Source organism: Cucurbita pepo, chromosome 8 (assembly GCF_057944985.1).
Source record: "Cucurbita pepo subsp. pepo isolate OVF chromosome 8, ASM5794498v1, whole genome shotgun sequence".
Lineage (NCBI taxonomy): Eukaryota > Viridiplantae > Streptophyta > Magnoliopsida > Cucurbitales > Cucurbitaceae > Cucurbita > Cucurbita pepo.
In genome coordinates, this window is record NC_141805.1 from 10,150,001 (window position 1) to 10,385,000 (window position 235,000).

General features: G+C 35.4%; 34 protein-coding genes and 2 long non-coding RNA genes across 68 annotated transcripts in view; 16 read left to right on the forward strand and 20 right to left on the reverse strand.

The window, feature by feature from the left end:
* The first annotated feature begins 3,510 nt into the window (after positions 1–3,510).
* On the forward strand, positions 3,511–5,808 carry LOC111800494 (thaumatin-like protein 1). Its single transcript, XM_023684211.2, has 3 exons — positions 3,511–4,117; positions 4,205–4,883; positions 5,441–5,808. Exons 1-3 carry the CDS (start codon positions 4,048–4,050, stop codon positions 5,661–5,663), a joined length of 972 nt encoding a protein of 323 aa, XP_023539979.2. The 5' UTR covers positions 3,511–4,047; the 3' UTR covers positions 5,664–5,808.
* A 1,437-nt stretch (positions 5,809–7,245) lies between these two features.
* Positions 7,246–10,029, reverse strand: LOC111799746 (uncharacterized). The gene is made up of 6 exons (XM_023683205.2): positions 9,818–10,029; positions 9,671–9,721; positions 9,312–9,363; positions 9,182–9,240; positions 8,996–9,041; positions 7,246–7,696 (listed from the first exon to the last, which is right to left on the reverse strand). The coding sequence occupies exons 1-6, from the start codon at positions 9,941–9,943 to the stop codon at positions 7,563–7,565; spliced, it is 468 nt and encodes a 155-aa protein (XP_023538973.1). The 5' UTR covers positions 9,944–10,029; the 3' UTR covers positions 7,246–7,562.
* A 1,397-nt stretch (positions 10,030–11,426) lies between these two features.
* LOC111801022 (large ribosomal subunit protein eL21x/eL21w) lies at positions 11,427–12,717 on the reverse strand. The gene is made up of 2 exons (XM_023684978.2): positions 12,426–12,717; positions 11,427–11,892 (listed from the first exon to the last, which is right to left on the reverse strand). The coding sequence occupies exons 1-2, from the start codon at positions 12,660–12,662 to the stop codon at positions 11,635–11,637; spliced, it is 495 nt and encodes a 164-aa protein (XP_023540746.1). The 5' UTR covers positions 12,663–12,717; the 3' UTR covers positions 11,427–11,634.
* Positions 12,718–14,737: 2,020 nt separating this feature from the next.
* Positions 14,738–21,149, forward strand: LOC111800379 (carbon catabolite repressor protein 4 homolog 1). 7 transcript variants are annotated; one of them, XR_002815983.2, is made up of 13 exons: positions 14,738–15,358; positions 16,574–17,318; positions 18,321–18,407; positions 18,508–18,591; positions 18,664–18,753; positions 18,854–18,940; positions 19,442–19,495; positions 19,591–19,682; positions 19,787–19,901; positions 20,049–20,196; positions 20,307–20,467; positions 20,593–20,715; positions 21,010–21,149. XR_002815983.2 is itself a non-coding variant. In XM_023684040.2 (12 exons), the coding sequence occupies exons 1-11, from the start codon at positions 15,201–15,203 to the stop codon at positions 20,450–20,452; spliced, it is 1,806 nt and encodes a 601-aa protein (XP_023539808.1). In that variant the 5' UTR covers positions 14,738–15,200; the 3' UTR covers positions 20,453–20,467; positions 20,593–20,805. The 7 variants fall into 7 exon arrangements, 4 of the variants coding, with proteins under 4 accessions (XP_023539808.1, XP_023539810.1, XP_023539809.1 ...); XR_015422197.1 differs by having other exon boundaries at positions 20,307–20,463; XR_015422198.1 differs by having other exon boundaries at positions 20,307–20,463; positions 20,598–20,715.
* Positions 21,150–21,888: 739 nt separating this feature from the next.
* Positions 21,889–26,608, reverse strand: SDG38 (SET domain protein 38). Of its 2 annotated transcripts, none has more exons than XM_087126217.1 (7): positions 26,187–26,608; positions 25,205–25,260; positions 23,925–24,051; positions 23,113–23,182; positions 22,846–22,920; positions 22,497–22,568; positions 21,889–22,224 (listed from the first exon to the last, which is right to left on the reverse strand). In XM_087126217.1, exons 1-7 carry the CDS (start codon positions 26,565–26,567, stop codon positions 22,106–22,108), a joined length of 900 nt encoding a protein of 299 aa, XP_086982343.1. In that variant the 5' UTR covers positions 26,568–26,608; the 3' UTR covers positions 21,889–22,105. The 2 variants fall into 2 exon arrangements, with proteins under 2 accessions (XP_086982343.1, XP_023538797.2); XM_023683029.2 differs by having other exon boundaries at positions 22,846–23,022; positions 26,187–26,607.
* Positions 26,609–27,261: 653 nt separating this feature from the next.
* Positions 27,262–30,636, reverse strand: LOC111800643 (uncharacterized). Its single transcript, XM_023684431.2, has 3 exons — positions 30,278–30,636; positions 29,117–29,467; positions 27,262–27,978 (listed from the first exon to the last, which is right to left on the reverse strand). Exons 1-3 carry the CDS (start codon positions 30,527–30,529, stop codon positions 27,454–27,456), a joined length of 1,128 nt encoding a protein of 375 aa, XP_023540199.2. The 5' UTR covers positions 30,530–30,636; the 3' UTR covers positions 27,262–27,453.
* A 4,051-nt stretch (positions 30,637–34,687) lies between these two features.
* LOC111799851 (serine/arginine-rich SC35-like splicing factor SCL30A) lies at positions 34,688–37,916 on the reverse strand. 2 transcript variants are annotated; one of them, XM_023683333.2, is made up of 7 exons: positions 37,763–37,824; positions 37,343–37,431; positions 36,815–36,970; positions 36,188–36,265; positions 35,386–35,550; positions 35,172–35,291; positions 34,688–35,067 (listed from the first exon to the last, which is right to left on the reverse strand). In XM_023683333.2, exons 2-7 carry the CDS (start codon positions 37,360–37,362, stop codon positions 34,938–34,940), a joined length of 669 nt encoding a protein of 222 aa, XP_023539101.2. In that variant the 5' UTR covers positions 37,363–37,431; positions 37,763–37,824; the 3' UTR covers positions 34,688–34,937. The 2 variants fall into 2 exon arrangements, with proteins under 2 accessions (XP_023539101.2, XP_086981982.1); XM_087125856.1 differs by lacking the exon at positions 37,343–37,431 and having other exon boundaries at positions 37,763–37,916.
* Positions 37,917–42,142: 4,226 nt separating this feature from the next.
* On the reverse strand, positions 42,143–44,851 carry LOC111799852 (mediator of RNA polymerase II transcription subunit 7a). The gene is made up of 5 exons (XM_023683334.2): positions 44,643–44,851; positions 44,233–44,302; positions 43,014–43,180; positions 42,860–42,933; positions 42,143–42,553 (listed from the first exon to the last, which is right to left on the reverse strand). Exons 1-5 carry the CDS (start codon positions 44,775–44,777, stop codon positions 42,493–42,495), a joined length of 507 nt encoding a protein of 168 aa, XP_023539102.2. The 5' UTR covers positions 44,778–44,851; the 3' UTR covers positions 42,143–42,492.
* A 642-nt stretch (positions 44,852–45,493) lies between these two features.
* Positions 45,494–50,346, reverse strand: LOC147791534 (uncharacterized). 5 transcript variants are annotated; one of them, XR_015422142.1, is made up of 3 exons: positions 50,208–50,346; positions 49,082–49,154; positions 45,494–46,073 (listed from the first exon to the last, which is right to left on the reverse strand). It is a non-coding gene; the product is annotated as an uncharacterized LOC147791534 (long non-coding RNA). The 5 variants fall into 5 exon arrangements; XR_015422141.1 differs by having other exon boundaries at positions 49,082–49,165; positions 50,208–50,340; XR_015422144.1 differs by lacking the exon at positions 45,494–46,073 and adding an exon at positions 46,080–46,306.
* LOC111799847 (IQ domain-containing protein IQM6) lies at positions 47,030–51,313 on the forward strand. Of its 3 annotated transcripts, none has more exons than XM_087126078.1 (8): positions 47,030–47,165; positions 47,787–48,622; positions 48,740–48,805; positions 48,884–48,972; positions 49,051–49,138; positions 49,377–49,616; positions 49,766–49,867; positions 50,001–51,313. In XM_087126078.1, the coding sequence occupies exons 2-8, from the start codon at positions 47,915–47,917 to the stop codon at positions 50,748–50,750; spliced, it is 2,043 nt and encodes a 680-aa protein (XP_086982204.1). In that variant the 5' UTR covers positions 47,030–47,165; positions 47,787–47,914; the 3' UTR covers positions 50,751–51,313. The 3 variants fall into 3 exon arrangements, with proteins under 3 accessions (XP_086982204.1, XP_023539095.2, XP_023539096.2); XM_023683328.2 differs by lacking the exon at positions 47,030–47,165 and having other exon boundaries at positions 47,486–48,384; positions 48,508–48,622; XM_023683327.2 differs by lacking the exon at positions 47,030–47,165 and having other exon boundaries at positions 47,479–48,384; positions 48,508–48,622; positions 48,740–48,972.
* A 139-nt stretch (positions 51,314–51,452) lies between these two features.
* On the reverse strand, positions 51,453–57,890 carry LOC111799849 (homogentisate solanesyltransferase, chloroplastic). Of its 2 annotated transcripts, none has more exons than XM_023683330.2 (10): positions 57,488–57,890; positions 56,184–56,305; positions 55,934–56,080; positions 55,227–55,452; positions 54,525–54,598; positions 52,565–52,657; positions 52,202–52,319; positions 52,064–52,126; positions 51,834–51,866; positions 51,453–51,679 (listed from the first exon to the last, which is right to left on the reverse strand). In XM_023683330.2, the coding sequence occupies exons 1-10, from the start codon at positions 57,701–57,703 to the stop codon at positions 51,605–51,607; spliced, it is 1,167 nt and encodes a 388-aa protein (XP_023539098.2). In that variant the 5' UTR covers positions 57,704–57,890; the 3' UTR covers positions 51,453–51,604. The 2 variants fall into 2 exon arrangements, with proteins under 2 accessions (XP_023539098.2, XP_023539099.1); XM_023683331.2 differs by having other exon boundaries at positions 56,184–56,318; positions 57,488–57,667.
* A 668-nt stretch (positions 57,891–58,558) lies between these two features.
* On the reverse strand, positions 58,559–62,398 carry LOC111799850 (homogentisate solanesyltransferase, chloroplastic-like). Its single transcript, XM_023683332.2, has 10 exons — positions 62,218–62,398; positions 61,664–61,800; positions 61,187–61,333; positions 60,560–60,785; positions 59,873–59,946; positions 59,706–59,798; positions 59,274–59,391; positions 59,116–59,178; positions 58,914–58,946; positions 58,559–58,838 (listed from the first exon to the last, which is right to left on the reverse strand). The coding sequence occupies exons 1-10, from the start codon at positions 62,392–62,394 to the stop codon at positions 58,764–58,766; spliced, it is 1,143 nt and encodes a 380-aa protein (XP_023539100.2). The 5' UTR covers positions 62,395–62,398; the 3' UTR covers positions 58,559–58,763.
* A 1,939-nt stretch (positions 62,399–64,337) lies between these two features.
* On the forward strand, positions 64,338–71,121 carry LOC111800739 (downstream neighbor of Son). 3 transcript variants are annotated; one of them, XM_023684563.2, is made up of 15 exons: positions 64,338–64,513; positions 65,426–65,649; positions 66,252–66,325; positions 66,420–66,549; positions 66,638–66,711; positions 66,829–66,982; positions 67,059–67,261; positions 67,798–67,994; positions 68,070–68,165; positions 68,437–68,558; positions 69,106–69,207; positions 69,406–69,515; positions 69,630–69,717; positions 70,123–70,322; positions 70,736–71,121. In XM_023684563.2, exons 2-15 carry the CDS (start codon positions 65,539–65,541, stop codon positions 70,950–70,952), a joined length of 1,878 nt encoding a protein of 625 aa, XP_023540331.2. In that variant the 5' UTR covers positions 64,338–64,513; positions 65,426–65,538; the 3' UTR covers positions 70,953–71,121. The 3 variants fall into 3 exon arrangements, with proteins under 3 accessions (XP_023540331.2, XP_023540329.2, XP_023540330.2); XM_023684561.2 differs by having other exon boundaries at positions 64,340–64,513; positions 68,067–68,165; XM_023684562.2 differs by lacking the exon at positions 64,338–64,513 and adding an exon at positions 64,558–64,886 and having other exon boundaries at positions 68,067–68,165.
* Positions 71,122–71,830: 709 nt separating this feature from the next.
* LOC111800766 (small ribosomal subunit protein uS7) lies at positions 71,831–74,209 on the forward strand. The gene is made up of 5 exons (XM_023684606.2): positions 71,831–71,971; positions 72,535–72,626; positions 72,977–73,248; positions 73,710–73,913; positions 73,996–74,209. The coding sequence occupies exons 2-5, from the start codon at positions 72,537–72,539 to the stop codon at positions 74,048–74,050; spliced, it is 621 nt and encodes a 206-aa protein (XP_023540374.1). The 5' UTR covers positions 71,831–71,971; positions 72,535–72,536; the 3' UTR covers positions 74,051–74,209.
* A 1,347-nt stretch (positions 74,210–75,556) lies between these two features.
* On the forward strand, positions 75,557–77,545 carry LOC111800767 (putative methyltransferase At1g29790). Its single transcript, XM_023684607.2, has 2 exons — positions 75,557–76,934; positions 77,244–77,545. The coding sequence occupies exon 1, from the start codon at positions 75,646–75,648 to the stop codon at positions 76,897–76,899; it is 1,254 nt and encodes a 417-aa protein (XP_023540375.2). The 5' UTR covers positions 75,557–75,645; the 3' UTR covers positions 76,900–76,934; positions 77,244–77,545.
* Positions 77,546–78,551: 1,006 nt separating this feature from the next.
* LOC111800768 (small ribosomal subunit protein uS7) lies at positions 78,552–80,807 on the forward strand. Its single transcript, XM_023684608.2, has 5 exons — positions 78,552–78,697; positions 79,218–79,327; positions 79,941–80,212; positions 80,292–80,495; positions 80,575–80,807. Exons 2-5 carry the CDS (start codon positions 79,220–79,222, stop codon positions 80,627–80,629), a joined length of 639 nt encoding a protein of 212 aa, XP_023540376.2. The 5' UTR covers positions 78,552–78,697; positions 79,218–79,219; the 3' UTR covers positions 80,630–80,807.
* Positions 80,808–83,073: 2,266 nt separating this feature from the next.
* On the forward strand, positions 83,074–98,987 carry LOC111800769 (ubiquitin C-terminal hydrolase 12). 2 transcript variants are annotated; one of them, XM_087126056.1, is made up of 32 exons: positions 83,074–83,231; positions 83,514–83,577; positions 83,805–83,949; positions 84,044–84,201; positions 86,740–87,005; positions 87,078–87,296; positions 87,452–87,560; positions 87,647–87,762; positions 88,470–88,568; positions 89,771–89,880; positions 90,782–90,856; positions 91,730–91,808; positions 91,929–92,075; positions 92,174–92,254; positions 92,416–92,535; positions 93,419–93,541; positions 94,105–94,182; positions 94,848–94,936; positions 95,065–95,173; positions 95,278–95,346; positions 95,427–95,528; positions 96,179–96,234; positions 96,320–96,497; positions 96,586–96,687; positions 96,765–96,836; positions 96,995–97,060; positions 97,262–97,327; positions 97,496–97,582; positions 97,699–97,815; positions 97,923–97,997; positions 98,172–98,258; positions 98,483–98,987. In XM_087126056.1, exons 1-32 carry the CDS (start codon positions 83,202–83,204, stop codon positions 98,522–98,524), a joined length of 3,336 nt encoding a protein of 1,111 aa, XP_086982182.1. In that variant the 5' UTR covers positions 83,074–83,201; the 3' UTR covers positions 98,525–98,987. The 2 variants fall into 2 exon arrangements, with proteins under 2 accessions (XP_086982182.1, XP_086982183.1); XM_087126057.1 differs by lacking the exons at positions 97,262–97,327; positions 97,496–97,582; positions 97,699–97,815; ... (1 more) ...; positions 98,172–98,258; positions 98,483–98,987 and having other exon boundaries at positions 96,981–97,060.
* Positions 98,988–99,813: 826 nt separating this feature from the next.
* Positions 99,814–104,061, reverse strand: LOC111800703 (uncharacterized). 2 transcript variants are annotated; one of them, XM_023684515.2, is made up of 10 exons: positions 103,901–104,061; positions 103,454–103,654; positions 103,083–103,245; positions 102,610–102,680; positions 102,377–102,425; positions 102,156–102,223; positions 101,941–102,053; positions 100,891–100,990; positions 100,226–100,355; positions 99,814–99,951 (listed from the first exon to the last, which is right to left on the reverse strand). In XM_023684515.2, exons 1-9 carry the CDS (start codon positions 104,010–104,012, stop codon positions 100,261–100,263), a joined length of 972 nt encoding a protein of 323 aa, XP_023540283.2. In that variant the 5' UTR covers positions 104,013–104,061; the 3' UTR covers positions 99,814–99,951; positions 100,226–100,260. The 2 variants fall into 2 exon arrangements, with proteins under 2 accessions (XP_023540283.2, XP_023540282.2); XM_023684514.2 differs by having other exon boundaries at positions 101,941–102,056.
* A 787-nt stretch (positions 104,062–104,848) lies between these two features.
* On the reverse strand, positions 104,849–111,274 carry AMP1 (Peptidase M28 family protein). The gene is made up of 10 exons (XM_023683953.2): positions 110,125–111,274; positions 108,722–108,964; positions 108,478–108,630; positions 108,320–108,388; positions 106,961–107,048; positions 106,776–106,859; positions 106,584–106,672; positions 106,234–106,347; positions 105,997–106,131; positions 104,849–105,237 (listed from the first exon to the last, which is right to left on the reverse strand). Exons 1-10 carry the CDS (start codon positions 111,070–111,072, stop codon positions 105,055–105,057), a joined length of 2,106 nt encoding a protein of 701 aa, XP_023539721.2. The 5' UTR covers positions 111,073–111,274; the 3' UTR covers positions 104,849–105,054.
* Positions 111,275–116,043: 4,769 nt separating this feature from the next.
* LOC111800380 (FAD-linked oxidases family protein) lies at positions 116,044–127,195 on the forward strand. The gene is made up of 18 exons (XM_023684045.2): positions 116,044–116,434; positions 117,225–117,327; positions 117,424–117,524; positions 117,870–117,918; positions 118,267–118,359; positions 118,651–118,765; positions 119,670–119,730; positions 120,433–120,469; positions 120,541–120,602; positions 122,703–122,799; positions 123,366–123,440; positions 123,535–123,643; positions 123,798–123,907; positions 124,345–124,407; positions 124,762–124,841; positions 125,234–125,364; positions 126,420–126,463; positions 126,887–127,195. The coding sequence occupies exons 1-18, from the start codon at positions 116,172–116,174 to the stop codon at positions 127,004–127,006; spliced, it is 1,713 nt and encodes a 570-aa protein (XP_023539813.2). The 5' UTR covers positions 116,044–116,171; the 3' UTR covers positions 127,007–127,195.
* Positions 127,196–128,757: 1,562 nt separating this feature from the next.
* Positions 128,758–134,344, reverse strand: LOC111800921 (suppressor of mec-8 and unc-52 protein homolog 2). The gene is made up of 11 exons (XM_087125851.1): positions 134,154–134,344; positions 133,878–134,015; positions 133,714–133,763; positions 132,892–133,006; positions 132,507–132,555; positions 132,299–132,388; positions 131,380–131,448; positions 131,151–131,274; positions 130,251–130,606; positions 129,445–129,828; positions 128,758–129,272 (listed from the first exon to the last, which is right to left on the reverse strand). Exons 1-11 carry the CDS (start codon positions 134,198–134,200, stop codon positions 129,009–129,011), a joined length of 1,686 nt encoding a protein of 561 aa, XP_086981977.1. The 5' UTR covers positions 134,201–134,344; the 3' UTR covers positions 128,758–129,008.
* Positions 134,345–138,415: 4,071 nt separating this feature from the next.
* LOC111801190 (myosin-binding protein 7) lies at positions 138,416–142,105 on the forward strand. Of its 3 annotated transcripts, none has more exons than XR_002816095.2 (5): positions 138,416–138,914; positions 139,079–140,672; positions 140,834–140,880; positions 141,407–141,559; positions 141,843–142,105. XR_002816095.2 is itself a non-coding variant. In XM_023685194.2 (5 exons), exons 2-4 carry the CDS (start codon positions 139,293–139,295, stop codon positions 141,504–141,506), a joined length of 1,527 nt encoding a protein of 508 aa, XP_023540962.1. In that variant the 5' UTR covers positions 138,416–138,914; positions 139,079–139,292; the 3' UTR covers positions 141,507–141,555; positions 141,843–142,105. The 3 variants fall into 3 exon arrangements, 2 of the variants coding, with proteins under 2 accessions (XP_023540962.1, XP_023540961.1); XM_023685194.2 differs by having other exon boundaries at positions 141,407–141,555; XM_023685193.2 differs by lacking the exon at positions 141,843–142,105 and having other exon boundaries at positions 141,407–141,723.
* A 4,148-nt stretch (positions 142,106–146,253) lies between these two features.
* LOC111800607 (calcium-dependent protein kinase 20-like) lies at positions 146,254–151,860 on the forward strand. Its single transcript, XM_023684379.2, has 7 exons — positions 146,254–147,738; positions 148,528–148,671; positions 148,791–148,943; positions 150,123–150,238; positions 150,475–150,642; positions 151,101–151,325; positions 151,450–151,860. Exons 1-7 carry the CDS (start codon positions 146,862–146,864, stop codon positions 151,513–151,515), a joined length of 1,749 nt encoding a protein of 582 aa, XP_023540147.1. The 5' UTR covers positions 146,254–146,861; the 3' UTR covers positions 151,516–151,860.
* Positions 151,861–159,148: 7,288 nt separating this feature from the next.
* Positions 159,149–165,661, forward strand: LOC111800042 (ABC transporter G family member 22-like). 4 transcript variants are annotated; one of them, XM_023683618.2, is made up of 11 exons: positions 159,149–159,242; positions 159,362–159,766; positions 161,510–161,580; positions 162,208–162,443; positions 162,553–162,708; positions 162,806–162,989; positions 163,082–163,390; positions 163,615–163,902; positions 164,044–164,328; positions 164,444–164,551; positions 165,001–165,661. In XM_023683618.2, the coding sequence occupies exons 2-11, from the start codon at positions 159,382–159,384 to the stop codon at positions 165,217–165,219; spliced, it is 2,241 nt and encodes a 746-aa protein (XP_023539386.1). In that variant the 5' UTR covers positions 159,149–159,242; positions 159,362–159,381; the 3' UTR covers positions 165,220–165,661. The 4 variants fall into 4 exon arrangements, with proteins under 4 accessions (XP_023539386.1, XP_023539387.1, XP_086982184.1 ...); XM_023683619.2 differs by having other exon boundaries at positions 159,170–159,242; positions 159,366–159,766; XM_087126058.1 differs by having other exon boundaries at positions 159,208–159,766.
* Positions 159,597–163,164, reverse strand: LOC111800044 (uncharacterized). Its single transcript, XR_002815953.2, has 5 exons — positions 163,024–163,164; positions 162,786–162,948; positions 162,285–162,404; positions 162,112–162,187; positions 159,597–159,733 (listed from the first exon to the last, which is right to left on the reverse strand). It is a non-coding gene; the product is annotated as an uncharacterized LOC111800044 (long non-coding RNA).
* On the reverse strand, positions 164,912–172,270 carry CRTISO (carotenoid isomerase). The gene is made up of 14 exons (XM_087126060.1): positions 171,381–172,270; positions 169,873–170,079; positions 169,684–169,783; positions 169,308–169,390; positions 169,126–169,182; positions 168,900–169,052; positions 168,191–168,269; positions 167,921–168,069; positions 167,693–167,827; positions 166,651–166,764; positions 166,267–166,377; positions 166,076–166,184; positions 165,690–165,800; positions 164,912–165,550 (listed from the first exon to the last, which is right to left on the reverse strand). The coding sequence occupies exons 1-13, from the start codon at positions 171,885–171,887 to the stop codon at positions 165,727–165,729; spliced, it is 1,878 nt and encodes a 625-aa protein (XP_086982186.1). The 5' UTR covers positions 171,888–172,270; the 3' UTR covers positions 164,912–165,550; positions 165,690–165,726.
* Positions 172,271–173,782: 1,512 nt separating this feature from the next.
* LOC111800682 (Sucrose-6F-phosphate phosphohydrolase family protein) lies at positions 173,783–179,175 on the forward strand. Its single transcript, XM_023684488.2, has 10 exons — positions 173,783–174,031; positions 174,186–174,241; positions 176,189–176,286; positions 176,372–176,671; positions 176,759–176,860; positions 176,996–177,190; positions 177,275–177,559; positions 177,772–177,958; positions 178,810–178,856; positions 178,936–179,175. The coding sequence occupies exons 3-10, from the start codon at positions 176,227–176,229 to the stop codon at positions 179,029–179,031; spliced, it is 1,272 nt and encodes a 423-aa protein (XP_023540256.2). The 5' UTR covers positions 173,783–174,031; positions 174,186–174,241; positions 176,189–176,226; the 3' UTR covers positions 179,032–179,175.
* Positions 179,176–180,892: 1,717 nt separating this feature from the next.
* Positions 180,893–182,034, forward strand: LOC111800159 (uncharacterized). The gene has a single exon (XM_023683748.2). The coding sequence runs from the start codon at positions 181,329–181,331 to the stop codon at positions 181,803–181,805; it is 477 nt and encodes a 158-aa protein (XP_023539516.1). The 5' UTR covers positions 180,893–181,328; the 3' UTR covers positions 181,806–182,034.
* Positions 182,035–184,902: 2,868 nt separating this feature from the next.
* On the forward strand, positions 184,903–190,280 carry LOC111800091 (E3 ubiquitin-protein ligase RHF2A). 3 transcript variants are annotated; one of them, XR_002815964.2, is made up of 9 exons: positions 184,903–185,182; positions 185,450–185,590; positions 185,753–185,799; positions 186,104–186,166; positions 186,255–186,363; positions 186,447–186,826; positions 186,908–187,015; positions 187,122–187,460; positions 189,943–190,280. XR_002815964.2 is itself a non-coding variant. In XM_023683673.2 (8 exons), the coding sequence occupies exons 2-8, from the start codon at positions 185,459–185,461 to the stop codon at positions 187,402–187,404; spliced, it is 1,122 nt and encodes a 373-aa protein (XP_023539441.1). In that variant the 5' UTR covers positions 184,903–185,182; positions 185,450–185,458; the 3' UTR covers positions 187,405–190,280. The 3 variants fall into 3 exon arrangements, 1 of the variants encoding a protein (XP_023539441.1); XR_002815963.2 differs by having other exon boundaries at positions 184,904–185,182; positions 189,946–190,280; XM_023683673.2 differs by having other exon boundaries at positions 187,122–190,280.
* A 794-nt stretch (positions 190,281–191,074) lies between these two features.
* LOC111801173 (fasciclin-like arabinogalactan protein 17) lies at positions 191,075–193,993 on the forward strand. Its single transcript, XM_023685170.2, has 3 exons — positions 191,075–192,625; positions 193,388–193,515; positions 193,724–193,993. The coding sequence occupies exons 1-2, from the start codon at positions 191,308–191,310 to the stop codon at positions 193,459–193,461; spliced, it is 1,392 nt and encodes a 463-aa protein (XP_023540938.2). The 5' UTR covers positions 191,075–191,307; the 3' UTR covers positions 193,462–193,515; positions 193,724–193,993.
* A 505-nt stretch (positions 193,994–194,498) lies between these two features.
* LOC111800491 (TPX2 (targeting protein for Xklp2) protein family) lies at positions 194,499–198,559 on the reverse strand. Of its 3 annotated transcripts, none has more exons than XM_023684205.2 (9): positions 198,403–198,559; positions 197,092–197,313; positions 196,279–196,635; positions 196,134–196,192; positions 195,964–196,047; positions 195,774–195,855; positions 195,613–195,684; positions 195,375–195,482; positions 194,499–195,161 (listed from the first exon to the last, which is right to left on the reverse strand). In XM_023684205.2, exons 1-9 carry the CDS (start codon positions 198,403–198,405, stop codon positions 194,751–194,753), a joined length of 1,398 nt encoding a protein of 465 aa, XP_023539973.2. In that variant the 5' UTR covers positions 198,406–198,559; the 3' UTR covers positions 194,499–194,750. The 3 variants fall into 3 exon arrangements, with proteins under 3 accessions (XP_023539973.2, XP_023539974.2, XP_023539975.2); XM_023684206.2 differs by lacking the exon at positions 198,403–198,559 and adding an exon at positions 198,151–198,396; XM_023684207.2 differs by lacking the exon at positions 198,403–198,559 and adding an exon at positions 197,619–198,396.
* Positions 198,560–201,962: 3,403 nt separating this feature from the next.
* LOC111799795 (calcium-dependent protein kinase 26) lies at positions 201,963–205,797 on the reverse strand. Its single transcript, XM_023683274.2, has 7 exons — positions 204,223–205,797; positions 203,977–204,120; positions 203,680–203,832; positions 202,886–203,001; positions 202,636–202,803; positions 202,320–202,544; positions 201,963–202,213 (listed from the first exon to the last, which is right to left on the reverse strand). Exons 1-7 carry the CDS (start codon positions 205,193–205,195, stop codon positions 202,088–202,090), a joined length of 1,905 nt encoding a protein of 634 aa, XP_023539042.2. The 5' UTR covers positions 205,196–205,797; the 3' UTR covers positions 201,963–202,087.
* A 1,981-nt stretch (positions 205,798–207,778) lies between these two features.
* Positions 207,779–210,685, reverse strand: LOC111800367 (Mal d 1-associated protein). Its single transcript, XM_023684020.2, has 2 exons — positions 210,474–210,685; positions 207,779–208,410 (listed from the first exon to the last, which is right to left on the reverse strand). Exons 1-2 carry the CDS (start codon positions 210,683–210,685, stop codon positions 208,080–208,082), a joined length of 543 nt encoding a protein of 180 aa, XP_023539788.1. The 3' UTR covers positions 207,779–208,079.
* Positions 210,686–211,560: 875 nt separating this feature from the next.
* LOC111800365 (uncharacterized) lies at positions 211,561–216,093 on the reverse strand. Of its 3 annotated transcripts, none has more exons than XM_023684016.2 (3): positions 216,003–216,093; positions 212,891–215,334; positions 211,561–212,332 (listed from the first exon to the last, which is right to left on the reverse strand). In XM_023684016.2, exon 2 carries the CDS (start codon positions 215,288–215,290, stop codon positions 213,143–213,145), a length of 2,148 nt encoding a protein of 715 aa, XP_023539784.2. In that variant the 5' UTR covers positions 215,291–215,334; positions 216,003–216,093; the 3' UTR covers positions 211,561–212,332; positions 212,891–213,142. The 3 variants fall into 3 exon arrangements, with proteins under 3 accessions (XP_023539784.2, XP_086982460.1, XP_023539785.2); XM_087126334.1 differs by lacking the exon at positions 216,003–216,093 and adding an exon at positions 215,781–215,996; XM_023684017.2 differs by lacking the exon at positions 216,003–216,093 and adding an exon at positions 215,776–215,996.
* Positions 216,094–217,360: 1,267 nt separating this feature from the next.
* Positions 217,361–222,555, reverse strand: LOC111800288 (uncharacterized). Of its 3 annotated transcripts, XM_023683907.2 has the most exons (12): positions 221,991–222,555; positions 221,438–221,673; positions 221,209–221,336; positions 221,019–221,127; positions 220,873–220,912; positions 219,976–220,065; positions 219,744–219,843; positions 219,485–219,624; positions 219,075–219,177; positions 218,212–218,930; positions 217,994–218,095; positions 217,707–217,798 (listed from the first exon to the last, which is right to left on the reverse strand). In XM_023683907.2, the coding sequence occupies exons 2-11, from the start codon at positions 221,580–221,582 to the stop codon at positions 218,032–218,034; spliced, it is 1,638 nt and encodes a 545-aa protein (XP_023539675.2). In that variant the 5' UTR covers positions 221,583–221,673; positions 221,991–222,555; the 3' UTR covers positions 217,707–217,798; positions 217,994–218,031. The 3 variants fall into 3 exon arrangements, with proteins under 3 accessions (XP_023539673.2, XP_023539675.2, XP_086982503.1); XM_023683905.2 differs by lacking the exon at positions 217,994–218,095 and having other exon boundaries at positions 217,361–217,798; positions 221,991–222,552; XM_087126377.1 differs by having other exon boundaries at positions 217,707–218,095.
* Positions 222,556–225,029: 2,474 nt separating this feature from the next.
* The window catches only part of LOC111800008 (ubiquitin carboxyl-terminal hydrolase 8), a 10,442-nt gene continuing 471 nt past the window's right edge, over positions 225,030–235,000 (reverse strand). Inside the window, exons 2-13 of the mRNA XM_023683578.2 lie at positions 234,450–234,653; positions 233,978–234,119; positions 233,048–233,107; positions 232,861–232,956; positions 231,124–231,465; positions 230,902–231,042; positions 230,646–230,816; positions 230,161–230,418; positions 226,720–226,868; positions 225,978–226,538; positions 225,596–225,869; positions 225,030–225,461 (exon numbers count right to left, since the gene is read on the reverse strand). Coding sequence (XP_023539346.2) covers positions 225,348–225,461; positions 225,596–225,869; positions 225,978–226,538; positions 226,720–226,868; positions 230,161–230,418; positions 230,646–230,816; positions 230,902–231,042; positions 231,124–231,465; positions 232,861–232,956; positions 233,048–233,107; positions 233,978–234,119; positions 234,450–234,653 — 2,512 coding nt within the window. The 3' untranslated portion in view covers positions 225,030–225,347. The remainder of the gene's footprint in view (positions 225,462–225,595; positions 225,870–225,977; positions 226,539–226,719; positions 226,869–230,160; positions 230,419–230,645; positions 230,817–230,901; positions 231,043–231,123; positions 231,466–232,860; positions 232,957–233,047; positions 233,108–233,977; positions 234,120–234,449; positions 234,654–235,000) is intronic.

The following is a 235,000-nucleotide window of genomic DNA, read 5'->3' on the forward strand; positions in this document are numbered from 1 at the left end:
CCCTTATAAGAAATGTTTCGTTCCTCTCTCCAACCGATGTGAGATCTCACAATCTACCCCCCTTCAGGGCCTAGCATCCTCACTGGCACATCGCTCAATGCCTGACTCTGTTAACATTTGTAACAGCCCGAGACTACCGCTAGTAGATATTATCCGCTTTAGCCCATTACGTAACATCATCAGTCTCACGATTTTAAAACACGTCTACTAGGGAGAGGTTTTCACACCGTTATAAGAAATATTTTGTTCCCTTCTCTAACTAACGTGGGATCTCACATTTCTTCACTACTAAAATCCTTGTTACATTTAAATTCGTTGCTAACGTACGCATCATAGCTAATGCGACAAACACCATACCGATATGCAAATTTCTTTTTTTTTTTTTTTTTTTGTAAGTCGCGTTCTTCCTCACAACTTGTATTATTGTTGTCACGTTAAGGTCAGTTATATTACTCTATCTAAATTAAGCTATCGACATTTAAAGTAATAATTTTTTTGTGAGTAAAAACCTCCAAATTAGGACACCAATGAAACCCATTAATGATTCATATAACTTCAATAATTTATACATGTCACATGGTGCACATAAGTTCACGACTTTATAATATTTAATTGAACTTTAGAGTAATTAATAATATTATATATATTTATAATATAAGGTCGGTGGAGATCATGAACCTTCCATCACTATGACGAATGGATTTTACGGCGATAAAGTTATTCAAATTCAGTTAAAAAACATCAGGGGTGCTCATATGACCAGATGACCCAGACTATCCAACCCGAACCAGGTTAGGTTAGGTTAGTTTTTTTCGGTTTGGATTAGGTTTAATTTTTGAAAATAGAAGATTTATTTTCGTTTGTGATTTGACCTTTTTTGATCGAGTCAACCGGACCAACCTAAAATAGTCTTACAATCCAACTAACCACTGTCCTATTTTTAAAAAATAAGAACAGTTGTCAAACATGTATTTAAATTTGTAAATGATTGATATTTGAACAAGATTTTAGTAATATATACGGTAGATAAATAAGATCTCCAAAATCAATGGTTTGATTGAGTTATGTTGTTGACTTTAATTTGAGTTTCTCGAGTCACCAACTCAACTAGATTCAAAAGATTTTTTCAACTTAGCCCGTGTACGTCATTAAAAAAACATTGGGGAAAATATTTAAATAAAAAAAAGAAATACAAACAAAACAACCGAGTAAAAGTCAAACTCAGTCCCTAAAACCCTTTAGCTCGGTTACCAATTACATCTCTCGAATCAAGCAGAGATTTCTCTTTGGGAGATGACCAGCGTTATTCAAACATAAGCTACATGATTAAATCCTCGGCCCCATCATATCTTATCGAGTTATCAACTCACGTCGATAATCAAATCTTACCCAAACAACAATACTTTATACAATAACATTTGAATCGCGTCGATAATTCATTGTTTCGATCGGGCAAGAATAACATGGTGTTTGTCTCTCACAAAAGGCAAATAGAAAGCTCAAAGCTTCCCCACATGAAAGGTTGAAAAAAGAACATAAAGATAGGAAGTTGAGTGTTAGAAGAAGGCCAAAGAGTGGAGTTCATGTGGGATTTTAGATATCAATGATATGAAATGAATATAAATGTGCTATTCCTACATCACCCATGTGCCCTTCTTTACTAGCTTTCGATCTTTTTCGATTCGTCTCTAAATCTCTTTTCACGTATCATACGAGAATTAGCAAGTTGATTCCTGAGCTTCTATCCGAAACCGTACCCCAACTGATCTCAACTTCAGATATTGTAATAGCTCAAGCTCACCGTACCCCAACTGATCCAAAACCGTACCCCAAAATCACCGTATCCCAACTTATCCAAAACCGTACACTAAACCTTGAACAACTCGGATAGAGTTCACAACCCAATTTTCTATTTTCGAATTGGGTTATTGGGTTGTAGTTTATTTTATTTTTTGAATTATTTTAAAAAAATCATATTATAACAGCTCAAACTCACCGCTAGTAGATATTGTCCACTTTAGCTCGTTATGTATCGTCGTCAACCTCAAAAATTTTAAAACGCGTCTATTAGGAATGAGTTTGCACATTTATAAATCACAATATATCACTAACATCAATTACAAACGTGATTCTCAAGTTGGGTCTGTTGACCTGACTGAAAAAATATCAACCTACAAATCGAACCGAATTTTTTAGTTTTCTAAAAACTCAACCCAATTTAGCTTAATTTCAATTACTTAAAAATTTGAAAATTTTTTTTTTTCATTGTTTTGCGTAATTTATCCATTAATTAATTATCAAATTATTATATAATAGTGAATTACGACATGTTTTGTTGGAGACAAATCTGCCAAATCGAAAAGAGACAATACTTACGTCAAGATAACGGTAGTTCATTTGGGAACCAATCATATATTGCCACGTATGCATAAACAATGAGCAATTTAGATTTTTCCTCTTTTTATTAATTCATACTTTCCAAGAATTTCTATTATCTTCCCATTTTGTGGGGTTGAGAAGAGCCACAATGTTTTGTTCATCATGATCATTATGATTGCTTCCATTATAATTATCGATATCTTCTTTAATTGATTCATGATTATTAATCTGAATAATGATAGGCAATATCACGTTACTGTTAAGCATTTCGTTAGCGTTCGAACAAGAAATCTGTTCCTAACACGACAATAAGAAAATTAGTTCGTCCAACCAAATTCTCAGCTTGATTGAAGTTTTTTTTGTAACTCATGAGACGAGTAAAGCTATCGAATTAATAGCTTTCATCATTCCCGTATCTTGATGTCAGAGAATGTTTAAGCTTGTCTTGTATATAGTTATATGTCACAATCAGCAATACGATTGTGCTCCTGAGAAAGCCATAGAGGACAATGGCTAGGTTAAGTGGGGGAGAGTGTCACAATCTCCTTAAGAGAAAGTAGGTTGTGACCCCGACAATAAGGCAGACAAGGGCCAACCCTCAAGTAGCACTCATTCGACCATTTATGTCAAGATTGAAAAGTGTCATGATGCGAACAGTTCTCCTATATATATAAAAGGGTTCTAATATAAATGGTTTAAAATTTAATTTAAAAATATTACAAATTAATCTTATCTATATTAGACTCATCTTATTAGGTACGATGTTGCAATTAACTAGTTGGTGTGATGTAGATGATCACGATTATAGAATTTAATTATGACAACTAATACGATAAAAGTGATGAATTTTAGCATCTAATTCCTTTTTTTAATGCTAACTAACTCTATTCGATTAAGACTTTAAGAGAGATTAATTAGACTTTAATAAAGTTATATATATTCAAGTAGTTTAGAGTATATAAGCTCGAGATTAAATTATATAAAATACTCTTAATAAAGCCCGTTTTTAATTTTTTTTTTAATCTTTAATTCAATTTAATAAATAAAATATCAATTATTATCTCAAAAGTAAAGGTTAGGACGCACTTAGAGAGTATAAGTGGATGCACGGAGATGGGTTCTCTCATATTTCTGGGCCGTGAGTATAGAGAAGTTCATGAAATAAGTGCAAGAAAACAACAGTAGCATGCTCTTCCGTGCTAGCAAGACATGAGTTTAGAGATATTCCTGGACAAGACGGGATCGGAGAAAGCTTCCTCCCCATTCTCCCTACACTGAGATTCTCCGTTCCAGTTCTCCAGAGTCAATGATATCTCAAAATGAATCTGCTCGGGTTAAATGATATCTCGAAATGAATCTTGGCCGCTCCCTATCGTTTCAATCCACAAAATACAATGGACCCACTATTGTGGATGGATAAAAAGCAACTTTCCTCTTTCCCCTTTCCCCATCCATTTTTCTTCCCAATATCTCTATATTTATACTCATTTCCATACCCATAAGCAAGAACTCTCCCCTCCATACACAAAAACAGAGCTTCCATAGCTTAAAACAACTCCCAATCCAAAAACCCACTTCTATTTTCATCCCAAAATCCCACATTTCTGAGAATTAAAGGCTAAATCAGAAGAACATTAGTGAAATTTTTGAGAAGTGATTCCATTTTTCATGGATTTGTTTGGAAATCACTCTGTTTCTTGTTCCATTTTCTTGTTCTTTCTTCTACAAATTTCCATTGGTAATTTCAGTTCTTTAATTTTTGAGCCTTTTGGTATTGAATTCTTCAATTTTAAGTAATACCCATTTCATTTTTTTGAATTTTTAGGGGCTTTTGGAGATAAATTTACGTTTGTGAATAAGTGCGATTTCACTGTCTGGCCGGGAATTCTCTCCGGCGCCGGAAGCTTGAAATTCGACACCACCGGTTTCGAGCTTCGTAAAGGAGGTACCAGGACTTTTCAAGCGCCGGCCGCCTGGTCCGGTCGGTTCTGGGGTCGAACTGGCTGCAGCTTCGATGGCGCCGGCCGCGGTGCCTGTATTACAGGTGATTGTGGGTCCGGCGAAATTGAGTGCAACGGCAACGGAGCTGCCCCGCCGGCCACACTGGTGGAGTTCACTCTCGGGTCAGGCTCTGCCATGTCGCCGGACTTCTACGACACTAGTCTTGTCGATGGCTACAATTTGCCGATAATTGTCGAGGGGACCGGCGGGACCGGCGCGTGTGGGTCGACTGGGTGCGTGACGGATTTAAACAGACAGTGTCCAGCGGAGCTTAAGGTGGCGAACGGCGGCGCGTGTAGTAGCGCGTGTGAAAAATTTGGGACGCCGGAGTACTGCTGCAGCGGCGCGTATGGTTCACCGGCGACCTGTAAGCCAACGAAATACTCTACAATTTTTAAATCGGCGTGTCCTCGGTCATATAGTTACGCCTACGACGACGCCACCAGCACCTTCACTTGCTCCGGCGCCGACTATACTGTCACATTTTGCCCTTCTTCCCCAAGGTAGAACACCATAAAACTCTTATTACATCTTATTAATTTTATTTAATTTTAATTTTTAAAAATAAAATTTTATTCTTTTTAAACTTTTTAAGTTAATTCCATTTTTAACTTTAAATTTTCAATATATATATATATATATATATTTCACCTTAAAAGAAAATTCTTTTTTTGACCATTTAAGAACCCAATTTTTTTTATAAAATGTTAGGTTAAAAATTTAGAAATAATTTATAAAAGGTTTGTTTTCATCCATATATTAACTATAATAATTTATTTTAATTTTTTTATTATAAAACTTAAAAAATGTAAAATTACATAGAAATGTAATTTGAACGGTAAAGATATTCTTAAATTTTTTTAAAAAAAGTTGAAAAGATATTAATTAAACTTTTTAAACATTATTTTAAATAAAATATTTTTTTTATTAATTTAGCTTATAATAAATAACCTTCTAAGTTTAGAAATAAAAATAATTATTTTAAAAATCGAGAACAAAATAGTTTAAAAAAAAAAAAAAAAAAGTGCACAAATTTAACTGTTGATTCTGGGATGTGCAGCCTGAAATCGTCGACAGATTCGCCGCCGAAGACGGCGGGAGCAGGGGCGGCTACTGGCGGAACGGTGGTGGGACAGATGGTGCCGCTGCCAGAAAATTCATGGCTGGCGGATATGGCGATTGGTGACTCAACAAGAACTCACCCACATTTTGGTTTTCTTCTTTTTGTGTTGATTTTTGGAAGCTCTTTCTTTTTTTCATATTCAAATTTATTTTCTTCTTAGCATTAAAAATTTAAATTCCCATAATGAAAGATGTTGATTTGGGTAAACAAATTGGATTCAAATTTCATATTACCGAACTTAAATTATCCCTCGGTTCCTACTTTATAATATCCAATAAATCTGTATACCGACGTAACATGGATGACATAGCTATTCGTATTCTATAACGTATGATGAATCTGATTAGTGTTCGTTCATGAGCAAATTCTTATAGTCGACAATTATTTTTGTAATACTAATAAAAGATGGTGTCATTTTCATTTAAACTTTAAAAAAATGAATATCATATCATCGATGAAATGAATAATTTGTGGTTTCCAAACCTCAATAATTTAATTTGGACTATATCGAAAGAATAATTAAGACGTAAATAATGAAATTTTTAAATCAATATGAATGGATAGATAAAATGTAGTTTTAAGATATATATTTTTGCTTACCATACCCATATTTATTTCATTTTTATTTAATTTCATATTTATAATTTTATTATTTATTCTCTAATAACTCAACATTGTCAACTTAATTAAATATTAGAAAATAAATAAATAGATATTTTACAGCAATCCAAATCAACCAAACCCAAAAAAATAACGGCTAGGGTTGAATGATTGGGTTCAAATTTTGACATTCTCGAGTTGACTGAGTTGGGTTCATTATTTAGCAAGGGTTGAATGATTGGGTTCAAATTTTGACATTCTCGAGTTTTCTTTCTGTCGGCATACGTTAATTTGGACTGGAGGCAATTGGATCAATAAGTCGTTGTTCCTTTCACTTTGTCCAGAAAAGATCTATGGAGAATAGGGTCCTCATTTTTATAGTCTCTCAACCACTATTGCGTGTAGGGCTATTCCATCGTTCACACTATCACGATTGAAAAGAGACGTTCGCCAACGTAAGTATAATCGAGGAGACGTTCGCTAGCGTAAGCAGTGGACGAATAAATAAGACTGGTCGTCGTCGAAAATAGAAGAGAGAGAGAGAGAAATTGTAACTGCCCAAGCCCACTGCTAGTAGATATTATCCTCTTTGGACTTTCCCTTTCAGGATTCTTTTAAAACACATCTACCAGGGGGAGAGGTTTCCATACCCTTGTTTCGTTCTCCCCCAACCGATGTGGAATCTCACAAAATCACAAAAACACAAAAACTACTGCATAAACTTGTGAGACCACTGTCGCGTGTAGGGCTATTCCATTGTTCACACTATCACGATTGAAAAGAGACATAAGTATAATCGATAAGGAGACGTTCGCTAGTGTAAGCAGTGGACAAATAAATAAGGTCGGTCGCCATCGAAAATAGAACGGAGATAGAGAGAGAAACTGTAACTGTCCAAGCTCACTACTAGTAGATATTATCGTCTTTGGACTTTTCCTTTCAGGATTCTTTTAAAACGCGTCTACTAGGGAGAGGTTTTCATACCCTTGTTTCGTTCTCCTCCCCAACCGACGTGGGATCTCACAAAAACACTAATGACAGGTCAAATACATTAGTTGCACAACCGTAAACTACTGCATAAACTCGTGAGACCCAGCTTGTGCTTCAAAAAGCCAACCATCCATCACCGTTGCAGAAATGGCTTTCAATAAACTACTACATAAATAGCATTACCGCTGTAAATTTTCATGATCGTCAATAACATTATACAAAATTCTCAACAGCCTTGGTGGCTGGAAGTCGCACAACTGTAATCAATAACGTTATGATTATTTGCACATAATGTATCTAAACGGATACTCTCTGCAATTTACATATATGATAAGGTGTCTTACCAAAAGCAAGCACAAATCAGACGTTCTAAATCTACAGCCAAACATGATTTTGCAAAATTTCCAGCAGAAAAAAAAAAGGAAAAGGGAAGGAGATTGCTTACTTGAACTTATGTGACCTGTGAAAATCATTGAGCCCGAGTTCGAGACGTGTGATTGTCTTCAATTCTTCGAGTGAGAAGCGAAACTCCATAATGGGAAGCACTGGAGGTGGCATAGTAGGATGTTACAGTGAGTTGAGTAAATCTTGGAAGAGCAAAACCTGCACAGTTAATAAGCAACAAAGAAATTGATTAGTGTCTTAAAATCTTTCTTTCATTATAATCATCCTAATATAATGATTTTGTTTTCATTGGGCTGAAAAAGGAAGGAGGAAGACTACTCAATGTGCTAGTGTCTCATTCTAAACTCGTTCGTATGTCCTTGCATCAGAAAATACTAACATGTTAGCACGGTGCAACTAATGTATTTGACCTATCATTAGTGTTTTTGTGAGGTCCCACCTCGGTTGGAGAGGGGAACGAAGCATTCTTTATAAAGGTGTGGAAACCTCTCCATAGCATACGCGTTTTAAAAATCTTGAGGGGAAACCCGAAAGGAAAAGCCCAAAGAGGACAATATTTGCTAGCGATGGGCTTCAGCTGTTACAAATGGTATCAGAGCCCAAGACCGGGCGGTATGCCACAAGGATGCTAAGCCCTAAAGGGGGTGGACTCCGAGCGGTGTACTAGCGAGGACATTGAGCTCCGAAGGTGGGTGGATTGTGAGATCCCACATCGGTTGGAGAGGGGAATGAAGCAGTTTTTATAAGGTGTGGAAACCTCTCTCTAGCCTACACGTTTTAAAAACCTTGAGAGGAAGCTCGAAAGGGAAAGCCTAAAGAGAGCACTATCTGCTAGCGGTGAGCTTGGGTTGTTACAATTGGTATCAGAGCCAGACACCAAGCGGTGTGCCAGCGAGGATGCTGGACCCCGAAGGGGGGTGGATTGTGATCCCACATCGGTTGGAAAGGGGAACGAAGCATTCTTTATAAAGGGTGTGGAAACCTCTCCTCAGAATACACATTTTAAAAACCTTGAGGTGAAGCCCGAAAGAGAAAACCGAAAGAGGACAATATCTGCAAGCGGTGGGATTGGGCTGTTACAATTTTCAAGGGGTAAAATGGATTCGGACATGACAACCTTCTCATTCACTTTAAGGCGACAGTTGGTACGAGTGATACGTGAACGAGCATCTAGTTAGTAAACAAACATTCTTTTCACTTGAGAGTCACAAATTCACTAAATCATCTCTAAGACCAAAGGTCAACCATACCATCAAAAAGATAAAAAGCCTGATGAAGCCAAGGCCCCATGATAGAGTAATGGAATTCCAAGCTTCTTTCCCAGTTTTCAGGTGGAGAGGCACATTCAAAGTTCCTAGGTAGGTTCTAATCCTTCCCTTATTCATGTATTTCAACGCAGTAATCAACCTTGTTTTAAAATAAATGAAAAACAACCGACCAACGAAACATAAATCTTTATTCAAAGAGAGAATAAGCAAAGACAATCTGCTAACATACCTCCAAATGCAGCACCGGCACCAGAACACAATAACAGGACAGGCACCTATCAACAAAGAGACAAGGAAGGAAGTCACATAAACAGTTGATGGAACACAACTCACAAGCATCAAGTAATCCACCCAACTCCAATGATAATTAACAACAAGAACAAAATCAATTTCATAATTTAATAAGAAGGCATACCCCAATTACAAAGGGAAGCCACTTTGGTCCCTTGACATGATTTTGAAGGTGTGGGATCCCTGTAATGAAAGTAAACGATAAGCAATTGTGCAAATCAAATGAAACATTTATGAAAGTTCATTATGATTACCCGTATTGAAAGCATGAACTGCACTAAGCAACCCACCAAGACCTGATCCTGCCTGTTGAACAAGGCAGTATAAGAATATTCAAAAAGACATGGAAACCACAATGTTTATAACAAAAGCATTCATAAACTTCTTTCCTATTATCTTTTACGATAATCCAATTGATAATAGGAGGAACTGGATAGAATTCAACTTCGAAATTGTTGATCCAGAAACGTCCATCAACTATCCAACAGCAGATTAACTTACAGAACACAACATAGAGTACAAATTCATCGCTGGAGAATCAAAAACCTAGAAGCATTCAAAAATTTCAAGAAGAAATCAAAAAGGGAAAATTAGAAAGTGAGGAGGAACTCACCACTGCGGTGGTACTATGGAGAACAGGATTTATGGCCCATTCACTTTTATCCTGAATCAGCAACAGAAAACACGCCAAAATCAAACATGGATTCCAGAATAGAAACTATAAGATGCTGATTTAAATAGAAGAAGAGGAGAAAAATACAGGATCGGGTTTAAGAAGAGAGAAACAGCGAGGGCAACGAGGCGATCCGAGGCCTGGATTCATGGTGGGTTCATGGTAGAGATTGCCCCTTCTTAGCTTCTGTTCGTAGACTTCTCTAGTGCCCATAGTGGATTGAAACTGACTCGGAAGATTTTCGTTTCGTTTGGTTCCGCAGCAAATTCTCTGGTTTAGTCTTAGGTTTTGAGTTATGAGTGGAACAGACAAAATTGGGCTAAATCCAACGGCGCGTGAAGAAGACGAGGGTATAATTGGCAATGGAAAAAAGAAGACGAGGGTATATTTTTTATTTAGTATGCAAGTTTACATTTTTTGGTCGGGTATTCAAAAATAGGGTTACAACTCAAACCTACCTTTAAAAATATTAAGAAAATTTAGTTTAGTTTGTAACTAATTTTAATGATAATGTAAATATGTAAGATTTAAAAATAAATAAATAAATAAAAGATCTCAAACAATCGGGCTGAGTTAAAACAGAAGATTAGGTTGGGTTATGAACTTCTTCCGATGGCTACGTTAGCTCATCATAATCATAAAATGAGGACATAGCAAATAATTAGAAAGATCCCTTTCAAACCAAAGTGGAAAATTTATTTGCTTTTATTCAAAATTTGGTTAGTAAAAGTGCTTCTATTCAAAATTTGGTTAGTAAAAGTTTGCCCTTCTTTAAGTCACCACCAAATCAATCCAAATTACGAAAGATGGGAGAAACGAGTGCTAGGGAGGACATCGGGTCCCAAATGAGGTAAATTATGAGATCCCATATCGATTGAAAATAGAAACGAGAGAAACGAGTGCTAGGGAGGACATTGGGTCCCAAATGAGGTAAATTATGAGATCCCATATCGATTGAAAATAAAAACGAATGACAGCAAGAATGAACTAGCGGTTTTGAAAACCCAAAAAATACTCCATTGACAAATGGAGTAGTGGAGAGAGTAAACGTTATTTTTTAGAGTACTAAAAAAAAACATCAATAAGACAGAATTGAATTTTAATAGCTCATTCAATTAGAAAACATGAGACAGAATCGAATTTTAATAGCTCATTCGATTAAAAAATATGGATACGTTCTTCATTATTGAATATATGAAACGCTCCTCACCCACAAACAGCTTAGGAAAGATACAATTTTTACAACAGTGATTCATATTTTTAAAATTACTTATTTATTTATATTTTCTCTACAATCAATTTTATGTTTTTACCATTTAAAAACAAAAGTTTTAGAAGGAAAATAAAAATAACAGTAGGTAAATTTTGAGTTCATTTTCAAAAACTAAAAACCTTAGATTTCAATAACCACAAACGTTAAATACAACTTTAATTTGATTAAAAAAAAAAGTAACTATATTTTAATGTATGAAAAAACATAATATGAATTTCAAAACTTTATAGGAGCCCTAATTTCATTTTTGAAAAAAAGTAAACAATAAGCTGAGGCTAAAATTGGACGTTTAAAAATATAGGGCAACCAAAATGAAATTATAACTAAACATATTAGAATGAACACAAGCATTATCAATCTTCAACTGCGAAACAAATTGATTCATGAACATGCAAAAGATTTAAGGAATTAGAGAGAACCAAATGCATCAAAACAGATGGATTAATCAGCTGAAACTACACTCATGTATCAAAGGCTATGGCAAAATCCAGAAAAATAAGGAACAATTTAACAGATAAGATTCGTATCCAAAATTTAGGTGCATAACGAGAAAATTGTAACACTATCCAATAAGTTCATAGACCAAAACAAAAAACAGCCAAACAAAGCAAGTTCAATGATGAAGATAATTCTAATAACCTCCCTTAAGATCATTGACGACATCGTAGGGAATTGGAGTAACAGTCTCCATCAATGCACCTTCAACCATAAACCCTGGTTTGGGGCCTTCTGGCTGCCTCTTTGTGCAAATGACTTCACCTTTAGCCTTGGCGTCGGCCTTCAGTTGATCATTCTTAACCTTTCGCAGTACGAATTCTTCGGCGCATCTAGAGGGTTGGACATGCTCAACACGTACATGAATCCGCTTCTTAATTATTCTGTTACCCACCTGCAAATTTTATTCATTAGAATCAGGACAAAAGTGAAAGTTTATTGCTCGAATCACAATCGAGCAATTTATGTTACGACTTGATTTAGCTGTTCTGAACCCGAATCGATTCACGCCACTAGTAGAGATTCACTGAAAATTTGTCTTCAAACACATGTGACGAACTAATTATTTGCAGACAACTAAAATATGATGTGAATTCCCAGCAACGTCAAACAAACATAGTTAGCATTCGACAATCTGAAACCGCGCAACTACAAAAACATTCACCATGTGATTTTCTATAAAAATTAACGGATAAATATTCCCATCCTAAGATCAAATCAATAAGAACCAGCGAAATATAAACAGAACAGAGTCCACAACTTATCCAGCCTAAACCTAAACAAGTTACTACACAAATCAAACACAATCCGAGACCTAAAACACTAAAATTTTAAACATTTCCAAAACCAGAACAGATATAATAAAAAAAAAAACAAAACGAAAACAGAATTAATCGAAAAATGAAAGGAATCGGAAATCGAACGAACCTGCTTGTTAATCTCCACGCCGATGGCGCGCTTGGTAACGTTCCACACACGACCAGTGCGGCCATGATAGAACTTGTGAGGCATACCTTTATGGATGGCGCCATTAACCTTGATGTCGACATAGTCGCCAATCTTGTAGGTCCTCAGGTATGTAGTGAGGGCAATGTAACCCTTCTTCCTGAAGGGCCTGGCGAAGAGGTCTCTGGTACGAGAGCGAAGTCCATGGCCAGCCGGCATCTTTCCCTCTCAGCAGGATAAAACTCTTCCCTCACACTCTCACAAATGAAAGAAACCCTAGGTTTTATGTATTTATATAGCGCCACAGTTAGGGTTTGAGGGTTTTTCTTTTAATGGGCCGAATAAAAGTGGGCCGAATGAAAGGGGGCCGAACGAAAAGTGGGCCGAATGAAAGTGGGCCGAACGAAAAGTGGGCCGAACGAAAAGTGGGCCGAATGAAAGTGGGCCGTTCTGTGGCAAATGGATCAAAGCTCAAAAATTTTCCCTTTTTTGTTTTTTTGTTTTTTTTTTTCTCTATTTTTTTTTATAATTAATTATTTTAAAATTCAAAAATTTCAATATATAAATAAAAAACCCCAATAATTTGTTTTATATATATATATATATGTATATTTTTTTTTTTTTTTTTTTTTTTATCCTATGGTAAAAAAAAATTGTTAGAGTTATTCGAGCATGGAGCTTATGCCAGAGGTTATTGACCACCCGTGTAAAAATATATTCTCGAGCATACCACTTCATAGAAGTGTAGAAACAAACATCCGAGAAAACCTTGTATGTTTGGAGAATATATCAAAACGTTTGAAAATGTGGGTTGATTAAAAGTAACGTTCTTCGGAGTTCCAAATGGGCGACCAAATGCTTATCAAGTTGACAAGACGTCTAAACCTAATTTCATACTGAAGAATACCGTCGAGAAAGAAGTCGAAAAGTTCTTAGCTGAGGAGCCATGGTTAGCCGACAAACCTAAAAGACGGGTGCTAGAGTCTTCTGTGAAATGAAACGAATTCCTTAATATAGAGATCAAGTGAGAGTGTCTCGGATTTAAGGTCGGTCATTATTTAAGTGGCTAAGTTTGAGTAAAGTCGGTTTATAGAGATGACAACCAATTAAGTGGGAGAGGATGTCGTAAGAGATGTTGACTATGACTACACGACATTTCACGCTCTTCTTACTTTCCATTCATTGAGCGTAGTTATTTACTTTCCATATATTTTTTTACGGCATGTAACTTCTTACCGCTTTTGATGTTTACTCTTGTTAAAGGCAATTTACCTCCCGATGTACGAGTAGTTGTCAACTCTCCATATTCGGATTATACGTTACCAATGTTGTTGTTTTCATTAATTATATTTGTTAGCATATAAATGCTTTCCAAAACCGTCTCAAACCCCATTTTCAAAAAATATAAAATGCTACGAAATTAATCATTTGTGCCATTGGATATGAGCTCGAGTTGGTTGTTGCAACCTGATCCGACCCACGAACACCCATATCGACCCTAGCTCTCACACAACAAACTAGTCTATACGAATCTCATCGTTTCATCGTTGTGACTATTAGAAGCATGTTCTTCACGAGGTTCATCGAACGATATATGACTCAACTAATCTTAGGTAAACGCTTCAATGTGTCAGACCTTAGACGATACCAACATCTTGACATCTAATCGAGTATTCTTTACAGTAACGTCGAAAAATATTGACCGTAATTAAGTTTTTTCACAAACGGGTTCAAATGACCCAATTAGGGTTCTCGAGTTAGGGTTTTGATTTTAAGTTCATAACATACCGCGTGGAATTGCCCTAAAACACGAACAAAAAATCTCCAATGTTTACCTACAGAAAACGAAAAAAAATGAGAGTTTGCTACAGATATCTTTGTATAGGACACTTCTCGACGTAAGATTTGTCGGAGATCACAGTACGAGTAAATTTCACAGCTCAGCTATCCTATTTTATGGTCACTATAGTTCTCGGTAGTCACTTCATACCGTAGATATACTAAAATTTTTGCTTGCTATCTCAGCAACAACTCGAACCTCGAACCTGTATACTGACTTGAGAATTAGAACGCATTTAGTAAAATGATATACTGATGCACGTTTACTTTGTAGATACCTTTCGTGTTAGACACGTAATTAAAAGTTTAAGGACTCGGGAAAGTTTATTTATTTTATTTTTATTTTAAAAAATTTAATTTATTTGAAAAAATAAGGAGAAGAAAATTAGCAATAATACAAAAATTAAGAGGATAAATAGAAAGAACAGAAGAGTGGTACTATAAAAGCCCTTCTTCCTCTGCGCTCCGTCTCCAGGTCTTCTCTCGTTCGCTTCACTTCCAAAGGCATTAAAATCGGAAAAAGGAGAGAAAAAACTCCAAAATTTTGGCGCTTCCTTTCTGTAAAACCCTAATCAACGATCCTTTGTTCTTCCTCCGTTCTTCTCTCTCTCTCCGATTCTCCGATTTTCCGATTCCATTTGGCCGATCTGTTTCACTTCCTTCACTGTTCTACTTCCTGAATCTCCTCCTTTCAAGATCTCTGCGGATTTCTGATTTTTGAACCTGCAGTTTAGTAGCTGAACTCTGGCGGTTTTTCGCCGAGTGTAAATGGCGGATCCGCCAGGTATCCGCCATCTCTCTGCCTTTTGTGATCTACGTAAAGCTGCGAGTGTTTCTGGTCTTGTTGTTATTGGTTTTTGTTGCGTTCGATTCGCGCTCGTAGACTTGCCGTGCTGTGACGATTGACGAGACTGAAGCATGCTGAACGTGGTACGCGTGCACCTGCCCTCTGATATTCCTATTGTAGGTTGCGAACTCACGCCCTACGTGCTCCATCGACGGCCTGATAAGAACATTAGCACTGATGATGTTTCTGAGTCCGCTGCACTTGGCGGTCAATTCCTGAGATACAGATGGTAAGTTTGAGTAGTTTGTTGCGTAATTTGAATTGGTTTTCAGTCTGTGGTTACTGTCGTTTATTGGTTGTTTACTACTTCACGGTCATGGTACTTCAATTGGATGTGGTTGCGGTTTAGTGATTATTCTTGAAACAGCTTTTATTGTAAATTGACATGAACCGCAGTGGCTGCATTTTTTTTTTTTTTTTTTGGTCTTTTGCATAGCTTGATTAGCATTTCAAACTAGTTTTCTGCTGTTCTTTCTATTGGCTTCCTGTTTTATGGAAAAAGATGACCATGACCATTATTTATGAATTAGAGATTAATTTGTATGAAATTATCTGTTTTTTTTATTAAGATACTAAATATTATTTTCTACTGAATTGGTATTTTTGTACGTGTTCGGAGTTGTTACTGTCTTTTGTTTGTTTTTTAGTCATCTGGAAAGCTGTCGAAGAAGGTGTGTTGGAGATTGAAAATTTAATGCTTGGAAAATCAACTCTCTTTGCTAAGAGGTTATGGTGGATCCTTTTACAATCCGATGTTTTGTGGCAACTAGCATAAAGTTGTAATGAGTAAATAATGGGACTTCATGCTAGGTTGGATTCGATCATAGTGACTAGAGTAGTTTCAAGAATTTTGGAACAAAAAAAATGAAAATTTGTGATATCTAAATCAAGCTTTGGTCGTCAGAAATTTGTTGAACTTTTGTCCATAAGTGGATGGAGTTTCCTCATAAAAAGCTACATCTCTTAGTTTGATGAATGAAAAAAATAGAGGTGGGAGCTTGGGGGAGGGCATAATGTAGCTCTGGAGGGAGTGGTGGCTTCAATCATAGACGACTGGGAGTAAGAAATTAAGACTGTAAAGGAAAATGAGATAGAGATGAATCCTTTCACTGTTCTTTCATGCTAGATTCTAGGGATTTTGGAAAGAAATGATTAGCAAATTTATACAAAGGTCCAAGTAGAGGTGGAGAATTGAACCTTGGATGGAATAAAAGCCTTAGCCTTAAGCTAATATGTTATTATTTTATTTTATTATTTTTAATCTCTGCGCAGAAGAATGTAGCCCTTAAATGTTACTACAGTTTGAAAATCCAATTATTAACTTTTCTGCGAGATCTATTTTTTTTTTTCCTATGTAGATATTTGAAATTACCGTGGTTCGATATCTGTCTTTTTTTCAAAATGCTGCTGCTGATGTTAAACTTATTACATAAATTGTTTTCAGGTATCGCTTACAAAGTGATAAAAAAGTTGCTGTTTGTAGTGTACATCCTTCTGAGCAAGCCACTTTACAATGTTTAGGTTGTGTTAAAGCCAAAATTCCTGCTTTTAAAAGTTATCATTGCACCACCAAATGCTTTTCTGATTCTTGGCAGCATCATCGTGTTCTACATGACCGTGCTGCTAGTGCTATGAATGAAAATAGTAATGAAGAGGAAGAGTTATTTGGACGTCATAACAATAATAATAATGCAGCACCTGGTGCCATCAACCCCAGCTCTTCTAGCATGCTCAATGGTTCAACAACATTGTACCCTGCAGCTGTTACCCAAAAGACTGGTGTGGAAACTTGGTTAGAAGTTGGACGCTGTAAGAGTTACACACCAACGGCTGAAGATATTGGCCACGTTCTCAAGTTTGAATGTGCTGTGGTTGATGTGGAAACCATGTTATCTGTGGCATCTCCACTTACTGTCTCAACTTCTCGGGTCATTCCAGCTCCATCTCCTACTCCACGTCACTTAATACCTGTTAATGGGGTTGATACGATGGGAAAGATGGATTTGGATGGTCGAGTATCATCATCAGGAACTTTTACAGTGCTTTCCTACAATATTTTGGCTGATGTTTATGCCACAAGTGAAACATTCAGTTATTGCCCTTCATGGGCCCTTTCGTGGCCATATCGGCGACAAAATTTGCTTCGGGAAATAGTTGGCTATCGTGCAGATATAATTTGTCTTCAGGAGGTAGGTATCACTCCTCTTCATGTTTGTGCACAAATATAATTTTGTCTATAGTTGCGTTGGTGACATATGTTAAAATTCAAGAAGTTTGCTCTGTTAAGAATGAAATTTTCTAAGCATTATAAATTTTCAGGACCTTGCAATACCGTATATCTACTTTAAAGTCGATAAAGAATGCAGTAAATATTTTTGAAGAAATTTGACTACGTTTTAATAAATTACGTTTGGTAGATGAAAATACATAAATATGATATTTGGGTACTAGCTGCAGTACTCTGAGACCCCCATTTTGTGTTGGTATGGATTTCAAAGTTATTCTTTTAACTAAACTGTGTTGTGTATTTACATGATCATAAGTTCATTGTCCGTAAGATTCTTCATTTGGCATTGATTTTGTTAAATTTTGTAAGATATCTGGTGCTGTTATGATGTCTAAAATGTAAACTTATGTGTTTTAACCAATGTTAGTATTTACTTATTTTGGTTATAACTTTATTATTTATAAGCATGTTTCATTTTGTATTAATTTTGTAAATTTCTTTAAAAAGATTTGTCATACTGACTGAAACAATCTAAGCCACAGCACGTGTTAATTTTCTGTGATGTATGTAATATGTGACGAAGGTGGAGTGTCAAGCAAATGTTTATTGATTATTGATCACACGTGTCAGTAAGGCTCAAGTTAGACATTCAATTGTGCAATTTGAATGATATAGAGGATGCCTTCTAATTATACAAAAAAAGATGACACTAAAAATATTTCTATTTTCAGCTCAAAGAGATGAGTAGTATCCCAAATAATGAGAGATGGAATAGATAGGTCCAAGGAAACTATAAAAGAGCAAAATTTTAAAACATTCTCTTTCTTGTTTATTCTTTCTGAAGTGTGGACTTTGTTAACTTCACAACATTGTGAAAAGTTGGGATTTCTCCAACTTTCTTTTAGTCAAATATTGAATGTTCGTGTATGAAGCAGTTTACAATATATTCATCTTTTCTAAACAGGTTCAGAGCGATCACTTTCTGGAATTTTTTGCTCCTGAACTTGACAAACATGGTTATCAAGCACTTTACAAGAGAAAAACCAATGAGGTTGATTTCACACTTTTCATTTGTATATTCCCTATATATAATATTTATATTCAATTTGAAGGTCTGTTTGTTTTCATCCTATGTATTTGTCTTTTTTCAGGTCTACAATGGGAACATTCAAACAATTGATGGCTGTGCAACATTTTTTCGTAGAGATAGATTTGCTCATGTCAAAAAATATGAGGTTAGGAAGTGTCTTTATCTTTTTACATTCTGTGTGTTGCTGCGTCCTAAATGTATTTTGGCTTGTTTGCAGGTTGAGTTCAACAAAGCTGCACAATCTTTGACTGACCCAGCTACTATTTTAACTGCTCAAAAGAGAAATGCTTTAAACAGATTAATCAAGGTGATTAGCTTGGTGCTTCTTTCCCACCTCTTAGCCATGCGTTTTGACTGCAAAGCTTGTTGTGAATTAATATGTAAGTGTGTGCTGCATGGATTGTTAGGATGATGTTGCACTTATCGTAGTTCTTGAATCAAAATTCAGCACTCCAACGGTTGATAATCCAGGAAAAAGGCAGCTTGTTTGCGTGGTAAGAATTCTGGAATGTTTGTTTAATGTTTCTGTGGTCTGATTTTGTCGTGCCTTCAATATAACTGCTAGTTAATATTATTGATGAGGCTTGTGAATTTACTATAAATATCTAATGTCTATTTTTTCTTTCCAAAGGTTTTTCTTTTAGGACTGCTAAGTATGCAGCAGTGTGTCATGCTTGCTTTTTCTGATGCATCATGGAAAACCTATTTTTCTGTGAACTTAGTGGGTTATTCTATGTCCAAAGCCTAGAATATGTTCGGTATTCTTAGACACCCTCATGGGTTTTGATTGTCTCTGGACACTTTTGGTTTCTGTTTCGAAATTTCAACCGTGCTATTTGATATGCTACTCTACAAGCAGAGTCATAGAGTTGGATTCTTTTGGTTGTTTTTCTGTAATTTGCAGTCGTTGGGGGAGCCAGACTTGCAGTCTCCTTACACCTTTTCTCCTGCTTAGATTCCAGTGTTCGCTAACATTTCCTATTTCTGTTTATTAGGCTAATACGCATATTAATGGGAATCAAGATTTAAAAGATGTCAAACTCTGGCAGGTAATTTGATTTGCATTATACTATATTGTATTTTCCTACTTTTTCCTTTTCTCCCCTTGATTATGACTGGTTTGGTTTAACATTCTGGAAACTAGGTGCATACTTTATTGAAAGGACTGGAGAAAATAGCTGTTAGTGCAGATATTCCAATGTTGGTCTGTGGGGATTTTAATTCTGTTCCTGGAAGGTTTGTTTTCTGCGTAGTTCTTTATTTGCACTTATTGTCAAATAGCATCATATGGTTATGTCAAAGATTTGCACAATTATCTTAGTAATTGAACGTTGTTGCAGTGCCCCACATCATCTCCTTGCTAGGGGGAAGGTGGAACCAACACATCCAGATTTAGCTGTAGATTCTCTAAATCTATGTCAGCCGCATAGCAAATTGTCACATCAACTACCTTTGGTAAATCTTCTATCTACATTTTCGATGTCTGTCGATGATAAGTTCATCTGTTTTTCACCTTTAAGGTTGTGGTCAAGAATTAATAAATGGAGGTCGGATTGGAAGTTATATTCCCTGTTGGAAAGCTGAATGATGATTCCTCTTCAGGTTAGTGCATACTCCTACTTTGCAATAAAGGGAGTTGGTAACGGTTCAGATAAGCAGAAGAAAAGGCTGGATCCTACAACAAATGAACCCTTATTTACGAATTGTACTAGAGATTTTATTGGAACCCTGGACTACATTTTCTACACAGGTATATCTCTGCCTACAGACTTCTGTTCTTTTTTTTTTTTTTTTTTTTTCAATTCATTTTATTCAACTGGGATGAATTTTTAAATGGAAATTTGATCACTGTTTCTCCAGCGGACACTTTAACAGTGGAGTCTTTGTTAGAGCTCCTGGATGAGGAGAGCTTGAGGAAAGATACAGCACTTCCATCCCCAATATGGTCCTCCGATCACACAGCACTCCTTGCCGAGTTTCGGTGCAAATCTCGGTCTAGACGTTAACCACGCATAGTGTAGGTAACTCCTGCTTTCTACATAGTCTAACCATTAGTTATTGTCTTGCTTATCTTCTTTATTCTATCTTACATTTCATTGTGGGAAAAGGCAATCTAAAAGTAAAATTAATTATGGGTTGTTTGTAGTTCAGGCGTGGAAGAAAAGCATCGTAGCAAAGATGCAGAAGAAAGAAAAGTTTGTGTTTGTTGAGAAAGTAAATTGAATATAGTAGGAATGGTGGCGGATCATGCGGTGTTCAATGTCCACAGGTATCTCCACATGAGATCTCATCGTCACTATGATCTGCTTTTGTATTTGTGGTACCTTCTTCATCTCATAGTAAAAGTTTTTTTCTTCAATCTCATGCCTTAATCCCTTTGCATTGCACACCACTTTTGCTTCTTTCCTTTCACTCTTCAATGCCAATTTCGTAACCTGGGCACAAGTGCACAAACCTTACCCCCCTCCCTCTGTAGAGCCCCTTTCTAAAAGAGAGAGATGCCTAAATGACCTTTGCAATTATATTTTCTCTAATCAGTCTTTTTTTTCCCCCTTTTGCTTAGAGGGTGGGAATGAGAGATAAATATGCATGCAGTCGGGTTGATGGACGACTAGTGTAACGTACGAGAGAAGATTGTGAAATGCGCTACTAAGTATATGACAAAGTTTTGAAATAAGAAGCTTTGATAGTTTAATGCGCCTGGATTTAATGTATTGTGCAGAAGTATTAGAGATGGAAGAAATAACTAGACTATTTAGAGTTCTCTTATTTACATTGGTTAAGGATGTCAGCTTTGAAGTAGTTGAGTGGTTAAGGTATTCTGGTCTAAAAAGTTTAGTACTTCGTATTTGTGGTGCAATTGGTGAAAGGAGGGCTAAACCATGTTCTATGGTTCTAGAATTTGATGCCCGAGTCGAAGTGCTTATTTAAAAATTATTATGTTCTGGTACTTCTTATCTTTATAAACATTTTTACTTGGTGTCGTCGTCCAAGTTTAAGAAAATATAAGAACTATGGTAATGAAATAAAGAATAAATCTATATCTTGATGGTTATATTATAGAACTTAGATAGATTCCATCTAATCCAATGTTTCCAATCCGTTGGAACTTTGTTCGTTATTCTCTTCAGGTAAGTGAACAAACCGAATATAAGCACTTATTTTTTTTTTATATATTTCTTTTGATGAGGTAAAGTGTTTTAATCTGCAATTTTTGGCCATTAAGTAGGGTACCTTTGGGAGTATTTTATGGTTAAAACTTCAAAAACTTTTGTCAAACAATGCAACAAGGAATAAAAACATCTATTCTTCGCCTAAAAACATTTTCCCGACAAATTTCGTAACTTCTGTTAAGAAGTAATAAAATAGTGTTATGAAGAAAACAATAAAAAGAGAGTAATTGGTGTTTAGGTTCACAATTTGTGAACAGAAAACACTTCGCTTTTAAAAAGTTTGAAACTAATTAATCTTGCAAACAATGGTCAACATCAACTCAATGGGATCAGGCTTGATTCTTCTCCACAATCCATTAGTATTGTAAAAGCCGAACCAGATAGCTAGCCATATTCATCAATGTCTAATCTATTTGAGTTAATAATGTCGTTTCAAATCAGCATTTTATATATGAAAAGAGTTCATAGATATGAGAATAATCTCACTTAATCACCAGACGAACACCGGGCGCAGTTGCAAATAAAACCAAACCCCTGGTATAGCAGGGTTCGCCGAGCCTCATGATCCATACTTGCGTCGATATAGCAGATCCGTAGCTCTTCATCTGTAGTTATACTATAGTTGTTACTTTCTTTTAACATGAAAACGAGCTTATCCAGCCATGGTTGCAGAGATTTGATAGGTTTATGATAAATCAAAAAGCAGACTACTCCATGCCTTTTTCTTCCACCATACAAATCTCTTTCAACAACGATACGTTTGTTTTATGTATAGCCAGCTAGATTCTACCTATGCTTTTCTCAAATGTATCTCAACCTTTAATTTATACTGAAACACGAGAAAATAACGTCAACGAGACATTAAATTCAAACTTACCGGGCTCAACATCACGGAGGGCCTTCAATCTTGCGTTTGCATTGTTTATCCATATAATGTGTGTATTTGGATCTGCAATGGACACAGGCATGATATTGTACTTAGCTAACATATGATTTTCTGTCCCGTATTATATACACATTCCTAATGTCCCAAATCCCATTACATAATCTGTTATCTTTCCTAACATTAAACTGTAATCGACATCTACTCATGAATTCAAAGCTTGGATGCATTTTATGTTTCAACTAAAACGACAATGCTCAGGAAAAAAGAACTAAACATGAGGGTAAAAAGTGGAATGAGAAAAAAAAATGCAATCATGCAAGCAAAAGTTAAGGGCACTGACCACAGTCGTGATTATAGAAAGATGGTAGCATGTAAACAGCATTCCCGACAGCAGCTTCTGCTTCAACACAGGCTGCTGCAAGAGAAAGAAGATCCTCATACCCTCCAACCAATTCGATTCGAAAGGCATTAATACGAATTCGTGCGAGAACTCCAGTGTACCATTCTTGAGTTAGAACTTGGAATATGTAAGTTAACAACAACAAGAAGAAAGAATAGCATGACAAGAAAAATTGTCACAAATCTTTGCCAGCATGTAGTAGGATACAGAGCAATTGTTCGTCTGTGATGCTTGCGTTGACCAATGCTTTTCTCAGCAGGCTGTAACCTTCTTTTAGCTGTAGTTTTTAGATGAATAAAACTGTGTTCACATAGTAATTCGAGAATTCAAACAAAATATATACATCTATTTTATTTACTTATAAATCAATAAATAAATAAATAAATAAAGAAGAAGAAGATTATATGGCAGGTGGGGTGCTAAACACTAGCCATCCCTTGGACACAATTGGTTGCAATGAAACAGCATTTGCTTGAAGATAAATTTCCAATCAATTGAGAGGTGGAGTTTAGCTTAATGCTTCAAATTGAGCCTCGCTATTTCAGTGGTAGAAACTCATCTTTTTGATTGATTATGATTGGAGGCACTTATAAATGGGGTTCCTGTGACTGTGATATAGTTCTTATAAGACTTGTTTCAAGACCTTTTTTAGTAATTGTTGATAATATTGCAGACTTCCTTCCTACTGGAAAATATATGCATACTTAACATTCAATGCAAACTTAAACTAGCCCCTAACAAAATCGAGCTTGCCAAAGAATACCATCAATGTTCTAGCTAAAAGTTCAATGAACTAAAACAATATGGATCGCTAGCTTAAACCTACAAAGCTAAAAATGAAAAAGTTGCAAGCTTATGAGGTGAAATATGAATCCCCAGTTAGTTCATGTAATAGAACGCTTTCAAAATAAACCTAAATGTAATGACGGAAAAATTTTGTACTCTCTACTGGAGATAGACGAGAGGCCATCATCATAACTTATCCAAAATGACATTATCAAAATAGTGAAGTATCTTACCTCCGAAACCATATGAGGAGACAAACTAGAAGGCTGAAGTATGTCAAGATGGTCAGAAGATATAGCTCCAGATATGACCATACAAGCCAATCGCTTCACCAAAAGAGGATATTTTAAGCCTCGCTCCCTTGACAAAGAGATGAACACAAACAACCTGGCAAGTTAGATGTACGACTACAAACTAGTTTTTCGTGTTGAAGGAACATTGAAAGCCATGTGCGTGTTTATCAGCATGTTAATTATTTTGTTCACATTTTCTACCTTTGCATGTTTAATTTTCTTGGTATATTAGAGAGAAATATCAGTATACAAGGCGTTTTATGGCTCGAAAATCTAGAAGATCAAAAAGGAGAAAGCAAATCAAATATGGAATTAAAAAGAAAACAGCCTGTATTTACATGCTAATTACTAATTTTGTTGCTTATAGTTTTCTCTTGATTGGTTTCTAGAGATACCCGTGTACAAAATTATTCCATGAATGCACCACAAAATTCTGATGACAGTAGTTTAACATGTAAAGAATTGAGTTCGGTTCAGAAATAAACATGGAAAGCTTCGTCTTGGAATACCTCTTCGTTCTTTTTGTGGAAGGATTACTAATTTTGTAGATTATAGTCTCCTAATCATTGCATATCAGTCCATGAAGCTGACATTGGTTCTATCCTGATCATTGCATATCTGTCCATGAAGCTGACATTGGTTCTTTTTTTAGTTCAATAACATTGTGAAGGCGGTGATTCAAACCTCTAATCTTGGACATTCTTTTAAATATACCTCGACTCTTATTCTTAGCGCACATTTTATTTGGCCATCCAAAACTGAAAGGGGAAGCTAGAGAATAGAAGAGGAGAGCAAATCACCGACATGGTTTTGGGGGCCAACAAAAAAAAAGGTAGGTGCAGTAAAATTATAGACTTGAGAAAGATCTACCAATGTGACAGTAAAACGTCCATTTTACCCTAAAGAAACAAATAACCAAAAAGAAAAAGAAAAAAGCAGAAATAGGACAAAGAGTCCGACTTGATTAAAGAAAAACAGACAAATAAGCAATGCAACTGGAAAGTCAAGCCTATAAAACTAAAGAGGACACTCCATGCCCATACCACAAATCAATCACATCATCAAGCCTTAAAAAATAAAAATCTTTTGCTTTCTTTTCAGATACTCCAAATTAATCATAATTGTATGACTACAATAAAGCAGAAACTTCTGTGTGCATGTATGTACCGTGGGTAACATTGAATTAATTGGTGACATAAATGATCGAAAATTGAATGCACCTGCAATTCTTGTCGTAGTCTGACCAATCTGCTTCCATTTCGACATCATGAAAAACCTAACAGAATAAATAGATTTCTTTCACTCCAAAAATCAGATAATTATGGCGAGAAAATCCTAGACAGAAAAAGAAATACCGTAGTTTATGCCTCCCTAGAAAAAAATTTGATTTCTAGGACAAGATAGTATGTATGGTGTAGATAATAAAAGAAGACAAAGATGAATTACAGTTCTCCAACTACAGTTGCATTATAATTCAAAATATTTGAAAGATTTATAATTTATTGTTGTTAACGATATACTGTTCTTCATTACATTTGAACAAATTGATCGAAATGAGCAATAGATATAATTTATACAACTAATGCACTGAAAAGTATTACTTGATTTCAAATTTAGATTTTTAAAAACATTAATCCTTTTGAAATTAAGATACGTCAAATATATAACCTAAGGAAACGATTTGACATTCAACATTTTATACCTCGAATCATTTGGACGATCATGTAGAATCTAGAAATTTAGATACTAAAATCAAATTTATTCCAGGACTACTATTTCTTTTATATCAAAGTTTCCTCTTATTTCCACATTTCCATCAGCTTTTACATCAATCGAAACGAAATGACGGTGTGATTAGCAGAATAAGTTCTTTCAGAAGCAAAACAACAAACATATGGCGGACAACGGACAAAAATCGAAATCTCCTGAATAAAGAAAGTACCGCGACAATTTAAACCAAAGAAAGAATTATACGTTCAATTTAATCTTACATAAGTTCATAAGTTCGATTTTATCGAAGGATTCGAACCGCCAATTCAACACTAAAATACGCAGGTAAAAACTAATTCATGTAAGAACGTCTAGAGATTTCACAAAATAAATTTAACGCAAGGCAGTTCAAGAATCAGACAATTTCTAAAACTGATTAACCTGACCTAAAACATACTAAGGAAAGAACGAGAGATTATATTGTATTAATACCTTGGAATTTCGTTCACACTCTTTGCAGCAAAACGTTGCACGATGAGCATCGGCGTTAGCATTAGCATTTCTCTGCAGCTTCCGCAAGCAGAAATTACACACATGGTGAACAGAAGATAGCAAAGGATGAGCGACAAGTGGCTTGGCTGTGTGTATGAGATCTCCAGCGCCGATCTTGCGAGTGGCGAATACACCACGACCGGCAAAACCGGTGAGCGAAACTCGTATCGGAGGCGGACCGCTGGCGGCGTCGGAATCAGCGTTGTGGCGTCCAGCGGTGGAGGAGATCGAAGGCGGAGAGGGAAATGGCTTGGTTTGAGAGTACGCGAATTTGAACCGGGAAATCCAACGGCGGTAAGGCGCCAACGAAGACGACGTCATTTCTCTCTCTTGAGTACGCAGTAGAGAGAGAGCGAGAGAGAGAGAGAGAGAGAGAGAGAGGAATTAGAGACAAAATAGTTGGATTTGGGCCTACTTGGGCTCATCGGCCGAATTTCCACTGGGCCTGTTCGCATTAATGGCCCAATTTTGTCATGCTTGGAATTAATTAATTAATTTAAGGCGGAAATTATTCTCTTTTCCCATTTTTACCCCTAAACTTGCCAAAAATTACGTTGCATTCTATCCATATGTCCAACTGTCCAAGTCTCTCTCTCTCTCTTTTTTTTTTTTTTTTTTTTTTTTTTTAATTTTAAATTAAAATTTAGCCTTTTATTTTAAAATTAAAAAAATCAATCTATGCTCCAAACTTAGAGGGTTATATCCACTTTTTTCATTTAAATATTGCATTAAAAAAATTGTTTCAAAATTATTAATTTGTAAATTTTACACGTGTATAATAAAAATTTAAATAAAAGAATTAATGTATTATTGGAAACAAATATTGAAATAAAATGAATAAGAGTATTCATTATTCTCCAAATTTTTTTCGTTATTATGGTTAAAAAAATAAGATAAACAAGAATGGAATTAACAAAATCCACTATTTTATAAATATACATAACCAAAATCAATTTTATTTAAAAAAATATAGAAACTATAATAGATTGAAGCGGAAAATACTAGGACTAATAAATAAAACTAAAAGGACATGGACCGAAATGACATTTAGATACGAGAGAATTACAATATTTACAGTTACATAACTCAAGTTTAGCCAAATGTTGTATCATGTTAATATTTAGGTTAAAAAAACGTCATTAAACTCGCTATTTAAGATGAAAATAGAGGAAATTTTTTTTAATAAATAACGGCTTTTACCATTGGATTATCGAGCGGTGTCGTCCAATCCCAACCTTTCATTTGTTTGATCATTCTGAATCTGTTTTGGCGGGATAAAACTATCCACAGACAATCCAGGAACATTAAACGCCACATCATCAATACTCCAGCTCTCCTGCAAACGTGTGATCATAGGACCAGTTTTGAGATCGTCTCCAAATCGTGTGATGACGACGTTGGTCTCGCCAGAGTGGGCGATCATTACACCGTCAACCGGTCGATAATCATCAATTTTTGTGGACATAGTTGTTTCCCAATACATTGGGTGAGAACCAGGGGATTGAATCCGAGTCAACGAGGAATCTTCCAAGTATACTAAAAGTCCACGTCGTTGACAAAAGTAGCCGTAGATCGCGTGCTTGATCATCTCGGCTGTGTTGTCGCTTCGATCGACGAGGTCCGTCTGATCTGCTGACAATTTTAAGACGAAACAATCAACAGCCATGATTTGCTTTTCTCCCATGTACTGTGCTGGAGAGAATACTTCAGAAATTGCTAGCGGATCAAGTCCCTGTTTAAAAGCGTTGCATAACATAAGTCAAAGTCAACATCTTCCAACATATTATTATTTTTCTAAAAACAATAATTGAATTATTAATTATTATACACACCCTTCATCCACCCCACTTGGGTCCAGTGTCCTCGCAGGCACACCGGCTCTTATAACATTCATAATTCTCTAGGGACGGGCGTAGCAGTGTCCTCACTGGCACACCAACTCTCATAACATTCGTAATTCCCAAGGGACGGGCGTAGCAGTGTCCTCACTGGCACACCAACTCTCATAACACTCGTAATTCCCGAAGGACGGGCGTAACAGTGTCCTCACTGGCACACCAACTCTCATAACATTCGTAATTCCCAAGGGACGGGTGTAGTAGTGTCCTCACTGGCACACCAACTCTCATAACATTTGTAATTCCCAAGAGACGGGTGTAGGGATTAGACTTTAAAATTTGCGAAGAAAGATAGGTTGTAGCTCTTCTCTATTCAAGCACTCAAATAAAAAGCTTTAATAATTTAAACAACTTTTTTGTCTCCCACAAATGGTAGGGTCTCAACATCATTGTAGGGTACCCTCCATTTTCTTTCCTTTTTTTTCTTTTTGAGGGTGGGGCTAAATTAATAGGCCTACCCACATCTAAAAAATAGAGAGATTAATAAATAAAAATAAAAACTCGACATCCAACCACACGAGTATAATTTGGTACGTAATGTATCTCTCTTTAATCTTAAAGTAGGTTAAAATCTCGACCCTTTCATTATAGAATATTTGTTTTTAATTTTTTTTTATAAAATTTAAATACAATGATCTCTAACATAGAATATTAAAATTTTTAAAACTAAACTTAGATTTAATTGAAAAAAAATTAAAGCTTATTTGATAAGTATTGTATTTTTAATTTATATTTTTAAAAATTAAGATTACAACTAATAGTTTTATATGCAGATTTCTTTGTTTTGTCGTCAATTTCATAAAAATATATTTAAAATCTAAATTAAAATTTAAAAATGTAAAAAAAAAAAAAAAAAAAAAAAAAGAAGGGTAATAAAATTTAAAACTATTTTTAAAAAAGAAAAAAATTTAAAAAATCAAATTAGGTGAAATAATAAGACATTGAGTGGAATTAAACATTGAAAAGGCTTGCCTGAAAAGCACGGCGGAGAGGGCGGACGGCGCCCTTGGCGGCATGAGAACCAAGCCAAGGCGTGTGCCTCCAAGCGACGTTGCCATCGCTGCCGGCCACAATGCTGTGGCCTCCCACAGCCAGCTCTATCAGCCACTTATTAGGAATCATTTGCCACATCACAAAGCAACCTTTTTGTGCCACTCCAACCGTGGGTCCTCCGCCGCCGCCGCCGCCGCCGGAGCTAACCTCATCCGCCATCCCCATACTTAGTTTTCCCGTCACAAATATATTCTTCACTCTTCCTTTCAGTTTTCGACACCCAGTCGCAGCCGTAAAATGTTCTATAATATACTGAGACGACGACCAAACCTATACCAAAAAAATAATTTGATTGATTACAATAATATCTCTAAATTATAATACTATTTTGATCATATTTAAATATTTAAATATATATTTCTAAATATTCTTATAATTAAAAAAATATATATAATTGCATTAAACATGAAATTTGGACATTAAAATCCGTACACATTAGTCCATTTAATTGGCAACACTTTATAAATCCACTCCAAATTTATTTAATAACTTCGCTAATTTAATTATAATATAGAAATAAATTATGTCAATTGAAAGACATATTTGAAATTTTTTAAATTTTAAGAATTAAATAAATAAAATAGTTACAGGATTTGTTTCATAATTTTATTTTATTTTAATTAAATTAAGTATATAGTTCTCAAGTTCAAGTAAATTTCGAAATACTTTTAAAAATTAACTTTTATTTTGAATTAAGCTAAAAATGTAAGCATTTTTTCCATTTAAAACTAGAAAAAAAAAACATAAATTTAATTAAAAAAAAAACGTCATAAAAAATATCTAAATTTATAATTTAACATAAATCCAAAAATAAAAATAAAAAAATCTTGCAGACATTTCATATATGTTTGTTTTGTTAGACGGAACATGACGCTCTACAATGGTACGATATTGTCGAGTATAACGAACACGACTCTCCACAATGGTATGATATTGTTTGATATAAACCTATGATCGCTCCTTAAGCTAGGAGAGGCCTAACTTTCATCATCCAACATGTTTCACCTAATTTATTTTCTTCTAAAAATATATAAAAAGAGAAAAAAAATTATTAAAAAATAAATAAAAAAGCTGAAATACCTGATTGGTTGAGGAAACGATAGTGTTAGGTTGAACGGAGACGGGAAAGAGAGGGCAGCCGAGGACGCTGAGAAGGACATTAAGGCTATCGGACTTTTTTCCACAATAAAGGATCGAAAGATGAGTTCTGATCCAGTTCCGCCACGATCGTCCTCCGCCTCTGCTGCCGGCGGCGGTGCTGCGGTTGCGATGCCGTGTCCGGCCGTCATTTTCGTCGATCGGCTCCTCCGATAACGGCGCAAGGCGATTCATCCTCTGCAATTGCAATTTCGGAAGAAGCAGAGAGAAGAGAGTGGGAGGTTACCTAAAAAGATCAGAGAGAAACAGAGAGAAACAGAGAGAGAGAGAGAGGAAGCGTCTGAAGCTTTATGTACGACTGCTTTAATAGCGACCTCCCCTCGCTCGTTCTCTTCTTTTTCCCCCACTTGCGCCCTCTCGCGCGTGCATTCCTCTCCATTTTCTTTTTTAAATTCGAATTAATTAATTAACTCTATCCAATTAAATTACAAATTTAGTCTTCTTAATTTCATTTCTAATATTTTATAAAATTTCATAAATAATAACTAAAATTATAATTTAACCATAATTAGACCAAAAAGAATTTGATCATATATTTATAAAATATCTATTTTAATATTTTATATTAAAAAATGATAATTTTTGTTATTATTATTATTAGTTATAATTTTATTGAAATCTCGATTATAATTTTTTAAATAAAAATCAAAATAGTCGATTAAAATAATTTTTTTTAACAATATAAGGATTATAATGAATGAAACATAATTAAATAGATAAAAAAAATGATATTTTAAAAATATAAAGACGAGAATAAACTTAAGATTTATTATTTTATTACTCTTTTTTATTATGTGAATTTTGACATTTATAGAAAAGTAATTGTTGCACGTTTTTTTTTACGGGAAAAAATAACCCTTTAATAAAGCTATTGTAATGTTTCAAGATTTGTTTTGAGTGTGCTATTTTGAATTTTTTAAAGTAAATTCACCAATAATAATAATAATAATAATAATAAAACTACAATATTTCAATTAAATTGAATTAATGTCACAAAAATATAAAAATTAAACTATATTTATCGCTGTATCATACATTTATCTCTAAATATATTATATATATATATATATATTATATTCAACCATATATTAATTGATATATTACTTTATTGTATAGGGTCCATGCTATTTTTATTTTAAATTGTTTTCACACTATGTCTTAAAGGCTAGTTTTATATTCTTTTTCTCCCCCAGCATGACTCCTAGACCTATACTCCGAGAGGTAAATGATTTATAAAGTTTGAAATTAATACGCTTCAAGTTGGTATTTGGAATCTGACAGGGACTCGTTCCAAGCCAAGCACATAGTTACTCAAAAGAAACGGTATATTTTTATTGGTATAGATAGTAAATATCTTTTAAGCATTTTTTTATTTATAACTATTATAGGTTTAGGATGTGATATTGACTCATTGACAAACTCTTCTTTAATGCTCGGGTGTCGCACTGTCCAATAAAAAAAAGGTGTTATTATATGTAAAAAAAAAAAAAAGGCATCTGGTTGGTATATATAGTAACTATCAATTGTTTTAATCATTTTTCGACTGTCATATCTTTAAGATTGTTCTCATATGAATGTGAGCTCGATTCAACCCGATCTTTGTACTTGGGTGTCACGATATCCGGCTCACAAAAGTTACTATAATATGATAGCAAGTGGGTTTGATTGAAAATTGAGTTAATGAACCGATCTACTTCTTCACATGAGGCTAGTTAAAAAAAATATATTTTTTTACCTAATCTAAGTGCTGAAATAGGTTGTTTTATCCTAGAAATTTAACCCATTGAAAATGTTAATATTATATTTTACCCATATTAACTTTTTTTCTTAACAGTAGTTTTTTAAATTTGACAGCATCATTGTTGTAATGCTGTCTCACGTGATGAGTATGGACAAATTTAAAAAAAATACTTAACAAAGGACTAAATTATACATTTAACTTTTTTGAAAAAAAAAAAATATATATATATATAAACAAAATAATATTAAATAAGTTAAATGCATAAAATTGTAAGTTTATTGGTAGAGCTAAAAAAAATGTCTAAAAAATTTAAATATTTAAGAATTTATTAAATATAAAATTTAAAGTTTTGTTTAATTTGTAGCTATTGTAGGTCATTTTTTTTTACAGAGGTACTATCAGTAATTTTTTTCGCTTCTCGAATGAGTATGTAAAAATTTCTTTTCTAGTTTTGGTGTCTTACTATACTTAATAGACGATACTAAGGCTAAAACGAGGCAAGAAAACATTTATGACCATGTGTACAAGATCATATAATCCAAACCGAGTGTGAAAATCTTGACTTTGAGTATTTAAAGCATTAGGTGAAAAAACTGAGTCACCGCTAATATTTTTGAACGGTTTTGTTAGAAATATTTAAATTTGATGAAATTGACACATATTTTCAATAGAAAAAGATCGACCTATTTATTTATTCTTTAAAAAAATTTAAGAACTTTTTAGACACCGTTCTCACACGTTTGTAAACTAAAATTTTATAATTTAGCTTATTAAACTAACTATATTTGTTAGTGTGAGTTGAAGTTACTTTGCAAGTGCAATCTAGAAAGTACTATATATATATATATATTATATTACAAACCACTTCTTTAACAGCTTTATTCTGTAGAAATCACTTTTAGGACATGATGACCATCTTACTTCAAAGCTTTGCTTCTCAATTTTTTTTTTAAATTAAATAATAAAAAGCTTACATTTCCTTGCAATTAAAATTCCAAGAAATTAGATTCTTTTTATTATTTATTTGATTTCATAATTTTTAAAAATAGTTTTGGGAGAAAAAAAGAATCCAAGAATAGAAAATAATTTTATTTTATAAATATAATTTAAAAAATAACAAGAGCAATGATAATAATAATAATAAAAGAAAACAAGGACATATGTTCTTTCAATAAAATTTTGGATTAAAATAAAAAAATAAACTCAAACAGGAAAAAAAAAAAAAGTAAACATTATATATATTATGTAAATTTAAAATGGAATTAAATTGATGTTTCAAATTGGAAGACAAAATAAATAGTAAAATTTGTAGAGGTTTTTAAACTGGTGGGCCCTACATAATGAATCGATGACGTGACAAGTAATTCTAAATAAAATAAAATAAAAAGAAAAAGGAAAAAGAAAAGTGAGGTGGGCGCGTGGAGAGAAACGCGAGTGGTGGTGTACGTTGTGTAGTCAAAATATAACGCCACCACGAATGGCTACCGAGAAGGAGGAGGAGCTTAAAAGGGAGGCAATCTGAGTGCAGACAGCAAGTCTACATCTTTTTTTAAACTTAACCAGAAAATAAATAAAAGTTAAAATATATAAAATGGTAAATTCTTATTTCAGGTTAATTCCTAATTTGGTAGTCTAGTTTTATTCTTAATATATTAAAAATAATCAATTGAATATGAATATTATCATTTATTAAATACTTGTCTTAAGAAATATTTTTAAAAAATGGTTAAAATTATTAAAATACAATCCAAAAGCTATAATACCAAAATTGTCTTATTTTCGCTTTTTGTAAAAATAAATAATTTATTTTATTAAATACTTTAAATTGTGCCTTTGAAGGGCAATAAATATGATTTAATTAGCGAAGTCATTTTCTCTGACGTTTGATTCGTACTGTTTGGATACGTTTTCCGATCCTATGATGATGGGCTGATTTTCGAATTTACCTTTTACTCCCAACCGTAGTATTAATTTTACATCCACGTGTAACCATTTCATTGGCTTTTCCTCTGCCACAATTTTAATTCCGGTGGACCCTCTTTCTTATTTACGTTGACTTACAGGTTTCAGCCGCTGGGCCGTCGTTTACATCCACGTGTAAAAATTTAATGTTTTTCAAATGAAATAAGAACCTTTTTAAGTAGTAAAAATATAAAAGATGAGTTCAAACATTTGGAGTGGATGGATCAATCCTCTAACCTTCAAATGAAATCAATCCTTTTTATCATCCACGCATCTAGCTAGCTATTTTTTCACAAGACCTCTCCTACAATATCGTCGCTACAATAGTTCGGGTTGGAATGGTGTAGTTCCTCGACACCTAGAACACTAGGATATCGAACCATGAACGAGGAAAGGCATGAGAGGTTCTTGACTCGTGGAGACACCAAAAGACCCTTGGATGGATAGAGAGAGAGAGAGAGAGGGCAAGCTTTCTTTAGATTTTTTTTCAAACCGTAAAGAATTGAACAATGATTTTTTCGTGTTGTCAAAGAATTGAAACGAAAATAGATGAGTGTCTAATTGAATTGATCGGGTCATTGGGAGGACCGGACCAGACCAGAAGTAAGACACAAAATTAGAGAGAAGTGTTAGGGGTAAAAAGAAGGGCCTAAAATTCCCAAGGTTCCATTCTACATAGAGAAAACCACCATATGGTCCATACATTTTAAAATAAGAACATGAAATCAGTGGCTCTAAAAGAAAAGACCAAACCATTTTCTAAATCATATACAGACTTCCGAAATCCCAACATCTCTCTACCTTAATAGTTTCTGGGTTTTTAGAAAAGTCACCTAAACTAAGCTTAACCCACTTTGTAACTTGGGAAGTATTTTTTACTCACCTAGAATAGCTTCCGCTATAGCTCCGGCTCCTGCTTCGGCTTCGGCTATAGCCACGGTCCCTTGAATCATACGGTGACCTTGAGTAGGATCGCTCCCTGTACCTTCGGTCCCTAGGCGAGATCGACCTGTATCATATAAATAAGGTTAGAATCGTCCACCCCACAACCCTCTCTTTTCTAAATGGTCCAATGATCATTATTGAAAAATACTACAAAGTATAACTGCCCACCTTGAATATCGTCTGGACCGAGCAGGGGAATAATATTCAGGACTACGTGAATATTTTCGACCATGGGGCGGTGATTGAGAATATTGCAGCGGGGAACGCCTGTAACTGTAGGACCGACCCCTGATTACAATTTCATATGTGAACAACACTATTAGTAATAGGGAAAATTTTGAAGGCATTTCTAGAGAGTTCAGAGAAGTCAAGAGATGGCAACCTTGATGAGTCTCTTGCTCTCATCTGTTCAGGTCTCTTCCTGTTCTCCTCAGCAAACACAACAGTTAATTCACGACCCAATAGAACTTGGCCATCTAATTCATACTTTGCATCAGCAGCATCAGCAGGATCAATGTACTGAACAAACCCAAAGCCGCGTGGTTTTCTGCACTCACAATCACATACCGTTCATAAATACAGAGTTTAACAATGGATGTTAATACAAAGTTTGACAATTTGATGACTAGGGGCATCATTACAATCATCAATCAATCCAGAGACAAATTGCCAGTGGACAGAAGCATATACAGACAACATAGAGCACTAACAAATATGAGTGTCACCATGCTAACCTTCTGCGTGGCAAAGAAAAAAATTGAGATGAAATTCTTCAAGACTTGTGAACTTCTTCTCTATGTATTCAATCAAACCCACCTTCCACCGAATCTTCATGTACACATTAAGTCATCACAACTTACTTGAATGTCTTCAACACAACAACCAAATTACTTGCTTCTTGTCTTCCACTAGATAATCTTATTACTTCATTGGTGACAGTCTTCGACACTTCCAATAAAAACAACCAAACTCGATAAACTGATTGTATGTTGTTTGGAAACCAAATAATTGACAGCCATAGAAGTAGCAATTTAGAAAATATTTTCATAAATATGAAGACTACATGCGTATGAAATAAAAGGACTAAAAATGAGTTTGAATATAACTACTGTAAGACAAACGCTTACATGCATACACACCAGATGCATACAAAGAAAAAGCACAATCTTCAAGAGTATGCCTACCCGGAATAATAATCTCGTGGCAAGTAGATGTCCTTGAGAGGACCAAACCGCCCAAATAATCCACGTAGATCCTCTGGCCTGCAAAAAAAAGTAAGAATGAAGAAGTTTATCAAGTCAATATAGAACAAAAGCAGACACATTATCCTTTTTCCCTTTAAATTCTCAACAACTGAAACTCCATTGTGCAATTACTCAGAAATCTTTTTTGGTCGAGAGTCATCTTTGAATGGTTGGCATTTGTTCTTTTTCCTAACAGAAATGTTTTTTCCTCCTCATTTTGAGAAGGAAAATACAAAATATAACCTACCCAAGGAATATATAATATAAAATGCTTTTCAAAAGAAAGGTAAACTGTGACCTTCAAACCATTTTTTTTTTTTTTTTTGAAACAGAATTCTGATCTATCTTGAAGCTTAAGAGAAAGGAGAAAAATCCAACAAAGAAAATTACACAAACACTTCAATTTGAATCTTCTTAGCTTCCAATTAAAATAAAGAAAGAAAGAAGTACGGAAAGCTGAAAATTGGATCAACCAGAGAACATATTTTTAAAAGATATCATTTCTTTATAATTCAACAAAACATAATTGAAGAACCAACAGATAATTGTATAAATGCAGCCACAAACCTGCAGTCATGCCTTAGGTTCCGAACCAAAAGACTTGTCGGCAGATCCCTTCCCCGGCCTCCATGACCCCTTGGGCTAAGGCTTCGATTTCTCCTGCCATAACTCCTTGGTGGCGATGGACTGTAACTGTAACTTCGACCTCTCATTTTCAATTTCCTATAACAATTGGAATAAAATAAATCACGGTGTTAAAAAAAAAAAAAAAAAAAAAAAAGGAACACCAAGATGAACATAGCCTAAATCTGCGAACATTAACGCACATCAATCAGCATGCTACCACAGATTTCTGTCATCACTCACAAGAAATAAACAACGAGTGATTCTTTCTTTTGCGTCAATTGAACATGGGCAAACGTTCCAAGCAGACGAATATTTATTTAGAACACAAACACGGTATCAACTATTTAAACAAAATATGCCACTAGAAGATCAATAGAAAACAGCGTAAGAAAATTTACCGATACCGATACTAAATTACACAAAACATAACAGATTGATTCAGCGACAAACTAGTCACAAAAAGATTACTTATAAACTTTTCCTTCCATCGACTGCTTCAATATTTCTTCACAACGAATGAGATCGATATCGGAGATCACAAAAATATCACCAGGAAACTACACAGACAAAAACAGGATTTCTCAAAACTCTCTTTCACAAGAGTGCTTCTCAAATCAAACAAAACCTCAAAGGAATAACTACTCTAAAAATAGTTAAACGAAAAATATGTAAATTCGCCAATAGTTGCAGCCCTTTTCACAGATATCGTTCTTCAAACGTGATCAAAGAGATGGACAACACAATTCGGCATAAAAAGGAATAACAATAAAATAAAAATAAAAATAAAAAAAAGTAGAGATTTCTTGAATCAAAACTCGATAGAATCAAATTTGCGATCGAGAAAACATTGAAAGAAAGCAAGAACAAAGAGAAGAAGAAGGCGAAAACCTGAGAATCAGAGAACCGATAAATCGAACGGAGCCTTTTCCTCCAGAGACAAATTCTGCAATCTTCCTTGGGGCTTTTGTCTCCTCTACCTCGAACGCCCTTTATGTTCGAGAAACTTCCCTCGGATTTGTTTCAGTACTTCGCAGGTCTATGGCTTCTCGTGGACGCTCTTTTACGACCACTTGTTAGACGGAGATCGACGATTATGATTGACTGATAATTATAGAAAGAGATTTGTAACTTTGCTATTTTTAAATTCTCTTCAATATTCTTCTTCCCAAAATTCGTTATATTCTTATTTTGTCATACGAATATTGGTTTAATTATATTTCTTCTATTAAAAATGGACGTTTTTCCACTATTGTTTTACCCGGGTTATTTAGGTATTGCTCTCGAGAAATTCCCTCGAAATTTGGTACGTACAATACTTCCATAATATTACTGGTTGACAGCATGTACTTGTATTAGATCGAGAATCATTTAAAAGTTTTCAAGATGCATACACGTTTTTCGTCGATTAATGAACTATAAGAGTACCACTGGTGCAAATAGTTATGAATATCAATTGATAAAGGTACGAGTCGATAGAAATAAATTGTCTAGTCTCTGTTATAAATACCCGTTCACCCTTTCAAGATTTTCATCCCAAGTAGTCTCGAGTAAAGCGAAGTGTAGTAGTATTCTATAGATTGTTTTCTAATTTGATAAGGCAACTCTAATCCTCAGCCCAACGATCCATTGTTTTAGCAAGAATCTTTGAATCAAAGTAATTAACACCTCTTTATACTAAATTTGGATCAACCAAAAGATAAGGCATAGAAGATCTAGCAAGATTTGGAACTTTATTCTAAATTGAGTCATTCCATAATCTAATTTGATGGCTCGTGTGCAATTCTACCACAAGAATTGCTTAAAACTTAGAAATGGTAAATATGATGCTTCAATCTTTAAGGGAAACGTCTCAATTTGAGATCTGAATTACATTTATCCACGAATCTGAATTTTACATAACATACTGTTGTATTTACAGTCTCCCGACAAAAGACGTTTGTTGACGGGATTCGAATCTGAATTTTACGTAACATACTGTGGGTATTTATAGTCTCCCGACAAAAGACGTTTGTTGACGGAATTTACTCAAGACGTTTGTGGACGGGATTTATTCCCGATCCCCCTTTAATCTCCACAGAAGAATTAGTCAAATTGACCCTTTTACTTTTATATAATTTATGATGTGCTTGAGTGGCCAATGCGACTTGAGCTCTTGCACGTAGATTTGAATTTTGTTGTTGACATATTTTTTTGAATCGCAGGTTATACTGACATGGTTTCAACTACGAAATCAATTAGTTTTTGACTCGGGGCATCAAGTCGTCTTTCTTATTTCTATGGTTAGAGATTTTCCGTATCAAAATCAAAGTAAGATCTCAATGGTCGCGACTTTCGACCTCTCGTTTACTGATGGATCGGGTAGCCCAGAGATGCTAGCTGCTAACATTTTTTGAATCTTCTTGGCAATAGGTACATTTGGAACGGATTCTTATCATAATCTCTTATCCATTGATATTAATAAAGAGTAGGAGTGTTACCTACCAAGAGTTGTATTCAACGTAGAAGTAATAATAAGAAAACACAGTCAAATAGTTCTTCATTTGAGCGTTTCACTCGAAAACGCTAATCATTACACACAATAATTTGAAAAGTTCAACTAAATTCTCAACCGAATTACCTTGTTCGATCAGCTACCACGACCGATAACGAGCTTATGATCTTCATTTGAAGTGGTCAAGCAGTAGAATTCTTACCATTGAGGTGAAGAAGTTGAGTCAAAACTTTCAAAAGCTGAGTTTTAAAACGCGTTTGCTAGAGAGAGTTTTCCACACTCATGCTTCGTTTCCCACTTTGATCCTACATCGGTTGGAGGGAACGAACACATTTCTTATAAGGGGGTGGAAACCGAACCCGTGCGCCAACACGAGCGTGTCCATGCCCTCGCCATACACATTGACCTTAAGAGCTTCAGCAATGGCTGCTGCTGATGATGATCCTCCACAGTTGAATCCACCTACCATTTTGATTTTGCCTTTTGCTTTGGAGTTTGATATTCTAGGTCTTTTGGTTATGTATTTATAGTGGATTTTGTGATATGATGCAACAAAAAAACAACCAAGATATTTTTGAAATCCTCTCGTACAACTACACTGAGTATACACTCGATAGTCTCAATATATCATTCCCGACAATTCTAAAACATGGTCAATAATGATAAACTACACTGATTATACACTCGAGCTTTATCAATACTCATTTCCTATAAAGTTGTAAAAATTGATAGTCTCAGCTTCGATCGTTCCCAATAACTCTAAAACATGGTTAATAATAACGAACTACAATGAGTATATACTCGAACTTTATTGACACTCATTTCCTATAAAGTTGTAAAAATTGATAGTCTCAGTCTCGATCGTTCCCAATAACTCAAAAACATGACCAATAATGACGAACTACAATGCGTATATACTCAAGCTTTATTGATACTCATTTCCTATAAAATTGTAAAAATTGATAGTCTCAGTTTCGATCGTTCCCAATAACTCTAAAACATGGTTAATAATAACGAACTACAATGAGTACATACTCGAGCTTTATTGACACTCATTTCCTATAAAGTTGTAAAAATTGATAGTCTCGGTCTCAATGGTTCCCGACAACTCTAAAACATGGCCAATAATAACAAACTACAATGAGTCCAACGAAGTTTGCCGGCCTATTTATTACTGCTTATTGCAAAGCCACTTTTTGAATTTAATGCCTTTTGACTCTATTGAGGTATTGAGAGTGAAAGAAAGCTACTTCACCTTCTCTACTCCTCCTTCCCTGCTGTGCCTCATTGAATGCCTCAACCCAAATGAAGCATACTCAATTAGTTCTATATTAGTATTATCCTTCTTTAATGACTCAAAATGAGTTAGGTTGGATTAAAGTTTTTAAGTGGCACTACCAATCCAAATATATGAACAAATTTACGTGCCGATTGTCACAATCGCATTTTTAATGGTAGTGGACTTGCGATTGTGCGTCACTCACTTTTCAACGACAAGTGAGCTAAGTCAATTCGTTCTTGCGTCGCTTACGGCCAAACGACGTATGCTCGAGCCTCTGACCTCAGTTTTAAGAGAAGGTTTTACAAAGTGAGAGCAGAGAGAGATTTTTTAAAGAGACGTTATATAAGTAAGCAAGAGAGAAATAACAACGGCTTACAATATATAACCTTGGGTAGGGAGAAGTTGACAACTAGTCGTATGTATCCCCTATAGTATATTCTGAGGCATTTTATGTCTGACAGGCCTAGATATGATATTTTTGAAACGTCATACTTCCTAGAAATACAAAAGTAAAACAGAAAAGACATAAAGGGTTGGGCTTGTCATAGGCATGCGACCATGGACAACACGCCTTGGACATGCGGCCATGCAAACGAACCAGAAAGTGTGGATGTAAGAACATCAAATATCACGTATCTACTCAAGAAAACAATATTTGGTGATGGTTAGGTGTTACTTGCAAATGATTGTTAGGTGTTGGTTCCTATCTGATTGCTCGAGTTTCCAGGATTGAAAGCTGAATATGTGTCATAGGATGAAACCTATGCCAACAGTGAAGGAATTAAGAGTGAACCTGGCTTTCTGGAAACGATCTTCAATTCAATTGAAGTGCAGAACAGCTGATTTTTATACATTATCATCTCAAAGTAATTGGAACTTAGTTCCTAACAACTGAACCAACACCTAACAATCAAACACACCAAAACGCTTCACAAAGGAGGAGTTCATAAGAAAAAAACAGCTCAAATCAACAGTAACAAAGACGCAAAAAACCTTGCCAAAGACGATGTCGAGGGAGATCGGAGAACGTATGTGAACATAGAGGACGTGGAGAACGACACTGCCTCTGAGAACGCACTTAGCCAAGGAACACTATGGTTGGTATCGATTCAGGAAAATAGACAACAAATTCATCTAAGAACTGGTGAAGATGAGCGCAACACGAGAATGTGCATGAAAAAGAGAGAAAACTGCCTTCACAGGATGAAAGTCCCACGTGGTTAATTCCTTTAGGAGATGATCGTGAGTTTATAATTAAGAAATACTTTCTTTATTGGTACGAGGCCCCTTTTTTTTTTTTTTTTTTTTTTTTGTAGATAGGATCACACATTAAAATTTAGATGTAATTGTTTTTTCCATATTTATTTATTCCTAATATCGAATTTAAAACATAATATGTTAAATACAGATCATACTTCAAAAAGATAACCATAACTAACGTAATATTTTGCATAAAGTTGGAGCTTAAACATGCTTTTAGAGGCCAGAGAAGCAATAGCATTAATCTCTTTCAATCTCATACTCACACAATGCATAACCTTAGAATTCAAGGACACGGTTGTACAACCTCGACCTAATTCAAGTAAGTTCGCAGTCACTATACCGAACCCGTGAATTAAAGTTTACAAAGTAGTTCCATCAATCTACACATTAACAAATCTGCTTAAGTATTCACAGCAGGAGAGGGTGTCCCCTTCAAGATCTTGAACAAATTGACAAATATTCGTAGCCTACGTGCATGGTCGATGTAGAAGCCAAGCATTACAACTGACCGAACCGATGCATTCGAGGCTGCACTATGGATATAAAGATCTTGAATGCAAAACGTATTCAGCATGGACAAGACTAGTGTCCATCCAAAGTTTCAAGGGACTCCATGAGTAATCTTTGTGCTTCTTCTCTCCTCCTAGACAAGAAAATTATGCCAAAACGTGTTTTAAAAGGTAGCAAATAATCAGTGAGATGATGCAGAAGTTATCAGCCAGAACAGAAACAAGCCTTGAACGATGAATTATGGGCTGAAAATTTTATAAGAACACATCCTTGTCTCAACCACCAAGAATAAGATAGAACAAAACAATGATTATGGATAAAGGGCCAAGAAATCCTAAGTACGACATTCAATCCAAAAAAGGCGTGTGACGAAAGGGTAGCTGATTGCACAAGTTATTACACATTCATACATGAATATAATCAATCAGAACCAACATACCTTTTTATATCCTCGACAGCTTGTCTCCGACGCTCTATCTGAAGTTCTAGTATATGAATGAGTGTAGCTCTAGCCTACAAGGGAAGATAGGCCTGACAATCAGATAATTTCGACCATACGATATGTCCAGTTTAAATGTGTAAAACTAAACCACCTGATGCGGACGCAATGAATTAAGCAGGTGGTGTAAGTTTTTGAATATTAGGGATATTTCTTCTACCCTCCTTGCGTATTGCGATGGCCTCTCAACAAGAATATCGGCGAGCTCCAGGATGTGAAGCTGAAGCTCCCTATTGAGAGATCTCAATTCCTTCTTAAAATCTGAGGAAGAACCACCAATAATAATGTCAGGTAAAAGACTTTACTTGAGAGGGAGGGCTGCAGGGGAGAGTGTTGCTCCAAGCAATCAAAAATCAAGTTCATTGAGCAAGTGGCAGCAAAGAGACTCTTTTGTTTACACTGTACAGGAATCAATTAAGAACATGACAGCAACTACCACTACACATTTTCATGTCTTTAAATACAGTTTCAAATGTTTTCACGAACAGGAATTTAATTCGTTTCTTCCATGACAATAGAAATAGGAATGTCCCAAACATTTGTATTCTTCTTTTAACAGGACTTTAAAGCAATGACACTCCGTGCTCAGAGCTTAGGAGAAATATTTGCAATAGGTTTGAGTTCTTTTAGAGTACGCCCCAAAGGATGGAAGATTATTTTTTTTTCTTAAATACGAGTTGCCTGAAGACTGCAGCCCTAGTCTCAATTGCAAAGCCAAGTTTTTGTGGTTAAAAATGACAATAGGAAGAGATATACATGAACATGTGCGAGTGTACACATATCAGTGTCAAAAGCGACCCCAAAAAATTTGGGACCAAAAGCAGTTAGCTCGTTCATGTGTGTGTAATTTCATTTGGGTGAGGTTAAGTTCACTGCTCTAAGATAGTTAAGGCCAATTGTAGGGTTTCCAGAGATTCTCCTCAGCCTTTATGTCTTGGGGATGGATTATAAAGCCTCACTTCCCTTTGGCATCCACGCCAGCCCCAAGGCCTAAACTCTGAAGACATCAAAGCTTTCCTTAAAAATCTACCCCCGAGATTCAAACATGTGACTTGGAGTAGGATTACTTAGAGACCGTGAGCCTTAGCCAATGGTGCTGCCCCTTGGAGGCTACCAATACATGCATTATTCTTACCCCGAACCAAAACAGAGACCACCACAGATCTAAGAAATCAAACGAATAATTACTTGAGCATAAAATTTGCCTTACTTGAGAGGATAATAGCGATTCTTATCAAATAGAAAAACAACTGATGGAGAACAAATTCTGACCCAAATTTGGGAACACTGGTAACTAAACTAAATCTACTTACCAACATTTGGTCCTCTAGGGTAAAGCTGGCGCACTCCTTGCTCTTCCAAGCTTGGAAGCACGTCATCGGTCTAAAATCAAAACGAAACAATCAGGAAAAAGGAAAAAAATCACAGTGAACGGAGATTATCAAATCAAATAATGAATCTAACTCGAAAATGTCCACACTGAACGGAGATTATGAAAGATTTCGGAAGCAGAAACGAACAACCTAGGAACTAAAAACCCTAAAACCATTCTTAGCATACGTTCTTAAAAAATCTTATCTATTTAAAAAATGAAAAGTTCAACCAGACTCCAACAGCTAAAAGAATTCAACAAAAATGTGAAATCAAATTCGAATCTTCACATATAAATGACATTTCAAGATGCATTCAGAGAGATGAAGAAGGAATCGAGAGTAAATCTTACAGTGTAGTTGCTACCAAAGCAGACGTAGGTCCCTTCGATCGGCGGAGGAGGCTCCGGTGCCGATTTCGGATTCTGGGAGTAATCTTTGTAGAGCCTGTAATACGGTGGTGGTGGCGGATACGTAGCTGTCGCCATTGTTAGTGGAAAAATCTAACAATCGACAGAATGAGAATTGCAATCAACTGGCACCGCCGAGTTGGGTTTTTTCTTTTTCCTAATATTTATTTATAATTTTTTTTTTACTAAAATATTTAATTTATGGTTAAATAGTTAAATTAATCCATTTTAAGTTCTTAAGTATAGTGGTTGAAATTTTAGATTTTAGTAGTCGATAAATTTTTTAATTTTTTTTCATTTATATTTAATAATATCTTTGAATTTTAATTTTATGTTTATTTTTTAAAATTGCCAGACAAAATTTAATTTTCTATTCAATAAATTATTTGATTTTTACAAAATTCAAATAAAGCTAAAATATTTTTGCATATTTTTTTTCCTTTTTTTTATTTTATTTTTCATTAACATCTCATATTTAATTTAGCATTTATTACTTCATTTAGATAAGTATCAATTATAAAAATTAGCAAACTATTTTTTAGTTAAGTCAAGAGTCGTAAACATTAATTAGATATTTTTTTATATTGTTTAACTTCGTGTTTTGTAATTCTTGAATAAAAATATGAACTTTTTTCTTATGGCTAAACTAAAGTTTTAAAATGAATGTAAATATTTATTTCAATATTTAAAATTTTCTAGTTACTTGGATAACCATTTTGTTTGCAATAAAATGCTCAATAACTGTTATGGTACAAATAAAATATATTTTCTACTAATGATAATAATAACTCAGCTAACAACCTAACCAGTTACAACATACTATTAGTTTTAACACATTCTCTTGTAGTATTTAGGAAACAAGTCAAGAGTACAATTTTTTTTTCCGACAAAATGATAATCAATCTTTACATACTTGTAAGAGCACAAAAAAAACTTGATTGCTAACTAACGAAGTGGTAGAAACATTGTCACGCCACAAATTTAAGATATGAAGATCACAGAAAGCACGTTACTCAATGTAAATCGACAATACCGAAGGAGTGATACTCGGCCTCTGTTGAGGATTGAGAACCAATTTATTGATTATTGGAGAGTGATGCTTGATAATTGAACTTTTAAAACGATGAATACATCCACGGAGAGTAGACGAAAAGTTAAGGGAGAACGAATATAATGGACAAAAAGGAACGAATCAACGATAAAAGCAATAAAACGAAGAGTGAGTAGATGAGAAGTGAAATTACCAAGAATAAGAGGATTGTTTGAGACCATATAGATATTCACAAGAATTAAAGATCACGTACCTCGATTTTGAAAGGTAGAAAACTCCCTGGATAGATATAGCATAACATCAATCTATAATCTTGGATGTTTCTGAATAAGAAGAAAGATCAGTTGAACATTAGTGGATTGAAAGACCTTTAACTTTGAAACTCCCTGATTTTGTCTTTGTCAGCATATGATAAGTAATCAGTGGTACAATGCCACATGTATGAGGCATTGACAATAAAATTGACTCATGGGTCAATTCTCGACAAGTGTGTCTACACAAGCAATGAAGTTCGATGACGTCCCTGGACTTACGATGACATCACGGAGTGTATGCCCTGTTGTTAAGAATCACAATGACAAAATGAGATGCACTCATATTGTTTATTGCAGCCAGTACTCATCTCATCTCGTAGAACAAATCTTTCTTCCAGTATAGGCTGTGTAAGATTGAACTAGAAAAATGAGTATAGGCTGTGTAAGATTGAACTAGAAAAATGTTTAAAATACAAAGACAAGAAAGCTTCAAGTTTTTTCTTTTTAATAAATATACATGTAATTCATACAAACTAAGATTACATATAGTGCAAAAAGAAGAAAAGAACAGTGAATAATCTTTTCTATAAACGATACCGTTTGTATTATCCTTAGAAATGGATAAGTTTCCCCCCAATGAATCATCTCTATAACTTTTGTACTCTTAAGGGAGAAAAGCTTCTAAAAATAAGTTATATGTTAACAAATAATTTTTAAAAGCTAAAAATATAGAACAAAATGATTAATAAACTATTTTTAAAAATTCACAGTAAAATTTGAAATAAGTTGAATATATCAAATTCTTACTAAACACAAAATAAATAAAAAAGTAAAAGGCCTGTGTTGAAGTAAATTCATGGCTGGCAATGATATGCTAGGATTTGTTTCTCTCTCCCTCCAAAATCTATTTATAGTAAGGTCCAAGAATGGAAGATTTGTGAGTCAGGCAAGGGGCGGAAACCCACCAATAGCATCCTTTGTGAAGAGGCAAAGCCCACAATGTACGGACTGTCTCTCATTGATACCAACCCTCTTCTTCTTCGTGAAACCCCCATTTGGCTAATTTTCGTTCGCTCTGAATTTCTTCTCTCTTCACTTTCTCATCTTTCCTTCGCCTTAAACTATTCTCCTCTCCGGTTTTCCTCATTGTCTCGCATTCAGGTTAGAATACCATCCCATTCTCCATCAATTCCTTTCTCTTCTCTCTCTCTTTTATTTATTTTTTTTATTTTTTTGGTTCCAATTTCTTATACCTTTATTGCTCATTCTGAATTTTGAAAACAAAAATGTTGGCTTTGTTTAGGCTTGTCCAAGACGAATTTGGATGTTCCTCAAAAATTTTATTTTCCAATGTGAACAGATGAAGTTATGACAAAACTTGAGAAAATGTGTATGAAGAACTTTGTTACTATTTTTTTTTTTTTTTAGCTCAACAACCTAATGCGGAGGTGGTTTTTTTTTTTTTTTTTTTTTTTTTTTTTAGTTCAATGATCAATAGTTGACATTTGAGATAGTAATTAATGTCTTATTTATTTTTGGCTGAATGTGACCATTCTTGGAGGTTGAAGATAGAAATTGTTTTATTTTGTTTAGAATGAATCTAAGACAAATTGGATCATTAGATGGAAATTTGTATTTAACCTTCAACTTTTTGAGTAAAATTTATATTTTCTACAATTTTGAGGTGAGCTATCTATGATAGATGAAATTATGGACAAAGCTCGAGAAAATGTCCGTTTCTAACAATATTTTGATTTGGTTTGTTTTCTTGTTGATGTTCAGGAAATCGAGACCCTATTGGTTTGTTTGGTGATTTGGTATAAAAGTGAGAAATTTTGGATATTAAAAAAACAAAAAACAAAAAAAACAAAAAACAAAAAACAAAAAAAAAAAAAAAAGGAAAAAAAAGAATGGGACAATTATTTTCATGTCCTTTGGGGGATTTAGAAGATTTGGATTTCGATGCTGTTCTTGTTAGATCTATTAGTTTTCAAGATGGAGAGATAAGGAATCCATTGCGGTCTGTTAGTTTCAATGGAAGAGATTCAGAGCCAGCGGCAGGCAAATCCTACAATTCTCACCGCATGAGATTTGAACGACCAATTGCCACTAGAACAAGGGAATTGGAGACTGTTTTCTCATTCAAAACTCCATCTGCAGAGATGGAAAACAGTGAGTTTGGGAGATCAACAGTTGGGCCTAAGAATTATGATCAGTTTATGACGCCTCGGAATTCAGGTCAAAGTTACTCGACACCGAGATATTCCGAAGCGCCCAGGCATGAACACTATAGTGCTGCAGTGAAGCTACAGAAAGTGTACAAGAGCTTTAGGACAAGGAGACAGTTAGCAGATTGTGCTGTGCTTGTGGAGCAGAGATGGTTTGTGTCCATATTCGTTTGTACTCTCTTCAAAATTTTAAGCATGTTCATGTCAATCTACCCTTTCAAGAGCAGGAGAGGTAAAGATTTGGAGTTTTCTTGTCCTAAATCATCACTTAATAGGTGGAAGCTGTTGGATTTTGCTGAACTCAAGAGAAGTTCAATATCATTTTTTGATATTGAAAAACCAGAGACAGCGATTTCGCGGTGGTCGAGGGCCAGAACCAGGGCAGCCAAGGTAACTAAGAACTGTGAAGTTCGAAACATTATTTGGCGCTTTGGTTCTAATAAAATCTTTTAAGTTGGAATATATTCGATCTTTTATCTGCACTCTTAACCCAAAGATCCTCCGTAGGTAGGAAAAGGTTTGTCAAAGGATGAAAAAGCCAGAAAACTTGCTTTGCAGCACTGGCTCGAGGCAGTAAGTCCATTCTCGACATTGTTTAAATCAGACTTCACAGTTTTCTTTTTCATGACAGTGTTTCTTTCTCATAATCAGATCGATCCTAGGCATCGGTATGGTCATAATCTTCAGTTTTACTACGTCAAATGGCTTCATTGTGATAGCAAACAGCCCTTCTTCTATTGGTTAGATAAATTTATATCTAAATATGCTTAACAAATGAAAATAAATATTATTAACTCTAACAATCCTCTTTATATTAGGCTTGATATAGGAGAAGGGAAAGAGGTGAACCTTGAGAGATGTCCCAGACATAGGCTTCATCAACAATGCATCAAATACCTTGGTCCGGTAAGCCCATCCATTTCTGAGATATCACTTTGACACAAGGTTATTTTTAGTTAGATTTTGAATTTTCATTGAAAAAATAATAATATGAAAGAATACAAGGTCACAACAAAAAAATAAAAAAACACACAAAAGCAGGCTCCCTTTTTTCTTTGACATATATAACATGCATTACAACTTCTATTTTGTTGGGCTTCCTTTTTCCTCGTCCTAAAGTGTTCTCAATTGTTCATATATGCAGATAGAAAGGAAGGCCTACGAGGTTGTGGTGGAAAATGGGAAGTTTATGTACAGGTATAGTGGGAAACTTCTTCACACAACTGGAGGGCCACGTGATGCCAAATGGATCTTTGTTTTGAGCACATCAAAAACTTTGTATGTCGGGCTCAAGAAAAAGGGTACATTTCAACATTCAAGTTTCTTGGCTGGTGGAGCCACATTGGCTGCTGGTAGACTAGTGGTTGAAGATGGTGTTCTAAAGGTCAGGAACACAACCATATTAAGTTTGAATAAAGATTGGGTTTAGGATGGCTTTTTAAAAGTACATCTTTATAAGTCCTCTTGGGAGGACTTCCTCTTCCCTTTCACATTGTTCATTATCCTAACGTACTATATTTTCTATACTTATAGGCAGTTTGGCCTCATAGTGGACATTACCTTCCTACAGAGGAAAATTTTCTGGAATTCATGTCCTTCCTTATGGAAAACGATGTGGATCTAACCGATGTTGAGGTACGAGAACCTTTTTTTTTTTTTCCTCAATATTAGGTTACAGTCGAACAAGCCTCTGATTACGTAGTGTAACTAGAAAACTTCAGTGATTATAACTGCTAACCCGAATTCTATATGCCTATACTATACTCAGAAAAGCCCATATGAGGAAGAAGAACTTCTCACCAAAGACAAATTCACCTATCTTCAAGAAGATTCTAAAGACGTTGCTGGTGGAATAAATATTAGAGACACAATCGACAAGAATAATCCATCTAGACCTCTTGTCTCTAATCCTGCAGAGACTCAAAAACCACGAATATCAAGATTATCAAGAGGATTCCGATCAAAGCTTACTAACCTTCAAATACCAGAAAGAAGCAATGTGTTTGACATATTCAAGAAGGAAACACTTCCAGCTAGTTGTAGAGCTCTCATTCCAGATTCTCCCTCGGACGACGGCTACGAAACAGCTGAAGAATCGTTCTTATCAGAAGAAGAATTCATGGTTCCAAAATCTAACCTCTTTGGCGAAGATGAAGAAGACAATGATGATCAACCAATCCAGAAAGAGAAAATCTTAAGGCGAATTGTTTCACATAAGGAAATGAAATCATATCAGTTGGCAAAACAATTATCAAGCAGATGGACAACTGGAGCTGGACCTCGCATTGGTTGCATGAGAGATTACCCACAAGAGCTTCAGAACAAGGTATTAGAGCAAGCTAACTTGTCTCCCAGAGATAGAGTTGTTCATCCTTCTCATTCCCGGACTCAATCTCGAATTGGCTCCATGGCTTCAACTCCAATTTCATGTAAAGACACGAGCACAAACAGAAGTCCGCTTGCTTCAAATTGCCTGATATTGTCTCAAACTGCAACACCTTCAGCTGAATGTAATTAGAATATAAATAACGAACGTGTGTAACACACGTATTACTCTGCAATTACTGGATAGAAAAGATGATATATATACATAGTTAATGTGCTTCTTTAGACTCCAACATGGACTGAGGGATGAAACGCTTTTGCATGCTTTCATTGCCTACTAATATACATAGACGCAGAGACTCTTTGCAAGCAGAGGTATCATCTTCTCAGATTTCCCCAAAGAGAGTATTCTGTTTACATAACTAACAGAGTTATTTTTGTCTCTAAACTACCTTAATGTTTGTCATCATAACATGATTTCCTAATTCAACAACAATCAAAATTAAGCCAAATTGTACAATCAAAACCCTTCAAACTGTTTGACAAGAAAAATGATACCTGGCCCATTCAGCCAACTGTGGAGAATCCCTATCCTCTATTCTTAATTTGTAAGATCATGTACTGACAATGAGTGAAAAGAGATGTTGGAGGTTGGAGGTCTGACATGTGTTGCACAAGAGGTTGACATTCTATCCTCTTTGCCCTACATACATATCCATATCCCGAAATAATGAAAATTTCTACTCAATTTATTGATTTCTTTTTGTCTTTCCTTTATTGCTCACACAGGGTAAGTTAATGCACAATAAATATTACCGACTATGGCTAGAATTACAATCAGCACCGTAAATCTGACTGTGAAAATGCCCCAAAGAACAAAATGTGGAGAATGCAATTGAAATAACTAAAATTCATTAGATGATAATACAACATGAATCTATAAAACTTTATGGCAATATTTACAAGATAAAAGATTGAATACATCCTTGCTTTCTATTTCTCATGCACCCACAAAAAGTTCATTAAATGAACAAAGGGATTGTTCTGCTAGATCAAAGGAAATATGATATACTCAGCATAGAAGAGATTCCATATAAACCGATAAAATGTTGAGATTGCTTCCTGCAAAACAAATGAAATTAATCATTAGGCTCCAGAATTTCATGGGTTGGAAACAAACCTGCCTTAGTCGCTCACTCTTTGAAGTAAACAACGTATACAGGAAGATAAAACGCTCATTGTAGTTACTGATATGAAAGCCAGAACTGGAATTTACCTTTGAATAATTTGCTCTCTCCAACAACCATGACTGAGATTCAAAAGAAACAAGATTTTGTAAGTTTAGAGTCAATACATATAAATTAGTTGTTCTCGAGGACAGGGTTTCTTCAGTCCTTGGTTAGTATTAATACAGACTAATCAAGAAAATAATAGCAGGAAGAAATTTATAGACACAATATAGCACCATCATTCGTGGTTTCTGGGAGACTAGTGCAAGAAATGAACCTGGAAAATGAGGGACGATGCCAAGATTGCATGAACAGGGATCATTATGTTACGGTTAAAAGCCTGTAAAGATGAAATATGGCAATTTTACTTCAAAAAGATACGTAAAAGTATTTATAGTTAAAATGTCATACGGACCTGAGGCATGTAAATTGCAGCCGCTATAGCAGCAACATAATTTAACAGCAGAAGTCCAGAACCAAGAAATGAAATATTTCTCACACCAAGCGTTGTTGCTAAGGTTGATATCTGAAACCTTAATTACAATTCTCATTCAGATGACGACATGATAATTTCCTAATATACACTTCTAAAAGAATTGAGATGCAAATTTTGGAGTTGGAAAAAATTGAAGCCTTCTGGGAAAAGAATCCACAAAGCATAAGTAGAGGAAATAGGAAGGAAAAAAAAAAGTAAGGTTTGTTGGGAAAAAAGGGTTGAGGGAACAACGTCAATTCAACTAAAAAATTTGTCACCATCGAAGTAGTTGGGGCATCTTACTTGCGATCTCCCTCCACATCTGGAAGATCTTTCGTTATGGCAATCACTAAAGCAAACAGGGTCACAAATGTGGTAATGAAAGCCACAGGTGAGCTGCAAGGAATATAATGTCACATATAAAAATCTACGTAAACTTTTGTGCCTTGTAAGTGCCATCGGTAACTAAAGCTTAAAAAACTAAAAGCAGACACTAACATCGTGATTCTATTTATACAGACTATCATGCCGTTTCTTTATAGTTCCAATATCACTAATAAGCAACTACAAGCAATACTTTCATCGAGAGAAAATCTTGCATTAGCTTCAGATCCTAAACACACGAAAAATATTGGAACTATGACGAAACAGCATATACTAAAGCATTAATTGCAGCGAAAGATACAAGTAATTTAAAAAAAAAAAAAAAAAAAAAAAAAATCACAATCTAGTATAAAATCCCCAGGCCATTAATTTATGACATTGGCGTGTGCTTGTTTGGAATGTGAATCACTATATTCTATTTTTCCTATAACTTAGACCCCACAATATCCTTGTAACACCCGAGTCTCCGCGAGGTGCTAAACACCTAGCTTTTCTTATTAAGTCCGAACTTTCAAGATTTTATTGAGAGCCTTAGAGATCAAATTTCAAAATTATGTAGAAGAGAAAAATGCTTGGAAAAGTCCCATGAACTCAAAAAAAAAATATATATATATATATATATAAAAGAGTAAAAATGTGAAAAAATGGTCAAAGTCGGGGGTATTTTGATCATTCTGTCCTCCTTCCTAGGCACATGAAAATGGGGATTAGTGAAAGATAAAGAAAAAGAAAATTAGAGAAGAAAAGAAAAGAAAGGAGAGGGAGGGGAGAAAGTTCGGGAGAAAAACTAGGGGTTACATGGGTAGTTAGCTCAAGATATGGACTCCTATTGAGTGTAGAGACGGGCGAGCCTGTAGACCAATCCTGGGTGGATTAGAGACTACATGGGTAGGTGTCAGGATGAGAATCCCTATGAGTGTAGGAACGAGTCAAGGCCGACGTCGCAACCCCGTAAACCAATCTTGGAAGAGATCAAGGACTACGCAGGTAGGTGGTTTAGGATGAACACTTCTATTGTGTAGGAACGGATCAAGGCCAATGTTGTGACGTCGTAAACCAATCTCGAAGAGGTACTAAGGACTATACAAGTAGAAGATTGATGAGGAATCAGTTGGAACTTCGAGACCTACACAGCAGCTTAGAGCGTTGTAAAGGATAAGCCCAAACTTCCTAGAGACCAAAAGGAAAGTTGTGAAACCTAAGAGAAGGAAGCGATGAAAGCCTATTAGTAGGTTGCTTACTGAGTATATCTTTTTATACTCACCCCTTTTTCCCTTTCTTTTTCAAGCACCAATTGAGTTGGGGAGGTACTCGTGAGCTGCACTGTCACTAAGGAGTGTCAACTGGAGCGTTAGTCAGTTGTATTTTTTAGGGTTGATTTTGTATTCTTTTGTATCATGTGCCCCTTCCCCGTTTGTAAATAACTTGAACAACATTTGTTTGCATTGTCCTTCTTCTTGGACTTTGAATTTTTGACACTAATGTTAAATGTCTTTTAATCCCCGCAAAATTTTATCGTATTTTCCACATTTTCAGTGGTTTGTTTTTATTTCTAATTCTGTTTTGTTTGTGTTTCTGTCACTATCCGTTGCAATCCGATTTTTTGAAGCCTTGAAAATCGGGCCGTGACAATCCTATACTACCGGCAATACCTAGTTTATTGAAGTTCATTGAACAATGACAGCTATTCCACGATGGTTCAAAATTCAGGTTGAATAGACAAATTGAATGTATCTCGAGGTAAATGTGGTTTTTGTTAAGAATTCACAATTCTTGTTTTCAAACTTAAGTAGAACAATCAATTTAAAGTAGGGACCACATATCTGCACCCTGATTCAATCTAACTCAAATACATTATGAATTATTAATGGCGACTGACCTCCACTCAAAGGTAAGTCCAAGAGCAGCTCTAGTGGCATAATAGACACCAAAATTAAGAAGAAAACCTCGTACCTGCAGCATTTAGTTCACTGTTAGAATTATCATCCATATTGTCAACAAAAGCACATGCCAACCAGATGATATGCTCGTAAAGCTTTAGCTCTTGGGGAAAATAGGTACTGGCAATGCACATTACAACCACGATAAGAGTTTAAAGTAGCTCTTGTGTTCCAAACTAATTAGTTGCCTAAACCAGAATGCTCAATTTCAGAACTAGAATGGAAATTCTTAGAACCGTAATCAAATAATAATTCTTTCAAACTTATAGCGAAATTGTATAAAATTGGATAGCCAAGAAGATCTTGACACAGTAACGAAGTATTTAAATACCAGTGCAATATGTTTTAAATTTCTCAAAAATCTATTTTCTGAAATTGGGAGTTTGAACTCGGCCATTAACTTTGTGCAAATATTTAAACAGTCATACTCCTTGAAGTGGACAGTCAGATTTTCACTTGAAATCAGGTAAGCAATCACCTGTAGCTCAATTTCAGGTAGCGAGCAAACGCGCCATATTTTTTCAACTTGCCATTCATTAAATTTTACCAACTTCTTTGTATTCAGCACCTTTCAATATTTTATTAAGACCATGTGACATAAACTGAAGTTGAAATTTTGAAGGGAAGAGAAACGGATGTACCGTAGCAATTGTAAGAAATGCTGCTACAGGAAATCTCTTCATTCTAAATGGAGGAACAGAGTAGATAGTCCCGAGGAAAAGACCGAGACTGTAGAGAGAAGTAATAAATAGTCCAAAGTTCAATCCAACAATTAACAGACCAGCCACTGCAAAAAATATCACCAAGATCCATGCAGATTTGACTGAAAGATCTCCTGCGGCTATTGGTAAATACGGTTTGTTCACTCTGGAAATGAAACAAAAAAAAAGGGGACATTATATGCCACAATTGCATCGTCATCTTAATATATGTTCTCAAAATATGTAGTAAATTGAACTAATATGCGTTACTATTTATTATGTGGATCAATAGAGGTCTCCTAACCAAACTATTCATGAGGTTTCAATGGATAAAAAAATGTCAATCAGGAAAAAGCTCATGAAAAATGTTGAAAATTAGAAGAAATGATATTTCAAGCTGAGTTCAGTGTTTTTAATCAGGACAAAGATCAAAATATGTGATTTATATTTCTAAAAATGCTATAATGAAATCTTGCTTCTTGTTTTTTTAAAAAAAAAAAAATCAATCACATAATTGGTTGTTGATCTAGTTCCTAAGCAGTTATCATGCCAAATGATCTGATATTTAGAAGTCAAGCAAGAATGACATTTGAGTATGAAACCAAACAAATTTAAACTGATTAATGAAAAAATATTGATATACATACTTGTCAATTCCAATATCATAGATCTGATTGATACCAACTATATAACCATTTCCACATATTAAGGCAAAAAGACCAGAGAAAGCCTTAAACAGCAAGGACCACTTTATCAGGTGTGAATTCTCAATCAATGCCCTAGTCACCAACGAACTGTAAAAGGAATCAAAGTCAAAATAGTTTGGAAAATATTAAATGAACCAGGAAGGAGTCCTAGTAAAGCAGTGTATTATGATACATTGATATAGCTACTTACAGAGATCCTAAAGCTGTTCCACGTATTGTATGAGGCCTTAAAAACCTCCAGCAAGCATCTCTAAATGCTGAAATATTGTTTGATAGGGGATCAGATCCTGCAGCTCCAACTCGAGTGCGGGCCTGGCAGCACCCACTATAAAACATCAATGGCATGGACAGATATAGTCTGAGTAGATTTTTCAATTACTGAGTAGGACAAAGAAGAAGACTGAAATATGCAGGTAACAATTATTCGTACTTTTTTTATGTTTTGGAAGAGTCTCATCGCATTCCGTACAATTGTGATGTAAGACGCAACCAAATTTTAGAAGACCGGTAAAAAGTAAAGATGATACTTCCCTACTTGATCGGATTTATAGTTAGATTTTCTTTTGTATATATTTAAACTTCGATCGAACAAGGGAATCGACTCCATTTCACCAAACACAGTGCAGTTTCAACAAGCTCCTAGTTGATCGGACTTATAGTTAGATTTTCTTATGTATATATTGAACTTCGATCGAACAAGGGGATCGACACCATTTCACCAAACACGGTACAGTAATTGTCAGCAAGCTCCTAGTTGATCGGACTTATAGTTAGATTTTCTTTTGTATATATTTAAACTTCGATCGAACAAGGGGATCGACACCTTTTCACCAAACACGGTACAGTAATTGTCAGCAAGCTCCTAGTTGATCGGACTTATAGTTAGATTTTCTTTTGTATATATTTAAACTTCGATCGAACAAGGGAATCGACTCCATTTCACCAAACACAGTGCAGTTTCAACAAGCTCCTAGTTGATCGGACTTATAGTTAGATTTTCTTATGTATATATTTAAACTTCGATCGAACAAGGGAATCGACACCATTTCACCAAACACGGTACAGTAAGTGTCAGCAAGCTCCTAGTTGATCGGACTTATAGTTAGATTTTCTTTTGTATATATTTAAACTTCGATCGAACAATGGAATTGACTCCATTTCACCAAACACAGTATAGTAAGTATCAACAAGCTCCTAGTTGATCGGACTTATAGTTAGATTTTCTTTTGTATACATTTGAACTTCGATGGAACAAGTGAATCGAATCCATTTCACCAAACACTGTACAGCAAGTTTTAGTAATTTCGGGATGCATGCTAATCCCCGAAGATTGCTCCCAAATCCATCAAAACATTTCTTCCACGTTCATACCACAATGTAACTTCAATAATCGGATTCCGATCATTCACAAACAAGTTCTTCATCATGCACAACAAAAACTCGCTAATCGCTAATCGAAAACAGAAACATCAACCACTGAGAAAACAAACACACCTGGATGGAAGCAAGTCTCCACGATCTAGTCGAAACATTTCCCCTACAACGGTACATCCATCTCGGCTGCAGTTGCATGGCGAAATTCGGGAGCAAGAGTGAAGGTAAAGTTACTGCATGCCTAACAAGAAGCTTTCTGTGAGGCAGAGAAGACTTGAGAGCGGAATTCACAGCCGGAGTTCGAAGAGAAACGGATTGAATCATTGAATACTCCATAGTAAGAACAACCGGAATCGGAACGGAAGTAGGAAGAAGAGATGAAGAATTTCCAGTCAGATCGTAGCAGAGGCTCACACCGCAGAAAACTGGAGAAGGCAGATAACATTCATTGGAGGCAAAATCGCTCCGAGCCTCTAGTTCACAAATGCACGTCCACTCCCGTCTCTCAACGTGGTTGTAAATTTGTTTAGCTAAGAACTTCACCATTACCATTATTAGGCTAAATTAAATCATACCTAACCCACCAAATTAAATATCAATTACGCTCCAAAAATAATTATTTTTCTTTTAATTTAAATTTAAAAAAAAAACTTATTTTTCCAACAAATAATTTAATAACGAGCTTCCTTTTATTACAAAATAAACGGTACGAGTATAGAAATTTGAACCTTCAATGACGAGTCTCTTGACTCGAGTCATGCAAAATAGATGAAACTCCTGAGCAAGCGTACGAACAATCACTGTTATGTTAACGGAAATTTATACATACCATTTATAAATAGATCCGTATAAAATAAAATTGTCCCGACTCCTGAACACATCCACGTCAAATGTAGTTATACGGAAATTTATACATACCATTTATAAGTAGATCCGTATAAAACAAAATTGTCCCGACTCCCGAGCACATCCACGTCAAATGTAGTTATTTTAGCTTTTAGCTATTATTATTAGGCTAACCGAAATCATACCAAACTTTCAATAATTATTATTTAATAAAAAATTTATAATTTTTAAATAATTTAAAATTTTAATAATAATGTTGATTTTATTACAAAATTAACAAATCGGGTAGACGTGAGGTACCGAATGTAAGACTTACGTTGGATATAAAGATTTGAACCTTCAGTCTATTAGCTCGAGTCATATAATGTATACGAATATGAACCTTGTCAGTAGAAACGTCACTGTTACGTTAACAAATATTCTACTGATTGATGCAATTTCGAAAGAAAATACACCGTACTTTTGGTTACGTGCATCGAAAAACTATACGAACTATTAATCAGCAAGTCGGGAAAGAGCAAAATTGCTCTCAATTAAATCGAGAGCGTTTTTATATGAACGGGAAGACTAAATATTCAGCATAGAACAACTTCCACAAGAACATGTAGAAACTTGAAGCTGCTTCCTACAAAATGTGCACAAAAAACATCATAAGAATAAGGATCAAATTAAATCAAATTAAATGCATAAATTACATTACCTTGGTGTATTTTGCTTGATCTAATGCTATTGTCTGAAAAATAAAATTACACCAAATTTATTAAAAATGACATATTTCTTTTTAATTTATTTAATAGACTATTTCCACTATTTAAATTATTAAAATTTATTTAACGAGCAAACATATGATATCGAGATATATAAATAATAAAGTTATTATTTAATATTAACAAAAAAAAAACCTGAAAAATAAGAGATATTGCCATAATGGTGTGTGTCGGTATCAATATGGTTCGCCGAAATGCCTACGATAAATTCGAAAATATTATTATAAACTATATAAATAGGAAAAAATAATATATTTAAAAAATTGAAATATTTAAGATTAGAAAATGTGAACCTGAGGCATATAAATTGCAGCCAAAATGGCAGCAACGTAGTTGAGAAGAAGAATCCCGGAACTAAAAAACGCCAACCTTCTGACTCCAAGCTTTGTGGCAAAAGTTATGATCTTATATCTGTAGAAATAAAAATTAATTAAAAAATAAATCGAGCCGTGTCAATGAGAGATGAGTCGAGAACTGAAAATCAAACGTTTTTATCTGCAAAACTCGAGATTTGCTAGAGAACGGTTTAAGAGTAACGATTTAGATGACTGCTGATAACAAAATGTTACTAAATAACTTAATTCGAGTGCTCAAAAAACTATTTTATAACACAGCTAATTTTTTAGAGTAGTTAATAAATTTATTGTTTTTTTTATTAAAATCACGAGTTTTGTGAATAGTAATTTCAGTAATATAAATTTTTACGAGACAGTAAAAAAACTTACTTGCGATCGCCTTCTATATCAGATAGATCTTTTGTAAGAGCGATAACCAAACCAAAGAAGGTAACAAATGTGGTGATGAACGCCACTGGTGCGCTGTTGGTAAAAATATTATCAAAATTTTCATAATTAAAGATTATTATATATACATTTTTTTTTTTAATTATTACCTCCATTGGAATGGAAGTCCAAGAACTGATCGAGATGCATAATATACACCAAAGTTCACAAGAAAACCTCTTACCTGTAAGAACGTAGTTAACATTATTTATCTTAACACGTTTTTTTTTTTAAGAATAATTGATAATTTTCAATACATTTAAGAGGGAAAATTAAAAATAGTTTGAAATATCTTAAATTTATTCTTAATAATTTTCGATATGGGGTAAGAATGTAAATATCAGCTGTGGTCCCCACCTCGACCCCAACCCACCCTAAGAACACATTGTACCCAACTCGACTGTAACAGCCCAAACTCATCGCTATCAAAAAATTGTTCGTTTTGACTCGTTACGTATTGTTGTCACTCTACAAGTAGTGGGATCTCACAATCTACCTCTTAAGTGCCCAACATCCTCTTTGACACATTCCACTTTGGCCCGTCAGATATGCATTTTAAAGTCACAGTCCACTCCCTTGAGGGTCGAGTGTCCTCGTTGGCACATCCCACTTTGGCCCGTTACGAGTCACTGTCAACTAGAAGTATTTTAAAATTGTGAGATTGACGGTGATACGTCACGGGCCAAAGTAGACAATATTTGCTAGCGGTGAGGTTAAATTGTTAACCCTCCAAACGTCACGATGTACCCAACCCGAGCTAAGAGGTTTGTTGTTTAAGAAGAGAAGGTTAGACGTACCAAAGCAATGCAGAGGAAAGCAGCAATGGGGAATCTCTTCAATCTAAAAGGAGGAACGGTGTAGAGAGTCCCAAGCAATAGAGCTAAACAATAGAGAGAACTAAGGAATGGGCCTGAATTAAACGTGGCCGAACACAGCCCAATAGCCAAAAACGACGTCGTTAGAACCCATGCTTGTTTGCTCGTGATCCTCCCCGCCGCTATGGGCAAAAATGGCTTGTTTACTCTACAAAATAAATTCTAACAAAAATTAAAAATTTTGTATTCATAAAAACAAACAAAAAAAGTAAAATTTAAAATTTTCACTTCACGTATAATTAAGTTTAAAATAATAATAATAATTATTTAAAATTAAAATTAATAATAAAAGATCATAATACAAAAAATAATTTAAAATTAAAAGATTTCAAAAAATAGATGGACTAAAATATTAATTATTTTAAAACTAAAAATAACAATTAATTAAAATCAATTGATTAATATAATAGTTTAAATTACACAAAATTACAAACAGGTCAATTAAGGTTAGTTTTAAAGAAATAAATCCTTCATTTTCCAAATAAATAATAATAATAATAAATAGTGATAGTGATAAAGTTAATTATAAGAGATAGAGAAAGAAAATACTTGTCAATTTCGACGTCATAAATCTGATTGATACCCACGATATAGCTATTGCCACACAACAGCTCTATTAGGCCGCAAAGTGCTCTTGTTAGAATCGACCACTTCATTAGCTTTGGATTTTCAATCCACACTCTGACCGCCAACGAACTGTGCGTCCATTATTAACCAATTCATATTTTTAATAATAATAATACTTATTTATAATTTTGTTATAATTTTTAAAATATTTAATAATTTATTATTCCATAGGCTAAATGATATAAGTTTGTTAAAATTAAAATTAAAACTGTATTTTTTAATTTATCTTTAAGTTTTTTTAATTTTGAATATTAATTTTCATATAAAGTTTTACATTTATATATATATATATATATAATAATAAACCTGGTTTTATTTATCTTTATTATTAACGAGAACGAAAAAAAATTAAGAAACCAAAACTTTGGAATTAATATTAAATAAAAAAATCAAAATTACCATGAAGCCACTAGAGTTCCATAGAATGTGTGAGGCCTGAGAAAAGTCCATAATGCCCTTGCAAAATCCCAAATTTCTTGCAACTTTGGCTCTTCACTACCACCGTTTCCCTTGCCCATTGCTTGGCTTCTCACCTCCTAACAATATTCCAACTCAGCCAAATTACCTTGTTACCCTTCCCAACTCTACTTTCAAATATAAATAATATATTATATAATTCATTCACTCAGTCATCAACTTTCAAACTTTCCAGCCTACCAAAATAAATTAGTAATATATATATATTATATCAATTAATTCACTTTCGTCCAACAAATAACATAACATATGCACGGAGATGAAGAAAAACTAATAAACTAGTTAGAGAGAGAAACCGCGCTAACTTTATCAACTAAGATATATATATATATATATATATATATATATATATATATATATATATACGCGCGGGTGCGTACGTACGTGTCCGACCCTCGAAACAAAATAATTAAATATGGAGAAAATTTTTATTTTTAATAAAAAATTAGAGTGAGGATCCAAAAAAATGTACAAACCGGAAGAGGAGGGTTGAGCAAGTGAGATGGAAAACAATAAGGAAGAGGTGTTTGGAAGCTTTTGAGGGTTTTAACGGCTATTTTTCTTTTACGATACGACGTCGGATCAAACCTCTGAGAACCGCCGGCGGCGGCGGCGGCAGCCACCGTTCTTAACAAACAGGAAGCCATAGCCATATTACCTATTCCCAGAGCTTATGGAAAAAACAAAGGGAGAGGAAAAGGGTATTTATAGAATTTCACGCACCCATTTTTTTCTCTCTTGTCTAATCAAAGACTAAGAAAAATTAAGTCTCGAAATAAAAGCGATGGCTTTCCTATTTTCTTTATTTGGGTTAATAAAATATAATAAATCTTAAAAATTAGTTATTAAATTTTTTTAAATAATAATAATAATAATAATTTAAATACATTTTCAAAATTTATAAAACACTAAATTAAATACATAATTATTATTATAGGGATTAATTTAAAATTTATTCAAATATTTGAAAATATAACCACAAAAATAAAATAAAATTCAAATTATAGTGACTAATTTTTTTTTATATAATTGAAAAATAAAGTTTACTTGATCAACGTTAAGAATTTTTTTTAATATTATTAATGGTGTATTTTATTATTTTAAATATCTTGAGGGTTGTTGTAAAATTTTGAATAAAGTAATGTGACTCATTTTGTTACCACCGTAAAATTTGTTAAATAATATAATGTTAGGTCTCGAAATTTTTGTAATGGAGAGTAGGAGGAATTTGGTCAAAGCATGGTGGGGTACTTATGTTACTCGAAATATGACTTATTTTCATTGACTTTGACTTCAAATTCTACGTTTACCTTATCTCGATAAACCACACCTTGACTTTTGATTGGACTCATTCAATGTCGTTGTTTAATGTATACTTGGCAAAATTTAAGAACTTTAGGTGCCAGTCCTTAAACGTCGTCGTCTAACAGGACCTCGATTTTTTGGTTTTTTAATTTTTGTATCCAATTTCTACCTCGTTTTCAACCTAGAGACTTGTTTCAAAGGTTTGATTATTGTTTTTGTGTTTATTATAGTTTTGAAGATTAAGCTAATGTTAATATTACACATTAGAATTATTGTTATTAAATGTGAATATTCCATCATTTATTATAGACTAAATGAAAAAAAAAAAACATTTAAAATTTATTCTTTCTCTAAAAAAAACACTCATAAATTTTTAAAAGTTTGAATAATACCTTTAAATTTAAAAAATAAAAAATAAAAAATAAAAAATATCATTGAACTCAAAAAAAAAAAAAAAAATATATATTTAAAAAAATTATTGAATTTTCAAAAGTTTGGTTAATACTCATTTTTTTTTTTTTTTAAAGAAAAACTTGGAATGTACCTTTAAACTTTCTTAAGTTATTATCGATTTTTTTTTTTAGATTTTTATCATCGAAATTTAAGTTATTATCAAATTTTTTAAAGTTAGATTTAGTTATTATTGAAAAAAGAAGTTTCGTTAATAATTTTTTTTTCAAGTTATTATTGAAAATTTTAAAAATTTAATAATATTATTTTTTAGATAAAATATAACATTTAAAAATATTTTTATTAATTTAACTTTCCTCGTATAATTTGTTGCACAAACAAATATATATATAAGAATGCATAATAAAATATTTATATTAGTTATTAGTTTTAGATATATATACCATTTGTAAGGATTAAAAAGATAATTAGAACGAGAAGAAATGAGCTAGCTCCCCGACTTGACACCTCTTAGCGGAGGAACCACGACTCACAACTCGAACCAACTACTTTTCTTACGTCATTTCTACTAATTATGTCAATTATAACGTAGGTGATCCAATTTTTATCCATAGTAAAAAAAAATAAAAAAATAAAAAAATAAAATATATATATCGAGAGCTTGAAACTTTTAGATCACAAACGTTCAGTCGATCCATTGGGCCCAAATGAAATTTAAACCAACAGCCCAAAGCCAAAGCCCAATTCGATATATAAACAAGAAAAACATTATAGAATAAAAAAGAGAAAAAAAAGAAAAAAAAAACGAACCGAACCTTACCAAATGGGGGGGATAAAAACCGAACCAAACCGAAATTCCGGCGGGAAGCGGTTCAGTCCAACGCCAACACAAATGTGGAAAGAAAAGAAAAGAGATTGTTGGACCACCTACTAGGCTGCTCCCACGCCCTCTGCCCCTTCAGCACCGCCGTGGTTGTGGTTGTCATCGCCGGTGCTATTCCTTCCTTTGTGCCCAAGATTTACTCCTTCGATCTTCTTCTTCTATCTCGATCGCAGGTACTCTTCTCAGTCACTATCACCTATCTTTCAACGAAAATGTCTGCAAGATTGTTGTAGTTCATGAACTGATCGGAACCAAATCCAGAAAATCGACATAACTGGTTTGTGGAGAACTAGTTTTGTTCAAATATGGTTCGTGGTTCCAATTTCTCAAGCCGAAAATATTGGTTCGATTCCTGGTTTAGTGAAAAGTTGTGGAGATCGAACCGATGTTCACATCCTTTACCAAAACTAAAATTTGGAACGAAATGAAAAACCAAAGCGGGGATTCTCGCGCTCTCTCTATATCTCTCTCTTCACCGTATCAGTCGTTTTCTTCTCCCTTGTACTGTATCTCTTTCTCTCTCCCTCATTGAGCTTGGTTTTGAAGGTATGGTCAGTGGAGGTTTCCGTTGAATCCTTCACTATCGTTGTTTCTGTTTCCATTTGAATCTGTTATTTTGATACTTGTAGATTCATGTACAATGAACAAAAAGTGCACTCAAATGGTTGATATTTACGATGAACAGCATCAAGAATACTAATTAAGAAGCGAGACATCCAAATGCCTACCCTCGATCTTCCTGTTGTTACTAACATGGGAGGAGCTGGAAATTTACGTAGGGAGGGGCTAAATTTTTATAATCTTTCAATTTGCGAAATTTAGGCGACCAAATAAGAGAGTGAACTTCAAAATCTTGACCTTTTTAATATAAGTTTTCAATTTCAGACCTGTCAAGAGCGGGGCAATCTTTCCTTTTTCACCCTGCCCTTGGTTCTTAGGGGGGTCTTACATGTACCAAATGCTTTAATCGTTCATTTTTTCCCTTGATATTTTCATTTTTTGTGCAATTTTATTCACTAATGATTACCTTGGAAGAGCTGTTGCAACTAAATGTTATCTTTGTTTCATTTTCTTCATCAATGCAGTATTTTGGAAACGGGTTTGGTCTGCCATATTTCAATGACATGAAGATGTGATGGGCTGTAGTATGCTACTCATTCTCATTCGTGAAGCTGCAGTCTAATATAAGCTGTTAATTATGGCAAAAGTCGTTGCTCCAAGCTCATTAACTTCAGCTTCCCATGATATCACCGGAGGGGCACCAAGAACTGGAAAATCAATTAAAAGAAAAACCCCATCTGAACTAAGGGTAAGTTGTTGACTTGCTAAATTATGTAAACATTGTATAGTGACTCAGGCATTAAAACGATATTTTTGGCATTATTTTGATCTTCCTAAAATTTTCCGTTTCATTCGTCACTAATGTCGCTGTCCAGTCTATTATTTGTAGAAGAGTAGAATCATGGTGATCCATGAGGATTCAAATTATGATGTCTTCCCCCTCTTTATTGTGATTGTATTTGTTCTTTCTTCTTCAGTTGTTTAAAATCAATTAGTTGGTATATTGTTGTCGTCGAGAGATATTGGTAAACTAGGGTAATTCTTAGATCACAATAGGGTGTCTAGTTTTCTGTCATGTTATGGTTATTATCAAATTTTATGCCAAGTAAGGCCAAAGTTTCAAGGTGATTGAAGAGGTAGAAGATGATGCATTAAGTAAATATATTTCGACATTACGAAGCTTCACTTTTGGTACTTGCTACATTTCTTATTTCCCATTTCAAATGGGATGAGACATTCTATTTTATGCCTCATGCTCTTAAGCACAATCAAGAAGTTCTTCTGCAAAATGTAGTTAGGTTTAAGCAATATTGCTGAAACTTGTAAATCTTATGCTCAAAACTTTTGCAGGGAGAGCAGTTAAAGCGATCAAATGGTTTGGATCTTCTGGACAAATCTCCTTCCAATGTTTTTGCTTCTGACAAGTAAGATTTACACTTGCTCCTCTTTGCATCCTATTTACATAACTTGCAATTATTGATTCAACCAGAGCTTTCTTATTTTTGTATGCTCCAACAGTGCTTTGGGCAATGGACTCAAGAAGCCCGTGTTACTCAGAAATCCAAGATACATCGAGACACGCATGGATGAGGTATTTCCTGCAAAAAAATCTAGGGTTAGGATCTTATCCGGAAAAGATAATGCTAAGGTTAGTGAACTTATCTGAAAGACTTTGTTGCAGAATGTATTTAAGTAATTGTATTTGGTTTTATATCAATTGATTTGTTAACACTTAGGAAAGTAGTCAGATGGAGCAGGCCAGCAGTTTCATGAATATATCTTCGCTTCCAAATTTGGTTGCAAGTCAATGGTAGGAACTTTTTTTTTTTTTTTTTTTTTTTAATGTCTTTCTGCTTTCTTCAGTGATTTTTAATGGTCTCTTCTGTAGAACTCGAGTTACATAATTCTGTTTAATCGTTGCTTGCAGTAAGGAGAATTCCGTTGGTTCCGCGGATGTTGCCAATGATAAGACTGCTAAATCTTCTCAAATAGTTGAGAGCAGTAGCCAAAGTGTATTTCGAAGTGTCACTGAGCTCTCATCTGGAGGTGACAAATTGACAGGCTTGACATGCATTGATATGGTAGAATTCTGGAAGCAATGTTTGATTTGTTTAATTTCATATCAAATATCTTTTGTAGTTCTGTTCAATTGTATAGGGTAAAGCATTAAAAGGACTTGCTGCTCGGAAACCCACTGCAATTACTAGTTTACCATTGGACTCTTCCAAGAGATCCAATGATGTTTCATCTACTTGTTCAAGTGACTTCTGCAGTGAAAGCTGCATACTAGGTCAAAAGGTTCCACTTGATTTGACTTTAAAAACTAGCATGCGAGTGGTCTCCTCCTCCCCACTCAATTGGTGAGTGTTCCAGTAAATCAGGATGTCTTGTTTCTTGGCTTGAAAGTTTCATCACTTGAATGTGTTGCGTAGTGTGAGCTATTCACTCTATGTCATGAAGAAGAGAAAACTTACTAGCTGGGTAATTCGGTCAATTTTTTGAGAAGATGCAGAGGTTTCTTCAAAGCGTTTTGGATATCCAATACAATTTGATTTTGATCTAACCTTAAGTTCTTGTGATCGATTTTCTCTAGAATTGTTTGAAAAATATTGTTGTTCTTTCCTGAGGTTTCTTTTTCTTCTTTTAATCCCTTAAGAAGCATTTGTAAGCTATCTCATTTGAACTAGATGTGTGTCGGTTAGTTCCATTGTGCGGGGAATTTATTTATTTTTTGAAACTAAGATTTTATTATAAAATCATTCTCGGTTGCTGGTAGCATTAATATGACATGAACTCTCAAATTTGTGAATGTGCAAAGTACATTTTTTTCCTATTGCTATTATAGAATTTTAAACTATCCATTACTTATTGGCCTTCTCATGTATCCAAAATGTAGGATCCACAAGAAAATCGTTTCTGCTTCTTTGCCTCAGTTCTCAATACAACTTGGTTCTCAGGAGCAAATTAGGAACACTAGTGCGGGACTGCCACCAGCTTCTAAAGCCGCTGGTTCTGTCGTTCTCCATTCATGGATTTATCCTCAATCTACCTTGCCATCCTCTCTTGTTTCAGCTTTGAATTCATCAGCAGCAGGTTGGGGTTATTTATAACATAAGATTCTGATCTCTTTGTATGTAAATTCTCACTTGTTCTCCTTTGATGCAGTAGAAGCTGAGTTCCTTAGCAGACGACAACTAGCATGGGAGGACTCATTTCAGAGCCTTTATTACATGTTTCGGAATAATGTTTGTAGAGTTTTTTATGGTAACTGCCTTCAATAATGTTGGTTAAGTTCTCTTGAGTATGGTTGTAGTTTTCTTTATCATTTTTCTGTAAGATGAAATAATATTTCAATGCTGCTAGCTATCATTATGTCCCAAAATTGGTTTTAAGATACTGTTTTGACTCAATACATTTCACATTGCAATATCAATAAATGCTTGATTTTGATCAGTCTCAAATATAGTCTCTTTGCCTAGATAAATGTCATTATAGAGGCATACCTGATTTGATTGATTGGTTTTGAAATTTTCAGTTTGCACATCACAATTTGTGGTTATGTTTACAAGTGGAGATGCCTCATGGGGCAACAAAAACTCGTGCAATGCATATCTTTCCCAGTCAACAAGAGGACTGAGGTCTATTTTGAGTGAACATGTAAGATTTAACCCATTCATTACTATTTTACCCCTGTTCCAATTTAGACTTTTTGCTGAAATGGACTCCGGTTGTATTTAATTTAGATTTTAAACAATGGTGACTTTATTCCTTTTGATGGGATTCACACCTTCACTATTGTTGTTTTGGACTGATATTTTATTTTGCAGGTTAAACCTTTTATCATTATACATAATGGTGACGATTGAAATTAAAACTCAACTAATTTGGCGTCAATGAAGGCATATTTAAATCCATTTGTAGATGTAGTGTTAATCATCTTCAAATTTTTATTTTATGAAATTATACTTTTGTTGCTTACAACTGTACTTTGGAATTGCTTTATACATTCTTCTAATGCTACCTGGATATTTTATTGATGCACTCTGCCCTAAGAATAGTATCTTGTAGGTGCGTTCGGTTTACAAAACAAAATAACACTATTGGAAAAATGTTGAGCTATCTAAAACCTATCTGCTTGCTCTGTTTATTGCCATAAATTTAGCTTTCAATAACATCACACCCAATGTTCTGAAATTTGAATCAGGATGTTAGTTTCTCTATGCCTCTTTGCCGTTCTAAAGTTGAGCAAGTTAACGCTGATGATCTGGTAGAACTTTCAGAGATAGAGAAGTTTAATTTGGGACAGGTTTGTATCTGTTATGTTTTCCTTTTTTCTTCCCATGTCTAATAGCAAACCATCTGATTTCATGATTAAGTTAGATATGGGATAAGCAAGCTCGCACTTTAGCTAGCAATCAGTTTTCTGCCAATTTTTTGAATTTAAATGTTTATAGCCTTGGCCTTCCTTATTGAGTTTGCTACTGAAAAGATCTACCTTTTTCAGACACAGAGAGTTCGTTCGTTTTCTGATGTAGATAGGAGCTCTCAATCATTGCTGTTTTTCAGTGAAAATAAAGACGTGCACGGGTTATATGATATTCTATTAAATTACAGGTAAATGAATATGCGTTGGGTATTTTGACAAGACTAAACACCTTAGGTCTGATCTATTGGATTAAGTCATCTTATAAAAAATAGTCATTGACTACATTTGATTATTGTCTTCAGATCTTTCTTGACTACATTGGCTGGCATGGACGTTCCTGTGTTGCTATCGCCTGTTCCCTTTCAGAATGCTGCTCTTTCTTCCCCTCAGGTGCATGGATTTTGTTTATTATTTAGTTTTATCACCTCTATGACATAGCCAATTAAACTAGAGAAGGTATTCCAAATGGACCTGAAACGTGTACGCCATTGATGCGTGAAGTGCTTGCTGCAGCATGCCTCATTGTTTTAACCGTAATTCTTTCTTTCTTTCTTTCTTTTCTCAAAAAACACAGAAAAATGAATGGAAAAATGGTTACCGAAGTTTTTTGTTTGTTGATCTGACTGACTTACATTTTCACTAAAGTACTTGTTTCAGATATCATTGTCAACCACGGGAGAACGCTTGTCTTCTCCCAAATGCTATGTTCTTCGTCTTCTTATAGTTTTTAGGCATTGGTGGCTTGTACATTCTTTGTGTCCGCTGTGGTAAAAGTATGAATGCTTTGTTTTTTAGGTCAAATTCAAGGAGATGAGAAGTGCAAACCATATTGCCGCAATATCCAAAGGAAATTCATCAAAAGATGGCGACTTCCTTCAAACTTCATCTGTTGGTGTCTCCTATAGCTTTGAAATCAGTGATGCATATATTCCACCATGGGTTATTTCCAGTGTATGTGCAGTCATGGGTTCCGAAGGAACAAGCTTCGAGGCTAGGTATGATTTTTGTTGTGTTCCCTTCTTGTTTGAATTATATTTTACCCATAATGGAATGATTTGTTGAACTTTTCTTTTAGAAAAATTGCACCACGTTTTTATGATTTTTCATTAAATTACACGTCTAATAAATTCTTGAACTTTCATAGTTTTGTGCCTATATAGGTTGTTCAACTTTAAAAATGTTTAAAAAGTCCATGCAATTCTTTTACAATTAATTGATGTAATTGATATATTAAATTTAAATTTTATGTTTAATAGTACCCTAAACTTTCAGTTTTGTGTCGGGTAATAGGTCCATGAATTTTTGAGCACGTATTTTGGGGTGAAAAACTAACCATGAAAGGATATTGTATGGATGGGGTTATTCTGCTTGACTCCTGATTTTTGGCATAACTTTGAATGACTTTCAGCTTCACTACAGTCCCTGTCTCGATCGGTTTGAATGTCGCTCTTGGATCAGTAGATTCAAAACCCGACTCTCGGGCGACATCGAGTGAAGGCTTCCAACCTACCAACCATACCTTTGGAATTCCCAACACGATCGCTTCTCTATCCTTACGTTCAGGTTTATTAAAAGGTTTGAAGTACTCGGACAGCTCTTATACAGCCTCTCTTTCTCCTGCATGATCTTCTTCATTTTGTTGTATTGAAGCCTGTGAATATGACAGTATGATGATCATTCCTATTTGTTCATTAACTGTGTTATTTATCTTGTATTTGCTTTGTATAATCAGATTTTGAGTTGCATGATCTTCTTCATGGCTGAGATTGTGAATGCAGTTGCCATGTTTTAACATCTATGTGTGTTCGATCCAACTCGTTACATCTTGATTGTTCTCTCGGTTGTTTATCTTTACAACATTATGGCAGCTTAAGAAACTCGTAAGGTATTAAATTTTAGCGAGACGTAAGGAATAGAAACTCCAACCGTTAAAAGGAACCATCCTGAATACCAAAAACAAATAATTATTGAAATTTAAATCACAAATGGATTCACTCACAGATTTGATTCGGATATTTAAAAGCCTTTAATCTCTTTATCAAGAATTGTTGTTAATACAATGTATACTTATTTGTTCAAAACTTAAACAACAAATTAGACCATTAAACCAATTTCTCAAAACTTACATAATTTAACAAAAATTTAATTTTTAAATTGTTATTTTAATGCTCGACAATCTATAAACTCGCACGTTTTTTTTAACGATTTTTCAAACAAAACTCTATTAGAAAATTTAAAAAAAAAAATTGTTACACTTATCAAATTTTAGATGCCCACTAAATGTTTACCATAAAATAGATGCATTAAATTATTTAGAGAAAAAAAGAAAAAAAAAAGACCTTTAAATTTGATCTTTTTTAAAAAGAAATTAAAATGAACATAAATGTTTCATAAACCTTAAAAAGCATCGAAACAGAAGATTCGAACTCACGACCAGAGGAAAGAGAAATGTCCAGCCACTTCTCAACAATGGCAATATAAAATATAATTTTAAAATAAAATAAAATAAAATAAAAATAAAATCAGTGGACTACTAAAAAACCCTTTTAAAAGGCAAGTCCCCGATAAAAATTTCCCCTATCCACCCTAGCCGCCGATCCGAGCATTTGCCCTCCTGGTTTTCATTTGCTCGTCTCCCTTCCAAGTAAGTTTCTTCTTAATCACTCTCCAATCTACTTCTTCGTCTCCTTATCTCCGCCATAAATGTCGTCGATCGCTTTGTTTTTCCGTCTTGGTTTCTCTTTTCTGTGGAAAATTGCTTTTGTTTCTGCTTTGCGGCAATGGCTCTTGCAGTTTAGCCCTAGGGTTTTAGTGCAGGTGTCTTTTTTCTGATTGCTCTCTGAACTATGTACCATTATTGATTTAAATCTTTTTTTTTTTTTGTTTATTTAGTTGAGTGGTTGTGTTGTTATTGTTATTTGGATGTTTTTGTACCGTTGATTATCAAATGTAGCTAAGATTTAAGGATTTAAGGATTCAAGGATTCAGACGTTCCATTTTTAATCTACTTTAGCTTGAGGTTTCTGTGTCTCTTCTTGGTATTGATGTTTGCACGAACTCTTAGATTGGGAATAATTTTGTTCGTCTTCTTTCTTTGGGAGCTGCATTCTGTTCGCTTTATTCTTTAGGATTAGGATTTATCAGAACACTAGTGAGCTTTGGTTCTATTTCTCCTGTTAAATCTGACTTATGGCTTTGTTTTCATAGAAATGGCTGAAGCGGTCGAAGTGGTTCAGGAACTTATCCAACCTCACCATGACGTGAAACTTTTCAATCGCTGGACCTTTGATGATGTCCAGGTTTCAACTTTCTTTCCCAATGCGCTGTTTCTTAGACTGATGTTTGTGGGATGCAATTTTGGGTTAAATTTAACATTGCGTATGATGGAAGAAAAAAACTTTTACTATTGGTGGATTCATTTCACTCACGTTGATTTCATTGTCTTCTGTGTTATAAATGAGATTAAAGTCTGAGAACAACTTTTTGCTAATCTGTCTTAGATGGCTATTATGTGAAGGTGTTGGTGATTACAATTATTTTCTGTAGAAGTGTTGTTGTTGGGTTCTAACCAATCTGCTTGAAGTTGGTTGGTTCGCTGAAAACACTACGCCATCGAGTTATGATTGTTACTATCATTGGGTTTATTCAGGTTAATGACATGTCTCTGGGGGATTACATTGGAGTTGCACCTTCCAAGCATGCAACCTATGTTCCACACACTGCTGGCCGATACTCTATGAAGCGTTTCAGGAAAGCTCAATGCCCAATTGTTGAGAGACTTACTAACTCACTTATGATGCACGGCAGAAACAATGGGAAGAAACTAATGGCTGTGAGGATTATTAAACACACCATGGAGATTATCCATCTGCTAACTGATCTAAATCCAATTCAAGTTATTGTCGATGCTGTTGTTAACAGGTATACATATTTGATCCACTGAATTCCTCTCATGTCGCATGTTAGCTGTGCTATGTCGTTACAATATTGACATACTTCTCATTTGGCGATTTTCTATGTCTGTGAATGTGATTAGTTTATTGTATTGGAGTTTGAAGTTAATTAAAAGTATAAGTAAATTTGCTAAACGTTATGAGGTTTAAAAAGATCATATCAATATAATTGAAACCAAGACCAAACCATGAAGATTAAATTGGATATTTTTCAACCGTAGGAACCAAGTTTTATAATTTAACCTGACTTTTACTATAATGTAGATGTTCATTCCTCTGTTTTTAGAAGAAATTTGGTACGTGATTTATTGGATGACTTCCTGATTAGTATTATATCGAGGTCAATGACCTGAATAAAGATCGCGGTCATGCTGCAATGTTTGAGTTACGAGTGTCTCTTTAACAATTTTTGGACATGGGACTTTGCAGTGGACCCCGAGAAGATGCCACTCGAATTGGTTCAGCTGGTGTTGTTAGGCGTCAAGCTGTGGATATATCCCCTCTGCGACGCGTAAATCAAGCAATATACCTTCTTACAACCGGTGCTCGTGAGGCTGCTTTCAGAAACATCAAGACAATTGCAGAATGTTTGGCTGATGAACTCATCAACGCCGCAAAGGGCTCATCAAACAGGTACATATTACAACATCTCGTACTAAATTATCATCCATCCACCCTTGCACAGTATGTCATTGCGTTTTTTCTATTCTTGCAGTTACGCTATTAAGAAAAAGGATGAGATTGAGAGAGTTGCCAAGGCCAATCGTTAAGAAGGGCAGTTGGGGAAAAGAGAGAGCTCAAAGGTTCGACAAGAGCTTCGTTTTTGTTCTTTCCCAATGCTCATCTGACATTCTTCTAGTTCTAAGTTTCTGTAGACATGGTTGCCTTCAACGTTTTGTTTCTTTTGAATTCATCCAATACTTTATTAAGCTTTAAGGTGTCCTCGTATGGCTGCATGTGCTTTAGACCATGATTTTGTAAACAGTTGAGAATTTATCAGAATATTTTTAAGAATTTAATGTTTTATTTGATGGATGGTTTTTATAAGTTATTAATTCTCTCATTATTATCCTCAAAACTTGATTGCTTTAAACTCTAAGCCTCCTTCATACTCTGAAAAGTTTTTTTTTGTCCTATTGTAAAATTTCATGTGTTCTGTTTATGTTGTTAGTTATCTATTGTGGCCTAATAAGCTCGACATTCACTTTAATATACGTTCTTTGATACGAGGTCTTCATATCCTTTGATTACTCGGCTTAGTTCTTATCAAGCTACTTATCTATTTTGTTCAATGAGCTCGACATACTCTTTAATATATTTTTTTTTGACACGAAGTCCACGTGTCTTCTAATTACTTGGCTTAATTCTTATCAGGCTAGTTATCTGTTTGGCCTAATAAGCTCGACATGCTCTTTAATATATAGGTCCACGAGCCTTCTAATTACTTGGCTTAGTTCTTATCAAGCTAGTTATCTATTTGGCCTAATAAGCTCGACATGCTCTTTAATATATTTTCTTCGACACGAGGTCCACGTGTCTTCTAATTACTTGGCTTAGTTCTTATCAGGCTAGTTATCTATTTGGCCTAATAAGCTCGACATGTTCTTTAATATATTTTCTTCGACATGAGGTCCACATGCCTTCTAATTACTTGGCTTAGTTCTTATTAGACTAGTTATCTGTTTGACCTAATAAGCTCGACATGCTCATATATGTTCTTCAACACGAGGTCCACATATTTTTTGATTACTCACCTTAGTTCTTATTAAGTTAGTTATCTATTTGGCCTAATTAGCTCAACACGAGGTCCACATGTTTTTTGATTACTCAACTTAGTTCTTATTAAGTTAGTTATCTATTTGGCCTAATTAGCTCGACATGTCTTTTAATATACGTTTTTCGACACAGAGGTCCATGTGTCTTCTAATTACGCAACTTAATTCTTATCAGACTAGTTACCTATTTGGCCCAATAAGCTCGACATGCCCTTTAATAAACGTTCTTCAATACGAGGTCCATGTGTCTTCAAGGTGCCTATGTAGATGGGTTTGACACGATAAAAGTTGATCTTACTCGTAACATACTACATCTTTCAATTTTATATTGCCATAACCATAATAATTCCAGATTTGTTGACATAGGTCTTAGTTCAAATATTGACTCATTTATCAAATTAGTATGTAATAATACGACTATCCATTTTTATCTAAATCATTGAAAGAAGAACTTCGTTTAAACCCCGAAATACCCTTAGCTTTCTTTACAATTACCGAATCTACCCTCCCCGTTGCCTTCAACACTACGAATCTCGCTCGCTCGCTCAGCAGCATCAAGCAGTAGCAGAGCTGAAAACTGAGCTTCATCAATGGGGTCCGTTTCTCTGAAAATCGGAGATGGAACCGCCAGATTCAAGAAGGCAACTCTTTGTTCTTCAGCACTCAACATTCTCATGCTCATTTCTGTTATCACCACAAATCTCTTCGCCTTGTACGCCTTCACTTACTCTCCGAAAGATCGCGAAGTCCATTCGCTCAATCGCACGCACAAGAACATTTCTCTTATATCGGAACAAGTTTCTTTAATTCTTAGAGAGATCGATGCTTCTCAGAAGAAGCTTGCTCAGATGGAGAAGGAAATTCTTGGTTATGAGAGCATCGATCTCTCCAGATCCAATGTCGCAAACGAGCTCAAACTCTTTCTCCAGCGTCATCCTCTTCCTCTTGGTAAAGATTCGAAAAGTGGAATCACTGAAATGGTTGCATCTATCGGGCATTCGTGTGAGAAATCGATGGACCTTTTGTCGCAGTATATGAATTACAAAGTCTCTGGACCTTGTCCTGACGACTGGAGCCTTGCTCAAAAGCTGATTCTTCGTGGATGCGAGCCCTTGCCGAGGCGGAGGTGTTTGGCCAAATCTGTGCCGAAGACAGGTTTGCAACCTTTCCCTCTGTCTCTGTGGAAACCTGTAAGTGATAAGATTGTTATGTGGAGTGGACTTGGATGTAAAAATTTCCAGTGTCTGAATAGCAAGAAATTAGGCAGGGATTGTGTTGGTTGCTTTGATTTGGCTAAAGAATCTGAGAATCAGAGATTTGTCAAAGCCAAAGGGAAGAATGATTTTCCAATTGATGATGTTCTAGCTTTAACTAGTGGTGGAATCAGGATAGGTTTAGACATTGGGGGAGGATCTGGAACATTTGCTGCTAGAATGGCTGAGAGAAATGTGACCATACTTACCTCTACTTTGAACATCGATGCCCCATTCAGTGAATTCATTGCTGCAAGAGGGTTGTTTCCTCTGTTTTTTAGTATAGATCATAGATTCCCTTTCTATGACAATGTGTTTGATTTGGTTCATGTCTCAAATGGATTGGATACTGGTGGAAAGCCTGAAAAACTGGAGTTCCTCGTGTTCGATATCGATCGGATCTTAAGGGCGGGTGGATTACTTTGGCTGGATAACTTCTATTGTGCTAATGATGAGAAGAAAAAAGCTTTAACTCGCTTGATCGAGCGGTTTGGATTCAAAAAACTGAAGTGGGTCATTGGGGAGAAGTCTGAATCAGGCAAATCCGAGGTCTATCTGTCTACTGTTCTACAGAAGCCTGTAAGAGTATGATCATCAAACTAGCTTCAGCAGGAAAGGGACAAAAGGTACGAGAGAATTGTTTTTTCTCATCTTTGATTATCAAAATATTGAATGAATTTGGTAATAGCATCCTCTCATTACCTATTTCAAAAGTGAAATAATGAATAACATCAATTGTTTATACTAGCTGCTATTGAGAAGGATATAGCATTAGATCAGTCACTTAGATGTTGTCTTTTTTGTTCTCAATGGTAAAATGCATTACTTAGGAATGGAAATTGAAGCCACTTATAAAGAATGTTTCGACACCCTTATAAAGAATGTTTCATTCTCCTCCCTAACGGATGTGGAATCTCACACTCTACTCCCTTCAGGACTAGTGTCCATCTGGTGTTCATCCCTTTGGGGTTTAGCCTCCTTGCTGACACATCATCCAGTGTATAGCTCTGATACCATTTGTGACGGTCTAAGCACCACCTCTAGCCAATATTGTCCTTTTTTAGTTTTCCCTCAAAGTTTTTAAAACGTGTTACACACTGTAAAGAATGTTTTGTTCTCCTCTCTAACTACATGGGATCTCACAATTAGCTTTTTTTGAATTTTATTTCAAAAGTTTGGAATATCATGAACGATACCTATCAATGTTATAAAATAAAGATGACATAGCTTGATATTCTTTTGCTATAGTCATGAATTTTAGTATTTAACATAATGTAAGTTGATTAATAAATCAAGATCATTATGCCTAAATCATCTTAATACTTGATTCGTGTTCGTGTGTATTTTTATATTGGTTGACTTATATTTACAATATTAAAAAGATGCTAATTTACGAGGTACGAAGTTTCATACTATTGGAAACATATTGATTTATATAATGTGTATTATTTATTGTATACCATTAAAATTATATAGTTTATTTATTTTTAAAAGGAGAGTTTTAATTTTGAATATTTGAAATTTTGTAAAGTTAATAACATATTTATTATTTATTTAGTATATCGATCCTTCTATTTCCAATAAATTTTATAGGTGGAAGATCGAAATATTAGCATTTGAGATGATAATTATTATTTTATCGATTGAGTTTTCATCCTAAGTAATAGAATAATCAAATCTATTAATTAATGTATCAGAATTTTAATTAAATGTAACTTATAAAAAATTATAATATAAAATAATAAATCATATATCATCTATATTTTTAAAATATTAGAATTACAATTCTAAAGATTAAAAAAATGATAAATAAAATCTTGAGACAACTAATTATTTATTTTATAACCTTTTAATTAAAAAATATAAATAAATGTTCTAAATGCTACAGTTATTATAATAATATGAAATTATAAATTTAGTATATATTATAATTTTTTATCATACACTTAAATATACAATATTTTTAATTTTTACTTTTATTTTTTTAATTAATTAACGAACGTTCTTTTGTGTGGAATTAAATTTAACTTCTTCGTTATACAGTGTGATTTGAACTATAATATTTTAATCTCGCGGGTCTCAAGTGTTATGGGACGGGTTTATTTAATATATATATATTTTTTTGTTCATGTAATTTAACACTATTAATTATTAAACGAATAAAAAAGATGTGATATATAATAAATCATGTAAAAAAAATATAAAAAAGAAAAGAAAATTAAAGAAAATGGATTTGGGCCTTTGGCAGCACAGTATGAGTCCACTTGCGTTCTTAAATTAAAAGCAAGCCTGATTGTTTCTCTCGTTTAACCCTAGCCGCCGTTCCTGTGCTTCTTCGTCTCTCTCTCTATCTCTCCGCTTCAGTTTCTCCTTCAAGCTGCCGGTCGGAGTAAGTTTTCGCTAATTTAGCTCAGTGATTGTTTATTGTTACTGTTTCCTCAATGTTTGTCCCGATGGTTTTCTATTTGTTGAATCTTCTGATATTATTTTGTTGATATGGAGAATGTATTTATGGATATTGTTGGTCGTTTTCTTCCATGAATATGAAGGATATTTGTTTCTTTTACTGCTTTTGGATTTTCTGTTGCGCAGTTTTTTATTGCTTACATGATTCATTTTTCATGCTTAAATGTATTCTGCTTGCTCGGATTCTAGTATCGGTCAACTATAGCACTCGTGATATTGTTTAGTAATGGAAATATCTGACTAGTTTTTGAAGAAAATCTTAATTTATTTTCTTTGTAGTTGTCCAATGGTAGTAAGCCAACGCTGTTTGTTGTTATTTGTTGTAATTACTGCATTGAAGAAGAAAATTACACAGGAGACACCTTATATTTGGGATTGTTATTTTCTCTCTATGGTTTTTACGCTTTCAATTTGGTATTAAACCTGATTTGCGATTTTTTCAGAAATGGATGCTGCGGTTGTGGTTGCGGTTCCGGTGGATGCGGGTCAGGAACTCACCCAGCCTCACCACGATGTGAAGCTTTTCAACCGTTGGACCTTTGATGATGTCCAGGTTACTATTTTTTTTTCTCTAGTGATCAACCCTTTTATGGATGCCACACCTACTTCTATGCAATTTCTGATGCTGCCTTTTCTCTGAGGTTTTCCTTTCTGCTGTTCCCCACACCGAAGCTTGTTTTTTAGATTTAGGAATTGTCCGATTATTGAATTCAATATTAGTTAGGCTCGTTATGGACTTGTTAGTAGTTTCTACTGGGATTTAAATTATTGTCCCAACATCCTACTGTAAGGTGCAACGTGTACTATGCTAAACATTGCCACTTGTTTGTCCAATTAATTATCAAAAATCCAAGTTTTGAAGTCAAGAAATAAGTAGTCACCCTTGATGAATGATGACAGAGATGAGATGATAGGCTTGTCTTGTATCAGATTATGTTTTTTTTCTCCCTATTTTTAGTGTTGATTTGCTGCTTATTGTGATAATGAAGGCAATTTATGGGTTAACTTCATTTGTAATGAATTCACTGGCCAATTTTATGGCTAATATGTGAAGGACTTTGAATGGTTGGTTGGTCTGTAGCATCTTGCTTTGATTTGGTAGGTTCAGCAAAAACTTGATGCCCACCCACATTTTCTGATTGTGTCTGATGGGTATGGTGTTGTAGGTTAATGACATGTCTCTGGGGGATTACATTGGAGTTGCACCTTCCAAGCATGCAACCTATGTTCCACACACCGCTGGCCGATACTCTATGAAGCGTTTCAGGAAAGCTCAATGCCCTATTGTGGAGAGACTTACAAACTCCCTCATGATGCACGGCCGAAACAATGGGAAGAAACTAATGGCTGTGAGGATTATCAAGCATGCAATGGAAATCATCCATCTACTAACTGATCTTAATCCAATTCAAGTTATCGTCGACGCTGTTGTCAACAGGTATGCTTTATCGCTGCACTGAATTTCATCATAGAAGTGTTTTATTTGTTTGGCTTATCAGTCCGTTACGATTTGGCAGTGGTCCCCGTGAAGACGCTACACGAATTGGTTCAGCTGGTGTTGTTAGGCGTCAAGCTGTGGATATCTCCCCTCTGCGACGTGTGAATCAAGCAATATACCTTCTCACAACCGGTGCTCGTGAAGCTGCCTTTAGAAACATCAAGACAATTGCCGAATGTTTGGCTGATGAACTCATCAACGCCGCTAAGGGCTCATCAAACAGGTAAATATTATAGAATCTCACACTAAGCTCTCATCTATTCTTCTGTACAAGATGACATTGTGTTCTTCTGTTCTTGCAGTTACGCTATCAAGAAAAAGGATGAGATTGAGAGAGTTGCAAAGGCCAACCGTTAATGGAATAGAGAGAGAGCTCAATGGTACAACATGAGTTTTGTTTTGTTGTTCTTTATCAAGTTTCTATGGACATGGTTGTTTTGTTGCTAGAATCATTTAATACTTAATTAAGGTTTAAGAGTTTTGATATGGATGAGATATTAGTTTATATTTAATTTTGGATAAATTTCTTTGCATTTTAACCACTTTGAATGTGATTCTCTTTCTACTATAGTTTCTTTTGAATCATAATTCTTATCTTTTTTTTTTTTTTTTTTTTTTTGTGGGTTATTAGTAATTTAATGTTGCGTTGAATTGAATTAAAATTTAGATTTCCATATTGTAGCTGCAAGTTTTTATTACCGATCAAATGAATTTTTACATCACCTTTTTATTACCTTTGGAATATCTTTGTAAATAAAATCAAATTTTAAGTTTTTTTTTTTTTTTTTTTTTAATTCAAGAATAAAATGAGTTAAAAAATTGATTGATTTAAATACTGGTTTTTATTAAACGACCTGGAATATTAAAAATGACTTCGATGTGATTAATTTATTCACGTTTGTAACAAATGGAAATACTTTTAAATGAAATGAAATTAAACTAAAGTTTATGTTAAAATGAAATAATTAAATCGCAAAATAATTTTTTTTTATATATATAATTTGTCTCCAAAATTTTTAATTTCTATTAAATAGATTTTTTTACTAGGAAAATTGGTTTAATAATTTTTTTTTCAACTTTTAATTTTCTATAGTAATATGGATGTATTTTAAAAACACAAAATTAAAAGTTTGTGAATTTATTATATATTTTTAGAACAGAACTTATAATTTAACCAATATATTATTTAAAATATTTTTAGGACAAATATATTTTAAAAAATGCTTAAACTTCAAGATATTCCAAACCCATCCCAAAGTTAAAAAGAATTTATGTTTACTTATAACTTTAATTTTCTCAATTATAAAAATCTAAATTTAGTCCATTATTTATTTATTTTAAAATAGTTTACTTTTCAAATCAATATTTAAATTTTATAGTTTGAAATGTGATGCCTTGTATTTACTAAATATATTTATTTATTATTAAATATAATAAAGTAGACTTTTGAGTCTTATTATATTGCATGTTCATATTATATATATGATCGTTCAAAACTCCAAAACACATGGTCGTTAGGTGGATTGTGTCGATGTAAACGAAACACAAACCCTCCAATACTCTTATTTTAGATTTGAAAATGACAGTTTTTTTTTCTTAATCATATTAATATGTTTGCACCTTGAATATACTTTTTGTCCTATTCTTATTTTATTTTTATTTTTTAATTATTTTTTTACACTTGTATACATTATGGAGGACAATCTCTCCGGTATAATTTCTGGGGTGGTGTGTATGTGTCGTGGTTGTTACTAATTTGACATAAACGACTAGTAGTTAACAAAAGCTTGTACCTGTATGATTAGCATACGCATAAAATGAACGTCCTAGGATTTATAGTTTGATGAATTGTATGTAGTATGATTAGTATGCGTTACTGCGACAATTAGACTATGGGTTATGGAGATTACTAGCCGTGTGATGAACGATATGAACGTTAATCACGTGAATTACGAGTATTGTTTTTCATATGAAAATGTTTACGTTGCATCATATTACATAACTGTTGTGTTTGTATCGTAGGACCTCATGCATCTCGTGTGACTGTTTCAATCATAGGTTCCTCTCTCAGTCACAATTTATATGTATATATATGTTTTGTGTATCTATACTTTTGTGGGTTTCAATTGTGTGAGGGTACGTATGCTCATAGTCGGAGCAAAGAAAAGACGATACAAATACTAGGTTAGTGGGTCAAAGTGCATACACATCAAATTCGTGTCGAGAATAAGGAGTAATGCACCTCCAATTATATCCGACACAGAAGTGAAGCGGAGTCGTGATAGCGACAACTAAGTTATTCGTCCAAAAATATGAATGAATTAAAAAAAAAAAAAAAGGGGTTTTGAGAAATAGAAACTTAATTTATTAATTAAAAGAAAAGTAAAAAAATCAGCAAAAGAGATATTTAATTTACTACTTTTTTTTTCAGTATTTTAAAATTAAAATCTTTTGAAACGAGAAATTTACGGATAGTTAAATAAAAAGATATTTTGTCTATCACGTGCACCCGCACGTGGTTCTCACGTGATGCAAAGTGATCAGTTTAAAAACCTTGTGTCAATTTCTGAATGGCGGAACTTATATTATACCGTATATCGTATCTGCAGCGGAACTTCAGGTCGCCGCCATTTAAATTCCCATTTTACCCTCGGCTTTTTCTTTATTGACCATCCACGTCCCTTCCTCACAAAGTAAAATTACAGGCTATTTTTCATTTTTTATTTATTTATTTATTTTTATGAACCAGCTCTCTCTCTCTCTCTCTCTCTCTCTCTCTCTCTCGCTCGCTCGCTCGCTCGAGTGTTGCAGGATCTTTTTTTTTTTTTTTTTTTTCTTTTTGGCCTTCGTTTTTCTCTTACTGTTTCAAGTTATACGTGTTTTGCTTGTTCTGTGATTCATCGATCGGACTGTCATCTTCTCTCCGTCAATGACTATGATGACTCCTCCACCTCTTGATGTAATTTAGCTAATCTATTTCAGTTTCTGTTCTTGTTTTTTTTTTTTTTTTTGTTTTTCGTACTCGTCGTCGTCTTTTGATTGTTTGTTTGTTTGTTTTGGTATCATTTGCTGTTCTTTGAATTTTGATCTTAGGGATTTGATTTTGGTTCGGACGAAAAATTGAGTTGAGAATTCAATAACTTGGTTTGTTAGATTGTTAGAGCTTTAGGGTTTCGATTCAGTCTTTGTGGGCTTGAGTTTCATCGTTTGGAAGATCTGATTTGCGTGTTTTGTTTTGCAGCAAGAAGATGAGGGGATGCTTGTACCGCATTCGGATGTAGTGGAGGGTCCTCAGCCGATGGAAGGTTTATATTTAGCCTGCTTGACTAGTCTACTATTTGAATTTTATGATCTTTTTAGTTCGCTATGGTTTTGAAGTTAATGCGTTTACAATTCACTGGAAGAGGGGATGTTTAGGGGGTTTTTTTTTTTTTTTTTGGTGGTGTGACTTCAGTTTCATCATGTGATGATCCCATTTTGTGTTGAGGCATTGATCTGTTTTTTTTGCATTTTCGCGATTGGTTTATGTCAGCTCAAGTGGAGCCTTCTGGCACCGTGGAGAACCAGCAAGTGGAGGACCCCCCACCCATAAAATTCACATGGAGAATTGAGAACTTCTCTAGGTTAAACATGAAAAAGTATTATTCTGATACGTTTTCAGTTGGCGGATATAAATGGTACGTTCTTTATTTCATTTTCATTTGCGAGATTGTAATTTGGGCCATTTAGTGCTGTAGCTAGTAGTTGATTTGAGTTTGTTGGTTTCATCAGGCGGATATTAGTTTTTCCAAAGGGAAACAACGTGGACCACCTGTCAATGTATTTGGATGTTGCAGACTCTGCAACGTTGCCGTATGGTTGGAGTAGATATTCGCAATTCAGCTTGGCTGTGGTTAATCAGGTCCATAAAAAGTATTCAATACGGAAGGGTAAGTACTTTAATCGCTTGTAAGGGAAATATTTTAATCACTTGTCGATTGATATGTTGAGTATTAAATGAAAACTAGCACTACAAAAATATTTGTGTTTTTCAGACTCTCTCTTTCCCCCCTTTTTGAAGCATGGGCAATTAGCTTTCATATGTTTTCTCCCTCTTTTCCCAAATGGTTCACCAAGTTTTTTACTTCTTTATTTGTTTCAAGTTCACCAATATAGAAAATGATACTAAATGTCCAACATGACCGTCGAAGTTATTGGAGAAAGAAAAAATCTTTCAAATCGTAGTCTTAGAGAAAAAAAAAAAAAAAAAAATGTACCAAAGACAGAAGGAGAAGGAGAAGATTAGAAATCAAACGAATGTATAACAACTTACAAGCCAAGATTCCGGAAGGATCTGTACTCTATAGGACAACACAATGATTTCTGTACATGGGAAGAAGTTGACAGTTTGAATAATAGATATGAGTGGAACTAATTCATCAATCTCACAATCAATAAGGTTTTTTGATATGAAAATCAAAATGGAATCCTCTCCTCGTCCAAACAAGGGAAATTTTTGGAAAGGGCTTCAAAATAAAGAAGGGAAATTGTGATGAAAGGAAGTAGCCTCCTTAGAGTTCTCAGACAACATTGGATCACCTTTTATGAGTTATGAATGGTGTCCAATGACCCTGATTAGGACTTAGAGTACCTTATGCCTCAAGATTCAAAGGAATAATGCCAGAACTATTTTGATAGAAGTAAAATATTTTAACCTTTTATTCCCAATGGACCACCCCCCTCAGATGGCTCGGTACAATACTTCATTAGCTAAATGCCAGTCACTTCTCTCCTCAACGACCTCCCGCAGAAAATTTCTCAAACTCTTGACCAACGACACTTTAACCTATGTTTGGATTTTGAAAAGAGATGGAAAGTACTGTGAAATTTCATGTTTGGATATCAATATGACAAAAGACGATAGTTGTTAATACTGATTTGAGGTCTACACAAAGGCCTTCTTCCTTGTAAGTTTGTTGTATTCCTTGTAAGATTGAATGGTATTTTTTTTTGCGGGGAGGAACAATTTCTTTGATTGAATGAAATAAAAAAGATTTAAACACTCCTAGCCACAAAAAGGTGTATTACGTGAAAGATCTCCAATTGATAATTAAAGGGCGAAAGACTTTAATATGAATAAGGGTGTTTACATTTACATCAATGGAGTGAATTAAAGACAACCAAATCTATGAAAGTTTAAAAATTGGTGACCATATCTCTGAAAATTCGGCCATTTCTCTCGCACCAAAGAGACCAAGACAAGCTAACCGTAAAATCTTCTTTGGACCATGAAAAGGATGGCCACAAAAATCAAAGCTAAGAGATCAAAAAGATTATGAGTTAAAGCCATACTCCAACCAAAAGTTTCCGGCATACAAGTCCAACAACCATAAGCAAAGGAACAGCAAACAATGGGTTCTGCAGGAGTCTTGTTGTTGGACAAGCACACGAGAAGGAGATATGGCACATTGCAGCATTTGTCGTTGTAAACAATCAACAGTATTAACACTTCCCATGACTAGGTTCCCTCAAAGAAGCCTTTATTTTCTTTGGATAGACATCTTTCTAAAGAACAGAGTAAAAGTTGTTAGAAGTTGGACCATTGGATTGAATCAGATCTGCCATCAAAGAACTTTCAGTAAAAGACTTTGAAGGATCAAGAGGCCAAATCTAAGAATCATGTGAGCTCCTCGAGGGTACCAATTGGTTACTTGTACTTTAATTCTTTAAAAAAACTTTGAGGATGATTGAATTGTATTTAAAAGTTCTATGTTTGTGTTTATTTTGTATATTTATGACATAACTACTTGGTTACTTCTCCTTTCATTTTCTAAAAAGCATGTATTCATCTTTCCAGAGGAAGATTTAAAAATTGTGTTATTTATGATTTGCTTTCTTTTTTCTTTTAGATTGACTTTTCTTTGGGTCAAAACTATTTATGTTTATTCCCCCACAATTTCCTATTATATAAAAGCATGTATTCATCTTTTCAGAGGAAGATTTAAAAATTGCATTATTTATGATTTTTTTTTTTTTCCTTCTTTTAGATTGACTTTTCTTTGGACCAAATCTATTTATGTTTATTTCCCCACAATTTCCTATTATATATTGGCTGAAGATTACTACTTCATAGAAATAAATTATTTGCCTCTTGGCTAGTGGAGATTACTTTTATTTTAAGTGTTTCTTGTTTGCTATTAATGATGTGGTCCACATTTAGCAAGAAAGTAAGAGAACTAGTGTTTTCAAGAGGCCTGGCACTTAAATTAGTTGACATCCCGTTTTTTATTTCATCGATTTTTTCGCTTCAATCGGTTGCGATTTTGATGCGTTTGTTAACTGACCAGAAGCCTGATATCCTATTTAGGATCTTGCTTTTAACTGAAGAATTTAGTGCATGAAGGAAAAGTGGGACCACATGTTTATGCGAACTTTATTGTTTGGGATTAAGCAATTATTTATTTTTCTCTTCATGTCTAACTATGCAGACACAAAGCACCAATTCAATGCTAGAGAAAGTGATTGGGGTTTTACATCATTCATGCCTCTTAGTGATCTTTATGATCCTAGTCGAGGGTACCTTGTAAATGACACATGTGTTGTTGAAGCTGAGGTTCTGGTTCGTAAAGTTCTTGATTACTGGTCATATGATTCCAAGAAAGAAACTGGATTTGTGGGTCTTAAGAACCAAGGGGCAACTTGTTACATGAATTCTCTTCTTCAGACACTTTACCATATACCTTACTTCAGAAAGGTATGAAAACGTTCCAAAGTTCCTTTATTTGTCTTATGGCGGGTTTCTTAATTCCTGAGTCTGTATATACAGGCTGTTTACCATATGCCGACAACTGAGAATGACATGCCTTCTGGAAGCATCCCTTTGGCTCTTCAAAGTTTGTTCTATAAACTTCAATTTAATGCCAGCAGTGTTGCGACTAAAGAACTTACTAAATCTTTTGGATGGGATACTTATGATTCTTTTATGCAACATGATGTGCAAGAACTCAATAGGGTTTTGTGTGAAAAGCTTGAAGATAAAATGAAGGTATGGTACATGATACTAGAATTTGCTTCTTTTATGAATGCTTATAAAATATAGACAATCCTATATGCATTGACTTGGCTCAATATCTTTTGACATGACTCGTGTGCATGTTATTTTATTCATCTTTTTCTTTAACAATTGTTCTTTTGGTCCAGGGAACTGTTGTGGAGGGGACAATACAGCAGTTATTTGAGGGACATCACATGAATTACATTGAATGCATTAATGTTGACTACAAATCTACGAGAAAGGAGTCATTTTATGGTACTTCTGGTTTAAAAACCACTATTTGAAATTTTGAATTGATTTAAGTTCGTTTAGCTGGATTTTTCTTTGGGTGGATTTGGCAGATCTCCAGCTTGATGTGAAAGGTTGTAATGATGTCTATGCATCTTTTGATAAGTATGTGGAAGTTGAACGTCTTGAGGGTGATAACAAGTATCATGCAGAAGAGCATGGCTTGCAGGTTCGTACTGTAGATAATTTGATTCAAACCTTCGTATCTGCATGTATTTACGTCTATTTTGTTGTTGTTTAAGGACTGTCATTCCAAGGTGTACTTCTTTGTATATTGTGGCTTTTTAACGATAAAGAAAATTTTGAGACTTTGTGTCAGGATAAGTAGGACCTGATGTAATTCTCTTTCTTATTTCTGGTGTTGTTTCTAATGAAAGCATAGCTATTTTCATTCATTTATGTGTCTTTTTTAAAATCATTTTACGTTTAATATCTGAAAAGTTGGCAACCTATCAATTGGGTATGTGTGGCTCATTTGCTCTCCGAATAATTGTCCAGATTTTATTGTTTGTTTTTTGCTTACATCCTTATAATTTCTATTTTTGTGTTTTTTGTTTATAGGAACCACTAGGTAGGGAAAACCCATTGTTTCCCTTTCCCTTTTCTTTTTCTTTTTTCATTCTCTTTTTCTTTTTGGTTTATAGGAATTACTAGGTGGGGAAACACCCATTCTTATGTAGCCTTTGAATTATCTAGAATTCACTTGGTTTATGTTATAAACTTAGTTTCTGCAAACAACCACACGAAAAAAAGTTTAAACTGGAATCCTTCTTGAATCTAGTATTCTAGAAATATGAGACAGTTCAACTTCTTGAGCTATCTGAGGAAGTAATTCTTTTAATTTACTTTTCCTGCATGAATTAATGTTTGTTTCAGGAAGCTAAGAAGGGTGTCTTGTTTATTGACTTCCCTCCAGTCCTCCAACTTCAGCTGAAGAGGTTTGAATATGATTTTATGCGGGACACAATGGTGAAGGTCAGTAATGGAAACATACCATGGCATGGTTTAGCATTAATTACTCTTGCATACATCCATTCTCTATATCTTAGTAGCTCTCGTGTATTGTTTTGATGGTGGAGATACTTGGATTTGAATGCTGATAATTTTTTTTAATCAATATGTTATTATTTTCTTCATTTGTTTTCATTTCTTCTACAGGGCTGAATAACAATTAATAATTATTGTATATCTTCGAAGTTTTCTTTTTACTTTTATCTGTATATTATTTTATAAGAAACAAGAACTTGAAATGAAAAAGAGGAAGCTATCTTATAGGACATTACTCCTCAACTTATGTTGGGAAATCAATGAGCATACTTTGAATTACTATGACTATGAGTTGAGAATTTGAATTTGCTGACCTTTTTCAGGCTTAAACCTATATAAATTTCCGGAATTTGGTTTTTGCTCTCTCTTGAATAGGATTCCAAAGTCTTGGAAGTGGTGATGCCCTCTTTGAACGGTTTGGAGTGTTAACATCAAAATTAGTAGACGTTTCAACAAAGGGTCCTGGCCTTGACAATGCTTGGAAGTGAAACTTTAGAATGGGTCTTCCCCTCCCTCTCCTATCTGCCAACTCGCTAATGATACCATGATACCTCTGGTTCCTCTTTTCCCCAGCACACTCAATGACCATTTTGTAACCCTGCCCTCTACAATAAATTAGAGAGGACTGATTGTGATCTTTGTTGCATCAACTTTTTTGAACCAAACGAGGGTTTCCATCTGTTGAGAAGAATCAAGCCCACTTTCACTGTCTCCCTTACGTTTCAACAACATTCGAAAGTCAATGTCATGTCAATTTATCTATTTGTTCATACCAAGCGTTTTTTCCCAAGGGAAACATAGTTTTAAAGCCTCATAAATAATATGAGGTGGTGAAAAGGGTGCAAAAATTTGAGATTAAGGCTCATCTGTGAAGGAACCTTCTGTTTGAAACTTGTTGGATTTATGGGCCCAACCTACTGGTGGGCCCGTTCAAAGAACTTATGGAGGTAAAAGACAATTGGGTTGACTGACATGATGTGTTTTGATTGGATCTGCAATATACAGTCAATTATTTTTCTTTCTTTTCTCGTCTCTTTTTCCTATGTATGCAGGAATGTTGCTCTCTTATATCAAATTTTCATTCAGCTGTTTTGCATCAGACAACATATTTAAGTGATTTTGACATGCAGATAAATGACCGCTATGAGTTTCCTCTTCAACTAGACCTTGATAGGGAGAATGGCAAGTATCTATCGCCTGAAGCAGATAGGAGCGTTCGCAACCTTTACACACTTCATAGGTATAGCCATGGTAGTGCTTTGTGTTGGGAGTTTTTAACGAAGATGTTTAGGGTGATCAACTTTTCAATATGTTGTCTTTGTATTTCTATAGATTTATTTTCTTATTTCCGGATTCATTTTTCCTGGAAAATTTCACAATGAATTATAAATTTTACATTACTAAGAAACACAATTTGAACAAAATAACCCCTTTCTGGTGTGAAAGTAAATCTTCCACAGCAAAAAACGCAAGTACTAAGATAGGATGAGCATAATCTAACTCTTAAAGAAAGCTTCCCAACAAGAATTAATTTTAATGAAGAGTAATTGCAAAGTTCTTTGGACAGAGAAAACCACAGAACTACATTTAGTTTTACAAGATCAAACCTTTTCTCGTGAATAAGCTTGTGCTTTCGAATAAGCATCAGTTTCTTTCTGTCTAAATACCCTGCACTATTGACTTGACCACTTTCATCTATGGAATTTTTGCGTTCCTCTTTGAGTCATGATCTCAGAGAAGATCAGAAAATATTCTTTTACAGCCTTCTAATGAAGAACCCCAAAGCCTTTCATACAAAGCCAATAGATTTCTGCTCTAGGGGCATGAAAGAATTAGCTGGCTGAAGATCCATCAGGCACAAAACACAGCAGCTCGGACTTAAATTCCAAGGACAGATTTTGTCCCTTTGACCCCTCCCTCTTCATTTATGGAGCATCCAAAAACTAAACTCATATTGTCAAGCTTTAACCGTTTCCATGCATGTACATCTTAAAGGAGCAATGATTTCCTTGCTGCTTTTAATGGCTTCATATTTTGTTCCATATTTTGTTCCTGTTATGTTTAGTTTTCTTCATATAGTTGTACCGAATTTTAAAATGTGAAGAATCATCCTCTTAACTTGTTTTAATTTTCTGATGCAGTGTGTTGGTACATAGTGGTGGTGTCCATGGTGGGCATTATTATGCTTTTATCAGGCCAACCTTATCTGATCAGTGGTATGCATGATTTTTTTTTTTTTTTTTTAAAATGAAAAATCAATTAATGAATGAAATGAAAAAGGGTATCACTCACAATCACGAATAGAAAAATTTCAGTTGTATGCATGATTTTCATAGAAAAATTTCAGACATTTCCTTTGTCACTCAAATGTGTACTGTCTCTTCGCAGACATATATGTGGGTACATTTAGTCTGGCTCCTTTTATTTGAGTTGGATTTTATGTACTCCCCTTGTATTCTTTCCACTCATTCTTCTTGCAAAATTGACATTTCATAAGAAAAGAAAAAGTGGGCCCTTGCACATATGTACATGGTAAATGTATGTGGAAGAGTGCACACAGATGTTATTTGCTCATACTTGTCCAGTTATTGTGAGTCAGAATTATCTGTATGTTTTGTCCATGATTAGGTCCTATTTCAAAATCCATTAACCATGACATGTAAATTTCCGCCTCCCTTTAGAGGGGATTTCTCTTACTCTTCTTTAACGACGGTTTATTTATCCTTGTATCGGTACAAGATTTTCTGAGGATAGGGTAGAGTTCCCGTGGGCATATATGAGAATGAGACAATGATATGGGATAATATTATATTATATTATATTATGTTTTTAGTAAGTCATTAGGGTTGGGTTAATTTGCTTTTATTGTTTGTTAGTTTGTATCTAGCGCCTGAACACTCACGGATATTTAAAAAAAATGTATTTTTGCTTTATTTTCTGACTATTTATTTTGGGGATTTTTATTCACAATGTTTATTTATTCCTTCTTGAGTTTCTTGACTTGCACTTTTAACATGCCTACAATGCATATCATGAGTACTATTTTGTTACGTAAGTTATTTGGTTCAAGTTTCATTAATTTATTTAAGGTACAAATTTGATGATGAGCGTGTGACAAAAGAAGATACGAAGAGAGCATTAGAAGAGCAATATGGTGGCGAGGAAGAGGTGATGTAACTTTCTTAATGAATCTGTCTCGCTTTCCCCTTAATTAAGTTCTTTGCTTGTTTGTCCAATTTATATTAACTTGGTTTTATTCCACACTCCAATTTTTACTTTGTTTGACAGTTGCCCCAGACCAACCCTGGCTTCAACAACACTCCCTTCAAGTTCACCAAATATTCAAATGCATATATGCTTGTGTACATCCGTGAAAGTGACAAGGACAAAATAATTTGCAATGTGGATGAGAAAGACATAGCTGAACACCTTAGGGTAATTTTAGTTATTTTGACTGTTTCTCTGTGACTAATGACTTCTAATAAAGTGTGGAAATATGTGGAAGCCAGCTGACTTTTCTCATCATCATACAGATAAGGTTAAAGAAAGAGCAAGAGGAGAAGGAAGACAAGAGAAGATATAAAGCGCAGGCCCATCTCTATGCTATTATCAAGGTTGTAGCTTCTCACTCTATTTCACGTTTGGCAATATAGATCATCCAAGGGTTGGCCTATAATAAACGAGGCTGAACTGTGAAATAAGATACTGGTAGTTTATTATGGATCATGGTGGTATCTGAACAACTTGTGCCTGATCGAATTGATTATGCTGGTAGGTTGCACGAGATGTGGACCTTCAAGAACAAATAGGAAAGGACATATATTTCGATCTGGTTGATCATGACAAAGTTCACAGTTTTCGTATTCAGAAACAGATACCGTTTAATCTTTTCAAGGTACACTGTCTTTTAAAAACTGACATTAGTCGGGAAACCTCAATGTTGCGTATGACTCCTCCTAGCTTTTTAAACTCTCCTCCATATTGATTGTTCAATGCTTGTCTTCCCTTAATTTGTTCTCATTTATTTTGAGAGAGAAATATAATTGTGTTTATGGCTTTCATTCCTCTATTCAGATGATGGTCTTTGTTTTGACATCTTTGGTATTCCATGCTCAAAAACTAGTTCTTCAAGTCTATTACTTATAACGCCTTGTGTGGAGTTCTCACTCCAAGTTTGTCTGTTCATTTTTGTAATTATTACCTTCTTTGATTAATCGTTTTGTCTTTGTACATTTTAACCTGTTTTTTTTTTTTTTTTTTTTTTTTTTTTCTCCTTCACTTGGTGGAAGATCAGGCTCTTTTGTTTGGTATTAATCATGTCTTTCATGCTTATATAATTTTGCTTTTTCCTCAAGGAAGATGTTGAGAACATTGATTTGATTCAGCTAATTTCCAAGGCTTCATAATGGTGTTTTATGCAAGCTATTTATTGTGCGGTAGATAAACTTGAATAAAACACCATTAGGAAGCCTTGAACTAATTGGGATCAGTTTGTATAGTGTTTTATTAATTGTTCTTATATGGTGTTTTAATTGAGTTCTTTATGGTGTTTATCCAAGTTTATCTTTCAATTTCTATTGTAATGATATTTTATTAATTGGGATGCTTTCTTGTCTTATCCCTAGTGTTTTTTTATGTTCTTTTTACTTCTTTTGGAGTTTGTATTATTTGAATACTTTTGTTCCTTTTCTTTATTTCGATGAATTAGTTTGTTTCTTGTAAAAAAAAAAAAAAATGACAATTTTTCCTTTTCCAATTTGATTTGTGGTGGTGTGCAGGAGGAGGTTGCCAAGGAGTTCGGCATACCAGTGCAATTTCAGCGGTATTGGATTTGGGCAAAGCGACAAAATCACACGTATCGTCCTAATCGGCCATTAACTCTGCAAGAAGAATCACAATCTGTAATAATTTTCTCTATCCTTATATTCTTTTGCAATGTCCCAGAATTCTATTTAGTAGGCACAAGCACAATGCTTGTCTTTTTTTGTCATAGGACGATTCATTTGTCATTTTCATTATCTTGAAATCACTGTTCAGTATCTTATGTTTTGGTTTTTCTTTTCTTATTATGTTTTTAATGTATTGTTAATTAGTAAGAAAATGAATTCCAGGGTTATTTAACATGCCAGCATCTAGTTGTGATATGAATTATAACGTCCAAACATTGTTTCTCTGATCCTATGTATTATAATATTTTAAAATTATAGTTTCTTTTAATAAATTCTTTCGCTTGACTCTTAAACTTTGGTGTTTTTTGTTGTCAATATAGGGAACAGATAGATTATACACTCTTTTTCATGTCACCATCATGCTATTTGCTACTGATAGATTGACATTTTAATGCCTGTACATCTCATACTTTCTTGGATTTGCCTGCAATTCTTGCTGTAGCTGGCCATTATGGTTTGCTGATGGTTCTGGTCTAACATGCAGTTCAGGCTAATGGGTAAATTTGACTTTTCAGGTTGGGCAGTTGAGGGAAGCATCCAACAAAGCTAGTAATGCAGAACTGAAGTTGTTTTTGGAAGTGGAGCTCGGATTGGTAACAGTTCTTGTATTTTTTTTTTTTTTTGTTTTTTTTTGGGGGGGGGGGGGGGGGGGGGGGGTGTTGGGTACCTGATATCTCATCTTTAAACCCATTGTTCAGGTACTTTTAGTTTGATTTAGCTACACTCATGACCCATATTATTTAGTACTTGTAATATTTTCTGTATACGCAGCACAGATATTACATGCGTACAAGTTCGTTTGTGGTAATGTTAATTGCAAAGTACACCATGTTAGATTTTTTTTTAAAAAAAAAAATTATAAAATGGTTTTAAAATATCCATGTGGTTGGCTAGATTTATTAATCTTTTCTCAGTTTCTTATTGAAACAAAATTACAAAAAAGTATTACTCATGGAATAAGTTTGTTTCAGTTACTAAGAAGAATTATAACAATTAATGTAATAGTATTTATAGATCTTTCATACTGCAAAGTGTTCTAAGTTATTCTTGGTTGTGAGGCTACAGTTTCAGATTTTAGTAACTACATGTATACATGGATGTAACTTGTAGTTTTCCTATTATATTAATAACATCAGTCCTGCAATCATAAAGTCAGACAATTTCGATTGGGGTGGGGGTAGGATGGAGACACCTGTGTGCACTTTGTATGCATAATAATATCTTGCAATCCCTGCAATAATTTGATTTCATGCTTCAGGATCTGCATCCTATTGTTCCACCTGAAAAAAATAAAGACGATATTCTGCTTTTCTTCAAGCTTTATGACCCCGAGAAAGTGGAGTTAAGGTATATGATATGTCTTCCCGTGAGTGAATCATTGTTAACTTCTGATTCTGGATAATGACATATTTCCTTCTTTTTTTTTTTTTTTTTTTTTTTTTTTTTTTTTTTTTTTTTTTTTTTTGCCGTGCCAGATATGTAGGTAGGCTATTTGTGAAGAGTTCAACGAAGCCTATTGAAATTTTGGAAAAACTAAATAAAATGGCAGGCTTTGATCCTGCTCAAGAGATTGAACTTTTTGAGGTATGTTTATGATATGTTTTGCCTTTTCTTTCCTCAATTGTTTTTGTTCCAAGTGACACATTCATCTATAAATCATTCTTAGAAGTTCATTTGTTGATCTTCAGGAAATAAAGTTTGAACCTTGTGTCATGTGTGAACATCTAGATAAAAGGACTTCATTTCGACTAAGTCAGGTAGGTATTTGCTTACTGCCCATATGATTGTGTTTGTGCATATCATTGCCACTTATCTGTCATCTCTTTGTTTTTTGCAGATTGAGGATGGGGATATTATTTGCTTTCAGAAATCCCCTATAAGTGAAGAATGCAGATACCCCGATGTTCCTTCATTTTTGGAGTATGTACATAATCGTCAGGTACAAATCCGGAAACGGCTGGCATTGCTACTATATTATGGTTATTACACTCGGGTTTTTCATTTTGTTGTGAACGTCACACCCTTAACTCAGGTTACTTGTCTTGTAGGATTAGAAAAACGGGACGCAACATTTTGGCACATATTAGACATGCAAATCAGATTTTTTGGAATATAGGAAAATTTATGGTGGTTGTGTTTAATGACAATGAAATCATACCGATTGTGGAAAGCTATTAGATCTGGAGTAGTAGGACCCATTGTGGTAGTGAGAACTTTTTATCTGTACTATGTTAAAAGGCACTTGAAGTTCTTTTTTTTTTTTTTTTTTTTTTTTTTATTTTCCTTCAAGCCCGTCTTATTTATAAGGTTTATAATAACCAACAAGGATGATCTTTTTAAAGCACCTTGTTACGATATAGGCTGATTTTAAATAATTAACCATAATTGGATTTCATTTTGATTAATTCTCACTATAGGCTGAATCCTTACCAAGTGTTGAAATGTTTATGCCAATCTTATATTACTGTTGCTGGTGCTGCATTTGTTTGTCTATATCAGCTATGTGTAACAGTAGTTGCTTGAGATTGACTGGTAAAATGATAGTGATACACATTGGATGATGCCTGTATGTGGTGTTCTGCATTCCAGGTTGTTCATTTTCGAACTCTAGAGAGACCCAAGGAGGACGATTTTTGCTTAGAGCTGTAAGTATTTCCTGAAATTTTATAGTTTCAATTGAGATTTGTCAAAGTTGACACAGTTCAATGTGCATAACTTCTCTTTCTATAGGTCAAAAAATCACACTTATGATGAAGTGGCAGAAAAGGTAGCACAAAGAATTGGACTGGAGGATTCGTCCAAAATCAGATTGACTGCACATAACTGCTATTCTCAGCAACCTAAGCCACAGCCTATTAAATATCGAGGGGTAGATCATTTGTCAGATATGTTGGTACATTATAACCAGGTAGCTTTTTCTGGATTTTAATTCCATACTCACTCTTGTATGCCTAATTGCATGATTTGGAGCTGAATTTTGCGCTATATGTTTACAGATGTCTGATATATTGTATTTTGAAGTCTTGGACATTCCCCTACCAGAACTACAGGGTCTGAAAAATCTGAAGGTTGCTTTTCATCATGCCACAAAAGATGAGGTGCTAATTGTTTGTTGCACAATTTTCCCCTTTCGGATTGTCATCATGCTTTGACCAATTTGTTTACATTGTTTCAGGTGGTTATTCACAATATTAGATTACCTAAACAGAGTACCGTTGGTGATGTTATTAATTTACTTAAAACAAAGGTATGGATTATCTTCTTTCAATTATTACTTGTAGAAGCATGATGATCAAAGTTTTGATTGGGGGGAAACAATGTCTAGTTATTCTCTGATATTGTTCCTTGGTTCATTTACGATCCTTCACATTGAACAGTGATGTTATTTTAGTACACCTGAAACAGGTTGAGTTATCTCGTCCAGATGCAGAACTAAGATTACTTGAAGTTTTCTATCATAAGATCTATAAGGTAATGATTATCTAAACTTGGAATTTGAAAGTTCCCTTGGATTGAGTTTTGATGAGATCTTCATCTGCTTTTTAACGAACGCTCGAATCGAATATTTTATGCTATTTTCATGTAATTAGTCTGAAGTTGATGTTGATGTTTAGGGCGTGATGATATTGTTTTTCCTATGCTTTTAATGTTAACTGTGGTTCCTTTTCCCAGATTTTTCCACATAATGAAAGAATTGAGAATATAAATGACCAATACTGGACACTACGTGTGGAGGAGGTAAATGTTTCCATCTGATCAATAAATTATTAATTATAGTTTTTTTTTTTTTTTTTTTTTTTTGTCCATATTGTCTGATGTCATGGTTTAGAGAGTATGAAATTGGACAGTTTGTTAGTAGTGCTAAACTTGTTGCTAACCTCATATTATTTCTGATGAAAATATCAGATTCCCGAAGAGGAGAAAAACCTTGGTCCTCAGGATCGTTTGATTCATGTGTACCACTTCAGCAAAGAGACAGCCCAAAACCAAATGGTATAAAATTTATATTCATCTTGAGTTTTCTGAAATTGCTTCCAGCAATTTGATTATCATGACTTCTTAAAGCTTTCTTGTATCATATTGTTTAAAATACATTGTTTATTCAACAGCAAGTACAAAATTTTGGAGAACCCTTTTTCTTGGTCATTCATGAAGGTGAGACCTTAGCTGATGTGAAAGTTCGCATACAGAAGAAACTTCAAGTTCCAGATGAGGAGTTCTCCAAGGTAAGCTTCTTCAACCTTCATTCTGCTGTGGAAATGCTTTTTCTTTCCCTAATGCAAATTATTTTAGAACCATAATGCTATTTTCTTTTCCAACTTTATTTCATCAGTGGAAATTTGCATTCTTCTCTCTGGGGCGGCCTGAATATCTGCAGGAATCTGACATCGTCTCCAATCGTTTTCAGGTACTTTCTGCTTTAACTGTAATTTTTGTAAGTTTTGTTCTCAGTTGTTTTAGTTGAGTTACCCTTCAAGATATGGATTAAGAACTGTTATTCTTGGTATTGACTTGATCACTTTTATTTGTTGTCTAACTTAATGAACTGATTGTAATGAATCTGTACAAATAAACAATACAGAGGAGAGACATTTATGGTGCTTGGGAACAGTACCTTGGGTTGGAGCACTCAGACAACACTCCCAAGAGGTCTTATGCTGTCAATCATGTGAGGGTCTCTTACCATCTTTTATGGTTATCTTCGTAGCAAACCCTTTTAGCCTTACTGATATAAAGCAAACAGGTTATCAAAAAGGACGTTGTTCTCTACTTTTGCACTCTTCGTAGGCCTGAATATAGAACAAGAATTTCATAGTACAAATATTAGTATGAGATTATGGGGCGATGTTTGATATTATAATTGTTAAATTTGCATAAACATTTTGTTTGCAGAACCGTGCCACATATGAGAAACCAGTGAAAATATACAACTGAACATAGGCATCTTCTACACAAAACTTGAGCCATATGAAGAGAGTCCCACTTCGGCCAATTGTGGAAGAAAATGTTAGCCATATGCGAATGAGGTGCGTATGAAGAAACAAAGCTCCTATTTGAAGTTATTCTCTAGTGTGTAGTGAATAGGAATTCAGTGATATAGTTTTTGTTTTCCCTTTTTATTTTTTGCTTAAATTTGGGTGGGGAGGTTCGTTTTTCCTCGGGCGTTTTTACTGTGTTTCGATTCTTCCATCTGAGGCTCTACCATGTGTTAATTCTAATGCACTCGATTAAAGCTTCAGCTTTATAAAAGGTTGGTGGGTTATGAAGGTCTAGTGTAATTTACCAGGTACATAACAAGTTCCTTTCCTCTTTATTTTCTTATTTTTCCATCTGAGGGGATGTATATTGAGTTTATAGATGGCACTCTTTTTGTCTCAATTCATTATTTTTACCCTCTTTTGTTGGTGCCTGCTGGTTTGTGCAACTTTTATAATCCTTATTGTGTACATTATCATCCCTGCAGTTTAGTATACAATATGTTCACTTCCTCCACCTATGTGGGAGACCCCATTTTAAATCATACAAATGAAAAACCTTTTCTACTACTATATCACATCATCATCATCATTTAAGCTCACATTTTGAACCTATATATATTTGATTAAAAGATTAGAAGTTCGAATCTCTCATGTTTGTACGCTTGTAGAAAAACAATAAATTTAATTCTATCCACTTTTGAAATTTAATTCTATCCACTTTTGACCAAGTTATTAGCATTTTGATCGTGCATTTTATTAACATTGTTTTTTTATAAATACTTCTAATTTTCAGTTCTGTATCATGAGTTTGATCTATTGACATGTAAGTTTGTAGATTAAAAAAAAATGTATATTGAAAATTCAAAGACTATTTTAGGACTATAGGCCTAACAGATATGTATTGAAGTCGGCTTACAAGTTTAAAAAACTCAGTAACTCATTTTCCCCACCAACGTGCAAAAGCCTCTTTGCCAGCTCCAAAATTTCTCTATGTTATATCTTTGTTATAAATAATATTTTGGTACTATAATTTATTTATTTTGATCACTTTCATTTTTGTTTTCCTCTTTTTTTTAAAAAAAAAATGTACTTTCACACTGCTTTTTCGGTGAACCTGTTTTTAGTAGTAGGTTACATTCCTTTGCATGAGTGAACTTTTTATCTTATTATCTTTTAATGGAAAATCATCTTTTCAAATGCTAACTGGTGATTTGGAAAATCATACCTCAAAGTTGTTGTAACATGTACGGGAAGTCTTCAAATCCTCCACTAAGTAAAGAAGTAAAGAAGGGTATCATCACAATAACTCAGTTTGTTCAGTGAATCACTTAGCTGCTTATAAAGAATACACCTCCATTTTAAAATTGTCCCCAAGAGTGATTCCTGAAAGAGACCGGTAAATAATTTATTATAAGAGATAAACTATGTTTTTTATTTATAACTTGAAAATTTATTATCAAAAAATTCAAACAATTATAAGAGATAAACTATGTTTCCTAATTTTCTTCATATCGTGTTTTAATATAAAAAAATATATATAACAATAATGATGGAAGGAATCTATGTTTCGAAGGAAAGATCAAATAAAAATTTTGCATTCAATCCTCTAGGAACAAATCTCAATTGCAATGTGAAAGCTTAAATTTGGGGTACAAACCTGTTTGTTGTCGTCAATTTTATTGTATATCCAGTCTATAGGACCCTGTAGGATATCTGATCATCAACCGTCTCCACAACAACCCGCTTCATTCGCACAAGTATCATCAGAAAAGATCTCGCTTTGGGACCTACAAAAATGAGAACTCTGTCACTACATTGCTTGTTATTAATAGTCATTGATTCTGGACTAGTTTCATTCCGCTACTCGGTATAAGCCAAATGGGATGTAAATTTACTTTCGCTTAATTCCGCCTCACTTCCAAACACTAACCGATGAAATAGCGTGAAAATGGATGTCTAGACTATATTATGGTGCATGTCTACGGAGAATATAGTGAGAAAGGAAGGTAATCAAATGTAGAACATAGTCAAAGAGTAAATGCTACTGCCATTTTTTTTTTTTTTTCCTTCTGCAAAAATGCACACACACAAAAAAAAAATGCAATATGGCGTGTAACCAACTATGCTCATCTAGTTAAAAACATGTCCTAAATTAAGAGGTCACATATTCAAATTTTCCCACACAATCAAAAATATTTTCATGGCACTAAGTGCATTGGTTCTACTTAAGCATTAAAAGTCGTTAAGCTTTTGTTGGTTCTTTTTTTTCTTTTAATGTCTTCTTGACTGTAGTATATTATTAAATTAGTACGTGTAGATTACCAAGGCCCATTGATGAAACTTCGTCTTGAAAGATGTAATTTTTTCCCTTGGCTTTCATTTTCAGACATGAGTTGATCTTCTCAACGGCCACGATGAGGTCCTGGACAAGTTGGATTTCAAAGATGTAAAAATTTTGCAAATAGAAATAACAATTTTATACTTAAGGTTAATCGTAGGAAGTATCACGCAAATATACAGGTAACGTTCTTGTAATTTTAGTCGAGGGTTTTTGGAGATGAAAGGGATCATGACATATTTACATTCAAATTCCTCACGCGACGCGATCATAAAATGGGATTGTTCGCCAAAGTTCTTGCAATGACACTCCTCAATAAAGTAGAATTGCTCAAAGAAAAAACTACACCTTCAAGATATAGCTAAATCTCTTACGATGGTCACTTACCCGAACATGTTTGGGTGGAGCTATCCCTTATTACAACCTATCCAATAGGCAAAATGTTTGCTTGTACAACTATAAGTATAAAAAGTCCCGTACAGATTCTTCTTGAGTATTACCCCTATAAAGAGACTGTTCTTAACATCATCCCCTAAGATATATTTGAGTTTATAGATTTTTTTCAACATCCATCTCCCAATCGAAGTACACTTGACCCAGAGGCCATTAAATGCATCTTTCTAGGATATGCTTCAAATCAGAAAGAATAGATGCTACTCCCCAGGTCAAAGAAATCTTCTCCGTGGATGTTACCTTCTTTGGAAACCAACCGTATTACCAGAAACCTTAGACTTCGGCTTAAAACCTCCTCGAGAACTTGTTGGAACGTAGGTGTGAATAGCACTGACCGTGTGTAATAAAACTAGGAGGAAACGGTATGAACTACTCTGATTGCTTATTTAGAAACTACATGTGGTAACTCTTCGGCTTGTTAGAAGGGCTATTTAATTTTCATCTAATTCATCATGCATTTAGTAATAACTCTCGGCTAGTTAGGAAGGGCTCTCAACCATCAAATTAACAAAGGTAGATATATAATGGAAACTCAACAAACATTAATGAATAAAATCAAATGGAATTATATAGTGTCGTACCTCCCATGATGCTAGGCTCTTCATATATGATGGGATACTTTCAAAGTCATCCTTTGATAGCTTAATTGAAGGTGAAATGGCTTCTTCATATTTCAAGTAATCTTCACCTTCCTCTGCTTCATACAAATGCCAAAGTCATGAACTTCATACCTTGATATAGGTTAAAAAATCATTAAAATAATAATGCCTAAGACTGCAATCTACGAACTTTCTACCTTCAGACACTCCAATTTGTGCAGCAGATTGGCATGGAAAATTGGAGTCAAGTGGTTTCCCTAAGAACCTGAAAAGAAAAATGAATCCTATGATTCAATTAACTAATCTTTTATTTGGCAATATACGAGCTGCTGATGAAATGAAAAGAAACAACAAATGTTCAAATTCAATCAAATGATCTTCTAAAATCATAATATAATTTATACAGATTTGAACCTACTTTTTCGGGGTATGAAAATCCGCATACGGATCATCAAACCTGGAGTTACCTATAAACGCAATAATGAGAAGTCGCTTGTTAAGAAAGCCTTAAACGAAGTATAAAGCACTACAGATAACCAAAAACAATCGAAGTTCAAACTCCTTCAAAATATGGATAACCATCATTTTTACTCCTCTTACATATTCTGGAAAATAGCATATAAAGGCAAGTGGCAATTAGAGTCTTCTTACCTTCAGATGCTAATGTAGCCAGACAAACATCTGAAAGCCCAGCATTTTGTAAACTTAAAGAGTCGTCGAGTCTGGAAATGACAAGAACAACCAAGTGATTGAGGGTACAAGATAATTCGCTAATTGATAGGTAACTATCTTCTCATATCCACAAATTTTAAAGCACTTGGTTTGCTATGCCTTGCAAAAAACAAGGTCAAGGTGCATATGAACAACAAACTCAGGGACAGAACAAGCCAAACCGGGAATGTGTGCATTGCATACTCTAGCCTTGCACATGTTGCCGTTCTGCCTTGCTTCATCTCTAACCTTAGCTGGCGCACCCATGAGCGTGCCGTCAGCCAAGTCAAGTGCCTTGAAATTTGTGGGTAAAGAACCACAGTTTCAATCTTTTACTTCTCTCTATTTATATATAACCAATAAGATAAGATACTACTAAATAACAAGGGAAGGAGGAGGGAAGGGTACAATACAGTATGTCATCTTCGAAATTATGCTTGGCAAGTCCTGTCATAGAGACCGATCTCTGGTATGAAGACGGTACGTTCAATCCATCCTTGGAGCTTGAAAGCTCGAAACGCAATCCAGATGTTAATGCATGGTTATAATTTTCGTCTTCTTCATCGATCTCGAACTCTAAGGCAAAAGAAGATAAATGATGCAGCATTAATAAAAGTAATAATCATTCTTTCCCTTTTGTTCTATGATTTTTCAAAAAAAAAGTAAATGATATTGAGAATTTAAAGATCAATAATAATAAGGATCGTATGTATCCTATTTAAAGCTACTCCACTCGTCATTTCATCACAACATTCAACAAAAGAAGGAATTCAATGTAATTCACCTGGAACGTATCCGACGCCCTTAAGCTGCTTTTGTATCTCTTGGAGATCGCTTTCGTTCTTCTTGTAAACTTCACTGACGTGCCCTAACAGCTCCTCAAAGGATACTGTTTCTAAGGACCTTGATTCGAGCAAACTGAGATCAACACTAACAGCCGACACGCGGCGGTTGAGAGACTGTATGAAGGTCGATGATGCCGAATCTGGAGTATATAGTCTCAACAATTAGCACAAATCAGCAACCCTTACTTATCAACAACCTCAAAATTGCAGTCTAATTCATCAAAGCAAAACACAATAGCAAATTCACGAACGGAAAAGAAAAAACAGCCATATTCGATCTCCTAGTTTATCAAGGCAGCAATTCTTTGTAATTTTCAATCAAATTCCATTCGTCGGAGTACCGAAAAGAGAGAACAAGGTAAGAAAGAGATGGAAATAGTGCGCACCGAGAGGAATGGGGCGGCGATCGACGGACTGCTTGAGGGCATTGCAGCTGTTTTGAAGATGGTTGCAAAATGGCGCTAGGGTTTTGTTGAAGTTCGAGATCAGATCCTCCATTCTTCTTCTCTTTCAGACGTTCAAATTGAATTATGCTTCAACTGATCGATCCATTTGGCTGATTTTGAAAAAAATACGAAAAATGGCGGGAAAATCATACTCGAATTTTTAAAATAAATATAAAATTATATATATTTTTTAAATCACATTTATTTTGTGTTCCTTTTAATACATTATTTTGTTAATTTAATAGCTTTTTTTTATACTTTTTGAGACCTTATAAAATATTTTTCTCTTATTATTTTTACAAATACAAAATTATATTATAATAATGAAACTCAATTTTAAATTTTTTTAATATATAACAATTTACTTTTTATATTTATAAATTTATAATCATTTACTCTTTATCGAAAAAATTATTAAAATTATATTATTTCTTACCATTAGTTTTTAATGAAATTTTTAAAAGTTTCATTAAAATCATTTAATTTTTTAAAAAAAACTTAAAAATTATCTTTAAATTTTTTTAAAAGCCTCACAAACATTAAAATAATAATAATAATAAATAAATAAATAAACTTCAAAAATACATCTAAATTCCAATTTAACTTTTTTTTTTTTTTTTTTATAATTGTTGAAGGTGTCGATGTTATTTATAATTTTTTTTATATATATTTTAAATATAGTACTCGTAAAAGTATTTAAAAAAATTAAAGAATATTAAGAATATTTGTAAAACAAAACACTTACAGTTTCTATCTAAAACTACCGATAAACCAACTTGAATAGACATAGATGATTCACGAGTCACATATGACTTCGTTTTATGCAACGATGATCGATTTTGATTCCATGCAATACCATACGCAAGAGAGACAACGTAGACCATGAACTTGAAAAGATGGAAAGGGCTCTCATATCTTACAATTTACAACCCATGCATCTTCAGTTTCCAGGAAAAGGGCAGAAGAAGAAGAAGAGGACGATACATCGAGGACGACGACGAGAAACGGAGTGCGTGATAAGGAACAACTTATGATCGATACTCTAGTAATAGTATCGCTTAATGTACAAAAGTCTAGATACCTTTTCTTTTGTTTCATGAGAGTTCACCTTTAAGTGCAGCAGCAGCCCTTGTAATGGCTCTAACCACTCTCCAGATCTCATGCTGAATTACACCCTGCCCTTCACTTTGGTTCATTTTCATCGACTCCGAAATTGCGTCAGCAATACCCGGGAAGCAAGCCAGTGCACTCTCATAGTCACTCGATGGCCCGTAAACCTGCAACAGAGGAGGGTTATCATAGTCGCTCGAAGGCCCGGAACTACTGGAATTCTGAAAACACGCTCAAATAATTGGGATATGCATCCAACCAAGTCTTTGATCAGGGAATGGGAGAATTTCCACTACCACTGGTAGGCCAATCAGGCCGTGAGCGCGGTGGGATCGAGCTTCCCAAAAAGCCGACCCCGAGTAGACTCAGAGTGCGAGGGGCCTTTCGAGTTCAATTCGCAAGCAAGGATAAACAAAACAATCCATTTAGCATTCTTGAGATTATTGAGCTCTCACGGGTTTATAATTTTAGCACTATTGTTGTAACAGCCTAAACCCACCGCTAGCAGATATTATCTATTTTGGCCGGTTACATATCGTCATCAGCCTCACGATTTATAAAATGCGTCTGCTAATGAGAGATTTCCACACCCTTATAAGGAATGCTTCGTTCCCCTCTCCAACCATGTGGGATCTCACAATCCACCCCCCTTGAGGGCCAGCGTCCTCACTCGCACACTGCCTGGTGACTGGCTCTGATACCATTTATAATAGCTCAAGCCCACCGCTAGCAAATATTGTCCGCTTTGGCCTGTTACGTATCGCCGTTAGCCTCGCAGTTATTAAAACGTATCTGTTAGGGAGATGTTTCCACACCCTTATAAGGAATGCTTTGTTCCCCTCTCCAACCGACGTCGGATCTCCCAATTGCTAAGCAGCAAGCACTCACAATCATTTGGCAACACATCGATGAAATCAAATACTTACAAGATGCTTGAACCATGTACGGCCTCGAAGCCCATCAACATCCAAGAACCCTCTTTCGGCCAGCATCAAACGATCGTTTAACGCTCGCGTTTGAAACAATGCCACAGCAGTAAAAGTTTCTTGCTCTCTCAATCTCTGTATTCACAATATAATTCAGCATGGCTGTTAGAACACATAAATACACATCAAACATGTTAGATGCAGCAGCCCAAGTTCCATTTCTTTTTGTGATCTTACCTTTGCTTCGTTCTCAATTTCCTCGGCAGCGGACTTGAATTCATGGATGGACGTTGATAACGGTTGCAACGATACGCTTCCATCTAAGATATCGTTCAGTATATCTCTGTATGCCTGTGTTGGAACGGAATCGACAACATTTTATAAACAATGCATGCTACAGCCTACAACCAGAAGCAAAATGTCGTGCTTCTAATACGACAAGAAATTTAGTATAAGATCGGGCCATGCTACCCGAACTTCTATCCATTTTGCGTTTTAGCTACATGAACTTTTGAAATTTTGATTTTAACCCCTCAACTTCCTTAAACAATCCGAACAAAGAACAAAAGTATCCAAAGTAAGGTCACCTGTAGCTGATTCGCGTAGGAGACGTAACTGAAAGGGAGGATTAAATCGTCAGCAAGTCGAAGGGCTAGCAGTCCCCAGATGCTGCCAACTGAACGAGAAAGTGAGAGATGACCGTTAAAGCGTGCGATCGAATGCTAATCGTTCATTATTTGTAATGAAAGTTGGTTTTAATTCAAAAAAACGAAGCTAACCAGCCGCATGTCGATGAAACAATGGGTCTCCATAACTCGCCATCCAATCATACGTGTCGAAGGCAGTATGATATACCGGAAAATCTGAGTAAGAAAGGAAAGTTGTCACAAAACAGAGGCAAACTAGATAGCAAGTTTCTTTAAATTGACCATAATTAGTGGCATATGGGCTAAGAAGAAAGTACCTCTTCCATAATACACATCAATAGAAGGAACTCCTGCATGTTGCACAAATGCAGCAAAATCAGAATTCAGGGCACCAAGTCTTTCAATCTGCAAACTAGCCAGGAACAATTGCAATCAAACAATCAATGAAGAATTCACAGCTTGTATGAAATCATCGGTTGGAGAGGAGAACAAAACATTGCTTACAAGGGTGTAGAAATCGCTTACTAGCTGACATGTTTTAAAACCTTGAAGGAAAAACCCAAAGAGAACAATATATGGTAGTGGTGGACTTGGACTGTTATAATGGTATCAGAGGCAACACTGGGCGGTGTGTTAGCGAGGATGTTGGGCCCTTAGGGGGTGGATTGTGAGATCGTACACTGGTTGGAGAGGGGAATGAAGCATTGCTTACAAGGATGTGGAAACCTCTCTCTAGCAGACACGTTTTAAAACCTTGAGGGGAAGCATGAAAGGGAAAGCCTAAAGAGGACAATATCTGCTAGCGGTAGGCTTAGGTTGTTACAAATGATATCAGAGTCAGACACTGGACGGTGAATGTTGGGCCCCCAAGGGGTGGATTGTGAGATCCCATGTCAGTTGGAGAGGGGAATGAAACATTGCTTATAAGGGTGTGGAAACCTCTCCCTAGCTTGAGGGGAAGCCCGAAAGGGAAAGCCCAAAGAAGACGATATCTGCTAGTGGTGGGCTTAGGCTGTTACAAATGATATCAGAGTCAGACACCGGGCGGAGAGCGCTGGGCCCCCAAGGGGGGTGGACTGTGAGATCCCACATCAGTTGGAGAGGGGAACGAAACATTGCTTATAAGGGTGTGGAAACCTCTCCCAAGCTTGAGGGGAAGCCCGGAAGGGAAAGCCTAAAGAGGACAATATCTGCTAGAGGTGAGCTTAGATTGTTACAAATGGTATCAGAGCCAGACACCGGGCGATGTGTCAGTGAGAACGCTGGCCCCAAGGGGGGTGGATTGTGAGATCCCACATCGGTTGGAGAGGGGAACAAAACATTACTCATAAGAGTGTGAAAACCTCTCCCTAACAGACGCATTTTAGAACCTTGAAGAAAAGTCCAAAGAAGACAATATCTACTAGTGGTGGACTTTGGCTGTTACAACACAACATCTTCACGACAACATTTAGTAACATTCATCAATAAAACTCTATTCAAAAGCCTAAGATTATTTAGTTTTGTGACTTCTACTATCATTCAAAGAAGCCCGGAGCAGTAGAGAGCGAGTCAACACATAGACTAGCTAATCCCTCCGTAGTTATACGATGGCCGTGACACAATAAGCAGTATAGAAAAGCCAATAGGGATAAACAAATTGACATGAATGACAGATTAAGAAAGTATCCCCTTACATTGGCGATTCCATTTGTGGCGGTCCACGTGTCGTACACAGTTGCACCTTTCACATCAGGATCCTCGACCTGATATCAGTTCAAGTCTTTAGAAACATGTACAACTACACCCCCGACAAGATTCTATTACCAAAACAATAATCTCTTTACTTCGATACCTGTGCAGTAACCTCATGGAGGAGATCATCTAGCTGAGGGGTTGCACCAGAAAAGAACCCTGGTCCCTGAACTGCACAATCTACATTAAGGTAGGCCACAGCTTTGGTTCCAAGGTTCACAATGTTTTGCTCAACCCATTCAGTAGATCCTATCTATAAGCACCAAAATGTAGACCATAAATTACACGTACAAAGGCGTTAAAACATAATCATTCATCGCACATGGAGATTTGGGAGTACCTACCATACCGAATTCTTCAGCATCCCAACTGCAAAGAAGAAGTGTTCTTCGAGGGCTCCATCCCAACTTTCTCAAAAGAGCAAATCGACGTGCAATGTCAAGTAAGGCTGCTGTTCCACTGTTCGGGTCAACTGCCCCGAAACTCCATGCATCTCTATGATTACCCATAATCACAAAGCGATCGGGCTCTTCTAACCCCTTTATGACAGCTAAGACATTATGGATTGTTGCTATTTTTCTCTCCCCCTACAAATGAAATGAATGAAGAGTTAGAAAAAGGAAGAAATTGGGACAAAAAAATGAAACAGCCATGATAATGAAGAATCTCAAAACTTGACGCAAATCCAAAAGGCTCCATATCCATGATCCAATTTTTAGACGCGTTTTAAATCCGTGAGACTGACGGTGATACTTAACAAGTCAAAGTGGACAATATCTGTTAGCAGTGGATTTGAACGGTTACAAATGATATCAGAGCCAAGCACCAAGTGGTGTGCTAGCGAGGATGCTGGCCCCCAAGGGGGTAGATTGTGAGATCCCATATTGGTTGAAGAGGGGAACGAAACATTCCTTATAAGGGTGTGGAAACCTCTCCCTAATAGACGCATTTTAAAACCATGAGACTGACAACGATACGTAACAGGCTAAAACGGACAATATTTGTTAGCGGTGGGCTTGTACTGTTACATCGAGTAACAACCACAAAACCCCAAATAGAAAACAGAAAAGATTTACAAATTGAAATACAATTACAAGAAATCTCTCCAACAAGAATTGATCTCACAATCAAAAGAAGAACATCAGAGAGAGCACTCGAAGAAGCAGCATGGAGCTGTATCATCTCTTTCGAGTGATACTAACCCCAAAAACCGAATATCAATACATAATCCTCGTGAATTGACCCGACAAAAATCCTAAGAGAACTTTCTCCACTTACAACTGATACAATGTCAACTAACATCAGCTCATAGGAAACCTGGTTTTGTACTTATTTACTAGGAATTATTAACCTTCTTCTATAACATTTTTTTAAAAAGTTCAAGAAGTTTTAGCATCATTTTTTACTGTGAAAAAACACCATGAAAATTTTGAAAACTTTTATCCTATGATGCCTCTTTCAATGTAATTTATGTCCTGATGATGAAACTCAGCAAGACAGGACAAAAAGTCCGACAAAGAACAGTGACAAAAAGACAGTAGGCTGAAGCAGAAAACATCCCCACAATTATGGTCAAGATAAGTCAACGAAGGACACGACACTTCCAAGTTTGACAAAGCTTTTACAGCCGTAAAGCAAGTCACTTCTTCTAGGCTGAACAGAACAAACAGACAAAACAACAGCCACTAGCTAAAAAATTTCAGCACACAAACAGTTTATATTTTGACTATGTGTTGAAATTCAAAACCTGGTAAGTGAAGTTGAGATATGTCGGACCACCAGGCCCCACCGCCGCCGTCCCGAGCTTGATTGTGGTGTCCCGCCACTCCGGCGGTACGGAAGCAGTGTCCAATGAACTCAAAATGATCTCAGCTGCCTCAGCCGACAAAGGCATGGAAGGAATTTTGGGAAACTTTCTCAAAACTTCACTGTCATTCAAATTCAACCTCTCAGCTCCATCAATGGCTGCCCAACCAGGGCTGAGTGGGTCCCCAATTCCCCTCATCACTGTACCTCTCTCAAACCCCTGTCTATACCCGTCGCTGTCGGCGTACAATAGAACCCCTTTTACCCCATTAGCCTCCGCCTTCGCCACCACCACACCCCTCGGAAATTCCCCTTTTCTCGCCACCGCAATGCATCCGGCGACGGTGACACCCATCGCCGCCAGAGCCCGGTAGTCTTCATCTCGGCCGTAGTTTACAAATACCGCCACGCCGTACGCCGTACCAGACGGCGAATACGCGTGGTACGGCTTAACTACGCCCTCAACATTCTCCGATAACGGAATTTGAACAACACTTCCATTCGGCAATCGAGCCGTAAGAGAAGCGTATTTAGGGTAAGAAAGCAGAGCATCGTAGTGAATCGAGTGCGTTTCGAACCCGAGATCCCGGAAATGAGACTCCACATATCGGACTGTTTCCGACGAGGGTTCCGTTCCAGCGAGATGGGGATGAAGAGTAAGCGACCGGAGATACGACGCGACGGTGTAGTTCGACGCCGATGAAAGAAGAAACTGCCGGTACCGGACGGAATTTCTCAAACTCGAAGTTACAGAGAACGACGAGGAGCTCGAAGAATGAAATGTGTAAAAACCCAAAACGCAGATGATGATAAAGAAGAGAAGGGTCGTTACAGGAGAAGGTTTCGATGAACACAAGGTCGTAAGCTGCTTCAATGGCGGCGGAGCCATTTCAAGAGGAACAAACCCAGATGGAGAAATTTGGGTGAGTGAAGGGTTTTCGAAGAGGAAGATTCAAAGGGGTTTGGAGGAATTATAATATAAAAAGGAATTGCGTGAATCCGCCATTAACGAGGAAAGGGGAAAGAAAATGAGGAGCATTGAGAGTAATTATTATATATAAAAAAAAAAAAAAAAAATGTTGAAAAAGATTGGTAGGTTATGATTTGTGGGTTTTGATTTGATTTTTGAATTTGTTTATAAGAACTGGGAAATTGTGAAATCTAAATTCATGTATTATAGAAATAGGAGCAACGGATGGTGAGTCCGGTTGGACAAAAATGACAGCTTTTTTGCCTTAAAAAAAACAATATTCATAAAGTTATGAGAATTCTTTTTTGGAGGTTGAGAACAAACTTTTGTCTTTTAGTTCGAGTGAAATGCACTTGCTAATTGCTATTGTTTTTTTTTTTTTTTTTTTTTTTTTTTTTGAAGTACACTTGGTATTATTTATTGGATTTTAGTGGATTTGCTTTGTTTGGAATATTGTTGTGGGTAGCATTTGAGTTTTTTTTTTTTTTTTTTTTTTTTTTTTTGAAGTACACTTGGTATTATTTATTGGATTTTAGTGGATTTGCTTTGTTTGGAATATTGTTGTGGGTAGCATTTGAGTTTTTTTTTTTTTTTTTTTTTTTTTTTTTGCCTAAATTAATAAAAATTTAAAAAAAATTCCTAAATTTTTACTTATTTTCAAAAAATAACCTTTTAAAATATTCTCAAATTTTCTTTTTTAAAAAAAACTTTATATTATTAATTTTTTAAATAAATTTAAAAAAATAAAAAATGTCTTTAAATTTAAAAAAAAAAAAACATAGACTAAATCATTAGTAATTAAAAAAAATACTCGAGCCACTTGTCACAATCGTACTTTTAATGGCAGCGGACTTGCGATTGTGCAGCACTTACTTTCCAACGACAAGTGAGCTAAGCCAATTTGTTCTTGCGTCGCCTATGGACAAGCGACATATGCTCGAGCCTCTGGCCTCGGTTTTAAGATAAGGTTTTAGAAAACGAGAGCAGAGAGAGATTTTTGAAAGAGACGTTATATAAGCAAGCAAGAGATAAATAACAACGGCTTACGGTATGTAACCTTAGGTAGGTGAAATTTAAAAAAGTACTATTGGTTTCTTAAGCTTAAAAAAAAATGTTTTATACTGTTAGTACATGGGAGAGGATGGATGAGATGTAGATAGACTGATGTCTATGTATTAATGGTAATCATTTTTTTAAACTTATTTTTTATATAGGGTTATGGGTGTTCGAGTTATTTTTAAAAAATTCGTACATGTTTTTTTTTTAATATTGCACTACAGGTGTAACATTGACTCAAGTTTACTACTAACAGATATTATGGCTCACATATCGCTATCAGTCTCACGGTTTTAGAACGTGTTTGTTAATAAGAGGTTTCCACACCCTTTAACCCGTTTCGTGTCGTTGTCAATTTCACGATTTGAAAACGCATTTGCTAGAGAGAGGTTTCAACACTCTTATAAGAAATATTTCGTTCCCCTCTTCGATCGGTATGAGATCTACAAACAAGGATGTCGTTTTTTACTTTTTAAAAATATTGAAAAGTGTTAATTATTATTTTTAATTAAATGGTATATCTAAAACAAAGTTTAGGGCATTTTTATTAATTTAACGTCTTTTATGTTAAATTCAAACATCTAGTATCGTGATCAAATATACTCGAGCTAGCTACAATGTATTAAATTTTATATTAATAAATAGTTTATAGTTCAATAAATATGTATTATAGCAAAGATGTTGAACTAAAATGAAGCTTTTGTAAAATAATATTAAATTAAAAAGTACACTCAATTATTCGGGATTAAAATATTAATTTTTATTTTAAATTTATAAATTATTTGAACGTGATTTGTCAACAATCCACCAATTTTTTTTTTTTTTTTTAAGATCAACGAACTAAAATATTTCGCTCTAAAAAAATAGTATTAAAATTAAGTTAATTTTCGTTAATGTTTGGTTGGTCGAGTTTTATTAAATGAGCAAAATATTATAAATTATATAAATAATTTAAATATTGTTTGCTTTAATATAAGTGGTCGATAAATACAAAAATAATTTGTTTTTAAATATATAATTTTGTATTTTACCTCTAAAAAACAAGTACATGCTAATTACACGTAATTATGAAAAAAAAATTTATTTAATTCATATAATTTCTTAAAAATTTAAATAAGTAAAAATAAATGTATACGGTTAAAATGGTGGGAAAAATAATGAATATGATTTAGTTGCTAATAAAGATGGTTATGATACCATTTGTAACGGTTCAACACCACTGATAGTTACTGTCTAACTTTTATTTTAACGGTGTGGAAACCTTTTCTTAGCAGACGCATTTTAAAGTCTTGAGGGGAAGTCCGAGAGGGAAAGCTCAAAGAGGACAATATCTGCTCGCGATGGACCTGGGTCGTTACAAATGGTATCAGAGCCAGACACTAGACGATGTGTCAGCCTTCTCGCTGTTCTTCGAAGGGGGGTAGACACGAGGCGGTGTGCCAGTAAGGACGTTGGGCCCCAAAGAGGGCTGGATTTGAGGGGGGTCTCACATCGATTGGAGAAAAGAACGAGTGCAAGCGAAGACGCTGGACCCCAAAGGGGGTGGATTGTGACGTCTCACATTAATTGGGAGGAGAACAAAACACCATTTATAAATGTGTGGAAACTTTTTCCACACAGACCGGTTTTAAAGCTTCGAGGGAAGTCAAAAGGGAAAGTCCAAAAAAGACACTATCTTTAATATATCCATAAAATTTATAATTTAATATCAATTGTTTTTGTTGTAATAAATAGTTAAAATTAATTTTTGAGGAAATGGAAAAAAAAAAAAAGAAAAAAAAAAAGAAAACCGGTTAAGATCATTGCATCAAAATTGGTGTGGATGAGGATGGGACCCACGTGAACTGCAACGGCCATGATTTTGACACATAAGCGGGTCCCACACAACAAAAGCATTCCCCCACACCCGATGAATGGATGCTGATTGTAAATGCCAAATGCGGCGTATAACGCTTTGGACTTATTAACCACTTGTTGGCTGTCGTTTTGTAGTAAATAAATCTGTTGTCCCTTGTCGTTTTATCTCATTAATATCATATCATTCATAAACTCGGTAATAGACATGCCAAATCAAATTATAATATTTAAATTAGGTTAAATAAATTATAAAATGTGAAATTATCCACACTAAATTAAGTTAATTTTATTGTCCTACTACTTCTCGCTAAAACATGACGACTAACACATGTTCAACTTTTGTTAAATATCCAACTTAGTAGTTTATCATAATATTTTCCGTAAAAATCCAAGTTTACCGCTAGCATGTATTGTTCATTTTGACCCGTTACGTATCGTCGTTAGTTTCACGGTTTAAAAAAAAAAAAAAAAAAAACTTAGTTCCCCTCTTCAACCAAGGCCCCCACCGTCTTCATTGGCACACCGTTCGATGTCCAACTCATATACCTATTGTAATAGTCTAAGCCTACTGTAGTAGATATTATCTGGTTTGACTCATTACGTACGAAGATCTCACATTTTCTAATATCCACAATTTTTTAAACCATCACGACCCCACTTCAATCGACATCTTATAGGTCATAGTCATATTTCTACGAATGCACATACAAATTTTATATCATAATAGATCGCGTCTTATCCATTTATCGATATAATTTGTGAAAGATGGTGACATTGTTATTCTATAGGCAGAATTCAATTGATTTAAATTTCACACATGCCTGTCTTTATTTGTCCTTTTTTTATTCACTTTGCTATGCTTTTTTAAGTAATATATTTTTATGTTCATTGCCTTCCAATATAAAGCTTTACTTTTATATATATATATATATATATGTTTTTATTTGCAAATAATAAAAATAGAAAATAAATAAAATTATTTTGAGATTATAGTATAAACTTGTCATTATCTTTTAAGTATGTTCCATGTTTTAAATTTTTAAATTTAAAATCTAAAAAATACTAAAAAATATATATAACAAAATTGCTTTGGGTATTTCAATTATTTAAATTAAAATATTAAAAAACATTTTAAAAAATAATTATACTAGGTTAAATTTATTTTGATTTTAAAAAGAAAAACAAAAAATGGAAAATGACCGGCGGAGAATGGTGGAGGCATCCGGTCCGATGCTTTCAGATGGGACCTTTCAAGTGGCAATAGAAATAAACCGGTTCTTCCTTTTAACGGGAGAAACTTCTACGGACACAGTCACGGTTCAACTCGTCGTTCCGTTGTCCAATCATAATGCTCCACGTTAGCCCCGTCATCCACCCTTAACCGTCTACGTGTCACATGTTCAATGGACATTCGTCGGTTCTTTCCAACTCACCTCTGTCACCCATAATATGAATCAAAACATTTTTACTCTAAAATAATTATTTAATTTCCAACTATTTATTAGAAATGTTAATTATTTAATTTCCAACATTTCCAACTATTTATTTAATTAATTACCTATAATAAAATAAGTTAATTAAAATAATAAAAAATGTATATATATAAAAGATATTTAGCTCGTTACGTATTGATGTCAGCCTTATTATTTTAAAATGTAAAAACACAATCACTTTTTTGGGGGCCAGCGTTTTCGTTGGCATACCACTTGATGTTTGACTTTTGTACAATTTGTAACCGTCCAAATCCACTGCTAATAAATATTGTCTGTTTTGATCTGTTACATAGCGCTGTCAGTCTTATAATTTTAAAAACGTCTAGGGAGAAATTTACATATACTTAATGTTTCATTTCACTCTTCAACTAACGTATGATATGAGTATGACATTGCACTCTCCACTATTTTATTTTAATATATGTTAAATAAAATTCCAACCTTATCTGATTATAACGCATCTTAAATTCAACTCCACCGGATTTATGCTTATTGCAAATCAGTTCAAAGGTTCGAGCTGTGGCAGTGCAACAGCACCTCGAGTTGAATTAATTTGATAAAATATTCTTCCATTAATTTGAGATTGCCTGAGAACCTTTGAAGCTCGAAACAATGGCGTTTTCTTCTTGGTTTTCTCGCTTCCGTTCCTCCTCCAGTTCTTGTTACCATTTCTTTTGCCGCGGTGCTTCGTTGCGGAATCTCGGTGCTCAAACACCCGCCATTTCCAAGGCTTCTACCTCTCAGAACGGTGGGCGCCGATTCTTGTTCTGGTCGAGCTCCATGGTTCCTTTTGCTCTTGCTTCTGCTTCGCTTGCGTTTCAATTTCAGTTCCAGTCCAATCCGTCGCTCTGTGACGATTCTGATATTCACGACCGGTGAGTGCTCTGCTCTGTAAGCTTTTTGTTACTCTGTTCACTTTTTTTTTTCCTGATCGGTATGCGCTTGAATGAAGACGTTGGCGGCGGAGCTGAGCTGAACTGCATTAGAATACGAATTTTTATTGTTGTTTGGAGTGGATTGTAGTGAAAGATCCATGTCTTGATCTCAGCATTAGTTCATTCGTATTATCAAACCTTGAGAAAATAAGTTTTAGTACCGAAACGTGTTTTCTCCTAATTTTTACTTGGAAAAACAGAAAGCTGCTTTTCAAAACAGCAGTCAATCAGCCTTAGCGTTTGGCGACTTGTTCTGATTAAATGAACTTCCCGTAGTATTTTCCTTCTTTTCTCATTGATAGTAGCATGTAAAGGAAATGATTTAGGTTGAGCTGCTTTTATATTTTATAGTTTTCTCTGAAAATCTGTACATTTGTAATTTGAACATCTTTTATCTGTAATGTTTTGGATATTGTTATTCTATTTTTTAAATATTCGTTTGACGACTTGATCGTCAACATTTGTGCCATTAGTTCGATACAAATCCTCATCTACTTCCCAAATGATTGAAAACTTGAAAAGTAACTAGTCTTAGTCTAATTACTCGTGATATTTAAAAGACAGAAATTTATGGTTCAAGCTCCTTCATATTCCTCTGGTGTCGAACCGATAGATGACAAATTTAACGATTATTTGTAATTGTTATGCTTTTGTGAAAATTTTCGTAGTTTGGGTTCTATAACGATCTGTGACGATATTGATATTAACTATGCTGCATTTCTTGATTCAGAAATATCAGCATCGGGGGCAAAGGTAGCACCAAGTATGTTGTCCAAGGCTCGCACAATGACATTTCTCAAGCGTTTATTAAAGAGTTAGGACAAATTTGTAAAGTATGATTTTATATTTCTGATTTAATTGGATTATTTGAGCGTCTAAACATGGCTTTTTCCATATGCTCAACTCGATTCATGGTTATTGGTTTCCAGGATAACATGACATTAGATTATGATGAGAGGTACTTCCATGGGAAACCACAAAATAGCTTTCACGCTGCTGTTAATATCCCCGACGTGGTTGTGTTTCCGAGGTTAAATGAAATTGTTTCCTTCCTTTTCTTGTTATTAATGGCACATACTTTTTCATTTAAGTCTTGCACTAAGAGTCATTTGGTCTTTCATATTCTTTTGAGTACGGTGCATCTTTTTCTGTTTCCCCAATTAATTCTAAAGCGTCTGTAATTCGTCGAGTTGACAAGTATATGTCATGGCCGTGATTCTTGACAAAGCACATTTCAGATCAGGTTATTTGATTTTTACCAAATCTTGTTTTATAGTTCTCAACTCTGATCTATGATCTTCTCTGTTCATTGGACTAGTGCCATTTTAGTGATCTATAATTTGTATGTTAATGCATCCTGATTTGTAAATTTCAGGTCTGAAGTGGAAGTTTCTGAAATAGTAAAATTATGTGACCAATATAAGGTCTGTGGTTCTCTTATATACTTCACAGTGTCTATCGTTAACATTTTCTGTTTGGCAGTTGTCAACTTACTTAACTCTCGCTTATGGTAGCTGGATTGACATATGCTTCTTGAAGAAAGTAGTATAGTTAAAGTAGAATGGGATGGACAACTTAAATGCTGCAATGGATATTATCATTTTCTTCGAATGTTTTGCAATCCACTATGGATTTTTGGAAGTTTTTGCTTCCTTTATTGTAAATTTCATTCATCAATGAAATTCTTGTTTCTTCTCCAAATATATCTATATTATCCTTGCTACTTGGCCTTTTACGTTTGTCAAACTGATTTTGTTTATTGTGTTGTACAGGTACCAATTGTGCCATATGGGGGAGCTACATCTATAGAAGGTCACACATTGGCACCTAATGGAGGCCTTTGCATTGATATGTCTTTAATGAATGTATGTTTTTGACCATGGATTTTATTACTGCCGTGCTTCACTTTATCATATCTTATTTTCCTATATGGATGAACTGAGATGCTCTCGTACATGTTATGAAGCTATGTGTCTTTTTTTTTTCTAAAAAAAAAAATCAATAGGAAACCATTCTTATAAATAATTCTTCTTTCGGTTGTTTGCATTATCAACATAAACCACTGAAACATTTGAGTTAATTAATGTATTTATGTTGTTCATATATTCTGCCTATGGTCGCTGCCTATAACAGTAGAATGCGTCTTAAATTTGCAGAAAGTTAAAGCATTACATGTTGAAGATATGGATGTAATTGTAGAGCCTGGAATTGGATGGATGGAGCTTAATGAATACCTAGAGCCTTATGGTCTATTCTTTCCTCTTGATCCAGGTTACTAGTTACACATGCTTAATAATATTTATCATATTGGCCCACAATTCTTTTTAGCAATATTCTACATTTATGGGGAAATGGGGTTTGTTCTTCTCTTCTGCCAAATCATTCCTCGGTTGCTTCTATTCTTATGATCGTGTTTGAATTCAGATGAAGCAAGTGTGATAAGAGTATGAGATAGATGGAAAACTATTCTCTATCCATTGTTGCAGTGTTAAGAGATTCAAAGAAGTAAGAATTAAAGAGAAGAACAACCAACTTCCCTTTCATCTCTCTGGATTAGATCAAGTTCAGTGGGTCATTGATACGTTTGAAAAGCTTATAAGTATGGTAACACCTGTAAACGGACCTCTCCTCAATTCCCTCATCTCTCTAGCAAAAGATGTGTCTTAAACCCTTTCCACCTGGATCACGTTTTGCTCTGAGTATGGAGATGGAAAACTTGTAAGATTCTTAAGTGTAAACAAATGGTGGGGTCTTCTTGGTGAGCTTTATCTAAAGTCTTCAAGATGGTTCGAAGACTCCCAAGGGAGAATAACGTTATTCCATCTTGTGGAGGCAGCTTCCAATTTGGAATCTACCTCTAAATTTATGGGGAAGAGAGGTTTTCGGAAGATTCGGAAATATATATGGCGGCTTTATTGAATGTTCCAGAATCTTTAACTTGGGTAGCGGGATAGAAATGTTCTACTTGTTTATAGATTTCTTTACCTCAAATCTCGTTGCGAATCTTCTGAACTTCAGTATTTCCTTTTACTCATCGTTTATTTCTGTATACTTTAATAACCCAGATATTTAATAATCTCTGGTAGTGGTTGATGAAAATTTTGACGTCATTTTTCTATTTTGGCCCTCTTCTATAATTGTATTCTCATGTTATTTGTACCTGTTTGAAAATCAGGCCCTGGGGCAACAATTGGGGGTATGTGTGCCACACGATGCTCTGGTTCACTGGCTGTGAGGTATTGTCTTACTTCTGTTTCTCAAGGTTGGATTGCATGCCCTCTCTGTTCATAAATATGGAGATTTGCTTCATAATGTTAATTTTTTCCCACTTATATAAGGCGTTTGCACATCTAGGTGTTTTTTTTTTGCTTCAGATGCTATGCTTAGTATCTTCAGTCTTCCATTTCCCCCTTCTTGTTTGACATATGAACTTTATTTGCAATTATCATGAAATTATATTATTTTTAAACTTATATTAGAGCATTTGGATATTTGATGGGATTAACTATTTAACTCATGATTTGAAAATGAGCGTTTGACAAACAAAAAAATTGAAAAAATAAGTTACACTCCAAAAACTTTTTAAATTTTGGAATGCATTTGGTTGTTAATTCATTTCCAAAGTTTGAGAATGAATATCTACAATTCTTTCTATAACTTTAGATGCTTTTATATTTATATTTTGAATGACTAAAAAAATTATGTTTGACCAAAATTAAAAAAAAATTCAGTCCCTCAGAATCATATTTAAAAAATTGTTTGCACAGTTTTCAACTTAATCTTGCTAAATGGGTATTCTTTGTGACCACTATCTTTCAGAGCAAATAAATATTTATGGTTCACAACACCTTCGTATTTCCCTCCATTTTATTTAAGAAAAAATTTAAACATTAAAGTTCGTTGTTTCTACTGAAATTAATTATTCTTATATTAGGTAGGTATGGTACCATGCGGGACAATGTCATCAATCTTAAGGTTTGATATTTCTTGATTAGATTTTGTTTTTAGATAAAGAAGCCACCTTGCTGATGTTGGATATATTGCAGGCAGTACTTGCCAATGGTGATGTTGTCAAGACAGCATCTCGTGCTCGAAAAAGTGCTGCAGGGTTGGTTTTTCTTTTCTTTTCTGTTTATCATGTATCTTTTCCCCTAAATTCTTGTTATTAATCCAATCATTGATTTCTTATTGTTGCATTTATTTTATTTTATTTTTTTTCCTGAGATTTTCTCACGTTTAGTGAAGTGACGAAGACTCAAGTAGAATAGAGGAAAATGTTAAGAAATTTATGAGACTCCAAGTTTTCTCGAAACTGCTTCCTTGAAACTAGAAATACTACAAGTAGTCCTATGTACTTGGGAGATAATCTGAGCCCCCCCTTTTTTGAACACGATCATTGTTGAGCAAAGAATTTATGAAAGGAAGCACGTTAACCATGTTGGGTTGGCCTAGTAGTCAATAAGGACCTTGTAAATAATAAATGGTTTAAAAGGAAATAGGTTCAAGCTATAATGGTCATCTCCTAGGATTTAATATTCTAAGAGCTTCCTTGATGACCAAATATTGTAGGGACAATTGTTATGTGAGAATAGTGAAGGTGCGCACAAGTTGGTCTAGTAAAAAACGGAAGTATGTTTCTAACACCTTGTTTTGGCACCACAATTAGTACTCTCACGCCTTGATCCTTGCCCTTGTTTTTTTCCCTTTGAGTTTTTCCTTTTCTATTCATAAAATATTTTGGTTCATAATTGGCCAAGTCTATAAAGGATTATTGGGACAGTAACTTAGAAGGGACCTTCAAGATAAAAAAAACTTTCTGACTAATTTTAGTTTTTGGATCGTACTGAGGGGGCTTCTTTATTTCAGGGGAAAATTATAGAATTTGGCTCCTAGATAGCTCTCATGGTTTCCCAGTAAATTTCTCTTACCTCACCCAAATAGGTCTTCTGCTTCCTTTTTACCTTCTATAGAAGTTTGTGGATATCCCCCATCCCTAGTAAATTCTTTTTGTGGACTCTATCTTGAAGACTTAAGCAAATGTGACATGATTCAGAAAATGAGTCCCAACTTTCATCGCTATCCAAATTTGTATTCCTTTGCAAAAACAATGAGATAGTCCATCGTCTCTTCCTGTCCTGTCCCTACTCCTTCAGCTCCGATAGAATTTTCTTTTTCTGTTCGATCTCAACCTTCTCCTCACTCAACAGTTATCCAATTCGAGGACCAGACTATTTGTGGACATTGATTTAAGAACCAGAAAATCCCATGCTTGTGCTACCCTCTCGTAGCATGTTTATAAGAGAAACCTCAACAATAAATATTTGTATTTGTTATTTTTGCTTCTGATTTGTTTTCTTCTGCTTCTTGCTGTTTAAAGTCCTAACTCTTCTGTAATTTCTCCTGGCTTACATGCCAATTGGAGTTGAGTATTTCCAGCTCTTTTCATCCTTTTGCAATTTCATTATTTTTAGGAAATGATCAATCAGAAAAAAAACTCTTTCTGTTCTTTCATGTTTTTGCCTTTTTGTTAAATTATTGTATTGAGAGTATATCTGTAAATTTTTTGTTTGCATCTTGGCATTATGTTTTTTTGCTCTTCATTAGTTCTTTTTACACCTTTGGTACTTGTACGCATCTTATTGAGGTACAACTATTTTATAAAAAAAAAATATCTTTATCTTCCCTTGTTGATCACCATGGTGGGAACGGAATTAGCGGATTTTTGAAGGTAAATCAAGGAATCGGTTGGTTTTTTGAGGCAGCCAAGCTTAAATCTTCTGGATGGTGTTCACTTTACAAATCTTTTCAAGCGCTCTTTGCAAGACATTGCCCTAATTGATAAGCTTTCCTCACCTCTTAATAGTTTGTTCTTTTGGAGTTATAATGTTTTGTGCTTCAGGGTGTTTTTTCCCTTTTTTTTTCTTTTTTTCTATTATTAGTTCTCCCTCCTTGTGGAGTTTTTATTTTTTAGCTGTAGTCTCTTTTCATATTTTCAATGAAAAATTGTCTTGAAAAAAAAGGAAGCAAATAATAAAAAGATAGAAGAAGAGGGACAGGGTTGAAAACTTTGGTAGTAGTAGCCCACAGGGTTGTATAAAGCTAAGAGTGAGCTTGTTTTTTATTATATGCCTTTGTAGACTCCATTTTTCTCGATGAAAAGCTTAGTTTCTTAATATATAATGTCAGCCTTACCTAGTTCGTATTGTAGGTACGATTTGACCCGTCTGATGATTGGAAGTGAAGGAACTCTTGGCGTAATAACTGAGATCACTCTTAGACTTCAGAAGCTTCCAAAGTATTCTGTGGTAACTCTCTCTGACACGTGTGTAAACACACACCCTCGTAGTCTCTCACCCTTTCTCCAACACGCCCACACACACCCTTGAGGTCTTTTTTCCCAGTTCTAACTTCTGATTGTATTGTTAATATCATTCTATTTTTCAGTCAGATCCATGTATTTTAAATTGTTTTGGTATGGGATGTATCTAGACTTTTAATCATCATTCTCAAGAAATTCCTATTAATTGTTGAGCTTTATATTGAGAAAAGCTAAAGCATGTTGGAACTGCATCAAGGTTGTGAACTATTGAAAAATTCAACGAATGAATTTTAAACGAAGCATCAATTCCATGTTGTGGAATGATAACCTTTGATCTGTTAACATCCTTCTTAGTCAGTTTTTCTTTTTGGAAGCTGAAATAGAATTTCATTATAAATCTACTTTTTGAAAGTTTGTAAATGCTAGATCTTATATCCTTTTCGACTCTAGTGGGGTTTGCCTTCTGCTCATTACAAAATATTCTAATAAATTCTTAAGATAAGATGTAAATAATTTCTTATTTGAGATGAAAATTCATTAAGCTTGTTCCAGGTTGCAATGTGTAATTTCCCTTCTATTAAAGATGCAGCAGATGTTGCAATTGCAACAATGTTGTCTGGTATACAGGTAGCGCTTTAGCATAGAATGTGTTTGCTTTCCTTTTCCCTCCTTTGTTTAATGCACTCTTATTGAATTCTTTGTATCCTCCATGCCTGTTTAGGTGTCAAGAATGGAGTTGCTTGACGAGGTTCAAATCAGGGCTATCAATAATGCTAACGGAAAGAATTTGCCTGAAGCTCCCACACTAATGTTTGAATTCATAGGCACAGGTGCATATGAAATTTCCTGGCGTTCACATAATGCTTTCCTTTGTTTTTCCAGTATTCATTATAGACAAGAAGGCCCTCGATTGCGGTACATATCCCATCTACTGCTTCCATATTTCTGCAGATTCATTATTATACTTTTTTCCCTGATATCCAGAGGCATATTCACGTGAGCAAACACAGATTGTTCAGAAGATAGTTTCTGAACACCATGGCTCAGATTTTGTCTTTGCTGAAGATCCAGAAGCCAAAAAAGAACTTTGGAAGGTACGATTACAACCTATAGAGATCTCATTCTTGTTTAGGTTTGGATGATTTTGGCCCAAAAACATTTCTAATTTTTTAGTTATTTTTCATATGGATCCTTGAAGTGGCTTCTCAAACTCTTGGTTTCTGACCCTTCAATTTTTTGGGGCCATAATGACTCGAGGGGTTTCATTCCAATTGCATATGGTTTATTGTTTTACTCAAGCCGCCCACCATAAAATAAAATTTCAAAATTTCCCCTTTCTGCACCTTTTCACGATTATTGTGCAGGGGAAGAATGAGTTCTATACGGGCGATCAAATATTTAATATAAGTTTCTCGTACAGTTATTCGATCCACCCCCATGGTGATTTATGTGGGATTCCTGCAAGAAATTCGATCCAATTACTTTTACTGCCGACCACTATTTGACTCTTATTATGGTCATTTCCATGCAGATAAGGAAAGAGGCGCTATGGGCATGCTTTGCGTTAGTACCCAATTTTGAAGCAATGATCACGGTCTGTAGATAGAATACCATTGCATTTACTCAACTTTCAAAAGTCTTACGCTTTTTTAGTTGTATTTTGTGCGCTAAACCCTACAAGAACCTATATACTAGTTTTTATCCCAAAATCTCTCTTTTCGCTTATTAATAGTTTAGAATAGCTATACTTCCATGTATCTCAGATCCGAGGGATATGGAGTTAAATAAATATGCAACGAAATTCCTTAGATGAGGGGACCTCAATCATGGTGCTTATAATTGCTTCTTTCTGAGATATCGTCATTTCATTTCACACCTTTTGATGCCTCCTAGGATTTATTTTCTTTGTTTTTCTGCAACTAGTTTACCATTTGTTTATCTATTACAGGATGTCTGTGTTCCGTTATCTCACCTTGCAGAATTGATATCAAGTTCTAAACAAGAGCTGGATGCATCATCACTAGTTTGGTATGTCTTCTCTTGGTTATGTCAACTGGCGTTTCTCTCCTTCATTGGGGACTACTGGCTAGTATCTTACTGCGTGCAAGTACTATTTATTTTGTAATATTATTATATAATGACTTGTAAATAAATTTCATCAAGTTTCTAACCATTAAGATGGTCTTAAAAAAAACCTCAAAATGAGTTTAGTTAAGTAGTAATTGACATTTATTTCTTACTTTAATATCAAAGGTTCGTGCGTGTAGTACTTTTTAAAATTTTAGAACAAATCTTACATAATTTTTGGTGCATAATTAAAATTGAATCAAATACTTAACGACTTTTGCAAGTGGGAAAAATGATTTATGAAAATAATTTTCTACTCATTTGAATGGCTGAAAATATATTGCTCACTACAGCACGGTCATTGCCCATGCTGGTGACGGGAACTTCCACACGGTCATTCTGTTTGATCCAAACAAAGAAGAAGAACGGAAAGAAGCTGAGCGACTCAATCATTTAATGGTTTATAAAGCATTGTCAATGGAAGGTACTGTCTTCTTCCCTTTTTTTCATCTTCACTGAATGAATAAGTTTTGCTTGCGCTCCAATATTCCCAATTAACTTGCTTCTATTACTTCTATTACTTGGTAGTTTCATTCTTGTTTTTATCTCTAAAAGGAAAAAGTTCTTGGTTACATCAACAACAACATAGCTTAATTCTCAAGAGGTTAAAGTTTCGAATTTCTCACTCCACACATGGTTGAATTAAAAAAGAAACTCTTAATTAAAAATATCTAACAGTCAACATTTGTCACAGCCCAAGTCCACCGCTAACAGATAGTGTCCTCTTTAGATTTTTTTCTTTCGGGCTTCCCCTCAAGGTTTTTAAAACGCGTTTGTTAGGAAGAGGTTTCCACAATCTTATAAAGAATGTTTCGTTCCCCTCTCCAACCGATGCGAGACCTCCCAATCCACCCTCTTAAGGACTCAGCGTCCTTGCTGTCACTCGTTTCTCTCTCTAATCAATGTGCGATTTCACAATCCACCCCCCTTCGGGGCTGCACACTACTGGTGTCCACCTCCCTTTAGAGTTCAGCGTCCTTGTTGATGTGTTTTAAAACCTTGAGGGGAAGCTTGAAAGAGAGCCCAAAGAGGATAATATCTGCTAGCCGTGGGCTTGGGCTGTTACAACATCCACTGTTGTGTGGTGGTTATCTAGGGATGCAAGCCGTGGTGGTTATCTAGGGATGCAAGCCGAAACCATAAAACCTGAAACCACCTACCAAACCGACCCAGTTTGAACATGCTGGTCAATTCAATTTTATAACTTCACAATAAAAAAAAAAAATAGTTGATTGGGATTTTTTGCTCATTTTCCATCAGTTTTGATTCGACACCCTCATTGATTTTATTAAAAGTTGGTTTCTATTTGCATATGTAGATTGGTTGTCAGTTTTGGCTAAAAATCTAATCAAACCAAACCACATATGTTATCAGATTTTCCTTCTAGTTATCTGCATAGCTTGCTAAATTTTTTTTCCAAAATTTGAAACAAATTTCAAATCATGTCTAAAGATGGGTTCTTTGGCTATTAATGAGCAGGAACATGCACCGGTGAACATGGGGTTGGAACGGGGAAAATGAAGGTATTTCTTTAACTCTTAAGCCTTTAGTTGCAAATTATTTCGATTTAACTTGACATGAAAGCATCAGCATACATGAGAGGTCAAAATAGCAATACCTACATAAATGAATGTATAGTTTCACCAAACAAACAATTTTTTGGTATTAAGAGATTTGGGATATAGATTACCAATTGAGTCTCTATCTGATATTCATTTTGGTTTACTTAGTTTCTTTAAATCCTAGTTAGCTAAACTTCTAAAACATAATTAGCAGATTTCAACTCATGCTTAAAATATTTTTTAAGATCGAGTTTCAAATTTTTAAAAAGTTAAATAATCTTTTAACTAATTGAACTATGCTCATGTTGATATAAAAAGACACAGCGCATAGATAGAGTTACGAAACTAATAAAGAATGAGTTTTCGTTTCTTCTGAATATATAGTACCTGGAAAAAGAACTTGGTGTGGAGGCATTGAGGACGATGAAACGAATAAAGGCAGCGTTGGATCCAAACAATATTATGAATCCAGGAAAGCTCATCCCTCCCCATATTTGTTTCTGAACAGTTCCATTCTGTGTTTATTAAGCCAACTCTTTAAGCTTTTAGATAAAGACTTAAAATTGAAATGATTTTCCATACATTTTTTTTCCTTTTGTCCCTATATAGTTATGTTTTTAACGTTATAGTGCGAGACAGAATTTTATGTCTAATTTTGATTGAGAAGATTTGTGATAGGTAGCCTTTCTCTTACTGGATCTTAGAGGTGAGTTTTTTTTTTCTTCTTACAACTAAATTATGATTGATTTTAGTTTATATTCTAATTAATATTAATTAGATTTTAATTTCGTCATTTTTAAATTTCATGCTCGGGTCTACTGATTTTTTTTGTTTCAATATATGACCTTTTCTCGTCGAGGATTAATCAATTTTGTTTATTTGTTTTTGTGAAATATAAAATAAATAAATGATGAGTTTAAGAATAATATGAGCATGGTTATTTCTTCTTTTGAAGCTAGAAGTGTAATTATTTGAAGTGCTTTTTGTTTGGATTCAAATCTATAGATTAGAGGTGAATGAGTTTTTAGATAATATAAATAAGGTAACTGTTTTACCCATTTTTTTAACCTATAAAATACGTAATATGATAATTTTGAATATTTTTATTTAAAAAGGAAGTTATTTTCACACTAACTTTGGGGGAAGTTTTATTATTATTTTTTAATTTAAATTTTGAGGAAAAAATGAATAACAACTAAATTACCGAACACATTTTTGTTTATTTCCTTTGATAAAAAGGAAAGAGTAAGAGACTCTAAATATGTAATAAATAAAATTTTTAATATCTAAGAAAGAGGAAATAAGAAACAAAACACTAAGAAATAATAATATGCTCATATAGGCTTGTGTTTGGTATCACGATCATGTATGTCTAAGATGTGTTGTCAATGGCTGCATGACAGATATTTTGGTCTTGTTTGTCAAGGACGTGTTGTGCATGGTTGCATGTTTGTTTCAAACCCCTTTTACATGCTTTCATCTTAGATAGGTTTTTACCGTTTCATATTGGGTCAGTACGAGGGTGTATGACCGTTCACCAAAATCATGTCTACATCTGCGAGGGCTGAAATGCCCTAAAATGTACTATGGGGATATGACTAGTTGTCAACTTCTCCTTACTCGATAGTTATATGCTGTAAGCTGTTGTTGTTGCCTTTTTGCTTCTCTCAAATCTTTCTTTCAAAACTCTATTTCGAAATCTCTCTGCCCCCGTTTTTTAAAACTTTCTTCTTGAATTGGGATCAAAGGCTCGAGCATACGTCGCTTGACCATAGGCGATGCAAGAATGAATTGACTTAACTCACTTTTTGCTGGGGAGTGAGTGTCGCGATCAAAAGTGCGATTGACACTTGACCCTTTGAAACTTATACTACCATTAAAGTTGAACAATGGTTAGTTTGAAGATGCTATAATCGTTACAATCCTATTCATATCATTAACAAGTTTATTTGAGTCAAAATCCTCGATAATCAACTAGTTAGAAAAATTATTAAAGGAAGAAATAGGAAAAATAAGAAAGTATTTGACTATAAATTGAAGTGGAGAGAACAAAAGAACAGTAAGTGATGAGATGTTGATAAACGATTTTTTTGTTCATACGCCGTAAGAATATTTGTTTAAAAATAATATCAAAACGATATTTGAAAGTTCGAGAGAGTATCTTTTTAACATTTTTTTTTAGTCGAAAGATATTATTCGTAAGATGAGAGTTTACGTCCCAGTTGAATTGAAATGAAAGGCTAACGACAACCCGATAAACTAATAGTATTACTACCTCCATTGAAAATAAGCAAGGGGTGATGACCTTTCTTGGATTCTAAATGTTATTTAATACATAAACTCTAAACTAATATGACAAAATTCCCCATTGAATACAGAAAACTATAAAATGAGAACACATTTTATGCAAATCTTGCGTTTTTATGAAGTGATGGAAAGTTAAAAAGAAAAAAAAAAAAGAAAAAAAAAAAAAGAATACAAACCTTTCCATCTATTGCCAATCAACTCAAACTCTGATCTTCTTTCCTGGTTGTATATCATCGTCATCTTCATTCATTTCCTTCTCCATTTTCTTTTTTGCCAGTATCTTGTTGATCTTGTGAAGTTCATTGTTGATCTTCTGGTCCTTGTTTTGTTTTCGCGTCTTTCGACCGTCTTGCATCTTCACACCAAACTGGAACGCTGCCTTTGGCATGGCTTCCTTCTGCTCGTTGTACTTCGCCCACTCCTCCTCTGTCTCGAAGTCCCATCGATGAAGTCGGCCCTTTGCCTACAACAATGAACTTCAAAATCAATACTCAAATCCCAGTTCGTTAAACCGATTTGGACTCGTATCAAAGACAGAAATCAGAAAGGATTTCGTATATGAGAACGTCATCAAATTCAAACTTCAAAGAACCATGTGTTTTCAAAGAAAGATCTTGATGGTGATAAGAAAATACCCGGCCTCCCATGTCCATTTTTGATAAGTCATCTTCGTCGTCACTGTCCACAATTTCACGGTTATATTCTTGATATCCAGGGTAACATTCAGAATAACTGTCCGATATAAAGTTCGGATCCTTCTCTCGTGCATCTCTCTCTCTCAGTTGTTGTAGTCGCTGATCGTCTCTCTTGAACACGGAGCCTAAGCCCCTATCTTTCTCTTCTTGAGTCATGAGACGGGGATCCTGTGCAATGTTTGCTCCTGTTTGCATATCATACGCTTGCATGTTGAGCTGAAGGTACTGTTCAGAATAAGCCAGTTGATCAGAATACTGGTAGTCCTGCCACTCTCCTTGGTAGCCAGCAGGAAACGCCTGAGGTTGCATCACCCCATATCCATTCTGCAACATCAATGAACTAAGATAAGAAACAGAGATGGTTAAAAAGAAAAAAAAAACGTTAGAATAACAAATTAGGTTCCTACGGTTTGAAAAAAGTTAGAATCTAATCAAAATTTAAAATTTTGTTTCTATGGTTCGATAAAATCTTATAAATAGTCTCTACCATTAGAAGCCCCTAAGAGATTGTGTACGTGGCATGACTTCCAACCGTAAGAACTATTTATGAGGTTTTACCAAATCTTAGAAATGAAATCAAACTAAATTCTAATTTATGACCAAATTTGTAATTTTTTTTAATAAAAATAATAATAAAGGTTCAAGCAGCATGCTAATGACTCTGGATTGTAAATACAAGTTTCTGCCTGCAATTTGAAAAACAATAGCTAATCTTCAGGTTGCGCAAGCAAAAAAGATCAACTTACTGCTTCTTGCCATTCCTGAGGTGGTCCAGAGGGCGGGACGGGGCCATAAACTGGTTCTGAGAAATAACTAGGTTTCTCCTTATTTCGAGGAGATTCTTCCATGTCTTCTGAAAGAGGACTCTGGCTCAGGTCCTTACCAGGGACAGCATAATCAACGCCATCACCTACAAAAATATCATCCTCTTCTACTCTTGCAACGACTGGCCCTTGCTTCTCCTTTAAAACTATTTGATTTTTCTTGAGAGGGGGTGGAGGGGGCAATATCTCTCTTTCAGTTTGCTTCTTTGGCACGCCAGAATCAAGTGTTGATGGCTTGTTGTTTCCAACATATTCATTAGCAATAGCTGAAATCTTAGCTGCAAAGAAAATAAAAAAGGAATGGTGAATTAAAAAAGTAAAAATAAAAAATGAGATATTAAAAGGATCCCAATTGCTTGATGAAAACTTGAAACATCATATCAAACAAATGTTCAATGAATGAAGAGAATATTGAGGTGGAGTTCTTAAAGTAAAAGCGCAAATTGATCCGTTCATAAATTCTCAGACATTACATTGCAATTTAGGCATTCAAAGAAGAAAAACATGTGCCTAATAATTAAATGCTGGAACTTGTACAAAAGTTTAACCACCACCTGCCAATACATGCAGTAGAACTGGGACACAAGACTCCTCAAGTACGACAATCGAATCTTTTCTTCTTCACGCATAATACCGTTAATAACAAACCTACTCAGGCATGAGAGAAACTGTACTACAATAATTATGCTTCCTATAATATTTATAGAAAGAAGAGGAGTGACACATTGAAGTGGCAGCTTTCTTCCCTATCCTTTCATGTTACTCTTGCGGACTTTATTTTTAATTAATGGAAAATGAAAAAAAAAAGTAAGAGCCAACTACCTTTAACATCTTTATCCTTCTTTTTCTTCTTCAAAACTTTTCCTGAGGATCCGAGACGAAGATATGACATGATTTTAGCAATTCGATCTAGTACAGAACCATCAACATTGACTGTAACCATTTCCTGCCGCAGGAGATCGATGATGAAAATCAGATAGGTTGTACAAGACTTCAGAGGAAATGATGAAAGGAAAGAAAGATTTCACCAAGAGATCAAGAAAAAATGAACCTCTGGAACTGGACAGTCAGCTTTACTTCTATGCAAGGTCGTTGGAATATCGTGAGAATACCCACCCTCCTGTGAATAAGATGCGCATATAGTAAACTTCAGTAAGGATGTCACGAGCAAGGGAGATAATAAAGTTCACTGGATTAAATGACTGACTTATGCCACTTCCCCCAAATAAGGATCATCCTCTCCGAAGAGCAACCACCACCTTTTTTTTCTTTTCTTTTTTTTTTTCTTTTTTTAATATTTGATGAAGTGTATGGTTGAAATCCAGTAATATAAAACAGACCAAAATTTAGATCCAATAGTGTTCAAAGTTTGGAAGACAAACACCTACTAATCAACAATGAAGCTATCAAAGACACCACATTTTACTGATAAGATTATATTTTTAAAAAATAATTTATAAAGGCAATTACACTCTTGTTAGTGCAATCTGAAAATTACATTGCTCCATCTAAATTGGTATCAAACACTCGTATGGTTCACTTGTCTAATTTTACCTATGTGCACCAACTCTATTAAACAGAAGGGTAAAATGAGGCCAGAAAATAAAGTACATGAGTGCTTTAAACCAGTTCTAAAGAAGAAAGAGGCTAGCGTATTTTGAGGGGTACAATTTGTAGTTGCCTTCAAAAATCAAATTACATGATGAAAGGCAACTATTCCATCCATATGATCACGCTATATATCATGCATGTAAAAATAGAAGAAACAATTGCCCATTTAATTATAAATGAAAGTTAAAGCAATCTGAGCACACTTTGACCTCAATTCAACGAACAAAAGTGTGGGTAAAATCCAATGAAAACACTGCTACTTCTAAAATGAGCCCCAGATGACATGGATGGAGGAATGTGATAAATCTGTCGGTCAGCTTTATTTAAACTAAACGACATAAAAGAAAAACGTTGATTACCATGTTAAAAATAAATGTTGTTCTACCAGGAAGGAATGTCTCATTTGACTTAATAACTGTCTGGGGCTTGACGATCCATTTGTATACTGACTGAAATACAGAAGAATAAGCACAAAGAGTTAGCACAAACAACCCACAGAAGCATATAACCATAACTTGAATAAAACCCTATTCGCGAAACTTTAATGTTAAGAAAAATAAAATACACCTTTGCTGTTGCAGTCCGAAACAAAATTTGTTGGTCTTCCTTGAGTGTACTGCAATATCAGCATTCAGCAGATTGTTATGTCATTATAGTAAAAGAAGAAAGACTGTTGAAAAAACATCATCGAACATTATTGTCCACAATGAATAGATAATCGGAACAAACCCACCACTTATTTTGTTTTGCACTTCATTCTAATAGTAAGTTTTAACATAAATAAGCAAATTATCAACTCCTTAATCTTTTAAATATTAAACTCAAGAAAGGGTATGATACAAAATAGAGAACTATTCACAAAAGCAACTGAGATATTGCGACAAGTGTTATCCTGTTCTTTCACTATATTTGACAAAAATAAACATCGAGATAAATGGATGGCATCAGTTACCTAGCCTTTCCTTCAGTATCACCACCAGCGTCTGGCTTCTTGTCAATCTCACTTCTTACTTTATTGAGCAAGGCATAATCCAAACCTTTCACCAAATGGGTATGCTCAACGTCCCCTGTATCGAAGCAGCTCAACACATTAGTATAATAATCATAATAACAACAACAACAAAGCAATAATAATAATAATGACTTGGAAATGTCTCATGATTCCAACCATAACAGCTATCGAGATTAGCAGAATTCGAGCAACACACAACACATAATTTATGATAGAGAACTTCTTCGAAAGACACTAGACCAGCAAGGAGAAAAAACAGGCAACCAAAGACCTATCTATATTTTTCCCAGAATGAAACAATCAAAGACCAGCAAAAAGTGAGGACCAGAATGAAACAATCGAAGACTTTCCCAGTTCAAACATATCCACTCAAATTTCAATAAATTGCAAAGGGAGAATAGGTCCTAATTATAAAAATTCTTTTTCCTTAGGTCATTAACATAGGGGTGGGTATTCTAACCTCTAACCAGTTGAAGATATATGCCTAGACCAGTTGAGATATGCTTAAGTTGGCTAAATATATAAACCCAAATTTGAACTAATTGCAAAGAGAGAATAGTTCCTAATTTAAATAAAAAATAATAATAAATAAATAAATAAATCATCAACAACTCTTAGCTGAGGATATATGCATAGACCAATTAACCTATGTTAAGATTGGCTAAATACATGCACCCGAATTTTAATTAATTGCAAAGGGAGAATAGTTCCTAATTTTACATAGTTCAAAAGGAAAAACTATATCTTTCTATAGGCACGAACCTCCAAGGTACTTGCTCTTCTCAATGGATAACTTGTGTGCATCAGCCGCTCTGAAAAAAGACAAAGTAATATTAACAAAATGAACATAGAAAATGAAGAAGAAAATACTTAAAAACAAACTAAAAAGAAAATTGCATTCAGCAAATGGAGGCAGCAGGTCTAACCGAATGTCCACAGTCCCAGGAGGGGCAACAGCATGAAAACCCAGCTCGGTGGATTCATAATCAGGATTCTGATCTTCTCTTCGCTCTTTAGCTCGGTCTCTGTATTTAGGAGTTTCTGGTTCTTCTGTTTTCTCCTCCCTGTAAAGTATCCAACAAAATAAGAGACGCAAAGAACATTGCCCTAAAACTTCTCACAAATTTTTTGCTGGAACAAAGTATAGAACGGAAAAATCCAACAAAACAATAGAAATCGCATTATATTGGAGCTATACTTACTTGTTACGAGCAAATTTATCCTTGTAATGCTTTTTTGCGGAAGACATTTACGGCAATTCCGAGATTATAATCTCCAACTGGAACAAAGAGTATGTTCAAACTCGGGAAGACGAAGCTAGGGCTCGCAAATTCCCAAATTTTGAAGCTGCTGTGTTTTAAATTTCTTCCGATCAGTGAAATTTGGGGGTGTTTTCGCGGATAGGAACCAACGGATAGGCATTATCTAAAAATTAGAGGCTAAATTGGTAATTTTATATCAAATAACTCGAGAACTTGATCCACACGGGCTAACGAACCCGAATCATCGGGGACTAGCCCGCTTCCCATTACTCGACGAGGGAAATTGAATTGGGTTGAATTTTTTTTTAAATAAAAAATTCGGGCCAGTTCACAAATTAACGTTTTTTTTTTATCGAATAAACTCGACGAACCTAAAAATAAGATTACAATCCAAGACTATCTTAAACTATTTTTTAGATTATTATAAATATTAGAGGGGAAGATGACCAAAACATGCCACTGAAATACTCTACTGAGACAAAGATGGGCTGTCAATAACGTAGAAGGAGGTAGGATGGGTAGTTGGTCAGATCTAGTATGGATCGTACATGGACGGTAGTTGGAGTCGGCGGCTCTCTTAGGGTTCCCTCATCTGGGATCCCTGGGGAAGAGGATCAAGTTGGCCCTTACGAACAACTTGATGCACTATCTCCCTTCAACCCTTTGAGCGAAATGCGGCAAAAGGAAGGAAAATTCATGGACCGACCCCATCGTCTCCACCCATAGAAAATTTTACGTCTGTAACCGATATTAGTGATATATTGTTACTTGTGAAGGTTTGATATTTATCGGATTTTTATTATTAATGTAATATTATTGTGAACCAATATGATTTTTTAAAACAATTTTAAAAAAATACTCGGTAACCCAACCCAACTTAAAAAAGAGAGATGGGTTGAGTTATGAACTCTATTCAAATTGTTCACGTCAGTGACCTAGGTTGGTCCAAAAGATCTTCCTAATCCAATCCGCGTACACATCTATTTATTATTTATTGATCATCGTATTCTTTTAACATTTTAAAATTTTATTATATAGTAAACAATAAATAAATAAATAAATAAATATATCTTAGAAACCAAATTTCTTAATTATACTAAAATATATATTATTAATAATAAAATTGAGGAGGAGGACACGTCAGAAGCCCAAACCCATACCCAATTCCAACACAACAAATTTGTTGGGCCTATTTTTGTCTACGTGGAGGCCCATTAACCACTGAGGAGCTATTTATTTTGAAAATGTTTATTCGAGTATTTAATAATTATTTGATGGTGGTTTGAAAGTTTTTTCTATTATGTAAATTATTTATTTTGAAAATATTTATTCGTATTTTTCTTTTTGTCTGTTTTAATTTTTTATTTTATTTTAAAATATTTATTTTAATTATTTTCTCTAAAAAGGTAACGATTTAAATCTTTATTCTCTTTGTTTGAGTCACAATTAAAACATTACTTTAAATAACTTTGGGTGAATATTTAAAAATATACTAAATAAATGACTTTCTTTTAAGTATATAGACGTGGACTGAAGTGATCCATAAATCAAATTATTATTATTATTTAAATAAAATAAAATAAATTGAACCCAAATTTAGAAATTACATGGTCCAAATAAATTTACATTTTTTAAAAGGAAAATAATATTTTTTAAATCTTAAATTATTTAAAATTTCAAAATATTAGCTTTAGAAAGTTAATTATAATATATATATATATATATATATATATATATATATATATATATATATATATATATATATATTTAAAATCCAAAAGGAAAGAAAATAAGAACATATATTCCCAGCCAAATATCAGCTGGTCGTTGTTCTGTCAAAAGCTGCAAAGAGAAATCATCTCTGTCCCCACAAATTGCTTTATTTTTTTTTAATATATAAATTAATGAAAATATCTTTAAATTTTACATTTTAACTCCATTTTTGAATACTTCAAAACTTAAATTTTTTTAGTATCATTAATTTAAAAAAAAAAAAAAAACTTAAATAATTTTAAAAAATACGATTGAGTTTTCAAAAATTTTAAAAAAATTTAATTTTTTTTTAAAATTCAAAAATAATTTTACCGTTAGTACCATGTTAAAAAAATACTCCTGAACTTTCAAAATTAACGTTAAAAAATTTGGATATAATATATGAGATAACAAATTCATATATTAATGATAATTATTGTTTGAACATTTTATGAGTATTTTTTAAATGAAAAATAAAATTTATGATATTTTTATTAATTTAGTTTTTTTATATATATATATTTTAAATACTTTTTTTTAATAAAAAAAAATAGTTTAAAATAATTAAACAATGCATTGTAATTAATTGAGTTTTCAAATTATTAAAGGTACTAAAGTTTGTGGGACATCCAAAAAATAAAATTTCAAATTTAAATTTTATAATTAATTGTGGGCCATTCATAAAATGCCATCCATAATATTGAAAATAAAAAATGACAAAATTCAAATAACAATATAAAATAAAATAATTTCACCATAATTTCTCCATAATTTACTAATTATTAAGATTTTTTAAGGCAAAAGCAGTAATAATATCTCAATACTAATTACATAATAATTTCAATTAAGTTTTATTACATATTAATTTCAATTAAGTTTTGTAATAATACAATAAATAATAAAAATTCGTAGCTCCATTTTTCGTCAAAATTAACATATAATCTAATTATTAATTTAGAAAAAAAGTAAAATAAGTATAAAAATGACGGTTTCTTAATAACTTTCTAAACCGAGCAAACTGTATCAATTTGTATATGTTCATAGTTTATTGGTCACGTTTTTTTAACGGGAAGTCTTAACGTAAAATTTTAAATAATTTTTGTTTAATTTTATTAAATTGAGAACTATATATTAAATTTATTTGACATAATTTTGACTTGGTCAAAGTCAAAGATGAAAAATGGTGGCCAAGTAATTATAAACATGGCTACCATATTGATGACAATTAGTATATAATTTTAAAAAAATTAAATTATAACTATTTTCAATTAATTTGAAAAGAAAAATATTTTTTTTTTTAATATTTAATATTTAATATTTATTTTTTAATACTACATTTAATAAATTCGATCCGTGGATCAAGATACATCCTTAACCGAGGCTACTAATCAATTGAGACATAATTAGGTTAACACGTCGGATCATTTTTTAAAATATCACATTAAGATTGTAACACGAGAGTTGAAACCCTAAACTTGTAAGGGAGATCACTACTATTGAAGTTCAATTCTCGATCAAGTCTATTGCTAACATAGTGTTCGAGGTGATTCATTTTGTTAGCTTCAATCTTCTCCTTCGAATGTAATATATGTTGTAGACGCTAAAAACTAAGTTCGAGTTGATGTAGAACGAGGGCTAAGATTGGATTACTCACGTTTCTCTCGAATACTCTTAAAGGGTATAGGATCACACGTAAGAGTTTGTTTCTTTGCCACGAGGTGGGCAACAGGTCTTCCGTCGTGTCCTCTTTCTTTAGGTAGATTATCTAGTCGTTCTTTGTACTGGGTCAAAGGCAACCAATGTCGGAATTTCATCTCTTAACCTAATTCAAATTCGAACTCGCACACTATTCTCGGGCATTGAGATCAAGTGACAAATTGTAAGCTTACGCTTAAGATCGATAATAACAACTAATTAAATAAGTTTATCTAAAGTATCACGTACACAACAACATTAATCCAAAAAGATTACATAGAATCGCTATTTAATGAACGAATTTGTTATTATCCTTAAAAAACAAAAAAAGAATATTGTCGGTCAAAATCAACGAACCGAATGGATATATCAAGGAAGTCAAAATCTTCAACGATTAGAAAAAAAAAAAAAAATCCCATAATTACCTAAAAAAAAATTTAATTTAAAAAATTTTAAAAAATTGGAAATGGGATTTATAGTATATGTGCATTTTATCAACCTCCTAAACTTATTGAATTTACAAATAAACCCTTAATAATATTAAAAAAATTAAAAAAAATTGTTGTAATTAAGAACTATAATATTAATTTTTAAAACGTGAAAATTATAGAGAAAATAAAAAATGGAAAATGGTAATTTTGTAAAATTGAGAAATGAAGGGGGTAAGATAGTAAAATGGAATTTGCAATTATCTTAAAAAGAAAATTAGAAAAAGGAAAATCATAATTGAAATGACGAGGAAATTAGTTGGTAAAAAAAGATCGCTCCGACAAACGAACCTCCAACGGATCGGCGATTCACTTAGAAATCTAACGGTCCATCTCGCTTTCTTTCTCTCTCTCTCGCTCGTTTCTCTCCCATTCTCTCTGCTCAGAGCTTTTTCCCTCTCTCTCTCTCTCTCTATCTTTCATCAACAATATCGCAGAAATCGAGAAATCCGAATGAAAGAGACCTGATACGACAAAGAATTCATTTAATTTAGGGTTTCCAAATCTCTCTTATTCTCTTCCCCTCCAAATTCTGTTTCCCTCCAAGAAAGCTTTCCCCTATTTGTTGTTCCCCTCTGTTCTTAATTTTTTTTTTTTTTCGGGGTATAAGCTTGATTTTTTGATTTGAAGAAGTGGGGGAAGGTTTTCTTAATCTGAGTTTCTTCAGATTTTGTTTGGGGGAATTGGAATTTTCGCGGGAAAATACCAATAGTTTGTGATTCTCAATTCTTTCCACGCCTTCTCGGGTCGTTTAAGCTCCTTCAAGGTATGATTTCGTTGTATTTCGTATTATGGAAATGATTTTTTGAAACGGAAGGAGAAAGAGGATATGAATGTTCGTCGTTTTCTCTGGTTTTTGATCTAGATTGTTGTATTGGTATGAAGATTTGTTGTTATTAAGTTCTGATTTCATTTCATTTTCCTTATTAGGTAGTTCTGTTCTCTGTGTTTCTGATCTCGGAGGAAGAAGACCTGATTTTAGGAGGGGAGAGAATTAAATACAGAAATCCATAATTCAAGAGAGTGGATTTGTGAATTTCATTACCGGGTCCTGTTATCTTGTTTGGATTTATCCTTAGTTGTAGAATCACATTGTGTTGCATTTCATATACAATTTGATTAGAGTTTGAATGCACATTGGTTTATGGATTTCAAGGCACCTCCATCTTCATTGGAAATTGTAAAAAGCAGTAATTTCCCCTGCAGTTGTTCATTGTCCACTGGGCCATCCACTACTTGGATTCGATCTGTTAAAAGGAAGTATGAAGAATCGGATTCTTTTAGCCCACTTGCTATTGTTGGGTTGGATAATTTTTCTGTCATACGGGTACATATTGAGAATGAATGTAACGCTTTGCGGGAGATGGCTAATAATCAGAAACAAACAATTCAGGATTTGTATATTGAACTCGAAGAGGAGAGGAATGCTTCTTCCTCAGCTGCTAATGAGGCAATGTCAATGATATTGAGATTGCAAAGGGAGAAGGCAGAGATCCAGATGGAGGCTCGACAATTCAAACGCTTCGCCGAAGAGAAGATGGCACATGATCTACAGGAGCTTGCAGCAGTTGAGGACTTGTTATATAAAAGAGAGCAAGTTATTCAATCCCTCACTTGTGAGGTACAAGCATATAAACATAGAATGATGAGCTATGGGCTAACGGAAGCCGAGGCTGATGGCGAGAGGGTTCAGCAGAATAGTAGCCAGAATACCGTGGAATACGAGGCACAATGCGAATCTCCGATGTATGATTACCCTCCCTTACGATGCAGCTTAAACGAGGCTCAAGGTCCTTTTGATCATGATAATGATATTGCTGATATTGAGAAATATGCGTTTGGTGAGACCCCGCGTACTCGAGATCACGTCATGGATTTGGAAAATAGGATCAGCCAATTGGAGAGAAGTTCTAGCTACAATCACCTAGATCCTGACTTCTCTTGTACTAATAACGTTTTGGAGAAGGTAATAGTGGGACAATCTCCAAGGAGGCCAAGACATTTGAAGAAGTTTTCCACTGATTCTAGTTTCTCCATGGGTATGCCCCAAGTGAATGATTCTCCAAGATATACATCATCAAGCTTCAAGAAGGAATATGTCTCACAGAGTGAGGACTTCTCCAATTTGAGAAAAATGGATAATGCATCAGAACTTGGAGATGACATGAGTGATAGAGTTTATACCATTGACTCTATTCACAATGGAGCTACATACAATGGTTTTCACGAGCCCAAACCGTCGGTTGGCATTTACGATGACTATATAACCACGCCGAGAGGGTCGCTAAATCAGGTAGATTTTGGGGACCCTGAAATCAGAAAACTTTATTTGAGGCTTCAGGTTCTTGAAGCAGACAGAGAATCAATGAAACAAGCAATTATTTCAATGCGAACTGATAAGGCCCAAATGGTGTTACTGAAAGAAATAGCTCAACATCTATTCAAGGAGATGTCACCAGATAAGCAAGTAGTTGTGAAGAAGCCATCCGTTGTGTCGAGCTTTTCTTTCATGGCGGTTTGTAAGGTGATTTTGCTGTGTTTCTGATGTTCCCATGAAACCTTTTTTGATCATTTGAACCATGACATGCTTGTTGAATGCTGCCTTCATTGTGGATTATGAATGATTGCTAGCTTTATCTTTTGCTCATACTTTGTCTAATTCTCTTCCACGTTTTGTGACCGCAGTGTATCGTATCCTTCGTTTTATGGAAAAGAAAAGCTCGTCGAAGCAAGTACGTAGCTTCTTGCCATAATGTTCTTGATTTTCGTCCTATATTTACTTGAATTCTGTCTATGCGTTCCAATTATCTATTTATCTGTGCATGGAGGTGGACTGTGGAGATAGTGTTCCTTGTTTGCATTGCTATATTAATTAGATTACTATCAAACCAATGTTTGATCCGTAGAAGATAGCAATTGTGATATCCCATATCAGTTGGAGAGGAGAATGAAACACTCCTTATAAGGATGTGGAAACCTCTCCCTAGTAAAAACGTTTTAAAACCGTGAGGCTGGCGGCGATACGTAACGGGTCAAAGCGGATAATATCTGCTAGTAGTGGACTTGGGCTGTTACAGCAATGTTGTGGGAAATCTCTAGTTCGAAAAGATTACAAGTGAACCCAAACATTTTTATAAACATATCATTCTATTTTTGCATTCCATGTCCTCCCAGCATGTGAAAGTGCGTTCGGGTTTATGAGAGTTTGTGATAGTAATGTTCCAACCTCCATTATTCATATCTCTTATGGGACTGCAGGTACTTGTTTGGGTTGTCAAACAGTGCTGGCTTGCTAATGCTTCTCGAACAGGGTCCGGACACGAGACAGTGGAGATGTCTTGCAAGCACACAAGTTTAGTACCGCTCACCTGATGTTCATATCCAATCAAACCCGACGTCCCGAATATGTGTGTATGTCCAGTGAATACGATTTCTCTTTTGGCTTCTCTTTTTTTGGATTCATTGTGTAGTGGCAGAAAGGGGTAGCGTGCGAGTCATTCGTTTATTTGATTGTTCGAGGATTGATTATACTTGACTGGTTGATCCGTAGAACACAGATATGATATATATATATATATATATATATATATATATATATATATATATATATATATAGGAATGCTTTACTCGTATTGTTTCGACGAACTCTGCTCGAGGAACGTAACGTCTGATAGCCCTCTCCTGTATATTTCAGATTGAAGAATGATTTATAGCCAGTCGAATGCACAATGGCTGCCTTTGCTTTAACATCAAATCTCTCAAGTCTTTTCTCCTTTCCTGTGGCCTCTAATCGTTGTTCTTTCATGGTGTTGTGATAGTATATGCACCATCTCTATCAATTTAAAATCTTTTATTTGAGAGGAGAGGGTTTGCAGAATTGTGAGTGGTGCTTGTATTCAGAGCTCTGACCATATTTCAAAACCGTTTAATATATACTTTTGGGTCATTGAGATTTAAGTTAAGTTTAGTTTCTATTCGGTATCTGAATTTTTTAAATCTTCGTACTATGAGACTTTATAAGTTTATATATTTTTAAAAAGGGATTATTTCGGCCTCTACCAATAATTTATGTTCATTCGGAAGTGGTATGGCTTATTTGTTGTCCACGAGTTTGATGTAAGGACGTGTTGATCTAGGATCGAAGCTTTTGAACTTCTTATGAGCCATTGATATTTGTAAACTTCAAGACACTTGAGGCTAAATTTGCCATTGTGCTACATGAGTCAGTTTTTATAAATGATTTGGACATAACTTGTGGGATCCCACATCAGTTGGAGAGGTGAAGCATTCTTATAAGGGTGTGAAAATCTCTTTCTAGCAGACACGTTTTAGAAACGTGTCTCCTATGGAGAGGAGAATGAATCTCTCTCTAGGAGACACGTTTTAGAAACGTGTCTCCTATGGAGAGGAGAATGAAGCATTCTTATGAGGGTGTGAAAATCTTTTCCAAGTATGAAACATTCCTATAAGGGTGTGAAAATCTTTTACTAGCAGACACATTTTAAAAACGTGTCTAGAGATGAGAATGAAGCATTCCTATACGGGTGTGAAAATCTTTCCTTAGCAGACACGTTTTTAAAACGTGTCTCCTATGAAGAGGAGAATGAAGCATTCCTATAAGGGTGTGAAAATCTTTCCTTAATAGACACGTTTTAACTATAGAGAGGAGAATGACCCATTCCTACAAAGGTTTGAAAATCTCTCCCTACTAACACGATTTAAAATCGTGAGGTTGGTGATGATACATAACAACAGATTGTGAGGTTGATGACGATACATAACAGACCAAAATGGATAATATACAGATTGTGAGGTTGATGACGATACATAACAGACCAAAATGGATTAAAATCGTGAGGTTGGTGATGATACATAACAACAGATTGTGAGGTTGATGACGATACATAACAGACCAAAATGGATAATATACAGATTAGAGATTATTTCATAAATTTCATCGTATATTAGCCCAAGAGAATCACAAAACTGATCTTCCTTGCCAAACAATTGCGAATCATCAATGAAAAACCGCCGGAGAACGGCGGACGCTACGACGGAATGTAATTGCAGGCCGATACACATTCCTCATCAGGATGACCGGCAATCATTCCAGTAGCAGAAAAGGACGCCGCAACGACGGCGACGGACGATCCGTTTCCAGTGAGACGTTGAACGAAGCTTTTGAACTCCTCAGGACGGACATGGATAATCTTCGGCGATCTAAGGTAAACGATTACAGGATCGCGTCGATTCGGAATCGGACGCAGATTCGTCGTTGTCGATTTCTTGAAAATCTTCGTGGAGGATTTGTTCACCGTCAATGGCGGTGGCCTTGGACCTCGAAGTCGCAGTGGCAATTGATTCCTGGCGGCGGAGTTCATCGTTGTTCTGCAATTACAAGCTAGGGCTTGGAAATTTGGTACGATTTCTTCTCCTTCTCGGTTTTGCAGTCTTGAATTAGGAACAAAATAGATTGGAGTTTATATAACACGATGAACTATGAATGAATCTTGTCTCTTTTTCTGGAATTCAATTAAAAAATTATTTTAGTACCAATTCAATTTCTGTTTGGTTGCTTGCTTAGATTATTTGGTCACTTTTACAAATTTCTAGATAAATGAAGAACAGGATGAATTTGAGTATGAATCTATTCATTATGCAATAAATATACCACTCATTTGTTGGCTAATTCAACTTCAAAGTGTTCGGAATCACACGACTAATTAATTATGAGTTTATGATTAAAGAATACTATTAACTCCTCCCTACTTAAGGTTATATACTCTGAACTATTGTTATTTCTCTCTTGCTTGCTTAGCTTATATAACGTCTCTTTCCGAAATCTCTCTTTCGAAAATTTCTCTCCGCCCTCGTTTTCTAAAATCTTCTCTTAAAACCGAGGCTAGAGGCTCGAGCATACGTCGCTTGGCCGTAGGCGACGCAATAACGAATTGACTTAGCTCACTTGTCGTTGGAAAGTGAGTGTCGCACAATCGCAAGTCCTCTTTCATCAAAAGTGTTATTGTGACAAGTGGTATCTCTATTGGTATAAGGCCTTTTGGGGAAGCACAGAGCAAAACCCGCAAAACCCACGAGAGTTTATACTCAAAGTGGACAATATCATACAATTGTAAAGAGTCGTGTTCATCTAACACAAAGTTCTATATTAGAGATTAAAATTATGCTCGGTATAAAGGGTTGTGATTTCGATGAGCTCCGCTACACGAAGCATTAGTGGCCCAACCCTAGACACTACAAGATCCTCCGAGTATCAATTTTCAAGATTTGAATTTTTAATTTTATGTTTAATAAGTAATTAACTCCGTTAATTAAATGATCATGTCTTTAAATGCGGGAACATAAAATTAATTCTTAAATAATATGGATAGTGTGCTATGACCAAATATATAAAATTTTAAAAACTTAATTAATAGACTTCACAAACTTAGCTCATTATTTATTTTATAAAATGAATATCAATCAAGAACACTATGAACATTGATAATATCTATAATGTCAGTGTCATTTTGATAAATTCAACCAAATCATAGAACTTACGCATTAGATTTAATTCCATTAATTCGAATTATAACTTAAATTATCGACTAGAATTAAAATTTCAACATTTAAACATTAGAAAATAAAAAATAATCAAATTTCAATTAGATATTTGAAAAAATCAAGGTTGATTGAATTATTATTATTATTTAAAACTAATATCCTATTTATAATTATTTTTTAAATTCATCCTCAGCTAATCTCCTTTAATTAAACAAAATAACAAAAAAAAAAAAAAAGATAAGATAGTTTTAAATTAAAAAAGAAAAATATTTTATTATTTATTATAATATTGTGATATTGTTGTGGGGATGGTTAGTTAAGAAAAAAAAAAGGACAAAAAATTAAATTGCGTATGTTTTGAATTGTTCTTCTTGATTTTATTTAATTTTGTTATTTAAAAAATATATATTTAAGCTTGCCGGCTGTCGGCCTAGAAAGTATTATTATTTTAATCTTTATTTAATTATTAGAAAATTTAGAAGGTTAGTTGAAGACTTGAAGTGGATGAAAAGATGGGGGAAAACGCCGTTTGAATTTTTATTTTAATTTTGGACTTAAATTTTGACCAAGTAGCTTCCATTTTTTTTTTTTTTATTTATTTTGGCTTATATAATTATTAATTAAATTATAAATTTGTATCTATTTTGTTAATAAATTTGTATTTTAAAGTTTATAGATCAAGACGCATTTTGACCGTTTTAATTTTTTTAATATTTATTAGAAAAAAAAATGATAGATAAAAATTTTAATTTTAAACACACATTTTCTAAAATTTTAAAATGAAAGCTATCATTTTCTTCTCAAATTTTATGATTAAGTGTGAAATTTAATAAATAAGATATGTTAATATATTTTGGACTAAATGTGAAAATTTTAATAAAAGTTTTTAAATTAAAATATGAAAATGAAAATAGTAAATTTATAATTTTTTAAAGTTTTATATAAAAATTCGAGAAATTAAGAAATAACATTTGAAAGTTTAATAATAAAAATGATATTTAAAATTTTAAATTTGTTCCATCTCAGTCTTTATTCTTAATATTTATTTTTATTTTAAATAAAAATAATGTTGAGATAGTGTTAAAAAAAAAATAAATACGAGATTGATAAAATAATATAATTAAAATAGTTATTTTTAAAATTTTGTTGATTAAATTATATAGACATTATAAAATTTAGAAATAACCATAATTTTTATTTTTTAAAAAAAATCAAAAGTTTGGTTTATTTTCTCATTATTTCTCTACCATCAAATTTATATTTTGTAAGAAAACAAATAGGTTTTTTTTAGCTAAATTCTAAATATATAAACTTTTTTAAAATATACGATAACAAAAAAAAAAAAAAAAAAAAAAAAATAATAATAATAATTAATATATATATATATATATAATGTTTATAAGATTAATTTTAAAAATAAAGTAATTATTTTTTAAAAAAATCCGAAGGATTCGACTATCTCCTAGCAAAGCCTTGTTGAAATTAAAAAGAAAAAAAGAAAAAAAAATGGTAAATATAAAATAATGATGAGGAGCTTCAACGAAAACCATGCATGCAAGAGCCGTCGATGGAGGAGGATTCCGAGCGATAATCTCTCCTTCTCTCTTTCTCTCTCTATTAGCACGCATGCAGCTCGGGCGTTGATCGAATGAGGAGCTTCCATCGCTGAATGATTGACGATGATGATCAATTTCAGAGGATTTCATCGTCAATTTCGCCTTCTCCACTTGGTTTCAACCTTTTACTTTCACTTTCCATTGTTTTCTTCCATTTTCTTTTCCTCCAAAATTCTCTCCTCTTTTCATTTTCTGGAATTCGAATCTGCTTGATGATGATACACGTTTTTTTAATTAATTTCAATTTGTCTCTGTTTATATACATATATGTTGATTGGATTTGAGATTTCAGAGGACGACGTTTTTCCTGTTGAATGAATGATTGCATTCACGATGGAGGATATTTGTGATTTTCGTGTTTTCGTGTTTATTTTTGTCGAATCTATCGAGTTGAAGATGTTGGTTGTTTCTTCGGGGTGATTTGATCTAATTAGGGAGGTTTGGATTGAATGCTCTGGTTCTTCATGGGGATCTATTCTTATGAGGAGATTCAGGGGAGGGAGATTATGTCAAGAACTTAAGAGGTTGGTAAATTGATGGGGAACACATGTGTAGGACCAAATCTCGGCAATAATGGATTCTTGAAATCTGTTACGGCCGCAGTATGGCCAAGCCGACCACCGGAGGAAAGACTTCCTCCGCCTAAGGATGGGGCCGACAGCAAAAGTAAGGCAAATGCGAGTTCGGATTCAACCAAGAACGACGATGCTTCTAAAGATTCAGATCCCAGTGGTGTTCAAAATACGCCGCCTGAAACCGTGAAAATTGGTAATAATGATCCACAAAAAGCAGTGGAGCGTGAGATGTCGTCTAGAGTGATTAAAGATGAAACTAGGGCACCAGACGGAACAAAATCGAAAAAGGTCTCTAACTTTAAGAGAGTATCCAGCGCAGGACTTCAAATTGATTCGGTGTTAGGGCGAAAAACGGACAATATTAAGGATCATTACACATTGGGGCGGAAGCTCGGACAGGGGCAGTTCGGGACGACATTTCTTTGTGTGGCGAAGGAATCGGGGAAAGAATTTGCGTGCAAATCTATAGCGAAAAGGAAATTGACGACGAAAGAGGATGTGGAGGATGTTAGAAGAGAGATACAGATAATGCACCATTTAGCAGGTCATCCTAATGTGATTCAGATTGTGGGGGCTTATGAGGACGCGGTGGCAGTTCATGTCGTAATGGAGCTTTGTGCGGGTGGGGAATTGTTTGATAGGATTATACAGAGGGGTCATTATACGGAGAAAAAGGCTGCTGAATTAGCTAGAATCATAGTCGGTGTTGTCGAGGCATGCCATTCTCTGGGTGTCATGCATAGGGATTTGAAACCAGAGAATTTTCTTTTCATCAGTCAAGAAGAGGAGTCTGCACTTAAGACCATAGATTTTGGGCTCTCCATGTTCTTTAGGCCAGGTAACATCTTTCAACTCTTTCTTTTTGTTTGATGAAATAGTTTCTCGAAATCGTCGTTCGTAAGGCTTATTATTTTAGACCTTGCTTTAAGTTAGTTTTGATTGGATTCCACTATTGAAGGAAAGCTATAAGGTAAAAGTTTAGGAGGCAAGTTAGAGCGAAGTTTTGAAGTCTTTTAGTATAATGACAGCGATAATTGACATATGTTATTGACACTCCTAACTCTAAAATAAAAAAGAAAGAAAAAGTGGGATAAAGATTTGTACTTCCAAATTTGAAAGAGAAGTTATGCTCATGTTGAAATGCTGAAGTTTGAATATTAAACAACTAAGGTAATTGTCCCTTTTTGTTCTTCGGGCATATACGACCTCGAAATAGTAATTTCTCAAGTCAGCACGTGGTGGTAGTGATTAACCTTGTCGAGCTGACTTGATGCAGCACATATATTGATCTAGAGATCAAGAGCCGACAGGCAACAACCTTTTTGAAAGAATATGCATTAAATTAGAATTACTTCATGTATAGAGAAGCTTGCATCATCTTTCTGTCATACTGCTTAAAGGGACGCGAAGTAATGTTTCTGACGATCAAATAGATTTTAATGGTTAGGATCGTGTACCGGCAAGCTGTGACCGAACGGTTGAGTTAGTTTGAAATTATTCTTCACGAATAGTTATGTTTATGAAGAAACTTAGTCGCAATGAGAGGTCTATTTATGAAGATTATGTTATTTATATCCACCTTGCATCTGTTTCCTTTTTAGTCTGACCAGAAATAGTTTTTTCTCAGGTGAAACTTTCACAGATGTTGTTGGTAGCCCATATTATGTAGCCCCAGAAGTATTGCGGAAGCTTTATGGGCCAGAGTGTGATGTATGGAGTGCTGGGGTTATCATATATATTTTACTGAGTGGCGTGCCTCCGTTCTGGGATGGTGAGTTTCTGGATCCAGAAACCACACCCTTTTGGATTTTCCAGCCATTAAATAGCTTCATAGGAAATAACTAACTGTATATACATGACTTGTGTCCTAAAATTCTTATGGCATACCAGAGACGGAGCAAGGAATATTTGAGCAGGTTTTGAAAGGCGACCTTGACTTTATGTCAGAACCGTGGCCTAGTATATCTGGAGACGCAAAAGATCTAGTGCGGAAAATGCTTGTAAGAGATCCCAAAAAAAGACTATCAGCCCATGAAGTCCTTTGTAAGTTTATATCTCTAGTGTATGAATTCATGGTCCCACAACATAGCATGGACAAGTTTTACTGTAATTTCTGAAAATCAATTATAAGATAATAATAATAATTTTAGTGTTACTTGTTAGCTGTAACTTACTTGCTACTTATTTACTTCTGTTACCATAATTATAATGTTTTATTTCATTATCGACTCTAAAAGAAAATCTGTTCTGGATTTAAGTGTACTAACTTCGAGGCTTCAATGACTTGGGTATCCTAATGTGAAGTTCTTGTAGCATCTGGGATATTTGGCAATGTCTAAATCTTTAGATCAGTTGACATTTACATAGGATGCCAAGAAGTATTAGATATGCTTGGTAATACATGCACGTGCATGTGTCTTCCATTTTTCGTCCATTCCATATATAGACAAGTAGATATAAACTAGGAAAGCTTTATCAGGAAGCTATATTCTGTTGCGTTTTCTTGGCGGTTTTGTTCCATTGATTTGACGTACAAAATTTAAATTGGTGTCGACTAGATTGTGCTACTTTGTGTGTGTCTGGATGGAACAATAATTAGAATAACAATTGCCATGAGATCACTTTTGCTATTTATAATTGATGAATGCCTACCTGTGAATTTAAAGAAAAAGGGTTCATCCTCCAATATGAATGTTAATTCTACTCAATGGCTGTGGAAGTGACCATGCTTGATCTTGCAAATAGGTTCACACTAACATGGTGGGGTTGAAACACAAAATCAATTCTAGTAATTTCAAATGATGTAAACAAACGTATAGGCGAAGTTCTTTTAATTGAATCTGAAATATTAAGTGAAGGACCAAGTTCATTCTATGGCTAATGTACTTGATCCAATGCTTCAAAATAAGACGTCTATGGGATCTTTAGCTGGAAGATTGTGTGACTTTGTCATCCCCTCACACAGCCCATTGGTGGCGTAAAATGGTTTCAATTGACCGTCCCCTTGGATATCTGGCTAAGAGACTCTAAAACTTCTTGTCATGCTTACAACATCTCTGTGGCTTGGATAATTAAGAGCGAGGTTTCTATTTTTTAAGTTTTTCCTCACCGTTCAGTTTTTAGCGTTGCTGTTGTTGCCTAAGATATAAGTTTTCTTATTTTCATATATCTCAATGTTAGTGTGCTTAATAGCTTTCTTATAGGGCCTTCGTGATTTTGCAGGCCACCCATGGGTAAAAGCTAATGGAGTTGCTCCTGACAAACCTCTTGATTCGGCTGTTCTAAGTCGTTTGAATCAATTCTCTGCCATGAACAGGCTGAAGAAAATAGCAATTAGAGTGAGTGCTAATCATCTAACTCTACGACTAATGATATCCAACAAACCATCACCTAGTGCCTTGCAGTGTTGAGTGAGCAGCCATCAAACACATTTTAAACAAGCATAAAAGTGCATATTAGTATGTGAAACGATTTTGATGAAGCAAATGTTTAGTTAGTTCGTGATGTGGTAGCTTCTTTCTGAAGGTTGTTGTTATTCCGGTGAGACTTTTCTCAACCTGTTGTCTATTTATAGATTATTGCAGAGAGCCTTTCTGAAGAGGAAATTGCTGGCCTCAAAGAGATGTTTAAGATGATAGACACGGACAATAGTGGTCAAATAACTCTAGAGGAATTGAAGCATGGCTTGGAAAGAGTGGGTGCTAATCTTCAGGATTCTGAAATTAGTGGGTTAATGCAAGCAGTAAGTAATGCTATACTCTCCCAGGAGAAATATTCTCTCTTTCTAGACTTCATAAAAGTTTGTTTTTTCTGTTTCCACTTGTGCTTCCTTGATTTACGTTTGATTTATTGTTAAGAGGTCAAGTCTCCGTTAGATTAGAGAAATTATGAAACCTTTAATTCTTAATCTGCTGTATGGATTGTTTCAAATGTGAAGATGGTTGCACATTTTTAATTGCATGTACATTAGTTAGCACAGGCTGTGCGGTTTTTAATATTATAGACATATTAAAGACAGAACTTGAACGATTATCATTTCAATGCCACTATCAAACTATCATAGTTAGTATCCTCGAGAAATGAGAAACATATTTCCATGACAGAATTATCAGCATATTTCTTCATGGTTCATTCCAACTTCGTGAAAGTCAGTTGTTCTCCAATTTTGGTTTTAAATATTATTTCAATTCAATATTTCAGGCAGATGTCGATAATAGTGGTACCATAGAATATGGCGAATTTGTAGCAGCAATGCTCCATTTAAACAAGGTTCAGAAAGAGGACCACCTCTTTGCTGCCTTCTCGTACTTCGACAAAGATGGGAGTGGATACATCACACAGGACGAGCTCCAACAAGCTTGCGAAAAGTTTGGTTTGCCAGACATCCGCTTAGAAGATATAATGCGTGAAGTTGACCAGGATAATGTAATCATTCTCCTCTTGATTATCTTTTCTTATTGCCTGCCTTTCTTGCTGCTTGATTGACTATGAAAATATAAAAGGGTCGTCTTCCATTTTAACAATCATGCCCCTTTTGATTTCTTTTCAGGATGGTCGAATAGATTACAGTGAGTTTGTGGCTATGATGCAAGATACTGGTTTTGTCCGGAGGTGATTGATTGTAAAGCTGCATCACGATTGGAATTAGGGAAAGCTTTTAGGCTTTAACTATTAACATGCCAAAAAATTCTGGTTCCCAACCAAGAAGACAAATTTATTTATTTTCTGGCCAGTAGGCCCAAATACATGTTTCTTTTTTTTATAGTTAGAAGTTGAAATTAATGCTTGTTTGTAAAGATGACAGGCTTCAGAGGGAGAGAGTTAGTTTCTTGTTTCTGTTAATGTTTTCCTTGTCCATATCGATTTGTTTTATATTGAGCAATTCATTTGTAATAGATCTCAAGTCTGTTTATTGAAGAATACTGATCATTATTTAATTCTTGTTCTTTGTTTACTATGATTTCTGCTCTATTTTGTACAAGATTTACTCTTTTCGATTATTGTTGTATAACTTTGCTGAAAACTCGATACTGATAGCAGTGGTTTGAACATGTCAGTACTTGAGAATTACCACTACACAGCCTCGTGGAGGATCTTAATGTAAGTTCTTCTCTTCTATTAGAATATATCTTGTGAGATACTGAACATGATTTGTTTCATTTCCTTTTCTATTTTTATTTAGCTCAAGATAATGAACATTTTGCTTTAGCCATTTTTATGTGAATTACCACAGAAGGAAGGACAGGACATGGAGCAACAATGATGGTTCAATGATTTGGTAAGGCGATTATGGTACTTTCTTGTCAAGTTCTATGCTTATAATGATTCTCATTTTCTCTTAACAGATCACCTCTAGTGTGATATCCCACGTTGGTTGGGGAGGAGAACGAAACACCCTTTATAAGGGTGTGGAAACCTTTCCCTAGCAGACACATTTTAAAGCCTTGAGGGGAAGCCCGTAAAGGAAAGCCTAAAGAAAACAATATTTGCTAGCGGTGGGCTTGGGTAGTTATTGTTGCTTCCTTTTAACTCTTTTGGATATTGACATCATCTACAGTAGTGAAAACAGTCATCTATGTTTCTTGTACATGTAATGTCTCGATAATAACCATGTGCCAATAAATGTTTGTACTTAACTGAGGTTGATTTTACGTTTGATATGTCTTTCTGATTGTGGATAGTTGACAAAAACTGATACAGTAAGATTCAAACTATTTTCTTGCCTATGTGGAAGGTTTTCCTAATCGTCACTCCTGGGGAATTATATCGGTTTCTTGAAACAGTTCACAAAGGAACCATAAAGCACATTTTCTAAGGACCTGAAAGGTAAAATGCTACCCTTCTGATAAAATGAAATTAAGTTGAATCTTGAAGTGTATGGATTCTGGTATGAATTTTCTATTCATATTGATTGATTTATTCTTGAGAGACTGTCTAAGTTTGTAGAAGTTGTTTAGATAATTAAGCTTGCATACTCAATTGGTTAAAACATATTCATACGGTCGAACGTTCAAATCACTCCACTTTTATCTATTGATTTATTCTTGAGAGACTTGTCAAAGTTTTTAGCACTTTTGAATGTGTATTTATGCACCTTGTTTATTTTGTTTCAGGTCATATTCACTTCAGTAAAAAAGTAAAAGGTGAATGCGTGTTCAAAGATGAAAATGGCGCTATTGTAAGTATCAATATCATAATCTCAAGCTCTTATCTGGATCTGAATATTGATGAACACTTTTCGGTTTTAATCCTATATTTACCTCCACAACCAAGGGCACTTCTCTTTCAATCATGGTTGGCTTAAATACATGACTCTTTTTTGTTGGCTAAATTAAATAGCGCATGATCTCCGACCTAACACTGTTTTTCATCTTTCCTTCTCCTTTTTGTTAACTTTTCGATAACATTGTTACAGTTAGCTTTTCCCTTCGTTTTCAAGCTTTCTTTCCAGGTGATGAAAGTGGGAGAAGGTAATGGAAAGTTGTCCAGTCACCCCACCAACCACTGTCACCTTCTAACCAGTTGCCTTTCTATTTGTCAATTTTAAGTCATGCAGCACCATGTGAGCCATTTTGTTGCTGTTTCTTGCCTCCATATCATTATAAACTTTCCACCTTTAATGCAAACAGATGGACAGAGCAGTGCTGTGGCTACTGAGGTTTGAAAAATCATCTCCAATTTTCATATCAATTTTCTATCTCTAAATTGTTAGGAGTCACGGACCTCCACAATGGTATAATATTGTCCACTTTGAGCATAAACTCTCATGGTTTTGCCTTGAGATTCGCCAAAATGTCTCATACCAATGGAGATGTATTCCTTACTTATAAATCCATGATCATTCCTTAAATTAGCCAATGTGGGACTCCCTCCCAACAATCCTTAACAATCCTCCCCTCGAACAAAGTACAACATAAAGCCTCTCCTGAGGCCTATGGAGCCCCCGAACAGCCTCCCTTTAATCGAGACTCGACTCCTTCTCTAGAGCTCTCGAACAAAGTACATCTTTTATTCGATACTTAGTCACTTTTGACTACACCTTCTAGGCTCATAACTTCTTTGTTCGACATTTGAGTATTCTATTTACATGTCTAAGTTAAGGGCATGACTCTAATACCATGTTAGGAATCACGGGCCTCCACAATGGTATGATATTGTTCATTTTGAGCATAATTTCTCGTCGCTTTGCTTTGGCATCCCGAGAAGTCCTCATACCAATGGAGATGTATTCCTTACAAAATTCTATGATCATTTCTTAAATTAGCCAACGTGTGACTCTCTCACAACAATCCTCAACATGAATGACCTACTTTTTAAAATTTAAGATGCACTTCTTAACTAGAACAACCAAAACACAATCCCGAAACAATAAGAACAAGCATTGTACAACTCAAGAGCTACGAAACAATACCTATAACACTAAATTGAAAGACCTTGATTTCATAGCTAGCTTAGTTCAATGGTTTTCCTCGTAGAACATCCTTCTCTAATGATCTTGTTAGCAGCAGAGCAGGAAATTCCAGCCTATTTCTTCCTTGGTTGGTGCTTCCAAGTCCACACTTGGCATGCGGATGATGATGCCTCCTCTTTGGCCTTTGCATATGATAAGTCAAGTAAGTCCCACCTAAAAGTTGATTTATATCTCAACTTTATAATCTTTTTTCTTCCCTTTGTCGTACAATAAATGGCTGGATATTGCTCTATATTGTGATCATTATCTCTTTATTTTCTTGCTATTTACATATTCCTAGTGTATTTATATAGCTGGATGGCACTTGATTGTCAATTTTTCATAATTAGGTGTGCAATTAAGTAGTCAAACCTACCACCTAGGATAAGAGAGGAGATTCGAGAAACATAAACGAGTTCAAAATTGGTTGAGTTTTGTCCTTTGTGGCAAATTTTCATCGATTAGATTACTAGAAATAGGTTCGGTTATTGATTTGTCATCGACCATTTTTTTTATAATGCCAAACTATGGTAGTTAAAGAGATGAAATATAACTTTCAATAAGTCGTTTATTTGCCTAATTTTTTAAGTAGGACTTGACTTTAATTGATTTATTATTATTATAATTATTTTTTTTTGTTAAAGTTGAATATTGCTTGATATATTCTTTTAAGTTAAATGGAGATTAATAATTACATGCTTCTAAGTTCAAATTAAATTTCAAAAGTTTGTAATTAAGAATTATATATATATATATATACTCATGATACTCATTAACCATTGAACTTTTATTCTTAAAAATATGAAAAGAAAACCTATTATAATTCTAAAAACCTAGTATATTTATTAAAATTGAATTAATATTTAAAAAAAATGAAAAGGAAAGGAAAGAAAAATGACTTTAAACCTACATATCAAGTTTGACAATTGGGCAAAAGCTTCGAAGTGATTGATTCCACTAAAAAACAATTTAGTGCTTTTTAATTAATAAAAAATAAAAGAAAAAAAATAAAAAAAAAATACAGGTATTGTATTAAATAGTCAAATCTTGATAATGAAAAGTAAAAAAAAACATTCATATTTTTGGGAAAAAAGAAAAAGGATGGGAGCAAATGTCCCATCCAAAATGCGTGATCTATAAGTCCACGTGGAGGAACTACGTGTCAAACGCATATCCTTGTGCCACCTGTCGTTGATTTTGCAGTGGTGACTCACAACCAATCAACCTAGTTTAGCTGTCACTTAATAACTCGCTCCTTCTGATCCTAAAACGTGGCAAGAGAATGACGGGCCAGCTGGCATCCTTCCTTTTTTTTCTTTTATATTTTGTTATTAGAATTTGAAAAGACAAAAAGGTTAATCGTTTAGCAGAAGTTAATGCCCAAAAATGTTTCAATTGGGGGGTTTTTGGTAATTGTATGGAATATTTATATATATTCTTTGAAAATATATAATTTTGGAGTATAGTATAAAGGTCGACAATTCCATATTCTAGAGTAACCTCCATTGAGTCTGTACACCTAGGTCAAAGCGGTTGTTCTCCAAAAACACAAGTATCTACGAAGTCACAACACTATGAAAGTTCAAAAAAAAAAAAAAAAAAAAGAATTAGAAAATATTAATTACAGCGACTAGATAGACAAAACATGTAGATATCGATTTAAAACTTTTTGAAGTATAGGGACTAAATTGATACGATCAAGAATTTATAAATCAATCTTATAATTTAAAAAAAAAAAATCAACCCTTTAAATGTACTAGCTTAGATTGACGAACACGGGTTCAATTTATGTAAATTAGTTAAATAAAAGCTATATGAATTTAGATTTTTTTAATTAAGCTAATGAACTCAAATTCATTGAAATTAGGAGCTAAATATCTCATTATTTATTAATAGGTTTATATTTATATTAACAGAAGTTCTTACATAAATATATATTTTCATAAAAATTATATGATAAATTAAAAATAAAACGGGGTGAAAATTTAAAAATAAAAAATAAAAATAAAATAAAAAGGAGGGGCCAATGACGGAGAAGGTCACATCCCTGTCACGTGGTATTACCTGAGGAGTCGGGCACCGCCTCTCATCTCTTTATATTTTTCCATAAAAAATTTATATATATATATATATTTCTTTATATATTTCTTTTTTTCATTTTAAAATTTTTGGTTTTTGAATACAAATTAATTAATTAATTTGGTCATTGTCGACGTTCTCCCTTAAAGCCGTCTCTAATTAATATGATCGAGACTCTTATTTAAAAAAAAATAATCAATTTTGATATTAGTAAATTTCATATACGGTTCATAAGTGTATATGAAACATGAACCGATGTACCATATCAGAAAGATTCAAATATCTAATCTTTTGATCGAGAGTATATCCATACATAAATTAATTAAAAATAAATTTTAATTTAATTAAATAAAAAATAAAACATATCATATATTCTATACCATAATTACAAATAATCAAATCCAAACTTTTAAAATCATATAAATTAAAACAAAACTAATTTTATGATTTTTTTTTTGGTATTTTATTTTTATATATATAGGGATAGTTTAAGAATGATAAGAAGTTGTACTACAAAATTATATTTAAACAAATTAATATTGATTTATAATCAATTAATTATTTATAATACGTTTGTAACATTGAGATTATTGATTAATTGTTGTTATTTAGTTTATTTTTATTAAGTTAATTAAATTTTGATTCTATTTTTTTTTTTTTATTAACAAAAATTTTAGATTTTTGAACCATGAATATTAATAATTATTTTTAAACAAATAATTTATAAAAATATATAAATAAAAATAAAAAACAATAATAAAAAACAATAAAGAAAATAAATAAATTTAAAAGTTTAGAAGATAATATGGGAAATTAAAGAGGGAGAGGTTTGTGTTCAATGATTAATGGATAAGATCCTAATCACACAAATATCGAACCAAATTATTAAGCTGCTTAATCATCAATTTAGAGTCCAAGAGTGAGCGGTATTAAGTCGCTAATGGTCGAGATTACATATCTTATCCAATTTAGCTATATTTAGGTGGACGAAAAAACAGTTATTTTTCCTACCAGTTTCATGATCGTTTTAATTTAAAACTTTACAAAATGTTGATTTTCTTTTTTTTTTTTTAATTTTATAGATATTTTCAATATTTGAATATCGATAACTAAAAACTCGAGTAAATTACATTACAAGTAACCGTTTTTTTTTTAGGGTTATTTACAATTATGAACATTGGTAGTATTAAAAGTGTTGTTGAATTCCTTTGTGTAGAGGTAATGTAATAGCAAAGAATGGCCTCACATTTGGTCACCAAAAAGGTCTTCAAACTCAAAACAAAAATTTGATTCTTTTGGCCTTTTAAATTCATCAAGCAATGCATGAGTTCTTCAAACACTTCATTATTGTGAAAAGCTTTTCCCTTAATTGGACTAAAAACCCTAATTTACAAAGCAAAATGACGCCCACAAAAAACTCGTGTCATCGTATCGTTGATACATACGTATTTGCTAAACACGTGTTTATGTTCCCTATGTTTGAGTGTTTTTTCTATTTGGTCCTTCCGGATAAAAGTGACTAATGGTAAACTACATAAGAGGAATTACATTATTTCTAAGAAGAATATTCAAAATATTTACCAGCTTTTTAGAAACTCAGATGAATTGACTTAATCCTGAACCTAACAATCCAAGTTTTTGTTGGAGCAAGAACCCTTGAATCAGCTTTTCTAGGGAAGAAAGCCTGTATCGTACTTACCGGGGGAGCTTCATTCCAAAAGGCAAACGTCCGAAAAAACAAGCTACGAAAAATATATATATATATATATATATATATATATATATATATATATATATATATATATATTGGGTTTATTCAATCCATAAATCTCGAGTCCAATCCCTTGTTGTCATAGATCAGAGGAATGCTTCCTCAGATTCTGGATCCCTCTCTCAAAGAGAATGAATCTTTTTATCCAAGGATCAGAAGGAAAAAAAAAAAAAAAAAAAAAAAGGTCCGGCAGCTGTGACCAATCTTCAAGTTTGATTCATTGGGGTTCGAAAATGCGAGATATCTATGGGTTCGAAAGAAGAAAAATCCGCTGACGCGACTATTTTAGTCGCGGGATCGGCCCTCGCCATATGGTTCTGCAGCATGCGGAACACGACGATCATTAGAAATAAAAATTAACACATTTTTATACAAAATTTGGATCATGCTAGAATTAGATTATGTTTCGAGAAGCCAGATTTAAAACCTTGTTCTAAATTAAATCACACTAGAATTATATATAACTAGGAGGACTAAATTGAAAAACAAACCAAATATTAGGGATTAAAAAAATAAAATTTAAAATTTCCAAAACAAAAAAAAAAAAATATTGAAAACGTTGGGTAAGATATTGTACCAAACGCAATGTACATGCATTTATTTTCCTATTAAGGAGGGTTCGTTCCTTGAAAATGAAATTGATTTCTCTAAGAATACGAAAAAAAATACGAAACTTTGTAACACGTGTACGGGCAAGATGGTAGGGTTGTTTTGAGAATGATTGATGCTCGGTGAGATAAGGTGCAAAATGTCTCACCTTTCATTATTAGAAAAAGAAAAAGAAAAAAAAGCCTTCCTTAAAAAAACATACAATTTCTAAAGTCTAGTAACATCAAATATGGGATATTAGGCACACTTGTTATATACCATAAAACATAAGGGTATTTTCGGTACTAAAAAAACAAACTATTCCCTCTCCTAATGGCTCTTTATATAAGAAGTGAATGAGCACCATTGATGGTGCAATAGATTGAGCCAACTCTTTCTCTCTCTAAAGCTCTTCACTTCTGAATCTCCACTCTCCTTCAACATCACCAAAAAGGTATGGTCAATATGAACTATGAATCTTCTTTCACAATGGCGAATTGTCAAACCATTACTCTTAATCATTACACATTCATCATAGCATATATATATGTGTGTGTGTGTGACATGACTTAGATAGGAAGGTTGGAGACGACATGGAGAAAACAAGTTCGTTAGGATTGGCGAGGACGAAATCCGATCAACTGTTGGAGAAGGTGGCAGCAGCATTCAAGTCACCGACGTCGAGCAGAGAGGCAAATGGGGTGGTCGGGGAGAGTGGTAGCTCGACGTTGTCGAGGAAGCCGAGCAAGCAGACGCTGACAGCTCCTTCACCGGGGTGTGGCAGTGGCAGTGGTCGAAACACACACATCAGGAAGTCTAGGAGTGCACAACTGAAGCTGGATTTGGATGACTTGGGCAGTGGTGCAGCCCTGAGTAGAGCTTCAAGTGCTAGCTTGGGCTTGTCATTCTCCTTCACTGGCTTCACACTGCCACCTGATGAAATTGCTGATTCCAAGACATTTAGTGATGAAGATATACGTAAGTAATTCTATAGCCTTCCTTGAACATGACTTGTTCTATAAATTCAACGACTGTCTTCGAGTTCTAAATGATATACGTGTCGGTCTATAGTATAGCTCTTTACACGGAAAGAAATTTAGTTGAGAATTTAGAATGAAATCCACACAAACAAGAACATAAGCGAATACTCATGAAACAAAATTCTTCAAATTCAATACAAACTACTAATTTTCGAAGATTAGTTTCGATTTCTTCGTCATCTACTTTCTTTTATGTTCTTCACGTTCTCTTCCTACTTTTTCAATATGGTTCACACAATGTGTTTGGTAAAGGAAGATGAGAGACCGTTGGGCTATGGGTCCCGTTTTTCTGAACCCCGTTTTTGTTTGGTAAAGAGAAAGTGTCATGGTTTCGCTTACAATGGGAAAGCTAAATATAGTTGTGGCAATAAAAGTACTCAAATCTTGTGGTTATATGCTTGACCTTCTGCCTCTGTATTCTATTGAAGCATGGGAAGATAAGGCTTAAAAGAGTGACTGTCATATCCTCATACCAATTTAACAATCATAATACTTTTTTAATGTTCTTTTCTGTACTTTTGGCTCTATGGTCTATTATTAAAAATCCCCCCAAATTCAAGTACTTGAAGTACAATTTTGGAGTTTACAGCATTCAATCTTTCCGTCTAAAGATTCTTAACGAGGAACAGTGACGTAGAGTATTTTTGTGAGATCCCACATTGGTTGGAGAGGGGAACGAAGGATTCCTTCGAAGGGTGTGGAAACCTCTCCCTAGTATATGCGTTTTAAAACTTTGAGGGGAAGCCCTTGAAGGGAAAGCACAAAAAGGATAATGTCTACTAGTGGTGGGCTTGAGTAACAAATGGTATCAGAGACAGACATCGGGCGGTGTGCCAGCGAGGACGTTGGGCCCCCAAGGGGGGTGAATTGTGAGATCCGACATCGGTGGGCTTGGGATATTACAATTTTTCCTCCTTTTACTTTTAAAACTCTATTGCTGCAACAGAACCAGCAATTTGCTTGGCTTGGATTTTCTCTCTGTTTTCTCTTCTTCCTTTTTTTGTTTTTTTTTTTTCGGTGGGGGGTTGATTTGGCCTTATCTGGGACACTTATGCTTCTTTGTCTGGTAATAGATACCAAACTTGTGAAGGAAAGGCTATTAGGTGGTACTACTAATCAAATCAGCAGACTGACTAGGGCCCATGTGTTATTATTGAAAGAAAAGTTCAATCATTGAAGACTTCAATTTCATATTTGTAGACTCACCCTCAAATTCCTTTACCTACCTTTGACTCCTTCCCAGTATATCCAATTGACATTATTTACTCTTTCTGACTCTTCTATAGATGATTATTTTCGAACGTTTCGGGCTGCTTCCAATGCTTTTAGTCCATTGTTAGCTGCCGAAAACTATTATTAGGACATTACGTGTGTGTTAGTCACTAGGTAAGGAGTTGGTTACAAAGAAAGTGAATCAGCAAGGACATATGCAATCAATGGTTTACTTAGTAAGGCTTGAGTTCTACTCAGAAGTGAGAGGTCTAAGTTCCTTAAATTACTTGGGGTGTTTTTTTAATATCTTTCTCTCTGTATGGTGTTTTCTTTTCAACTTTAATCATTTCCAATAGAAGTTGGCTTCTCATATAAGAAAATAATGGTAGTTCTACATTTCAAGAAAGAAGTATCTTGGGGTAAATTCCCGCTTCGACCGTCTAACGTTTATATGCATATAATATAACAGCAGAGGATGTACAAGCAGGAACACGCAAGGCCAGATTTCAAACAGAACCAACCATGCCTATTCATCTCAAGGTAAATAAAGTGTAATGTCACCATTGAAATAAAGTGATTCTCCCCCAATACATGGCCACCTAATCTTTGATAACCAAAAACAAAAAAGAAAAAAAAATGAGTGTTCAAAGTTGTATGGTTCTGTTTTTCTGATGTCAAATGAATTATGGCTATCTATTTGGACAGGCAAAAACAGGGAGATTGATGTAGAGATTAAAGCACAATCCCCATAGAACATGGCTAAGCTAGCATGCAAATTATAGCATGGTCAGGTTCAGTCTTGTACAAAGTTTCATTTTATCACCATTCATGTACAAGACTCATCCCATCTTTCCACCCAACTGAGAGAACAAAATAAGAACCAGAAAGATAAAATAAAAAACTTGAAAGGATAACTGTCCTCCTGGAATCTTAGACAAGCCTGATTTTTAGAAAACATTGAGTTCATGCACGTCAAAAATCAGGTTGTTTAAGGCTCAAAGAAGCTAATCAACGCATATCACTTTGTAGAGGGAAAGAAGTATACTTTTGGGAAACATAGACATCTCTAACCTGAGTTGAATATTTGCCCAAAATATGGTGAATAATGATTGTCTGCAACTTTACTGAACTCAGTTCATCCTGTTGTCTGGATGAAAATTTTTGCAGTTCACAGATGTTACTTATAAAGTAATTATAAAAGGATTGCGGACAAATGTGGAGAAAGAGATCCTGAATGGGATTACCGGTTTGGTACACCCAGGCGAAGTTCTGGCCTTAATGGGACCTTCTGGAAGTGGCAAGACAACATTACTCAATCTGCTCGGAGGGCGGCTCATACGATCTACAGTTGGTGGTTCAATTACCTACAATGATCAACCATACAATAAGTTCCTGAAAAGCAGGCAAGAATTCTAGACGAAGTCCACGGTTTACTCTTCAGATTCCGATACTAATGTAGAAAGATTATTAAGAAACATATTTTGATCATGACAAAATAAAATGCCATTACAGGATAGGATTCGTGATGCAGGAGGATGTTCTATTTCCCCACTTGACAGTGAAAGAAACATTGAGATATGCAGCTTTGCTACGACTGTCAAGAACATTGACAAAAGAGCAAAAGGAAAAGCGTGCTATGGACATTATCTATGAGCTGGGCCTTGAAAAGTAAAGCTTTGCAGCTCTTTCTAACTGAAAAGGCATTGAACCATACCATGTTACATTCTTCTGGAATAGGCACTCACCAATATAGATCCTCCTGCAGGTGCCAGGATACAATGATTGGTGGCTCCTTTGTCCGTGGGGTTTCGGGTGGAGAAAGGCGTCGGGTCTGTATAGGCAATGAGATCTTAATCAACCCCTCTCTCCTCTTTCTTGATGAACCAACCTCAGGCTTGGATTCTACAACTGCATTGAGAATTGTTCAGATTTTACATGAGATAGCTGAAGTATATGCACATATATATATATATATATATATACTTTTTTCCTTGGCTGATTAGCTCCAACATAGAATGATTAATCTGTTCTTCCATGGCAGGCTGGGAAGACCGTGGTGACAACGATTCACCAACCATCAAGCAGACTATTCCACAACTTCGACAAGCTAATTCTTCTTGGGAAGGGAAACTTAATCTACTATGGAAAAGCAGCAGAAGCAATGAACTATTTCTCATCTATAGGATGTTCCCCACTTATTGCAATGAATCCTGCTGAGTTCTTGCTTGACCTTGCAAATGGCAACCTCAATGATGTGTCTGTTCCATCAGAGCTAGAGGATAAGGTGCAAGTAGAGAATTCTGAGCCTGACAGTAGGCTCGATAGACCTTCTCCAGCTCTTGTGCAGGAGGTATGTTTCGGGAAATCAAGCCACATTCTTCACTTCTTTGGCTTTGATTTCAATATGATTATAATCCAGTTTGAAATAACCTGATCGTAGTAGAATTTTGATCGTCTGAATTTCATAAAATACGAGTCAAGGCATCCAGTTTTCAATTAGATTGTAATACTTGCAATAATGCGCACTGAAAATGAACGACGATGATTTGATTGGAATGCAATAATTTGAAGCAGTATCTTGTGGAGGCTTACGAGACGAGAGTTGCAGAGAAGGAAAAGAGGAAGATGCTCGCACCTCTAATGCTCGACGAAGAGCTGAAATCGAAGGTGAAGTCTTCGAAAAGGCAATGGGGAGCGAGCTGGTGGGAACAATATTCGATACTGTTCCATAGAGGAATTAAAGAAAGACGCCATGAATACTTCAGCTGGCTGAGAATCACTCAAGTTCTCGCCACCGCCGTTATCTTAGGGTTACTGTGGTGGCGATCGGAAAGTGGCACTCCAAAAGGCTTGCATGACCAGGTAGTTCAACTCCTCTATTGTTGTAGAAACTTTGAAGCTTGAAATCTTAACGATTTACAGAAGCATCGATTTATTCCGCTCAAGAATTTCACGATATTCAGGCCGTTACTTGTCTAAATGCTTTCATTTGCATTGCTGTAGGCTGGATTGCTGTTCTTCATAGCAGTGTTTTGGGGATTCTTCCCAGTGTTCACAGCAATATTCACATTCCCTCAAGAAAGAGCAATGCTAAACAAAGAAAGAGCAGCTGATATGTACAGATTCAGCGCTTACTTTTTGGCACGAACCACAAGTGATCTTCCACTTGATCTTTTGTTGCCTATTCTTTTCCTTCTCGTTGTCTACTTCATGGCAGGCCTAAGGCTTAGCGCTGCTCCTTTCTTCCTCACCATGGTCACTGTCTTCCTCTGCATTGTGGCTGCTCAGGTATGCCTTCTTCTTCTTCTTCTTCTTCTTCTTCTTCTTCTTCTTCTTCTTCTTCGGATTGAGCTCATTTGGTTTGCTTGGAGGAGTGATTTGAATGAGTTGTTTCATCATATAGGGCCTTGGCTTGGCTATTGGAGCTACGCTCATGGATGTCAAGAAGGCCACGACTTTAGCCTCGGTCACCGTCATGACCTTCATGCTTGCCGGTGGATTCTTTGTACAAGTAACGTGCTTCTCTTTCATAATGAATTTAAGTGAAGTTTTAGTTCATATTATCGAAGTTAAGCCTAGGTCGACCATAGGTAGTGGAGATGGAGACGAGAAATATAAGTTATTTACAAGTATAGAAACTAAACTTTCACAAGATCGTAAAGATTCAAGGTAGATCAGGTCTAAAATTTGACCAGCTATCAAGGTAGATCAGGTCTAAACCGGAAGCTCAGTTATTGTTCGACTGTCAAGGTAGATCAGGTCTAAAATTGAGAGCTCAGTTGTTGTCCGGCTATCAAGGTAGATCAGGTCTAAAAACGTAATTACATAAAGCATAGGAACTAAAGTTTAACAAGCATGTAACAAGATGGAATGAGTGATATACTATGAGACTCGAATTTTAACCTTGAAAACGTTAAGACGTATGGTAAAGTATTCACATATCATATCATTTTTTTGCAGAAAGTTCCGGTGTTCGTGTCTTGGATCCGTTTCGTGTCATTCAACTATCACACATACAAGCTTCTCCTAAAGGTGCAGTACAACAACATCCTACCTACCGTAAAGGGTATGAAAATGGACAACGGAGTAGTCGAAGTTACTGCTCTAATCGCCATGGCTTTCGGGTATCGTCTCTTAGCTTACATTTCGTTGAGGAGGATGAAACTATCAGGAGTTTAACAGAAACAGAATGCAAAAGATTTTCTGAGGAAGATTTACTACAAGCAATCAGAGCATTGGTTTGCTTGAGCTTGAATCTGAGTTGCAGGGTCTAACAAATAGTAAAAATCTCTATTATGGAAACTCCATTGGTAATGTACTTACCTTTTGGAGACGGTGATAGCATCGAAGGCCGAACGGGGACGTGTTATCGTCGGTATGGCTTGCTCCTGGAGGTGCATCATCTAGCTAGAACATTTAAACAGCTAAATATAGTAGCCTTTAACAGTAGAGGTTTAGTTCCAAATCCATGAACATAAAATGTTGGCAGCACCTTTCTGTTCTTCCTTTTCTACAAGAGAAACATTCAGTTCAGAGGTGCTTTTTTGGTACAAACTCGGTTATTTATTACCATTACATGAATCATAAATGTATGAATACGATGTTCGCTTCTACTGCTCTATTTATAAGGAACTATAGCAGCTACTTACACAGCAGACCATGTAAAACATTTACGGCGCCATGAACTCAAGCCAAGGTCCTTAACCAACCGAGTAGCCGAAGAAGAGCAGCATCCAAAATGGGGGACTTCTTTTCAAGCCCTGTCAAAGTAGAACGCGTTAGGAGGCAGTATAATTCTTGCCAAGCTACGACGAAACTAGATACCATCGAACACCATCGAACGATAATCGGAACTCAAAGTTATGAGTTGTATAGTTCGTGAAACAAGTAATTCATTTCAGAAATGATGATCACCAAACTAGTTCTGCAAGGTCTCAAAGTTGGGCGAACCTAACTTGCTTGAGCTAAATTCGTTTCGGAAGACTACCCGAGATTGTAAATGATCATCAAATATCTGGAAAAATTGAAAGCTCACCGATATCAGCAGCTACTCGATGCGCACACATCACTCCGGAAAAGGCTACAGCTATTACTCCTTGTCCGGGAAAGCAGCTATCACCGACACAATACAGCCCATCTATACCCTGCAGGTCATCAGCAATGGCCTTTCAGTTGGATGTAAATTAAGCACATAGATAGGAGGTTAGCATTCAATCATAAACTCACAGTTGTATTAAATGGCATTCCAAGTAATCCCTTAGGGGTTCCCCGTGGCATCGGTCCATAGGTACCATTATTACGAGCTAGGAATCGTCTGTGTGTCTTCGGTGTCCCAATCTGTCATCATTTCAGAAATTTTCAGCCAACATAGCCAGACACCCGAAAGCCATGGCGATTAGAGCAGTAACATGTACTACTATGGATCACTTTTAACAAGTTCAATCTTTGTTGAAGCTTACTTCATTTTATTATTTTGATTCGAGTTTTTACGAAACGCACCGGTATTCTGTAAGGAGAGGTGCGGTTTTTAAGTGGTCGAAGTTTCTCAAGCATAGACACTTATAAAACTCAGCAGGATTGTGTAGTAGAGCATTAGAACCAAACATATACCTCCATAAAATCAATAGATGATTTTAAGCCGGGAAATAGTTTCTTCTCTAGTCTAGAAATGATTTCATTTGCAACTTGCTCCTTCTTCTCTTCGTATTCTTTTCTGGAGAGCCCCTGGTATAGGATGCAACAACTAATCAAATGGAGGGTGAAAACAGGCCGATGGAGATTAAATCAAAGTCTAATACAAAAAAACATAATGGGAGATCCCACATCGGTTGGAGAGGGGAACGAAGCATTCCTTATAAGGGTGTGGAAACCTTTCCCTAGTAGACACGTTTTAAAATCGTGAGGTTGACGGCGATACGTAACGGGCCAAAGCGGATAATATCTACTAGCGGTCGGCTTGGGTTGTTACAAATGGTATCAGAGCCAAACATCGGACGGTGCGAGATTGTAACAACCCAAGTCCACTTCTAGCAGATATTGTCCTCTTTGGACTTTCCCTTTCGGGCTTCCCCTCAAGATTTTTAAAACGCATCTGCTAGGGAGAGGTTTCCACACCCTTATAAAGAATGCTTCATTCTTCTCCCCAACCGATGTGGGATCTCACAATCCACCCCCTTTAGGGGCTTAGCATCCTCATTGGCACATCGTCCGGTGTCTGGCTCTGATACCATTTGTAACAGCCCAAGCCCACTGCTAGCAAATATTATCATCTTTGGACTTTCCCTTCCGGCTTCCCCTCAAGATATTTAAAACGCGTCTGCTAGAAAGAGGTTTTCACACCCTTATAAAAAATGCTTCATTCTCCTTCCCAACCGATGTGGGATCTCGCAGAGACACTAGTTGGAGTAGGGAAAGACCCACTCCATAGTAGACGCGTTTTAAAAACCGTGAGACTGACGACGATACGTATATAGACCAAAGCGGACAATATCTGCTAACGGTGGGTTTGGGCTTGGGCTGTTACACATAAAATCTTTGTTGTTTCTGGAACTAGTTTAGGGTGGAGAAAGTCATAACAGATACGAAGAGTGGGACGTCCGAAGCCTAATTCTTTAAAGAAGTTAAAACTATCATTAACAAATTGTAGACTCACCTCCCAATCCTCTATGGAAGAAGTGGTAAAAATGTGAAGGATATGACGTCCCTCCGGAGCCAACGATGCATCGAGAACAGTCGGGATGCTCAGAAAGATGCTTCCATATGGCTCCTCTAACCTTCTCCAATCACTCTAATTACAATAACAATACGAAGGTTTCATAGCAATTCCATGAAAAGTTAAATGAAACTGTTGAAAGTTACAGCTAGTAAAAGTATCAACTACCTCAAGAACAAAGTGGTGACAATCTGTGTCAGGCGGTAAAACCTCAGCTTTCACCCCCATATGAATTGAAAGAAAAGATGGGGCCTTAACATAAAGTTTCTGAAAGTTCTCCTCTTCCTTGGGAAGGTCCACTCCTTTTAACAGCTTTCCTTAAACGAAACAAAGTTCATACATAATCAGTAATTAATAGAATTCTGGGGGTAAGAGGGAGATGAAACATTCAACCAAGCAATATGATAAATTCTGCTAAAGGATTTGAGAAGAACTAACCAAAGGTATCCCATCTGGTAGCATTTGATACAATAGTTTTAGCAAAGAACTCCCTTCCATCAGACAGCTTCACACCTACCTACAATATAACCAAGTAAAAAATAAACGCAAATCTAAACATCTAATTAAGTCGAACATAACTTGTGAGTTCCCACATCGGTTGGAGAGGGGAACGAAGCATTCTTTATAAGGGTGTGGAAACCTCTCCCTAGCAAACGCGTTTTAAAACCTTAAGGGAAAGCCCAAAGAGGACAATATCTTCTAGCGGTGGGCTTGGGCTGTTACAAATGATATCAGAGCCAGACACCGGGTAATGTGTCAGCGAGGAGGCTAAGCCCCTAAAGGGGGTGCACACGAGGTGGTGTGCTAGCAAGGATACTGGTCCCTGGATGGGGTTGGATTGGGGGGTCCCATATCGATTGGAGAGGAGAAGGAGTGTCAGCAAAGACGCGGGGGCCCGAGTGGGGGGTAGATTGAGGGGTCCCATATCGAATGGAGAGGGGAACAAAGCATTCTTTAAAGGGTGTGGAAACCTCTCCCTAACAAACGCATTTTAAAACCTTGAGGGGAAGCCCGAAAGAGAAAGCTCAAAGAGAACAATATCTGCTAACGGTAGGACTTAGGCTGTTACATAACTCAATTAGCTAAATTATAGATTTCAATCTTCATCCCTTGTTTGTATCATAATATTCTAAAAATAAATACTCACAGCTTTTCCATTTTCGGTTATTATCTTCGTTACGTTAGCTTTATACATTATCGAGCTGCCTTGATCAACGAGACCCTTTGCCAGGGACATTGCAATTCCACCAACACCACCAATAGGGTAGTTTATCCCACCAAAATGCCTGTCACATAAAACCTGAAGCAGACAGCATTCAGCGAAACGAGACAAAACGAAGAAAAACGTCTACCACAAACTCATAAAGCCTTACCATGGCTGCATTTATCATTGGTGTTTGCAAAGCATTCACCGTGCTAACGATAAAACACTGCATAAGCACCGAAAATAAGTTAATTTCAGAAGAAATATATGGAGTATGAAAAGAAACCCTATAATTTATAAAAGACAAAACTTACACCAAATATTCTCAATTAATCAATTCTCTGAGCTCACCTCTGCATCAATAAACGACAATAGACGGGGATCCTTAATGTACTTCCGAGCCACGTCTCCAGCATTTTGAGGCAAGTAGTACGCTGCAATGTGGATACGTTTAACTATTTTGTATATTGTATCCAAGATATCAAAAGATATTGACTGCCTAAAAATGAATAAGCAAGCATTTCTTCTTTGATGTGTTGCTTAAGGGTGAAATTTTCTTCAACCGACGAGGGAAAAGATAGATCGAGTGTCACTCCCTCAATGAACGCAGCGAAAACCCAATTAATAATGGCATATGTTTCGTATTCGTTATTTCTTACCTCAAAACTCTTACTCCTTAGAGAAAGTTTCAAAAATAAAATACAATTAACAAAATAAAAATCATTACCAAGTGTCAGGCATTCAAGAGGCTTCTGAAAGAACTGTCCGAAAAGGTATATCGGCTCCTCCAGCGATTTTAATTCCAATGAGTTTAAAGCATTGAATATCTATCCATGTAAGTAAGTTCATCACGTAAGCCAATCGTTGTGGAGAAAAAAAGCAGGAGGAAGATGCAGTCATCTCATAAAAAACTGACCTTCCAACAGGCTCCATAGAATTTGAGGACTCCTTCTCTTTCATGGGGAAAATTGCTAACAAGTTCTTCGATAAATTCACTGTATTCTCGGTGAATCCTTACCGAAAGATTCGTAGGTAGATGGAAATGAACAGTGGTTGGATCGGGAATCACTTGCATCTCACAACCGACGGCTGACAAAGCTTGTGTAATTAAATTTAGATTTCCCTGTCCACCATATTCGTTGAATAAAGAACCAAGGAGACTACCAGCCAAATGACTCAAATTGAAGAGAAAATTACAGCAAAGTTTCCTGGAAATAACTCATGAATGAAAGATGGAAGTGCAAAATGAAGCAACCATCAACCAAATGAAATGAAGTGAGCAAGATATGATCTTTTTTAACAAGCCCAGTGGTCTGAACCAGAAAACACTCTTCAGATCTTGTAGAAGAACATTGTATCTAATATACTTTATTGATCTATGCATTGATTTTTTTCTAGAGAGATGTATGCACACATTGATTTCTTTCTAGAGAAATGTGTGTCCGTATTTTATATATACGAGTATCTGGTCAGCTTATGTAACAGCCCAAACCCACCACTAGCAGATACTGTCCTCTTTAAACTTTCCCTTCCGGGCTTCCCCTCAAGGTTTTAAAAAACCTCCCCACCCTTATAAGGCATGATTCGTTCCCCTCTCTAACCGATGTGGGATCTCACTATCCACCCCCTTGGAGGCCAACGTTCTTGCTGGCTTACCGCTGAGTGTCTGGCTCTGATACTATTTGTAACAGCTCAAGCCCACCACTAGTAGATACTGTTCTCTTTGTACTTTCCCTTTTGTGCTTCCCCTCAAGGTATTAAAACGCGTTTGATAGGGAGAGGTTTCCACACCCTTATAAGGAATGCTTTGTTCTCCTCTCCAACCGATGTGGGATCTCACAGCTTATGTGCACCTCACAAGACAACCATCTAACCCTACCACATTTAGTTGTTAAGGTAACTCATAGAATATAAATTCTCAGTGCCCATCATTGTTTAAACTCATTCTCTCTAAGCCCTTCATTATTTCCATAACCCTCATTGACCATTAGGCCAACCCATAGTGAGTTTCTCAAATGTATACACACCAACGATCTCTTCATCTTAGCCACGTGTGCATTCACTTTCTCCGTGCTACTTCTCTCGTTCTCCGGTTATAGCTAAGGAACCTAAGTTAACCTTGCTCACTTATATGCTTCCACACTCGTTGAAATTCAATGTAGTGGGTGTACTTACATGGCTCTTCCCATACAATAAAGCTTAAAATCTACTTCTAACAAATGAACACTTCAATCCAGGGATAAATGATTAAGGAGACTAGTTTTTGCCCTTTCAATCACTTTAACAATCAGAGCCACAACATAACTCTCTCACAGTATGAACAAACTAAATCAAGAGCATGAACAATCATTCAAACCAAAAGGTAGTGGCATGCTTTGTATCTCAATTAAAATGATAAGTAACAACAATAATTAATGAACTAACCTTATCACTGAAACCAAACATTACAGAAGATCCAACATCAAAAGTATAGCCATCCCTCTGATAATAACCAGAGCTCCCACCAGGAATCACATACTTCTCCAAAACCAACACCTTAGCTCCTTTCACTGCTAATTGAGTAGAAGCAACTAAGCCCCCAATACCTGACCCAATAACAATAGCATCATAATGGCTCTTCTCCTCGCTTCCTCCTGCTGTTCTATCGCCGTCGCTCTCCACAGCTTCATCAACGCTCAATACAGATTTTGTCCTCACGATGAACTTTTCACTTCTCAAATTCACCCCAGAGAAGCCTGTATCAAGAAATTTAGCTTGCAAATTTCTGGGTTTTTGGCATCTGGGTTTGTTCCTATCTACAATTTTTTTGTTACTCAAATGAAAATACAGAGGGGTTTTGCACCCAAAATCCAAGTCAAAATGGGAATTATAAACAGCAGATGGAGAATTAAGCGGCAAACCAAGCATGGAAAGTGAGCGGAGAACAGCCATTTTGATTGTTCCGCTTCGGATTATGAAGAATTCAGTAGTTCAGCTTCGGATTATAAACCAGAGGGAGGGTTTTGATTCGAACCCATGATTCCTTTTGAAGATGAGACAAAATGGGCGTCCGATTGGCTCTTCTTTAATCGCAGAACCAAAAATAGAAATGCGTTTTTCGTTGTTTGCTTCGAGTAACTTCAATTGACGGTTGGTGGGGCGGTGGAAATTTGGAACTTCAATTACTTGGCTAGTGGGTAGCAGTGTAATCCACTTTCCTCACCCAGTGTTAATGGCTTACGTTGAGCAGAGCCATAAATGGATGAGGAATTTCGGATTTGTGGCAAGACTTCCTCGATACTCTCTCAAATTCTCCAAAATCTGAGGAGATTGAATTGGGTTCTTGAAATGGCGATTGGGTTTGTGAAAAAAAAAAAAAAAACTAGTTGACATGGTTGGATGATGAAAGTCACACATCCGCTAATTTAGGAAATGATTATGAGTTTATAATAAAAAACACTCTTTCCATTGTTACCAGTCCTTCTGGTGAAGCCCAAATTAAAGTCATAAGAACTTAAACTCAAACAGGACAATATCATATCATTATGGAGAGTCGCGTTCATCTAACAATAGTATCAGAGTCACTTAGTCGTGTCAATAGATTGGTAACATATCATTGTGGAGAGTCGTGTTCATCTAACATCAGAGTCACTTAGTCGTGTCAATAGATTGGTAAATCCTCAAATGTCGAACAAAGAACTCCAAAAGAGTTGGGTTGATATATATATTTTTTAATTATATAAAAAAAAATTATACTTATTTACCGTACGTGGTAACTAAAATCGGATAAAGCTCAAATATCAAACATTTTTAAATCAAAATGCATCACTAACATCGATTATAATCATTAAATATTCTTAGTCTTTGTAAAAGTAGGGTTAGATCAGGTTGAGCGGTAAAATAGGGCTAGGTTAGGTTACAATCATTTCATTTTCATTAAGTTTAAACTGTGATAATTTAAAAAAAAAAAAAAATTAAGGTTTACGGGTATTATTGAAACAAAACTCATAATTTAGACGTATTTTTTTTTCCATGAACATTAAACACTCACGATTTGGACAACATCCGTGTCTACTTCAAATTGGTCCCTAATTAGGCACTTGTTGAAAAATGTAATAACATTTAGGTACAACTTGGTTTCTTTTATTATCCAAAAAGAAAGTTGCTCACTTTATTGCTTGATTAGTCACATGCAATGTGACAAGACCCTTTACGTTTAGTTTAATAGGTTGTCGTTCGGTATGATTTGATATATATTTATCTTTAATTTTTAACATCATGAATAAACCGAGATCATATCTGAATGAGAACAATCTTAAAGATAAAATGATTAAGAAATTATTCAAATAATTAAAATTTATTATCTATACTAACAAGGTACACATTCCTGTTCGGTGACTCAATCATAGAAATTCTACAGTTAAGTTAAGCTTACTTTGCTTCGAGCAATTGTATTTTGGTGGGTGACTTCTTGGTTTATTTTTTTAAATGCACGTGAGTGAGAACAAATCATACTAGAAGGTCTCGAGTTGGTTTGTAGGGTAGTCTTTACTCTAAGAAGTAATGAGTAAGTAACGTGACCATGTGTCGAGGCCGAATCTTGACATGGGTCGTTAGGAGGTCATCTGACAACAAAAAAAAAAAAAGTTCCTCCCTCTCGCCATAACCCTTCATTGCCGGCACACCTCAACCATTAATAGATCATCGAAAACACTTGCTACTACTCATCTATGACGATCGATTGAGATATTGGATTGAGTCACTAGAATAATTATATATATATATATATATATATATATATATATAAATTCATAAATTCATATTAATTTTTATAATTTCACAAGAAATTTTCTTCATCGGTATGGGAGGCCCACTGCCTAACATCCATTTACTCCGACACCGTCCAACTTCCAAAACTGGTTTTTAAAACCATTAATTTTGGGCAACATTCGAAAATAAATTTCATATTTCTTCAAAATTTTCAGTGAGAATATTCCCATCACCATCTCAAAAGAAGCGCCAACGAATTTGGATCCGGTTCTTATCATCACTCTTCTCCACTGATTCCTCCAATCTATCACCTCCCAATTTCACAGGTATTTTTCTGTTTCTATCATTTTCCGATTCATGTTCTAATCGAGACCCACTACTTCCTCATCCATCCACATCATTACAAATCACACCCAGTTTCTAGTTTCTGTGAATTCGGAGACATTTTGATTTGATCATGCCCTTTTCTTGATGTTTCAGCGTCAATTCTTGGTGGGTGCGGCTTATTTTCAGGTGGGGTGATCGATAGTGCTGGGGTAAGTGTTTTGTTATTTTGTTTTTCCTTCTCGTTTTGAGTTGTCGCGATTGGTGCGATCTTCATCGATTGTTTGGTTACTGGGAAAATATCGGAATCGAAGAAAATGATTAGGGATTTCGTTGTTGCGATTGTTCTTTAGATTGTTTTAGTTGATGCCATTGTTCCTTTGGGTTGGAGGTTTTCAACTAGTTTCGATTGTTAAATTTGGCCATTAGAGCTCGATTACTTTACTGTTTGGCTAGCTTACCCTATCGTTTTGATTGTTAAACTTGCTTCTGTTCATCATATGAATCAATCCTGTGGCCTTCTTTGAGTAGATGATGGATTATTTTAGTTGGTAGATTAAGATTTGATTGATCAAGTAAATGTTATGTGAAATTTGTGTTCTCTGGGATTGAATCTTAGAAACTTAAGTTTAGAGGCTGCTTTGATTCTGCATGAACTTTGGGGGAAGTTTCTGGGAATAGAGGACTCAATGCACAACGCTAATGGTTTGAAGCTTGGATGTTAATCGTTTGGATATTTCTAAGCCTAAAACTTTTCTTTTTGATACAAGAAATCCTTTCTTGTGAATGTATCTAAGCATTTGGGAGCTTATTCACCAAGAGTTTAAACGCCCATGACGTGATTCGAAAGCAACTCCCTTCATGTGATTTCGCCTTGGCGATGCGATGTACCCCTGACCACCTTTTTCTCAACTGCCCTTTGCTGAAGTTTCTGAAGTTGCTTTCGACTTTACCTTGTTCTTTTTGTTAATAGTGGTCGGGCTTCCCGTCCGAAAGACGAAGAAGATTCTTTAGCTTCACTTTGTTAGACTTTTTTTTACCCTTTGGCTCCAAAGGAACAATTGAATCATCAACGAGAAAGAAAACTCTTCTTATTGGTTTATAGAATCTTTATCCTTTTTGGATCTCATGGTGTTGACTTTCTCCTCCGTTCAATAATTATTGTATAAACATTCTTTTTGCCTAATTTGAATACTTTATGTAATCTCTGGCTTTCCTCCTCTCTTTGTATTTGAAAAAATAAATAAAGGAAAACATGTATCTATACCTCATGTGTGAGATCCCGCGTTGGTTGGAGAGGGGAACGAAGCATTCTTTATAAGGGTGTGGAAACTTCGTCCTAGTAGATGCATTTTAAAACCTTGAGGGGAAGCTCGAAAGGAAAAGCCCAAAGAGAACAATATCTGCTAGCAGTGGGCTTGAGCTGTTACAAATTATATCAAAGCTAGACACTGGGCGGTGTGCCAATGAGGACGCTGGACCCCCAATGGAGTGGATTGTGAGATCTCACATTGGTTGGAGAGGGGAACGAAGAATTCCTTATAAAGGTGTGGAAACCTCTTCCTAGTATACGCGTTTTAAAACCTTGAGGGGAAGCCTGAAAGGAAAAATCCACAGAGAACAATATCTGCTAGTGGTAGGCTTGAGCTGTTACAATTGATCTCAAAGCCAGACATCGGGCGGTGTGCCAATGAGGACGTTGGACCCCTAATGGAGTAGACTGTGAGATCTCACATTAGTTGGAGAGGGGAGCGAAGCATTCCTTATAAGGGTGTGGAAACCTTTTCCTAGTAGACGCATTTTAAAACCTTGAGGGGAAGTCCGAAAGGGGAAGCCCAAAGAGAACAATATCAGCTAGCGTTGGGCTTGAGTTGTTACATCATGAATATGTAAAATATCAAGTAATGTTATACTTATAAACAGAAAGAAGTTGGTCTTACAAACTCTACCGATAGTAGGATGAATCTGTTTCTTCATAGAAATGTGACAACTTCTGAATGCTCATGCAAATGCTCAATATGAAGCTATAAAGAATTCATTCATCTGAATAAAACTTTGATCCATTTCTCACATCTCCTGAGTTGAACATGAGTATATTTTTCATCTTTAATTATACTCCTGCTATTAAAATTTGATTGACCTTTTGAGTTGTATTCTAGATTGTCTCAACTACAGTATCGGCCCGAGGATTGCAATCATGGACAGGCTTAGTGTTTCAGCGCGTCTCATGATAGTTTCAGATCTCGATCATACCATGGTTAGATCTTTAATATATCGTTTATTATTTTAAAACTCCAATTCCTTCTGGCAGCAATCTAATCTGTTGAACGGTTTCATTTTAGGTCGATCATCACGATTCAGAGAACTTTTCTCTGTTGAGGTTTAATGCATTATGGGAAGCCAATTACCGTCACGATTCTCTGCTTGTTTTCTCAACTGGAAGATCCCCCACTCTGTACAAAGAGCTAAGGAAAGAGAAACCTATGTTAACTCCTGACATTACCATAATGTCTGTGGGAACTGAGATAACCTATGGCCACTCAATGGTGCCTGATGAAGGTTGGGTTGATGTTTTAAATCAAAAGTGGGATAAGAACATAGTCATTGAGGAAGCCAGCAAGTTTTCTGAACTTACTCCTCAGGTACTGTTTACACTTTTGAGGTTGAATAAAGAACATTGCAGTAAGGTATAAGTCATGTAAAAGACTGACCATTTTGGGTTCATGTAGGCCGAGTCAGAACAACGACCGCACAAGGTTAGCTTCTATATTCAGAAAGATAAGGCTCAGGCTGTTACCAAGGCTCTTTCTGAGTCTATGGAGAGACGCGGGGTAAGGTTTCATGTACAACTTTTTATCCGTTGACTGAGTCGTATCACAGCGTCTATCATTTAAGCTCGTGTACCAACCATTGGGTCAAGAAGGAATTTTAACCATGAAGCTACTTTTTTTTGTGCTTATTATCAGTTGGATGTAAAAATAATCTACAGTGGAGGGATAGATTTGGATATATTACCACAAGGTGCTGGAAAAGGACAAGCTCTTGCTTACCTGCACAAAAAATTCAAATTGATCGGGAAACTACCAACTAATACTCTTGTTTGTGGTGACTCGGGGAACGATGCTGAGCTATTTAGCATTCCAGACGTATTTGGTGTCATGGTAGTTCATCTGCATTACGATTTGTTAACGTCATAGATAATTCTATTTCCTTTTTCCACCTATGAAATATTATGCATTATGTAGGTTAGTAATGCCCAGGAGGAATTGTTGCAATGGCATGCTGAAAATGCCAAGGACAACAGCAAGATTATTCATGCTTCAGAGAGGTGTGCTGCTGGCATTATACAAGCTATCGGTCATTTTAACCTTGGTCCGAGTACTTCTCTCAGAGATGTCAAGGACTTCTTCAACTCTAATCTGGAACCTGAAAGCATTGGTCATGAAATCGTGAAGTTTTACTTGTTTTACGAGAAATGGAGGCGTGCAGAAGTTGAGGAATCTTGCTTGGATCACTTGAAAATAGCCTTTGTATGTCTATCTCCTTGATCTTTTCATTCTCATTTCGTGACAACATTGTCTTTACTTCGTTCTTGCTCATGTAATTCAATATCAGCATCTCTTGTGGTCTGCTGTTCTTGTATGCTGAATCTGCTCATTATTTTCTTGACCTGAATTGTGTCGAATTCGGACTGGTTCGAGACTCTTTTTTTATTACTTTGATCCCTTTTTTTCTCTCTCAGAATCCATCTGGTGTTTTTGTTCATCCTTCTGGTCTCGAGCAATCTCTCTCAGACAGCTTGAATTCAATACGAAAGCACTATGGAGATTCTCGAGGAAAACAGTATCGAGTATGGGTTGATCGAGTGCTGCCCACGAAGATCGGCTCGGACTCGTGGCTCGTGAAGTTTGAGAAATGGGAATTATCTGGTTTGACTGCTTACCTCTTGGTTTCCTTATCTTCTGTCCACTATCCGTTTTAGATTTATCTTATTTTCATTGCATTAATCAGGTCATTTGATATTAAAAAATCTCTAGAATACTAAATTTCCTAAGTGAACTCATGACCCAAATAGTAAAAGTATCAAGTGTACAGATCGATAATCAAGTGTTGTGAGATTCCACGTCGGTTAGGGAGGAGAACGAAACATTTTTTATAAGGGTGTGAAACCTGTTTTAAAAACCTTGAGGTGAAGCCCGAAAGGTAAAGTCCAAGAGAACAATATTTGCTAGTCGTGGGTTTGGGCTATTACAAATGGTATCAGAGCCAGACACCGAACGGTGTGCCAGCGAGGACGTTGGGTTCCGAAAAAGGTGGATTGTGAGATCCCACATCAGTTGGAGAGAGTAACAAAACATTCTTTATAAGGGTGTGGAAACCTCTCCCTAGCAGACACATTTTAAAAACCTTGAGGGGAACATGAAAGGGAAAGCCCAAAGAAGACAATATCTACTAGTGGTAGGTTTGGGCTATTACAAATGGTATAAGAGCTAGACACCAAACGGTGTGCCAGCGAGGACGCTGTGTCTCGAATGGGGTGGATTGTGAGATCTCACATCGGTTGAAAAGAGGAACGAAACATTCTTTATAAGGGTGTGGAAACCTCTCCCTAGCAGACACGTTTTAAAAACCTTGAGGGGAAACTCGAAAGGAAAAACCCAAAGAGGACAATATCTACTAGTGGTGGGTTTGGGTTGATACAGTGTCATTCATAGATTTGTGTGTCTGTATATTTTCCCGATTACCTGCAACCGTTGGCTGACTTGTCGACGCTTTACAGGCGAGGAGCGACTATGCAGCTGGACAACTGCCATACTAAGTTCAAAGGTAAATAATCAACTGAAAAGCTGATTTTGCTGTCTTTCTTGTATGTTTCACTGAGATTGTGAGCTTCTGTAAAATTTAGGATTCAAATGGTGGCAATGAGTTAGCTTGGTTACACGTCCATCAGACTTGGCTGGAAGGATCAAAAGCAGAGCTTAGTTCAACCTGGCTGCTTTAGATGGCTCTTTTCTTTCAATCCAAATCTTTTTAACTCCACAACTAAGGCAATGCTTCTAAAGCTCTTCTGCTTCTTATAAAAAATAAATGTAATTTGATGGTTTGACATCTTTATGAATAAGTTTAATATCATGATTACTTTGAAGGCTTCTTTACGATAAAAATGAGATACGGTGTTGAACAGTTTGTCTGTGATAACGTCTCGTTCTTTCGTACTTTATCCATAGAAGTGTTCAGTTACTGTCACGTCGTTTCAAGTCATTATCATGTCGATTTTTCCTAAGGTTAATATTCTCATAGGGTTTCAACGCTACTACATCACTTCGCTAATGTTCGGCTAAGTCTTGAACTTTCACGTTGACCGTTCGCTTTCTCAGTAGCAAAAGCTTACTCTGAATGTAGTTCTGAAATATTTATATATGATTTAGCCTATGCATAGGCTAAAAATTTCATTAAATATATTCCTTGGTCTATAATATAATCTTAAATATTCGTAACTATGTCTAACAATGAGCTTGAATTTATTGCCTTTCTAGAAATGACTATCTTCATCGGTTGAGCTATGATCTTTTTTGAACCGTACTGTAAGTTATAATTCTTCCTTAAATGATTGGTAGCAGTATGATTGTATTTCCCGTTCAAGAAAAAATGGTAGCAGTATGATTGTATTTCCCGTTCAAGAAAAAAAAAAAAAGATCAACAAAAAGATTATCGACAATGATAGATAAACTAAAAAAAAAGGACCACTCTAATTAATAAATTAAACAAATTAAAATAAAGAGATTAAATTAAAATATTTTAAAGCGATATCATAAAAATGAGTTGAAATTTGTTTAAAAATTGGATACCAAACATTATTAACATATTTAATATATGATAATAGGTTTTCGTTATATATTGACCAATAAAACACCTCTATATTTTTATTCGTTTTTCATTTTATTAAAATTATTTCACCTAACACATACATTTGTTTTTAGAGTTTCGAATGACAACTCTTTTAACTTTTAGTTTCGTGTCATCTGATAAGTTCCTAATTTACACGATATTAATGAGTATTCGAAGTCATATATTAGAAGTCAATGTACAACGTGTGCATAGAAATGGTTTAAAAAATCAATCAACCCAACCCCATTAAATAAACAAGAACTTTATTGATTATGTTATTTCATGAATTTCCCTAAAATTAACTTGAGTTGAATCGAACCGATCTCAATTTTTAAATTTAAATATAATATACATTTATTTAATTTTTAAAATATTTTTAACAATTTAGAGGGTACTTTTTCAGATAAAAAATGAAAGTAAATCTTAATTAAATATTTAAAAAATAAAATTTTAAAACATCCCAAAACCTTTGCTTATGGCAATGGATAAAGTAATAAATACATTAAAAGTCAAATTGGAATCATATTACAATTTAAAATTAAATTAATTAATAGTTAAAATTTTAATATTCTTTTGACTTTCTTCAATTTAGTTAGGGAGTTTGTTTTAAATTAACCATTTTTAATTATACCAAATTTGTTTTTTAGTGTGAAAATTTAAATCTTTAATTTTTTTTTTTTTTTTTTATAATAACGATAAATTCAAACTCTAACCTCTAAAATAAAATTAATAAAAAAAAAAAATGTTAATGTGTAAAAAAATTAATATATTTAAATTTTTAAAAATTGATTAAAACCAATTTTTTTCTCTCCTTCTCAACAGAAATTCCCCATTTCTGTCTCTGCTTCCTCATTTATAGGATCGCATTTGATTCTCAACCAGACCCCAAAACAATTTCCCATCTCTCATTCTCTCCGTACTCCGGTCTTCTTCCAATTTCAGCTTTCGCCGCCGCGATCTTCGCCGTCCCACCTGTTCTTATTCCGCCTCCTCTGCCTCTTCTCCTTCGGGCCTGGATTGCTGTTCACCGGCAACTCCACTCTCCGCTTCCTCGCCTGTTTCTCATTCTTCTCGCATGGCTGCTTGTGCTCTTCTTCTCTGATTAGATTTAGGAAACATTCTTTGTGGGAGGAGGGATTGGAGATTTGATTATATCGTTTGCTTTGTTTTCTGTTTTTATTTATTTATTTGTTTGTTTATTTTTTTGGTGTGATCTGCTCGATTCCTTCTCCCACAGAGAATGTTTCTGATGGAGGAAGTCGAGATTCTGTGACAGGAGTTAGCGATTTTCTTTTTCGATTTCTGATTTTTCTTGGTGATTTTCCGTCGAGAAAAACAGGAGGAAGATAGAAAGGAGGTTTCGATTAATATCAACGATATTTGTGGCTAAACCTAGCGGAATAATCGGCAATGTCGAATAAGGTTATGTTCCGTCCGCCATTGTCGAAACGTGAGCAACCACTGTTACGGAGCAAATCCATACCTGGCAGCCTCCGGTTCGCGGAGGTTGCTGGCGGCACAACTGCCGAGTGCGCTGCTGTGTGCTGTTGTTGTCCTTGCTTTGTCCTCCACTTCCTCGTCCTCGCCATTTACAAGGTTCCGGCCGGGCTCTGCCGACGCGCTTTAAGGACGAGGCGCCGGCATAGTCTAAGGAAGGGAACTCTTCCGGCGAGGCGCGGGCGGTGCTCTGCCTGCAGTTACGACGAGGCGGATCTTCAGATTCTTACCGGCGGAAAAACGATGAACGCATCGGAACTGAAAGGTAAAAAATCGGACGAAACGGAAAGGAAAGTTATGGAACTGGAAACAGAGATGTGGGAGACTTTTTATGGTACTGGTTTCTGGAGAAGCCCCTCTCAGAGAGATCAAATTACAGATTCTATATGAAAATTACCATTTTCATAGCGATTGTTCATCCATATCTCTGCAAATTTTCCCGGAAGAGAGGAAAATTTCGCGATCATCTCTCTGAGTTCTGTGTGTGTTTGAATTTGATGTGTTTAATTTCTCCAGATCTTGTACTTCCTCGTTTCATCTTAATTCTCGTGTATCTAAAAAGAAAGAGAGTAAATAAGCAAGCATGTTTTTATATATATGGTGATATAAATTTGACTAAGATTTGGATTCTTTTTAGGTTTAACTTATAATTGATGCTTAAAAAACTGATTATGGTAGCCTCGACGTGCTACACTATCCACGTTAGGCCTAACTCGATGGTAGCCTCGACGTGCTACACTATCCACGTTAGGCCTAACTCGATGGTAGCCTCGACGTGCTACACTATCCACGTTAGGCCTAACTCGATGGTAGCCTCGACGTGCTACACTATCCACGTTAGGCCTAACTCGATGGTAGCCTCGACGTGCTACACTATCCACGTTAGGCCTAACTCGATGGTAGCCTCGACGTGCTACACTATCCACGTTAGGCCTTACTCGAGGTAGCCTTGACGTGCTACACTATCCACCTTAGGCCTTACTCGAGGTAGCCTCGACGTGCTACACTATCCACCTTAGGCCTTACTCGAGGTAGCCTCGACGTGCTACACTATCCACCTTAGGCCTTACTCGAGGTAGCCTCGACGTGCTACACTATCCACCTTAGGCCTTACTCGAGGTAGCCTCGACGTGCTACACTATCCACCTTAGGCCTTACTCAACGATACCTGAACTATTATCACTTGCTAGGACGTTGCTAGCGTTAAGGGCGTAATCAATGATATATGAGGTATAGACTTTAGTGATACTATCACACTACTATTGGGCCTGAGATAGACTTTCTTGGTTGTCTTTACTGTGGAAGTCTACTAGGTTTTTAGAGGCATTTAAGGTAAGCAGTTTAATTCTCATTTTGGAACGTGACTAAAAAGACAAAATAACAATAAGCACGGTAAATAACAATAAACACGGTAAATGTTCACGCGAATTAAAGTCATACAACCCCATAATCAAAATCATAAACGAAAATATTACAAAATAGGTTATGTAAAATACATACTAAATGATCCATCGGGTTGACACCTCTATGTGACAACGTAGCTCCCATGCACTCTACCACCTCGACGAGTAGCATCACTCACCGGTAAAAGAATGTAGGAATTGGTGAGTATAAAAATACTCCGTAAGGGCTCTCGTAGCATCCTTAACCTAGTAGGTTACCACCTTCTTTATTTTCTTCTCATCTCAATTATCTCACAAAGACTTGCCATGGTAAGGAAGAAAGGGGAAACAAACACACTTGGATAGCGCATAACTACGAGGAGTTGTGTGCTACATTTGGGAATGATGAATTGCTCTGAAAAGGAGTGGGAACGATGATTTACTCACAATGAGGTCTCTGGTTCAAGTCCAAGATGGTCTAGCTACACCAAGGAAGGTCGGAGCGGGAACGATGATTTACTCACAATGAGGTCTCTGGTTCAAGTCCAAGATGGTCTAGCTACACCAAGGAAGGAAATAAATAAAATAATAGAATAATCATCCGATTCCTTCCTATAAACCGTATATAGCTTCCGAACCATTAAGATAGAAGAATTGACAACTAGTTGCATCTTTTATAGTACATAAAGATATGATTCTAGGATTGTCTATAAACGTTGAATTGTAGTAATTCACATGATCTTCTGGACATGACATTACGTGACAATAATTGATACGACAATATATATATATATATATATATATATATATATATATATATATATATATATATATATTTTATACAATATATTTACAAATAAATAAAAAAGGAATATTATATTATAATAGATTTTTTTTGTTATATATTAATTAAAGATTCTTAAAAGAAATATAAAATAATGATATTCAACAACTAATAATTAATTTTAAAATAATTTGAAAAACTATAAACATAATTTATTAATTTAAGTAAGATGTTAGTCGGTAAAACACACTTTTAATTAAGATTTATAACTTAAATTAAATATACATTGAAAAATGACATCTAAAAATAATTTTCAAAAGAGAATAAAAAATAAAAAAATAATTAAAAAAATTAAATAGAAGTAAAATAAATATATTTATATATAATTTATCATAAATAAAAAGATATTTTTTAAAAAAACTAATTATAAAATTGGATTAATTAAGTTTAATTAAGTTCAATTCAATTCATAAAATTTTAATTTATTTGAACCCAATTTCAAACCATACGGATTTAAATTTTTTGAACACCTAAAATATAAAATTTTAAAATGAAATCAATAAATAAAAATAGCACTTTTTGTTTAATTAATTTATTTTCTTCTATTTTTTCTTAAGCATTTATGCCTAGTTTTTATTTATTTTTTATTCATTTTGTCAAAACATAGCGTTTAAATATATGCAATAATTATTTAAATTATTTGATTGATATTTCAAATGACAAAGAGTAAATTATAAATTACATTATTTTTATTTTTCAATAAAATAATTTATAAAAGCAGTGATATAAAATGTATTAAATTTACAGGTAAATAATTATTTTATTGATGAGTATCTATTTAATATATTAAAATTCAAAATTAAATCACTTCCTATTTTTGTTTTGATATTATATTAATGACATTTAATTATATTCATCAAACATAATTTTATATATGGTAAAACAAAATAAAAAAAAATCCACATAAATTTTAATATAATCAAAATTATTTTTTATATATACCAAATCACTTTCAGACATTCTCTCGATTATTTTAATCTATAAAAATCAATCACTCTAAATATGTAAAGTTTATTCAAATATTTATAATAAAGATTATATTTTTATTGTGTTAATCTGTAGAATTAGGGTTGTTTTGAGGTTTTTGATTTTGGGATTGGATAATTGTAATCAATTATGGAAGTGGGTGTGAAGGATGAGACTTTTGAGGTTCTCTCTAATGCTTTGTTGGTGGGTTTGTTTTCCAACACACAAAAAAAAAAAAAAAAAAAAAAAAAAAAAAAAAAAGTAAAACAAAAACAAGAGAGAGAGAAAGGGAATAGAGGTTAAAGCAATAACAATCAATACCCATTATTAAAGGTGAAGGGGCATTTGTCTTGTGCCTTGCTTTTATCCTTTTTTTTCTCTCCGATTATCATTTTTCTTCTTTCTTCCTTGGTGGATTCTGGGGTTATTAAGATTTGGTGATATGTTTCCCTAGCAGAGATTGATTTTCTCTGGAACAGGGGAATTTCTGAAGCTCGATCCGATACGTTTTATGGGTTTTTTTCGTTGAATTTCTTCAACCCATCTTCTGGGAATTTCCCAATTGTTTAATCGAGGTAAACCCATAAGTTATTTTGCACGATTCTCTGATGTGATGTGATGCGATGCGATGATCTTTAATCTTTTCCCGCTTTTTAGTTTCAAAATTTCATCTAGACATTCATAGAAATCGAGTCTTGTTCTAGTTGGTGAAATCGGATTTATGTTATTTGTTCAAGGAGAAGTCGTGAATCGTGATGGATTTGATCAGATTTGATCGGATTTGGATTGTGTGTTCTTGTGTAAATTAGGGTTAAATTGATTGTGGTGTTGATGAGTTTTAGGTTTTGGAGATGGAGGAAGAGAAGGATTCTGAGAATCGTTTGACATCGGCTGCTGCGTTTGTGGAAGGGGGAATTCAAGAAGCTTGTGATGATGCTTGCAGCATATGCCTTGAGGATTTTTGTGAAAGTGATCCTTCTACGGTACAATGATTGAGTCATTTATATCTTTATTGATTGTACCTTCCTTCCTTTTTTCTTGATGCAAAAAGTGGGGAAAAAAGAGTGAAAATGCTCACTTATTTCCACAGTGATTGTATGAATATGAACATGAACATTCCATTACTTATGATTCTTGTCTTGTAGGTTACTGCTTGCAAGCATGAGTTTCACCTCCAATGCATCCTTGAGTGGTATGATATAAGTGTTGCTCTCTTCTAAATTGTTACTGTTTATCATATGCACCTGGCTAGCAACTCCTGTTGAGTTTGGTTGTTCTGTTTATCCGAGTTACAATCGTTCTTGTTTCATGGATTTGGGAATCTTTTGTTAGATGTATTGTGAGTTAATGTGTGATGCATTTGGAACTTTGTTCTTGTGTTCTTGAGAAGTGACTTAATCTGATTGTTCTGTTACCTGTGATTGTGGATAATATTGTCCGTCGGGACTGGCAACGTAGGCATACTTGTGATATTGAATTGCTCGTTTGATATGCAGGTGCCAGAGAAGTTCTCAATGTCCTATGTGTTGGCAATCTATCAGCCTGAAGGACCCGACCAGGTTCGGTTTTTTACTTCCATGTGATGCATCTGCTGTTTTGTGGGTTTTGAATGTTATGGCGTTTGTTTACTTGTTTATGTTTTGGCAGTCAAGAGTTGTTGGAGGCGGTTGAACGAGAGAGGAATATAAGGGTCACTCCGGTGAGGAATACTGCTGTGTTTCATCATCCAGCTATTGGCAATTTTGAGTTGCAACATGTTCGTTTCTCTTCTTGCCTTTTTACTTTTTCGAGTTTTGAAGATATTGGAATTGTCGAAGATGATGTTTTCTTCTAATGCAGCTACCACTGGGTGTTACTAATGCCGAGCTTGAAGAGCGAATAATCCAGCACCTGGCTGCAGCTGCTGCAATGGGGAGGGCACACCATATGGGTCGAAGAGAAGTGCAGAGGAGTCAATCGTCATCTCATGGACGTCCTCACTTCTTGGTTTTCTCCACTCATCCCGGTGGACCTCCGTCTGAGAATGTTTCAGCCTCCGAAGGGGGCACTGAGCCAGCAGGGATTACTATGGCTAGCCCCTCTAGCCCACGGACACCTCGTGGGGATGAACCATCACAGCACATTGCACAGTTTCAGTCCATTCAGACTGACCAAATTTCTCGCTCAGCATCTGGATCCAACTTTTCAACCAATCGGCGAGGAGCTTCATCTAGCGTTCGGTATACAATTGTCTCAAACGATCTTGATATGACTTCTTTGTTGCAAGCATTTACTTATTAATAGTGATTCTTCATTCACAGAATCTCCACTAGTGATTCTCCATCTTCAAATCTGGATAGAGCTGGGCCTTCTGAATTTCAGTCATTTTCTGAATCTCTTAAATCAAGACTTAATGCAGCGTCCACAAGGTATGTGTGTTTTAAATTCTTGATGGATATGAACTCACACACATTACACACATAATGAAGTCACAACATTATAATTAGCTGTTCTGAGAGCTTTCTGGTTCTAAAGGTACAAAGAATCAATTTCGAAGAGTACAAGAGGATGGAAGGAGCGGCTATTCTCACGCAACTCTTCCATGTCTGAACTTGGTTCCGAAGTTCGAAGAGAAGTAAATGCAGGAATTGCCAGTGTATCACGTATGATGCAACGTCTTGAAACCAGAGATGATGGTGTTACAAATCAAGATTCTAATGAGCCGGGTGGCCACGTTAGAAGAGAGAGCAGCCCAGAGAACTCTTTAAACGACAAAAGTGCTACAGCTTCTTGTGCTGCAACGTCTGCCGAGCGTTAAATCATTACGTATTAATTTTGGCAAATGCATCTGTCGTCAGCATCTTATTTCTTAAGGTGAGTAACTAAACACTATACCATTTATTAGCCTGCCAGTTTGGATACATATGAGTTCCTCTTAATTTTTGCATCTTTTTGGTGTCTGATGCCAGTTGGTTTGGTGCACCTTATACACACTGCTATCAGTTTGTTGTTTAAAAAGAAACATAAACTCACATGAGAAAGAAAGTCGTGATAGCGACACGGATCTGGGAGAAAAACGAAAATATCATGGGATAATCAACAATCGAAGGGATTCATTAAAATGAATCGAGGTGGTTGGAAAATCACCTCTTCCATCTTTCATCATAGTAGGGCATTCCCCATTTGGAGCTAAACTAAACGAAAAGTGACTTCTCGAAAGGATGTGATTTTTATCCTTGTCTTATATGACAGACCCACCATTGTTTGCCCGAGCCCGTAGATCACCTATAGACAAGTCAATGGCGTTATTCTGCCACGAGCAACTGTCCATCCTAACCTTCTTAGCGACTTTTAACCTTCTCGAACATGGCAAAGAGAATGGGGTGTGGGAGTGGAAGTAGCAAGAAGGAATTAAGATTAACGAAAGAATATATTGGAAGATTTCAAACATCAATACTACTATGACAAGAGTTCGAGAAACCGTGCTAAGGGACTTCGATAGGTATCCTTATAGGCAAGGTTCTTCTAGGATGTAAGTTTTACGACCGGATCTGTTGGATCAAGAAAGCGTATAAACAATTTAAGCTCCTTTAACGCAATGATCATCGAACACCTTAGAAAAACTTTTGTAATGAGATGATTTTCAAACTCAATGCTGCAACCACCTAGCCAAGAGAGCAAAAAAAAATTCAGTTTCATTTATGATCTTGAAATCTTCAGTCTAGAACACCTTAGAAAAGTTCTCAAATGTGATGATTTTCAAACTCTTTGTAATGAGATGTTTCTTTAAACATCTTATTGATTCATGTTCATCTGTTGTTTTCCATTTAGTTGATGTTCAACATTTATACTATAATTTGTTATCTGACGTTGTCAATATAGGTTAGTAGAAGCTAAAGTCTCATTTTGTTTTTTGTCATGCTTAAACAAATTTACAATAGTTAGACCAAGAACCTTGAAGCAAGATTGTATCATGTATGCATTGTCACATGAAGTTTTGGACAGCTAAGAGGTCATGACATTAATACTCGTTCAGGGCATTTGTTGGTATTTCTGGGCTATTAGTGGGTAATAACTTAGTAATAACTTCTTAGACTGTAAGATCTCATGGAGAGAGGAACGAGTGTCAGTGTGGACGCTGGGCCCTTGAAGTGAGGTGGATTGTGAGATCCCACATCGGTTGGAGATGGGAACGAAACATTCTTTATAAGGGTGTGGAAACCTCTCTATCTAGCAGACGCGTTTTAAAAATCTTGATGGGAAGCTCCAAAGAGAGTCCAAAGAAGATAATATCCACTAACGTTGGGCTTGGACAGTTACAAATGGTACCAGAGCCAACATTGGGCGGTGTGCCAGCAAGGACGTTGGGACCCGAGGGGGGAGGGTGGATTGTGAGATCCCACATCGATTGGAGAGAAGAACGAGTGCTAGCGAAGACGCTAGGTCCCCGAAAGAGGGTGGATTGTGAGATCTCACGTCGGTTGGAGAGGGGAACGAGACATTCTTTATAATTGGTGTGGAAACCTCTCTATCTAGCAGACGCGTTTTAAAAATCTTGAGGGGAAGCCCGAAAGAGAGTCCAAAGAGGATAATATCCACTAACGGTGGGCTTGGATAGTTACAAATGGTATCAGAGCCAGATATCGAATGGTGTGCCAGTGAAGACTTTAGGCTTTGTAGGGGTATGGATTGTGAGATCCCCACCTCGGTTGGAGAGGGAAACGAAGCATTCCCTATAAGGGTGTAGAAACCTCTCCCTAGTACCTGCGTTTTAGAAACCTTAAGAGAACCCGACAGGGAAAGCCCAAAAAGAACTATATCGGCTAGCGAACTAAAGACTCCGAAAAGAATTCAAAAGGGCAGTAAAAAAGAAAAGAAAAGCAGAAGGTAGTAGCCCACTGCAAAAGGAGCACAAAATGGGGACGCCCTAAAATTATGGAAAAGTTCTCCAGTTATTATCTTTAAGAATCATTAGCCATAGGGAAGTGTGAAAGTGAAAGCTAGCCGATAGTAAACATGATGTTAATCCTCCATTGAAGGCACCTTACTCGAACTAGGTCTATTCTATAGTTTGTATAATTGTGTCCTTGTTTTCTATCACACGTGTGAGATCCCACATCGGTTAGAGAGGCGAACGAAGCATCATTCCTTATAATAAGGGTGTGGAAACCTCTCCCTAGCAAACACGTTAGGAAAACTTGAAAGGGAAAACCCAAGCCTGCTAGCGGTGGACAAGCGAAGAACTTATAATTACTCAACTAGTTAAGACAGCTTACTTGGAACTACGGGTTTTCCTAACGTTGTTGATTATATGAGCTTCTCCATTTTCGGTCTGATGTGAAGATGAATTATGAAGCAGGTGAAACTATATATATATATTCTCCAGAGGTGATATGCTGAGGAACAGATGCGTTTGCAGACAAAAAGGGTTGAAGAATTCCATGTTGTTGATTGTTGTCTGAACTGGAAAAGAACAGAAAAAAAAAAAAAAAAAAAAAAAAAAAAAAACCCAATAAGGAAGAAGAAAGAGAGGGGAGGGAGATTGGGAGAAAAGCTTACCATCTGGACATCTTGTATCTAACTTTTTCTATACACAAAAACACATTAAGAAAAACTATGTCTCGATGGGTTTTACCCTTTTCGAATTGAATTTTATTTGAATGTTCATATTAAAAAGTGTTTCCAATGTTCCAACTTATGTTCGATTCATCTCGGTTATAGTCATTTTGATCGTTTTCTCCCTCGAGTAATGATTCTTTCATAGCTGATGCTCGTGTGCATACAGAACAAGTGTTACCTTTATCAGTCGTGTCTCAGTCCCAATGCTACTGATCATCGCTTTGGTAAGCTATCTCTATTCCATTATTTTTGTTCCGAAAAAGAAAAAAAAAATGAAAAAATCTTTTAATTTGAGGATTTGTAAGATATTTGTTTGAATATTTAGATTTTGAGGTTGGTTGGTGAGCATTCAGAAAGATATCTTTATGTCTCAATATCAATTATTTTTTGGGTACACTCGACTTCATGTGAATGTCCTTATTGTCCTCTTCTCATTTAGTCTCGACTGGAACAACGTACCTACCAAATAGACTGACATCACCGACAATAAAAGTAACAAATATGCTAATAAACCAGCATGTAAATAATTAATGACATTCTTTTATCGTAGAATTATTATTATTAATAAGGCCTTTTTAATCGTATAATTTTGATTGAATTATAAGCTTATTTGAATTTGATTGAAATTTTTTATTAATTGAATTAATTTATAGTAAATCAAATTAATTATTAATTTTAAAATCTTAATTTTATATCTATATATTTTATTATTTAAATTGAGTGGTAAATTTTAATTAAAATATTTAAAAAGTAACTGTTTTATAAAATAAAATATAATTTTATTAAAAACAAAAATTTAAATTAAATTAAAAAAAAGAATGTATAATAAAGAACCCAGTGACACCCTTTATAAGAGGGCGGTGAGCAGGCAGTGTGTGTCAGTGTCAATACCGCGTGGGTCCGGAAGGCGCCAGCCTGTTGTTTCGCCGTCAACAGCCTTCTTCTTCCTCCGCCCTCTTCTCTCTCGTCGTCCTCCATTGTTACTTCCTCTCTGTCCCCACTCCCAACTCCCTCTCTCTCGCCGACACCGACAGTTTCCCCTCCAAATATTTCCCGCTCTCTTCCACTTCCATTTCCATTTCCCCTTTCGTCTCTGAGCGCCATGGATTCCTCCTCCAATGGCGTCTCTACTCTCTTCCTCTTTCTTTCCCTCCTCTCCCTTTCACCTCTCTCCTCCGCCGCCTTCCGCCGTGATCCGCCTCCCAAATTCTCCTCCTCCTCCTCCGCCGCTCCCCAGATCAACTCCAACTCCATCCTCGTCGCCCTTCTCGACTCCCACTACATTGAATTTGCAGAGCTTGTTGACAAAGCTCTCTTGCTCCAAACCCTAGAGAACGCCGTTGGGAACCATAATCTCACCATTTTTGCTCCCACGAATCAAGCTCTTGAGCGCGAGTTCGACCCTGAGTTTAAGAGGTTTTTGCTTGAGCCGAGGAATTTGAAATCGCTTCAGACGCTTTTGATGTCCCACATTGTTCCCATTAGGGTTGCCTCGAATCATTGGCCCGACGATCGTTCTTCACCGGTTCGACATTGGTCTTTGGGGAATTCGTATTTGCATTTGGGGAACTCCGTTTCCGGGAAGCGATTTGTTGATTCGGCTGAGATTATTCGTCCCGATCACGTTGTTCGTCCCGATGGAGTGATCCACGGAATCGAACGGTTATTGATTCCCCGTTCTGTGCAAGAGGATTTCAACCGGCGGAGGAATTTGCAGTCGATTTCCGCCGTTTTGCCTGAAGGTGCACCGGAAGTGGATCCACGTACTCATCGCTTGAAGAAGCCGTCGCCGCCTATCCCTGCTGGAGCGCCGCCCGTTTTAACAATCTACGATGCTTTAGCTCCTGGCCCTTCTCTCGCTCCTGCACCGGCCCCCGGCCCCGGTGGACACCACCACCATTTCGACGGAGAGCGGCAGGTGAAGGATTTCATCGAAACGCTGCTACATTACGGCGGCTACAACGAGATGGCTGACATTTTAGTGAATTTGACATCTCTAGCCACAGAGATGGGGAGATTAGTCTCCGAAGGGTACGTTCTAACAGTTCTCGCCCCGAACGACGAAGCAATGGCAAAGCTGACGGTCGATCAGCTGAGCGAACCAGGGGCGCCGGAGCAGATCATGTACTACCATGTGATACCGGAGTATCAAACGGAGGAAAGTATGTACAATGCAGTTCGGCGATTTGGGAAAGTTCAGTACCAAACGCTCCGGCTGCCACACGCGGTGGCAGCGCAGGAGGCGGACGGGTCGGTGAAATTCGGTCAAGGTGAAGGCTCTGCTTATCTGTTCGACCCTGATATATACACAGATGGTCGGATTTCTGTGCAGGGAATTGATGGAGTTCTGTTTCCATTGGAGGAAAAAGCTGAGAAGAAATCAAATTCAGCTATCAAAGTTGCCACTAAACCAAGAAGAGGTATATCTTCTTCTTCTTCTTCTTCTTCCTTTCACTTTTAATTTATGCATTAGAGACATAGAAATTGATTTAGAACGGTTTAATATTTTACGAGTTACCTCGACAACTAGTTGTAGGATTAGGAGGTTGTCCATTAAGGTGCATGCAAATTGGCCCGATAACTTAAAGATGGTAGAAAAGAACTCTGGTAAAAGGCTAGGCTTTCCCTCGAGGTTTTAAAACGCATCTACTAGTGAGATTTTTTCACACCGTTATGAAAAATGATTTGTTCCCCTCTCCAATGTGAGACCTCGACAACTAGTTGTAGGATTAGGAAGTTGTCCATTAAGGTGCATGCAAATTGGCCCGATAACTTAAAGATGGTAGAAAAGAGCTATGGTAACAGAGGCTAGGCTTTCCCTCAAGGTTTTAAAACGCATCTACTATTGAGATTTTTTCACACCATTATAAAAAATGATCTGTACTCCTCTCCAATGTGACATCTCACAATGATATCAGACCCAGACACTAGTCGTTAGCTCCTAAGAGAGTGGATTGTGATATTCCAGGTCGGTTGGAGGGGAGAATGAATCAGTCCTTGTGAATGCATCTACCTAGTAGCCACGTTAAAAGTAGACAATATCTACTAGCGATGGACTTGAGTTAGATCTTGATCATTATAGTCGAGATGGCGGAATCTGGGTGAACCAATTCCGTTGTTCTCGATGGAGACGAGTTTAGTGTTGTTCCGACTCAATATTTTTGTTCTTCTATGAATTGCAGGGAAGCTGATGGAACTTACATGTAGTATGGTTGGAGCCTTAGGGCAGGACTCTCATTTCTCATCATGCCAATGACAAATAAACCTCTCAACTTTACACCCAAAACAAGAATAATCATTTACACCAGTGGTAAGTTTCAATTTATTTTAAAAACTTGATTAAAGAGAAGGGATTAAAATTGAAACTTTTTAAAAGAATAGGGACTAAATTAAAAATACACTCAATTATTTAGCTTTTTTTTTTTTTTTTTAAAGAATATGTTCTAAAAGATAATAATAATAAATAAATAAATAGTTTTATAAAAAGGGTTTGACAATCTGTATTTGTGATGATGCAGATATGAAATGGACTGGAAAGATGATTGGGGAGCAAGAAAATGTAGAAATTTTCTCGGGAAAATCCGCAGAGGATAATTTGAGTTTTATTTATTTTTTTATTTATTTAGGAGTACTATGTAATTACATATATATATATTTTTTTTCCTTTTTAATTTTTGGGTTGATATTTTTCTGTTCATTATTATTGATGTATGTTTTATTCACTGCCAATGTTTGCAACGAAAATATTTTTTTTGTAAAAAATTATGTATTTTTCTTTATTTTCTTTCCATGGATGCCTCAATTTCTTCAAATACCCAACTTAAATACTTACAAAAATATCTCATTTCTCATATTTTTCTCTTCTTCAGGTAGAAGTTTGGTTCGATTTTTTTTGGTGTCGTAGGGGAGGGATTGACCTTTTTAATGCATATTCAGTTGTACAGGCATATTCAATCGTGCTAGTCCAAGGAGGGAGTTTGTTTTACCCAACTCTCTTTTTGATAACAAGGTAGAACCCTCACGGAGGGTGAGTTAAGGCCTAAGATTAGGCCGAAAGACATAGTTGATGGGCAACAGGTGAATATTCCTGTACTACCCCTTGTTGGTCTCGAGGGACGGAGGAGGCTAGATTAGCTGAAAGATGAATATACCCTCTCAATCTAATATTTCATTCATCAATCACGTTGCGTTGCTTTTAAAAGTTTTTGAAACTAAGTAGTAACATTTTCATTAATGCAAGAAAAAAGAAAAACGAGGGAAGTAAGAGTACTTGTGAACCTTTAAACAAAGGCAAAGGGCAAAGAACATATGCCATTATAAATGCAATCAATTCATAAAGAGCATAATCTATATATCTATATATCTATATTTATATCTAACAAGAACTTGATGAAGAAAAAAAAACAAATGGAGAGAACAAATACTTATGTTGCAAATTTATAATTTTGACGTAAAAAAGTTTTAAACATTCTATTCACAATACTTACCATAAAAAATTCAAACCTCTAAATCTGATGTCTTGGAAGTGAGAACTTTTGAGTGTTCTTAGCCTCCAACAGAAATTTCAGCTGCCATGATCTCTGGTGAGGCTGCGGTTGTTGGTTCCTCTTTCTTGGGAGGACCCGAGTCATTTGATTCGAGACGGTCAATGGGCTGGACATCCTGCTGTTTTGTCATCCCTGCAACGACAGGATTCGAGTGCTGTCTTTCGGGTTTGTTGATCTTTGGCTTTGGCTTGATGGAAGCTCCTTCGGTATCGTTTGGCTGGAGCTTGGTCTGAGGCTTCTTAGCTGGCTTCTTCAAACTAACATTTTCTTTATCGGATTTAGCCTGGAACGCCTTCGGTGAATTGCTCGGTTCACTGTTTTGGCCTGGACTGTGAACGGAGGTGCCCACTTCAGTAGCCAAGCTCTTATTTCTACCCAGTTTGGGAGATATTGGACGGGTGGTTGGTATCTATGCAAATCAACACAAATATGGTTCATATAATCCAAATCGCAGAAGAACAGAAGAACATGTGTTTATCAAACTGAATTCATACAGAATGCCACTGAAAAACAGTCCATTGTGTGTGGCCAGTCACAACAAAATCGAACCACGTCGGCATTTATCAATTAATTTGGATCCTTAAGTGCCCAGTCTGATAGTATCGACAAATAATTCACTAACCTTCTTTAGATCAGGCTTTGGAGGAGGTTCCTTGTAGAAATTTGGCATTGGTGTTGCTTTAAATGTCATACTCTTTCTCAGCTGCTTAATCTCTGCTTGCTGGCTTTCCTGCAAGGTATTTGAGGCAGAAAATGAGTCAAGTCCTTGTAAAAGTTACAACAGGACAAGGTGGGGGGCGGTCCGGGGGAGGGGAGGGCGGTGAAGTGCTATCGTGGTTCAAATGTGCTATCTGTAATACCTTAGATTTAGCCTGCATATTAGTTATCTCAACTTCCTTTGCCTGGATTTTCTCTTCTAATTTCAAAAAGAACTGCCATTGAAGAATTGAAAAATGTAACGTTTTCTGCAGGTAAAACAACATACAAACAAGCCATGAAGAAAACATAAGTCCATCCAAACCTCCTTCCTTTTCTCAGCACGTTCATCCAACCTGAAAGCAAAACCAGGACAACTGTTTCTCCTTGCATGTGGAGTGGCACTTCTGTTGGTAATAAAAAGTATTACTTCAGTATGTTATTATGAATCCAAACTACAACAAACAGAAATACACAAGTATTATTAATAGCAGCCTCGAGAACGAGAAGCGTACGAAGAAGTGGAGTGAGCATCATCATCCTCTGAAGGGGGAACTGTTGTTTTCCCTGGTTCTGGTTTTGGTTTCTGTTCAACAGATCTGCAATTGAACACAACTGGGTGTTAACAGATTGCCCTTTTCATAGGAAAATTGTCACACTTTCACGGTCGAGTGCATTGGCTTACACAGCAGATTCCGACAGAGGCAAATCGCTAGTCGAATTCACCATAGCATTTTTCATAGGCTGGTTAGAGACAAAATTATAGTATAGTTAGTTAAATGAAGCTGGAGAAGCAGAAGACTAATTTGAAAGGAAAAGTAATATCTTACAACAGAGGAGCAATGGCCAGAAATTGATGCCAATGATGATCTTTGGGCACTATTGCCAGTGTTTTTATTTACTCCCTTCGAGATCACTCTGTTTAATGGATTCTTCAATTGAGAACCGTCAGACATTTGGGTCCTTGATTTAATACCATTTTCCCCTGTGCGCTTGGTGGCTGTTTTAACTGGATATTTGTCAATGCTTTTGTCCATTACATCGCTACCACCCCCTCTTGCAGGAAATGAAAGGCTCTGAGAGAGGGCTCGCCTGTTTGGACGAGGAGACTGCGCAAGGCCTGTTAAACTTGGTTTCTCCTTAGCCAGTTTGTTCTTCTTTGAAGAACCTACTGCTGTTCCAGGTTCCTGGAGTGAACTAGAAATTTATTAGGAATCCAAAGTATAACCGCCTAAGCCCACCGCTAGCAGATATTGTCCTCTTTGGACTTTTCCTTTCGGACTTCTCTTCAAGGTTTTTGAAACGCGTCTGCTAGAGAGAGGTTTCCACACCCTTATAAGGAATGTTTTGTTCTCCTCTCCAACCGACGTGGGATCTCATAACCCACCCCCTTGGAGGCCCAACGTCCTCGTTGACACTCCGTTTGCTATCTAGTTTTGATACCATTTGTAACAGCTCAAGCCCACTGCTAGCAGATACTGTCCTCTTTAGGCTCCCTTTCGGACGTCCCCTCAAAGTTTTTAAAACGCATCTGCTAAGGAGAGGTTTCTACATCCTTATAAGAATATTTTGTTCTCACACAAATAGTCATAACCATTTATATCTGATGACCTATCAATGACAGAATAGCCCAATGAAAATACCTTCGAAGCTTTTACACTTTTACTCTTGGGAACAGTCGCAGTGGCTTGTATCTTAGTTTTGGAAGAACTAATATGTTCGGTTTCTGCCATTGGTTCTAAAATCTCATTCAGAGCAGGAGCTTTTTGACCACTGTCGTCGACAATCTCACCCTCATTTGTCAAAACCACAGCTGAATTATCCACTTGTGGCATCTCAATAACTCCATTTTCAGATTCCATCACCTGATAAGTGAAAAGATCCTTAGCAACATCAATTGAGAAGATGTTATAAGAACCCAAGTGCAGATAAAAGAAATCTAAGATGAACTCCAATCGAAATTGGCTTAAAGATAAGAACAAAGGTGGAAAAAGAAAGCTATATTCCGTGATGCCTATAGGACAACGTGACAAATAAAGTATTGCAACGCCTAGACTACCAGAAGAACACCAAAAAGGCAAGCTATAAGTTTAGCATGAATGAGGCTTGCAGCATATATGCAAGATTACAGATCCTTTAACAAGACAATTTGAAAAGGTTGAATGACCACCTGATGAATACGAGATGAGTGAATGCCCCTTTGATTTTTACAAAACCTTTGGAGAAATTACCCCAAAAACATATGGTTCTAACTTGAAAAAGGTATTCCCATCATATCAAGCTCCATGGTGACGACAGTACATTCCAAAAATGACAGCCCAAAAAGCTTAACATTACTATATCCGACATGATTCAAAGGCCTCAAAACTATACAAAGAAAACAATTAGCCTCCATGTGCAAATATTTACTCTCGGATACACTTGTCTCTCCTCATCTATGATTCTGACATCTTTTATCACAACCAAACGGAGGAGTCACAAAACAATTATTCTATGCGGACTTTCATCAAACAGGTGGAGGGCATTGAAGACGAAAGCAGAAATGAGAACGAAAACAAGAAACCCACATCAAGAAACACAAAACTCATCAATTCATTCACCAAATTAACACAAACAGAACCAGAAAATCAACAGAAAATTTCCAGAAATAACAAAAACCCAAAACCCAATTGATTGAAGGAAGAAACACAAAAAAAACTTACAAAATCAATAAGAACCCGTCCCAATACGAATTGGGTATGGGGATTTTGGGATTCTCTTGAATTTAAACAGAAGAAGCAAAGAACAGAGACTCAAATCCCAATAAGGATCAGAGAATTCAAAGACAAAATTATGGAAAAGATTGAATGGAAATTCAGGATGGGAGACTGAAAGAGAGCAAGAGTAGAAAAGCAGATCGAAAGCGGTTTAGATTAGAAAGCACTTGAATGGTTGTAGTGATTGAGAGAATTCACCATGAAAGCTACAGAAGGTTGGTGACAATGGTGTGTATGATGAGAGATAAAGACAGAGTGCAGAGAAAGTTGGTACAGGAAACTACAAAGGATTATTTATTTAATTTTCTTTTTTTTTTTTTTTTTTTCTCTATGAAAATGGATAGAAAAAAATGGGAAATTCTAAAATGACCAAAAAGCCATTTTGTTCTTCAAAACCTTTGAACAGTGGGAGAGATGCCAAGTGGTTTGGGAGATGCTTTCAAGACAACAATTTAAACTTTGCATTTCAGTCCCTAACTTTTAGGATAATTCTATTTTAGTTTCTAACTACTTTTTTTTTTTGCATTTTAGTCCTTAACTTCTAGGATAATTCTACTTTAATTTCTAACTATTTCTTATTTTTTTTTGCATTTTAATCCCTAATTTTTTTGGGTAATTCTACTTTAATTTCTTATTTTTTGCATATTAGTCCCTAACTTTTAGGTTAATTCTACTTTAATTTCTAACTATTTTTTATTTTTTTCATTTTAATCCCTAACTTTTAGGATAATTCTACTTTAATTTCTAACTCTTTCTTATTTTCTTTTGCACTTTAGTCCCTAACTTTTAGGGTAATTCTACTTTATTTTCCAACTATTTTTATTTATTTATTTTATTTAGTTGAATGCTGTGAATATATTTGAAAATGTCTTAACCTAAATTATTAATTTGATAGGATAAAAGGAATATATATATATATATATATATAGTCACATCGAAAGATTCATTCTTATCAACATTGAGAGGAGTTTCTTTTAAGAGAGCGGAAGAAAATCAAAACGGCAACAAAAAGATGGTTCCTTATGCATTTCATTCTTTTTGGAAGGGAGCAAAAAAGAAGTATCCGCTCATACTTAAATAACGTTATTGCCAACGTGCAGCCCGCGACCTCCTTTAGTCTTCTAATGAAAAATTCGTGACGTTAAAGATAAAACCCAAATAACTTGAACCGGTAAACAGAAGAAAAAATTATCAAAACCAATTCATTAAAGGTTTTTTTTTTTTTTTTTTTTTTGCTAGCGTGACGAAAAGGAAGGAAAAGCGTTTTCGGCTCAAGAATTTCCCCACACGAAGTGAGTAGATGGCCGAGAAAGAAAGGCTCCACATTCTCCAAGTGGTTGATCTTAGCCGTTAAGAAGCTCTAGAGAGAAAAAAAAAAATCTACATTAATTAAGATCGAACAAATTAAATTAAATTAAATTAAATTAATTATTTTCGTCATGTTTGGTTAGAAAAATATTTAAAAATTATCGATAAAATCAAAATTAAATTGTGATCACTTATTAAAATAGTTTGATAATCATAAGTTTTTTAAAATTGTATATATGTTTTCCAAACGTTTTTATTCAGTAAAATTCCAAAAATAAAATATATTTTTTTAAATAAACTAATTTCATTTTTAAAAATTTAGTTAAATTAAAAAATAAAAATAAAGAAATGAATCGATTAGTCATATCATTAGACATAAGATTACATTTATATTTAAAAGGATGTGTTACATCTACACTTGTTTAAGCTCCTTGAAATTAGCATAATTATTTATTAATACCCTTCATTTTCTTTTGCTTACCCCATTAATTAAAGTTTTATTTATATATTTATTATTTTAACCATCAAAAATCAAACTTTGATGATGACAATACCCAATTACAACGACGGATTGATTTGACTGCTGCTAATCCTCTCGAAAAAAGGGATTGTTTGGAAACGTGTTGTCGGTTCATGTCGTAAAAGTCCTACAACGTCCCAAAATCAGAGGAAGAAGTAGAGAGACCATTGATTTGTTGAGCGTGAGATCCCACATCTCTTAAAAAGAGGAACGAAACATTCCTTATAAAGGTGTGGAAAACCTCTTCTCAGTAGACGCGTTTTAAAATCGTGAAGCTAATAGTCATATATAACGGGTTAAAACAAATAATATCTACTTAGAGCGTTAAATTTTTATGAACTAGGGGCAAAGTAGTTTACCAAAAGAGAAAGGAGGGCAAAAGAGTAATTTAATAAATCAGCCAATGATTGAAGCCAACAAGAGAAGAAAAAAACTATTTGAGAACGTGGGGAAAGAGACTGTATGTTGGGGAGTCACAGCAGGGACCCACATGATGTAGCTGACGTGGCAGGATCGAGCAACGTGATTGGTCTCCACGTTAGGAGATGGAGGTGGCGCCCAATCACTTAGTCCAACTGAGCATGAGCTGTCACAACGTGCGGGAAAGATTGAAGGAATGGAATCGTAGATTTGAGCGAGAGAATCCTAGCCGTCCATTTTGTGGGCCCAAACGTATTCTCACGTTTTTTTCTCTCAAATATGGGATTTTGTGGGTGGTGCGTTGCATTCAAACCCCGTTCCCTGGAATTTTCCATTTTTATGCCCTTTTTATATTAAAAAAATTTATTTATTTAATTAAATTTTTTGATTTTTTTTTTTAATCGGATCTGTTAGATATAAAATTGAAAGTTAAGAGATGCCAGAGCCCCGAGCCCTCCTAGACCCTATGCACATCCACCCATAGAGCCATCGTGCTAGCATGAGTGCTTACCCTTGATCTTCTCGACTTTTAGACTTTGAACCCTAATATTCCTAATATTTTATTTTTGTCTATATTTTCATCTAAATCCATGTGAAATAACTTTGTGAAGCTTAAATAGTTACGTTTTTGTGTATGAAAAAGGCAAGTACAGTAGAAAATCATTCCCTTAATAATTTTGATGGGACATTATATTATTTAATCATTATAAAAATTTAATTCTAATATACTTTTTTTTTAGTAGAAATTAAATTGTTACAAATTATCTAAAGTTTGAAGACTAAATTGTTATAATTTAAAAGTACAATTATAACGATATAAAATGAAATTCAAGGATTAAATTGTTAATAATTTCTTGAAAGTGCAAGGACTAAAAGTGTAATCGTCCAATCCCACTATCAGCCGATGTCCTATTTAGGTTTTACCTTTGTGGTTTCTCTCAAGGTTTTTAAAATGCTTTTCCACATCCTTACAAAGAATGTCTCGTTCTCCTCCCCAACCGATGTCGGATCTAACAATCCACTTGCTTCAAGGACCAGCCTCGTTCTCCTCCCCAACTGAGGTGGGATCTAACAATCCACTCGCTTCAGGGACCAACGTTCTTGCTGGCACTCGTTCCTCTCTCTAACCGATGTGAGATCTAACAATCTACCCCTTCAGAGACCAGCGTTCTCACTGGCACTCGTTCCTCTCTCCAATCGATGTGAGATCTAACAATCCACCCCCTTCAGGGACCAGCGTTCTCATTGGCACTCGTTCCTCTCTCCAACCGATGTGAGATCTAACAATCCACCCCCTTCAGGGACTAGCGTTCTCACTAGCACTCGTTCCTCTCTCCAATCGATGTGAGATCTCATAAAAAGTGTGGTTAAACTTGACTATTAAGTTCTATTATAAGAGAAGTGACATCGTAAAGGAAACTTGTTACGAACACTTATAACGAAGCTATATATATATATACACACACATATAGATATATGTTTTGGCTGACATAAATAATGAGTCAAGCTCTAAAAGAAGCAGATAATTTACATTTTACTTATCAAAACCAAGCAATAGTTAAACCTTGTACAGATTTTATACAGTCACAAGAAAGAATTTGTGAGAGAAAGAGAGGGAAAATTTCTCCTGATTTGCTAACAAACAGGAAGTGCCTCCCTAAAACCAATGCTAAAGTTAGTACTCTGTTGACCCTTCTTCCCCAAATCACCATTTCCCTTCTGCATCATCGCCACAAACTCGTTGTAATCGATACGACCGTCCTGGATAACGAGTTATAGTGATCGTTTAGATGAACACAATGTTTCTAGTTGTAGTAGTTGTAAGAGTGAAAAGTATGTCAAGAAAAGAAATGAAGTAGATGCTTACATTGTCCTGATCGACTTCTCCGATCATCTCTTCCAAGTGAATGCTTTCGATGCCGAAATCTTCGCAGGCTTTTTGAAGTTCGTCTTGCGTGATATAACCGCTCCCGTCCTTGTCGAAGTATTGGAAAGCTGCAAAGAGATGATCTTCTCTCTCAGCTTTGTTCAAATGAAGTGTTGCTGCTATGAACTCTCCATAGTCAATGCAGCCATTGTTGTCAAAATCAGCCTGCGTTTCGAAATAAGTAGCGTTTCGTTAGAGAGATACATACGAGCTAATCGAGTCGAACGAACACATTTGAATTGTTTTTAGAACTTACAGCTTGCATAAGATCTTTTATCTCAGTCTCATTCAGATTTGCTCCAAATCTGTTGAGTCCATCCTTGAGCTCTTCGGCCGTAATTTGGCCGCTGTTGTCGGTATCGATCATCTTAAACATTTCCTTCAACCCGGCGATCTCTTCTTCGGAGAGGCTCTCAGCAATGACCTGAAAGAAGGAGAAGCACAAAAACAGGTTTAAGTGAGACAAATTCCATTTTCAGTTTAGGTTGAGAAACCAAAAGACTTACTCTCAAAGCCATTTTCTTGAGCTTGTTCATTGCAGAAAACTGTTTCAAACGACTCAAGACTGCAGAATCAAGAGGTTTATCTGGAGCCACTCCATCAACCTGAAGCCAGGGATGGCCTGGAAAACCGAAACCGACACCGTTAATGCTCGGACCAAATGTACTATCAGAACTAACTGTGTGCTGTTTGAGAATGATGTTACAAGAATTGTTCTCAAGACCGAAAACATGTTTGGATAATGACTTTTTAAAGTCGATTTAGATAAGAGTTGTTCTTCTAATTATCCATTGACCAAGCTTGGATTCTCCAAGTGTTCTTCAAGAACAACAAAAACACACAGCAGATAAAATTCCCAGCCTACAAAATCTCCGATCAAACTAAAAGGGTGTGCATGAGAAATGATGTGAGATCCCACGTCGGTTGGAGAAGCGAACAAAGCATTCTTTATAAGAGTGTGGAAACCTCTCCCTAGAAAACACGTTTTAAAACCGTGAGGTTAATGGCGATACGTAACGGGTCAAAGCGGACAATATCTGCTAGTGGTGGGCTTGGGCTATTACAAATGACACTTGGACTGCAAAACGAATGGATATATCGATTATCGAACCTTGATCAGACCTATTTAATGTTTACATTCCTCATTAAAAAGTGGTTTTTATCTAAAATTTTGCACTTAAACCGGGAAGAACTTCTTCCATATCTGTTTAGGAGCCAAGAGAGGTCCTCCATGCCTGATCTCTACACTTGGAATATCAATATTAGAATTTTTATGAACCATCACAAAGTAGAAACTTACATAGAACTTCATGAGCGGAGAGCCGCTCTTTCGGGTTTCTAACGAGCATCCTCCTTACCAAATCTTTGGCACTGTCAGAAATACTTGGCCAGGGATCTAACGTGAAGTCGAGATCTCCGTGCAAAACTTCGTCAAATATCTCTTGCTCGGTTTCTGTTTCGAAATCGCGTGAAGGAAGAACGAAAACGAATATAGTGATCAGAACATCATATATATATATATGGAATTGGATTTGGCAAGTGATAACCATGATGCATACATTAATCAGGTGCAATTGCTAGATATCTGTGTTTTTACCTGCCCAAAATGGCGGCACCCCGCTTAAAAGTATGTAAAGCATCACACCAGCACTCCAAACATCAGCTTCTGGGCCATATAGTTTGCACAGAACATCTGGTGCCACATAGTAAGGACTCCCAACCACATCCCTAAATACTTCCCCTGTAAAATCATCAGAGCACCAAATTAAACATGCTCCTGTTGTGAATTGGATCATAAGAAAACAGACAACCCGAAATCGATTCGTACTAGTTTCTAGTATACCTGGCTTGAAGAAGACAGACAACCCGAAATCGATAGCTTTCAAGGGCGAGTCCTCGCGTCCATCAACAAAAAGAAAATTCTCAGGTTTGAGGTCACGGTGCATGACACCAAGAGAATGGCAAGCTTCTATTACCCCTACAATGGTTCTTGCAAGATCAGCTGCCTGTCTTTCAGTGTAATGCCCGAGCTTAACAATCCGATCGAAAAGCTCGCCGCCTTCGCACAGTTCCATGACGACATGTACAGAAACAGCATCTTCATAAGCTCCTTTAATAGAAACAACGTTGGGAATACCAATTAAATGATGCATTATCTGAATCTCTCTCCGCACATCCTCGACGTCTTCTATCGTCGCCAACTTCCTTTTCGCTATCGATTTACAGGCATACTCTTTCCCAGTCGACTTCTCAACGCAAAGAAAAGTCGTCCCAAACTGGCCATGTCCAAGTTTCCTTCCCAAGCTGTAATACTCCCTTAGATGACCAGTTTTTGTTTGCAAAACTGACTCAACCTGCAAACCTGCACTCACTATTTTCTTCGTCTTCTTCTCCTTCATCAAATCTTCAGAAACATTATTACTACCATTACCATCTGATTCCTTTGGCTTTCCCGATTTAACCGGAGATTCAACGCGTCGCTTCTGTTCATCATAGCTTGATGGTTGTTCAGCTGGTTTGATCAATTCTTCCTCAGACAACAAAGGCTCTACAGGGTTGATGATGATCAATTCTTCCTTGGGGTTTAATTCTGCCGCTGCATTATCCTCCCATTCCAATGGTTTGGCCCTATCATCAACAATCTTCACTGGTTCAGGGGGAGTATTTTGAACTACTTGATTAGGGTTAGGGTTAGGGTTTTTAGCCCTCTTTTTTTTAGTATGAGAAGAAACCATACCCGCTCGAGACCACCAAATCGCTTGAGTAATCGAACACAAAATCCCATCCTTCCTCGACCCAATACATTTATTACCCATCTGAATAAGCCGATTCTACTCGAATATCCGTTCTAAAATCTCAGAAAACAAGCACCGTAAAATCGCCCAAATCCGTCATCCATGGCGTTTCCCCCAAAATGGGGAACAGAATAAGAAAATCAACAACACAATAATGCAGGCAAAACGAAAGATAATGCTGAAGAACACGATCATGAACACCCAACGTGAAGAACAAGAAAACAGAGCAGATACAAAATCCGTATAGGGCAATGAATCTTCGAATCGATAAACAACAAAAATCATAGAAAACCCCCACAGAAATTAACTCAATCCGCACGAAATTCAAACCCCGACCCACTGAAACATTAATCAAACAGAAATTTCAACGATTCCCTACAGAACATCAACGGCTTGATCAGGAAAAAGCAGGGGCGAACAAATTGAAGAAGAAGAATAAGGATAGAGAGAGAGAGAGAGAGAGAGAGAGAGAACCAAAAATCGTTGAAGAACAGGGAAATTTTTAAGCGCAAATTTAGGGGTTTGATTTCGTGGGAATTTTCCCTATATATATTCACTTGGCGAATCCAAATGAAAAACAGGATAACAATTGAAACGAAAGCGAAGCAGGGATAGAAGAGAGATAAAGAATTTACCGGTTTTTCTGTTATGATTTGAGTTTCTTTAAAAACATTTTTTTTTAAATATTGAAAATTAATAAATAAATAAAAACGCGTTAAAAATATATTGCAATTTGATTGGATAGCATCTTTCTGCCGTTGGATTCTAAGTGGACGGCTATGATCTATTTTTCAAAATTCTAAATTAAGAAAAAAGGAAAATTATATTTTATATTTTGTTTCATATAGTAATATAATTTTTAATTTTGTTTTAAAATAAAAAATAACAATTTATAAAATCTATTTAGTGAAATTTGTATAATTTTATATTTATGGAAAAACATTGCAAGAAATTATTATCCAAATTAATACAATATTAAATGCAAATTTCTATGCGACCAAATCAAATAAAAATTAATATACGATAATATCATACATATGGTCAAAAACTTGGAAATTTCAAATATAGAAAAAATAAATTTCGATAACAGAGGTGTTCAAATGACTCGAGAATCTGATCAACCCGATCCAAATCATAAAAGTTAAGTTGGGTTAGATTTTTTTTTTTTTTTTTTTTTCCGATTTGGGTTGAGTTGAATTTTTGGAAAGCAAAAACATGATCCGTTAATGTTTGATATTTGAGTTTTATGAGATTTTAATTATTAATGTAACATCAGTGGATTAGTATATCTTAAGCATTTAAAATACTAGGACGACTATTGGTAGAAGGGATGACCAATGGTGATTGTCAGAGTGGTCGTCAATGATGGTGGTTGGCGTTGTTATCAATGGTGGTTGCTAGAGATGGTCGATGATGGTTGGTATGCAGAAAATAATCGTTATCGGGGTTGGGCGGTGGACAATAGAGATGATCATTGGTGGTCGGTGCATAGTGGTCATATGAGATAGTCATCGACAATAGCAGAGATAGTATAAGGGTGTTTAGGTCATTTTTTATATATCCTTTGAAACACGATGTCAATATCTTATTTAGTCAAATATATGAAATTGGATGGTAAAACTATGATGTGTGTTTATGACATTTTTATTGACATTTCTATATATTTATGAATTCAATATTAACCTCTAATAGGATATGAATTTTCATTATCGTATAAAAATCGACCAAATATAACAAAAATATTAATAAAATATCACTAATGTAAATCTAATTCTATTAATAAGTTTATTAGTTCATAATTTTTTATAATTTATAATTTTTTTATAAATATTCATCGACATACATATCTACAAGATTAAGGTTTCATTGTCAGTCAAATCAACTCCGTTTCCTCATAAACGTGCAAAACGACCAAATCAAACTTTTTGGAAAAAGAAAAAAAACCCACAAAAAAAAACAGTGACATATTTGATCAATCAAAGTGGAGAGCCACTTCTTTGTTTTACCCATTGACATTTCTTCACAAATACCCAATTCTTTGTATGTGAAATATATTTTAATTATTATCAAAGAATTTATCAATATGAAAAAAAAGAGTGAAAATTTGAAATACAACTATACGCGAGATTTTCAGATTGGTTACATCATGCATTTCTTATTGAATGGAAGAAATATTAGCGTATACTTTCAAAACGTTCCGGTTAGTTTTTATATTTCATTTTGGTCCCTGTACTTTTAAAATATTAATTTTAGATCATGATAATTGAAATCATATAACAAATTTATAATTAATTTAATTAATTTAGTAAGAGAACTATCACGATAAAATTAAGAAAAAAATCGAAATATACAGGATTCAGAAGTATAAAAAACATAGACCAAAGCCCGAATTACTCGGACCAAAGTAGTATTTAAACCAAATATCCTTTAATTATTAATGTAGTCCTAAGCATTTCCATGATTTCTTTGTAACTTATTTTATTTTTTTAAATTCTAACCATTGCATGGAAAATAATGTTTGGTACATTAAACTAGTTTATGGATTAAATGGTACACTATCATTATCATATACAAAATATAAACTGGGTCAATGGCCCTCCACTATGAACGTAAAAGATTCTTCCTATTAAGTTCATGCATTAGAAAAGTAAAGCTTTTTACAACTAAAACCTTGGTTGGTTTTTCAAAACCAACCATTTTGCACCACTCAAAAGTCAGATTCCACACATAATCAACCAATATGTCAATATCTATGAGCACATATTGGATAACAATGCTTATAGACTGGAAAGACATTTATTCAACTGATTATCAATTCTACATCCACCACGATAAAGATGATATACTGTCCTTGTTGTATCTAACATCTGTAAAAAAAAAGGACGATCGAGTTCATTCTGGGTAATCAGACATCCCTGGCCAATCCAGATAGGTCAACGTGACCGGAGTCGGGCTCGTTTTGTCTCATCGATGGGGAGGAAGAAGGCTCTCTGTTGAATAGGGGTGGATCTCTGAAAGAACCAAAGAAACCATTCCTAATCTCTTCAGCTGCATCAAAGAACCCCTTCATGCTACCAAAGAGGCTGTGTTCAATGGCTTCAATATCGCTACGAAGTCCAGGGAAATTAAATGGTTGATATTCTGATGATCCTGACGAGAATGACCTATTATTAACCACCTCATTCGTTACATCCTCTTCTGTAAATTCCCTGTTGGACTGTATCACTTCGACCGGCCTGTAAAGAAACAAAGCAACTATGACTTAGTCATATGACTCGTATAGTTGATAGGAAGCTCTTCAGCTCACTTTAATTGAACTAAAAGGGGAGAACAGTTGGAGCAGGGAAGCAACCTAGAGGCCTAAAGTAACTAACCAGAAGCAAGTAATTTTAAAAAAAGGAAGATGAGTAACTAGCGGATACGAGTTCCTGATGGTTTTGATAGATTGGAGGGGGATGGAAGAGCTCTTTAATTCCTTACATGTGTTCTTTTATAAATGAATTTTCCACTTTGGGTTCTATCTATCAAATGATATACATACATACTATCGAAACATGGTAACACAAAAACCGAAGTCATCGTGTGTTAAGAATTTGGCATAGCACATTAAAGAAGCAAAAGCACCTGGTTCAATCCGATAAATGAAAAGAGTTTCCTCACTCCTAGCTCCAATATCATATCATGTGATCCTCTTACAACATATCAAGTGTAAGGCTTTCTGGCGGTTTTAGCTACAGTAGATGGCTGCTCGAATTCGATGTAAGCAAGGGATTACTATATTTTCCAACTTGATCTTCCATGCAATTAAAGCAGCATCAATGCAGGTTAAGAAATTTATTATTTTCAAGTTTGCAACCGATCATGTACAACAGTAACGAGTTCCAATAGCTTCCGTCTGGCAGGCTCAGAAAAAATATTCCCAGACACTGCCCTTCAAGTTCCTAATCACCATTCAGCTAAGGGCTAATCAATATTTTCCAATATATGATGCATGGATTCTATTAACTGAGGCTCAAGGCACAACCCAATGAGTTCCAATCATGTCATAGTCATTCAACCATCAAACACCGAGCCAGCACAAGTGCAATCCAGGAAATGCATTCCTCGGTCATCTTCATAATTTTCCATCCAAGAAACATATTTTTCCTAAACCTGCCTTTCTATATCACAACGCAGATGAGATTTTAAAGAGAAGGAGCTCTTATATATTAAATAACCTCAGCTACATTCTTTCACTTTAATTGTTTAGAGATGTTGCACTTCGCTTAAGGAACGATAGAAAAAACACATTTCAACCCTCTTATTTCATATGCCCCTTCATCACTCTCATTCTCATCTTCCAAAACACATTCTCAGTTTCTACTCGGTTTTTGTCTCTTCTTTCATTTATCTGTTCCTTCCTCTCATTCTTATTTTTCCAAATTATGAAAACCCATAAACTTTAAGAAAGAGAACGTTAAACACATTATTCATTTGCTAGGTCCCTTCATGGGAGGACACTGTAAAATTTTCATATGATGTGCTTTAAGAATATAAACCACCAGAGAGGCTTTTACAATTATTAGGATGAAATGTTGAATGGGTGTGGAAATTTTGATTCTTTCCGGTCCCTTGAAAGCATCCACATTTTCTATGTGATGAATTATCAAAATTTGGAAGAAAATTCGACAGAAGGAACCCGAAATGAAAGTGAGAGTGTGTGAAATAACCAAGAAGAAAAAATCAATATTCTTATATCTTGGTCATTTAGGCCAAAAAACATGGTGAACAAAATTATGGGGTAACCGGTAAGTCATGATTCTTCAACCTTCAATTCAAATAACCCAAGAAAAATTATCACTCACTTGTCAAACAGTAAGCCTAGCACCTACCAATTTCAATGTCCATCCCTCTAAGATTCTATTAAAACAACCAATCACGGCAACAAAATCAGAAAATAAACCTCCCAAATGGCTCCGTAGTTTCAACGCATCAAACAGAGTTCACTCAACAAGTCGTAGGAATCAGCCTTAGCCTAGCACATTATACTTCAAAATTTAGAACTACGATATATCCCTAAACAATAAAGAAGAAATCAAACTTAGGAACAGCCATGTGGATCACACCAATTTGATTCCAAATAAAGAAACGAAACCTACGTTTAACAATTTCTCTTTGCCAACAACAAATAGAACGAACCAATTTTCTTTTCTTCACACTTACGTAGAAAACTAAGTTCTTAATTCGAAAGACAATAATAGTTAGGTTAAAATAAATTATCACAGGACAACAGAAATCAGAGGAACACGGATGCACATACCTTCCGATGCAGTCTCTGAGAATCTCCTCGGTTCTCTCGCACTTCCTGACGAATTTCCCGGGCTCGACCTCCTCCGTTTTGCACTGCGACTTCACCACTTTTCTAGTCGAACATCGATCGCCGGAAGACCAAGTGCTAGGATTATTAGACGTAACACCGTCGCCGGCGGGTGAATCCAATTCGCCAGACGCGCCTCTCCATACCCCACCCATTTTCGAAGCTCCAAGTCTCTATCTCTCCGAGATTCTTGAGCACCACGGATTGAGAAGAAATGAGTTTAATTCGATTCGTGATCACCACGGCTTGAGAAGATGGGAGATAAAGTTTAATTAGGCTAAATAAATAAATAAAAGTTTTGTATTTTGCTTAAAAATAAAAATAAAAAAACCAACAATAATTTTTTTAATTTTTTTTAAAAAATTTAAAATTACATTTATTTTTAGTTTTGAATAAAAAAAATATTTTATTTAAATAAAAAAAAAAAAACAAAAAACAAAATACTCCAATACTATATTTCTATATTTTAAAAATACTCATCAACTTTCCGTCCATATTCTAGCGGTAAAAACTTAAAAGACATTTTAAAAAAATTAAAAAAAATCAATAAATTTTTTAAAATTTAAATATCAAGATTTATTTTTTTAATTATTTTTAAAATTTAAGATTTAAAAATATTTTTTAATTAATTTAGCCTTGCTATTTTCCTCCTAATTATAAAATTTTAATTAATAGTTTTTACTATATCCTCTCACCTTCATAAAATGAGACAAATAAAGGCCTCCTCTCACTCACACATACATCACTACTCAATCGAGCAACCATGATTCTAGTAGCAACAGACCACGACAGTGACTATATAAAATGACAATTTTGTTCTCTAAAATTTTACTTATAACTTGGTGAAAGGTATCGTTGCAAGGAATCTCGCACAAAAGTTTAGTGGTTGAACAATATGCTCTCAAAAGCCGACCCTAAAGAGTTCGGGATCAGATAAGATTCATAAAAGTCCGAAAATCGAACTTCTCCGCGTGACTCTTGACCATCCTAATTGGGGTAGCAACTATTTGATAGAAGGAAACAGTGTAAAAGCATCAACTTCAAGCTTTTTATAAGAAACAAACGAGTATATTAGGCACACGGCACAGACAGACAGCCAAAGGCAATGGGGAACAGGAAAGCCCCTTCCGAAAAGCCTACAAAAAAAGCTTTCCAGTTCAAGAGGATCAGCTGTAATTACAGTAGAATACGCTATGCTTCGTGCACTACCAAAGCGGACAATATGAATTAGTACAAAAAGAACAAGGGGAGGTCTATGTGAGATCCCACGTCGGGTGGAGAGGGGAATGAAGCATTCCTAAAAAGAGTATAGAAACTTTTCCCTAGCAAACACGTTTTAAAACCGCGAGACTGATAGGGACACGTCACAGACCAAAACGGACAATATTTGCTAGTGGTGGGCTTTGGTTGTTCGATTTCTTTCGAGCCACAAAACCACAACAAAGCCCAAGCCTCCGTAGTCCACAACATTTTTCCTCTTATGAATTCAATCATCCACCAGGCTTGTCTACAGGTCGATGAATATATTTCTATCTGCCAACTTCCCAATCAAATTTGTTATAACACATAATTATAAACATCACAAAAATTGGACGGTATTCCCAGAACTTGCAACATCGATCTATATAAGTTCGACTCTATTACTTCAGCTATGATGAAGGCGTAAAATGTCTACGACATCCTTAACTTGGAAAGTTACCTCTGGCTCCCTTCAATGCGCATCCTAGCAGGTAGATGAAACTCCTACGTCGCGTGATCGTATTACTTTAACTTGCACGATAGCTTCTTTCCCTCCATGGCCCCTGAAGCATAGAATTCTGGAGTTAATATCAGAGAGAAAACTGTGACATTGATATGACATTTAAGCCATTGTATGTATTTTAAGCTAACATGCTTTTTTATGACTTCCACTTATCGATCCCCGTCCGGAAAAGTGACCGACCAGGACCCTATTGATGAATGAAAGAAAGGGTTTATAAGCCCTAGCCCTGTAAGCCCACACCTGTGTAGAGTAAATCGTTCAACACCTGCGGCACAAACCCATTTTTGACCTATTGGTTCTAGTATCATAGGCGACTGAACGGCCGCCCCCTAAGTACTAGACCAACCCGCGATAATAATTCCATAAACACCTAGCGAAGATATGGCAAACAAATAAAGTTCTTCTAGAAATCCCAGGTTCACCAGGGAAAATGCATAAAAGGGTGCAATTTTCGCGGATCTCGTCGGCGAACTTGGGAGAAAATGTACCATTAGCTTATATGCTAACTTATCAGCTACCGAAACCCAGTTTCACTTACATTTATCAGCCACAGTCACAAAGATATTACTCAAAAAAAATAAGAAGAAATCAAACTCACCTTTTAATTCAAAACTGTTCTTTCTGTTTCTGCTTATGGAGAGAGGATCCGGCTGTATCCATTTGCTCATTTGACATTGCTCATTTATAAGGGGGGATAAGTGTTGAGGAGAAAGCTTGAGAAATGTCTTTACAGTCAAACAATCAAAGAGGCCAGCATTAATGATACGTGTGAACCATAAATCGATCAAATGGCACCCTAGGCCTTCGATCGTCGATGGATCAAATGGCATTCTCCTGTGAAAGTCGGTTCTCATGTATTCCCTAGGCCCTCAACAAGTATGCTGCTTACATTATCCTCAACGACAGAATTCTCATTAACTAGAGAGCCAATCAGCAATCCATGAGTCGTAGCATCTGGTACCCACCCCTTTTCCAACATCGAGTCCAACAATTTACATGCTTCATATTTTCTGTCCTCTTTCCATAGCCCATTGATAAGCAAGTTGTAAGTAGCAGTATTTACAAGGTCAGTATGTGCAATCAGTTTATCAATTGTAGTCAAAATCATATGTAGCTGAGAATGGTCAGCTATACATAACAATAAATCATGAAGTCTTTCTGAATCAGGTAGAAGACCCTCATTGACCATACGGTTGAAAAGCGTTATAGAATCCTTTACTCGATTCATGGCACAAAAACTATGTATGAAAATGCAGTATGTCTCCAAATTAAGGCTGTAGCCCAACACGAGCATCTGTGATAAGACTAGTAAGGCAATCTCTGCCTTGTTAGATTTAGACAACTCGTATACGATAGAAGCATACGTCACCGTCTTACAAGAAGTACCAGCATAACATGCCAATTGTAGCAGCACTAAAGCTTCATCGATATGTCCTAAATCACATATCCCTTTGATCAATGTATCAAATAAAGAAGGATGAAGAGGGTATCTGTTTTTAGACATGTAGCAAAAGACTTCTGCAGCCTCAAGAGTCCTTTTGGCTTGGCAAAGGCTTTCGATAAGCTCGGAGTAACATCCAGCATGAAGAACCCAACATCTAGCATGTACCTCGTCCATTAACTGTAATGCAGCCTCGTACCTCCTGGATTTACAATTTCCAATTATAAGAGCTGCATATGTGTCTTTGTTAGGCACAAATGACAACACAATCATTTTACCAAGGAATTCAAAAGCTTTTCCAATTCTTGCATTGTTGCACAACCATCCAATAACTATGTTCCAAGATTTACAATCATCAATACTCATTTTCGACATTTGTCCTAAGACACGATTTGCTATTAAGATATTTCCAACATTGCAGCAACCTTCAAGCAACGCGTTGTGAGGAGAAGTGAACAAAAAACATCTATCTTTCACGAACTTTATAGCCTCATCGGTTTTCCCAAGCTCAAAAAAAACTTTTATAATACTTACATATACATTGTCTTCAGGCATCAAACCACTTTCAACCATCTCTTCGAGCAGAAATAATGCCTCATCTAATAATCGATTTTTGCACAAACTTTGTATTAGAGTACTATAAATCAAGGTATCTGGTATAATATTGGAAGCTTTCATCATTCTAAACAACCAGCTTCCAACATCTATTCTGTCTACACTACAAAATAAAGATACTGCACATGTATAAAAGCTCAAATCGAGTTCGCACCCAATTTTGTATAATATACCCAAAGCTAAAACAGCTTCATCCACTAGATTTCGTGTAATTAAACCATTTAAGAGAACCTCAAAGGTTTTACTGTTAGGAATGCATCCTTTCTTGCTCATTCTCCTAAACTGGTTCATGGCTGTCTTGATTTGTTCAGCATGAAACAATGCAGCTAACAGAAAATTTAATGTGTCAACATTTGGTACAATGCTAGCTTTCACCATCTCTTTGTAAACAAATAAAACTTCTTCAATATCTCTGTTCTCCTCAACGAAAACAGCCAATACAACGTTAAATGTCTCTATCGAAGGCTTTAAACCAACCAAGTTTACATGAGGAAGTACCCGAAGTGCTTCTCTGGTTCTACCATGTCTAACAAAGGCATTAACTAAAGTGACAATAACTTCTTCAACACCCAGACACCCATCCTTCACGAGATCTTGACATGTCCTATCCATTTCCTCAACGTTCCCATCCAAACCCTGCTTGAGAATCGTCACATAATATGTTTGGACCGTATGGGAAAATCCCTTCTGGATAGCCAAACATTTGAAGATTTCTACCTCTGAGTTCAAGTTATTTTCATTATCCAAACCTTTGACTGAGTTGTTCAAGACAAACTTATTGCTCAAGGATTGTGTACTTTCTTCTAACCTTGGATTACTCTGATTGTTTTCCAGGAAAGAATCAACATAATTACCACTAAGAATTGGAGATAAGCATGAATTTCGTTTAACCCCTTTGAGAAATTTCTTCATAAGAGTCGACGGCATGAGCCTTGCAGCCATTCAAGATTATCACTAATTGAAAAGAGATTACCATTGAGTAACTCCTGAAAAGGAGTGAGGGAAATGTTAATTAAAAGCAATCAAATAGATAGCTAATTAGTTGGTGCACCAAACAGAGATAGCAGGGTCAACATTTCTTCCTATTCAGATCACAATACTAAGCTCCACCATCTATACTTCTTTTAACAGAAGAACACTCTTTATTCATAAATTCAAAGTATCGACAAGTTAACAATAAAGCAACATTTAATCCTACAAATCAAATAGTTCATTCAACTCCCAACACCAAACATTGAGCAATATATGAAATTACTAAACATCCAAGAAAAATCAGTCATGCCCATATATCAAAAATTGCAAAACAGTTCATAAAGTATATGATTTCCTTGCACTTCGACAGCTAACTATCAAGTATAAGAAATCAAATCGTAAGAAACAGAGAAAAATATAAACTGAAAGTAATGAAACAAATCCAAAACACTTGCCCCACTTAGGTTATTTTGGCTGAAATCTGGAATGGATAAAATCCATCGATTTTAGACACCAAAAACGGCAGGAGAAATTTTGCTTTGCAGAAAAAAAGAATCTACATTCTTCCGAAATGATGAATAGGCGTAATTGGGTGACTGAATAAACGTGAAGCTCATAATTTCGATAAACAGAAGCAGAATCAAATTGGAGTTGGGCGATGAACTGAAAAAGAAATGCTTACTCAAGAATGCTCGAGGCGGAGGTGAAGCATAGGGTAAAAGGGAAGGAAACATGGATGAAGATGACAAAAGATGAGGAATGTGTTAACTTATAAAAATAAATAAATATTTTGTTAAATCAGATCCAAAAAAATAAGAATTTATTACATATAATTTTAGTTTTAATAAATATTTTCAATTTTTTTAATCAATTCATTAATTTTTACAACCGAAACTCAATTTTAATTTTTGAAATTTATTTGATAGTGTTTCAATTTTACATCTAATAAAACTTTGATTTTTTGATATTTTAAATTTTTTTTATAGAATTACTGTGTAATAAATTAAAATTTTAGTATTTATTTGAATAAATACTAAAATTTAACTGAAGAATAGCAATGAAATAATTTTATGATGCAGATGGATTAGGTCAGGTTCGGAATATTTTTAGATAAATTTAAAATTTCGAATTAGTTGAGTTGATAATCTGAGCCATCTGAATAGAGTTCACAATCCAATCCAACTCACCCAATCCAACCCAACCCAACCCAACCCTATAATCCAATCCAACTCACCCAATCCAACCCAATCCAACCCTATAGTTTCAGGTTGAGTTGGTTACCCAATCCAACCCAACCCAACTCAACCCTATAGTAACTCACCCAATCCAACCCAACCCAACCCAACCCTATAGTTTCAGGTTGAGTTGGTTACCCAATCCAACCCAACCCAACTCAACCCTATAGTTTTAGGTTGAGTTAGTTACCCAATCCAACCCAACCCAACTCAACCCTATAATTTCAGGTTGAGTAGGTGAAACGAGTTGGTTACCCAATCTAACCCAACCGAACCCTATAGTTTCAGGTTGAGTTGGTGAAACGAACAACCAAATAGAGTTCACAACCCAACCCAACTCAACCCTATAATTTTAGGTTGAGTTGGTGAAACGAACAACCAAATAGAGTTCACAACCCAACCCAACCCAACTCAACCCTATAATTTTAGGTTGAGTTGGTGAAACGAACAGCCAAATAGAGTTCACAACCCAACCCAACCCAACCTATCTCAATCCTATACTTTCGGTTCGAGTTGAGTTGAGTTATTGGGTTGTTCATTTTTTTAATTATTTTAAAAAAATATTATTTATCTACAATACATATTACATTAATAACTAAAATTACATATTACGAACATCAATTACAAGTATAAAATATTCTTAATCCTCATAATAATCATAAAAATAGGATAGAATAAGATTGAATTGTAACCCTATTTCCAGATTAGTCGAATCCACGAAAAATTTGAATATAATATTGAAACGTTTGCACATTAATGTATTCCAAAAGGGATTATGAGCTAAAATCACATAAATAAAGAAAGCTAAAGCAAATAAGTATAGAATTAACAAAAAGAAACCAAAAAAATTCAGCCAAATTGAGATTTATTACTATTTTTACAGGTATAGTAACAAGTTAAAGTTTCTGCTTCACCTTCATCTGAATTTCAACTTCTTCCCTTCTTCAGCCGTATCGGACTGCCCGGAAAACACCAGAACCGGTTCTTTCTATTCCTTACGTACCTCTCCGCTGAATCTCCGTTGATTTCGTCCATGCCATGACGCTCACTGGTTGGTTGCTTATCAGGATTATGCGAATTTTGATCCGAATGTGCGTTTTCTATCGTTCCATGTTCTATGAAACTCGACGTCGTGTGGTTAACTTCAGCAGGTCCAAGAGGTAAACATTTATGTTCTGGAGATGCTGGAACTATTTTGTTGTGGTTCACGTCCTTGGATAAAGAATTTGATGATCCTAAGCGCCTGCAATACAATTGATTATGCAAATTCAGACAAATTTCAATTCTACGCCCCCCTCGAGACACCCGTAAAATGGACAATCAGAGTAGTTTTCGGCGCACGCTCGACTAATCTCATGGAACAATGATTTGAATTCGAGAAAAAAGTTATCAGTAGTTGGTAACGAAGTTTGAACTTATAACCCATGTCTAGATTTACCCTTCGCCTTGGATCACGGGACGTTTCTTTTGCAATACTTAAAACGGTCCTTCACCTCGACCATAGAACTCCGCCTTTCGGGTCAACCCGGTGGCTTGAGGGCTACAAAATTCATCATTGGCTAAACAATCATAATGGCCATAATGGCCATGAAAGAACCAAGATGCTTCAAGAACAAACTCAGAGAATAATGTCAAGAAACCAGTCAGAGCTATTACCTTGAACTATGGTTAGAGCTGGTTCGAGGGGGTTCGTCAGAAGCTCTCTCGGCCGTTTGTTTCCTTGACAAGCTAGCGAAAAGCTTGACTTTCGGATGAACATTTCGATCTTCAGAAGTACTCGAGTTCTTTTCGGTATCCTTCTCTATATCTGGAGGCTTTTCATCACTCAAGCAAGAACCAGCCTTTGCTTCACCATTGAATCTACCTTTCCTCATCATATTAATAACCTCATCTAAAGTTTGCAGAGCCTTTTCTACCTCTGGACTGATTATAGAGATTCTTTGATCCTTAAAATTACAGTTTTCTGCAACAGTTCTTCCTAAAATGACAGTTTTATTGCTCTCTTCCTCTTCAATCTCCCCAAACGTTTCTTTCTCATTAGCTTCCATGACAGTTTTGGCGAGCTCGACGTTAACCTTCTGATCTTCCATCAAGTTCTCCGGTTGCTCTTCCGTCGAGCTCTCCGGCAGCTCTTCCGTCGAGCTCTCCTGCAGCTCTTCCGTCGAGCTCTCCTGCAGCTCTTCCGTCGAGTTCTCTGGCTGCTCTTCTGGAAAAGGATGGATTCCAGTTTTATCAGTTGGAGAACCGAGCTGTTTTTCTCCGAACGCCTTATCTTGTTGATTTTTCCGGTAGAGAGCTTCGTTTATATGTATGTACAGTGGGTCTTTCAAGGCCTTAATAAAATCTTCATCAGATTTGAACATTGAAGCCACTACCTGCAAATAGTGTTGACAATTGGAATTTTAAGACAAAAGTGGAAGACTTGGTAACTAGAAGCATCGACGACAATAATATAGTTTTGAGGAACACGGCCCGACTATTTTGGGTTCGAATCATATATCGGTAGAATAATGTATTACCTTTTGATAGAGTCGGAAACCACTGCCGATGAGTTGCCTCGAGATGAAGTTTATAAGTGACGGAGGGATGAAATCCAGCTTCATATCCATGTTTGCTATTGTCCTGCGAGATTTTTCACTGTTCAAGTTCTAAACGATATCAACGGGGTAACGAAAAAAGATCTCTTCCAGGATCGGATTGTGAAGACGAAGATCAAACAAGGACGATATGTATTTGAGATAGAATTTAAATGTTTTAACTTATCAATACAATAGTCCTTGCTGTTAATAAAGATTAAAAAGTAATCGTCTATGTCGATATCGTACCAGTCCTTATCAACCAACCGCACATCAATTTCCGATATGTTTATGTTTAACTTGGATTAGTAAATTATCGTCGTAAATAAAAAAGAAAGAAAGAAACCCCTCACCGGAAGTAGCTCCTGTTATCTGTCACCTTCTGTATAGCAAAGCCTCCCACGACATCGATCCTAACTACATCTTCTGCATCCGGGATAGCGTGCCTCGTGAATCCATGAGTAGTTATATCAATGCTGTCCAAATCAGATATCTGTAACGAAAAAAAAAAAGGTTTAGATGTCGATCCAGAAATCGACCAAATGGAAACAGGGAGCGATCAACTTCCAAGTAGTGCACACTGATCTCCCATGATCTTATTCAACCAATTACCGAGTTTAGAAGTACGATGATAAGGTCATCCTGAAAGTACTCGAAAAGAAAGTAGTGCACGATGATCTCCCTGGTTGACAGCGGCCATGAAACCTTAACCCTTGCTTTCAAAAGAATTAAAAAGTTCAGTATTTCAAAACAGATGTGACAGGATGAAGATAGCTGGTGCGTTTGTGTGCGTGTGCGTGTGCGCGTGCACGTATATAAGTGCTGGCTGTATAGCTAGACAAACCTTACTAACGCGATCTGTTCACCGATCCGGACTTTTTGAAGACATTTGCTGGTGAGAATTTTGAAAGACGGCACAGTAAATTGAGGCCACCTGAGGGAGAACAGTGGAAAGAAGAAACCAGTGACTAATACTCCTACAAACGTCATTTAATCCATTCATTGTTAGAGTTGATCCAGAACTCATATTACTCAGCACTTCCGCTATGGCTGGTGCCATGTAAATTTCACCATTTACTACCGCTATGATACAAATGAGACTTTTTTTTAACAGCTCAAGCCCAAGCCCACCGCTACCAGATATTGTCCTCTTTGGACTTTTCCTTTTCGAGCTTCCCCTCAAGGTTTTTAAAACGTGTCCACTAGGGAGAGGTTCCCACACCCTTATAAAGAATGTTTTGTTCTCCTCCCCAACCGATGTGAGATCTCACAATCCACCCCCTTTCGTGACCCAACATCCTCACTGGCAATTCATTTCCTTCTCCAATCGATATGGGACCTCCCAATCCAGCCCCTTCAGGGCTCAGCGTCCTTGCTAGCACACTGCCTCGTGTCCACCCCTCTTCGGGGTTCAACCTCCTCGCTGGCACATCGCCCGGTGTCTGTGTTTTCCCTTTCCGGGTTTTTAAAACGCATCTGCTAGGGAGAGGTTTCCACACCCTTAGAATGTTTCGTTCTCCTCCCCAACCGACGTGGGATCTCAGATTCTTTCAAATAAGAAACACCGTCTCAATCACCCGGAAGCCCATACAAAAAATCAAAACCAAATAGGCAAACCTTTCGTGTGTGTGTGCGCGAACTAAAACATGCTTGCAATCAAAGATGGACCATATTTATGTTAGGCATGGACAAGTAGACATATTTCCCAAAATATGCACAAAAGATCAGAGATGACACTCACCATCTTTTGTAAAGTTCAGATTCCCACGAAGTGCACAAGCCTGCAAACAAGCAAGTTCAAGTTGTGTGCAAGATCATCAATCACATTGAGCTTTTAACAGATTAAACTTTTCAGGGTAAAGTCAAATGTTCGTCGGTAACGCTTACAAATATCAACCGGGCCATCTACAAAGCCTTCAACGAGTAATGTATGAAATGGAGTGCCCTTCGGTCCTTCACGATACATAACCCGAAATTCTTCATCATCGTGCTTCATCTGAAATATTGAAAAGAATATAATCGACTTCATAGACACTTAGAATGAATATCAGATAGACGAAATTCTAGTATAACGTACTTTCCACTCATGATGTTCCATCTCAGAAGCTCTGCTACTATCATTACCATTACCGGAAGCACTCCTCAACATGTCAAGAAAATTCGATACCTCCGCAGTTCTTTTACGTAACATGTTTTCGTTACATCCTTCAACACATAAACGAAAGATCAGAACCTCCAAAATGGATGGCTTAACCAACATGATGGGAAGATATATAAATATCCGGACACATCAGTTCATCACCGACCTTCGGTTTCGTGTTTCGAATGCAAACGACGACGAAGTTGATTCGACACAAGGGCCTCAACAGACTCCTTGGTTGTCAGATCAGGAGATCTGAGTGTTTTATCTAGCCTCTCCCTGTACTGTGTGATTCTTTTCCTTTTCTCCATCTTGCATTTGAATCAAAAAAACGACTCGTCTTCGATCAGAAAGCACCACGACAAGGATTCTGCAGATTATCCTTGTCTTCTGAATCACCTCCTTAATTTCAAGAAATTGAAACAGAGCGAGGAAAATGCAGCATCAGTAGGCATCTAACCACATGTTTACTAAAACCTCAACGCCTAACTCAAACTTCATTGATTGTAAATACATTAAACAAAGCATTTGAACTTGAATTCAAATTTGTAGCAGAAGAACAAAAGGGTTTAAGGAAACTATTAAAAGGGTTTCAAAGATCTACAGAAGTTTCAGAGTTGGGATAATGCTATGAAAATCCAAGAACAGTAAACGCAATATATGTACTATTAGTCATCCAAATCATTGGTTGAAAGCTAAATCAAAAGGAGAGGAAGTACCCAAAATACTGCACTATTGAAGCTATTTGAAGATTAACCAGTCGACATATAAAGAATCTGAACCCCTCCAGAAAGAGACCAGATAAAATTCCCCGACAGTAACGCAAATCTCAATGGAATTTCATACAAATCACATCGATGATCGTTGAGGAGACAAAGCCAGCTGATACGAGCAAATCCAGACACAAGGGTCGGCGTTACTTTTTCCCAACTCCAAAGCGAAATCACAGGTTTCAAGAAGTAATCGAATCCAGCAAAAAAAGGGTACAAATACAGAGAAAAAGCGAAGAAGGGGTAGTTTGAAACATTGAATACGGTAAGTTAACTCGACCCTCATGGCAAGAAGTGGTGAAAGTTCATCAGAGCGGCCATAATCGAGGTGGGGTTGAAGAGAAACAGAGTAAATTGATGAACAGTGAGTTGTTTGGAGCAAATCAACCAAATGGGTCCTCGAGAAAAATGGTTTTGCAAAAGGGAAAGTAAGCCAAAAGAGGGGAGAAAAAAGCAGTCGGTGATTTGGAGCGGAGCCGTGGGTTTGTAAAATTTGTAAGATTCGAAAGAAACGTCATTGAGTTGGATGAATGAATGATGGTCACGTTTTGTTCATACACTGAAACTAAATCGATTCTGAACAGTCCAATCTTCTAACTATAAATTTTATTTTTTCTTTTCTAAATCCAACGGCATGAAACCATGAACTGCATAACTCCAAATTTTAAAAACTTAATAGATCTAAAATTTAAATTTAAACTTGGCATGTCAGTAAATAATCATTGGATATAGGTTTTGATATATAGATGGCAATTTATCTCTTAAAAGCTATCCAACAACATCTTCATCGGATAAATTTTCAAAATTTTAAATTATTAATATACATGTTTATTAACATTATTTTGCTGTTAATTATATATAATTTTACTCTATTTATGGATGTTTAATTGAGTTTTTTGTTTGAAAATCAAATCAATTGAAATAAACAAAATAAATTTTAACATAAATTTATTTTCATTATTAAATTAATTAATAATTAATATTATTTGTTTAATTTCTTTTTTTTTTTTTTACAAACTCAGTAAGTTTTATAAAATTTTCCCTCTTTTACCTATTTTTTTTTATATATCTTTCAAAATTTTATTATTATTATTTTGGAGGAGAGATTCAAATTTCTAATAATGCAAAATTAAGCATTTAAACAAATTTAAATTTCGAATGATCTTAACCTTCATGCTATATTTCAATATTTTATTAGAAATCACAAATTATTAGAATATTAAGAGTATTTATATGATTCAATCAACCAAAACTACCCAATCCAAACTACAAATGTTGGGTTTGACTTTTTTTTTTTTTTTTTTCTGATTTGGATTGAGTTGAGTTTGACTTTCTAAATACAAAAGTTAGGTTAGGTTTGACTTTTTTTTTTTCTAATGTGGATTGAGTTGAGTTTGATTTTTTTTTTTTTTTTTTTATCTGATTTGAATTGGGTTGAGTTTTTGAAAAACTGAAAATTTAGTTTGATTTGAAGGATGATATTTTTTATGGTTGGGGCCAACCTGACCAACACTCTACTTTTAAAAAGATTAAGAATATTTAACGTTTGTAAATCAATATCAATAATGCATTATGACATACAAAAGTACCACTCACCCAACTCAACTCAAAAATAGAGGGTTGTATTATGAACACTTATGAGTTGCTCGAATCACCAACTCAACCAATCAAAAATTTCAAGTTGTTAAAGATTTTTTTGAACCCAACTCAATCCCATGTACGCCCTAAAAAAACCAAATCAGAGTGACCAAATATTCAAGAAATGAAATGAGTAGTTTCATTTGTTTTGATGAAAAAAAAAAAAGAATGAAGATCCTTTGGGGTCCTAATAAAATTTTGTGGCTCCATACAAATAATTGTGAAAATGACATGATTGTTCCAATTTTGTGCTTGAAAATGAATAATTTTCAGATGTTTCTTGTAATTTAGAAATATAACATTTAAAATAATTAGTGCATGGCCACAACAAGAAACCACTTTCATTAATAACAAATAAAATATTACAAATATAGATTCTATTAAAATAAAGTTATACCCATACCATACCCATCCCATCCCATGGATCTAAATTAATTTCTAGAAAAGGAATCTAACACAAAGGGATAATTGAGTAATATTACATTCATCAATCTAGAACTTAGAAATTTGAATTCTTGTTCGACAAACTGGCAAACTGATCTGTGTTTAAATCGTCCCCGTAAGTTAATTTGAACAAAAAAAAAAATGTTACACAAGATAATATAACAAATAGAAGATAGATATCGTTGAGTATGCTTCAAAGAAATGATTAGATATCAATTATCGTTGAGTCAAGACCACTGAGGTTAGATCGATAGAACTATTGAATAAGCATTTACTTCGTAATTAAGATTGTCAGCAAACTTGAATGAATGCTGCTTGTCAAGCATGCCTCATTTAATTTCATCTACTTTCAACACACAAAAAATTGTCGGTCATCTCTTTCTATGGAACCCAGTATAATAGAACCATTAGAATCTCTCTTACTGAATACCCTTTTGAGCAAATTTGCCGCATCACTACCAGACCATATGCACCTTTTTTGTTATCTTACCGGTTCGATCACTCCTCAACCAACTACGTAAGGCTGAGCTAACCCAACATTCTACTGCTCTCTAAAACGTCAGCCCATTCAATGAATTAATCTTGGACCCTCTTAGTTGTTCTATGCTTGGATGCACTTGTATTCCAAGTATTTAGACCAAGCATATTTATCATATAGATCTTAACTAAGCCCCAAGAAACCGCCCAATTAGCTAAGACTTGAGATCTCACATCAGTTGGGGATGAGAACAATGCATTCTGTATAAGGGTGTAGAAACCTCTACCTAATAAATGCGTTTTTTAAAAACCTTGAGGGAAAGTCCGAAAGGAAAAGTTCAAAGAAGACAATATCTGCCAGCAACGGACTTGGAACTATTACAAACACCTATTTAAAAGCTCAAAGAGGACCATATGGGAAAAGGAAGGTAACAAAAGAGAGTGCATTTTTCTTCATTGGAAAAATTGAAAGCTTCTTGGGTGAACATTTTCTTTTGCAGTGAGTAATATATACAAAAGGAATACACACAGGGGTATGATGGGGACAAAAATCTTATAATTTCCCCCCCCCCAAAGTGCTTTTCTTCTTGCTGTACACAAGTTTTCTTTTTCTTCTTTTCTCGTCTCCCAAACAGAATAAAGTTGCATAGGAAGTGATTTTAAGTATAGCAGAAAAACTCATTGGGGGAGGGGCTGTAGGGTGTTGTCTCACACTAACCTTCAAAACCATGTATAAACTTCACCACATTATACTTCTGGAATTCTTCTGTAGAATAAAACATAAGCAGCAGATGACTTTACAACATCTTCGCTCACAGGGAGAACTCGATCGTCGTCGAACTCATACCATTTACCACCATGCTGCATTGGTAGAACAAGCAGATTAATAATCAATGTGGATGAGGATCAGATTTCCAGGAACTTGAAAAGATAGTCTCCAAGATCGTACTCAACAGAAATCAGATTCAAGGTTTTTTGTTAATTGAAAAACTTACAAGAACATGAGCAGTATAGTGACCTGCGCCCATCCCTCCGTAGTGATTACTAACAGCATATAACATGTAACGATTGCTCAGATGGCTATTCTTGAAAGCGATGTAATTTGAAAAATCCAGGTCTTCTATTGGGAAATCAACAACTGTTTCCAGCTTGTTCTTCAAAAATCGGCTATACGAAAACCTTTTGAGATGAATGACAAGAATCTCAGGCAACCTCCAGAGATCCAACTTTTTTCTAGCTTGCTGAGGTTTCTTGCATCTAGGACAATACCTTCAAATTCACAAGAAAAAATTTCGAGTTCATCGTGTTTTCTAATACCTATAAATTTATAGAACTGGAAAGAGTTTTAAAAAATTGAATATGAGAGCACACACTAACCACATATCGTCGGGTCCTAAAGGCTCCTCCTTCAAGAAAGCTTCAAGGCACTTATACAAATCGACAAACTCTTGAGGTCTCCTTGCAAGAAAATGTGGTTTGAAAACATCGGGCAGTGAACTCATTAGACATGTATCATATTTATTAATCATCGTGTCTGGCCACATGACGAGAACATCCAACCTCTCAGTGAACTCAGAGATGACTAAAGGTTCATCCGGATTAATCAGGGTACCTTCAGAAGCTCCCCGTGATTCAGCCAAATAGAATACGAAATCAGAAGGCAAACTAGAGTTCACAATATTTCCATTGTTTGGTCTCTCATCAGTATCCAAGTTTTTCGGGCCCGAGGCATCATCCATCTCAAAGTCATCATTACCAGAAATACCAGCTTCGCCATCACAGTTCCTAAGCGTATCATCTTCAGGCATTTTTAACGGATCAAGAAACTTGAGGAACTGCTGACGAATATCTGATTCACGACAAAAGTCAGGCACTCTTGCTACAAATGGGACTCCAAATGTTTTTGAGCCTAAAATTAGCTTTCCTGAATTATCATGCCTGACACCATGCATAAAATTAATGAAGGAGAGAGATGAAGAAGGGGGTTAAGCAGTTTTAAGATGTGGAAAGCTTGCAGCATTGAAAAATATTGAAGTAATTCAAATGAAGATTGCTTCAGGAAGAAACAAAACTAGAAGACAAAGACAAGAAATACATATTAAAACGAAAAGGAGCTTACGTTTCAGATTTCTGATGCACGTAAACAATCAACTTGGATGGTTCACTATCTCTTGGTAACCTGTAAGCAACAAGCTTGTCTTCGTTCCTAATCAATGCTAGCGAATCAGATGGATCCTCCAGAAGACGGAAGATGCGATTCTTGTATACCTGCTCATTCAAATTAGAACTATAAACCAGATTGATGACGTTGCAGAACATTAACACACTAATAAGTAACGATATAATAAAATATCAGTTTACATGTCGGTTACGTGATATGAGATACATACATCGATTCAAAGTTCAATCTGGAAGACAATAAAGGTACTTTAAGATGTAACTCAACATAAATAAAAAAATCAATCTAGAAACCTCAAAGTTCTCTGCATCGTTCTTGTAACACAGAATTCATCACTTCCCAACCTTCAGTGACAATCACTTTTGGACTCTCAAACTTTCTGGTTTTATTCTCTTGCAACTATTTGTTTTTTCCGAAAAACAATAGATTTTTTTCTCTTGGTTTGTAGCTTTGGGGGGCTTATGATGACAAATTTTGTTCTAGGATGAACGTTGGATCTATGCCTTCAGCAGTGTTCTCTCAGTCGGCAGAGGATAAACTTGGGTTATATTTTACGTAGATGTCACTTTATTACAAATATTTGGGACAAATTTCTTGGGGTTTTTGATAGCAGTATGTATGGCTTCTAGCATAAGTTGTCGAAGTAGAATCAACGTAGTGCATCTCCACTTCTTTCATTTGACCAATGAAATCTTAATGTTTCCTGGGAGGGTGAGATGCAAATGGAAAGCCTTCAGGACTTTCTCCCAAAAAATAAAGGCATAGTGGGAAGTAATAAATAAACGCATCATAGATTCACGACTATTTCTACAAAGGGTGCACCAATTTGGAGAGGAGATAATCCAGGAGCCTTTTTTAGCAAAGTATCTTCTTTATTGATGGTTTAATTCCCAAAGGAAAATCTGATCTTTGGTATTGGACCCTTCCAAATGTTCTTGTAGAGGTCTTTGTATGGGTGTTAGCCACAGGACCCAATCTTGTGAGTGAGGGAATTGGAGGAGAAGCTTCCTTTGGTATCCAGAATCCATTTCCAGTAATCCTCTGCAATAGACCTATGAGGAGGAAGCTGAATGGGGGAATGATCAGCCCAGTCCATTATTTCCTCATCCGTTAGATTACGGCAAAATCTTAAATCCCAAGAAGAGTCATCACAGTTCCACATATCATTAATCGATCTATGTTTCTGAAGGGACAGATCATATAATCTTGGGAAAGCCAAATTAAGAGATGAACCAATCAGTAAGCTATTCCAAAAAGAGGTGGATTTCCCACTGCCTACAATATTTTCCATACATCAAGAATCTTGTTCCATAATTTCCTTTCAAGGGCCTTAATGATATTTGAGTTTTTAGTGGTTTGTATGCATATCAAAGTGGGTGGAACCATATTTAGCGACTATGAATCTCCTCCAAAAAGCAGATTTTTCCAAAATAAAGTCTCCAAATCCATTCGCGAGGAGACAACAGTTTTTGTTCTTCAAACCAAATAACCCAAAGCCCTGTCAATCAATGAGCTTGTACAGTTTATCAATTCATGGGGTGGAAACCTCTTTTGTCTTTGCTGCCACTCCATAAAAAAATGTTTTAAAATCTCTTTCCTGCGTAGGTTGTGAATGAGAGCTTAAACAGGGAAAGGTAATATGTGGGTAAACTTGGATGAGGTAGCCTGTAAAAGAGCTAATCGCCAACCCTTAAATGTATGTGACCCACTCCAACCCCTCGAATGTCCCTCCACCTTCTCAACAATAGGTTCCCAGAACCCCTTAGTGTGAGGCTTACCATTTATGGGGGAACTAAGTAGACCAATGGGCAAGATGCCACTTTAGAACTGAAATCTTGGGCAAGGGAAGCAATGGTGTCTGGCCATATGAATGCCCGAAAATTCCAATTTTTGGTGATTAATACTCAAGCCCGACGCTTCTTAAAATGTGCAAATGGTATTGAAAAGAGCAGAGACCTTTTCCTTTTCTGATGAAGAGAATAGTACAGTAAGGCTGATGGGTCTATACTGTCCCAAGGATTTAGCATTGCTCTTCTTGGGGATGAGGCAAATAAAAGCTTCGTTAAGGCTCGGGTTGATGATGGAATTCTCACAGAAAAAATATATACATATACATCTTGGAGCTCTTAAAGTCGTCCTTAAAAATGTTCCAATGCTTTTATAGAATTCAGTGGTATAGCTATCTGGTTCAGGAGATTTGTTGGTCCCCAGGTCCTTTAGTGCATTCCTAATCTCTTATTTGGTAAAAGGGGCATCAATGTCAAGGGATTGGGATTTAGAGATTGGATCCCAATTTTCAATGACTGGCGGAAGTCTACTGCCTTGACCCTTGGTGTATAATTTTCTGTAAATATCAATGGATTCAGCCTCTATGTCACCGTCCAAAACCAGACTATTGTTACCTCTAGATAAAATCTCAACAAAGGTGTTCTTTCTCCTTCTTTGGGATATGATTCTAAGAAGAAAAAAAAAAATCTGTAGCTTTCAACTCCCTCTAGTGTCCATCCCAATTTGCGCTTTTTTCTTTGGATATCACTGGAAGAGATATCCAAAACATTTGCTTTGATCTCAGATCACCCTTGACCACGTTTGAGATTTAAGCCCTGCAGTTCCTCCAAATTGTCAACCCTGACAAGCTCATTAGTTAAATCCACTTTCTTAACCTTGATACATCCGAAAGTAGCCACGTTACAATCCTTTTAAAACAGTCTTGAGGGTTTTTAGTTTCTATATGAAATCATGACCCATCCACCCTAGAAGCTGGTTATTCGACCACCAATTACCAAACAAAGGCTCTAAGGAATGGTGTCCCATTCACATGTCCTCACATTTGAAGTAACTAGGTCCCCATCTTTGTTATCCCAGAGTCATGTGGATCGAATAATGATCAGAAGTGATACGTGGAAAATGCTTTACCAAAGCACTATTGATATTAATACAAGAGCCAGAGATTAGAAACCAGTCTATAAGGATCATGGCAGGCCTCTCACGGAAGCTGGACAAAGTGTACTTCCATTGGAGAGGGTGGAACCAGAGACTGTCTTCAACAAATTTGTCAAAAAGCTTCATACTTCCGTAATTGGTTTGCTGTTTGAGACTTGTCACATTAAAATCACCACCCAAGATCCACTGATCTGTGCATACAAATATATTCTATATTATCTACAAGTATTCGATGATGGAGAGAATATGGGGAGGGTTTGTGGAGTGTGGTTAACTCCCTTTTGGACTTGTTTTTTGGTGGCCCTTTAATAATTGAATTTTTGTGAGAGTGTGCATGCGCACAATCACGGGCTGAAGATGCAAAAAAAAGCCAAAACATAAAGCCTCTAAAACAACTCATACGCAAAAAAAGTAAGCGGGCACAATATATAAGCATACCTCAGCTACCAACAGGGTCTCATCCTCTCTCAAAGAACAAGCAGTGCTTAAGGCATCAATAAGATCTTTCAATCTTCCAGACTTTGGCACTGATAGGGTAAACGTAGATGGCAATGTAATCCCATCACATGTAAAGACCCTCAGGGTCATACTACGCACTGATGTCGAGGGCAATGGCAGAGATAGGTACATGAATGGATCAAATGTAACTGATAACTTATTGCAAGCAGGGCACGCCAATGTTGACCGAAACTGACCCTACAATTATAAGAAAAGAATAAATCCAGTTGAGAGCTAAGAAATTACCCAGCAACAGGGAAACGGATGAGAAACGCTTGTTCCAATCACTAAACTAAAAGTGAACTTTAAGAGACCATGTAAGCTTGCAGCGGAAAAACTAAGATGAAGGAAGAGAATGAGCAACACCTTGTGCAAGAATTTTATAAAAATTCTGGCAAAGCAAAGAAAAAAAAAAAACAACTCACCTGGCACAAATCGACTATAATAGAATCATTACGGGCAATATGATTTTGCCAACATTCTTCAGCTACTTCTTCGTCACGGCGGCCCTCTACATCCTTAGCTTCAAAATATGGCTTGCATTTAACGCGATTTAGATCTTCATGAAGGCCATCCAACAAAAAGGCAAGAAATTCCTGCACATTATATGTTTTTAGCATGTTATGACACCAGATAGAGAGGAAGACCAAGAGTGCAAATATGAAGACTGATTAGACAAACCTGGGAATCATGCTGATTATAACCACTGAATTGGGGAGCAAAATTAGAAAGTTTAAGTTTAAACATTCTTGGAGGCACTGATTTTGAGCCAGGGGCCCATAGTTTCCTGAGCAAGTCTCCAAATGCTAAAGCAAGCTCTCCCTAGATAAGACATTACAAATTAATTGAAAAGGAAGGACTATCTTAAAAGACCTAATAAGGCCATTATAGATAATAACTTACTTTCATCCCCAAAGGGTTTTCATAATTGATCTCCTTTTGAAAATTTCCAAGGAAATAATCAACAAGTTTTGGAGTATGCACCAAACACTGAAGAGCACTATTCATGAAGCAAGTATTCCCAAGATTCTGTAATCCTGTCAAACCCATGGAACTGGCTACCCTGAAACTGTTTCCACGTATCATAGGGTTGGATTCAGTCAAATAAGATTTCGCGTTATCCATAATCCCATTTATGATAATGGGGGACTCCTCAGTCTTTAGCTCTTCAGTTAGATTAGCAACCTTCTCATATCTATCCATCATATTGTCCAAAACATCATGGACTTGCAACTCAAGTCGGACCTGTTAGATAAGCAAAAGGACATTGGCTATGCATTATGCATATAAAAACCAAACAGGATCCTGTAGAGAATTTTACAACGTCTTTTACGAACAGCCAATTCTTCATGAGAATAAATGAAAGAATACAAGGGGCATAAAACATAATGGCCCAACCAAAATGAACCAAACTAAAACAAAAAGAGGTTTCAATCAAGCAAAGTAAGACTTAAAAGAACAATTAAAAAGGCACCAAAGCCCAAAAAGAAATAGGTAGAAATATGCAACCTAACAAGGGTCCACATATCCTCCTCCTTAGGACTCTCAACCCCTCTAAAGATTCTATTGTTCCTCTCAACTCAAATGCCCCACAAAATCATACAAAAATTGTAAAGATCACAACTTTTTCTCAACAGGATTTCAAGAAGCATTTACATAAACAAGGAAACTACAGACTCCAGTGGGAACTAATAATCCACAAGGAATGGAATAGAAGATGCCATTGGGTTGAAGCGACAAGATCCTCGATGAGTGGATAATAAATCCATTTGACAATTCTTTTTAAATTTTTTCTTGCTTGTAAGAAATAATTTCATTGATGATATGAAATCACAAAAGCCAGGAAAACCAAGCCCGCGATCAAGGAACAGTTAAGGAAAATGTCCGCCTAGTGTTTATGATCCTTCTTCCAAAGGGGGACACCATCCTTGGAAGAAGGATAACTAAGGAAGCCATTTCCATACCTGTCACTGAGTGCTTAGGCTTAAGTGACTTAGCTCCCAAAGGAAAAACTTGACTTTCCTAAAATTAACTCTCCAAGATTGCATCACCGAACAAATTTTGCTCCCTCCTCAAAGTATCATTGAATCAAACACACTTTAAATTTTTCCAAGGATACAAGTCCATCGATATCTCTGATGAGATCTTGAGTGCAACAGGGGCACACCATGCATAACCATTTAACCTAAATACATAACCATAAACTTTCGCATCCAAATCATGTAGGAACAGGGTTTTATCTAAACTATAAGAATAAAGGGTGAAAACCAAAAGGATAAAGATGCAATTATCTAAAAGTAATGGCTTCACCTGCTGTTACGAATAGATCTGCGTCCTCCAAAATAATAGTTTCCCAAAATACACAAATATCATCTTGGATGACACAAATCTTTTAGAATAAATCAATTGGAAACAATGAAAATTTACAAGAACGAAAAAACAATGACACAAATCTTCTTGAATAAGTCAAACGAATACAACGAAAATTTACAAGAACGAAAAGAAAAATCTACATATGCATAGTCCACTTCCAGAAGCTCATTTAGTAGAAAGGTTTTACACAGCATCTGACAATTAACTCAACAGAAGAACGAAATAACTATTCAGCTCCTATTGCTAATAAGATACAGATATACTTGCCTCTTTAACTCGTTGAACAGGAGAATCATCAAGAAAATTGTTCATATTATTTGCGAAAAGCTGATTTGTTTGCCCTGAGAAGTCCCAAATGTGAAACTGCCAATTAGATTAGCAGGGTAAATAAATATTAGTACCATGGTACAACAAGTTCAATAAAACTTGCAATATTAATTGTAAGAGAACTTACCGGTTCAGAGCTAGAATTGAAAATAATGGAAGCTCTCTTATAATAGTCGGCTAAGTTATCCTGAAACGACAGTTTTCTATCAGATGCATGATATAAAGATAAGAAGAAAAAAAGTAGTAAACAAGAAATTCTAAGAAAAACATAAAAGGAAAAACATAATGCGAGGAATGAATACATAAGAAAAGATCACAAGAGGTTCTGGAATGTAGTCAACGAAGATTAGCTCCAGATTGTTCAAATTACAGAATATAAGAGCAAATAAATGAAATTTTGTATACTTTGAATTCTTTGCCGAAGTAGAACCCAACGTTTCCGACCATCCCAGAATTTGTATCTTTACTTGGCTCCACATTTTTCTTTCTATTGGAACGTATGATTAGAGATAAATAGTAGGATTTTCTAAGAGAGTCTTTGTACGCAATCAAATAGCTGGGAAATTTCACTGGCTCTTTCTGGCTTTACTTTCTTCGTTACTTACTAGCTAGAGATCCTTTGATAACCTCTTTGGGACTTCTAGGAAGATACCTTATCTTCATTTGTTATTTTTTAATGGAAGCATTTCTTCTCTAACAAAGATTACATCCCAAATATTTTCGACAATTGTGAATGTTTGATTAATCCACCACACCTAAATGGTGTGAAAGTTATCTTATTTATAATCAAATAAATTACAAGGATATGGAAATAGTAATAAATGAAAATAACAATAAATGGAAAGATACCTACGGTAATAAGACAAATATTAGATATTTGCCTTATAATAAAATATCAAATATAATATATATGGTAAATTATAAGTTATTACTAAATATCCTTTAACAACAATGATTCTGTTCTTGATAGCTTAGATGCAAAAGGATAGTAATCAGACTTCAAGTAAGCCAATTTTCAGTATTAGCAATAACTGTCAGGGCCAGATAGAAAAATCACCTTTCGATTTATCTTCACAGCTAACAAATTTGTCTCCCATGATACCAAGATCCTAATTTGCAAAGGAAAAACATCCTGCAACGTTTCTTCATCTCTGAAGAGTCGGCCAGCATAATTTGATGTTGTTTTAACGTCACTATGCCTATCAAATAATCAAGACATATCATTACAGTGCACCACTTCGAAAACCAGCCAAATTAAAAGGAATGTAATGTCTCACTATATGAACACTCCAAATTAAAGGCAGAAAACTGGCCACATTCTAGACAAAACTTTGTTGCTGGACATGCAACTTTTTTAGAAAGATCGTGTTAAAATGTTCGTATAAGACGAGTTGCCTTACTACAAGGCCTCCTCGTGGGCATGCCATAATTAACTGATTAAAAGTAAAAAGAAAGAAAAGAACCAGAAGGATCAATGCAAAATCTCTCGGCCGTGGTTATAAATAAATAGATAAAGAATCATGCCTCACCGCTTTAGAGCCTGCAACCACAAAGCTTCCCCAATCAAGGCGTATTCACGACCAGAAGACCTCTCTTCAACACCATCATATTTTGTGTAAACTTCTTGTTTCCTCAGCTCCAAAAGAATTCCTGAATCAGCATCTTCATCTGATGACACACTATATAAAACACCTACTACTTGATCGCTATCATTTTGAGTTTCCTGCAGCCACCTGAAACCCGATGCAAAACCAACGTTTCCTTACTCAACAAACACCAATTCACATAATCATAAACCAAACAAACCACTTAGTTCTTAGTTATTGTGATACTACAGAGATAATCAACATGCAGATAAAAAGAAAGAAATGAAAGAATTCCAACCGAGAAAGTTCCATCCATCCCCCATGCAATCCAAACAACACCAACATACAATCAAACCAATCACATGCCCACAAAAGAACTAAACTCCCAAACCCACCAAAAATCGAACAACTAAATCACCTTCCCCAAATCCAGAAACATCAAAATCCTAAACCCATTTCCCCCATTCAATTGAACTCCAATACCCACGAAGTAA

Excerpts from the sequence above, each read along its gene's own strand:
- LOC111800494 (XM_023684211.2), top strand. The coding sequence starts at position 4,048 with ATGGATTTGTTTGGAAATCACTCTGTTTCTTGTTCCATTTTCTTGTTC. Across the intron at positions 4,118-4,204 it reads TCTTCTACAAATTTCCATTG|GGGCTTTTGGAGATAAATTT; the intron begins GTAATTTCAGTT and ends TTGAATTTTTAG. Across the intron at positions 4,884-5,440 it reads TTTTGCCCTTCTTCCCCAAG|CCTGAAATCGTCGACAGATT; the intron begins GTAGAACACCAT and ends TGGGATGTGCAG.
- LOC111799746 (XM_023683205.2), bottom strand. The coding sequence starts at position 9,943 with ATGGGCACTAGAGAAGTCTACGAACAGAAGCTAAGAAGGGGCAATCTC. Across the intron at positions 9,241-9,311 it reads AGTTCATGCTTTCAATACGG|GGATCCCACACCTTCAAAAT; the intron begins GTAATCATAATG and ends CTTTCATTACAG. Across the intron at positions 9,042-9,181 it reads GGCTTCCCTTTGTAATTGGG|GTGCCTGTCCTGTTATTGTG; the intron begins GTATGCCTTCTT and ends CTTTGTTGATAG.
- LOC111801022 (XM_023684978.2), bottom strand. The coding sequence starts at position 12,662 with ATGCCGGCTGGCCATGGACTTCGCTCTCGTACCAGAGACCTCTTCGCC. Across the intron at positions 11,893-12,425 it reads GCGTGGAGATTAACAAGCAG|GTGGGTAACAGAATAATTAA; the intron begins GTTCGTTCGATT and ends TAAAATTTGCAG.
- LOC111800379 (XM_023684040.2), top strand. The coding sequence starts at position 15,201 with ATGCTGAACGTGGTACGCGTGCACCTGCCCTCTGATATTCCTATTGTA. Across the intron at positions 15,359-16,573 it reads CAATTCCTGAGATACAGATG|GTATCGCTTACAAAGTGATA; the intron begins GTAAGTTTGAGT and ends AATTGTTTTCAG. Across the intron at positions 17,319-18,320 it reads ATATAATTTGTCTTCAGGAG|GTTCAGAGCGATCACTTTCT; the intron begins GTAGGTATCACT and ends TTTTCTAAACAG.
- SDG38 (XM_023683029.2), bottom strand. The coding sequence starts at position 26,567 with ATGACGTCGTCTTCGTTGGCGCCTTACCGCCGTTGGATTTCCCGGTTC. Across the intron at positions 23,183-23,924 it reads CTCCTCATATGGTTTCGGAG|CTAAAAGAAGGTTACAGCCT; the intron begins GTAAGATACTTC and ends TAAAAACTACAG. Across the intron at positions 22,225-22,496 it reads CCTCCGTGATGTTGAGCCCG|ATGAAGAGCTACGGATCTGC; the intron begins GTAAGTTTGAAT and ends GTATAACTACAG.
- LOC111800643 (XM_023684431.2), bottom strand. The coding sequence starts at position 30,529 with ATGAATCGCCTTGCGCCGTTATCGGAGGAGCCGATCGACGAAAATGAC. Across the intron at positions 29,468-30,277 it reads TCGTTTCCTCAACCAATCAG|GTTTGGTCGTCGTCTCAGTA; the intron begins GTATTTCAGCTT and ends TTTTTGGTATAG. Across the intron at positions 27,979-29,116 it reads CTCTCCGCCGTGCTTTTCAG|GGACTTGATCCGCTAGCAAT; the intron begins GCAAGCCTTTTC and ends GCTTTTAAACAG.
- LOC111799851 (XM_023683333.2), bottom strand. The coding sequence starts at position 37,362 with ATGGAAGGAAAAGTTTATAA. Across the intron at positions 36,971-37,342 it reads ATGGAAGGAAAAGTTTATAA|GAAATTGAAAATGAGAGGTC; the intron begins GTAATCTTTTTG and ends CAATTGTTATAG. Across the intron at positions 36,266-36,814 it reads AACCTAAGGCATGACTGCAG|GCCAGAGGATCTACGTGGAT; the intron begins GTTTGTGGCTGC and ends TTTTTTTTGCAG.
- LOC111799852 (XM_023683334.2), bottom strand. The coding sequence starts at position 44,777 with ATGGCGACAGCTACGTATCCGCCACCACCACCGTATTACAGGCTCTAC. Across the intron at positions 44,303-44,642 it reads GCTTTGGTAGCAACTACACT|ACCGATGACGTGCTTCCAAG; the intron begins GTAAGATTTACT and ends TTTTGATTTTAG. Across the intron at positions 42,554-42,859 it reads GCTGTCGAGGATATAAAAAG|GAGGAGAGAAGAAGCACAAA; the intron begins GTATGTTGGTTC and ends TTTCTTGTCTAG.
- LOC111799847 (XM_087126078.1), top strand. The coding sequence starts at position 47,915 with ATGGGACAATTATTTTCATGTCCTTTGGGGGATTTAGAAGATTTGGAT. Across the intron at positions 48,623-48,739 it reads CCAGAACCAGGGCAGCCAAG|GTAGGAAAAGGTTTGTCAAA; the intron begins GTAACTAAGAAC and ends GATCCTCCGTAG. Across the intron at positions 48,973-49,050 it reads AAACAGCCCTTCTTCTATTG|GCTTGATATAGGAGAAGGGA; the intron begins GTTAGATAAATT and ends TCTTTATATTAG.
- LOC111799849 (XM_023683330.2), bottom strand. The coding sequence starts at position 57,703 with ATGGAGTATTCAATGATTCAATCCGTTTCTCTTCGAACTCCGGCTGTG. Across the intron at positions 55,453-55,933 it reads TATGATATTGGAATTGACAA|AGTGAACAAACCGTATTTAC; the intron begins GTATGTATATCA and ends TTTCATTTCCAG. Across the intron at positions 54,599-55,226 it reads CATTTCTTACAATTGCTACG|GTACGAGGTTTTCTTCTTAA; the intron begins GTACATCCGTTT and ends TAAATGCTGCAG.
- LOC111799850 (XM_023683332.2), bottom strand. The coding sequence starts at position 62,394 with ATGGCTATGGCTTCCTGTTTGTTAAGAACGGTGGCTGCCGCCGCCGCC. Across the intron at positions 59,947-60,559 it reads CTTTCCTCTGCATTGCTTTG|GTAAGAGGTTTTCTTGTGAA; the intron begins GTACGTCTAACC and ends ACGTTCTTACAG. Across the intron at positions 59,799-59,872 it reads GGACTTCCATTCCAATGGAG|CGCACCAGTGGCGTTCATCA; the intron begins GTAATAATTAAA and ends TTTTACCAACAG.
- LOC111800739 (XM_023684561.2), top strand. The coding sequence starts at position 65,539 with ATGGCAAAAGTCGTTGCTCCAAGCTCATTAACTTCAGCTTCCCATGAT. Across the intron at positions 67,262-67,797 it reads TCCTCCTCCCCACTCAATTG|GATCCACAAGAAAATCGTTT; the intron begins GTGAGTGTTCCA and ends TCCAAAATGTAG. Across the intron at positions 70,323-70,735 it reads GGAACAAGCTTCGAGGCTAG|CTTCACTACAGTCCCTGTCT; the intron begins GTATGATTTTTG and ends AATGACTTTCAG.
- LOC111800766 (XM_023684606.2), top strand. The coding sequence starts at position 72,537 with ATGGCTGAAGCGGTCGAAGTGGTTCAGGAACTTATCCAACCTCACCAT. Across the intron at positions 72,627-72,976 it reads GGACCTTTGATGATGTCCAG|GTTAATGACATGTCTCTGGG; the intron begins GTTTCAACTTTC and ends GGGTTTATTCAG. Across the intron at positions 73,249-73,709 it reads GTCGATGCTGTTGTTAACAG|TGGACCCCGAGAAGATGCCA; the intron begins GTATACATATTT and ends GGGACTTTGCAG.
- LOC111800767 (XM_023684607.2), top strand. The coding sequence starts at position 75,646 with ATGGGGTCCGTTTCTCTGAAAATCGGAGATGGAACCGCCAGATTCAAG.
- LOC111800768 (XM_023684608.2), top strand. The coding sequence starts at position 79,220 with ATGGATGCTGCGGTTGTGGTTGCGGTTCCGGTGGATGCGGGTCAGGAA. Across the intron at positions 80,213-80,291 it reads GTCGACGCTGTTGTCAACAG|TGGTCCCCGTGAAGACGCTA; the intron begins GTATGCTTTATC and ends ACGATTTGGCAG. Across the intron at positions 80,496-80,574 it reads GCTAAGGGCTCATCAAACAG|TTACGCTATCAAGAAAAAGG; the intron begins GTAAATATTATA and ends CTGTTCTTGCAG.
- LOC111800769 (XM_087126056.1), top strand. The coding sequence starts at position 83,202 with ATGACTATGATGACTCCTCCACCTCTTGAT. Across the intron at positions 94,937-95,064 it reads CCCGAGAAAGTGGAGTTAAG|ATATGTAGGTAGGCTATTTG; the intron begins GTATATGATATG and ends TTGCCGTGCCAG. Across the intron at positions 96,837-96,994 it reads TTAATTTACTTAAAACAAAG|GTTGAGTTATCTCGTCCAGA; the intron begins GTATGGATTATC and ends CACCTGAAACAG.
- LOC111800703 (XM_023684514.2), bottom strand. The coding sequence starts at position 104,012 with ATGGAGGATCTGATCTCGAACTTCAACAAAACCCTAGCGCCATTTTGC. Across the intron at positions 102,224-102,376 it reads GATTTTCATACCCCGAAAAA|GTTCTTAGGGAAACCACTTG; the intron begins GTAGGTTCAAAT and ends TTTTCTTTTCAG. Across the intron at positions 100,991-101,940 it reads AGAGCCTAGCATCATGGGAG|GACCTCATCGTGGCCGTTGA; the intron begins GTACGACACTAT and ends CAACTTGTCCAG.
- AMP1 (XM_023683953.2), bottom strand. The coding sequence starts at position 111,072 with ATGGCTCCGCCGCCATTGAAGCAGCTTACGACCTTGTGTTCATCGAAA. Across the intron at positions 108,389-108,477 it reads TCCATGAGGTTACTGCACAG|GTCGAGGATCCTGATGTGAA; the intron begins GTATCGAAGTAA and ends AACTGATATCAG. Across the intron at positions 106,673-106,775 it reads GTTTCATCGACATGCGGCTG|TTGGCAGCATCTGGGGACTG; the intron begins GTTAGCTTCGTT and ends TTTCTCGTTCAG.
- LOC111800380 (XM_023684045.2), top strand. The coding sequence starts at position 116,172 with ATGGCGTTTTCTTCTTGGTTTTCTCGCTTCCGTTCCTCCTCCAGTTCT. Across the intron at positions 117,919-118,266 it reads AATTATGTGACCAATATAAG|GTACCAATTGTGCCATATGG; the intron begins GTCTGTGGTTCT and ends TGTGTTGTACAG. Across the intron at positions 120,470-120,540 it reads ACAATGTCATCAATCTTAAG|GCAGTACTTGCCAATGGTGA; the intron begins GTTTGATATTTC and ends GATATATTGCAG.
- LOC111800921 (XM_087125851.1), bottom strand. The coding sequence starts at position 134,200 with ATGTCTTCCGCAAAAAAGCATTACAAGGATAAATTTGCTCGTAACAA. Across the intron at positions 134,016-134,153 it reads GATAAATTTGCTCGTAACAA|GGAGGAGAAAACAGAAGAAC; the intron begins GTAAGTATAGCT and ends GATACTTTACAG. Across the intron at positions 131,275-131,379 it reads CTGACTGTCCAGTTCCAGAG|GAAATGGTTACAGTCAATGT; the intron begins GTTCATTTTTTC and ends CTCCTGCGGCAG.
- LOC111801190 (XM_023685194.2), top strand. The coding sequence starts at position 139,293 with ATGGATTTCAAGGCACCTCCATCTTCATTGGAAATTGTAAAAAGCAGT. Across the intron at positions 140,673-140,833 it reads CTTTCATGGCGGTTTGTAAG|TGTATCGTATCCTTCGTTTT; the intron begins GTGATTTTGCTG and ends TTGTGACCGCAG. Across the intron at positions 140,881-141,406 it reads AGAAAAGCTCGTCGAAGCAA|GTACTTGTTTGGGTTGTCAA; the intron begins GTACGTAGCTTC and ends ATGGGACTGCAG.
- LOC111800607 (XM_023684379.2), top strand. The coding sequence starts at position 146,862 with ATGGGGAACACATGTGTAGGACCAAATCTCGGCAATAATGGATTCTTG. Across the intron at positions 148,944-150,122 it reads ATCAGCCCATGAAGTCCTTT|GCCACCCATGGGTAAAAGCT; the intron begins GTAAGTTTATAT and ends GTGATTTTGCAG. Across the intron at positions 151,326-151,449 it reads GTGAAGTTGACCAGGATAAT|GATGGTCGAATAGATTACAG; the intron begins GTAATCATTCTC and ends ATTTCTTTTCAG.
- LOC111800042 (XM_023683618.2), top strand. The coding sequence starts at position 159,382 with ATGGAGAAAACAAGTTCGTTAGGATTGGCGAGGACGAAATCCGATCAA. Across the intron at positions 163,903-164,043 it reads CAAAAGGCTTGCATGACCAG|GCTGGATTGCTGTTCTTCAT; the intron begins GTAGTTCAACTC and ends GCATTGCTGTAG. Across the intron at positions 164,552-165,000 it reads CCGGTGGATTCTTTGTACAA|AAAGTTCCGGTGTTCGTGTC; the intron begins GTAACGTGCTTC and ends ATTTTTTTGCAG.
- CRTISO (XM_087126060.1), bottom strand. The coding sequence starts at position 171,887 with ATGGCTGTTCTCCGCTCACTTTCCATGCTTGGTTTGCCGCTTAATTCT. Across the intron at positions 169,391-169,683 it reads TCTTGAATGCCTGACACTTG|CGTACTACTTGCCTCAAAAT; the intron begins GTAATGATTTTT and ends TCCACATTGCAG. Across the intron at positions 169,053-169,125 it reads CAATGATAAATGCAGCCATG|GTTTTATGTGACAGGCATTT; the intron begins GTAAGGCTTTAT and ends TGTCTGCTTCAG.
- LOC111800682 (XM_023684488.2), top strand. The coding sequence starts at position 176,227 with ATGGACAGGCTTAGTGTTTCAGCGCGTCTCATGATAGTTTCAGATCTC. Across the intron at positions 176,861-176,995 it reads AGTCTATGGAGAGACGCGGG|TTGGATGTAAAAATAATCTA; the intron begins GTAAGGTTTCAT and ends GCTTATTATCAG. Across the intron at positions 177,560-177,771 it reads ATCACTTGAAAATAGCCTTT|AATCCATCTGGTGTTTTTGT; the intron begins GTATGTCTATCT and ends TTTCTCTCTCAG.
- LOC111800159 (XM_023683748.2), top strand. The coding sequence starts at position 181,329 with ATGTCGAATAAGGTTATGTTCCGTCCGCCATTGTCGAAACGTGAGCAA.
- LOC111800091 (XM_023683673.2), top strand. The coding sequence starts at position 185,459 with ATGGAGGAAGAGAAGGATTCTGAGAATCGTTTGACATCGGCTGCTGCG. Across the intron at positions 186,167-186,254 it reads AGCCTGAAGGACCCGACCAG|TCAAGAGTTGTTGGAGGCGG; the intron begins GTTCGGTTTTTT and ends ATGTTTTGGCAG. Across the intron at positions 186,364-186,446 it reads GCAATTTTGAGTTGCAACAT|CTACCACTGGGTGTTACTAA; the intron begins GTTCGTTTCTCT and ends CTTCTAATGCAG.
- LOC111801173 (XM_023685170.2), top strand. The coding sequence starts at position 191,308 with ATGGATTCCTCCTCCAATGGCGTCTCTACTCTCTTCCTCTTTCTTTCC. Across the intron at positions 192,626-193,387 it reads TGCCACTAAACCAAGAAGAG|GGAAGCTGATGGAACTTACA; the intron begins GTATATCTTCTT and ends TATGAATTGCAG.
- LOC111800491 (XM_023684205.2), bottom strand. Across the intron at positions 196,193-196,278 it reads CTGGCCATTGCTCCTCTGTT|CCTATGAAAAATGCTATGGT; the intron begins GTAAGATATTAC and ends GTCTCTAACCAG. Across the intron at positions 196,048-196,133 it reads CCTCTGTCGGAATCTGCTGT|ATCTGTTGAACAGAAACCAA; the intron begins GTAAGCCAATGC and ends GTTCAATTGCAG.
- LOC111799795 (XM_023683274.2), bottom strand. The coding sequence starts at position 205,195 with ATGGGTAATAAATGTATTGGGTCGAGGAAGGATGGGATTTTGTGTTCG. Across the intron at positions 204,121-204,222 it reads GTCTGTCTTCTTCAAGCCAG|GGGAAGTATTTAGGGATGTG; the intron begins GTATACTAGAAA and ends ATGATTTTACAG. Across the intron at positions 202,214-202,319 it reads GAGAAGTCGATCAGGACAAT|GACGGTCGTATCGATTACAA; the intron begins GTAAGCATCTAC and ends CTCGTTATCCAG.
- LOC111800367 (XM_023684020.2), bottom strand. The coding sequence starts at position 210,685 with ATGGGTGGGGTATGGAGAGGCGCGTCTGGCGAATTGGATTCACCCGCC. Across the intron at positions 208,411-210,473 it reads CTCAGAGACTGCATCGGAAG|GCCGGTCGAAGTGATACAGT; the intron begins GTATGTGCATCC and ends GTTTCTTTACAG.
- LOC111800365 (XM_023684016.2), bottom strand. The coding sequence starts at position 215,290 with ATGGCTGCAAGGCTCATGCCGTCGACTCTTATGAAGAAATTTCTCAAA.
- LOC111800288 (XM_023683905.2), bottom strand. The coding sequence starts at position 221,582 with ATGGAGAAAAGGAAAAGAATCACACAGTACAGGGAGAGGCTAGATAAA. Across the intron at positions 221,337-221,437 it reads TTCGAAACACGAAACCGAAG|GATGTAACGAAAACATGTTA; the intron begins GTCGGTGATGAA and ends TATGTGTTGAAG. Across the intron at positions 219,178-219,484 it reads GATAACAGGAGCTACTTCCG|GACAATAGCAAACATGGATA; the intron begins GTGAGGGGTTTC and ends AAAATCTCGCAG.